Here is a 288358-nt window from a genome sequence, read left to right on the forward strand (position 1 = left end):
TGACATTAACAGGTTAATGAAACAGCATGATTGTATAATGTCTAGAGACATGCATTGATGTCTCTGATAATTTAACCACAGAGAAAAATAAATGCTCTACTTTTTTCTATAGAAAAGAATGTGTTATCATTTTCTATGAATCAGTATGAAAATATTGAACAGACTGTACTGGTTACAATCCCTCTCCCTCTCCCTCGCTCCCTCCCTCCCTCCCTCCCTCCCTCCCTCTCTCTCTCTCTCTCTCTCTCTCTCTCTCTCTCTCTCTCATATATATATATACACAGTATGTATGTATGCATGTATGCATGCATATATACATACATACATACATATCAGTGACATGTGGTGAGGTTTATGGCTGGTGAGGCACTGACACAGTGGTGGGTTTCAAATATTTTTAGACGTGGACTTCAACTCCCAGAATTCCACAGCCAGGCATGCTCATTTCCGATTTAAAAATGACAGCATTTGTTTTTCTCCTTTACGAAATAAGTTTCCTTTTTTCATTTTCTTTTTCTTCTCCCTTCCCCTCCTTCCTCCCTCTCTCCTTTCCTGCCCCTCTCTCAGAGAGAGAGAGAGAGAGAGAGAGAGAGAGAGAGAGAGAGAGAGAGAGAGAGAGAGAGAGAGAGAAGTTTGATTGGACTATCTCTCCTACCCCCTTCCCTCTCTCACTCACTCTCAAACAAACACACACACATAAAAGTTGGATTGGATATCTTTTCCAGTGGCTTGAAAGCAGCGCTTTTTAGAGGCTTTTTTTAACAGTTAAACAGAGTCATCCACGGTGAGGCAGCAACTAGGTCAGCTTTTTCATTTTACTTTTTCTTTTCTTTTCATGATGAGAGCGGTGAAGCTGTGCCTCACTTGCCTCACCTGACTGCACGTCACTGATACACATACATACATACACACACACACACACACACACACACACACACAAAATTTTCTATAATAAATTTCCTAAGAGACTAAAAGTGGTAACAGCATCAATTGTTAACTTCCTAGTTCTGACTTGGAAGGCTATCCTGGGATTTCTTACTCAGAAATTAGAAGCTTCCAGGGCCATCATTTTAAAAAAATTAATTTTAGAAAATTGCCATTCTGCAAAATGGCAGCATTCAGCATTTTCTCTAGTTATGGAAATGTTTTTGCAAGTTATAAGCACTGTAGACATCTTTAGAAAAAATATGTTTTTTTAAAAAAAAAATAAGGATGCACTGCAGTGCTTTGTTTGATCCACTTGCTTCTCTATATAGACACACAAAGGGCAAGTTGTAGCAACTGAATTTATAAAACTTAGCAGAGACAATTTACTACTTTGCCTTCTGATAAATGGGAGTTTGTAATTGATTCATTGTTGTCATCCAAATTCTAGGACTGTGCATGTTGAAATTGAGTGCATACCCACACCCATAATGCAATGCGCCCCACCCCCCTGCACATGCGTGCATACCCCCATGCTCCCCCCCCTCACCCTCCACATGCCCCATTTTGGACCTAGCAGGCCTCCCTGATTCCTCCTGGGACCAAAAATGGGCAGTGGGGGGGTGCACCACACATCCCTCATGCTCCCCCCACCCCTGCACATGTGTACACAATCCTCCACCCCTGTGCATGCACACGGGATCCCCTTGCCCTCCCCACATGACTCCTCTGCATGCATGGCAGAGGCCCAAAAATCAGCTGGCCGGCGGGAGGTGCGTGCACATGTGTGGTGTAGCTGAGCCGGGCGACGGCTCGTATGCCTGCAGAGAGGGCTCCGCATGCCACCTGTGGCACGCATGCCATAGGTTCGTCATCACAGTTCTAGGAGAATGCTGAGAACATGCTTTTTAAAACCTGACCATTGGACCCAACTAATGATAAAAGAAAGCTTGGACATAATTACTCATTTCTAAACAACAAAATGAAGGAGGATCCAAAGTTCATTCTTGATTTTCAAAAATATTGAAGCTTCCCAAAGTCAATAAAGCAGGGGAGGTACTGTATAAAGCAGTCCAATATCCTTAGAATGAAGGAACTCATTGCAAGACAATGCACTTTCATATTAGCAAGAAACAGAAAAATAATAATAATTGCAGCTAGCTAATGAGCCATTGTGGGATTGCAACTAGAAGAAAATAAAATGCATTCGTATTTCATTATGTGAAATGAGACTGAAATATTCTAATCAAAAAGCAAATACCCCAGAACATATTCACTAGAGACAATATTCCTAAAATTCGGTGGTATCCAGGTATGGGGGATTTTTTTTTATATTCATGAATCTCACTTTAAATACTTTAATATCACTACTTTTCTGAATATATTGGATCTTTCATTATACTAATGTGGATTGGAGAATCACTAGGGTGGGGAGAAGAGAAAATAAACCTCTGCTTTTTTTTTCCTATGAAGATATCAATTAGAAATAGGGTTTACATTAACTCATTCTTTTCAAGAAATAGACCAAGGGCTTATTGATCTTCCACAAATATACCATATAGAGTACCAATGATGTTGGTTACGAACAGGACATCAAATAGATGAATTTAGCCTGGAAGTATTCCATCTACCCAGCTGAGATTTATTCTGGAATAGTGATGAGATTTTTGTCAGCATTCCAGTTGAAAAGCATGTGCTTAATTACTGAAATATATATCCCATGCCAATGAAGAGGAATCCCAAAAGCAGATGGAGAAGACCAGTAAACTTTCACTTTAATCTCTTTTGAATATCAATAATATTAAGAGCCAAGCAGTTGAGGTACACATGAATTGACTGAGTATTCAAGTTCAAAATTACAGCAGAAAGTTATAATTACAAAGACACAGTTGGTTAGAATATCATACATTCTTTAAGAAAAAAATGTATTTTTCTGTTAGAATGCCTTTCTGTGTTCTGAACTGATAAAAAGAACAAATCATTAAAAATATACACCATCAAATTGTACTAGTTTAAAGTCACCTAACTAAATAATGTTTGCATTTCCAGAGCCAAAAAGTATTTACATAGCTTCCAAAGCAAATTGTATATCATCTAGCTGAGCCATAGTAAGCATTTTTTTAATTTTACAAATAATAGCACTTCTGGGGAGCTGCATACCTGGAGAAAGTAGGAAATCTCCTAAATGCACTTGGTTGGTGAATCTTACATATAAAATTAAATGTAGCATATGAATATCTAATAGCAGTTCAGGTGAAAATATAAAATGACTAGAAAAACATAATTTAGAACAACTGCAATAACAATTGTTGTGCTTATTACAGTTGTAATCCTGATGGCTATTTGGCAAATGTAATTTAATATTTTGAAACTTCCAGGCATACAATTCACACAATGGAATGGCAAACAGTCTACAGAGAAGAAATTTTAGGAACAAAACTGAAATGATTGCAGTTCAATCGTTTGTTGTTGCTTCAGGCAGAGATTGTGAGATACCTTCTATCATATATTAAGCACCGGGATACAAATTATGCTTCTTGATTCTTAACACCAGAATGCTGTGGAGAAAAAAAAATCAACAAAAAACGAGTAATTAATTGTCTGAGTTAATCATAACTTCAGTTCAAGCCGCTTTTCAAAGTATGTGCTCAAATTTAGGATAAGGCCTTGAGAATCAAGAACCGGCACTGCTCAGGCTAGGCAAAACCACTGAGCAGCCCTATCCAAACCTCAAGATTAGAATTACAGACAGTCCCCAGGTTAAGAACATTCCCAATTCTATCTTTAGCTCAAATTTGTATGTGTCAGAACTTGTACTTACAAATGGACTGCTATTTTACTCCCATTATTAAAAATGGCGAATGGCATTGTCCTTCTCAAGCTGACAAACCACTGAATCATGTATGCTGAAGACTGCTGAAAACACATTGTATATTAAGAATATGCAGCCACAGCAGTTTCTGAAAGCAAATTATTCATATTATGTGTGTGTGTGTGTGTGTGTGTGTGTTTGTTTGTTTGTGTGTGTGTGTGTTGTATTTGTGCTGATAAATAAATAAAGGGAGACTAGTATGGATCCATTTCAAGCTATTTAGCTCACATCAGCTAGCCATATCCTTACTGGGATTTGAACCTGGGATGTGTTACATATTAGGCAGATTTGTTAGCCACAACACAAATATAAAAAGGCAACATTAAAAATAAAAATATGGGTTTCTGCCTGGATGGTTTTCTGTGATGAGCCGAAGGACAGAAAGAGGGAGGAGTGAGCTCCCTCCCATATTTGGGCATACCAGGGGTTGTAACACAGACAGACAGACAGACAGACAGACAGACAGACAAACAGACAGACAGACATACGTGTGTGTGTGTGTGTGTGTGTGTATTTGTGTTACAACCCCTGGTATGCCTAAATATGGGAGGAAGGTCACTACTCCCTCTTTCTGTCCTTCGGCTCATCACAGAAGACCATGCAGGCAGAAAACCATATTTTTATTTTTAATGTTGCCTTTTTATATTTGTGTTGTATTTGTACTGATAAATAAATAAAGGTAGACTAGTATAGATCTATTTCGAGCTAATTAGCTCTCATCAGCTAGCCTTACCCTTACTGGGATTTGAACCTGGGCTGTATTATATCTTAGGCAGGAGTCTTATCCACTAAGCTCAACTGATAAGGAGGTACTGTTTGATTAGTGATTTAGTATTTTGATGTCACTCACTAATTTGATTATATACTGAACAATATGCTAAAGGCTGTATTCGGGGTTTTTTATAAAAGCTTCAACTCCGTTCTTACTTTTGAAGACAGTCCAGACAGACAGACAGACAGACAGACAGACAGACAGCTCACTTCTCAAAATTTGCCAGCATAATTTTACTTATTGGCTAAAATGTCTCAGGGCATTTGAAACAGGAATTTAGTATACTGCATATGGTGAGATATATTAGTTCAAATAATACTTTGTTTACTCCAGAAATGGGGTCTTCAGAGATCTATTTTTACCAGAGACATCATTATGGTTAAAAAGGAGCTTAAGATTCACATTATAGATTCATCTCTGCAGAATGATTTTGTTTTGCTTAGGGCCATAAAGTTAGTCTCTTGGTATGACTTACTTAAATATATTCTGAACCCATAGGATTATCTCGTCAGAATTAAAAAGTTCAGTTTGTGAAGTGTACTTCTCCTTAAACTAATAAAACTAAACTAAATGAAACTAAACTAATTGATGCCTCCTACATTTTTGGAAGGAAGGTTTACCAAGATCTCTGGTTATTTGTGTTCATTTATCCCTGTGGGCTAGACCTGGTAGGGATTCTTTTTCAGTATTTATTTAATTGTCCTTTGTATCTGGGAAATCTACATTAGAGAATTCCCCTAACTCTCCTTTTTATTCAATGAATTATATAAATTGGGATTCCGTTGTTCACAGTAGTAATCGCCTGTGCAGTAGAGAAGCAAGATTCATTCTGTTCAATTAACATGTTATGCTGGTTTAATATAGTAACCATGGCTATGTCTTCAAACCAGCATATTACAGATTCAGAATAAAATGTATTACAGTACATGTATGGCCCACTTTGTGCGCGTGTACGTGTGTACCAAGAGCTATAATAGTTGTCTCCTAAAAAGAGGCAGGATCTGCTTCATTTAACAACTAAGTTACCATCCCAATTTGGGTCACTAAATGAGAACTACTTGTAGCCTCACAGTTCCAATCCTTAATAGGGGGCTTCCCAGAAATTTACATTTCCAAGAAAATATATCGGCATTGAGCGATACAGTGATTGCCAATGCTTACTGAAGCTGAGCAATTGTATGATTTTTTAGCTGAAGGTGCTGCTAGTATTCACCATCAAGAAATGTTTCTAGAAAGGAGGGAATGCATGTGGATGGGATTCAATAATGTAATGGTGACAATGCAAGGTAGAAGCACATTGGTAGCAAACAAATAAATGGGCCAGCCTGTGTGCTCTGCTGCAGAATATAAGACCCAGGAGTTACACAAATATGCAAGGTGCTGATGCAAAGCCTGAAATAATGGCAATAGAGCACATATTTTCTTAATCGATAAATCTTTACTGTTTGTTTCAAATATCTCACCTAGTTCTGATAGTCTGAACCATATTTTTTGGACTATAAGATGCTCCGGACTACAAGGCGCACTTAACTTTGGGGGAGGAAAACAAGAAAAAAAAATCTGCCTCTGCCTCCCAGCAGTTGGCCTCCTTGCAGCAATCAGCAAACAGTCTGGTCAGCTTCAGTACAGCCTGATTTAGCACGAAGAAGCTGATTGGCAGTTGGATTTGCCTCCCGGAATACTGTCTATCAGCTGTCCCAGGTTGTGGGGATTGCCACCGCCAATTGCTGCCATCACTGCCCATTGCTGCTGCCACCTATCACTGCCTTTGTGTGTCGCATTTTCGGCCATGCATCCCATTTTTGGCCTCCGCATGCCCCATTTTCAGCAGTGGGGATAGGCAGCACTGGCAGCAATCCCCACTGCCTGGAACAGGTCAAAAATGGGGTGCATAGAGGCCAAAAATGGGGCACAAGGAGGCTGAAAACAGGACACACAGAGGTGGCAATAGGCGGCAGCGGTGATGGGCGGCAATGGTGGTGGTGGCAATCCCCACAGCTGGGAACAGTTGATAGGCATATTCCAGGAGGCAGATCCAACCACCAATCAGCTGCTCGTGCTAAATCAAGCTGTGCTGAAGCTGACCAGGATGTTTGCTGTTTGCTGGAATGAGGCAAATTGCTGGAAGGCAAAAGCTGAAGGGTGGGGGCCAGAGGGTGGGCAGGGCTTCAGCAACATTTGCTCTATAAGACACACAGACATTTCCACCCACTTATAATAATTTATTTTTCTTAAGAAAAAGGCCTTCACAATTCAGGTTGATTGATCTTGGATCCTATTATTGTAAAGGAAGAAAAAAAGCATATTGTTATACATTTTTTTCTGTATCATGGCTACTTTGTGGGGTCCTTTACGCTCTTTGAGATTGGTTATTTTCTTGCAGATGTTTCATTACCCAACTAGGTAACACCCGCAGTGCTAGAAGAGAGTGAGGTTTGCTTTGTTTATATACAAGTTGTTAGCCCTCATGCTGACATTCACGGGGTAGCAGCTTTCCTGCAGGGACGCTACCTCCCAATCTCAGTGAGGTTTTCCATGCCGCCATCACCAACGCTGCCAATGCCGCAGCCACTCAGCCATGCTTACACGCCACCAACACCGACGCTGCCACTAATGCCGCTGGGGCCGCCATTGAAGCCCTTCCCCTCATCTCTCTGGTGTCGGCGGAGCCTGTTAGATCCTCCTGGACAGTAACTGCACTTCAGAGCCTACTCTGAAGTGTAGCTGCCTACTCTGAAGTAACTCTTCTACTTGGGTGCAGCCAATAAGGAAGGGGCAATGATGACACTGAGTGGGGGTGTGGCTGAGGGTCATGGTGATTGGTGCTGGTGATTAGGGGTATAATTTGGGTAATTGGGTGGATTTGTGGGTGGAAGTGGGCGGGATAATGGTATATCTACGATGATAGGGTTAACTTTGTTAGAACTGACTTGGATTTGCTTATCTTTGTATCATAGTCATTTAGTGCTGGTTATCACATAGTTTCTTAGATAGAGATACAGTTTTCCACCAAACAAACTGGCTCTCTGTTTATTTTGAACATGAATGCTGAACGTGATCCAAGTAGCTTTCCCTTTCAGTGTTGGTAGAATTCTTGGTAGTTCCTTGGCTGGGGTATTGTTTACTGCTTGTTTGTGTAACTAATGTTAATCATGGTATTAATATCTGCTTAGCTGGATGTTAATTGCTGGTGAGGAAGTGTTTGGTCTTTTTGTTTCCTTTTTAGCTTTTTGATTGTCTCTTTGAATGGTATGCAGATGTCTATGTGCCAGACTTCCAAGAATTCTCTAGCTTTTTTGGACTTAGCTCGGTCAAGGATGCTCACAGTTTCTCAGTTGAAACTATGGTTAACTCTGTTTTATGTGTTGCACAATTAATGAGTTTTCATCATGCTTTCTGATTGCCAGTTGAGTCATGGATGCCCTCTGATAGTCCTTTGCCTGTCTAGCCTACAATGCAGGACTTACACATGGAGATGACTCCTTGAGGTACTTCTTGAGGTACTGAGTCTTTTGGTTTATTTAAGATGTTTGGGAGGGCTTTAGCTGGTTTGCATGCTATAGAGATGCCATGTGGTTGCAATAGTCTGTTGATTGTTTCTGAGATGTTTTTAACATATGGCAGTGTTATACTGTAGTTTTCATAGCATGGGTGTACTGTAGTGGGCTGAGTGGTCAGGCATCTTTTGATAAAGTTGTGAAGATATCCATTTTGTTCGAAGATGTGATACAGACAAACTGTTTCCCTTTCCTGATGTTCAAGATTGTTCCAGTGAGGCAGGGGCTCATGTAAATCGTGTTCTTACACAGCTTCTCTTTGAGGTTGGCTTGTTACTGCAGTAGTGGGATATTTGGTTAGTGCAGGTTTTACGAACAAGCTAAAAGTATAGCCTAGTTTGCCTCCATTATCTCTGCTGATGATGTCTAGGAATGGTAGTGTGTTGCGTTTTCTTTCTTCTACTGCAATTTTATTCCTTTAAAGATGTTGATAGTTTCATGTGTCTTCTCTGCTTGACCCTCTTCTATTATGAAAAAGGTTTCATCTGCTTACCAAATCCATACTTTTGATTGTATGCATGAGGGTACAGTGGTTTCTAGACATTGCATTACAGTCTCTGCTATGAGTCCTGAAATTAGTGTTCCTCTGATTTGTTGGTATATTTGTTCATCAAACTGAAAGTAGGTAGTAAGGCCCATGAGGAGGTCCATGACTCTGGGTATTTCAGTCTTAGTATATTACTCACCGGAAAGCAACACCCAAAGAAGCAGAGCTTAACACCAGGATTAATATCAACCAACAACCAAGCAAGGAACTACCTAAAACACAACCAATCAATCAGAATAGAGTTAGAGGGGACCTTGGAGGTCTTCTAGTCCAACCCTCTGCTCAAGCTGGAGACCTTATACCATTTCAGATAGGTGGTTGTCCAGTCTTTTCTTAAAAACACCCAATAATGAAGCACATACAACTTATGAAGGCAAGCTGTTCCACTTGCTAATTGTCCTCACTATTAAGAAGTTTTTCCTTAATTCCAAGTTGCTTCTCTCCTTGATTAGTTTCCATCCATTGTTTCTTGTCTTGTCTTCTGGTGCTTTGGAAAATAAGTTGATCCCCTCTTCTTTGTGGTCACCCTTCAAATAATGGAATACTGCTATCATGTCAGTCCCTAGTCCTTCTTTTCTCTAGACTGGCCATACTGAACCCCTGCAACAGTTCTTCATATGTTTTATATCCAGGCCCTTAATCATCTTAGTTGGTCTTCTTTGCACTTTTTTTCCAAAGTCTCAACACCTTTTTTGTAGTTTATTGACCAAAACTGGATGCAGTATTCCAGGTGTGGTCTTACTAAAGATTTTTAAAGTGTTATTAATACTTCACATGGTTTTTATTCTATGCCTCTGTTTATACAACCAAGGATTGTATTAGCATTTTGCACTACTGCTGCACACTATTGGTTCATGTTTAAGTGATCGTCCACTAGGACTCCAAGGTCTCTCTCACAATTACTGTTTTTGAGCCAGGTTTGTATTACATTTGGTTTTTCCTACCTACCGTGTTTCCCCGAAAATACGACAGGGGCTTATTTTCTTTTGCCCCACGAAATATGCCCTTGGGCTTATTATCAGGGAGGGCTTATTGTTTTGGGGCTGCCGGGCGGCTGCTCCCTTGTGAACTGGCTCCCGAAGAGCCGGGCACAGCCTCAGGGGTGAAGCAGCCATGAGGTAACCATGCCCACGAGCAGCCATCCGGCAAATCCCCTCTCCAGCCGGGAAGAGCGCCATTCACTGACCTAGGGGGTAATCCCTAAGGTGCCAAGCCATGTGGCGCTCTGCCCACCCCCCAGCTCCTGCGGCTTGGCACATTCGGGATACCCCCTAGGTCAGTGCATGGAGCTCTGCCCGGCTGGAGAAGGGGGTTGCGCGAGTGCCTGTTCCGCCCGCAACCTCACCAAGCCCTTGCGCAGCTCTCCCAGGCCACCGCCGCTGGCTGCTGCTGCCCACCGCCGCACGCCGCCGCCCCGCCCCGCGCATAACTTGCAAACTCCAAAACTCGGGGCCGAGTCTTTTAGCATTGGCCGCTCTAGGAGTGCTCTCTATGGTGGGCCGGCTGCTGGAAGACTCTGTCCGAAAGACTCTCTGTCTGGCAGCCGGCCCACCATAGAGAGCACTCCTAGAGCGGCCGATGCTGAAAGCCTCGGCCCCGAGTTTTGGAGTTTGGAAGTTATGCGCGGAGCGGAGCGGGGCGGCGGCGGCGGGCAGCAGCAGCCAGCGGCGGTGGCCTAGGGAGCCAGTTCACAAGGGAGCAGCCGCCCGGCAACTCTCCCCTTCGGCCAGGCAGAATGGCACTCCCCAACCTAGCGGTATCCCGAAGGCAGCAAGCAACGTGAGCGCTCCCCCCCCGGCTCCTGGACTTGGCGCTTTCGGAATAACGCTAGGTCAGTGAGCGGTGCTCTGCCTGGCCGGAGGGGGGTTTATTTTCAGGGTTGGGCTTATATTTTTGCCCACGCGAAAAATGTGGCAAGGGTTTAGTTTCGGGACATGTTGTATTTTCGGGGAAACACGGTAGGTGTAAAACTTCACTTTTCTCCACATTAAATTTCATGTTGTTGGATAGGATCTATTGTTCAAATCTGTCAAGAACTTTTTGGATCCTGAGCTTGTCTTCTGGGGTGTTGGCTATTCCTGCCAACTTAGTGTCATCTGCAAATTTGATGAGTTCCCCTTCTAGTCCCTCATCTAAATCATTTATGACGATATTGAAGAGTACTGGGCATAAGACAGAACATTGTGGTACTCCACTGCTTATTTCCGTCCTTGTAGATGTAGTAGCATTAAGAACTATTCACTGAGCATGGTTTGTCATCCAGTTACAAATTCATCCAATGGTGATTCTGTATTTTTCATATTTTTCTAGTTTACCAAGAAGTACTGTAGGTTGTAGTCTACTTTGTTGAATGCCTTGCTGAAGTTACTGTATGTTTTTGGAAGGTTGGGCTATAGCAGCGATGGCGAACCTTTTTTGGCTCGCGTGCCATAAGTGAGGAGAGCGCAGGGGGGGTAGTATGCAGGCGTGCCGTACCCATAATGCAATGTGCGAACCCTCCAGTGTGCACTACAGGCGAGACCCCCCATTTTTTGCATGCTTTTTTTTGCCTTCCCCAGGCTCCAGAGGCTTTATAGGAGCCTGTGGAGGGCAAAAACAGCCTCCCCCGCCCTCCCGGAAGCCTCAGGATGTTTCAGGGACCTTTAGGACGCAGTCAAAATGAACCTCCGAGCAAACCAGAAGTCCGTTTCTGAACTTCCGGTTTGCCCATAGGGCTGGTTTTTTTCACCCCGGAGGCTTCAGGGAAGCTCATGGGGCCTCCGGAGGGCCTCCGGGGGGGCAGGGGAGGCTCTTTTCACCCTCCCCAGGCTCCTATAAAAGCTCTGGAGCCTGGGGAAGGCGAAAAATGGCTTTAAAAGGGTGAACTCAGCTGGCCAGCGCGCACATGTGTGCTGGCCAGCTGACAGGGCAGCGCCTCGCATGCCCTGACAAATGGCTTTGTGTGCCATCTATGGCACGCATGCCATAGGTTTGCCATCACTGGGCTATAGTTTCTTTTTGTGTGAAGACTGATGCAAAGAATGAGTTAAGCAGCTCTGCTTTCTCTCTACTGCCTGCTATTTCCTTGCCATCTTCTCTCTTTAGTGGACCAACTGTTTCCTTTATTTTTTCTTGTTATTTATTTAACAATTTATTTATATGTTGAAATAAACTTTTTTGTTATTAGCCTTGTCTTTTCTTGCAAGTCTAGGAAGCCAAATTTATGTTGACAACACCAGTTTTTAAGACAGTGGTTTGTTTCTAAAATTCTTTGCTCCCTCATTGGATATTGGCCTTTTATTCCAACACTGGACAGACCACTTGTATATAAATAGAGCAAACCCCACTCTCTTCTATCACTTACGATCTTACCTAATTGTACAATGAAATGTCTGCAAGAAAATAGCCAAGCTCTAAGAGCACCAAGGACCCCCAGTTCATCCCTGAACTACAAATATTCTATTCTATTGGTACATGGATACTTTAATATACCTGTATCATGTCTGCATTTCTATTCCTTTTAATAAGCCCAGATAAGGAATTTGTTACAACTATTCTTTATGCGAGTTGTTCTCTTCTGCAACATTCCCATTTTTTAAACACTAGCATTGCTTCACTAACAGTTGATGTAATTTGGCATTATAAATTGCTATGTTCAGTTCATAAGTTTAATTTCAAACAAAAGCTGTAATTTAAGTTAGAAAAGGGCAATACAGCCTCCATATTCATATACTGGATTTCAAAAACATACCTTTGGCTTCCATTTTAGCTTGTTGGAGTTCTTCCTCTTTTTCCTCTTCAATCATACATTCTTTTTCTATACGCTCTAACTGTGTTTCAGGCAGCACATTCTCAGTTTTATTAATCCACTCCTTGGGGGGAAAAAATCACCAACTGATTACCATGATTTCTTAAATGGTATCTTCGAGGCATGTTAACTGGTAATAAAAAGTAAAGTCCCTTTGGAACTAATATTTGATTTCTAGTGATGTCATGCTCATGTCTATGTAGATGTGAGTGATTTGTCTTTCTTGTCCCAAGATGTATTTCCGACTTCTTGATTGAACTTATATCCTTTGTATGTCCAGTCTATCACTCACAGTCTAAGCAGATTTGCTTCAGCTTAGCTTTTTAGACAAGTCAAGATCAACAAGGTGCTGTTACTACATGGAATATTCAGATAGGGGAGACATGATAGCATTGTTCCAATATCTCAGGGGTTGCCACAAAGAAGAGGGAGTCAAACTATTCTCCAAGGCACCTGAGGGTAGAACAAGAAGCAATGGGTGGAAACTAATCAAGGAGAGAAGCAACTTAGAACTGAGGAGAAATTTCCTGACAGTTAGAACAATTAATCAGTGGAACAGCTTGCCTCTAGAAGTTGTGAATGCCCCAACACTGGAAGTCTTTAAGAAGATGTTGGATAGCCATTTGTCTGAAAGGGTATAGGGTTTCCTGCCTAGGCAGGGGGTTGGACTAGAAGATCTCCAAGGTCCCTTCCAACTCTACTATTGTATTGTATTGTATAGCATAGCCTTCCCTAATCTTTGATCATTTTTGTATGCATGTACAGTATGTATGTATTTTTATCCTGCCTTTACTGTTTTTATAAATAACAAACATGATCCTTCCTGTTCCTATTTTCCCAACAACAATAATCCTGTGAGGTGAGTTGTGCTGAGAGACAGTGATTTGCCCAAAATGACCTACTTGCCTTTAACATTTGACTACAATTCTTAACAATTGTGATCATTGGACCTAAAGGGCAGGTTATGTGAATCATAGTCTAAAATGTTTAGAATAATCGCAAGTCTTCTAGCCATGGTAAAACTAATGAGATCTCCTTGGTCAGATAGAATAGCAACAGTTTGGAAAGTATCATATTAAATATGTCATATTTATATTAAATAAAATATTAATATTATATATAAACATATTAAATAAAAATACCTGTTTCATTTATGGCACAGTTCAAAATGTAACAAAACCAAAAATGTTTATAACCATTAGAAATAAACTTTCAGAACATACAGACATTTATTATGACTGATAGCACTGAAACACTGATCAGGGATGGGTAAATTTTGGCTTCTTTCAGTTTCTCGTTTTTTGTGAATATGACCAAATATAGGTGTTTATAAATTATTTTTATCAGATTATGAAATTTATGAGAAAAAATGTACCAAATTTTCCCAACTTTACCATGCTTTGGATCCCAGATTTTTTTTACATATTTTATGTAACAATGATAGTTACCCCTATGATAAGCAACATCGACGCTAATACATCAATTCAGGGGTTTATTCAAAGGGATGGAGTGTTATTTCATATTGATAATGCCCTTTCCTGAACATAGTGATTCTTGCTGTCAATGACTGAATATGAAAAGTAATGAATTAATTCACTACCAAAAAATATATGTGGTATATTTAATTTTAACACACAAACACACACACACACATATATTCAATGCATATATATGTATGTATGTATGTATGTATGTATGTATGTATGTATGTATGTATGTATGTATTTGTGTTACAACCCCTGGTATGACTAAATATGGGAGGAAGTATAGCTAATACCCTTACTGGGATTTGATGGCTAGCTGATGAGAGCTAATTAGCTCGAAATAGATCTATACTAGTCTCCTTTTATTTATTTATCAGTACAAATACAAGATAAATATAAAAAGGCAACATTAAAAATAAAAATATGGTTTTCTGCCTGCATGGTCTTCTGTGATAAGCCGAAGGACAGAAAGAGGGAGTAGTGACCTTCCTCCCATATTTAGTCATACCAGGGGTTGTAACACAAATACATACCTATTTCCCTGGCTCAACTGATAAGGAAGAGAGCCCGTGGCTTAGTGGCTAAGACTCCTACCTAAGATATATACAGCCCGGGTTCAAATCCCAGTAAGGGTATGGCTAGCTGATGAGAGCTAATTAGCTCGAAATAGATCTATACTAGTCTCCCTTTATTTATTTATCAGTACAAATACAACATAAATATAAATATAAATATAAATATAAATATAAATATAAATATAAATATAAATATAAATATAAATATAAATATAAATATAAATATAAATATAAATATAAATATAAATATATATGTGTGTGTGTGTGTGTGTGTGTTGTATTTGTGCTGATAAAATTTGGTCATACCAGGGGTTGTAACACAAACATATATATATATATATATATATGATTGTTTTAATATATGCATTGTTTTATTGGATAATCATATGCTACCCAGAGTAACCTTAGGTAAACCGGATAGCCATATAAATATAATTCATAAATGTTAAATAAAAATAAAACTTAATTTCTTGTTCACAACAACTTGCCAATACTGCCAGCAGTTAGTTAGGATGAAAAATTGGATGGCCATTAGGTAAAATGAATAATAAAATTAAGGATCTCTTTTAACCCTGAACCTTTCCCCCATTCCCAATGTTTCAAAGGACATTTTGATTTCTTGTCATTGAAATTGATATTCTTTGTATTTCTACTTTCTCTTTAAAAGTATGAAAAATTTCACCTACATCCTCCCATGTTGGTACAACTGGTCTGAAGCAGTTTGGAGCAATAGCTGCATGCAATCTAGTAACTGAAGTGGAATGAATTCAGATCAAGCGATCCAAACAAAATAAACAAAAATCTGTTCTGAATTAACTTGCTCTGCCTTATGAAATCTGAGACTACTCTGAGGCATATCCTCTATTTTTTATCTATTGGGATATATAATTTGTCCCAGTAATTGATGCATCATATTAAGAATATCATATAGCTTAATAATTAATACTTTTGGTGTAAGGTCACCAGGGCTAGAAAACCAGTTGATGGCACACAATCAATCAATTTAGTTTTATCTATTTTACATATTTTAATTCTACTTGTCATAAATTGGTGATATTTGTTTTGGTTATGTCATGGTTCTAATTGCTTTTTTTTGGGGGGGGGGATTATGAACTGCCTAGAATGCTTCAAGAAGGGAACAATCCGGAAATAGTTGTGCAAATAAATAAATAATCTCTGGCCATTGCAAAATATGTGCAAAATAGCTTGAAGATTTCTAATGAATCTACAAGTTCAAATAGACTTGTGCAAGCTAGTTAGTTGTCAGGGGAATCAAAAATTTCACCTACATCCTCCCATGTTGGTACAACTGGTCTGAAGCAGTTTGGAGCAATAGCTGCATGCAATCTAGTAACTGAAGTGGAATGAATTCAGATCAAGCGATCCAAACAAAATAAACAAAAATCTGTTCTGAATTAACTTGCTCTGCCTTATGAAATCTGAGACTACTCTGAGGCATATCCTCTATTTTTTATCTATTGGGATATATAATTTGTCCCAGTAATTGATGCATCATATTAAGAATATCATATAGCTTAATAATTAATACTTTTGGTGTAAGGTCACCAGGGCTAGAAAACCAGTTGATGGCACACAATCAATCAATTTAGTTTTATCTATTTTACATATTTTAATTCTACTTGTCATAAATTGGTGATATTTGTTTTGGTTATGTCATGGTTCTAATTGCTTTTTTTGGGGGGGGGGATTATGAACTGCCTAGAATGCTTCAAGAAGGGAACAATCCGGAAATAGTTGTGCAAATAAATAAATAATCTCTGGCCATTGCAAAATATGTGCAAAATAGCTTGAAGATTTCTAATGAATCTACAAGTTCAAATAGACTTGTGCAAGCTAGTTAGTTGTCAGGGGAATCAAAAATTAGGAAGTGGGAGTCAACATTCCATAATAACTTACCTGGAAGTTTCCATTATGATTCCTGAATAAATCAGAATATACATTTTTAGGATCTGGTATATCTGGCATTAAAGTTTTTCTAATTCTGTAACCATTTAAAAGAAAAAGATTGATTAAGAAAAATGATTAGAGAAAATGGGAGCAACATATTCCAAAAAATAGACTACTTCTGATAAATTTCCAATCATTAACATTTATTTTACCCTTTCCTTCATATTTTTTTTAAATTTAAATAAACTACATATATTTCTACAGTTTTACGGTAAGAAGAAAAGGAAGTACAACTTTCAGCTGAACAAGTGAAAACATATAAAATTCTAAAGCTAGTAATTTTAATAAGATTTGGAATATCTAGCCATTCACTGAACAATTTAAAGATCTGGGATAGAGTTGATTGATAAGTTCAGAACTGATGCTGCTAGTATAGCTGTGCAATCATATCTGAAACTGAACAGGACATAAATGAATTTCTATAAATGAATTAATCTCTTTACAAATACTTCATCATAGTAAGCATGCTACTGTAGAAAATTGCAACATGTTTACTATGATAAAATACTGTATCACCAAGAAAAGAAACAGTATCCCACGAATAATCTAAAGAGATTAGATAGATAATTTTCAATTCTTCAGTTTACTTTCAAGGAAAAAGTTTAATCTGAATTTAAAAGTATGACAACAGAACTTCTCTGTATGCTATTCTTGTTTAAAACAAACTTATCTTTCACTTCTGTTTTACTTCTTTGGAATTTCAAACTTCCATCTATCACTGGATGCTGAGTCAGTTGGGGATTTATAATGAAGGGAAATACAGTATTTCAATTTTATCCAGTGAGAATGAACTAAAGTCCCAGCAGGTATTGATTAATTACAAGCATTTGTATACATTCCCTGCTATTGTCAGTACATAAATTGTCAACAAATCTGTCTGCTTGGTTTGCAAATATTATAGGACTTTATTTGAACTTTCTCTTTCTGTCTTCTTTTCTCCCACCCACCCCCTGCAATTTCTTGCTGATGGCACTTTTCCAACCAACTTCCTCTTTTTGCACTGTGTTCAAAATAACTCCTCTTTCAATAATTACTTTTTTCATCTGTTTTGAACAAACTGGCCTAATTCACAATTCCTCGCCTGATATGAATCTTGGGACATGGTTATCCTTCAAATATTTCTCCACCCAAAATATGCATACCACAATGGGTATCTTAGTGGAATAATGCATTCAGTTTAAAAGTGACATTTCCTGGAAAAAGGAGATTCAAGACAGTGCAACATACATTTGATCTCTATAATTGCCTAGGTTTTATAATCATAATAAAAGGCATTGTTACAGTAATTGACAAAGGGTTATAAAAATAAGCATCACATACTTCTTCAGCCTGCAGGTATAAAGCAGAATGGCTGTCATGATTAGGAGGCCAGCCATCACCAAACTTGACTGGAGAATAATATTTAAATCTGGATCAGCATCAGCTTCACAGGAATCTTAGAGAAATCACACACAGATGCAGACATAGGCATACACAGACCAAATGTTGAAAGTATTCTTTAAGGGATTAACAAAGGAAACATCAGTTCTGCTTAGGTATATTTTTTGCAAGTATTGTCTTCTAAAAAAGAATTAAAGCCTGAAAAGGCTTTATGGAAGATCATCAATGTACACCAGTCTTAATATTGTCATGTTAAAGTTTCATGGTAATTACATTTTGTATTTCACAAGAAATATTCTGGTAAAGATACATGATAAAAAAGACACCTGAAGTGACCTTAAGGATGCCTCATCCAATGTTCCCTCTAATTTTTTTTCAGTGTGTGCGGAAAAGTATAGTGTTTGAGAGGCACATTTTCATGCCTGAGCACCTGAATTTTTTTCACAGATGTTTCACAGAGCAATTGATTCATAGGATCCAAATTGGAATGGAGAAAAATGTGTGTGTGTGTGTGTGTGTGTGTGTGTGTGTCTATTTAAGTGAGTGAGGAGTCCGGTAAGGGAACTGCACCTATTTAGAAAAGGTAAATTATTGCAAACATGATCAGTTGAAGATAAGTATGGGGACAGGTTGGGCAGTAGAGAGAAAGTGATAAAAGAGTGGGAGAGAGGAAGAGAGGAAGAAAAAAGAGGGAAGAGAGACAGAAAGAGACAGAGAAGGAGAGAGAAAGTGACAGAAGAGTGAGAAAGAAGGAGAGACAAAGAGAGAAAAAGGGAAAGAAGGTGAGAGAGACAGAAAGAGACAAAGAGGAGAGAGAAGGGAGAGGGAGAGAGAAAGTGACAGAAGAATGGAAAAGAAGGAGAGAGAAAGAGAAGAGAGACAAAGAGAAAGAGAATGAGAGATACAGAGAGAGAAGAGAGGAAGAGGAAAGAGTAAGAGAGAACATCTCATTTCAACCCTGAGGTGCAAATATTCTCTTTGATGGGTAATTTTATTTGTCCATTTACTATCCAATACTCTCATTTCTCCTTAAGTTCACCAAGAATTCCCTTCTTTTTATTGAATTTAACACAATACCTTGAGAACAACTTTTTCAGCATAGCTTTACAGCTATTTAAAATATATAGCAATTTAGGTCAGGTTTTCAGAACATTAGTCTATTTATGTCACTAAGTGCAACGAAACAGAATTCAGAAAGTTGGCTTTCCTTTTTGTAATTGCCTATTGTCTGCTTAATTTTCTACCTACATTTTTGATAACTGATATTCACTGTTGACCCAAGAAGACCATTGTAGAAAGAAACCCTCCCTTTGGGTTTCCATGGAATGAAATTTGATCTTTTTCTCAACCATACAGTAGCATATTCTTTCTAAGGAGGATATAATCAAGATAGTCCATAATTGCCTATCAATCTAACTGTATGGCGACAATCTCTTTATATTTCAACTCTAACTCTTTCAGTCTTAAAGGTTTGGTGAGGAGAAATCCAAAAATTCTTTTAAAGGGGAAAAAAATGCTTGCACAATTGCATCCATGGAGACATGTATATATACACAACACACAGAGAAACAAACTTAACGAAGTGCTAAGTCTGCCCACTAACTAACTAACTAACTAACTAACTAACTAACTCTCTCTCTCTCTCTCCTCTCTCTCTCTCTCTCTCTTTTAATGAGAGAGAGAGAAAGAGAGAGAGAGAGACAGAGAGAGAGAGAGAGACAGAGAGAGAGAGAGAGAGACAGAGAGAGAGAGAGACAGACAGAGACAGAGACAGAGAGAGAGACAGAGAGAGAGAGTGTGTGTGTATCCCTCCTTCCTTCAGCCCAACACCCTCACTGGCATCCCAGCCAGACGAGAGGACTGCAGAGGGTCTCCCCGAGTCTAGGGCAGCAAGTCATTTGATGGGAAACTTGCCTCTTGACCCAGCTTGGCTCCCGCTTTCGATCTGCCGCCCAACGACCAACCACAGAAGCGAAGAAGCAGGAGAAACAAAGCGGGAGCCAAGCCAGGTCATTCCTTCCAAGAGGCAAATTTCCCATCGAATGACTCGCTGCCCTAGACTCGAGGAGACCCTCTGCAGTCCCTCTCTTCTGGCTGGAATGCCAGCAAGAGTGTTGGGCTGAAGGAAGGAGGGATATACACACTCGCGCTCTCCCTCTCCTTCTCCCTCACTTGCTCTCTCTCGCAAATGGCAAATCCGAGCAGCTGCTGCTGGGAGCCCGTCCCATGCCTTCTTCCAACCCCCACACCCCTTCTCTCAGCTACTTTCTGCCTTGTGGACCTAGAACTGATTGCTGACTCCAGGCTGGCTCTCCTCTCCTATTATCGTGGAAGGTGTCTCACAAAAACCACTGCGCTGCAGCTGGAAACTGTTGCATGGTGTTTTGTTGCCATGTGCGCGGCCGCGCATCCACGCAGCTTAGAGGGAACATTGGCCTCATCACAGCTATTGCTGTTGCTACAAAAATAAGGCTTCAACCTGAAAGCATTTGCTCTTAGTTCATGTTTGGGTTGTTTTGTCACCCAAATAACATGAGTATATATTCAACTGCATTTTATTACTAGCTTGCAGTTGAGTACCGAGACTTGCAAAATGATTTTCCAAACTGAGAACTGAAGGCAGCTCATTATAGAATACGGTTCAGAGTAAATATTACATGTGTTTCAGTGGTGGGTTGCAGGCGGTACGTCCCAGTACGGGCGTACCGGAAACTGCCCGGAGCACTGAGTACTGTTCCGGTACGATGCTCCGGAGGGCCCACCCACCCACCCAAACTCCTTACCTGTCCTTTAAAGCCTTTGCTGCTTCCGCACACACGCATGGCGCATACAGCGCCTGTGCGACACTCCGCCGAGCAGCTGGAGCATCGTGGAGGCTTGCGGAGGTGTCGCTGGCAGGTACGATGCACACGCGCACCACGCACATGTGCACACATGCTGCGCACGTCCATGTGGATGACACCGGGCCCCTTTCCAACCGTACCGGTTGGAATGGGATCCGGAACCCACCACTGATGTGTTTATGTAATTAATTTTATTAAAAAAAGAGAGATCCATCCTCTTTCTCTCTGGAGTAAGGCCCTCTGCCATTCAGAAAACCCAGTTTACATGGAACAAGTAACGAGACTAAGGAGCCACAGATTCGCAGCCTAGGTACAGAATTTATAATACATCTCAATTGCCAAGCCACTCCAGATTGGTACTCACATGAATTGAAAGCTTGAAGAAAGAGATGGACACCCCAAAGGGCTACAAGCAACATCCTCTCCCTAACCCTTAGGTCTATTCTAGTATTGCAAAGGTATTACATTGGAAGAGAATTTCTTTGTGTGCCTGTTGTCTGGAGTACCTCGCAAGGCTGAGACTATGACCCTGGTAATTATACATTTGTGTACATAAATAAATATTAAACATCAAATAATTATTGAGGGAGGATGATAACAGGGAAATAATATTTAGCAATTTTTACCTATAGAACTGCCATTTTTCCAATGAATTTTTGGTCCCCATTCACTTGGGTAAGAAGAACTACTGCAGATGAATCTTGCTCTAAACTGGAAGGAATAGCACTTCTCTGGATCCAAACCTTGTATTTCAAACTTGCAGCTTTCATTTTTCCTAAACTGAATGGCAAGAGTGGCAGTGATTATTAATTTTGTTCACTGTATACATTTCCTCTTCCAGTTTATCCTAGTAGATATGGGAAAAACTGAGATTATATAGCAAAGGCTTTTGAAATAAGCAGATTATTAGAAAGATTCACTCTTTGTGTCAGATGCCAATAATGTAAAAAGTTACATTCTTCATCAGTCTCATTTATAATTCAATCACTTGCACCACAATTCAAAACCTAATGAGAATTTTAGACCATAAAACAATTAAGCACAATTTTTATTTTAAATTTACATCTTTGTATTTTTACATTAAGAAGAAATATCTGGGTAACAATTTGCAAATCTATGGGTTTTTTTATGATCACTGTAATAACCCCAAAAAACCATTATGAAATTTATCACATTAGTATGAAACTTCATAGAATCTTGGAACATATAAGCTGGTAATCTTCTACTCACAAGCTCCAATCAATGTAGCAATCTATTACTAAAGCATCCCTGGCAGGTAGAATTTGGATTCTAATCCTTTTGAAATTCTTCAGAAAAGTGAGCGTTCACCAGTGTCCTAGGCAAACTATTCTGCTTCTACAGAACATTTAACATCCCGAAATTCCTCCTAATCTTCACCCTTAATTCATCTTTCCATTTCATATCAATCGGTCATTCCACATCCCGCTGTCCATTTCAACAGAGAACAGTTCTGTATCTGTTACATATGACAGACTTTAAATATAGGTTAACTGCTTTTCAACATCCCCATCCCTTTTAGCTTTAAATCTATGTTACAAAAAAATCCATCTGACACATACCCAATCTTCATCAAGTTCACTCTTGTACTGAAATTCCAATTTAAAACAACTTGGAAGAAAAGGTGGCTTATGTTCTATGATCACTTTGTCCTGTTTCCAGAGGAAAGTTACGTTTTGAGGAGATTTGGGCTTCACTGGGAAAGATGAAAATAATTAGTAGAGATTGCAATTTTTCTAGATGCTCACAAATTTGCTTTTCTTTTTTTTTAATGCTTATTACATTGGAAGAATCCAAATGTTTTATAATGTTTCTAAAAGTCCCTTTTGTTTATACATTAATATTTTTATGTACAGGAATTACAATAATCTTTTAAATATATAAGGCACCAGGTTTTACTACAAAATTTAAAAATCCAGAATGTTGCAGGTGATCTGATAAGGCAGTATTACGTCTACTGGGAATATAAGATAGGAGCAAAAGTAGGTTAATAATATTTGCAGCTCATTAACTTTTTAAACTTGATGGTTTCTATGTGGTATGTGCTCTTGGTTATATTTAAAAATTCTTTTTTTAAAGGAAGCCCTGATGCTGAAGCAGGATGTTATAAAGCTGCTGAAAAATCAGTATTTTCTCAGGTATTGCAAGGAAATATGAAGAAACCACAATTTCTTGTTTGTAGGGCATGAGTAGGCAACAGGTTAAATTGAGTGATGTCTAAAGGAAGTCAAGGAAAATATTCATTATTAGATTTCTCTCCCACTTTTTCCTTCAAAATTGTATTCCAGGTTGCTGGTAATCCTTCTGTCTCACTTAGGAATATCTTTCTACAATCAAGAATTAAACTTAAATTTTCTTCATCTAGTTCATAAGAGCCCTACATTCCTAGGAACCTTATTTGGGTTTCAGCCCTTCAAAATTGTAGCCACTGGGAAAGGTATTATTCAGATTTCAGTTTTACTTATTGTGAAAGGACAGATCTAGCAATTTCTCAGAGATGATCAGCCACGCAAGCAGCAGGGGAGCACACAATTTGTGCATGTGATGGATTAGGTTGCACACATAAATTCATTGCTTCCCTACACACATACACTGCCCACCTCCACCCCTGCCAGTCATAAAGGTTGGGGACCACTGCTTTAGAGGGAGAAAAGGTTATTTTAATGAATTTTCTTACACTACCTCAAAGTGAGTAACAAGAACTCATTAAAAACTCAATCATTTCCAACTCAGTGAAGAACTGAGAAATTTTTTAAACAAAAAGTCCGGAATTAATCCAGCAATTAAGTCACATTCTTATGACTGCTTACCATGTTTTTCCTATGAAATATGAGATCAAATTCCAAATGCTACTATTCATGCAATTACAATTATATCAAATGCCAAGTACTCCAAAATTAAATTTAAGGCCATTTCAATGGATTTCTAATAGATAAAAAATATAGACTTACAGAATTTCATGCACTCCTGTTTAAAATCCTGGTAAAATTCCTTTGTCCCATTTGTATCTCTGATTGAAATGTCAAATTCACGTCCTTCAATTTTAAAAATGCAACCAGTTTTGAATCCATGATCATGGACATACTCGGCACACTGCTTCCAATTCTGTTCGTCAAATCTAAAATTGAAATAACAATATTAAATGGTGATATGACTGCAGTTTAAGTGTGACCATAAAAAAGAGGTCCTGACCTCTGGTATCATACAAAATTATCTTTTGAGAATCACAAAAATGAATATTTTTAGAAAATTCCTATTTTGAAAATACTCTATTCCCTATCCTACAAAATATTCCTATTATTTTGCAGCAAATGTTGATTGCTTTATTGCCCAAGGAATAAACTTAAGAAATTCCATGCCATCTGAAAGAATTAGCTTTTTCCCACCCTGGAAAAATTATGATTTTCTAATAAAAGTTCTACGTTTTTGTAGGCCAAGATTTTGTAGTGCAAGTAGTTTTTTAAGGTTTTATAGGCCAAGTAAAGAATATAAGCAATTCATTGAGAATTTGCACAGATATGTTTATGTATATATTTATGTCTATTTCTATGCCTTTCTCTCTCTCTCTAAATATTGAAATCTTCGTTCAGTTCGGTATGCTCAAATCATATTAAAATCAGCAATTTAATCAATATAAACTCAGTTTCTACAGTGAAATAATATAGATTCAACGACTTACATAAAAGAAAAGAAAAGACAGGGGGGAAATAAAAGCCAATTCCTAGTGCTATTGTCAGCCTTTTTGCAATATGAAAAGTCAATGCAGACTGACTTAAATATTTGAGAAGGATGGCCTTCTTAGATTCACAAAAGTCTCCATCTGTTCTCTCCTTTAAAAAATGGCAATAGTAGCAAAATGCCAGGGAGGCACAAGGATATTCAAGTGTTCTGCAGATATTCTTATTGTTACAGCTGGTACTGTTAATTTTCTCTGCCAATGAAATCCTTACTGCTCAACAGCACCATATAAGCATGTTTCAGAGGTTAAGTTTGAATGTGGTAACCTTTTGAACCACATTCTGCATGACATATAATGTCTCCGGTGTAGTGGGGAAAACCCACACAACCACAGAACTGCAATCACCACAGATTCCTTTTACTACACACCATTCTTACACCCAAATTGCTAACATTTATCCTTAGAATAAAATCCTGCAGAGAGGAGTAGAAATGGGAAACAAACATCCAATATTGTGTTTCCAACAGTCAGGGCAGTTTACAGATCTGTAGTACAATAAACGTGTGAAAGCAAAATCAGTGGGGATAACAGCTACTTCATCTGTTTTCTAAGGCAACAAGAATTCAGCAGTAACGAGCTTTTCAATTTAAGTGCAAAAACAGTACATAAAGTTCAATTACCAGGGATGTCCACAGGGAGACCAAAGTTGTCAAGACAGTGATGGCTTTGACTCTGTAAATGAAGCCCTGTCCTCAAGCCATCTCAATATATTTGTGCAAAACCAACACAATCACTAGGTTGTGTTAAAGATATAATAATGGCCATGGTGGATAAACTTGATTATTTTTTCCACTACCTCTCTCAGCAGCATTTAGTTTCCCTAATTTAATCTAAATAACTGTACTTTCATTCCTCCAATAAAATGCTGCATAGGTACTCCCCAACTTACAACCATAATTGAGAATCAGACTTTCTGTTACTAAGCAAAGTGGTTGTTAAGTTGCACCTGATTTTATGACCTTTTTTTGCCAAGGGCAGGGGTGTCCAAACTTGGGAACTTTAAGACTTGTGGATTGGCTGGGGAATTCTGGAAGTTGAAGTCCACAAGTCTTAAAGTTCCCAAGTTTGGACACCCCTGGCCAAGGGTATTGAGCAAATCAATGCAGTTGTTATGTGAATCATGGGATTGTTAAGTGAATTGAGTTTTTCCCATTGATTTTGCTTCTTAGAAGCCAACTGAGAAGGTCTCAAATGGCAATCACATGATCCCATGATACGGCAACAGTCATAAATACAAGCTGGTTGCCAAGTGCTCAAGTTTTGATCAGATAACTATGGGGATGTTGTGACAGTTGTAAATACAAAGACCAGTTGCAAGCCACTTTTTTCAATGCTGCTGTAACTTTTAATTATCGTTAAATGAGTGGTTGTAAGTTAAGGACTACCTGTATGCAAGTCTTAACTTTTTCCCCACAGGATGGGTGTTTGCAAGCTGCAACTCCTGGTGTCCCATTTGTATTTTTTCCCCAGCGTCTATATGCCCATCATTGGTACATAATATTGTATTCTTGTTAGTTCTACAAAAATATATTTTCAGATAGTTCTGAACAGAGTGTTAGAACTGTACATTAAAGAAGATCCAGTGAGATCAATAGTATTGGTCTCCTCATACTTAGATTTTAGGTTAGTGGAAATGTCAAAAATACAGAATGTTTAGCCAACGAGATAAAAATTGTATCTGGACTTTTTTCAAACTAGAATTAACAATGGATATTTGTGGAAGTCAAATTGGTATTCACCAATTAGTGTCACAATTCAGAGAGGTTATTTTTTTTAAAAAAAGACACATTTATTTCTTTATTTATTCCATTCAGTTCCATTTACATCAAGGTCAGTCTTCTGTGGTCCTAGCGCAAAATTATGCCACTGAAATTCAATTAATGATGTGTCTGCTGCTCCATTTTTTTTGTTTTAAATAAAATGTACAGTAAATCTCTGAGAGTCCCATCATATCAATGTCATTGTTTAAAAGCTCTAAAGGATTTAAAAGAATGAAAAATGGAGGCCTAGCAGTAAAAATATTCTTCTAGAAAAAACAAGAATGAGGGAAAATAATGAATAATACCACCATATGTATTGTTTGTAAAACCCTAATTTATTCAAAGAAATCTCTAGCATTAAACTTAATAATTCAAGGGAAGTCAAATTTATTTATTTATTATTAAATTTGTATGCCTCTCATCTCACTGAGTACAGTATTTCAATAATACTCACCTATAAAATACCATAAAGTTCCCGCCAATAAACCTTTCTATAGGGTCCCACCAGATCTTCATCTGCTCATTATGGATATTTTGTATTATATAATTTATACATAATTTGTCTTCATCATATGTAGAATCTGGTTGATCATAATGAAAAATAAAACATGACATTTGTGTAATAAAAACTGCCTGCAGATTTTATTTAGAGATTCCCTTGCCTGACCTGTTTCCATAGTAAAACTATAGGAAGTTAGAACCCACCCCTCTCCTAGAAGAATGAAGTACTTTGGGAAATGTTTAAAAAAGCAGAATATTATATTTCCCCTAAAAGAGAAATAGAAATCTTAAGGGAGACAGAAACTCAGAGCCACAGTTCCCTACCCCCAAGCAGATACTAAGGTGAGGCCAGCTTTTAGAAATGCAAATTTGGTAATCCATTCAAGACAGGATATTTTGAACAAAGGCAGAATTAGGCAGGATGGTAGGATCAGCCCTCACTCAAGATCCAAACCAGGAAAGCCATTAAGACGCAATAGGAATGGCCTAACACCTTTTCAGAACCCAAGTCTCTTCATCGCATCATCCAGCAGGCTTCAAACTTAATTCAGACAACCTAAAAAAGTTAGCTATGACCCCTGCATAGCCTCCTGGAAGTCTGACACCCAATAGAATTCATTTCAGGAAGTTCAAGGGCAAGGCCCAAGAGTGGGTATAAATACCTCCCCTCTCCCTCCTCCCCCTCTCTCAACTCCATGTAGTCAGCTGCCCAGGACTTCAAACCCATGTGGTCCTGTCCATCAATAAACCATCTTTCCAATCAGCCTCCATGTTTCCAGTGTCTTTCTCGCCTCTTGGATCTTAACCAGATGGATATTTCTTCCAACAAAACATTTCTGTATTTTTAGAACTTAACATTTACAACAATTAAAAGCCAAAATGTAGGGTCAGGCTGCAAAAAGTTGTTTATGGATTCAAGTAAATTTGAAAATCATTTTTCAAATCACAGGCCTTATGTCATCTAACAATGGTATAACCAAGCAACTTTAACAAGGACTATAATACAAAAAAGCACAAAAAAGATCGGGATTGGAAAATAATTAACAAATAAGGAATGAGTATGTTGCTGGCTGGGGAATTCTGTGAGTTGAAGTCCACACACCTTAAAATGGCTGAGGTTGAGAAACACTGATTTACACTAATCATTTGTTTGCAGTAAATGAACACATATAATTCACAAAAAGTCATTCACAAAAGTTTCTTTCCTCCTGCAGCCACTAGTGCTATCCAAAATTTCCATTGAAGAGTTAAAAAGAGATGGAGTAAGAAAAAGTATTATTGTTTAAACTGACTTTAAGTATGCATTTATTTGTCTCAGACAGTCTACCTATTCTTCACTTCTCATTCTACATTATTTAATTCTCACTGGAAGATAGTTGGGTAACTTTGTATTTCTAAAATTCAAAGCAAAGTTATTATGACTTCCATTTGTGCCAATTTATATATTTCATTTATCCTCAGTTATGATGTGTAATCATGTATTAAAAAATTCCCATAAATTCCACCATGGAATCCTTGATATTCTCCGAACTTGGCTATCTTACCATGTACTTTTTTTAAAAGAAATTTTTACTGAGTAATGATTTTACAGAGCCAAAATAATATAAAAAGTAATAAGATAAAAAAGAAAGAAAGAAAAGGAAGAAAAAAGAGAAAGATATTAAAAAGCAGATTCAAATCTTCTATATAGCAGTTACAAATGCATTTATCTTTTATAGACCTTTGTTATGACTATATTTGTTAGTGGAGTTGATTTCTTCCTGACCCACAGAAGATATAGTGGAGAACACAGTAAATTCTTTGTATCTGTGGAATATTTGGATATCTATGTTTTCCATTTGTTTTCCTGTCCTTCCTTATTTATTTATTTGTTCAATTTCTATGGCCACCCATCTCAGTCAATAACTCTAGGTGGCTTATAGTTCATAAAATATATTACAATTCAAAATTAAAAAAAACATTTTAAAACAATAAAAACATTAAAAACATCCAATTCAAGCTACACAACAACATGATATTTGACCTATTAGCAATATAGGGTTGGGTTCCGGCAGTCACTACTGCCAGTTTGCTCATGGGTGTGCCATGCACGCATGTGCAGTACAATAAGAATTGTTCTGCACATGCGCAGAAGCAAAAAACAAGATGGCACCACCCATGGCGCCACCTGGAGAACCAATTCGGGGATGTGGCAGGCCTGGGTCTCTGCCAGTTCCAGCAACCCAGGGTCCCAAACCACCACTGGAATAGGTCCATTGCCATATTTGATGCCCCAGGCTTGAAAACATAGCCAGGCTCTTAAGGCCTTATGAAAGGCTAACAGGGTTGGGAACAGAAAGGAAGATGCAGTGGCCACTGCAGAAAAATCTGACTTCTGGTTTCCAGCAGCCGGCAGTTTTTGGCTGATGGGATCTGCAGAATGCCCCTTCTGCTTGACCTAGTTGGATTGGTAGAGGCTCGTGGAAAAGCAATCACTCAGGTACCAGGTACCAAGCCATACAGAGGTTTTGTATAGGCTTTTATAGGTAACTAACTGTACCTTGAATTGGACCCAGAAACATCCGGTAACTAGTGCAGATGGAAGAATCTTGCCTAGGGTTCCTCAGTTTCAGTTTCTTTCAAGGAGAAAAGTACCTTGACATGTTTCAGGTCCATTTCATACCTAGTGATCAGAATATGTTCTGCATTTGATCAAACCATATAACATGGCTTGAGTGACTTAATCCTTAGTCCCTATTTTCTGAGATCTAATAGTTTGAAGTGACCTTCAGAGTGCTTTCTGTAAGTCTCCACCACTTTCCACCATTCAAATACAATCAGAAGAAGGCAGCAAAATAAATGCCAAATCAACCTGAAATTAAGATAAAACATTCTCTTCCTTGGGACAAAGCATTTGGGAAGTCGGAAAAAGATTTTTACGCAGCATAGTGCAGAACTGAAAAGACTGTGAATATACATTTGTAGATGAATTTTGGTGTTGGAGAAGAGTCTTGATAAATTTGTAGATGGCCAAGAAAATAACCAATAATAAACCAATAAACCATTGGTTTATTTTCTTGGCCACCACAATATCCAACAAATATCCAACAAATAAACAAGAGTTCTCATTTGAGGTACAACTAACAAATATCAAATTATCCTACTCTGGACACATTATGCAAAAATCCAGTTCTCTAGAAACATTTCTAATGCTAGGAAGGAGGAAAGAAAGAGAAGAAGGCAACAAATAGCAAGGTGAATGGACTCAGTTACAAGAGAGATGAATGTACAGTTGGAAGACATGGAAGAATAGATCAGAGACAGACTGTCAGGAAGAAAATCTATCTATGTGGTCCCTAGCAGTCAAAGATGATTTGATGGCAGATAATGAATCAATCAATCTTTAAAATGTTACCTGTTTCTTCTGAGTCTTCCTCATCAGAATTTCCATGGGAGGGACATAAATCTTCAAAAGAAGTAAGTAAGAGTGATTGAAAAAGAAAAACCCTGTGCAACTGCCATATAAATGGTTCACTATTCCTAACATGTGCTAATAGATTGTTCTTCCTGTTTATAATAATTTTTGCTTTGTAAAATGGATTTTATAATAAGGTAACAAGAGAAAGTTAATACAACTTTAAATATCTTAAGGTATTCCAGGAAATCAATGATAGTGGTCACTACAATTTTATATCTTTCTTTTAATTATAAGCAATGCATTAATCCAAACCTAATCATAGTACATTTGAATTGAATTAATGTACTAATTTCAATCCCATTGGTTTTAGCAGGTTTATTCTGTATAAAGACAAAAAATGTTTTATATATTTATTTTAATTAACTTAAAGCCTGTCCATAATTATTAAGTGCATAACACTAAAATAAATACAAATTAACACTAACATTGGGCAATAACACTAAAATATTAATAATCCATGTTGGAGAGATAACAGACAAATTTATGCAATCTATGAAAGATAAGCCAGCCAAAATTCAAATCAATATATGAATAATAAATTATCCTGCCACAAAACCTGCTGGAAATAAACAAAACATTATTAAAAATGACAAAATGAATAAATCAAATGACAAAATAAATAAAATGCAAACAAAATTATATTCGAATTAAATTGCTTTAGTAAAACTTCATTAATTCTTGTTCAAAACATTTTAAAATAATATCTTCATTATGTATTATCGCTATCCAAAAAGAAGAGAGAAGTTTCGGGAAAATGGGCTCCAGCACAAATCCAAAATGTCAGAAGACAAAACCTCTGATCCTGGTGACCGACCCAGATTGGATACTGTCCAAAAAGTTGTAGTACTGTATGGTCTATATTGTTTTTATTTGTTTTCTCTAGCTTAAGCTAAACATTCAAATATTTATATGTATTATTTACCTTGAAACCTAAATGAAGATTTGTTAAATCTCACTTTTTGTACATAAACAGTCTAAAATCATTGTACTCAACATTAAAGTAGCCTAAAAACAGTAACAGTGATGTTGAAGACTGATTTAGCTCTGACTTTTATCCCAGTTCTTGTATACAGATTAAAAAGAAAAATACATCATTTGTGTTATAATTGCATGTGTTTATATTGCAACTTACTTTGTGCCCATAACTTGGAAATTAGCAAGTAGATCCAAAGTAGTACAGCAACATAATTTTGAATAGTCCATCCCATAACGTTAATTGAATCTGTAATCAAATTTCATCAGTGTAAATTGTAACAATACTTCTCTGTAATTATTTTTTTCTAGGTATATTTATATCAATAAATCAAACTGGAGGAAATGACTATAGGAAATCATTACGTGGCGTTTTCTCTTAAGAGAATTGTGCACTTCACCTTGTGTTTTATAGCATGACAAAGGCTTCAAACATCATTTTTCAGAACCAGAATCCCAACCTTTGTCAACTCAGAGTTGGTTGGCACTAAAGTGTCTATCTGAACTGATGTCTAAAAGGCTTCATTCAGCTACTGTTGTTGGACAACTCATAATTTCTTGCCTCACTTTTGCTGCTTTTTGGCAGCATTTCGCATTTAAAACTGAGATTGTACAAGCTTAAGAGTTCTATTACATTTTAAATGTTATGTAAATGGAGATCTGTAATGGAGTTTACACCGAGCTCGAATCATCCTTGCAGAACCTCTACTTTAGTTAATGATAAACGTAGCCTTGTGCTTACTCTGAGATGATTCTTGAACTTGTAAACTTGTTGGCCATTTTTATCAAGCTGTTTTTAGAATTAACATAATCACAGATTTCATCAGTTAGATTACAGATGCCAAGTTTCAAGCCTAATAGCTTTTACAGTATCAGCAAAAAAATGTTTAACCCTATAATAAACGAATCTATTTTGTGGTTCAACTTAAAAAACACCAGCAAGCACTTCTGTTTCTTATGTTTTACCATATCTTCCCCAGAAATCAATGCAAAACATGCTATTATGCACAGCAAATTGAAAAGAAACCTTTCACAACGTGTAATTGTAAGTCTAGGTAGGGGTGCTCTGGATCAAAAATCTTTCTGATGCAAATTTATCTCAAAGTATCTATGCTTGTCATTCATCAAATAACTTTAACATTACAGTATATGGTTATTTGCCTATCAGTCATATTTGTTAAAATAGAGTAGTCTCATATCTATAAAAATAAGAAAAAGGTATCACTACTCCTGCCTCAAGGCATATTAGTAATAAGGTTCCTTATATTAGTTTAACTATGTCATTTGTAAAATTAATAAGGCAACCACATTATAGATTAATTCTTTATACAATTTTTGTGTTTTGTGATTTCTACTGGGCCACTCAACAGCTATGAACAAGAGCAAATGAAGTGACTGTGGCAATACTTATCATAATTATTGGCTTGAAATCCCCAGAGATGAGAAATTGCTTGCCACTTTTTCCGTACTTCAAGAGAAAAACCAACACAGAAAAGTACTGTTTTGCTGAACTCCACATCCTTTTCATCTTTTTCACAGGCGCTCTGCATTCAAGTGTCTTCATCTCTTCACCATTCCTGTGATGTAATCAAGTACCTCAGTCCCTGCAAATCTGTTTTCATCACTTGTGACTACTTCCCAGTGAAGGAGTGACAAAAAGGTCAATTAAGAGACTTTCAGCGAATGCTTCTTTTTGATCAAAAGAATCTTAATTGTATTTCTGGATACCATTTAAAAAAAAAGAAGGATAAGGAAGAAACATGCAAACATATAAAAACCATGTAAATTGAGAAAATGCTGTAGAATTTTTTTTAAATAGAATATTGAAGTAAATCATGTAATGTTGACAATACAGAAGACACCTGTTAATTATGGAAAAGAGCATAACAAAGTATATATTATTAAAATATAGATCATATTAGCCTCAATGGAATTTCTTAGCAAGACTTAGAAAGTATAAACACCTCCCTGAGATAGTTCAGACCAATTAGTCTAATAGATATTATATTAAATAGAATATATTATAATATCAGATAATGATGATGATGATGATGATGATGATGATGATGATAATAATAATAATAATAATAATAATAATAATAATAATAATAATAATAATAATAATAATAAACTATACTAAAACTAATATTGTTTCTGTGCAGAATTAAGACTTGGATGACTGAAAAGTGTAATCTAATAACAAATATATATGTGGTCTTAAGATAATGAATTAATAAAGCATTACTTACTTTTAAGGAGTGCTTAAGACTTGAGTCATGGTTCTCCCATCATTATAAGAACTTACTCAGTATATATGACTTCACAAATTAGAAAATCATTGATATTTGGGGTCTTTAGCTCCAGTTATCAAAGTGTAAAGCTAAAGTTATACTCATGGTCTTATATGCATATATGTGACTGAAGACTGTGATCTAAAGCATGCATTATTCCTAAAACAAAATCATCTTATCCAAGGAGTATATTGGCTGTGGATGAAAGAATTCCAGCTGCCAAAATCTGGGATAAATTGAGACCATGACAACTTTAGGAGTTGACAATATAAATACTATGTATGCAGTCAGATACTGTAGTATATAATTATTGAAGAGTTACTTGTATGGCAGTGATGATGTTATTTGCAAGCAAATAACCAAGTTCTACAGTTGTGAGCTTTCTCCTCTTGTTGAGCAGCACCTGAACAACAAGTTAAGAAAGTTATTGCACAAGAATCCTTGAGATAGAAGCTCAAAAAGATATGGATACTCTCAGTAAGGTTGGTATGCTGAAATGGACGAGTCTCTGTAAATATAGCTGTCAATTGTCCAGTAGGCAAATCCAGAAAAATAAACTCCTGTGACATTATTTTTACAAGAGCATTAACTTTACTGAATAAACCACATTGCCACAGAAGAAGCAAAACCAGCTCTGGGGTTTCCCTGTGCAAAAGCAAATTCCCCCTTTTTCCTATGGGCCACACACGTTCCAAAACATCCACCAATCACACATGTTCATTTTTTTATGGGAAACAATCTGCAATGTCAGGGCATCTGCTTTGTAATCCCTGGGATGCCAGCAATGCTCCATGGTGCTGATGGATGCTTGAATACCATTCTGTTTCTCCTGCATTCCAACCACTCTCCCTCCCTGTTATTGTCAAGCTGAGAGCGAAGAAGAAATGTAGATGAAAGTACAAATCAGTCTTGACAGCAGCTTTCAGATTCAAATTAAAGATTAGAATGGGCACAAATTGCAAATAAATGATAATGATGGCAGACTCAATTGGGCAATTTGACAGCTGGCTAATATTGCTGGTCATGATACAAGTAAGAAGATTTTTACCACTCTATAAATGTCCCAAAGTGACAAGAAACAAAGGAGGAACAGCAGAAATGAAAATGAGGGAAAAAAGAAATAGGAGGAAAAGCTGATAAGGAAATGGCAAAAAAGTTACTTGGCAATTTTTGGAGTTTAGGAGAAACAATATCATCCCTTGGGCACCTATAAGTAGACCACTATGAAAATGGGGATTGAAGCCAACATGAGGCATCTTAAACAATTGCCAAAATATAAGGGCCTGGAGGCTACTTTACACTGTCTCTGAAGCAGTGGTGACATGTGAGTTAAGAAAAAGTTCTAAGGAAGAAATTCCCATGGGGAATTATCAGAGAAAAATAAGTTTCCACTCACTATTGAATTCATAGATTTATAATTTGACAATATTCACCCCTATCTTGAAGACTGAGGACCTAGATAAAATCTTTCACATTTTGAGCAGTTGGAGGTAAGGTAAAACAGTGCTGATTCTGGAGAACAAATATTGTACTATGAATTTAGCTCTTACTAATGGTCTGCTTGATGTCTGTTTGATAAAAATTTATGTCAAAGTAAACACCATGGAATCTGGAATTCTTTTTTTCCTATTTTTTTTTAAAGGCTTGTCTGTAGAATTAAAAACTCTGGAAACTTTAATGGAATTACAATAAAAGGAGCAGATGTTATCTTTTATAAACAAACACTATTTTTATATCAATCATTTTATTATACTATCTGGTTACTTTATAAAGTAGAATATAAAACCTCCCAATCATAGCAATAATTTTGACAAGTGTAAGGATTGGGCTTTGAAGTGGTGTTCTGACTGCTTTGTATATATTTGAAGAAAAATCCCTACGAAGGTTTCTGGTGGTAAATTTGAAACCATTATCTGTAATTTATATAAATGAGAGGAGATCTAATCCGTTGGTCCAGAATTGGATCAATGTGATTTAGATAAAGTTAACTCCAAGGCTGATTTATATTGGGATACTCCATGACCAACTCCAGACATCCTCACTCTATCCCAACATCTAGGTAAAAAGCCAGGTTTTCCATCACCTTCCAAAAGGCTAAAAGGCTGGATCTTTTGGCCAAATCACTGGAGGAGGGAGTTCCATAAGGGGCAGCCATGGAAAAGGCATGCTTCCAAGGTATACTACTTGGCAAGATTTCAGAGAAAGGATCTCGTGCATCCTTACCTCCTTCTATCCAGTAGGAGGGCAGATACTCTTGGAGAGAAGAAGTCTAACTAGTGAACTGGTCCCATGCCAAGCAGGTTTTTAAAAGTAATAACAAACACCTTGAATTGCACTTGGAAGAAAACTGGGATGCAGTGCAGCTCACACAACAAAGTATAACAGGAGCAAACCTAAAAACATCCAATGCTGTGCATGCCACTATGTTCTAGTTTGTAAATGATCTTCAAAGACAGCCCTCTGTAAAGCACTTTACAGTAATCCAAACAGCAATGATTAATATATGCAAATCAGTTTACTGTCCAAAAAAAAGTGTATTTAATTTTTTAGATTTTCATTGAGCATTCATCCTAGTTCATCTCAGTGGGCTTTAGCTTTAGAGATATTATCTGACCATTAACATCATACCACTGTGTGGTGGCAGCCACTTGAGCAGCATGTGCACAATGGTGTAGAAAGCAAAGGGAAGACTACTACATTGTATATTTCCCAGGAAAATCATGTTAATGATGGCAAAATCTAACAATGGTCCTATGGATGCCCCTTAAATGGGGCAGAGGTGCTAAGAATCTCCCAGTCCGCTAGAAGCATGATAAACCCAAAACAAAACTCAGCAGCACTTTTTCATGCGGCAGTTGACAAAAATAAGATTTTCAACATGATCGCCAACGTCTGATGATAGATATGGCACAAGAAGAAGAATTAAAATCCTGGCAAATAAGACATTCTTTGTACAAGTTCCATTTCAATGGTTATTGTACCATATTTTGCCATATAAATATATTCTATAAAATTTAAAAAGGAATTACCTTGCTTCAGTTCTTTATCTTTTAATGCTTATTTAGCAAAGCATTTGTAATTCATTCTACTTGGTCCAGATACTGCTTCTGAAGTTCAACAGTAGTTGAAGACTGGGGGAAAATTAACTGTTCTTTCAGTAATCCAGTGACCCCCTTTTTATGGGATATTGAAGGATAAATTTTATACTAATTATTTGCAAGGCCTCTGGAATAATGAGCTTTCATACCCTGTGGAGAGTTGCTTTAAATAGCATGAAATAATTTTCCTATGATCTTAAAACAGGTTATTATAACAAAAATGATTTGTGAATATTTATTCTTTGTAATCACAAAGACTCTTGGCTATTCTACTGTTCTACAGAACAGTAGAATAAAATGCTAATGGTGCAATAAATAAAACAAAATGTAAGAAAGAAAATATTACCATGCCAAACAATAAATCAAACAAAGAAATAAACAGGTCAGCAATCCAGTCGCAAACCTAATAAAATTAGCAGTGATAGTTTACACTTAAAATGCTTTCCCAAAAATATGTTATTTTAGTAGCTTGCAAAATATCAACAACAGAGATGCAGGTCAAATTTCTCAGAATTTGACTCTAATTTTAGAATATAGGTGTAGTAACAGGAAAGTAATGCCTAAACTCCTTCTCTCTAATTTTGCAGGAGTCTCCCAGGGCATATAAACAGAGCATAGCAAAATAGGTTAGAGAATAGATACTTCAAAACATAATAATAAGTTTTAATTCCAATTCTCTTTTATTGGACATACAGTTCAGGTGTTGGAATAATAACACATAACTGCATGGACTTATTGCCTATATTTTGGACTGAAGTCAAATGTATGTATGTTGTTCTTTTCTACATCCCTAGTATTTGAAAACTGTCAACCTCAAGAATTTTTGACTTTTGCTACATGGGAAATGGCTATAAAAAAGTATATGGCACAAACAAATAAAATCTACGCCTGATTTGCAACAAATGATTCTTGATATATGGTGGTTGGTAATCTCTGAATTGTTTAAAGAAAGAAAAATTTGTAAGTAGTAGGATCTTGCTGAGTTTTTCTAGATATAATAGAATTTTTCAGATGGTTTTTTTCTCTTCTATTTTTATCATAATCATTATCTTTATTATCATCATAATGAATAATGTTGAGGATACATGCTATTACCATTATTGAATGTATGCATATTTTATTGTGTCATACAATGAATATGTACTGTATTATTATTTTTTTGTTTTTAAGCACTAAGACTTACCTGCTAAAGGACTTGAACACAACACTATTTTAAAAATTATGGATCTCTCATTTAATTTACATTGAGGATTTACTTCTCACACTTTCCTTTTGCCATTATATATTCAATTATCAGATTCATATGGAGTTATGGTGCCACCAATTGGAGAACTCTGTTGAATAAAGGAATAAATTAAAATAGAAGGATTCCAATATAGTCTGCAGGTCTTTCAAATTGTTAAAAAATTCCTTACCTATACTGTATACTTGGCTGTCCTATAGTAAAAACCATAGAAAAATGTAGTTTATCTGAGGGTTTTTTAAAAAAATAATGAATGGAAAATGCAATTATCAGAGCTGAAAACTATACATTCCCATACCAAGACACCTCTCAACAATCCTATCTGAACAGTTCTTAAAATCAGTATTATTACGATTGCTTCTGATTAATTATCAAGAAAGACTGAGTTGGAATTAAACCATGATATTATCCCACCTACTTTGGAGTGGAATTAAAATATTTCCATTCGGGTTTAGTAGAAATACATCTAAAGTAGAAGTAAAACCACTTCCATGTTTTTTTTCTGATAACTGGGAAATTTTGAAGCCAGTGCCTATTATTGTAGATACATCTGCTGGAAGCCCAATTGAGATGAGTGATCAGTATGATTTAGATATATCTTAATAATACCACTTAACTCATAAAATGACTGTGTGTAGCATTTTTTCTTTATTACTATTTTTATGAGCATAGGGAAAACATTTTTTGTAGATATCTGCATTACTTCATGTGGAACAACTTACATATGTGACTTTTTAAACTGTTACTTAGCAAACCCTCAAACATAAATTAAAAATTGTCACTAAACTCATATGCCTTCAAAAATACCTTATTCCCCATTTAATTAAAACAATAGCAATAGGTCATTAAAAAGATACTGGGAGATGTTGAAAATCCACTTCAATAGAAAAACTGAACGAAATATGTAGCTGGATCTGTTTGTCCGTCTGTCCTTAAAATGTTGATGGCTTTTTAAAGATGAAAAAAGGAAATCATCTATCTAATTTATAATTAAATCAAAAGGGGAAAAAGATTAATATAGCCCATAAAACCTCATCCATAATGCATACAATTAAATGTACTTTATTGACCGAGATAATCAACTGTGTTATTCAAATAATTGAATTTGAAGACTCAGGAAGAAACTTTGAAAAAACATTATGTTCTTTCTAATGTATTAAAATATTAAATATATAAAAAGGGTAATAATGGAGTGGGTTTTTAGATCGTGATGAAGTACCTTAATTATTTTAGAGTATCTTATTTATGTATATTTTGAAAAAGCAGTTAATATTTTTTGAATAATCTAGGTTATTTATCAATTAGTATGTTTAATTTTTAATGATTGCATGGAAGGATAACACATGAGGAAGTGATGCATACTGTACTTTCCTGTGTTCAGATTGTTCTGATGATCAAGTATCTATCTCTGAGCTATGTATGCATCAGGAGAAAAACCCTAAAAATTGAACTAATACTTCACAATTCAGAAAATTAGGAGTGTGAGTAGCTAGTGAAGGCAGACAATTCTTTTGTCTGAGTGCACTGAATTATTAATGGAGTAAGAAATGGAAATTCACATATTCTCATAACCAAAACTCTAAATTGATGTTTGAAAAATGGTGAGATCTAACTCAAGAGCACAGCCTTCGTGGTTCATATTTACCAAGTATATGATTTGCGCCTCATGTTTACTTGTTCAAAAGAGCAGAAGAACTCTGCCTACTAATTTCCACTTAAAACAGCACTCCAAGTACATTTGGGGATATTAAAATTCATATTTCCACTGAAAAGAACAATTTGAACCAAGGAAAGTAGGCTGTACTATGTAATCATTGAGTAAAGAAGAGATTAGGTACATTCTTCCCATTTCTTACTTTTATTTGCAAATCACATATCTCTATGTGAGTTAAAGCAAGGATGGAGTTTAGATGGTAGGAAGTTGATGCTACTTTTGAGTAGATTATTAACAAGAAAAAGTGGCCTTTAACACACACACACACACACACACACACACACCATTCCTGCCCTAACTATAGATTTGACCCAAATCTGCTATGAAGAGATCATAATTGACTGAGAAATCACATCAACTGGAAAGGCCTCTATGCATTCATCTGTTTTATGTTTGCTTATAAGGGCTACTAGAAACTAGGGAAGACATGCAGAAGTGGGTTGCTCCCGGTTCGGACCGATTCGGAGGAACCAGTAGTGGTAATTGGGTGTGGGTCACTGAACCCAGTGACGTGCGGTCAGTAGAGGCAAGGGAGGCAGGACCTCACCTCTCTTCATGGAATAATAGTATATAATATTATATACTATATATATATATATAATATTATATACATCCGTCCGGCCGCGCCTGGGAGCTGCGGAGGCAGAAATCTTGTCGGCGCCTCCGGATGACGAACCAGTTGCTTGCTTTCGTCATCTGGAGGCCGACAACATTTCTGCCTCCGCAGCTCCCGGGCGCGGATGGACGAAGGTAGCCAGAATGGCGCCGAAGCAGTCCGGCGAGCGAGCGAGCGAGCGAGGCAGCGAGATCTTCGGTCACTCGTCCACCGGACTGCCTCGGCGCCATTCTGGCTACCTTCGTCCATCCGCGCCCGGGAGATGCGGAGGCAGAAATGTTATCGGCCTCCCGATGACAAAAGCAAGCGACTGGTTCATCATCTGGAGGCGCCGACAACATTTCTGCCTCCGCATCTCCCGGGCGCGGATGGATGAAGGTAGCCAGAATGGCGCCAAAGCAGTCCGGCGAGCGAGCGAGTGACGCAGCCTGATCTTCGGTCGCTTCCAGAGCCGGAGCGGGATGGAGCAGCCACCGCCTTGGAAGTGAGTCGCGCGGACGGAGCTTTGGGGCTGAGGAGAGAGGCAGGGACGGAGGGAGTGGGGGGAGAGGAGCCGCCCCCCTCACCCCCCAGGCAATGGGGAAAGCTTTCCTGAAATGGGGGGGTGTCGCGGGAAATAAAAAGGGCGCACGCTGGGGGGGGGACGAAGGAGGCTTTGGAGTGCCTTAGAGGCGGGCGGGCAAGCAACGAAAGGAGCAGCGAGGGCGGGCGGTGGCTGCAGGTAGCAAGGCTTGAGCGGGGTGAAAGGGACTGGTGCCGGTGGAGGAAGCAATGCTACGCCGCGGTCCCCTTAATGTTCACTCAGGAAGGTGGAGAATGAGACCACGTGGTCTGCACACGTGGTCCCATTCCCCACCTTCCTGATGACGTCACCAGCCTCCCCAACCATAACCCTCACCGCACGTCACTGACTGAACCGGTAGTGATGGTTGGCTGGCCACGCCCACAAACCAGCTCACTCCGACGCTCGCCCTGCCTCGTCTTCCCCACATGCATCCACACAACTGCTTCCTAGTGCCTACACACAGATAAGCAGCATGGGCTGCTCAGGGAGCCCCGAGGCTTCGCAACCGCCACCTCCTAAGTGGGATCGAGCCTCCCCACCTCCTCAATGCATGGAGGCAGGAGGCGGTACTTTCGTTTGCTGCCAGCGAGCTCCGGGGGGGGACAGCAGCCAAGCGAGCATGCCAGGATCTGCCAGCTGCCTCTAATCTGAAGTTTACTTGTGAGCAAGTTTACTTATGAGCAGGGTGCTCAGCAGCCAGAAGATTGCTGGCTTGCTCGGTCAGCTGCTGTCCCTCCCCCCGAGCTCACAGGCAGTGAACAAAACCATGCACTCTTCAGAACCCTCCGGCTCTCCTGCATTCAGCTCGTCGCAGCTCAGATTGCTGCTTTCTTTGGCCTTTTTTAAAAAAGTTTTACAGCATATTTTATTTCCCATCTCCAATATGAAACATAAATTTGCCAAGCCATGCCCACAAAATAAGGCATGCCCACAGAACAGGTAGTAAAAAAAAATTGAAACCCACCCCTGAAGTCATGTAAACTTAATTACTAAAATGGTAATAAATCTTGTACAGTTCTATATAAAATATACTGGTACTGGACACTCACCCACTAAAGATGGTGGTATCCTATTTATGTTCCTTTTTTAAAAAATGTACCTTTCCAAGGCTCTGTTATTTTTCTGTAATATTTGAACATAATTTTGAATGGAGAGATTTCAGCTTGTAGCCCTGAACTCTTCTCTGTTCTTAACATATCTATTCATCTAAATACTTTGTTTTCATCCCTTCTCACTTCTTGATTATCTTTGTTTCCTGATTCGGATTGCTTTGCAAATTTAATTTTTAGACTGTTATTATTTGGAACTCTCTCTGCTGCTCTCTTTCTCCCCTCCCAGAGACTATCTTCACATCTAGCTCTCCTACTTTCTTGCCCTTTCTCTCCATCTCCCTTCCCCATTTTTGGGCTTGACATGAGAGAGAGTAAAAATAAAGGAATTTACTGTGTTACTGCTGGAATTTTCTATAACATGCTCCACATGACTTTCCTTCCTCGTGGAACCACTGAATCAAACATCTACTGCTTCTCCATTGGTGGAAGAATCTCTCTCAGGATCTTCTGGCCAATCTACTCCCAGAGACCAGGGCTTCTCTATCAAAAGCTGATATCCTCCTTCCCTCTGTGGTTTTGGGTAAAGCTGCTATCTGCAGCCAGCCAAGTCCCTTCTTCCCATTCTTGGGTGGAGATCTTATCCCACTATATACAATGCAATACAATAGTAGAGTTGGAAGGGACCATGGAGGTCTTCTAGTCCAACCCCCTGCCTAGGCAGGAAACCCTATACCGTTTCAGACAAATGGCTATCCAACATCTTCTTAAAGACTTCCAGTGTTGGGGCATTCACAACTTCTGGAGGCAAGCTGTTCCACTGATTAATTGTTCTAACTGTCACTCCTTAGTTCTAAGTTGCTTCTCTCGATTAGTTTCCACCCATTGCTTCTTGTTCTACCCTCAGGTGCCTTGGAGAACAGTTTGACTCCCTCTTCTTTGTGGCAACCCCTGAGATATTGGAACAATGCTATCATGTCTCCCCTAGTCCTTCTTTCTCTTAAGCTAAACATACCCAGTTCCTGCAACAGTTCTTCATATGTTTTCGTCTCCAGTCCCCTAATCATCTTTGTTGCTCTTCTCTGCACTCTTTCTAGAGTCTCCACATCTTTTTTACATCGTGGCGACCAGAACTGAATGCAGTATTCCAAGTGTGGCCTTACCAAGGCATTATAAAGTGGTATTAACACTTCACGTGATCTTGATTCTATCCCTCTGTTGATGCAGCATAGAACTGTGTTTGCTTTTTTGGCAGCTGCTGCACACTGCTGGCTCATATTTAAATGGTTGTCCACTAGGACTCCAAGATCCCTTTCATAGTTACTACTACTGAGCAAGGTATCATCTATACTGTACCTGTGCATTCCATTTTTGTTGCCTAAATGTAGAACCTTACTCTTTTCACCATTGAATTTCATTTTATTAGATAGTGCCCAATGTTCAAGTTTGTCAAGATCCTTCTGTATCTTAAGCCTATCTTCTGGAGTGTTGGCTATTCCTGCCAGCTTGGTGTCATCTGCAAATTTGATGAGTTCCCCATTTATTCCCTCATCCAAATCATTGATGAAGATGTTGAAGAGTACTGGGCCTAAAACAGAGCCTTGGGGTACTCCACTGCATACTTCCCTCCATGTAGATGCAGTTCCATTGAGGACTATACGTTGAGTGCGGTTGGTCAGCCAGTTACGAATCCATCTGGTGGTGATGCTGTCTAACCCACATTCTTCTACTTTATCTAGTAGTAGGTTATGGTCTATCTTATCAAAAGCCTTACTAAAGTCCAAGTAAACTATATCGACGGCATTCCTCTGGTCCACTAATTTTGTCACATTATCAAAGAATGCAATAAGATTAGTCTGGCATGATCTGTTTTTGACAAATCCATGTTGGCTTTTGGCTATTACTTTGTTTGCTTCTAGGTGTTCGCAAATTCATTTCTTGATTATTTTTTCCAGAATCTTTCCTGGTATTGAGGTCAGGTTGATAGGTCTGTAATTTCCTGGATCTAATTTTTTTCCTTTTTTGAAAATGCGAACCACATCAGCTCTTTTCCAGTCCTCTGGTAGTTCCCCGGTGTTCCAGGATCTCTGAAAGATATAATTCAGTGGTTCTGAGATCTCGTCTGCTAGTTCCTTCAGAACCCTGGGGTGTAATCCATCCGGTCCTGGTGATTTGAACTCGTCTAGGGTAGACAGGTGCTCACTTACCATTTTCTTCCCTATTTCAATTTGTGTTCCTAATCTGATTTTTGTGGTGCTGCTTTTGATAGGTTGGACTGTTTTATCCCTTTGTGTAAAGACAGATGCAAAACATGAGTTAAATAGTTCTGCTTTGTCCCTGTTGCTTGTCACCTTCTTGCCACTTTCTCCTAGCAATGGACCAATTGTTTCCTTAACTTTTTTCTTGTTTTTAACATGTTGGAAGAAGCTTTTTTTGTTAATTTTTACTTTTGTGGCAAGCCTTTCTTCATTGTGAGCCTTAGCTTTCCTCACTTCATCTTTACAGGCTCGGGCTATTTGCTGATATTCTGCCTTAGTTATGTCCCCCTCCTTCCACTTTTTATACTTACCTTTTTTGTCTTTCAGTTTGTCAGATAGTTCTTTATGCAGCCATGCTGGTTTCTTTTCGGAGCTGTTATTTTTCTTCTTCGTTGGTATTGTGCTAGACTGGGCTTTTGTAATCTCATTTTTCAAAATTTCCCAAGCTTCTTGAGTTGTTTTCCCCTTGAGGATTCTCATCCATGGAATTTTTCCCAAGCTCTCTCTAAGTTTATTGAAATTAGCTTTCTTAAAGTCCAAGACTCTAGTTTGACTTTGTTCTACTACTTGTGTTTGGATAATGTTGAATTCCAATATTGCATGGTCACTTGTCCCCAGGGTTCCTACGGCTTCAACACCTTCTATCATTTCCTCTCTGTTAGTGAGAATTAAGTCCAATATGGCTGATCCCCTTGTTCCCTTCTCTACTTTTTCGAAAACAAAGTTGTCTGCTAGGTTTGTTAGGAACCTATTGGAGTTTCCACTTGGTGCAGAGTTTGTTTCCCAGTTGATGTCAGGGTAGTTAAAATCTTCCATTACTATTGTGGTGTGCTTCCTACATACCTTAGTTAGCTGACTAGCAAAAATTTCATCTACTTCCTCTGCTTGGTTGGGTGGCCTGTAGTATAGACCTATGGAAATGTCATTTCCCCCACAACCTTTAATATTGACTCAAATGCATTCAAGATAGTTCTCATCATTGTTTTGCTGTATTTCTGTAGAGACGTAGTTATTTCTGATATATAGTGCAACTCCACCTCCTCTTTTATTTGGTCTATTTCTTTTAAATAATTTAAATCCTTCTAGCTGTATGTTCCATTTTTCGGTTTCATCCCACCAAGTTTCTGTAATGGCAATAATATCGTATCTGCCCTCTTTTACTTGAATTTCTAATTAGCCCACTTTATTCGTCATACTCTGTGCATTGGTGTATGGATATTTGAGTCCATTTTGATTGACCTTGTGTTTACTGTCTACATAACCTGTGTTATGCCTGACTGCCCCTATTTTCTTGCCACTTGTGTGATTCATGCACATGGTATGGCAATCACTATTAAATGCTTGGTTTTGCTTGACAGCAGGAGTGATAATCTTACCCCCACACACATCTATGTTACATGCACTTATAACCCTATGAATTTTAGTTTGCTGGGGACAGAAATGTTCTGTATCTATTAATTCTCTGTCCCCGCTCTTCAGTTTAAATGTTTATCAAGAAAATCTGTGAATTTAATGCCAAGTAACTCAGTCCATTTCTTGGATGGGTGCAACCCATCTCTTTTGTACAGTTTTTCATTGGACCAGCTGCAGGCATCATGACTAATAAAACCAAAGCCTTCCCTTTTACACCACTCCTTTAGCCAAACATTAGACTCTGCTACACGCTGGCCCTTCCCTTTTTGTTCCTTATATACAGGTAAAACCTCTGAAAAGATAAGCCTACAACCTATACTATTAAGTTCATACCCCAAGTTCTGGAAATCATTCTGCACAGAAAGTACATCTTTCTGGGACAGATCATTAGTGCCAAGATCTTCACTTCCCATTTTTCAGGAAAGGCACCCTGGCCTGGACTCTACTTCTTCTTCCCAAACAGGAACCAGCTGCTGTGTGTGCTTAACTTCTCTCTACAACCTTTCACTCCAGCCTCCAGTTCATTCTGTGTATAGACTTCCTTATCTTTTCTCCTTCTCTCTCTCCCCAGTTTTTAGGTTAGACCAACAGCATATCTCCCAGCAACTGAGGAGGCTGTTGAGATAATCCTATACATTCAACCATATTTGTAATGGTGATTTATAATTACTAGTTCTTTTCTTCTGAAAAGCTCATCTTCCACAGCTGCATAGTAAACATGTACTCCACAATATCTCTATGTTGAGAATAGGCAAAACTTTTAATTTTTGCTGGTGCTGATGTACAAGAACTTTGTTTAGCTAGTTTATTGCATCCGTTTCATAAATAGGATGGATTTTTTTAAAAAAAGGAACCAAACATAGGAGAAACCAAAACTATATGCCTCTAGTAGACGTAAACAAGAAAATTATTTTGCTCATGTTCTTGTTTTTCCTTTGATGCCCTCAAAATTAAAAAGCTGCTTCTGAATAAGGTAGAAGAAAAGGGAACAGAAAGGAAATGTGTTTCTCCAGCAGGAGCCACAAGAGGGCAAAAAACAACCACAGGCCACATTAGTTTATTACTCAACAGCACCTGTATATTACTAACCAATTCAACACTTCCTCAAACTGAATTCTGTAATCTATTAATAGTAGCAACACATTTCAAATTGAATAGCTTGTCAAACTTTTTGGAAGTTTTCCTACAGTAATGATGCTATACTCCCACTTTCTCCTTTTTTAGTGTTTTTGCTTCTGGAGTTTTCTGTAACTTAAGGGGTAATGCGTGGAAGTATTTGAAAGACTACATGCAAAATCATTAGAACAGTTACTGTTCTGAGCCCAAGTTTTAATTCTGTGTTGGAGATAGGGATACCTTTGTAGAATTGAACTTGATGATATAAACACTACTGTCATAACTTTTGTATTGTTTTATAATTTGCTCTGCCCAATTTCATTGTTCTGAGATACAAAATGAAAAAAAAAACTCCTTTTACAAAACAAAATGATTTTAGCAATTATATTCTGAATATATTAAAATCAATCTTTAAAAAAAGCTGAAATACTGTCTCCTCATTGTTTTGTACAATTTAAGGGGCTGGCTTCTGGAGAAGCCAAAATTATAGGAAGTTATGGATGAAATGGGTAAAACAATCACACCACTAAAACCTGATATTTAATAATAAGTAGGAAAAAGTCCAACAAAAGTGGACTCTATTCATGCAGCTAATTCAACTGAGTATGTTCTCACATCATAAAAATGACTTTGTAATTTAAAAAAATCACAGTGTGCTTTAGGGCTTAGCTGAAACTTATTTCATCAGATAAAGAACTGGATCCACAGTTTCGCAGATGAGATATAACAAAGGTTAAGAGTCTGTTTAAGATTGTGTTGGAAGAAATGTCATTCTGAGTTTGGCTCCAAGTGGGGAAAAAGACACTGGAGACATGGAGGCTGCTTGGAAAGATGGTTTTAATGGTGAACAAGACCACATGGCCTGAGTCCTGAACAGAAAAGGTGATCACATGTTTCAATGTTGGTGGAGAAGAGAAGAGAAGGAAAGAGAAGAGAAGAGACTGAAGAAGGGCTTGCAGGGCTTTTTATAATCTGTTCGGCCCCACCTATCTGTTTCCTGTTCCTGTGTAAGAAATGTATTCTGATTGGTTGTCAGACTCACATGGGCCCATGCAAGGGCAACCCTCTAGGCTGAGTTTTGAATCCAGTTTTGGTTGAGTTCAGATGCCATGTGGGGAGTTGGGTAAAGGACCAATATTATCATGCCTTAATCCCATACCCCTGGAGCTGAAGGGGAGAACTCTTTATTATGTAAAGTTAACTAGCTTGGCCTTCTTAATGGCCCATTGACAAAGTGGATGGAGGCAGGAAGCTACAGGGAGCTATTCTCAATTTAAAACATGTTTCTTACTTTTCACATCCAGGGAAATATAATATTCTGCCTTTTCAATATTTCCCATGATATTTCATTTTTCTGGGAGAGGGCTGGGTGATAACTTCCTACATTTGAATCAAAGGAAGCATCTTCTCTGGTTCCACTGATATACCCTCCTGCCTAGGGTGCTGGAACATTCTTGAAACATTTATGTAAGTCTAAGTATAAATATAAATAAATAAGTTAAACTCAGCCTATGCAATGTTCGCCTGTCTACTGTGTTCCCCGCTGGAGACTTCCTCTACTCTCCACCACTTTTGGAAGAGGGAAACGTCAAAGATCTTATTTCCTCTATTTTAGGATCTTTGCCCATGGTCATAATCACCATAGAAGGCAATACAGTGCAGCACAGTGCAATGACACACATTTATTGAATTAAAGCTTGGATGTAATTGTTCCTTTAATATATTTCTCAGTTTCTCAATTTCTCAGTACAACTAACGTAGCCATGAAAGCCCTCTGGGTGACTTTGGGTCACCAATCCAACCCACCTCACAGGGTGGCATTGTGGGGGAAAATAGGAGGAAAATGCATCGAATATGTTTGCCACCTTAAGTTATTTGTAAAAATAATAAAGAGAGCATAGCATCAGCTCTGATCAGCAAGATTTCCCAATTGAAGTAATTAGAGCAGTTATCCAAACAGTAATCAGATTGTTAACAAAAGTTGTAGTTCCTTTACTCCAAAAAGTTTTTCTAGTTGGAAAAGGTAACAAGAGGAGCAAACAAAAAGGAGCAAATAAAATAGTGAATAAGCATCTTCATATTAAGTGCACACACACATTACACAGCTCATACCAAACTCATATTTGCCTCCTATTTTATAATATGTGTTGGATTTTGACCACCTGGTGTTAGTGAAACTTTTTAAAAGGTAGTTTGGGGAGAGCTATTTCTGTTTTTGGAAGTTTGCGTCTTAATTTTTTATACTTACATATGCATCAATCATATTTTGATCTTCTCCTGAATTTTAGCCAAGCCTTACATGGTACACATTTCCACTGTGCATTCAGATATGTTCTCCTTTAGGCTGAATACTTATTACATAGTTCATTAAGCTCATTATCCAACCTGATCCTTAAAAGAGGTGATTTGCTGGGCCAGCAAGCAAAGAAGTCACATTCTCCTGAAACAAGAATGTTCTCTGATTCAATTAACCCTTGTTTTGGTATACCCAAATTACACTTCAAACATGTATTATTAGCAATATTTAGCATGATCAATTCCCAAAATTAAATCTGTTAATACTAAACCTTAATTTCTTATCATGAAGGGATTATAATGAAATATTAACTATAATGTTTCCGGTAGATGGCAGAATGGGAATCAGATACATATTTTAAACTAGTTAAGATTGGAGTGTTTTTTCAGACCTTTTATGTTCCTATTAACTGTTAATGATGGCTGATACTTTTATTGTTTCCACTTTCATTTTTTGCTTCTTCAGCTGCAACAGAAAGCAAATGAGGGAAAAGAAGGGAAGGGGGAAAGAAGAAAAGGAGAGACGACAAGCGAAATACTATTGACTGAGTACCTATGCCACCTAGTGGTGAATGTTGCAAGTGTTAGCATAATGTTTGATACTGCTCTTTATTATGGCTTTATATAGAAATAACAGTTTAATATTATCGATTTCCTGAAACTACTTTTTTTAGCTTTCATCCAATTCCATACAATATCAAATCAAATGAGAAAAATGTGGATCAAAAACATATATACACTGGGTTCATGTATCATACTAAGCCAGGGGTGTCAAACTGGCGGCCCGAGGGCCAGATGTATCACGCGCAGCCGCAGGCCACACCCAACCTGGCTCCCCAAAGGCAAAAAACCCTCACAATACATCACATGATGTTATGTGATGCAATCAAGTTTGACATCTGTGTACTAAGTCTTTTAAAACTATGATTTGTAGAACAAACCTTAATGACATACACATGTGTTCTGGCCCCCTCCGTCCGGTAATGAACGCCGACACAGGCTTAGCTGTTTGCCACTCTTTATTTACAGTAATTATAATTCTGTTGGCTGAAAGCCCAAACACAACTCACAGGCAAGACGTTGGCAGCAACCCAGACTCCAACAGATACAGACAAGAGCTTCTCCAGATTGTTATGAACGGTTGTGTCCTACAAAAGGACTCCTCCCAAAGTCTCTTCTTATATACTCCCTTGGGAGGGGCCAAGCCACAACCACCTGGGCTTGATTATCTCTTATGAGTCTGTCTCCGTAACTGCTGCCTCCGTTTCTCCGCCCTCTGTTTGCCTGGCATCAGGGACAAACTCCCTTTGATCTTCCCCACTGCTCCATGCCTCAGGCATCTCCTGGTGGCCAACCAGCCTCTCTGGTTCCTGCTCTGAGTCTGAACCCTGCCCAGGGTCCTCCACATCTTCCATAGCTGACTCATAGGGTTTGTTGCTATCTGAGTCTCTCAGCAGCTCCAACAGATCCTGCTGGGCCACAACACACATGTAACACTAAACCAGAAATCAATGTTTACTGCTCTATTAATTTAACAAGTCAAAGCTAACAAACAAAGTAAACATTGTGAACTTAACCACAAACTAGGAAATAGCTATGAAGCAGGCTATATTAATTTTTAAATACTGGGTTAAAAAAAGGACCATTGTGACAGACACTGGGAGAAGCAAGAGAACAGGAAGAGTACTGAATACATTTATGAAAGGAAGTATGGATTTGCAACTATCCTTACCCAAGCTAGAGATCAGGAAGAGGAACTTCCTGGCATATAAGGCAACACCCAATGGAACAGATGGCCTTTTGAAGTGATGAAGTCTTCTTCATTAGAGATCTTCAAGCAGAGTCGTTTGTCAAGGAAGCTGTCGAAGTGATGGTTAACCTTTTCAACCTTGCATGCCGAAATTGTGTGTGCATGTGCCCACAACCCCAATGCAATGGGCACATGCACAAGCAAAAAAAAAAAAAAAACCCTTGCGTGGCCTATTCAGCCTCCTGCACCATGCTGGTGGGGGCATTTTTACCTTCCCCAGGCTCCGGAGGCTTTCCTTGAGCCTCCGAGAGAGTGAAAACAATCTGCCCCAGGCTCCTGAGGCCCTCCCGAGGCCTGAAATAGGCCCATTTCCAGACTTCCAGAACTTCTGGAAGTCCTGTTTTTTGCTCTCCCCAGGTTCCAGAGGCTCTTCTCGAGCCTCCAGGAGGGCAAAAACGTCCTCCCTTGGGGCTTCAGAGGCCTCCGGAGACCAGAAACAGACCCCTTTCTGAACTTCCAGAAGTCCCATTTTTCACCCTCCCCAGGCTCCAGAGGCTTTCCTCAAGCCTCCAGGAGGGCGAAAACAGTTTTCCCTGGGCTCCCGAGGCCCTCCCTGAAGCCTCCTGGCATCAAAAATGGAGCATGGGGGGTGTCTCCCCTGCACTTCCCATATCCCCCACGCATGCGTACATGATTCATGTGCTTGCGCTCGCAACCCCCGCCCTCTGCACATGCACAGGCATTTCCCGGCAGAGACCCAAAAATCAGCTGGCTGGTGGGAGGCAGTGCGCACGCACGGTGGAGCTGACCTGGGTGACAGCTCATGTGCCCTCAGAGAGGGCTCTGCGTGCTACCTGTGACACATGTGCCAAAGGTTCGCCATCACAGCTATAGACGTGGCATCAAGGAGGAGGTTGGACTAGATATCTTTCAACTCTTTCATGAAAAGGAACCCAGTGAGAGGAGGAGAAGATTTAAAATCAGGGATGCCCAACCTTGGGAACTTTAAGACTTGTGAACTCCAAGTTCCAGAATTCCCCGGCTAGCATGGGATTTTAGGATTTGAAGTCCTTAAATTTTAAAGTTGCCAAGGTTGGACACCACTGCTTTAGATCAAATAAGAGATAACTTGAGCTTCAGCTCTCACTCTGCTTCCCTGTTCTTTACCAAATTGAAGAACCCAAAAGCACATTTGTGGAAAACAAAATGGGGATCATTTAATGTAGTCATATAATGAGCCATTTATAATCAAGAAGATAAAGAAATACACTTCTCTATAAGTTTGTTTCTTATAGAAAGAGAGACTTCAGCAGTAAATCATATGCAAAGGGGAAACAAAACTAAAAACTGTAGAAATTCAATCGGAAATGTAAAAAAAAACCATGATTAAATGGAAATTCAGGTTTGGCATGAAAAACAAAATTGTTTGAACGCTGTGCCTTTCATAGTTAATGCAGTCCAAGAAGTTGTCTTCCCACGTAAGCCCTTCCACAGGATTATTTAAGATGAATTTTGTAATATCAGCTGCCTGGCATTGCAATTTAAATTCTATAAAAATATAAAGAAATAAATGAAGATGCTGTGATAAATTCCCTGCTCTGATTCTGCAATACACTAGACAGATCTCTTTAAAACTATAGTGTTACATTAAGAAAACCATGTCATTTGCCCTAGATTTGGGCATCTGATCATTGGAGCGAACGGTTCACTCTCAGCTGATCACCGGAGCTACCGGTTCGCCTGAACCGGTCCGAACCAGCTGAATCCCACCCCTGATTACTGCTTTGGATTCAGATTTACGTTATCTGATCATTATCTTGGTTATAGCTCTTCCTGTTCCTCAAGATTTGTCCCACAGTCCTTTATAGAAAGAGTTTGATAAATGACTCAGTATTCATTTACGTGGCTAGGTTGGGATGGTTCAACTACTAAATCAAGCTGCTTGCATGAGTGTAGAATTTGTTAGAGAGTTAAGAGGACCACTGGTCTTGCTAGTTCATCATGAACATCACTGAAAAGTTGTGTTAACTACTGTTTTAACCCAATAGAAAAAAATTTCCCCCCCAAATAAGTGAATTGTTTGGTGGGGGTGGGGAGAGGTGAAATGTCAGTCTCATATTTTGTGATAAGAATCCGGATAAAAACTCTAGAAGAGATGAACAGCCCACAAATTAAACAAACAAACAAACAAACAAACAAAGCTCTCAAACACAAAGGAGTGGGCAGGTGATGCCAATACTTGCTAAGATATTAAAAAGCATGGATAACTTTTAAGAACAATGCATCTATTAAAGATTGCTTACCTGGTGAATTTAACCCTATGTAATGTCTAAGCCAGCGGTGTCAGACTCATGTCGTCACGTTATCATGTGACGTATTGTGACTTTTTTCCCCTTTGCTAAAATGGGGGGGGGGGCGTGATGCAACTGGGCTGCGGACTGCTAGTTTGATATCCTGGTCTAAACAGTGCTTCTTTCATGACTTCAGTGAATTCAGAGAATACAATTTTACAGAATGATGAAATCACCTTGACTCAGCAAGCATAAGAGCATAAATGAACTTCTTGACTTCTTGTCACCTACCTCCTCTGTAACTAGGTTGTTTATCTGCTTGTTTTTCCCAGATGCTGATACTAAATGGTTGTCTATTTTAGGAGATGCTTCTCCTAAGCATCTCCTAAGACCTCTTTTGTATTTTAAGCAAGTAGCGAAAATAGCCTATTTGGATCCAGTTTCAGGCATTGTATTTGAAAAAGAACATGAATAAACAGAAGTGTGCCCCAAGAAAAGTAATCAATTTTGAGGGGCCTGAGTGAAAAGCCTATGTGGAATGATTACAGGCACGGCATGCTTTACCTAGAGAAAACAGACTATGGCGACACATGATCCCTTTCTTCAAGTATCTGCAGGAGCATCTTGTACCAGATGGAGCAGCATCTTTCAAGGTTTTTCCAGAAAGAACATGAACAATTGTTTTAAACTACAAGAAAGTAGAGATCAATTGACACTAGGAGGGGGAAAAAAATCCTAACAGTAAGAGAAACAGATTGCTGTAGAGTAGTAAAGTCCTTCTCTGGGTATGTTTAAAGAGCGGCTGGAATTATGACACAGCTTTAGAGGCAATAAAATATAAGTGCATTGCAACCAGAGTCAAAAAGATTGAAGACTTTTCTTTTTCTATGTTCTTCTTATTCTATATTCCTCCTTGTTTTCCTTAATTTTTTATGTCTGATATTTGTACTGTTTTATTTAATTTGTTTGTTTCAAACAAACAAACAAAACATTTAATTAAAATTTCTTCAATAAAAATTATATTTTAAAAAACCGAGAGACTGAAGAGCCATTTGTCAGAAAGATTGCAGTGGTAGATTCCTGACAGGGCTGAGGGTTGGGCCCCATCATCTCCCAATCAGCTTTGATTTTATGATTTTATGAAATAGATGAGTAATAATCTTGCTGGGTATTGAATTAGTCTAATTTCATATATATCATATTAACCTCTTTGCTCTGGGTTTACCCACCCAAAGTTCAAGAGTTCCCCCCTTTCTCAAAACACTGGTGATTCCCCTTTATGTTCAGCATTCTTTCCAACTGGGGAAGCTGTAGTTGGATTTTTAGGTCTTAATACCTGTATTATTGTAATGCTTGACTTGGTAAAGTCTTGTCTCTTGTGCTAAGAATCCACAATCTGTTGCAGATGAATTTGTGAATTTTACAAATTGTTCAAGCCTGACATAAGGTTCTTTATAATAATTAAATAAATATCAATAAGTAGAACAATACTTATTTGCCATTCCCCTGAAATCAAAATTAGTATTCATGTAGACATGATTCAATAAGGAATACTTATGCCAGATATCTATGTAACTATGTAGTTAAGCTATACAAATCTTTAATAGTTTCAAGAAGAAATAGAGATGCCAACAATATGATATACAGTAGTTATTATGCTTCTCCTTTTATTCTTTTTTTTTCTTTTTAGGGTAAAGAAAGTTGAATTGAAGTTCTTTTCATTTCAAATTTTGATCATAATTATATCTTAACAATAGACCTTTGCAGAGAACAAGCTCTTTTTCTTTCTTAGTTGAAGTGCTGTGAAAATAGGAACTCTGAAAAGAGGAAATGTGTATTCTTGATGAAGCAATTATAGATATCACAATTCCCTGAAATCTCTTTTTGACTGTCACATTCTGTATTTTTTGTTTTCTTTTTGCGCAGTGAGACCTTCCCTGATTGAGAATTTTAAAAAGTAAACAATGTTGTAATCGTTACTTTAATGTGGGTTGTAACCATTTGTTGGTTTAATTGAATGGGTCACTAAAAAGATTGAAACTTTTGTGACCTCCACATGTTGTCATTCGAGCATTCTTCTCTTGCTTATGAACTAAATATAAGAGAATGGCAAGTTACATCAGCTTTCAGTATGGTCCTCCTACACCAGAAGAAGAGAGTTGCCATTTGTTAGTTAAGAAGTCCATTGTTCCAGTGCAGGCCTGGAGGATATCAGTAAATTGCTTTTTGAAGTACTATGAATAATTACAATGGCCTATGAAAGGATCCAGGCAAATTTTAGACCATTGTCATGACATTTTTAATAGTTGTATGCACCTAAGAAAAAAACATTTATACTGTACGTTCATATTCATATACTATGCATATACGTATGTATCTTCCTCAGTCTTGGGTCATTTATATCCATATATCCATAATGTATGCATATAATTAATGTATGCATATAATTGTGATCAAAATTAGAAATTAAAATAGACTTCAATTTATGTATGCACCTAAGAAAAAACATTTTATATACTGTACATACATATACATACAATATACATATACCACCCAATGGGTGATATGTGTCTTCCTCAGTCTTGGGCCTTTTATATATATACATCTCCATAGCCCACAGAAAAAGAAACAAAAGAATTCAACTCTAACTTTAATCAACTTCCCTTTTTTTCTAAGCAGGAACTTACTGACGTAAGATTGATTCTGAGAACAAGAATCTGTATTCTCTACAACTGTGTTCTTACAATTTCCCTCAAACAACATTTTCCTTGAGGCCTGAGAAGATAATAAGGTAAGTAAAACTCTCCATCCAGAAGATAATTAGATGAGAACAGATAAGTAGATATTTCAGGTAAGTTTACACTAAAACCTATTGCTTAACTGTAAGCCTAATGGTTAGACTATCTTCATAGTCAAAACCACAGGAGGCTTCCTACCTGCTTGGACCGGTTCGCTGAACTGGTAGTGGTTTGCTGGCCAGGGTCGCTGGAACTGGCAGCAACCCAGGCCTGCCACGCCTCTGAACGTGGCGGTCCCCCGGTTGGCACAGCATGTTCTTTTTTTCATTTTTTAATGTTCTATTTATGGGCAACTGTGCATGCATGCGGAGCAAAATTGCTCATGCACCGAACCGGCAGTAATCCTGGCAGCAACCCACCCCTGGCTAAATCTTTACCTACTACACTTTCTTTCCCTTTCTTTAGCATGGAAATTGACAGCTATCATACCTCCACCAATTATAATTCTCATTCCCTTATCATCTAAAGTAATCTGGGATTTCTACACCTCCCAAATCTCTCTCATTATAATGTACACATGCTTCTATCTTTCTGTCAGTCTTAATGGCCCTGATATTCTTTTCTCCATCAGTTGAAAAACTATTCTCCCTTAAACAGACAGACTCCCCTATCTTTCCTCTTTACTTCAAAGGCTATCATATTATAAATGTTACCCTCTCTATGACTGCATATACTGTATGTGACTGGATCTATACTTTATTATGCATATACTTTATTCAAAAGAAACCATAACAGTAAATAATGTGTATCATTTGACTGTTGCCTTGGTATACTTATTTTCAAATATTAGATGGTAACTAGAACATTTTTCCATTTCTTATTATACATATTATAATTATCATTTGCTATATTCATCAGAATTAAGAAATGGAATAACACTAAATAGTTGCTGAATTTTCTGCAGTTGAGTTATTTAAGACTATATTTATACTGTATATATGTTGCAAAATATTTTTGGTAATTTAAGGGGTTTTAAAGTATGCATTCTATTAAGATATCCTTTACTGTCACTGTTCATGTAAAATCCCATGCATTTTTGCTTGGAAGTAAACTCTGTGAGGAGAGCCTAATACTGGGAAAGATTGAGGGCAAAAGAAGAAAGGGACGTCGGAGAATGAGGTGGCTGGATGGAGTCACCGAAGCTATAAGTGTGACCTTAAATGGACTCCAGAGGATGGTAGGGGACAGGAATGTCTGGAGGAATGTTGTCCATGAAGTCGCGATGGGTCGGACATGACTTGGCAACTAACAACCACAAAACTCTTTGAACAAACTTTGGTTTAATTTTGCAATCCTATACTCATATACTTGTGAATAGCTCATAGTGAATGTAAAGACTTATTCAGCCCTTGAGACTAATTCAAATGTATACTGGATACATACCTATCTTATCTATTTGTAAGACACCAGACCTATTTGAAGAATTATGCAGCTAAGGATACCCTCTTTTTTCTTATGGTAATAGGAGGTAGGGATATAAAAAAGTTCCAAACAGAATTTCTGTAACTTGGGGTTTCAGTCTCAGACAGTAAATCAGGCTAGCATTTATCTCACTATCCTGCACAGATCTGGGAATTGTACTTGTAATTGTACTTTTAGAAATGTAGAAGGTAACTAAATGACAACTATCTGAAGGATCCCCTCTATTTAGCTGCTAATAAATCTCATTTAACTGATATGGAGAAAGCATATTTTAAAACTAGATGATCCAGAAAGTATAAAAAATAACTGAAAGTAAAAAAAGAAAAATTAAATAGGACAACAGACTTTTAACTAAACTGGAAGCTTAATAAGTAAACACAAAAATATTGCAGGTCAGCTTCTATTGCTGAATTCAATCTCTTGCTAGCCTTTTCCAATTCCTTCTTTCTCCCCATTTTTTTAAAGATATGCAAGATTTAAAGTCCAGAAATCAAAAGTAGCATTTCTTCAAGTCAGCTATTATCCCTTTTGGACCGGGAGGCCTTGCGCACAGTCACTCACACGCTGGTGACGTCTCGCCTGGACTACTGTAATGCTCTCTACATGGGGCTCCCCTTGAGGTGCACCCGGAGACTGCAGTTGGTCCAGAATGCAGCCGTGCGGGTAATTATGGGGAGATCGAGGTTCTCCCATATAACACCTCTCCTGCGCGAGCTGCACTGGCTTCCTGTGGCCTACCGGGTGCGCTTCAAGGTGTTAGTCACCATCTTCAAAGCGCTCCATGGCACAGGGCCTAGTTATCTGCGGGATCGTGTCCTGCCCCATACATCCCTGCGACCCATTCGCTCACACAGAGAGGGACTCCTCCGGGTGCCGTCCTCCAGAGAGTGTCAGAGGGCGGTGCCCAGGAGTAGGGCCTTCTCTGTGGTGGGCCCTACCCTTTGGAATGACCTCCCCCCAGACATTAGGACAACAACTGACCTCCGCTCCTTCCGTATGAAACTGAAGACCTACCTGTTTCGACTAGCCGGCCTGGCATAACTCTACAGCTTCTCCACCCCTTGGTTATTTTTTAACTGTTAATTTTAGTTTTAAATTTTTAATGTTATTGGGGTTTTAACTTTTTCTAAGCACTGTAATTTATTTATTTATTTTTACCTCCTCTATATGATACTGTTTTGATTGTTGCTTTTGTACGTCCCCCCGAGTCCCTGTGGGGAGAGGGGGCGACTAACAAGTTCAAATAAATAAATAAATAAATAAATAAATAAATAAATAAACAAACAAACAAACAAACAAATAAATAAATAAATAAATAAAGCTTTATTTTGTTCTTTTTTTGGGGGGGGGATCATTTGGAAGTAGTTACATCACATTTTGTCACATTATAAAACAGTGGGGTCATATAATTTTTTGAGCCGCTGATATAATTAAAACTATGTTTCATTTTCTAATGCCTTGAAAAGAGTTATAACCTGTTGTCCAACACAGAAAACTCCATTTGGACTGATTCAAATATTGCATGTTTTATGCAATATTTAACAAAGTAATTAAACAATGTATAGATTTTGAAACTTTTTACAAATAAACAGCTAATTTCTTCCGTTCTAGAATTAATTCCTGCACATACAGAAAATAAAATGGTAACCATTCTGGGATTTAGTAACATGAGCTGGCTCATTGTGTTCTGCTCTACATTACATGTCGCTTTGCCAAAGGAGCAAGGTAAATATGTTCTTTCAATATATACATATATGTGTGTGCGTGCGTGTGTGTGTGTGTGCGTGCGCGCGTGCATTTGTGTGTGTGTGTGTGTGTGTGTGTGTGTGTGTGTGTGTGTGCATGTGTATGTATGTATTGTGTCACAACCTCTGGTATGCCCAAATATGGGAGGGAGCATACTGCTTCCCTTTTCTGTCTTTCGGTTCACCCTAGGAGCCATCCGGCAGAAAGCCATTTTTTTATGTTGCCTTTGTTACATTTGTGTTGCATTTGTGCTGATAAATAAATAAAGGGAGACTAGTATAGACTTTCCCTTACTGGGAAAGTAAGGGTATGGCTAGCTGATGAGAGCTAAATAGCTTGAAATAGATCTATACTAGTCTCCTTTTATTTATTTAGCACAAATGCAACACACACACATACACACACAAACACATACACACACATAAATTAGTAGAATAGACAGAAACCTTATTTTAGTCATTGACCCCCAAAAACCCCAAAGTTAACCCCTAACATCAAAAGCATTTTGAGTGAAGCTTACACATAATGTAGCAAACTTTTGCTATTTTTAGAGGAATCGAGTTGTCCTGATTGCCTGACAAATACAAGTAAAAATTACCTGAGTACCATAGAAATCTTTAAAAGGGTAATTAACTGTTGGCAAACATCCCTGCAGAAATGTCAACATAGAAACACATGAGCTGTAGTTTCTATGATGCTCAGGGTAGAGGGGTAGTGTCAAGTTTCATATTAGGTTTTCCTATATTTCCCTTCCAAAACAGCTATGGGAAGAATATTAAATCACACCACAGATGAGGCTCTACTGAATTTGGAGGTTGTGATATGATGTAAATGTGAAACTGGCTTAGGCACTAGAATTTGGTTATTATATTGTGAGAAAAAGCAGTGATTTCTGTTTGGCCTTCCATATCTAAAATATTTTGCCTTAATATTAATCTCGCTTGATCTGGCCATAATGTTAAGATGGCATTTCGGAAAATGTTGTATTGTCCCTGTTTCTTTTACATAGCTATTCCCCAAGGAGGTTTGAAGTTGTCTGCCAAGAATATTTTATTGGCCAAGTGTGATTGGACACACAAAGAATTTATAATAATTTGTTTCCGGAATTTTGCAATTTGATATGGCCCAAGGGCTAATCAATAAAGACTCAATGCCAATGCCTAGGAATAGAATGTATTTTATATCCAACAATGGCCAGAAAATTAAGTTGATTTTCCTGTATTAATTATCCCCATTCTTTCTTAAAAAACGAATCAAAATTCAGATATCCTATTACCAGGAGTCATATGATCAGATGGCATAAAATATTTGTAAGAAATCATAATTTTGCATAGTTTTGGAATTTCAGCTTCAATCAATCAAGAGAGACAAAAAGTGACAGATGTTTTAATGGAGTTCATTGAAAGGATTGAAGCTTATATTGATCCTTATATAAAATAACACATTGCCTTGAATATTTAACTTCTCAATTTTACCTATTTCTAGGTATGAATGGAACATCGGTTGAAAACTTTGACTGTATACTTCGCTCATATACATTTAAGAATCCTACCATGAATTGTACTTGGAATGCTGGCAAAAATGCTCCTCCAGACACCCAGTATTTTATGTACTTAGCATATAACAAGTAATACATTTTCATTTAATAAACTAAAAAAAATCTTTTTGAAAATATATTGTGTTTGATTAGCTTTTAAATAAAATTCTTTTGGTATAAACAGGACTACATATAATGAGTGTCCACATTACATCAATAACTCATCCAAAAGACACCTTGGTTGCTACTTCCCTGAAGTGATAGCAAGTCCATATTCCGTGTATATTACAGTAAATGGCTCAAGCAGCGTATCTCCAATTCAGTCATATGTTGATAATTTTCGACTTCATAACAAAGGTGAGAAAAAAGGGAGAATCTGTTTGCAACTAATAATAATAGAAGCATGTTATACCAGATATCTTGAAATAAGAAGATGGTCAAGTATGATATGCCCCAAATTATTGATACCGGGAGCTGGGTTATAAGGGACTTTCCTTTTGTACAGGTCTAACATTTCATTAAAAAAATAGTCTTGCATCTTTTTGTGAAGAAAGCATATGTGGTAATTCATCTTCTCACTTGCGATAAGTGAGAAGAACAAGGCTTTCATTTTTAAATATTAATTTTCATTGATCTAGAGGAGGGGTGTCAAACTGGTGGCCATTGGGCCCACCCCAGCTCCGTGAAGGGATAAAAACATTGAGATATGTCACATGATGGTAACGTGACGCCGTGAGTATGACACCCATGATCTAGAGGCTGAAAGAACTAAAAAGAAAAAAGAAAATCAAATATATCTACCAAATTTGAGCTCAAGAAATTGTGCTCAATTTGTTTATCTCTTCTCAAAGTATTTCATTGCTTATATTTGTCTGTATGTATATGATTTCCTCGGTGTTCAACTGTTACTTATAGTGTTGGTTATTTCCTTCCAGAACAGTTTCGACCTCCCCAAAATATTACTGTGGATTGTAGCTTACCATTATATTGTAGAGTCCAGTGGGAACCTCCTCCAAACTCTCGTAAACATGGAAGTGTATGCTTTGTGTTCCAAATAAAGGTAAGAACCAACAAGTCAAAAATTTCCTTGCCAGCCTAATGTCGATTTTTAGACTTGAAAATGGCATCTATAGGAAAATAAATATTTCAAATTTTGAAAAGATTGCCTTCTCTGTGGCGGGCCCAGCCCTGTGGAATGACCTCCCCCCGGATATTAGGAATACCTCTGACCTCCGCTCCTTTCGTGTAAAGCTCAAGACCCACCTATTTCAAGTAGCGGGCCTGGCTCAACTTTGATCCAACTATATCGCTCCTGACAGGTTTTTTATTTGGGGTATTTTAATTGTATTCAATTATTTAGGGGTTTTTAAACATTGTGCTTTTAATTGTTTTTATTCATCAGCTCACCTCCTCCTTGTATATGTCTTGTATATGTTTTTGTTATATGTATGTCTGTCTATATATTTATTTCCTATGTTTTATTGTACGCCGCCCCGAGTCTTTCGGGAGAGGGTGCGGCTAAGAAATAAATATTTATTATTATTATTATTATTATTGTCACTGATTTAAAGAATAAAACTAAAGGTTCCTCTCACAAATATGTGCTAGTCATTCCTGACTCTAGGGGGCTGTGCTTACCTCTGTTTTAAAGCTGAAGAGCCAGTGCTGTCCAAAGACATATCCGGGGTCATGTGTCTGGCATGACTAAACACCGAAGGTGCACAGACCGCTGCTACCTTCCCACCAAAGTGGTCCCTATTTTTCTACTTGTGTTTTTACATGCTTTCGAATCGATAGGTTGGCAGAATCTGGGACAAGTAACGGGAGCTCACTCCATTATGCGGCACTAGGGATTTAAACCACCGAACTGCCAACCTTCTGATCAACAAGCTCAACATTTTAGCCACTGAGCCACCGTGTCCCTATATTTAAAGAATATAGGAGTGCTATTTCATAGTTTCATATATACCTGTACAGGAATAAGACAGGGTAAACATCCCAGAAATACTTGGATGTAGGGACTCTTATTGTCCCAAATACCCTAGACCAGTGGTTCTCAATCTGTGGTCTACAGATACCTGGGGGTCCACTATGTTGTCACAGGGAATCCAGGAAGACTTGAAGAAATATTATGATTTAAATCTTGAGTTAAGTCTTGAGGGTCCATGGCCATGGTCCTTGGCCACAAAAGGTATTTAAAGGGGGTCCATGGTGAGGAAAACGTTGAGAACCACTGCTCTAAGCAATAGGCGGGCTTTTCTACCCACCAGGCACTCTGACCTATAAAATAGACTAAATCTATTGCCAAGGTAAGTTAGGAATATTAATCACTCTCTTGTACTAATTAGTACAAAGATGCTTGCACTAGAAGTGCATTGATTGCCAACTAGGTTATGCAAAGCAACTGGAAGGAATGCTTCCCAATGTGTGATTCTGACGGAAATGTTTTGTGTGTTGAAGAGTTTTCTATTGATGCATAGAAACTCTGTCAGTGTGTACCTCTTTCATCTGTCCTGATTCATTTCAGCTCTAATTTCAATATTGTAATCCATCTATTTAGCTTTCGTTTTTATATTGTATTACCTTCTTTGAGTATTTGCTAACCAAGAAAGATGGGGCTATGGTATAAATCAAATACGGTTGCCTACATGTATAGGTTAACTCTATGCAAGTGATGATGTAGGAAGACAAAAATGCTCATCGGAATAGGATTATGGGCCAGTTTGCATAATTTAACATGAGAAGTAATTAATATAAATGAGTTCTAATAGTTAGGAGGAAAAATGAAGGTCAGTTTTATAGTTAGCAAAGAAGTAGAGCAGTGGCATGAAATTGTTAGGGCAAAGAGCATGGAGGAACTGGCTAGTGCTTCTCTAATACATATAGTCCTTAACTTACGACCACAATTGAGCCCAAAATCTCTGTTGCTATGAGACAGTTGTTAAATGAATTTTGCCTCATTTTACAACCTTTCTGGCCACAGTTGTTAAGTAAATCATGCAGTTGATTAAGTTGATAACACAGTTGTTAAGTGAGACTGTTTCCCCGTTGACCTTGCTTGTCAGAAGGTTGCAAAAGGTGATTTACATGACCCTGGAAACGCTACAACCACCATAAATATGAGTCGGTTGCCAAATGCTTGCATTTTGATCATGTGACTATGGGGATACTGCAATGGTCATATTTAAAATAGTCATGTCTCTTTTTTCAGTGGTGTTTCAACTTTGATCGATCACTAAGGGAACTATTGTAAGTCAAAGATTACCTGTACAATACTTGTAAGAAATGAGGACATAATTCATTCAACAGCATAACACCAGATGGGCTGCAAGAAGAGATGATAATTCATTCAGAAATTAAATGTAGGAATGTCTCCAAAGAAATGTTGCCTCTAATATAACATAAATAAAAGTGTGTAAAGGGAAAGTAAATAAATACTCTTCCTTCCCAATATGTTCTTCTCACTACGCTGTTCAACTATTATTATAATTGCTATAAACAACTGACTGTGGGAAATGTATACCAGTTTAGAAAAGGACAAAATTATCAATACTAGTAACTATTTTATTTCCCCCCTTTATTTTCAAGGATGAACGCAAGAATACAATCATCAATGTAAGTGTTGTCATCTAATAAATTGCCATTTGTTTCATCATCTCATTCTGTCTAGATTTGCTATTACTATTCAGATTTGGTCCAAAATGGAAAATACTGTTGAAAATTTTCCTAGAACTCTAAATATGAAGAGATACATGAACAAAATTGAGAGTTGGGCAGAATTCCATTTTTCAACAGAAATATATATTTTTTGTAAATAAAAATAGGCAGAATAACACTAATATAACACCACAAGAAATTTCATTGGAAACTGCTGCTAAGGAAGGGAGAAGTAGACATACACATCTTAAAATTAGGTGGTCAGAATGATATATAGTTCAGTTATTTTCTTTATACAGAAAATCAGACATTATGCTCTTTATATAGAAGGAACAAAGTGTAATCCAAGAAAATCATATACAGCAGTGGTGACAAACTCAATTTCATTGAGGGCCACATCAGGGTTGCGTTTGACCTTGGGGGGTAGGGGTGGAGGGACCAGAGTGGCCGTGGCCAGCTCGACATTACTCCTGTCGGGGTTGACTGTGGTGGCCTGAGTGTTCTGCCAGCAAAAACAGGCTCCCGAGCTCCATTTTTGACTGCCATGGCCTCCTGAAACCCTCTGCCAGTGAAAATGGAGCTTGCAAGGGCCACTCAAGAGCTCCGTTGTCACTGGCAGAGGATTGCAGGAGGTCATGGCAGCCAAAAATGGCGCTCAGGAGCCCATTTTCACTGCCCGAAGCACCGCGAGCCAATCCTTCACTGTTTTCAGGGTGGCCCCACAGGCCAGATCTAAGTACCCCATGGGCTGGATCTGGCCCCCAGGCCTTGAGATTAACACCCCTGATATACAGTATAAAAAGTACCCATCAAGCCCCTTAGGTGTCAGACTTCTAAATTTTGGAAATAATCCATAGTCTTCTACCCTATTTTTATTTTTAGTTTAAAATAAAAATAAAAATTGTTCTCCACAGGCACAGCAGTGAAGTGTCATTCCTTGTTTGTATGGCATTTCTTGTAACATATGAATGTGTGCTGTTAAATTAGGAAACTTTGCATCTTAAACCTGGAAGATGGAAGATATTCTAAATCTACACTTTAATTATTGGTTTATTGGAGTTTTTTTTAGAGATGAATAATGAGTTTAATACAATACAATACAATAGCAGAGTTGGAAGGGACCTTGGAGGTCTTCTAGTCCACCCCCTGCCTAGGCAGGAAACCCTATACCATTTCAGAAAAATGGCTATCCAACATCTTCTTAAAGACTTCCAGTGTTGGGGCATTCACAACTTCTGGAGGCAAGCTGTTCCACTGATTAATTGTTCTAACTGTCAGGAAATTTCTCCTCAGTTCTAAGTTGCTTCTCTCCTTGATTAGTTGCCACCCATTGCTTCTTGTTCTACCCTCAGGTGCCTTGGAGAATAGTTTGACCCCCCCCCTTCTTTGTGGCAACCCCTGAGATATTGGAACACTGCTATCATGTCTCCCTGGTCCTTCTTTTCATTAAACTAGACATACCCAGTTCCTGCAACCATTCTTCATTTGTTTTAGTCTCCAGTCCCCTAATCATCTTTGTTGCTCTTCTCTGCACCCTTTCTAGAGTCTCCACATCTATTCTACATCATGGCGACCAAAACCGAATGCAGTATTTCAAGATCCTTTTCACAGTTACTACTGTTGAGCAAGGTATCACCTATACTGTACCTGTGCATTTTGTTTTTGTTGCCTGAATGTAGAACCTTACTCTTTTCACCATTGAATTTCATTTTATTAAATAGTGCCCAATGTTCAAGTTTGTCAAGATCCTTCTGTATCTTAAGCCTGTCTTCTGGAGTGTTGGCTATTCCTGCCAGCTTGGTGTTATCTGCAAATTTGATGAGTTCCCCATTTATTCCCTCATCCAAATCATTGATGAAGATGTTGAAGAGTACTGGGCCCAAAACAGAGCCTTGGGGTACTCCACTGCATACTTCCCTCCATGTAGATGCAGTTCCATTGAAGACTACACGTTGAGTGTGGTTGGTAAGCCAGTTACGAATCCATCTGGTGGTGATGCTGTCTAACCCCCATTCTTCTACTTTATCTAGTAGTAGGTTATGGTCTACCTTATCAAATGCCTTACTGAAGTCCAAGTAAACTATATCGACGACATTCCTCTGGTCCACTAATTTTGCCACTTTGTCAAAGAATGCAATAAGATTAGTCTGGCATTATCTGTTTTTGACAAACCCATATTGGCTTTTGGCTATTACTTTGTTTGCTTCTAGGCTAATTCGTTGCTTGATTATCTTTTCCAGAATCCTTCCTGGTATTGAGGTCAGGCTGATAGGTCTGTAGTTTCCTGGATCTATTTTTTTCCCTTTTTTGAAGATGGGAACCACATTAGCTCTTTTCCAGTCCTCTGGTAGTTCCCCGGTGCTCCAGGATCTCTGAAAGATATAGTTCAGTGGTTCTGAGATCTCGTCTGCCACTTCCTTCAGAACCCTGGGGTGTAATCCATCTGGTCCTGGTGATTTGAACTCGTCTAGGGTAGACAGGTGCTCACTTACAATTTTCTTCCCTATTTCAACTTGTGTTCCTAATCTGATTTTTGTGGTGCTGTTTTTGATAGGTTGGACTGTTTTATCCCTTTGTGTAAAGACAGATGCAAAACATGAGTTAAATAGTTCTGCTTTTTCCCTGTTGCCTGTCATCTTCTTGCCACTTTCTCCCAGCAATGGACCAATTGTTTCCTTAACTTTTTTCTTGCTTTTAGCATGTTGGAAGAAGCTTTTTTGTTATATTTTTACTTTCGTAGCAAGCCTTTCTTCATTGTGAGCCTTAGCTTTCCTTACTTCATCTTTATATGCTCGAGCTATTTGCTGATATTCTGCCTTAGTTATGCCCGCCCCCCTTTCCACTTTTTATAGTTTTTGTTCAACCAATTGGAAGCAAAGCAAAAAACCCTTGCATTTGGTCCCAGTGGGAATTGTGATAATTTTTAACAAATACTCCAGAATGCACTAATCTTAGATCATAGGATTTATCAGAATTCAAAGACTCTGATAAGTCAAAGTAATAATGCTATTCCCTCATCTTTTCTTGCATAAAGAGCAAAAATAGGGCAGTTATTATTATTTTTTACTGTAATATCAGGTTTTTAACATCATGTTCTAAAATTCAATAGCAGAAGTAAAGAACAGTTTGTTTTCTTTGCATAATTCATTTTTTTAAAAGATTTCATAGTCACAAGGAAATGGAAGCAAGATTTGAAATTTTTAAAAAAATAGCTTTTACAATATTTCTTTTCATTAATAAACAATAACTATAATGTGATTGTCCCAAAGGTGGTTTTTTTTAGAGGCAACTGGACTTTCTGGATTTTCTTTGAAGACATTTCACTTCTCACAAAGGTAGAATACCATTGAGATTAGCATCAAATTCCTATAGAGCACACCTGTAGAGTAAATTAAAAATAACTGAAAAGCTGAAGAAGTTCTTGGATAAGAAGCAAAATGTCTTCAAAGAAAAAACAAAAAGTCCAGTTGCCTCTTGAAAAGCATCTTTGGGATAACCATGACCTGGATGTCTGAGAATCTCCATAGACATTTAGCGATATAATGTGATTGATTCAAAATCAATTGTATTTTTATACTGATCATTGTTATTGCATCAAACAAAAATTTAAGTACCAGTAAATAAATAATTTGCTTTTAGGTAAAAGAAAAAACATATGATTTCCCAAAGCCTTCGAAATATATCTTGAGAATTCGCGCATTTGGAGAAATTACATGTCCAATTTCAAAAGAAATGAATGGAGAATGGAGTGAACCTATTGAGTTTGGTAATTTATTTATTAATTTAATTTATTTTTATTTTTCCTTTAATTAATTTTCCTTCTTGATGCTAACATTCTAATAATCAGCTGATGGTTAAAAGCTTCCTAGTATCAAAATGATCACTGAAAAATAAAATAATATTTATATATTTAGATAATTCCCCAAAATACTTTGGTAGGAAGGTTTAAAAACATTACGGGACTTAACTCAAAATTTTTAGAGTCTCAGACTGTGAGTTCTGCTTTTAATGCAAACAATCTTAGAGATAATAAGTTTAAATAACCCCATCATTTCTGCTACTATATTGAAGACTTGCAATAAATAAGTTATTACAGATAAAATAGGTTTATGTGAATAAAATTCCAATTTAAAGTAAAAAAAATTAGAACATGGTAACAACTATTCCACTACCAAGGGTCATTTGGCAGCAATCACTATTGTTTTTCATTAAGATATTAAAATTCACAAGATGTTAATAGAATGTGAAAATTAATGCTTGATTTGAGAGACTCAAAAAAAAAAGATAACTAAAATGTATAATAGCTTATTAAATTTAGACTTAGATCATTATATCTTATTTAGGTCACCGAATGTGATTGTAGGAGAAGAGAAGGCACAGCTGGAAGGCAAACTAAAGCACATCATCAGTTTGTAGTCCTTGTGTTGCCACAAGAAAAACAAGTCCAGTTCCCCATGAATTCTGTTGACCATTATCTAGTGCCAATTTAGCACTGAACATTAGTTAACAATGACTAGTGCTTTGAACCTAACAAACCCTCCTGGCTATTCATTTCTGATACTGATATTTGAATAGAACTGTAACAAATAAATCCATACTGGTATAAACCATTGGGAGGGACTAATTTGAAATTAATTCATAACAGATATTTCATAGATGCTCATTCATAGTAAAAATGGCACCTTTATCAAATAATTTTCACCAAAATGTTGGAGCAAGAATAGGTGAACGGTATCTAGAGAATTGGTTGTGGCAAGATAATTGTAAACCAATATATTTGTAAGAGCCAGCGCAATCACAAAACCAGAAATTGTCATAAATGTACAATTAGCATGGTTAAATTTATTTCTTGAATATACCACTGTAACATGTTGGAACTATTATTATACTTGTTAGATATCAGCTTCAGTTACAATGGTTTCTACCAAGGTCCTCTGTGCCGGCGGGAACAGAGGTTTAATCTCATTGGTCGAAGGGACTGACAGCTCCCTATAAAAGGGCTGCTGTCAGACTCAACCTTCGCTGGATTGTTCATACTTGTTCTGTTATAATAAAGAGCTGTTATTACCGTTAGCCTGTGTGTGCCTTTCCATTACCCGAGCTAACAATACTCTTATTATCAGCATGTATAGAGACCCAAACTGGTAAGCTGGTTAAGGCACCAGGCTAGAAACCAAAAGATTGTAACAGCAAATGACTTCCAAAATCTTGTCAAGAAAACTGCAGGGAGTTCAGGTAGTTGCCTGGAGTTGAGATTGACTCAAAGGCACCAAATATATATATAGATAGATACATTATATGGTTAAACTAGTGATTGGCAGATTCTGATAAAGATTTAGAAGTGTTATCATTTGAAACATGGTGTAATAAAATCTGGACCCCTAACTCCTAAGTTGAAAATTTTAAAATTAACATTAAAAATGAAATGATATATGTCCATAGACATAAATCTAATGACCAACGTAACATGGGCTTGGATATCTTTACAAATTATAAGAATATACATATATACAGGCCAAAAATGACAAAAAAAATATGAAAATCATGATATTCCATTTGTTTCTGGCACCTTTTGTTTGCAATGTAATGTTCTTTTGTTCATTGATATGATAACCACTTTGAATGCTAAAGAGATATTTGCTGTATCCCATCATAGTAAACAATAAGAAGCATAATTTTATTTCTAAATACAAATTATCACCATAAAATAAAATTACTCCATGAATATTCCTAATTCCTTATCAACTTTATTCTGAAAATAATGGATGAGAGAGTCAAAGATTCATTTTTTAAAATACTTTTTACATTATTTGATGGTAGCAGAACAATAAAAAGATTTGTTGTGTCATTTTCTTAGATCCAAAATGTCATCCACATTGATAGTCACCAGCTATCCAGGGGTGTGGAACTATAGCCCCTTTATGACTTATGGACTTTCAACTCCCAAAATTCCTGAGTTAGCCATTGTATTTCTATTTAATGCACACACAAAAACTGGATTTTGATCACCTGGTCATATCTGCCATTCTGAAGCCAGTGATTACATATGAGGAAACTCTAAATTTAACATTCTCCTTTTGGATAATAAATTTTTCTCTCAAATTTTAATGACACTTTGAGTTTGAGACTAGGTGATTCGACTGCTAAAAATGGAGGGAGAAAATCATTCTAGATTATATTACTTGCTAAAGCCAGTTTCAAAACAAAGGTTAAAGCATTCCCTTCTCCAAAATCTGCTGCCATCCCCCAAGTTCACAGCAGATTTGACAGGCTACATTTATTTTCTCCACTGCAGGATTATTTTAATGAGAAATTTCCTATAAAATACCTGATACAGGTTGGCTGAAAACATGAAAATGAACACGTTTGTAATTCTGTTTAGGGTTCACTTGCCTTTCTTAGATAAGCACTAATTTTGTTCTACTGCAAAAAAGTAGCAGCCAATATGTACATTATTTCCTAAATAGAAATGTACAAATCAAAATTTGTTCAATTTGTTTTTTTTTTCCTGTTATCGATAGTACTATACTTATATACAGCTATATTGAAAAAACAAAGGATATATAACGAAGTATTGAGATGAACTTTTGATATTGACCAAATACTTATTTTCCACCATAATTTGCAAATAAATTCTTTCCAAATCAGCCGATGTGATTGTTTGGTGTTTTTTTTTTACATTTTGTCTCTCATAGTTGAGGTCTACCTATGATGCCAATTACAGGCCTCTCTCATCTTTTTAAGTGGGAGAACTTGCACAATTGGTGGCTGACTAAATACTTTTTTGCCCCACTGTATAGGGTCAAGGGTATTTTTTTTTTGCTTTTTCTATTTTTTCCCACCAGAAAAAGGAGCTCTGAAGGCTGCTTCTTCATTGATCAATATAATCAAGTGGATCTGAATTTCTCTTTAAATAAATCAATATAAGACTACTAAAGCCTGCTATTTTTTCAGGTACTGATCCTGCTACATTCCCTACACTGCCTTTTGTCTTTGCTGTACTTGGAACCGTAATAATAATTGTGCTTTTGACTTTGATTTGTAAAAGGTAAATTTTAATTATTTTTCATTGTTATGCAGACACAGAAAAGAGTTTTCACTTTAACATCTTTTTGTCCTAGCAGTTGATAAATCTAGTCCTTTAAATTCAAGTGCCAATCAGCACTTTTTCAGCATAACAGTCAGCTAGACAAGAGGCACATATTGAGAAAGGTGTAAAGAATAGATGTTTTTAGCTATGCAATCTTTACTAAATTTGTATCTTTCCGCAATAAAGAAAACTTGTTTATGTAATATACTGATAAAAATAGGTTGAATACAAGCATTGTTACACAATTATTAGGTTTATTTACTTCTAAGAAGAGCAGAACAAAACCAATAAGTATCTTTAAAAAATGGCAATGTACATTTTTCTGATTGCTGTGGATATAACTAACAAAAAACTAACTTCTGCTTTAGGCCTGTTTTTGTAACAGATAATGTATCTTTGTCTTTTTATTTATTTTTATTTTATTGATTTCCCTCTACTTTTTCTTCTTATCTTCTTCCTTTTTTTCTCAGAATGACTTTGGCTTCCAATTGCCCACCGTAAGAATTCCTCTTGGCTGTTGACCTCAGATAACTTTTTAAAATTAATATACTGCCTTTTTATTCTTTCTTTTCCTTTGGTGCAATTGGGCTACTGAAGGTTCAAAAGAATGCTTTTTGTACTTTTTGGGACAGAATCTGTTCTGTTCTCAGACCCTGTAAGATTGTTAGCATTAAACACACAGAATTACTAGTCTTATATTTTAAAAGTATATTGTGTCAATGCTGTTGCACATTTTCAGGCACCTATAACAAGTTATTTCAAGTGAAGAATCTGGGATAATGCTCCAAATCTTTCTTTGTACAGGAACCACATATGGGAAAAACTTACTGATCCAGTTCCCCAACCAAAAGATATAATGTGGCAACATGAGAAGAATGTGGAGGTGGGTTTGAAATATGCTAAATAATCTATAAAGTATGTTATGTATACATGAATAACCTACTTTATAATTGTAATGCTGCTTATATAATTTGTGTCAATCTACATTAAGAATAGGAATGTACTTTTAGCTATGAACTTTTAGCATCCAAAATGACTCAGGACAAAATCTAAGAATGACCTTTTCCATTATGAATCTAGCTTAACAGAAAAGTTATTTTGAATCTATGCTAGTTCCAGAAATTCAGTTATCTAGTACCCAGGATAGTTTTCCTGTAGAGCCCAAAGCCATGGAATTGTTCTCCCTAAGAGAAGTGTTTTGTCCTCAATCTCTCAGGTTTTTGGCAAATGGCAAAAAATTCAACGGGGGCATACACCTATTCTCTCTACCTATTTCCACCCCCCACAACATCTGTACTATGAGATCAGTTGTGCTAGCAGTGATTAGCCAATTTATGTTTTCATGGGTGACTAGAACCTGAGCCTCCACTGTGCCAGTCCACAGCTTCACCATCACTTCACCATCCTGGTTCTTTGTTGAAAGACTAATTTATATGCAGTGAAAAATAAGAGTTTTGTTATGTGCATTTGTAATGAGCTGTGATGTAGAAATGAAAATTAAATAACCATGACCTTTAGGAATTAATGCAAGGATCTTTTCTTTTCTTAGAAGTGGGTGACCCCAGTACCAATAGCAGGTGAATCAATAACAGTGATTGAAGAAATGGCTGCCATCTCCCCAAAAGTATGAGGCATTGTCCACTACAAAAAACCCTACTCTAATAAAGTAGTAAAAGAAAACCTGTGTGTATGTGTATGGCTTATCCATTTCTTTCAAAACATGAATGCATTTGTATACATTCAGACAGTGGGATTTAAGATAACAATCTGCTATTAGAGGCTGTCAAGCAAGAACTAAAGCAATTGATTTTTCCAAGGTGTCACATGAGAAACTGGGAGGGTGGAACTATGTGAAGGTACAGAAGCATGCAGACACACATACATACATTGAATTTAAAAAGTCACTTTCAAAATAAAAGACAAGGGCAGCCAAAGGACTGGATGTAGCCCGGGAGCTATAAAATGCCCAGGTCTGGCTAGATTCATCTGTGCAAAGGGAACCAACTTACTTTAAAAAAAAAAATCCCTGTGGATACTTGAATGTGGGATAATTTGCACAAGCAAATTCTGTTAGTACTTTGGACAGATCAATCATTAAGGGAAGGTACCATATATACACAAAGATAAGTCCATTCATGGATAAGCTCTCATTCTTTCAATGTGTCTGTTTTCATATTTCAATAAATATAATTTGGTTACTACTTGGCTTTTCCAAGGGTGGCACATTTTTCATGGTACAGTTCGTGTGTGTCTGTGTGTAAGTATATTTTGATTCCTAAAATTTTCAACTTATAGAAAAGCATTTATGTATGTTTAAAATAGCAACATTCTATTATGAATAGATGTTTCACAAGGAAGTTATTGTTTTCCAAGTGGCAATATTACTACAGTTCTGAGTGGGAAGCTCATGCTAAGCATTTTATGAAGGCATCCATGACACTAACTCAAAAACTCTCCTATTTTTGTATGTTTTAACATTTTCATGTTTTAACATTGAAAATTATGCTAAATACAGAAAACATGCATGCTCATTTCAAGAGATTTGGCCTTATGAATTGTAGAATACTTGGGATGTTTGAATTGTTAAAAAATGATTGTTTACCCTTGTTTTCTGTTCTTCATTTAATAGTACAAGATACATCTTGAAAACAAAGGAGAATACTTGTAGCTCAAGGTTGAAATAAGGGGCCTGCCAGTGTTCCAAATATCATGCAGAATTATACTAGCGTCTAAGGCAGAGCTATCCTTATGATTTCAATTTAATAACATGTTGGTACATCTGTGGAAACCCAAATCTGAAAGCTTCCTAGGTTTCCACCCAGTTGAAAGTTCATGATCTTGTCCCCACACCCACAAGTTCATCACATGGTCTAATCTTTCTCTGCCACACTGGCATTTCCACCCATCTAGTTCCGGTCAGATGCAGAGGTGCAGAGACAAAGAATGACCTTGATTTCTAGAAATGAATTTTTTTATTTTGAAAACAAACACATTCTACTCCTTACTATTTCCCCCTTCCAATTCCCCACTAATGAACAGCATAGTAAATAAAGAGAGAGTGTGGCAGGCCAAAGATCTTAAAAGGAAATATAACTGCAGGCCTGACAGAAGAAAAACATTTCCTGAAAAGAGAATAACATAAAAGTTAACATAACACAATTAACCACCTCTCCCCCCCCCCCCGGAGGGGACCCTTTGGCTTATCGGGAAACTTCTCATGGAATTATTTTACTAACCTATCCTCTTTTAGGTCCCAACTTTTCACCCAAGTAGCTTTGGACAAAGGGTACCCCTTCCAATGCACTAAATACTGTAAGCAACCCCTATACAGCCTGGAGTCTAAGATTTTTTTCACCTCATAATGGGTTTCCCCTTCTACCACTACAGGAGGAGGGGGAGCTTGGGTGGATGGTCTTATATGGGACCCAATTACTGGTTTCAACAAGCTACAATGAAATACTGGGTAAATTTTCCCTAGAATTCTGGGTAGACTGAGTCGAACTGTAACTGGGTTAATTATCTTCTCTATTGGGAATGGACCTAGAAATTTTGGCCCCAATTTCTTACTAGGCAGTTTTAATCTTATGTATTTGGTAGATACAAAAACTTTGTCCCCCACACGAAAGGGGGGTTGGAGCGAGCGGTGTTTATCAGCTTGCTTCTTGTAGGTTTCTGCTGCATCTGCTAGAGCTTTCTTTGTATTTTCCCATCCTTTCTTTAGTGTGTCCATCCATTCATTCAGAGACATGGAGGGAGGTTCGCTAGGCAGCTCAGGCATGGGAACAAATTCCATGCCACTGGTAATCTGGAAAGGAGTTAATCCAGTGCTGCTGCGAATCACATTGTTGTATGCCATTTTGCCAAAGGGTAGCAAGTTCGACCAGTTGTCTTGCTGAAAGTCCACGTAACACCGGATGTATTATTCCACCATTGCATTGGCCCTCTCCGCTGCACCATTCGTGCTGGGATGAAATGCTGAGCTGAGTCCTTGTGTGGACCCAATGGATCTCAGGAACTCTATCCAGAACTTGGTGGTGAACTGAACTCTGCAGTCTGAAATGATCCTCTTGGGTACCCCATGCAGGCGATAAATGTGTTTCACAAACATTTTTGCTAATTTCTTTGCGGACGGCAGCCCTAAGCAAGCAATGAAATGCGCCTGCTTGGAAAACAAATCAATAACTGTCCAGATTACTCTATTCCCACTGCTGTTCGACAATGAAGTCTATTGCGATCCCTTCCCATGGTTGGCTAGGGCTGGCCACTCATTGCAGTAGTCCAGGGGGCTCCCCCGGTCATGTTTTCATTGTTGTGCAAGTAGCACAGCTTTTTACATAATCTTCCACCTCCGATTTCATCCTTGGCCACCAAAATTGATGCCTGGCAAGGTGGAGCATTTTTAGGGATCCAAAGTGGCTGCCTAGTTTTGCATCATGGCTTCGCTGTAGGACTTCCAGCCTCAACCCCGCAGGGACGTAAAGTTTGGAACCCTTCCAGGCTAAGCCACTGCTCATCGTTAGAATGTCCTTGTTATTGTTGAATGACGGGTCTGCCAGGAGTGCTGCTTTGAACTCTGCCATCAGCTTATCCTGGCTTTGGGTGGTGACCTGGGCCACCTGTTGGTGGGAGAAAGAAATGATGAGTTGAACAACGTCTTCCTTCTTACTGTTGTACTGCGGTTTTCTCGACAAAGCATCCGCCAACAAGTTCTTCCCTGCAGGGATGTGTTTATTTCCAAATTTAAACCTTTGGAAGTATTGTGCCCAGCGAACTTGTTTGGGGGATAGTCTTCAATGGGCGTGGATAGCTTCGAGGTTTTTATGATCAGTCCAGACATCGAACGGCGTATCCCCCCCCCCTTCCAAGAGATATCTCCATGTGAGCTGGCTCCACCTGATCGCAAATAGTTCTTTCTCCCAAATGGCACACCTCCTTTCAGTAGTGGTGAGTTTCTTGGAGATGTAAGCACATGGCAAGAGGTGGCCCTCTATTCTTTTGTAGTAGCACTGCAGGTATTGCTACATCACTGGCATCTGTCTGGATTATGAATAGTCGCTTGGGGTCGGGGTGTTGCAGTATGGGCTCTTGGGCAAAGAGCCGTTTTAATTTCTCAAAGGCTTTTTGACAGTCCATTATCCATTTCAGGGGTTGGTTTGCTTTTGGCTTCATTGGGGAAGGCCCCGTTTTTAATAACTCAATCAATGGGAAGGCAATTTCCGCAAAAGTCGGAATGAACTTCCTGTAAAAATTGGCAAATCCAAGGAAGCTTTGTAGTTGTCTGCGAGTACTTGGAGGCTTCCAGTCTAATACAGCTTTCACTTTTTCCTGGCTCCATTTCTATCCTCTCGTTGGAGATGCAATAACCCAAGTAATTTAATGAGGTCTTGTGAAACTCACACTTCGACAACTTTGCATATAGCTTGGCGGCCAAAAGTTTTTTTAAGGACTTAACGTACCAGCTTCATGTGTTCTTCTAGGGTTTCAGAGAAGATCAAGATGTCATCTAAATAAACAAGAATTCCACAGTACGGGTGGTCATGTAGCACCTCATTTATGTAATGCATGAAGACTGCGGATGCTCCTTGTAGCCCAAATGGCACGACTTTGTACTGAAAACTGCCAAGGGGGGTGTTAAAAGCGGTCTTCCATTCATCTCCCTTTCTGATCCGTATGCGGTAATACACCTCCCTCAAGTCCAGCTTGGCGAAGATTTTGCCTTTTGCCAAGTGGTTTAACATATCTTTCATGAGGTGAAGGGAATAAATTTTCTTTTTGCATACCACATTCAAGGCTTGCAGGTCAACACAGAGACGAACCCCACCATCTTTCTTTTCTCTGAAGAGCACTGGGGCTGCTACTTTCAACTTCGCTGGTTCAATGAAGCCCCCTTTCAAATTGATGTCGATGTAGTTCCTCAAGTCAACCATCTCTTTGGGAGTCTTAGAGTACATGTTTGGCTTCGGTAAAGTAGCCCCCTCCTCCCACTTTATTGCAGGCGCCCACCTGTCTAGCCATGTAAGTCCCAATATAATTGATTCCTGCATTCTTGGAGCTACAATGAATTTAAGGAATTCATAGTGGCGGCCTATCATCAACTTTACCAACTCGGTAATTTCAGTGGCTGGGGCCCCTCCAGTCAGTGTTCCATCCACTTGCTCGAACCGAATGGGATGGTTTAGGGGTCTTGTGCGTATACCTAGTTGCTCCACAATCAACATGCTGATTAAGCATTGGGTGCAGTCGGTGTCCACAATTGCCCCAACTTCCCCTTCCACTCCCGTTTCTGGCACTTGGAGGTTGCATTTTATTGTAAAGGGGCGGATGGGTGCACTAACCATTGGGTCATCTTCAGTATTTTCCTCCTCCAAGGCCTCCCCATTGGTAGGATTTTTTGTCCCGTTGGGGATCCTCTTCCAAAGGTTGTTGGCCCAGATGATTTCTGTGGTAGCTTCTGGGGCCTTCTCTTTACCACTCTGGTGGTTGGTGCACATGTTTATGATATTGGGGCTGGAGCCAAGCACTCTTGACGCTGTGTGACTGAATTGACAGCAATGCTGGCATTTTATTGGGCCCGTCGAGGGACAGAACCCAGTTGCACCTCTAAACTTAGGAACCGCCTCATCACATTGTTCTGCTATCCATCCTGCAGTACCCCCCTCATTCATCCCTTCTTCCATTGTCAAGAACTCTTCTCTGTAGAAAGGCGGGGTAAGAACCTTTTGGGGCATTGCAGGTGCACATTGTTCCGCCATCCATCCTGCAGCCTTCCTCTCATTCATCCTTTCTTCCATTGTCGAGAACTCTTCTCTGTAGGAAGGTGGGGTAAGAACCAATTGGGGCATTGCAGGTGAGACTGGAACTGGTGGGGTGGTCAATGGGTTAATGTCAGCGTTCCAAATATCATGCAGAATTAAATCAGAGTCCAAGGTAGAGCTATCCTTAAAGTTCCAATTTAATAAGATAGAAATGTTGGTACATCTGTGGAAACCCAAATCTGAAAGCTTCCTAGGTTTCCACCCAGATGAAAGTTCATGATCTTGTCCCCACACCAAGTTCATCACATGGTCCAATCTTCCTCTGCCACGCTGGCATTTCCACCCATCTAGTTCCAGTCAGATGCAGAGGTGCAGAGACAAAGAAACCTTGATTTCTAGAAAGAAATCTTTTATTTTGAAAACAAACACATTCTACTCCTTACTATTCCCCTCTCCCAATTCCCCACTAATGAACAGGATAGTAAAGAGAGTGTGTGGCAGGCCAAAGACCTTAAAAGGAAGTATAACTGCAGGCTTGACAGGGCCCTTGGTATTCTCTGTGCTTGTTTTCTTGCAGACATTTCATTACCTAAACTAGGTAACATCATCAATGCTAGAAAGGAGTGGAATTTGCTCTCCTCAATGAGTGAGAGCAAAAACCTCTCTTTACTAGCACTGATGTTACCTAGTGAGTAATGTCTGCAAGAAAACTTAACTCAGAGAGCACCAAAGACCCCTCACATCTTGAAATTACGGTATGTGCGATGTTGATCTTTTTAGACATCAAAGGCTCACATAATGGGGTAACTTGTTTAGATAATAAATTGACCTATTAAATTTATTTACATTCTAGGCTATTATTGACAATTTATTTAAAAATGTGTTAATACTGATGCTATTGCAGCTTTCAAACTCCATGTTAAATATTTGAAATATCAGTTCAGACTCCAACTTCCTGCTACCATCACATTCCCAAGCAAACACATAATTAGGTAAATAATTTTATTGCAAAAAAATTAGGAAGATACAACCCAGGTCTGTGTGCAATACTACACAATAATTCTGCTATATGCATGTGTGATTGGCTGACAGTCTGGGATTCCTCCTGCACTCTTTTCAAATTAACATTTTTGGCTGCTCTTTTCCTGATTTTATTGAACTTTTCAGAGTCCCTTCACTACACTTTTATATGATGGAGTTGATGAACTAGACCAGTGATGGCGAACCTTTTTCGCCTCGGGTGCCAAAAGCACATACGTGCGCGCTATCACACGAACTCTAGTGCCGACCCACATAACGTAATGTCACCGCTCACCTGTGTGGACCGTGCATTTTTGCACAAGGCTTCCTCGCCACTCCCTGCTCTGGCTGCTTTCCCTTGGATAACACCCAGTGAGGGGAGAAGTTGCTCTGCCACTAACGGGCAGAGATTGGGGTGGGGGTGGGGGGATGCTCAAGTGTGCTCCTGTGTCAAAAAACCTTCCCTTATCATTCTCCTGTGTGAAGATTGGGCCCTTTTTACAATGGCAGGTGTGAGTCCAGTTGCTAAATTCTCCCCTTCTATTAAAGAGGATCCTGGGCACTACAGTCAATAGACAAATGATGAAGAGAGCTGCTGGCACAGGGGAAAGAAAAGTAGCAAGAAAAGAAGAAAAAGCAGCTTTTTCCCCTCAAGGTGGCTGCTCTGTTTCCCCCCCCCCTCCCCTGTGCTAGCATAGAGGATCCTGCCTGGTTGCTGCAATCCAAAGAGAAATGAGGAAGAGAGCAATCTGCATGAGGGAAAGACAAGCAGCAAGGAAATAAGGAAAAGCAGCTTTTTCCCCCTCAAGGTGGCTGCTCTGTTGCCCTTTTCTCCATTTCAGCACCACTCCATGGAGCCCACCCCACATCGCCCAGGTCCTCGCTTCTCCCAAGCATTTCTTTGCCCATTTAATTTCCCCTCCGTAGCATTTTTCCATCATGTTTCTTGCCGTTTTGGACAGGAAAACAAAGTTTGTGGGACTAAAAAAAACTCCTTTCAATCAATCAATTCCAACTTTGCGAGATCTCTCCCCCCTCCCCAAGTTGTAATTGATTGAAGTTTTTTTTTAGTCCCACAAACTTTGTTTCTCTGCACACGATGGCAAGAAACGTGATGGAGCTGGAAATCAGGTAGGCAAAGAAATGTTTGGGAGAAGCGAGGACCTGGGCGATGGTGGGTGGGGCAACCTCGGTGCCCTAGCACTGAAATGGAGAAAAGGGCAACAGCAGCCACGTTGAGTGAAAGAAGCCTCTTTTCTTCTTTCCTTACTGCTTGTCTTTCCCCCCTGCTGGCAGCTCTCCTCATTTCCCTGTGGATCGGGGATCGGGCAGGATCCTTTTTAGTAGCAGGGGGGAGGGGGGAACACAGCAGGCAGCACAGGGGAAAGACAAGCGGCAAGAAAAGAGGCTTCTTTCACTCGTGCTGGCAGCTCTCTCATTTCCCTGTGGATTCAAGCGATCGGGCAGGATCCTTTTTAGTAGCAGGGGGAGGGGGGAACACAGCAGGCAGCACGGGGGAAAGGCAAGCGGCAAGAAAAGAGGCTTCTTTCACTCGTGCTGGCAGCTCTCCTAATTTCCCTGTGGATTCAAGCGATCGGGCAGGATCCTTTTTAGTAGCAGGGGGGAGGGGGGAAACACAGCAGGCAACACGAGTGAAAGAAGCCTCTTTCCTTTGTGGGATTGAATTGACTGTGCTCTTGGTCACGTACTCATGTCTGACAGGATATGTGGATTGTCTGTAAGGAACCTTGATTCTTTGAATGGTGATAATTAACTCCTTATGTGTACTTGTACGTGTAACTAATTATCTTTTGGTGCTTTAGACTTTCTTGTGTATTGAATAAATAGAGTGTGCCGGGCTTTGCCCTGGGCTACCCATCCCAAGGACAATCCTTGTGTCCAGTGTCTTTCATGGGTAGCCGGGAAAATCACCACAAGTGGTGACCCCCGACGTGATTGGAAAGGGGGAATCCCAATGCGTCCGCCTTCCACTCTACTTTCACCAGGACTTGGACCAGAGCTCCATCAGCTTGTCGCGGGTCGACTCTGATTCTACGTAAGTATGAGTGGTGATCTCTCAACAGTTCGGTTAGAACACGTCAAGGAGATAAGGGAGATAACTAGGCGAAATTATTTTTATTTTCAGCTTAATGGGAAAGCAGGTCAGTTGAAAGAGAAAGAAATAAAACTGATTAAGGAAAGAAACGGCTTGGAGCTGGGAAGAGATTTCCTGGCAGTTAAAAAAGTTTCATCCTTGCCTTTATTGTGTGTCTAAATGATTTTACCTGTTCATTTCTTTCCTGAAGCATGTGAATCCAGACTCCATTTCTCATCTGTGATATTCCCATAATGTTTATCTGTTTAGTAACTGATGGTTTTATTTTTCAAACTTTGCCTGCAAGCTATCTCCCCCCCCCCCACGCTCCCTTACCTCTAATCCTCCAACAATGCCTTTTCTGTGGGGGAGGGAACCTTGTTCTTCTGTCTTTCAGCCCTAGAAGATTGTACTCTTCAGGTGAGTATAGATTTTTTTTCCTTTTAGGGGGAAGGAGGAGAGTGTTGCCTTGTGTGCGCATGTATGAAATGAAGGAAATTCCTACTAAAGGTTTGCCTTCAACCTGAGTAAAAAAGAACCTCTGCACATTTATCTGGCCAACCTACTCTATTAGTCCTAAAGTAAAAACCTGGCTTCCAGAAGACAGTTTTGATTTAGATTTTGTCAACAAATTTGCTGATTTTCTGGCCATGTGTGTGTGTGTGATCATTTCCAGACCTGGAGGGAAGTTGAGATCCTTTAATAATAGAAAATGGAGCTCATTGGCTTATGTACAGCTCCCTGAAGTAATTGTAATAACTGCCTTGCATGAAGAAAGAATGAAATGGGATTTTTGTATGTGAAATTAATGATTGCAGTGCAAATGTGAGTATGTTGGTGGTAAAAGTTGGTATGAATGTAGTTTGATTCCTTTTCATATAAAGAAACAGTAAGTTACAAAGTTGTTTAATGGAATGTGTGTGTATGCATGTTTGTTATCATTTCAAAACCTGAAGGGAGGGTGAGATCCTCTAATAAAAGAAAATGAAGCTTAGTGGCTTGTGAAAAAAGGCTTTCTGAAATACCTATGATTGTTTGGCATGAGCAAGCATGAAGGTCTGCTTGCAGTATGAATGTGAGTATGTGTCCCCCATGCCCCAGGGAGTGATAAGTGAATGGATCCAGAGATCCACGTGATTGCCTGTGTGAATCCCCCCCCCCCCCCAATCTTCCTTCTGGGTCATTCTTTGGAGGGAAGTAGGAAAGGTGGGGAGAATGAGTGTCTGCTCATTTTTACCATGAGTGTGTGTATGAAACGCCCCAGTGATACCTGTGAATGCCTCTAAGAGCAGTTGGTCAATGGAATGGCTTGCCTCCAGGGGTTGTGAATGCCCCAACACTGGAGGTCTTTGAGAGGATGTTGAATGGTTATTTGTCTGAAATGGTATAGGGTTTCCTGCCTAGGCAGGGGGGTTGGACTAGAGGACCTCCAGGGTCCCTTCCAGTTCTACTATTGTATTGTATTGTATTGTATTGCAGATTGTTCCAGAAAAAAAGGATAACTGCCTGAAATGTTACAATCTTTTTTGCTCCAAATTTCTTTGTTTAAATGAACACGGAGTCATTTTGCTAATTAATTTATGGCAGCTGATGGGGAACCTTTGTTTGGGTTCGTCCGTCTGTGTCTGCCACTACTTAAAGTTTTTTATTTGATTTATTTTGTTTCTCTTTCGTGCCCTTGCCACAGTTGTAAAGATTAATGAGATTTTGAGCATTCCATTTGTGGTTTGCGTAACTTGTCAGCTTATTCTTTTAATATTTTTAAGATAAAAAGACTCAGTTTTAAAATGTCTTGCCATTAATATTTTTAGGCAGTTGTTGAATTAATAACCTTGGGTTTGTTGTAGAAATTGGACTGATTTAATTAATATTATTTTTCCTATTCCAAAATCTGATTTTTAATTTTGTTTTCAGAATAACTTCTTTCTTCAGTGTGCTTTAACTGACTATGTGGTCTGTATTTCATATCATTTGCCTGAAGTTCTTTGGCTTGCGTGTTTAAGGACTTCTTTTCCTACCTCGCAATACCGTTGTTCTTGCAACACTAAAAATTGTCTGTTGCTATTTTAACTTTTCACATCTTTTTTAACAAACTTTTAAACTATATTTCTGACTTTCATTATGTGTGTCAACTTATTTTTAATTTTCTAGGTAATTTTTTTAACTATGTTTTTTCTTCAGATTTTTTTTGATAATTTTTTCATCAAAATGCCTGGGGACTGGCACGATTTTGCCATATGCCACTCAACCAGGTCAAGCAAATTGTTTCATCTTGCCCCCAGTGTTTTGGGGCATTCCCCTCTGGGGAAACGGAACTTAATCCCCATGATTTGGCCTCTAATCACTATGGCAAATGGATGTTACCTATGTTTATTTTTTGGCTCCTTAGAAGTAAATTCATTTATCTATTTTTTTTTTTGGACACATTTTATTGAGAAGAAACAGCTACTCATGTTTTTTTCTCACCTTTTTTCAGCCTTTACTGCCTTGGGCAAACTTTTCTTTCTACAGACTGATAATGGCCTGGCCTATTTTTCATTGGCCTTTTTTGTAATCTTGTTCTAATTGGAACATTATTTTAATTTTGGGGTTTTTTTCCTTAATTGGTCCTTAGGGACTGTCTTCTCAAACAAATAAAAAAGGAGGGATTTTGGGTACCTAACAATTTGGTGTACCCCAATTTGGCTAATTTGGCATAGGTAACATAATAGATTTAAAAAGTTTGTTTGCCTCCCCCGCAAGGGGGACGAGGACATGCTGTGCTTGTTTCTACAGATCTTTGTGGATTCTAGTACGTGATGTTTGTCTAGCCAAGAATATTGTCATACCAGTTCTCAAATCCAGTTCCAGAGATGACCAAGATGACTTTACAGACAGCACAGTGGCCAATACAATCTTGCCAAAACAGCTGTCCAGTGATGTGAAAAACCAAAAACCACCAAAGCAGTGCTGAAACAATGACACGTGGAACTAATGCGCTGCCATTTTTGCCAATTCCCTAGTCATCATTTGTTTATGTTTACTTGTTCTGTCATCTCACCCAAAAACTCATTTGAACAATGACTGTAATAAAAATCTATGGGTGCAACTAACATCACACACACTGACTTGAACTGTACATGAAACATTTGCTTTCTACATGCTTGGATCCTGTTTGAATCTTGCCTGCAGTAATTCAACACTTCATTGGTTCGAATTATAAGACTATCTTTCATTGAGGATTAATTGCTTATGATCCTCCACCTGATGCAATTGCTTTGTATACTCCCATAGTAGCAGTTCCTGAAAATGTAACATGTGCTAAAGTAGTTAACTGTATATCTTTAAGTAAAAAGCCTCACTGTTTCCATATTAGTTCACCTGCTTTAAATTGTACAGCTTTGAGGAGATTTCCTTTCACTTTGCTTATGTTTGGCTTCTGCAAGGATGGTTTTTTACATATGGTTACGAAACTTTTAATTACATTTCTGTTAATATTAGTGAAGCACAATCTTGCTTTAGCTAGTTAATTCTTGTGTTGCTTTCCAAACAGCAACTTCAGACATCACTTGTGACTTTGAGACTAATGTGATTGTATGTAATTTGGTCTATTTTAGTAATTAATGTGTTGTTTTAATCTTTCAGATGAATCCAGAACTATCCAGTACCAATTCAATATTTTACACAATTTGGCCTTTGATTTGAAAATTGATACCCTAGGATCCTGGTGGGAAAGCTTTTACCCACAGGTCTGTTGGGAAATGTTTTAAGTTATTTAGTCATCATTTGTGCTAGAGGTAACCTTACGTAAAGACATGTGTAGAAAGCTACCATGATCTCAGTAATTGGTTATCTTGGACGCCTATAAGCTCACCTAATTAGCAGAACCAGATGTGAAATAAAGGAATGGTTACGTACAGACGTACGCATTACAGCTATGGTCTCGAGTAGCCTGTTATTTTTTAGCTTAACCAAAAACAATAATTTGTTCTTGCTGTTGTATTCAATGTATTCCGTCTTTGATGTCTGTATGTAGGAATATGGTATCTGGAAAAAGGACAATTATGTACTCAAGCAGCCAAGATGAGCTTATGAAAATCACAACATTTGCAAATAGAAAAAAAAAAGGAGGAGTTGTGGGATTGAATTGACTGTGCTCTTGGTCACGTACTCATGTCTGACAGGATATGTGGATTGTCTGTAAGGAACCTTGATTCTTTGAATGGTGATAATTAACTCCTTATGTGTACTTTTACGTGTAACTAATTATCTTTTGGTGCTTTAGACTTTCTTGTGTATTGAATAAATAGAGTGTGCCGGGCTTTGCCCTGGGCTACCCATCCCAAGGACAATCCTTGTGTCCAGTGTCTTTCATGGGTAGCGGGGAAAATCACCACATTCCTTGCCGCTTGTCTCCCCCGTGCTGGCAGCTCTCTCATTTCCCTGTGGATTCAAGCGATCGGGCAGGATCCTTTTTAGTAGCAGGGGGGAGGGGGGAACAGAGCAGCCAGCACGAGTGAAAGAAGCCTCTTTCCTTGCCGCTTGTCTTTCCCCGTTCTGACAGCTCTCTTTGCATTGGGCTGTTTTTCGCCCTTTGGAGGCTTCAGGGAATCCTCCGGAGATTAAAAAAACCTATCGAAAATCAGCTGGCCAGTGGGTGCATGCGCACTGGAGCTGACAGGGCAATGCCTCGCGTGCCCTCAGAAATGGCTCCGCGTGCCGCCTGTGGCACGCGTGCCATAGGTTCGCCATCACGGAACTAGACAGAATAACTAACTTTTGGAATGAGGTTATATATCTTGTTTTTGTAAATCAACAAAGACCAGCTTAAGATATGACTTTATTTTTCAATAGCAAAAAAGTACTTAATATTTAAAATATTTAGAAAAAATCAGCTGCCAATTGTCTTGTTAATTGAGATACATTTCAACATATTTCCCAACAAAGTCTACTACTAGATTTTTGACTGAAAGTCAAAACTGTTCATGAGTTCACTTAACAATTGGACACAAATTATGAAGGCATTGCGAGACATTATAAAATTCTGGAATGAAAACTTCTTAAGTTGCAACAAGATTGTCAGTGTATTTATCTGTCAATCTCCGCAGAGGACTTTTGAGCAATTTGGTCAGTTTTTAATACAATTTTTCAGGTCTATTTTCACTTTTAATTTTGTTATATATCACAGTTTAATGGCTATATAACTTTTTTTCTGATAATTACCAATTAAATATTGTACACAGTAGTTATTTTGGGTCCCAAAACACACCTCAATATTGGATTTGGCTTATTCGTAGATGGGCTTATCCACAAGTATATAGGCTATATACAATAAACTAAAAAAAGAACATTCGGCCTTCATTCAAAATAATACTAGATAATAATACACATCTGATGCAATGTCTCCCTTCCCTTTTTTTTTTTGCAAATTCTGGAGCTGGAAAGTCAAATTCTCTCATTGTACCATCTTCCTTTAAACCTACTAATCTAAATTAGTAGAAAATTCTACTAATTTTCTCTGATGTCATACTTTCATTTTTTATTCAATACTCTAAACAATGCCAATACGAACACTTCTAATAGCTACTTGTTTTTCAATAGTACAGTGTAAAAGCATACAAATGCCATGAGGGAACATGAGTACAATATCTTTCTTCAAATAATTAAAGACCATACAACTGTTTCATCTAATGCCATATACATATGCTACTTTACAAAGCATGTACATGACATTTTCCTCATAGCTCTACTTTCTACTTAATTCTTAGGTGATCTATAATTATTAGCATCCCTATATGCAGTGCTGAACCATTGAATTACTATTTTCAAGCTATGTTTTCTCCGTATTCACAATGGCTTCCTATTTCAAACCATTTTACCATTTTCATAAAAGCATGATGAAAACCTCTGAAGGCATATACAAGCTTATCTTATTTAAAGAGCCTTTAAATCTAGTGATTATGTCTAAGAATCCAACTACAGTACTCTCCCCCAACACACACCACGGGACAGCATTTTGAAATGTATCGCTGTACTTTTTTTTTTTTTTTTTGTGCAGGTGGATATGCACATGCATAAATGCTACTCGAGATCAGTAAACCACATCTTATTGCATGGTGAGACTGGCCCTAAATACTCAAGATGTAGTAGTCATAAATTCGACACATAGTTAATTATGTTTATTGTTCACAGAATGCCCCAAATTGGAGAACACAAATGCTAAATGTTCAGCTGTGCAAAAACAGTACATAGTGCTTAAGTACAAGTGGAAAAACAAGATTGGCTAAGTGAATATTTTTCATTTTCCAAAACATGATTTTTATGGTCCTTTTAAGACAGGACTTGAAACTTTTAGCTGATCTTCAGACAAAAGCAGATCAGCTTCGTTGGACCCTGAACTGTAGCTACTATAACCAACACCAAATACAAGACAAATCCAATGAACTGGACTGACTGTTTTGATGCCTGTATAATGTACATCAGTTCACTGGAGGCAGTTTCTAGTCCCACTTAAACATGATCTGGCCCCGATAAATAAGACTGGGTAGGAATTTTTTTAAGTCAGTGGTCCATAATGGCAAGTTATTCTATGTGATCTGTCAATTTAACTTAAGTTTCTAATAAAATTGTGTTCAAATGACTTTCTTGAGCTCATCATACAATACAAGCACAAATGCACCACCCATGCCTCGAAGAACATTAGACCATGCGCCTTTGAAGAAAGCCTTTCCACCTTCATCTTTCGCAATCTTCTTCCAACAGTCAATTGTTCCAGAGTACATAATGTCAGCTGTGGGGAAAATAAATCGATTATTTTGAATTAGTTAGGTACAAACATAGCAAGATCACAAGAAATAAGGAAGCTACCCAGAATTCATTGTTTCAATAATACATCCACCAAATAGTTATGTTACATTCATTTATTACTGAAGTTATATAATAATAAGTTATGTCAGCCACCAGCCCCTCCAGCAACCGAATCGGGAAGCGGTGGCGTAGGAGTCAGGGTTAGTATCAGGGCAACCTGGGAGCTCCAAGGGGGAAGAGGGAATGGAGCTGGCAGAGAGACAGACAGAGGCAGAGCCTGGGCTATCCGTCAGCCCACAGATGTGGAGTCAACAGCCCCCAGGTCTGGAAGTGATTAATGAGGAAGAGGAAGAACAGCTGGCTCCAGTGCCTGACACATGGCTGCAAAGAGAACAGTGGAGAGCCGTGGGCCGATCCTGGGGAAGGAAGAGCTGCTAGTGAGGCCCCACCCTAGCACTGGGGATAAAAGGCAGGGGGTGGAAATGAATAGGTGTGGCAGACAACTATTCATCTTCTGGCCAGCCGGACTTGTTAGACTCCGAGAGAATTTTTTTGCCGGGGCTGCCAGCTTTCCTAATAAAGGAATCTTTTGAGTTCACATCAGAGGGTTTGTCATGTTTGGGGAGCTGGGTCAGAACAAGGTGGTTGTGGGGTATTTATTTAAGGGCTACAGGAAACAGCAGACCAAAAGTACAATTCCATTTATCAGAATGCAGCACAGCTGTAGTGCAATTCAACTGAAGACATGATTCTGTCAAGCTGCTAGCACTGAATGACTTAATACATACTTAAGTCTTAACCAACATCATTCACTGTGAATGAGGTTGCAAGCCTTCATATTTAAACAGAGCACATAATACATCAATGGGGAAAAAAAGGTCCATCCTGCTTAAAGTTTATAAGCAAGTTTCATTTACCTGCTTTACGCCCAGACTGCATCATCATTCGACGCCGCACTGTGTCAAAGGGATAAGAGATCACGCCAGCTACTGAAGTCACTGATTGTGCAATCATCCAGCTTATCACAATATGAGTGTTCTTAGGATCTGGTAACATACCTATAATAAAACAAAACTCTCATGAAAATATAGACTGCTTTCCATTAAGATTTGGAAGCATCATTTAAGAGTGTCCAAATGTATGTAAAATAAAATCAATAATAATATAAATTATTTTATTTACAGTAGTGGCCAAAATTGTGGAAACCTTTTGGGGAAAGTGTATTTTTGAGGTTTGATGGCTAATTATACCACTTTTCTGGAGTAGTACCATAAAATTACATATCAATGGAAAGATAATTTAATCAAGAATGTAATGTATCAAAGTTTGTTCAATTATCTTCCTTCTATGAAAAGTTATAGCCAAATAACCAGAAAAAGGAAGCACACCTTGCTTAGGTTGGTATCAGGTAGATTTCCTTCATGTGATTGTAGCCAATGAGCATGAGTGTTTAGAGAGCCAATCAGGTGTCAACTTGTTTTGGCAATGAGCTAATTAGATCACAGTAGGATTCAGTTACTGATGTCATGTATTGAAGCTGAGAGGAGGACATTTGCCCTTGTGTTATGTGGTCACTATCAAGTTGTTTGGTTTTTTTTGTGTTCTTTCATTTAGTGAGCTTGTAAAATGTAATAAAATTAAAGTAATGGTTCAAAGAGTTGACTGGTCACTCAGAAAGCGATGTAAAATAGTATTATTAAGTGAACAAGGCTACAATTATAAAGAAATTTGAAGAAAAAATGGTGGAAATTTAAACAAAGGTGGCACTTCTATGTTTTTAAAGAGGTATAAGGAGACTCAGTCACTACAAAACCACACCGGTAAAGGTAGGAAAAGGTGCCCAACAGCAAGTGATGATAGAAGATTTAACAGACTGTGCCTACGTGATAGAAGAAAATCATCTGGGTACATACAAGATGAAATGGCATAATGCAATGTGAAGTTGAGTGCAAGGACTGTTCGGCGCAGACTGTAAGAATTTGGCCTAAAATCTAGAATTCCACCAAAAAAAAGCCACTTTTATCTCTGAAATCCTTCATAAAAGTTATTGCATTACATTCTTGATTAAATTATTTCCATTGATATATAATTTTATGGTTCTACTCCAATGGGGGGGGTTGCCAATTTTGTTACTACTGGTTTGGGTGTGCTTATCCTTGCGCACGCCACTTCTGTGCATGCATGTACACTTTTCCCAAAAGATTTCCAATTTTGACCATTACTATACAACAGGATGAGCGTTTAATAAGCAGGTGTTCATCCCACATCAATTACAGCTGGCGGTAATGGTAAAACCATTTTTAGTCTTATTCTTTCCACTTTCAGGAAAGATAACAAGACTTTCTTCAGCCAGGCATTTTTAGCCTTAATAAAATATAGAAGAGAATAAGGTTGAGGCTGTGGAGTCCTTGGTGCCCCCTAAACTTGTTTGTTTGCAGATGTTTCATTATTCAACTCAGTAACATTGTCAAAACCATTAATAATAGATTGTTACCTAGTCAAATAATGAAATATCTGCAAACAACCAAATTCAGAGAGCCCCAAGGTTTCTTCAGTTCAACAGAATATTTTAACTGTTATTTATCTTATCTTTGAATTGTATGTCTTGCGGGACGGGGGGGGGGGATCACAGAATTAGTATCAAAATAAGTTTTCAGTGGATGCCATCTTTAAAATTTTGAAAATTGTTTTTGAGATTAGGTATCAGTGTACTGCTTCATATGATAGTTCACAACTCTGATAGTTGAATCTGAGAACCCTACACATTAATAGTGAAGGTCTCAAACAAAATAGGTATGAAAATGTAACTTTGTTTAAGCATAATTGTGGATACATGTTATAAAAACAGATATTAAATATTGCCCAAAGTAGCTCTACTTCTCTAAATGCAAGCATTCAAATAATCTACTGTTATCATTCAACTTTTTTCTTTCAATACAAATCCCCTTTTTCCTTTTCAGTCTTGGTTTTCTTTTCCCCCCCCTTTCTTTCACTGCCTATACCTTAGCCCACTGAAATTTAAAAGGTCTTTCCAAACATCATACCACAGAATTGGTCATATTTTAGCAATTGAATCCAGCGACTATAAACTTTGCCAATCAGAAATAACATTTCTAAAGGTTATGCTAGCTTGTTTGTCAAGATCACCCTGAATATTTTACTTACCTTTTGCTGTATCATAGATTCCAAAATAAGCAGCTCTATAGATGATTATGCCCTGAACAGAGACATTGAAGCCTTGATATAAGCCACGCAGGCCATCAGACTTGAAGATTTTGACGAGACAATTTCCCAGACCTGTGAATTCTCTGTCAGCACCAGCTTTTCCAACATCAGCTGCCAGGCGGGTTCTTGCAAAATCCAAAGGATAGACAAAGCAGAGGGAGGTAGCTCCAGCTGCACCACCAGAGGCCAGGTTGCCAGCAAAATATCTCCAGAACTGTGTGTGTTTGTCTACTCCTCCTAAAAACACTTGCTTATACTTATCCTTGAAGGCAAAGTTGAGTGCCTGAGTTGGGAAGTATCTAATAACATTGGCTAAATTTCCACGCCAGAAGGATAACATTCCTTGCTCTTTGGGAATGCGGACTACACAATCAATGATTCCTTTGTACTGTTGATTAACAGCAATCTGCTTGCTTGCATGTTGCACCTGTAAGAAAAGTTTTATAATAACTCTAAATTAATGTACTTTTCTGAGGCATCATTTTAATAACATGAAATTACATTTATGATAGTGTTATCTGTATATACATTATAAAAAATATTAAAAGGACTATATACTACCTTAAATGATTATCTATTGTTTTCACAACACAAAAGCGCAGAATTTGAACTTTATATCAAAAGTAAGATTTTTAAAGACACTTCATTGGAAAATAAGGGGAACAGGCAAGCTTGCCTCAAATCTATAATGGTCAACTACGAACAAAGAAAGATTGAAAGTTATTCCCACCTAACATTTAATCAAATCAAACTTTATCACAATCATAGACAATAATGATGGGGTACAGTCAATTAAAAAGTTTTACGTGTGGGTATGTGTGAGTATGTATATGAGAAAAGAATAACAATACTGAATCTAAAAAGTCAGGGTAGGAGCATTATATGAGTGTAGGGAAGTATTGCTGCTTGGGAAAACTATCACTATTACATTTTATTGTCTTTGTAGTATCCATAAACTTTGCAACAGTAGCTTTGTAGTAACACATAGTAAGCTGCCTTGAAAGCAATGATCTACCTAGTCCAGTGATGGCGAACCTATGGCACGCGTACCACAGGTGGCACGCGTAGCCATTTGTCAGGGCACGAGAGGCGCTGCCCTATCAGCTGGCCAGCGCACATGTGCGCGCTGGCCAGCTGAGTTCACCCTTTTTTTCAGAGCCTTTATAGGAGCCTGGGGAGGGCAAAAAGAGCTTCCCCCGCCCCTCCGGAGGCTTCATGACCTTCACTGAAGCCTCTGGAGCGCAAAAAAACGGCCCTATGGGCAAACTGGAAGTTCGGGGAACGGACTTCTGGTTTGCTCAGAGGGTCGTTTTGACTGCTCCGGAGGCTTCAGGGAAGCGTCCTGAAGGTCCCTCAAGCCTCCAGAGGGCTTCCGGGGGGCGGGGGAGGCTGTAAAGCCTCTGGAGCCTGGGGAGGGGAAAAAAAGCATGCAAAAAATGGGGGGATCGCGCCTGTAGTGCGTGCGTGCGCACTGGGGGGTCGTGCATTGCATTATGGGTGCGGCACACCCACACACTACCCTCCTTGCGCTCCTCCCACTTATGGCACGTGAGCCAAAAAAGGTTCGCTATCGCTGATCTAGTCCATTATTATTGATACTGCCAGTGTTTTCCGAGATTTCAGGACAGACTTTTTCCAAACACCTTAGAGATGGTATGAACATATCTGGAGTTTTTGCATACAAAAATTCAAACTACAAAACAACCTAAAAATTTCTCAACACATTCCTCCCGTATGAGTTTTAAAAAGCCATCTAAATAAATTTACCTGATTTCAAAGCCTACGCAGCTTTGAACAAAACACATACACCTTTCTAAAGTCTAGGAATGTATGGCTCTCCGGTTAATGCAGGTTGCAAAAAACCCTCAGATTTTATTATTATTTTATCCTTTTTTATTCGTATTTGACGTTTTTCTCCCTTGTAAGCAGTTCATATTCGCCTGGTGAACATGCAGCCATATAAATTGAATCAATACATTCAGAGTAAGCGATAAACTGCATGGAACGATGTGTGGGGTTTGGTAAATAAGAAAAAAAAGGCCTTCAAAAGGAGATAGCAGTAACTTCGTCTCTATGGCTCAGATACGTCCTCTGCTCTCCTAACCGGGAAGCAGCAGCATTTAAAAATACAAGGCGGAAGTTAGCAGACAACGAAACCAGCGTCTAGGTAGCGAAGGGGCGGGGCTAATCCAACCGCCGCATTAGAAACGTCACTCCTCTCGCCGACTCCGCAGAGCCTTGTGCTTCTGCCAAGTCACGCGAGATATAAGCGGGAAGAGGCGAAAGCTCTTCCTCCACCGTCTACTAGGGACCTAGTGCGTCCGCCGCCCTGTCAATCAAAGACACGTCGCCGGAAGAAAAATGGCGGCCGGTTCCCACTTCTTTCCTTCGTTCGACCTCTCTCTCTTGTTCCCGCCCTTTCTTCCGACTCAAAGGAGTCCCAGCGGGAAATCGAGCAGGGGGACGGATGCGATTGAGAGCCGACGCCCTCCCCGCCAGGATCCCGCTACCCGCTTCCCACCCGTCCCGGCTACCACCTCCGGTCACGCGATTCAAAGTCTCCAAGCAGGGAGCCGGTTTGACAGCGCCCTGGAGCGGGAGCCACGCGGAGCGAGCGGTGCCCCCGTTGTCCCTACAGCAGAGCCGCTCCGTCTCCCCCCACCTTCTCTATAGCCGAGGGTCGTGGAGGGACGGCGATCCCCCCCCCTCCCGGATCATCCCGCCACGCGCCCGGCGGGCCTGACCTGAAGCAAGAGCTTGACCCGCTCAATGGGAGCCACGGCCGTTTTGCTGATGGCCGCCGCCACGCCGCCCGCCAGGAAGTCTTTGGCGAAGGAGATGGCTTGGTCTGCCATGGCCGCAGTGGTAGATCGGGGCCTCCGGGTGGTACTGAAGGGTGGGGCTGGGAAACGGGGCGCTCTGTCGTTGCGGCCGCAGCGCCAGACACCGAAAGGAAAGGGCTGCCTCTGCTCGGGAGCTAAATGGCCGGCTCGGGAAGCTCCGCCCGCTGGGCGCCATTGGCGGGCCCGACGAAGAGGCGGTCTGTGCCGGACGGCTGCGTTTCCCTTCGATCCCTCCTGCTCCCCCCGAGGTCTTCCTCCCACTCTTCCCGCTAAAGTGCCTTTGAATGGGAGGAAGCCGAGGATGTGGAGCCACGTGGAGGGCAAGTCAAGACTGAGATTGCGGCCGTGGCAGCCCTCGCGGGGAAGCGGCTCCGGAGGGCCGCCTTCTGCTGCGACAGGTCGGGTAGAGGCGGCTAATATTTATTTTTGGATGCATTTCGGTTTTGCTTCCAGGTCAGCCTTTGATATCCCGTGACTACAATCGAAACTGATTCAGAAAGTCATCCCGCTAACCCTTTCATTGTGATCCGTTCGATCGGAGTCAGTTACTGAGCTGATCCTTAGATCGCTGCTCTTATTAGTGCCCGCGTTTATGCCCAAAGACATCATTCAAATAATAAAGTGGATAATCGCAGGAGGAACGGGGTATTTGCAACGTTACAGTACTGCTTGTGAGCCACTGCAGTCTCCATGATAAACTGTTGCAAATATTGGATACTTTCTTTTTACCGTGTAGCTATTAGTTGCTACAGAGATCTATTTCTAACTGATCGTGAATTTGTTTTCTCCATCAACTGGAACAGTTAAAACATTCAGTAATATTTACAGAAATCATTCTTATTTACCTCGTTTTCCTTATCTTTCTGCTATCTTATTAATGCAGAGTTCAGGAAAGCCATAGGTTGAATTAATGCTATGTACCAAGATGTAGCCTTTGGTAATTAAAATTAATCCACAATTTCTTCTAAAAGAATTTTGGAGCTGGAGGAGCACCAAAGTTTTGCTAAAGAATTAGAAGGGAATCCCAGTCCCAATGTTTAATTAAAGTCTTAAATTTACTGAAACCATAATATAGTTTCATCTTTCTTGAAAGAGGCATGATGTTATACCCAGAATTTCTAATAAGTGTTTACCCATTGAAAACAGATTTCAAGGCCTGAAAATAGAAGGAAATAGATAATTAAGACAAATGGTAATAACTTTTTGCAACCCCTGCTTCCTTTTTGTAAGACCACTTATTGAAATTTGCTGAAAATTGTCTACCAAGGTAAAATTCTTGGTAGAATTAACTGTAAATGGTCTAGAGATAGTCCTTGACTTATGGCCAATTTCTGATGCTAAGCAAGGGAGTTAAGTGAATTTTGCCCCATTTTATAACCTTTCTTGCTACATTAAGTGAATCACTGCTGTTGTTGAGTTGGTAACATGGTTGTTAAGTGAATATGGCTTCTCCATTGATTTGGCTTGTCAGGTTGCAAAAAGGGAACATATGACCCTGGCACACTGTAACCACCATAAATATAAAGAATTGTTGAAGACAGAGCGCACTCTTGTCTCTTTCAAGGCAGATGGAATTATTTTCAGATAATTAAAAAAAAAATTCTGAGATCCAACCACTGACATCCTGCCTATCCTGAATGAACAAGAAAATGCACCACTGCATTTCATAAGCTCAGAATTCTATTCTACCTTCTCTGGCATTACATCTAAAAAGAAAACCTTGACCAACCAGATTACTATCCGGTCCACACAACTCAGTAAACTCTTTATAATGGGCATAAATCCACTATGAATATGAAATATCTGTTAATAAATTCACAGAATCTTCCAAAAACCTGGTGGTGTTTTGTTCTAACCAGGATAATTCTGAAAAGGCTTGCCAAGTGAGAATCTGTGGACGCATTGTGGACCTTTGTGAAATCCTTTGAAAGGCAGCTCTTTCAGGCAGCCCCCAAGAAGAGAGAGCCAAAGTCGAAGCAGAGAGTGGAAAGGTAGTTTAGTGAAGTAAGGACCATGGTGTGCCCCAGGAAAGTGAGTAGACCTTGGGAATCCTGGCACAGGCCAGATGAGAATGTCTCTTCACTCTAGCTGGATACTGCTTGGATTTTGGCAGGGAAGATTTTCAATTCCTGAGTGGAGCATCTCCCCCTGACTTGAAGAACCCTGTGCTCTACCAGAGACTCCATTTACTTAACTCACAAGATCACTTAACCACACACAGGAGTGCTGGGACTGCATTTGTTGAGAGCAAACATGTGGGCATCTTGTTTAATTACTGTTTCACTCAATGTCCACATTTCTAGTCTTAACTGTAAGTCAACTGCTACCTGTACCCAAGTTCTGTGCTATTGTCACTGTTCGGAGAAAGTGGCACTTCTTTCAAGTTTCTTCCTTCATTCTCTGGCTATTCTTGGTGATGTAGCAAAAAATGCATCTCACTTCAGGGAAAGTTCAGGGCAAAATAGATTAATAGTGGATTCTGGAATCTAACAGATTACTTAACACAGCAAACAATTATGGCACAACCGTCTCTAGTTTGCATGTTTTTGCCTGTTGAATTTTCTACAAATAGAGCATTTGTTCGTAAAGAAACATGACTTCAAAATAGAGCCCTGCTGTGCATAAGGACAGCAAATGTGCTGGCATTGTAAAGCATTTAATTTTGTAGTCTCTGAATTAGTTATGTTTTTTATTCTGAAGAGACAACTGAGAATATGAATGTTTAATATCTCTTTATTTGAAAATATGTTCAGAATGTGAGCATGTTTCAGCAAGCTTGGAGTCAATCACTTATTCCTGCAGTTGTACACATCTGTATTTACCACATTTTTGGAGTATAAGACGCACCGGAGTATAAGACGCACCAAGGTTTTGAAGAGCCAAATAAAAAAAAAGTTTTTGCACTCTGCAAACCTCCCCAAAACGGCCCGTTCCCCCCCCACCAAAAGGGCATGAATAGCCTTTAGGGGGCTTGCAGAGTGTTCCGGGGGGGGGGGTCATTTTTCGTTTAAAAAAAAGGGCGTGGATAGCCTTTAGGAAGCTTATAGAGTGCTCCTGGGGGCTGGGGGGTAAAAATTGAGCAAAAAAATGGGCCATTTTTTGCACATTTCTGCTCTCCCCAGCCCCCAGGAGCTCTCTGAAAGCTTCCTACAAGCTATGCATGGCCATTTTGGTGAAGGGGCGGAGTTTTGGGAGGCAAAAAATGTTGTATTCAGTATATAAGATGCACCCAGATTTTCAACCTCTTTTTTGAGGGAAAAAGATGTGTCTTATACTCCGAAAAATACAGTAATCCAGAAGTCACTATAGAACCACAGTAACCACTATAGTCTTAGTGCTCCTAATCTGTAAATAAAAATTACATTTTTGCAGTGGGTTCAGTCATAACATGTATTGGGCACAAACCCAGAAATGAGATAACAAGATCCAATCAATTCCAATCCTTTATTTGCTTAGAGAGATTCTAGGATGTGACTATCCTGATAGCATTTAAACTTATATACCACTTCACAGTACATTACAGCCCATTCTAAGCAGTTTAGAGTCAGCACAGTGCCCCCAACAATCTGGGTCCTTGTTTTACTGGATTCAGCCTGAGACGGAGTAAACATTGAGCCGGTGAGAGTCAAACTGCGGGCAATTGGCAGAGTTAGCCTGCAATACTGCATTCTAACCACTGCACTATCATGGCTTACTTGATCCTCTCTATCCCTCCACCAGCTGAGGTCTGCAGTTTTTTAATCCAAGACTCTTTCCGGGAAAGCTCTGTTGCCAAAATTCTCCTTCGCTGCTTCTGCAAATGCATATTCTATCACAACATGTGTGGTTTGCCATGTGGCTTATTTATTAAACTTGAATAAGCGTAATCACTATCACCAAACATGTATGTGTGTGTTGGGAGGGGGAGGGAGATGGTGGTGGTGTAGATTCTTTTTATGTTTTCTTATAATATTTCTTGGATTTTGCCATTACAAAATAGGGCTATTGGACTATATAATTGATGCCTGCCCTACTAAAATCTGTACGGCTCTTGATGCATAGAAAAGCTATGGGGTTACATTACACACCTTGAGTTAGAAAGAACATGTAACTGGGGGGCGGGGGCGGGAGAGAAATGATTTAATGAGATCAATTACTATTAGTTACAAAAACAGACAGGACTTTTCAGGAGGAAATTACATGTAGTGGAGTTTTTAACAAATAATAAAAAGTAGAATAGCATTTCCATACAATTCACCAACAATTCAGAGACATCAAAATCAGAAATAGAACCATTATTCTGGAAAACTGAAATAATAAATTCAATACTATTTAGTGTACTAAGAAGATAGTTTCTTAGAGCATAAAATTACATCTAGCAGATTTCCTGTTATTTTAATCTGTACATTACTGAATCCATGTTCTTCTAATAACTGTTCGTATTCCAATGCATTTCTTTCCTTGCCTTCTGTCATACTGAGAGACTGGAAAACGGCTCTAGCAGGTTTTATTCGCTTTTCATCAAGCATTATTTCTGCTATTAGCAGCGCAATTCCTATATTAAAAAAAAAAACATGCAGCTAGTCTTTTGTTAATGTTTCTTATCCTACATGAAGCTTTTCCTGTTAAAAGGAAAACAGGATTATATTTTTTAAAAGATCAAATTATTGATATTTTAAAACAAGTATAGACAATGTGCATTACCGTTCCCTCCAACACTATTTGTGGCCCCCCAGAGCATCTCCAAATTGTATCACATAACTCTACAACAAAACATTGAAAGTAAGCACTTTCTAAACAGTCCCAGAGATTAAATTCTCCTTGCAACATAACTGCAATCTGGTAATGTGGACAATAATATCCTCCTACTTTTAAATATAAACAATTCTGAATATGAATATCTGAGAAAAAGGCCTCTTGTAGGTTCGTGGCTGTTTTGATTCTGACCTCTTATTGAAACCATGATGCCAAGAAGGTGTTTAAGACTCTTCATGCAAGACTAATGAAGAGATCTTTTTTTTAAAAAAAAATCAATAGTTTTCACGATCTTTTTCCTTCTACATATCTTGAAATTCAATTCATATGCAAATGGACATTATACAAGCTGACATCCAGTACGGCAGATCAAGAAGCCTAGCTTGAAGTACTACCTGAGAGGAACCCAAATCAGAACTGTAATGCAAGCACTTGGTTTCCTACCACCATAGTAGTAGTGGTACTCATTTTAATCTTCATTAAAACGACAGTGGAAGCAGCCATATGAGCCAGAACGAGATAACTGTGATATGGGACTAAAGCCCAAAGACCGTTTCCTTTTAGTGCGATAATCCTGATCTGGCTTCTCCCCTGCAATCACTATTTAAACTGGAAAACAAACCCAGCTACAGTGAATTTATTTTTTATATTTATGCAGTGGCTAGCTTGCTCTCCACCTTTGTCTGAATTCAACTCCATGAACATAGAATCAAGATTAAAGTACTTTGAGAATTTCTGAGTCACTGGAACAGTAGAATTTACTTCTGACTGAATAATTACAGGATTAGATTGCACATATTGAATGTGATGAGGCTAGGAATTTCAATGGTTAGCATTTATACAGCTACTTTTCAAAATATGCAAAGCAGACATACGTTCAGCAATATTTATAACAATCATACATTGCTTTTAATGGAGGCACAGATCAAACTACAGGTAGACAGAATTTTACAGAATTTTTGGTTGTTGTCATCATTAAGTAGATCACTATATGATTCCATTTTATGACTTTCTATGATTATCATAAAGTGAGTAACTGGTTATCAAGCGGATCCAATCTTTCCAGTGCTTTTTTGCCAGAAATCTTATTAAATGGGAGAAAGCTTAACTTCAGTCAGTAGTCAGTAGATTTGCTCTATTTAAATGTGCATGTAATCACAACCATCCATAATTTTTTTCAATCTTCATGGTGACATCAATTCTATATATTATCCTTTGGCAAGCAACACTTTGGTAACGATTCTGTAAGTTTTAAGGCTGTGAAAATCCTTCCAAAAAAGTGCTTTGTAGCACATAGAGGCATATTTGAGGCATCAGCATCCATAGCATACTGCTCTAAAGACAACTTTATGTGAAATAAATACACAAAGTTGTTAGATGAGGTATTGGGATTCTGGGAAAGCCACTGGTAGGCCGATTCTGCTATAGCAACTTGGTCAGTGAGACTGAAAAAGTACTGAATCTGTTTGAACACTGTAATGGATGGCATAAAAATCAAAAAATTAAAAATTCACAAGACAATTACTACAGGAAGACAGTTCTCTGATCCAAGAAATTGGTTTTCTTTTTCTTCCTTTAAAACAGTGGTTCTCAACCTTCCCAATGCCATAACCCTTTAATACAGTTCCTCATGTTGTGGTGACCCCCAACCATAAAATTGGTGTCTCGGTTCCTAAGACCATCAAAAATATGTGTTTTCCAATGGTCTTAGGCGACCCCTGTGAAAGGGCCGTTCGACCCCCAAAGGGGTCCCGACCCACAGGTTGAGAACCACTGCTTTAAAGGCTAGTGTGGAGGAGCCAATCAGGGTAAATTGCTCTAACCAGATATTCTGGAAATACATTCTGAAGATTCAGCTGTTGTAGATCATGGCTGTCAGTGATCAGCTGATAAATCCAGGGACTGTAAAATCAATCCAAGACTTTTTAAAAGTACTAAATGGCTTGGAACCCAAATACTTGAAGCCTTTTCACGCTTTTATGGTTTTCTACAGAGGCTTTTCTTCTAGTGCCTGCATTATCAAAGGCAGGCTAGACAACAGATAGAAGTATATTCTAAGCACAGGAATTGCTATGGGATTCCTTCTTTAAAATCTGAACCCTCCTTAAGCCCAAGTTGATTTTATTTTCAGTTTCAGGCAAGAATGTTATTTTTCAGCAAGGATGACTGTTTTTACATTTTTAAAAAAATGTTAAAGTTTTATCTGCTAAATTATGGGTTTTGGAGAAACAATAATTAGTTGTACTCTGAATCCTTAGAGACAGAAGTTTGTGAAGTTTAAAAAAAAATACTTTGGAGTTAAAGATTAGCTACAATCCAGTTTGTCTTAACATCATTAGCTTACAAATTTAATTGAATGAAAAACATCATCCATATAATTATGTAAATGTAAAACCAATAAATCAATTAATATGGGGAGGAGGGGAATTTAAACTCTTACCTTGCTTGGAAAAAGCAGAGAGCTTGTTTAACAGTAGAGAAATCTTTTCCTCAGAATAATGATGTAAAACCCTTGAAAGAATATAAAGATCTGCTTCTGGAAGATTGTCTTTGAACATATCACCTATTTAATGAAAATATTTTTCATTAGTTCACCCAAAAAGTGATTACATCTTCAACTGAACAGTTTCATAAACAAAATGAAACATGAGATATAAATAAACTAAAATAAATAAATAAGCACACTTCAAATGTATGCAGAACAGACCCAAACATTTTTGGAGGGAAGAATGAGAAAATTTTATTCTTACAATATTCTGAAAAAATCTCAGGGCTGCATTTTACATAATGGGTATAGATTCAAATATAGTGATCAGGTCGTAACATATTCCCATTAATTCCTGAATGCAAAAAATCAGGCTAAGCAATCCACTAACAAAAAATGTGAAGCAAATTTTGGTCAATATTTTCATTAGAATCAAGTTGTTAAAATAAATCCAGTTAGAGACGACTTCCGGTCCCCGAAGGCAACGGATGTTTGCGTCCGCTGCTCGTCTCTCCGGTGGGCTCCTTTTAGAAGCACAGGGGCCTTGGAGGGGGCCCCTGCCATAGGGTGGCTTGTTGGAATCCCCGGAATTGGCGGCAGCCGTGGGGGGGTTTCCAGCTTTGCCCCACGAGCTGGGGAGTGTGGGGGGTGCATGGCATTGCTGTGTGCCTTCGCCGAACGGATTCCAGAAGGAAAGAACTAATTAGAAGCCACAGCTGAAGCACAGGAGGTGAGAAGTTTACCTCAATCTCTTTTAATTCCATCTAATTGACGAACAGCAGCTTCTCTTAAATTGTGGATTCAATCTTTTGAAGTTGCAAGATTGGAGGGGGGATTTTCTACACCCCCCCCCTTGGATAAGGCGGCATTCGGAATATCTCTCTATCTCGGAGTGGAGACAGAGAGTTAAAAGTTAACTGCTCACTTCTCCTAGCAATGGGAGAATGACTTTTATCACAATTGCAAGAGATGATTGCTGAGTTGCTTTTCTAAATAACCTTATGGAAACATTGGATATTTTGCTCCCTGGTCCCCTGTGAAGGTGGAGCCAAGATGGCCAACTTCCTCCTTCTTCTTTGCTCTTATGAATGAAGTTTCCCCTTTGAAAGAATTTCTGGCTTTATATTATTATTACACCCTGAAGATCTCCTGGAGCCTCTCTTGTTATGTGGTCCCTTTGGATTTGGAGTATTTGATTCTTATCCTTTGGCTTGAAGCTGTGCATGAGGATTAACTTTTACTTCTGGGCTTGTTTGCCTCCAGGATCTCTCCCAGCTGTGCATTCAACAGACGCCATTTCTTTTGTACAAGATTTATAGGTATCTCTGAACTTAACATGGGGAAGCCACCGTCTGGGAAGGCATCTTCGGCACCGACATCTTCTACGTCTAGCCCGATTAAGCAACAGACAAAAACTGCTTCATTTTTACAACCAAAAACAACTGAAGAGAGTCCAAAGGATTTATCTGTTGCTCAAACGTTTCAAACTATTATGAAGGGACAAGACAAACTGAAAAAACAACTGGCAGACTTAAATGAACGGCTCAGAGAAACACAACAGCAAACAACAGAAAGTAAACAGAGGATTGGTGTGTTGGAGGAGGGCATGACTGGGTTGAGGGAGGAGGTCAAGATAGTCCAGAAGGGGAATAGAGAACTTGAAAATTTTATGATAAAGATGGACCTTGAAAGAATGTCCTTTTTTCTTAGATTTCAAAATTTACCGGAGACAGAAGATGAAGATCTTAAGGATATTATGACTACAATTTTAGCAGAATATATTAAAAGAGATAAAGAACAGCTGTGGTGGAAATTGATTTGATTTATAGGATCAGCTCAGCATATGCTAGAACACACAATGTTCCAAGGGAAGTACATGTTAAATTTCTTAGGAAGACTACAAGAGATGAGGTTTTAGGAGCTCAAAGGGGAGGACCATTAAAATATAAAGATAAAGAAATAACCATTCTTAAACAAATTCCAAAAAAAATAAGAGATAAGAGGAAGAAGTATTCCTCTTTATCAAAGAAATTATATAATAAAGGAGTTGGGTTTAGATGGTTATTGCCAGAAGGAATGTTGATTTTCTGGGAGGGCAGCAGAATTAGAATTAATACAGTCGCGGAGGCAGAAGCCTTCATTAAAAAATACAGTACTCTCCTAGATGAAACAGGGGACAGTACACAAGACATGAAGGAGGGAGGGGCCGTGGCTCTGCCAGAAGACGGGGGAGGAAGCAATATTGAAAAGACTCAGGTCACAAAAATAAATATGTTTGAAACATTATTGCAATTGTTGATATAATGTAATTGCTGGAAGTGACACAAGAGATGATTGAACATATGGTTGATACAATGTAAAACAAAAAGCTGTTACTGTTTATCTTTTACTTTTTGGTTTTTTCTTTTGTAAAAGTTGTGAGATTTAGGGGGATTTCTACCTTTGGCACGATGTAGCTGTCAAATTTTTTTGTATACCTACTTACCCTTTCCTATAAATGTTTTTAAAAAACTAATAAAATTCTTATAATATATATATATATATATATAAAAAATCCAGTTAGCTTCATTTGCAGTCACATACATTAACATTTTATTGCACAGATAATTGGAATTTTATTGAGATCTTATTTATGTACTACTCCTGCAATATAAGGTCTTTGGTTTACAAGTGCCTTGGTTTGGTCTACAAATGGCAGAAACACCTTTACCTGATACAAAGGATACTTTACAAGCATTTTGTTTTGAAAGTTGACAGCTGGTGACATCCGTAATAACTTCAGGAAGATCAAGGACGATAACTTGCATTTCTGGATAGATCTGGACTAGATCATAAGCTAAAGCTCCAGTGCAACCTGCAGAGAGAATACAGAGATTTATTTTAGCACTCTGTTATTTTGTTATATACAAAAGATGGGAAAGAAGTTCAGATTAAATGCATGTCGTGTTTGCAAGATCTTCAATAGAATTTATGCTCCCCCCCCCCCCCAATTTTTCCTGGTTGGATGCAAGAAAAATACATTGTTAAGCTTTTCGGGATCTATTCAAATTCTTGATCTGGCATAAAATTATGTTGGTATTATATCTGTTGTCACTACACTGGCCCTAATCTGTCTGTTTCTATTCCCAATCATATGATTTCTCTCCAAGTTAATGGTGACAGATTTTATACACCTTGAAAGGACACTATTTTAATATTAGTACAGTTAAGAATAACTTAAACTTTCTCTCTGGGGACTGAAGAAAATGTTATGGAAACATGATGGAATTTTTTTTACTGGGGCATGATGCACCATAACCATAATAGCATGAACAAAAAGTTACCCCCATCTCTTATGTAATTTTGAACATTTAAGTTTGAAGGCAGGGACACAAAGACATTAATCTAAACCAGTATTTTGACTGTATATTATCTCCCTGAAGTAGTAAAAAAAATCCTGTAATTATACAACATTAAGATATGTTATATAATCTTTACAAAACTTTCAATTTAATCACAAGTGTACATTAGAACATTTTATGTCAATGTGTAAAGATAGTAATGTTATAATATATACCTCCCAAATCACATACAACTTTGAATTGTGAAAGATCAAAAGCTGTGCCGATGTCTCTTGCTGTCACTTTGGAACTGCTGTCCATGGCTCTCACAAAATGTTGCTTCATCCCTGCAGACTGACAGTGGAAATCCTTAAAAAGGAAAGCAAGATCACAAAACAAGTAGATAAAGATACTGTATATTAAAATGTAGATCTTGAAAAAAAGACCTGAAACAGTTTGGTTTCTCCTCCCTGCCTAACTTGTAAAGCAATGACAGAATTATACAACCCAAATAAATTATATTGCTTAAAATTACAGGACATTTAATTAATTTTAGAATATTCTACATACAGAAAAAAATCTGTTCTCTGAATCACGGTAGGGAAAGTTAATTTTGCATGAAAAATATCAGGAATAAGTAAAACAGATTTATTTTTATGACAAACAGAAAATTAATGACTGAAACCCCAGGGCACAATAACTATTTTAAGATCTTATCTTATGATTAACATCCAGCCAATCAGAGATAGGAATTAGGCAAATGTACATATTTTCCAGCAGAACTATCATAATTGTGGAATGTCCTACTTGAGGAGATAAGTCTCCATTATAGAGGCTAATCTTGTAGACCAATCCCACAGAACCACTCTGGCTAAGGAGAAGACAGGACATCCACTGGTACACCTGCCGAATGCTACTCATGAGGAAACCTCAAGATCGGTATCTTGAGTTTCAGTGCTAAGAAAACCATTATGCTCTCAGCCATGATAGAGTCTTTTAAGGACACTGAATTTGCTCACTCACTTACAAATTTGCTTTTGGAAATTATCTATTCAACTGCTACCTTAAGGAGATTACTGGTAGAAATCTTTAAAATGACAAGTTTGAAAAGTCCTTGGTGAGTTTATTTTTGTTCTTAAAGAAAAATTGATTAAAAGCTTAATAACTTAAAGAATTAGAAATAAACAGCAAAGAGTTAAATAAGAAAGTGATTTAAGAAAGTTATAATTGAATTAAGGGAATCAGATAAAACTTGAAATAATGGAGTATTAGGAATTTTGTTATAAGTTTGGAAATAATTATATAGATGAACAACACATTCAGGGGAACCAATTTGTTTAGTCTATTTTAAGTCACAATAGCAACTTGAGATATTATGATTTCAGAAACAGAACACTAGAGGGGGCTATAGATTCCAGGCAGAAAGAGAAAAGAAAAAGTAAAAAAATTATTATGTTTAGTCAGCATTGAAACTTGCAAAATAAAATAAAACGCTTGATATTTGAAATACTTCAAAATATTTTTAAAGAAGGGGGTCAAACAATAGCAGCTTCGATTATGATTGCTTCTACGAATAGATTATGTCTAAAGATATTAAAGAAGAAACTACTGCTGCAAAACAGAATATTTTGGAAGATTGACAAGATAAAGAGATGAAACAACTTTTGCTTGCTGTAGAAATATGAAGACATAAAGGATTTTCAAAAGTATTGGAAAACAAAAAACTTAGTAATATAAGAAGAAAAAATACAGTTAAAGTAGAAATTTAAATAACATTAAGAAATTGACCTTTACTGAACTTACAAAAGAAGTTGGTTGGAAGATAGAAAAATGGGAGAGAGATCAAATCCTATAACAACATCTGAATAAACTAACGATTAAGGTTGTTAAAAGCAGAAGGAAGGAGTACAAAGCTGGTTGGTTCGATTAAGTTTAAAATAAGACATGTTTGTATAAATCTAGGATCCTTTTTTGCTGACCATAGGACTGAAATGTGAATGAATTACAGATTTATGTATGGGTAAAGGCGTTATGTAAAGAGATATTTGCATGTAATGTTATAGGGAGTGATGAAATTTTGTTTGTATTTGTGATTAAGACTGAACGATTTTTCTTTTTCTTTTTTCTGTACGTTTTATTTTATTTTTATTTTTACTTCTTAATTCAATTTGTAGTTTCTTTTACTATTGCTATTAAAAAATAAAAGTTGAAAGAAAAACAAAAATGTGGTAAAATATGCCTAGTAAGCTTTATATTTATTTTTAAGTTCTATTTTTTTATTTTTTTAAAGTATTCACCTTCATTTTAAAAAACCTAGATTCTACCCTACCTGAAACAAATCATCCGCTTTTTTCTCAGATGTATGATGTATCTGTGAAGTTCCTTCTTTAACTGCTAGCTCCAAATGTGTAAACAAAGGCCACAGGTGGTCATTACAATGAAGAATATAGTCATGAAGTGAATATTCACTATCGGATACCAGGCATAGATTTGTCAGTTCTGCATTACTGTAACCTTTAAAGACATTTTTAAAAATGACAAATACAAATTACAAAAAAAAAACTTTTTTAAAAAAATGGTGCACCAAATTCCAGAAATTTATAATTGTTTCTTCACAGATCAAATACTATGACTGCATGTAATTAAGGAATTATCTTTGCTTATTACATTTTGCACATCTCATTGCCATGAAAACACGAAATAATTTTTTTTTTTAAATCTAAAATTCATGGTTCTTTAAACTGGAGATATTATAAACAATTTGAGTAGACTGCAAATACCAACAAGAAAATATTCAGGAAGTGGCAATGATTTTTCCCCAAAGGACAGAACGATCCATAATAATCTTCCCACTACACAATCCCAAAAAGCTAAGCATCACTTATAAACATGCTAATACCCTGAAAATGGATAATTTGAAATTCAAAGACAAGTAACATTTGAGAGAAACCATTTTAAAACAGAAAGTCTCTTCATGACTCAAAATTAAGGCTGCCTTCCTCCCAGGACGGCTGCAATTTTAAGGGAAGCTAGAGACCGGGCAATTAATTCAACATCACAACTGGTTATGTGTTACGGTGGGCTTTTTTCTAAGGTCATTCCAAGTTTATTTTTCTTCACATGCACCTTTCCCCCCCCCCCCCAAACTATGTATAAGTTTACTCTACTTAGTATTCTAATTACATTTGGATGGCATTAGGATATTATGTACTCAACGTATTCTACATTTTCCTTCCAGAGTAATTTTAGAATAAAATGACCTTGATGATTCTTTTCCAACAGATCAAGAGAAGCACAGGCATCGAGTAATCTTTCTGTTCCACGTAAGGAAGTATTAAGTTGATTTGCCACATCTTCTGTGGTCACAATGCCCCTATCTTTAAGAAGATCAAATATTTTCAGCTTACATGCCACAAACAAAACCTGCAGATTTAGGAAAAATATTTAAATGGAAATTTTGAATCCCACAGCTAAAATGATTTAGGCTGTGACAAATCAAAGAAACGCTATAGTCCATGTTGTGTAATAAAAATTAAATCCATATGGCCAAATAACAAATGTATTACCTTTGAGCCTTTAAATCCATCCAGAAGATGTGTAAGTTTAGAGAGGCACTGTGTTACATTTCTCGGGGTTCCATTTTGAATTTCCATAGGTATCTTATAACTGCAATTGCTCTCTTTGCATTTTCCCAATTCCACAAGTCCACCATTTGTTAGCCTTTTGGCATCTTCCATTTTTCCATTATCTGAAGAATCACAGTCTCCATCACTTAGAATCTCAAAAGTCTCCACTGAAGGGATAGAGTCATATTTTATATGATGTATGGTGTGCTTTGGAGGCGGATAATACAGTTCACCTAATTTTTTGCAGAAGTGATTCAAAGGAAACCCAACGACATTCAAGAAATCTCCATGAACATATTCCACCAACATTCCTCCAAGGGCTTGGATCCCATATCCACCAGCTTTGTCCCTGAAGAAAAAATGCATGTATATGAACACACACATATAAGCATGAATTTAAAATCTTAGTATTTAACTTTTTTAAAAAAATGCTTAAAAAACAACCACTAGTTAATAAATTAATAAAATGTATGACGTTAAAAACAAAATAGCCAGGATGTTAAAGCTCAAGAGTCTCAGTTAAGATTCTCTTTAGGCTCTTTTTAAGAACTGGAACTAATTGCCAAACACTATACCTCAAAATATTTTTTTCCCCTCAGAACAGAAATAAAAAGTTATTTTAATTGCTAATGCTATTGTAGCAATTTTTAAACATAATAATCAAATGAACTTCATGCTCACTTTTTTGTCATTTACAGCTGATTTATAAACTTGCTATGAATGCTAGTTTCCACCACTGATAATTTCATTTTCATGGGAACAGAAATGAAAATTCTATTATGCTATAAACCCACCATCCTGGGCCCAAAGTTTGAGAAGCCAGGTTCTGCTTGTCACAAGCCAGGACAAAGGGTGAGTGATGGAGGAGTAACACCTCCTTAAAAAACCTTGGTCCAGCTGGCCCGGCTGGTAACACCTCGGAAGGGCCCCTTTCCAGGGTTACAGGAAAAGACAGTCAACGTTTCTGAAGGCGGAAGAGGCAGATAAAGCGGCAGAACCATCTTCTAGAAGGGAAACTGATTACAAAACTCCACTGCCTTATGGCTATATCCACTACTGGAAAAGGCTTCAGGAGTCAACCTCGAGGCAAAATCCGGAGCCGGAGTTCCGGAAGCAGTTCGTGACTGTACAACTATGTTCTGGTAACTCCTGGGATGCAGTTGGAACCAATTGTACCGGTTCTACCGTTCCATTAGATTATTTCGGCAATGTGGAGAGGGGAGATCTGCTGCTTGGGTAACAGTCTATCCTCCACATTAATCTACCCAGGCCTTGTGCTCTGGAGAGGACACTCCAGCTTTACCTCTTTCCAGAGCACGATACCATAGTCTTTTGAGACTGAAGGATTCCAATGCATGCAAATTATGCTACCTTCTCAAATATTTCAGTGACCTTGATATTTATTTACCTTGTGAAGTTGAATTTCCTAATGCTATAAGTTTTTAATCCAATGCAGTGAAGCTTATATTGCACTTACATTGGCTCACCGCTGTGGATATACTCCCACAGAAGTTCCTCAGAGAGCTCGGCAAATTTGACTTTTGTTTCTTCAAAGAACTCAGTGACTCCAGTGTCTAGATAATCATCTAAAAATGCAGAAGTATGGATAAAACCAATAATAAAATGGATAACATCATCAAGATGAGCTACCTTCATAAGACGTACTCCTGGTCTTCACAATCTATAGTCCATAAAGCAAGTTTTTGTCAGCATTTTGAAAAAGCTTTCAAGAAGCTTGAAGCAGTATATCTGCACTAAAAATGGACATTCTGTCACATTTCACATTCAAAGTGTTTCAAAACATGCGTTTCCACCAACCCTATCTAGATATATGTTTGTACTTGAGTCAAATGCTGGATTGCCTAGTTCAGAATGACTTTGTCTTTTCAGAATGATCCAATTTGTTGGAAATAGTTTCATAATTTCTCTGGCTTTTCCAGTCAATAATGTCCTATTGTTATCAACAACACAAAACTGTTATAATTTGGAAGGCAGTAGCAAAACATAATAAACTAAATTGCTATAATATAGAAACATGTTGCAAGAAAAATTATCTTTAGTGAGATAATAGTATCATTTAATAGTTAACCAATATTCATCTCCAAAATAAATTTTTTGAATAGAAAATGCAAATTAAGTTTTTCAAAGGCACTTGTTCATTTAAATCAACAAAGATGTGTATCTTGGGTTAAATAACATTTAAGTGTGCTGTAAACACCAATTTTGGGATTTGGAGTTAATCCCCATAATTTAGCAAATATTCAAGCTATGTTTCTGCACACATTTATTTGCCTAGATGTCTCACTGCATTCAATGAAATGTATTTTTAAATAGATTTGTATAGGACTGTGTTATAAGTAACTGTTATTTTCATTAATGCCACACATTATCCAATAACATTAAGGTTTGTTTTATTGCCTAACAAGTCACTTGCTTAGAGTATTCAAAGTTACTGTATCCACCTTTCCAAAATATCTGGAAATCTAACCACACAGGAACTACAAAATGTTCTGAATGCTGAAAGTGGAAGTACTTAAAAATTAACAGATTAAGCCAAAATCAGTAGATTTACTTGAATAAGGGTAGGTGACACCCACTTCTCTTAGAACAAGTTCTAAATATCACTCTAAAATACCTTTCCAGTTGACTGAGATGTACAATTTGAAGTCAAAAGATTTTTGAAAATTTAAAATATACATATTCTGACTACAAGAAATTCAACCTAAAAATCATGTAAGAATCAAATATAGTTCACCTTAAGTGTAAAAAGAACCATGGTGGAATAGTGGTGAGAATGCAGTATAATTTCAGGCTAATTCTGCTAACTGCCAGCAGTTTGATTCTCACTGGCTCAAGGTTGACTCAGCCTTCCATCCTTCCAAGCTTAGTAAAATGAGGACAATATGCTGACTCCGTAAACCACTTAGAGGGAGCTGTAAAGCACTGTAAAGTGGTATATAAGTCTAAGTGGTTTTGCTAAAGTGGGGTACAAGACCTAACTTCACTCACACATCACAATACCACTTAGACTCATATATCACTTCACAGTGCTTTATAGCCTTCTCTGAGCAATTTACATATTGCCCCCAACAATCTGGTCCTCATTTTACCAACATTGGAAGGATGGAAGACTGAATCAACCTTGAGCCGGTGAGACTCAAACTGCCAAACAGTTTGAGCCGGTGAGACTCAAACAGCTGGCAGTCAGAAATAGCCTGCATTACTGCATTCTAACCACAATGCCACTAGATGAGGTTTGTACTAAGTTTAACTAAAGAAAAGATCACTGTATCAGAATGAATACCTTATTATGTATTCATTGATTTACTTGTACACCATAGTCTCTAGACACTACCTGTAAAAAAGATTCCATGCTAGAAATTATTAGAAAAGGTACTGAAAATAAAACTGTCAGCCGTGCAATATTGTTAAAGCAATCCATGGGATATCTACGTCCGGAATACATGTGCATAGTTCTGTTTACTTGGAGATGTTTAGCTATGAACAAAAATGACTAGGAAATATCTCTCTCTAACAAAGAAATATCACATGATGAATGGCATGTAGAACATGGGTATGTTTTACCTATATCCCCAAGTCAAAATGCTAGGACAGCTGACCTTTTTTCTTGGGTTTTACAGAGAATGTCAAGTGATTCTAGTAATACCATTTAGAAAAAGTCATGTATCTGTTGGGTTTGAATGCTTGCAATGTATCATTTTTAGAAACGGGAATTAAAGCTGTTCTAAACCACCTTGAACTCCTGGGAGAAAGGTAGAATGTATGTCCAACAACCAAGAGTTCAAGTTTTAGAACTTCAATTGAATACAGGTAAGCTTAATTTCTGAAATCTCCAGACACAGGGTGATAATAGAGTGGACAACTATACAAATAATGAAAATTGATCTGATACAAATATCTTATATTACCTTTACTACTGCAGTGAACAATTGCAACACCTGTGACAACACTATGTTCTTTGCCACTTAACCTATTAAAAAGAATAGAAAATTAGTCTGCCATCATTTTGATAAAATGTGGTAATGCATTCTCACATATTATGGTATAAGGCTTCTCTCTCTTTCTCTCTCTGTATACATACATACATATGTATTTATGTAAACATTTATATTTATACATAATACATATTTATACATATGTATTAATTTATACATAAATGTCATTGTGTAACACCTGGGACAACACAATATTTGCATATAGGCCTAAAGAGATGTACCCATGTAGTACGGCTGTATTGCTATTATCCTTCTCACTTCTCATCTTCTCATTTCTTATCTTTTCTCATCTTCTCATCTTCTCTATTACCTTCTCCTATTGCTATCTTATGATTTATCATTTGTTGTTTATATCTTATGATTCATGACTAGCTATGATTTATGATCTATGGCCTATCACTTAATGTTTATAAATACACACGGAGAATCTATGCCCTGGAGATAAATTCCTTTTGTGTCTAATCACATTTGGCATCCATCCATCCATCCAGGTAGACTACTAAACTATGGTCTAAATCAGTGTTTTCAATCTCGCAATTTAAAATGTGTGGACTTCAACTCCCAAGCATGCCGGCTGGGGAATTTTAGGACTTGAATTCCACATGTGTTAATATTGCTGAAATTGAGAAATGCTAAGTAAGGATAGGTTTTTTTTCAGACTAATGAAGAGTTATATCATCAAAAAAAGGATTCAACTCTTGGAAATGATGTAGCACACTGGTATAATAGCATAAAGTCTTTCAACTCCAACATAATTCTGTCAATAATACATTGAATATCTAAAATGTAAATTAAAAAGTATAACAACAAATATAAATGCATTAGCAAAAATATGCTGCATAAGAGATTAGAAATCAAAGCCTAGTGTATTATCCTACACTATTTAGATTTCTCTCATACTAATATTATTTTAACAAAAATTTTGGGTTTTTTTTGTATCTATAAAAGTCTAGTGTAAAAATAATGCAGTGCAAATGGTCAGGCCTAGATAAAAGCATTATTTGCTTTTTTATTAATTTAAAGCATATACCTGGAAAGCATCTTATAGGCATCCTGCTTGTCCACTGGTTTTTCCAAAATTTGTTTTTCTATAGTCTGAAATGGAAAAGTATACATATTACTATGTATATCTCATTCAGCTAAAAATATTATGAAATAAGAGTTTCAAAATTTGCAGCCATTAGGTTCTAAATAAAATTTGGAATAGTGTGCCTATATTTTCTATGTAGAAATAAATTATGTATCCAGTACTTGTTACAAAGAAGATACAAACAATGTGCATTTTGATGGTTTGGTTTGGTTTGGTTTATTTGGATTTATATGCCGCCCTTCTCCAAAAGGACTCAGGGCGGCGTACAACATTAAAAAACACACATCCCAAAAGTTAAAAAAGATTAAATCCATTTCCAAAAAAACAAACTGATTTTTTTTTTAAAAAAACAATACATTTAAAATAAGTTAAAATTAAAATTAAGAGGCCAGGCTGGCTTGCTGGAAAAGCCAACTTTTTAGGGCGCGTCGGAAGGACCGTAGGTCAGGGATTATGCGGAGCTCCGGGGGCAGCTCATTCCAGAGGGAAGGTGCTCCCACAGAGAAGGCTCTCCCCCTGGGGGTCACCAGCTGACACTGCCAATCCCAACTCTGTGGGATCGTACTGGACGGTGGGAGGCTACTGGTGGCAGTAGGTGGTCTCGCAGGTACCCTGGGCCTAAGCCATGGAGTGCTTTAAAGGTCATAATTAATACCTTGAATTGCACCCGGAAAACAACCAGCAACCAGTGCAGGCCGCCTAAAAGGGGTGTAACATGGGAGCACCTAGGTACCCCCATGACAACCCGCGCGGCCGCATTCTGGACCAGCTGAAGCCTCCAGGTGCTCTTCAAGTTTTTGAGTAGTTAATTGTGGGTAAGTATCTCTTAGGTGTATCAAAATAATTTCCTTTGCAGTCATAACTCAAATAATACATAATTTATATATTAAAACATTTTTCCTTTAATTTTATGGTACCTTTAAAATGTATGCTGATTTATAGTTCTTCTTACAATTGTATTTATCTATACAACTGAATAATGCTTTATCTCACACTTGACAGAAATTATCTATTAATTAAAAATCCACTTTCTGCATGTGCTTCGCAAGCAGAACAAATACTTTTGCCTTTCTACAGAGACATTTGCCTTTCTACAAAGATATGAACACCAAAATTAAAATAGTCATAACCGAAATACTCAACCAAATCATATAAAAGTGAATAAAATGAAACATGTTAAGAAAAGCCATAGAAATACTATTAAGGATATAGGAATTAATCTGGTCCACATATTATTGACATTCATTAGCAGCAGCAGCAGCAGCAGCAACAAAAACAAAAGGGTGGGGGGGGGGGGTTACCCCATTCTGACTTAGGCTTTTGCAAACACATATGTGTTTATTCTTTTAGATAAAGTGGCTCTCTTTAGGACAAAGTGCCAAGCACTTTAAAAAAAGCTTGTGGTGCTGGAATTTTCTGAAAGAAAACATAATGAAGAAATCAAAGGACACATTGATTTCATCACATTTTTGATAGCTATCATAATATCTCTTCTAATATATATTATACATATAGTACTGTGCAAAAATTGTAGGCAGGCATGAAAAAATGCTGTAAACAAAGAATGCTTTCAGACATATAAATAATGATTGTTTATTTTTGTCACTTTTCAAAATGCAAAGTGAGCGAACAAAAGAAAAATCTAAATCAAATCAATATTTGGTGTGGCCTTCAAACCAGCATCAATTCTCATAGCCACACTTGCACAAAGTCAGGGATTTTGCAGGATTATAGCCAGGTGTATGATCAACCAATTATACCAAACAGGTGCTAATGATCATCAATGTCACATGTAGGTTGAAGCTGAGTCGTGAACTGAAACAGAAACAGCTGTGTAGGAGACTTAAAACTGGGTGAGGAACAGCCAAATTCTGCTACCAAGGTGAGGTTGTGAAAGACAGTTTCATGTCATGGCAAGATTGAGCACAGCAACAAGACACAAGGCAGTTATACTGCATCAACAAGGTCTCTCCCAGACAAAGATTTCAAAGCAGACTGGGGTTTCAAGATGTGCTGTTCAAGCTCTTTTGAAGAAGCACAAAGGAATGGGCAACGCTGAGGATCATAGTGGTCGGCCAAGGAAACTTAGTGCAGCAGATGAAAGACACATCAAGCTTATTACCCTTCAAAATCAGAAGATGTCCAGCAGTGCCATCAGTTCAGAACTGGCAGAAACCAGTAGGACCCAGGTACACCCATCTACTGTCCGGAGAAGTCTGGCCAGAAGTGGTCTTCATGGAAGAGTTGCAGCCAATAAGCCATACCTCCGACGTGGGAACAAGGCCAAGCGACTAAAGTATGCATGAAAACATAGGAACTGGGGTGCGGAAAAATGGCAGCAGGTGCTCTGGACTGATGAGTCAAAATTTGAAATATTTGGCTGTAACAGAAGGCAGTATGTTCGTCGAAGGGCTGGAGAGTGGTACAATAATGAGTGTCTGCAGGCAACAGTGAAGCATGGTGGAGGTTCCTTGAACGTTTGGGGCTGCATTTCTGCAAATGGAGTTGGAGATTTGGTCAGGATTAATGGTGTTCTCAATGCTGAGAAATACAGGCAGATACTTATCCATTATGCAATACCATCAGGGAGGCGTATGATTGGCCCCAAATTTATTCTGCAGCAGGACAACAACCCCAAGCATGCAGCCAAAGACATTAAGAACTATCTTCAGTGTAAAGAAGAACAAGAAGTACTGGAAGTGATGGCATGGCCCCCACAGAGCCCTGATCTCAACATCATCGAGTGTGTCTGGGATTACATGAAGAGACAAAAGGATGTGAGAAAGCCTACATGCACAGAAGATCTGTGGATAGTTCTCCAAGATGTTTGGAACAACCTACCAGCCGAGTTCCTTCAAAAACTGCGTGCAAGTGTACCTAGAAGAATTGCTGCTGTTTTGAAGGCAAAGGGTGGTCACACCAAATATTGATTTGATTTAGATTTTTCTTTTGTTCGCTCACTTTGCATTTTGAACATTGACAGAAATAAACAATCATTATTTATATTTCTGAAAGCATTCTTTGTTTACAACATTTTTTCACACCTGCCTACAACTTTTGCACAGTACTGTATATGTCCCTCATTCTAAACAACGGTACATTTCAACGCAAATGAATGACATAAAAGATAATAAGGGAAGTGTAAACATTTTCTCCTTTCCTGCCACTACTACTAACCTAAAAATTGTCAGCATACATATACTCACCACTATAGTGTCTGCTCCAATAACAATATCTGGTGTTTGAAGATGTTTCTGAAAGAAAAGATAAATAAAACATAAAAGGTCTGTGTATTTTATTAAATTTTCTCCAACATACCGATGCTGCTACAAACTTGAATGTTAACAGATAACAAATTAAGGAGAAAAGCAACCTTAATTCAATAAAAAACAATCTTGATTTCATCCAATCATTAATAGAAGATGAAATGTGAGAGGGTGGATACGTGTAAGTTGGCCAGGCATTCAATTGGTGTTTGCTGGATGGTGGAAAGCAGGGGGAGAGAATGAACTAGCTGGTTTTCTGTAATTTTAGAAGTCTGGATGGCATATATTTTATTCTGAAGTCTTTTCAGAAGGAATATGGGCACACAGAAATCTTTGTCTCACACTATTACAATTGAAGGTCATCCATTGAGACACTAGATGGGGAGATTCATGTAGTGAATAAGGTAAAGGTTCCCTCGCACCTATGTGCTAGTCGTTCCCAACTCTAGGATGCCAAAGTCAAAGAGCTGTGCTGTCCAAAGACGTCTCTGTGGGCATGACTAAACTCCAAAGGTGCACGGAATGTTGTTTCCTTCCCACCAAAGGTGGTTCCCATTTTTCTACTTGCATTTTTTATGTGCTTTCAAACTGCTAGCTAGCAGAAGCTGGGACAAGTAACTGGAGCTCACTCCGTTACACAGCGCTAGGGATTCGAAATGCCGAACTGCTGACCTTTCTTATCAACAAGCTCAGCGTCTTAGCCACTGAGCCACCGCGTCTCTCGGTGAATAAGGAGAACGTCCTTATTATGCAATTTTCTGCCATCTGATGTGGTGGTGGAGACTACTATTTGAACGTTTTAAAAGGGTATTACATTAATTCATGAATGATAGGTCAAAGACTAAACATTAATCCAGAAACAAAGATAAAGTAGGCTTTAATCATTAAAAAGTTCCAAAGGAAGAGGGCTCTCATCCTCTTATCATAATTCAGACATTTCTGAATTAATCTGGTGACCCACTCTATGACAAAGAACGTTGGGTATTGCATGTTGGTTTGGCCTCATCCTGGCTCAATATCTTAAACTCTTCCATGTATTTGAGCTCATTTTTTTCTGTTCCAAGTTGAATATTTTAGCCACAGGTTCTATGTTTTACGCTTAACAGGCTGCCAAATATACATTTTGCACTAATAACAAATAGTGATGGTGAACAATAGCCTCCTTGGCTATAAACATTCAATTTTCCTATGGGACATGTTAAGTCAGAGGTATTAAACTCAAGCCTCATGGGTCGGATTCAACCCACGGGGTGCTTAGATCTGGCCACGGGGCTGGCCTGTAAACAGCAAACAGAAACAGAGCTCGGGGGGACCCGTGCCCCCCTGCACCCCACAATGGCCTCCTGCAGCCCTCTGCAGTGAAAATAGAGCTCAGGAGGCCACACATGTCCCATTTTCTCTGGCAGAGAGCTATCAAAACAAACTAAAAACAAAACAAAAGGAGAAATGTTTCCTCTTTTGCATTTGAGCATGCAAGAAGTGGCAGGAAAGGAGAAAGAGAAAGAGGAAAGAAAAAGAAAGATGGGAAGAAGGAAGGAAAAATAAGGAAAGAGAAGGAAGGAAGGAAGGAAGGAAGGAAGGAAGGAAGGAAGGAAGGAAGGAAGGAAGGAAGGAAGGAAATAATGAGAGTGAGGGAGGGTCTCATGGAAATCCTGCCTTAGCACTTGATCACCAGAGTTATCACCGACATGAGTTCTGTGTCACGCCCACCATGTCCACGCACACACACACACCGGCCCTCTGAGGTCAGTTACAACCATGATGTGGCCCTCAATAAAATTGAGTTTGACACCCCTATGTTAAGTGGATGATAAACCCATTATTCCACCTTGTATCAACCATTTGTTTTCTACTAAAGGGGGTAGCATTTTCCCTGTTATTTGATGCCAAGAGAGGGATATAAGAATATATATAAGTTGTACTGATATATATATATATAATCAGTATATATATATATATCAGTACAATTACAACATTATATATATATATATATATATATATATATATATATATATATATATATATATATATATATATATATATATATATATATATATATATATATATCAACATATATATATATCAATATATGCAAGAAGCAAACCAGACCTATCAATAAAATAAAATAAAAATAGCCTTAATATGGAAATAGGCTCACCACATGCATTCTATTTGCCACTTCAAGTGCCTTCTGTTTTGCAGTTTCTACAGCATATTGATACGGGGCTGAAAAAGTTGACTTCTCAAGTGTTTCTTTGAACCATGACGGAACAACTTCAAACCGGAGACCCTGTTAAACAGAAAGAATACATGAATCAGGGAGGGGGGGAAATCATGCAAGATTTATATTTTATAGGCTGCAATCACCAAGACCTTGGTGATTAAAGACTACTTAACACTATCTTCTTCAGAATTGCAGACTACAATCTGGAATATCTAGCATCACAGATGCAACAGAAGAATATAGTACACTAACTTTTCCTAATTCATCTTTCTACTCTGTTGGCAGACCTTAATATTATCTCGCAGAAACTAAGGGCTGCCTAAATTGAAAAACTGAGTGAGGTACAGCAGTTAACAAAATGCTTTGGTGGGCCTTCAAAAACAAAATAATATTATAATAAAGCCACCTTCTTGCTAAACCTGAATTATATCTTAATCATGCTTAAAGACATTATTAATAAAGTAAAAGTTTAAGGTTTTAGAAGGAAACCATTTCACTAATTCCTACAAATTACATCTAGAAGATATTGGGGAAATAAGCAACTGACTAGCTAGAAACCTGAACTATTAGTTAGTTGCTTGCCTCCTTCGAATTTAGATGCCCTTCAGTTACAAACACGAGAATTCTTATCCACCTTATGAATTCACCATGACGATTTCTTAACTACTTGGTGAACTCAGCATACTGAATGAAATATAAACAGCAAAGGTAGCTGTGTGGTGTTTGCTTTAAGGAAAAAAATAGAATATACAACACTAATATGATTATTAGGCTACAATTCTTCATCAGCAAGATAACTAAAGTAAAGAAAGTGGGAAGAAAAGATGGACACTATCTAAACCATGGAATCTTTATAAATTCATTCTATAAAGATGGACACTATCTAAACCAGGGGTGTCCAAACTTGGCAACTTTAAGACTTGTGGACTTCAACTCCCAGAATTCCCCAGCCAGCTGGCTGGGGAATTCTGGGAGTTGAAGTCCACAAGTCTTAAAGTTGCCAAGTTTGGACACCCCTGATCTAAACCATGTAATCTTTATAAATTAATGTTATATAAAGGAGAGCTATGTTACCTTTCAGTGGCAAAAAAACTGAAGAGTCTGATAACACCTTCTTCAGCTGACAAATTGTATTACAATATATATAAGCTGTGGCTCACAAAAGCTTATGCCTTTTAATAAATTTGTTAATCAGAATAAGTGTTACTACTAGACTTCTTAAAATAGAATGGAACAATACTTCGCCAGCTTTCATATTAAGGTTTTTCACTTGTTGAGATTACTTCAGCTTGGACCTAGGCTTCTCCTGAGAGCTATGGAGATAATCCCACAATATTTTATTCTGTGTTTTTAAATTATAATTTTTAAAAAAATAAACAGCAAAAGGGTGATTAGAACATTCATTTTGGACCATTACAAATAGACTAAATGTCAGGGTGGATTTGAAGTAAGATTTTGAAATTAATTACAAGAAACCTTTCTGTGGGAAAATACACATTTTGAATTCTTTAAAAAAGCATCAAAGGATGGGACTTTGAAGGCTGGTTCCTAGGAGTTGGGGAATTAAAATTATACTGTAATTAAAGGAGAAGAATACTTAAATTTTACTTACTAATACAGAATGGATCTCTGTTAGAAACAGAGATTTTGAAGGGTATTTGTGGCAATGTGGACATGGGATACACAAATAACAAGCAAAAAGAGCAATCTGGATGAATCTTTTCTATATTTTATTTACAAAAGAGAGTTAAACTTTTGAAGGATTTTGTGAAAAGGGACAAAGAAAAAAAGAAAGCCAAGTTCTAAGACAGTACTTGAAGGATTAAAGATCAAGTAAAAACAAGGAATACAATTTGGCTTATTTGACTAAGGTTAGAATAGATATGTGGTGATGTGCCTTAATGAACTTTTAAAAATACTTTTCCACTGATTTTTAAGCACTTATGTATTTTTATAATGTACATATTTTTTAATTTTGTTCCTTTTATTGTTTGCTTTTTCTGTTTGAAAAGCAATTTTAAAATGCTTTTTATTGCTATTTTAACAACAATAAAGCTTTATTTAAAAAGATGGGATATGGAAAAAAGATAAGTTATTGTATTTTAAGACTAGTAAGTTACTAAATTTATTTATACTTGTTATGAAATTCATTTCCTTATATACTTTTATTTTTATCTACTATATTCTGTGTCATTTTTTCTACTTTTTTCTACAATTTCTGAATATCTTTCTTTTAGCTTAATTTGTTTTTTTTACTGCTTATTAAAAAACTTCAATACAACTATTACAAAAAAGTGGAAACCAGAGCCTGTGAATATATTTTCTAAGTCTGTACAATGTTCTTTCTGTTCATCTTAATAAGTTTAAGAAACTGCTGACTTGAATTTCACATGACAGATGGAATTTTACATAACAGCTTCTTCCCTGTTCAATCTATGTTTAAATTTAGCTCAATGAAAATATTTACATTATCTTTTAAATCTTTTATTTGTAAACTATCAAGTGTCACCTGGACAGTTAGATAAATATTACTAAATATTAATTCAAAAGCCCATTTGTTGTAATTTTTACGGTCTTTGTGCTACTATAATAGTTAGCAGTCATTTCTAATCAATCCATTTGTTTGTGCTTTTTTTATGCTGAAGCAATGGCTGTAGTACATAACATGAGGATTTTACGTACCTAAACATCCATAACAGTTAATTACTGTGATAGTTTATGTCCAGTACTACTAAAAGTTTTACGGCAGAACATAGCTAGTGGGTCTGTTTGACTCTAAATTTATTATACATGATTGAATTTTATTGTTGATTAGCCAGTATGCCTTATCAGAATACAGAATAAAAAGTACATATGTGCTAGTCATTCCCGACTCTAGGGGGTAGTGCTCATCTCCGTTTCAAAGCCAAAGAACCAGCGCTGTCCAAAGACATCTCCGTGATCATGTAGCTGGCATGACTTAACGCCAAAGGCGCACAGAACACTGTTACCTTCCCACCAAAGGTGGTTCCTATTTTTCTACTTGCATTTTTACATGCTTTCGAACTGCTAGGTTGGCAGAAGCTGGGACAAGTAACGGGAGCTCACACCGTTACGTGGTGCTAGGGATTCGAACCGCCGAACTGCCGACCTTTTGATCGACAAGCTCAGTCTTAGCCACTGAGCCACCGCGCCCCTCTAGAATACAGAATACAAAACAGAATACAAAAACACAGAACGTTAATAACTATTATGCATGACTAGTTTCAGAATCTGTTTCCTCGTAGCAGTAGCAGCGTAGATGCCATTGTGACATATACCTTTTTCTTGAATCACTTTTTAAAAATATTATCAATAAGCTGATTTGGGTTATGCAAAATGTATTTAAGAAAAGAATACAATTTACTCCGCAAATGTTTTTATTGGGTATAGTTAAGGATTTTACTAAAGGGGAAACAAAATTGGTTTTGTATATGGTCACAGCAGCTAGGTTGTTGATTGCGCACCATTGGAAAAAAGATTTTTTACCGACAATTGATCAATGGATTCAGAAGGTGGCGGGGTTCGCCGAAATGGCAAAAATTTCAGCTTTTTTAAAAGATCAGAAGCAGGAGAATTATACACAGGAATGGGTAAAATGGATTGATTATATACAGAATAAATACCAGACTAGGAGGTATTATGTAGCCTTTAGATAAGAATGTTTAGACTGATAGATGATCAGAGTAAATGATACATGGGATGCTTGGAATTGTTAGAGTGGTGTATAGCGGAAGTCAGGGGGGGGGGGTTGAGTGGGAGGTGGGGGTGGGTTAGGGTGGAGGGTGGGGTAATATATATGCATAATCAAACTAGAAGATTGGATTAATGAAATATTGTTATTTTAAGAGAAATTTATATTATGATTTATATATGTTTAATTAACTTAGTAGATGGGATTAATGGGCTATTGTTACTTTAAGAGAAACTTATATTATGATTGTTGGGAGGAGAGGGGGTACAATATGTGAATGAGTAATCTACTTTAAGACGGGGGAGGGGAGGGGGTAAAGTATTTGGTATAATATTTGAATGAGAAATTTTTTTTTGGGTTGGGGAGAGGGGAGGGGGCATAGTATCTGTATGTGATTTACACTGTATGGTGGGGGGGGGTTAAAAGGGGGAAAATTTGTTTGTATAAAACTTTTTCAATAAAAAAAAATAAGCTGATTTGATGGGGTGTATTTCTGTCACAAAGGAGCAGGTAGTCCTCAGTTTACAACATTTGTTTAATTACAGATCAAAGTTGCACTGAAAAAAGTGACTTATGACCATTTTTCACCCTTATGATCGTTGCAGTATCCCCATGGTCACATGATCAAAATTCAGATGCTCAGCAATTAATTCATATTTATGACAGTTGTAGTGTCCCGAGGTTACGTGATCACCTTTTGCAACCTTCTGACAAGCAAACTCAATGGGAAAAACAGATTCACTTAACAACCATATTACTAACTTAACAACTGTAATGATTCACTTAACAAGTGTAGCATGGAAGGTCATAACATGGGGCAAAACTCACTTAACAAATGTCTCACATAGCAGCAGAAATGTTGGGCTTAATTAGGGTCGTTAGTCGAGGACTACCTGTATTGCAAATCATGCATTAAGGCATTACAACATGCACATTCTCGAAATGAGATCAAAAAGTTTATCTATTGCAGTGTCCCATTTCCAAATCTTTTTGGGAATCTTACAACCAGAGATAAACTTAATACAGTACACTTCTGATTACTGCATGCCAAAGAGGAGGGTCCCTCAGATCTCAGAGGTGTCCCATACTTATGGAAACAGCAGGCGGGAGCATTATTCTGCATTAATTTTTTTATATCCCGTTATATTGATGTCTACAGCTGCATGCTCTTCATTTCACAGCTATGCTCTCCATGGATACAATTACAATTACATAAAGTGTTCCTTATTCATGATCTTCCAATAAAATTTATACTGGGGGGGGGGGAGTATGCACAAAATCTCTACGGTTGTATGACAAGCATTCTCACCTTTTTTGCACCGGTTTAGTTTTGCAATTGCAGGTTGGTTAAGCCCCATCCCATACTTCAGCCCAGGATGTCACTAGAGGCCGAATATAATGTAGTCCAGCTCTACAAAATGGTCAAGCCCGCTTCTACAAAACTGCCAAGTGTCCTTTCAACTAAGGACACTTGTGTGGCAATCGTTGAATTCTTTTTGAGGAGAGACCTGAATAAGCGCGTAAGTTTGCCTGGGCAAGGATTTCAAGGGCATTTTTCCGCAGCATTTCTCAACTAACGTCCTTCTCCCTCGGGACGAAAAACGGGACCGACGGAGCCGAGAAAGAGAAATGCCTTCCCGCCACTTCGCTACATAGGGCAGAGGTGGGGAACTATGGCCCCTTGATGTAATTGTTAAAAATCCAGCAGCTCTGCCTAGATCTGATTTGCTTTTTGTTCTATATTTTTTAAAAATCTTTATTTTTTAGGAAATGCAAGGAATTTTTCGGAGCCCACCAACCCGGCGCAGGACGGTTTAAACGAGTCAGGCGCAACTCACCGCGTTATTTAGGATCTCCTGCCTGCGCGGAGAGCCGCTTGCTAGCACCACCTTTTTGTCGACCAGCTTTTTAAGGACCGCGTGGAGCACCATGGCTGCAGCCGTCGTGAAGGCGCCTTCGCATAAAACCCAGCAGGGAGAAAACCCCAATAACGCCAAGACCGCCGGCGGACGACCCACTCTAGGCCCTGGGAAGGGGGCGGAGTCCAAAGAAGACGTGGCTCCTCCCTCCCGCCTTCTGCGCTCCGATTCGCCAACGTCAGCAACCCTTACAAGCCGGGCTGGCGGAGCGGCGGCTCTTGTGGATGTTGAATCCCCAGAGTTATAAAGGGGCCATAATTCCCCACCTGTGCCCGATACGGAAGGTGGTGGGAGGGCTTTTCCCTTTCTCGGCTCCGTCGGTCCCGTTTTGCGTCCCGAGGGAGAAGGACGTTAGTTGAGAAATGCTGAGGAAAAATGCCCTTGAAATCCTTGCCCAGGCAAACTTACGCGCTTATCCAGGTCTCTCCTCAAAAAGAATTCAAAGATTGCCACACAAGTGTCCTTAGTTGAAAGGACACTTGGCAGTTTTGTAGAAGCGGACTTGACCATTTTGTAGAGCTGGACTACATTATATTCGGCCTCCTGGGCTGAAGTATGGGATGGGGCTTACGAACCTGCAATTGCAAAACTAAACCGGTGCAAAAAGTTGAGAAAGTTTTGTCATACAACCGTAGAGATTTTGTAGAACTTGACGACATTATATTTGGCCTCTGATGATGTAGCGGGCTGAAGTATGAGATGCGATTGGCGGCTTACAAAGGTGCAGGGTTACAAAACGAAACCTCTTAGCTGTCTCATTAGAAGGCTCAAGCTACTATTTAACTTGGCTTCAAAATCCCAGTGGTCCCTACATGATCTATAACTGGGGAGTGGGCATCTGGATTTCTACAGCAGAGATCCGAAGCCTCATAACAGACTTATGTTCTGAGCTTCTTGAACCATAAACTATCCAAATAGGTGCATTTTTAGCTAAGCTAAAAAAATAATAACCATTGTTCTCTAAGATTAGCACTTGCAGTGCTTGTAACCAGCCTAGCTGTTCTGACTCCCCCTTTTCATACACCAAACATGCCGAGACAAAGATACTGCATGATGATTTATTAACACACAGACTAGACCTTGGCAGCAATCCAGCCTGCCAAAAGGACAAGACCCAATAGCTCAGGGGTGGCGAACAAGTTCGACAAAAAGAGCCAAAATTTTAAACTGTGAGAGTCAGAGAGCCACACCACGCAGTGACCTGCCAAAACAGACAAACACTCACATAAAAGCATATAATTTTAACAATAATATATTAAACACATAATATAACATGCTCAGTCAGGTGTTTTTTGTTATAAATTTTTATAAACCCATTAGAGCTGCTGTATAACTTTTAAATCCATAAATAAGTGGAACTTGTTGGAGTGATGGGATGATAATCTCAGTGGGATTTCTGGCATCTTTTGTTTTCAGTAATCTTCTGCAAATCAGGTTTGTATTCAGTTGTAGCCACTCAGAGCAGTTCCTTTACATGAGTGTCAGTCAGAATGGACCGGTGCTTTGATTTCACGTGTTTCAAAGTAGAAAACAGCTTCTCACAGACGTATGTTGACGAGAACATAGACAGCAGCTTGAGAGCGGCTCTTTTTACACACGGGTATTTTTCAGTTGGCACAGCTCTCCAAAACGTAACATGGCCTTCCCTCCAAAGAGATTTCAGTCTATCGTCCTCGCGTAGCTCAATCATTTCTAGTTCACTCGCTGCCTCATCAGTAACAAGTGGGGTTTTCAGGCAGTCGGTGTCAGCATTAAACGGGTCGATGAGAAAAGTGATCTGTGGTCTTTTTTGGTCCAAGTCCTCAAACCGCAAAGTAAACTTCTCTTGCAGTTGTGTAAGTTGTTTCACGTATCCAGCTATATTTGTTTTAACACCGGTCTTCTGCAGGGTGCTGCGCAAAGAAGGAAAATGGGATAGATTGCTGTTTTGAATGTGTGCTTTAAAAAGCTTCAACTTGTTTACAAAGGAGAATATACTTTGTGTCAGCTCAGGAAGAGTTTTTAATTTCCCCTGCAGGTCCACGTTTAGTTTATCCAAGTGTGAAAGCATGTCCACTAAAAATGCCAAATCCATAAGCCACTCAGGGTCTGAAAGCAGAGGATACGTTTTGTTCTTCTCTGCCATAAACAATTTTACTGTTTCCAAAAGCTCAAAAAAGCACGAAACTACTTTGCCTATTGAGAGCCATCTCACTGCGCTGTGCAGTGGCAGGTCACCGGGCAAGTCTGCGTCAAGTTCTGCAATGAGGTTCTTGAATTGCCGGTGATTAAGGGCGTGCGTACGGATGTAGTTCACAATCTCCATCACAGGCTTCATAACGTGGTCTAAATTCAGTGTTTTGGACACAAGTTGCTCACGATGGATGATGCAGTGGAAGTTCCAAAATTCAGGAAAGGCATCATCACCTTTACAAAGACCCACAAGTCCATTTACTGAGCCAATCATCGACGGTGCTCCATCCGTGACTATTGCGGTGAGTTTTTCAAAAGACATATTCGCTTTTTAAAAAATGGCAGTCATTGCCTCTTTTATGTCAGTACCGCGAGTTCTGTCTTTTAATGCGACAATGTTGAGAAGCTCTTCTTTAATCACGCAGTCCTCAGAAACCATTCGCGCAAATATTGCCAACTGTGGCTTGTCTTGTATGTCGCATGACTCGTCTAATGCAAAACTAAAATAAGCACATGCATTCAAGTCTGCATGTAGATCTGACTCAATCACATTATTTATGTCTGATATTCTGGTTTCAACTGTGTGCCGTGACAGCTGGAGATCATTGATGGAATCTTTGAGTTTTTTATTGTCTGGAGCCAAGGTTTCAATTACATCAGCAAAACACTGTTTTAGAAACTCCCCCTCATTATATGGTTTTTTAGCACGGGCAATGTTCCACACCACTTTATAGGATGCAAGGGTCACACTTTCTCCATGCTTGGTTAATTGCTGAAACATTCGAGACTGTCTTTTTACCTGGCTTTTCAAGGTGCTCAATTTTTGCTTGCGTCGTTCAGTACCTTTGGGTAATTCCTTGTCAATATTAGCATGGAGAGTGCTAAAATGACGCTGAAGATTTGAAACCTTGAAATGTGATATCATAGTATTGCATATTAAACACAGCGCTTTCCCATTCCGTTCAATAAAGAAGAAAGCATCTTCCCATTCTTCCAAAAATGTCCTGTGTTCATCTTCATATTTTCGTTTAGCTTTGCATTTTGCCATTTTGAGTGAGGGTAAAAATCCTGCAGTGATGGTGAGGGTGTGCTGCGTCCTCCACACTACTAACGGCAAGATGTGATTGAACTCCTTCAGTCTCCCAGCTGTGCATGGAAAGGGAGCAAACTCTTCCAGCCAGCTGCTAAAGACAAGAGGAAACCAAAATCAAAGCAGAAAGTAGAGAAACAGTGTGGAAGTAAGGAGCACAGTGTGGGCTGCCCCAGAACACCCAGCACAGGCCATGCACAGTGGTTCTTCACAGGGACTGAAAATCCTGCTCGGATTTTGGCAGGAAGGATTTTCAGCTTCTAAGCAAAGAGGCAGTACAGTAAAGAAAGTAGTACAGAATGTTTCAGCAGGATGGGACAGGCTGCCCACAAGTGTCTCTCCGTTCAGGGACTGAAAATCCTGCTTGGATTTCATCAGACAGAATTTTCAAGTCCTGAGCAGATCCTTCCAGATCACTCCCACCACCCAGAAGACACCCTACTTTCCTTATGTGGATCTCTGTCCACCTAACAACCTACAAGATTACTTGATGACAACCAGGAATGCCACACTTGCAGTCATTAAACAAAGCAGTCACATATCTTGCTTAATGACTGCTTTGCTCAGTGACGAGATTGTGATTGTAAATCGAGTACAACCTATACATGGGTAAAGCCTGGTCCTAATATTATCTTCCTTTAACCTAATATATGTATTATAATATATATATGAGTTTGGATTATCTTTGATATCTATTACAATTACAGGCTGTGAGAAAAACACTCGTAGAATTTTGGGAAATATACTAACCATGGAAATTCAATTAAATGTTTTCTCCTATTTAAAACTCTGCTGCTCCTGAACCCAGAGCTTCAATATGCAACCATTATTATTAATTTGAGCAATCATTAGAACCTCACCGGAATCCTGCAGCAACTGTGCTAGACTTTGAAGCATTATTTTTTGGGGCGCAGCAGAGGGTGCTGTTGAGATAAACCCGGAAGTACGGTCGACGCGACGACGCTTGCCTGCGCTCCACCAGCTCTGAGCTGGTGGAGCGCAGGCAAGCGTCGTCGCATCGACTGTACTTCCGGGTTTAGCACGCGATCCGAGCCACAGTATACTAAATAATGGTAAGAGGCAAAGAGCCTCATTTATTTTGGCCGCGAGCCGCATGCGGCTCGCGAGCCGCGTGTTCGCCACCCCTGCAATAGCTTCTCCAGCTCTGGTAAATATGTTGATTCCTGCAAACAGCTTGTGGAAAGTCCCTCCTTAAATACAGTCTTCAGAGGAGCCTAATTACAACCACCTGAGTTCAATTATCTCCTGTAACTGCATAGCTGTTCTTTCCGTCTATTAGCCCTTCATTGCCGAGCATCCAGAACCACCTCCCTTGTCTCCTCCCCACTGCTCCAAGGCATGACTTCAGGAGCACACTCCCTTTGGCTTTCACTACTGCTCCATGACTCAGGCGCCTCCTGGTGGCCAACCAGCTTCTCTGATCCCTGCTCAGAGTCGGAACCCTGTCCAGGGTCCTCCACATCTTCCAGAGCCAACTCATAAGGTCCAATGTTCCCTCTAATTTTTTTTCAGTGTGAGCAGAAAAGTATAGTGTTTGAGCGGCACGTTTTCATGCCTGAGCACCTGAATATTTTTCACAGATGTCACCTAAGACAACAACTAAATCAGTATTATTTGAAACTCAGTTATGTTTATTCAAGGTACCCGCTTAATTAAAAGTGTTATATAATATCAGTAACACTTAGCAACGCTCCTGCTTAAGCAACCAAAATGTTGGCTCAGGAACTCTGGCATTGAAATGTGCAAGCTGTCAAGTTACAAGATCCTTGCACCCCTAACCCAGGGGTCTTCAAACCTGACAGCTTTAAGACTTGTGGACATCATCTGCGGCAACATCATCTGCGTGGATCTGCTCCATCTTCAGGTTTTTTCACCGAGGGCAGGGCTGCCGCTGAAGATGCCGACAAGCTCCCGCCGCCACTAAAATAACTGCTGCCGCTTCCTCCTCCAACAGCACCACCACATTTGCTGCCCGGCGCTGAGGCTGAGGTGAAGCTGCCAGAGCTCCCGCTGGCGGCTCCGCCCATGGTGGCGCCTCCCCCTCCGCTCGGAGCACCTGAGCTGGGCCCCGGGTTACCCCTGCCGCCGCCGCCTCCTCCGCCATGCTTTTTAGAAGCCATGAGGCCTTTTTTTCCTGCTCCCGCCCCACCCCCCTGCGCCTTCCTACTGGCTCCCTTGGCCTCATGGCTCCTCAAAAAGCACGTCGGAGGAGGAGGGGGGAGGGGTAATGCGGGGCCCAGCTCAGGTGCTCCGAGCGGAGGGGGAAGCGCCGCTGCCACGGGCAGGGGTGCCAGTGGGAGCTTTGGCGGCTTCACCTCAGCCGCAGCGTCGGGCAGCAAATGTGGTGGTGCTGTTGGAGGAGGAGGAGGAGGAGGAGGAGGAGGAGGAGGAGGAGGAGGAGGAGGAGGAGGCAGCAGCAGTTATTCTAGTGGCGGCAGGGGCTTTGGGGATTCACTTCAGGCACAAGCGGCTAGGACTGGCTGCCCACAAAGGACCTCCCCAGGCTTGCTTTGCTGAACACAGGGCGACTGACAATAGTTTGAGCGAGCGCGGTTGGCGCAAACTACCGTCAGTCGCCTCACGCTCATCAAAACAAGTCCGGTAGGTCCTTTGTGGGCAGCCAGTTCTAGCCGCCTGCAAAGGATCCCCCCAGCTTCCGGAGCCTGTGACAGTAGAAATCACTGCGCGGCAGTTGTAAACTGCTGTGCAGTGTTTTCTTGCAATGTGCGCGGCCGCGCGGCCGCGCAGCTGCGCACCTTAGAGGGAACATTGATAAGGCCCCTCATTGTCGGAGTCTGGTTGCAGCTCCAACAGCTCCTGCTGGCCCACAACACCTAGCTAGGTATGTTGTTTAGACATACTAGTATTATATCTTGGCCTCTTGAACCATATTTGCTTGTTTTGGCATAGCATGGATAAACATGGCATTTTGGAGGTTTAACCACAATTCATGGTGTGGAATGTATGAATAGCCATATTGTAAGGAAACAGTCTCAAATCGATGTGAATCTGTAATTGTGAGATAGGATGACTTTTGCAGTACATTGATCTAAAAGGTAACAGAATGAACAGTAATTTCAGGAAATTCTGATTACCTTCCGTTGGAAATTGCATGAAACAAATTGTCTTGCAACATTAAATTTTGTAAGCTGCCTGGAGTCATCTACAGGTGAGTTGAGCGGCTATATATTTTTTTTAAAAAAATACATTAATTAATTAATACTTCCGTGTCAGATCTAAACTGCAGAGCAAAACTACGGAGTTTTAAGAATGATATATTGAATAAAATTGGAGAAAAGTCTGACTTACTTTAACAGCATGAGTTTTGTAATTTGACAATGTACTTTATTAGACATTGGAAAAGACTGAAAGGAAAGAACATGAATTATTTGAATTGATCAGAATGCTATATATTATCTGCCTTCCCTTAAGATGTCACAGCAGTTATGACTGCATCATTATGTCATGCTGCCATATATGGGGTTTAACATCACTTACTGTACAGAATAGATCACCTCCTGAAACTTGTGAATCAGTACTTGGATAATTGTACACATGTGTAATAGCCCCTGCATATACAATTTAGGCCTTGCACTGCTGAAGGGATGGGGTGAGGACTGTATGACGAGGAAATGGTTTTTCAGCAGGAACTTTTGTGGTCAAGCCATGGTCAGCTTCCCTGCCATTGGAGAAGCAGCACTTGAGCTGATTGTCCTTCCCTCTAATAAGAGCTACTTCATCACAAATAAAGGCACCTGCATGAGAAGCAAGGGAAGGAGAGAGACTTGGTGGAAAACATCAAATGGAGGAATAGAAGTGATGGAAATAATTCTTCAGCCAACACCACACTGGAAGTAGAGAGAAGACCTGTTTCATCTAATTTTATCCATTTTCTACTGTACCATGGCAAGAGAATGTAAGTATAGGTAGTCCTTAACATGCAACCTTTCATTTATCAATTGTTCAAAGTTTCAGTGGCAATGAAAAAAGCGACTTACAACTTGATCCTTGCACTTAAAACTGTTGCAGCATTCCCATGCTTGGCAGCCAGCATGCATTTATAATTATTGCAACAGCCCAGGGTTATTTATTCACCATTTATGACAGGGGTGTCCAAACTTGGGAACTTTAAGACTTGTGGACTTCAACTCCCAGAATTCCCCAGCCAGCATGGGGAATTCTGGGAGTTGAAGTCCACAAGTCTTAAAGTTCCCAAGTTTGGACACCCCTGATTTATGGCCTTCCCAGCCAGTTTCTGCTGGCAAGTAAGTTAATGGAGCCAGATTCACTTAATGACTACATGATCCACTTAACTATTACAGTGACTTTCTTAACTATGGCCAAAAAAAAAGTAAAACTGGGCATTACGTACTTAACAACCACTTTGATTACAATGGAAATTCTGGTCCCAATTGTAATTGTAACTTGAGAAGTACCTATAATGGCCCTTTTCTCCCTCTTCCCCTCACTCCAGTGGCAGGAGAAGCAGCAGGAGAGAATATTGGGGAGAGGGAATGTGGGTGGACATTTGCCAATGTTCCCATTTAATATGAAGATCTGATATGGAAATATAATGTACTACAGGAGCAGAGGTGTTTCCCCCTTTGTCTCTCTCATGTTTGCAGATCAAATCCCTACTTTCCAAAGCAAAATAAAAGTTTGAAACCTTTTATTAGTGTTAGATCTTTCCTTATCAGGCTACCAGCGGAAAAGTTCAACTATCCCTGTGGGAACAGGCTTAGCCCGTGATGGCAAACCTATGGCACATATGCCACAGATGACCTGCAGAGCCCTTTTTGCGGGCACACCAGCCGTCGCCCCAGCCCAGCTTCACCACACATGCGTGTGCGCCAGTGGTGGGTTTCAAAAATTTTTAGAACCTCTTCTGTAGGTGTGGCCTGCTTTGTGGGAGTGGCTTGCCAGCCATGTGACCAGGTGGAAGTGGCTTGATAGCCATGTGACTGGGTGGGCATGGCCAACTTGTAAAATGTGGTGAAACTCACTTAACAACGCTTTTGTTTAGCAACCAAAATGTTGGCTCAGAAACTCTGGCATTTGAAGCATACAAGTCTTAAGTCAAGTTACAAGACCCTTGCACCCCTAACCCTTTAGAACAAAAATCTCAGGGGTGTTCAAACTCGACAGCTTTAAGACTTGTGGACTTCAACTCCCAGAATTCCTCCTCTCGCTCTTAATCTTGATGATGTGGGGATGGGCAGGGGGAGGGAGCTGGAACCGGTTCTAAACGGCACTGTAGATTTGTGGAACCTCTTCTATAGAAGAGGTTAGAACTGGCAGGAACCCACCCCTGTGTGCACCTCCCACAAGCCAACAAGTCTTCAAGTCTCTGCCGCACATGCAGGGGACACGTGCGTTGGGGTGGGTGGATGACATGCGCAGGGGATACTCGCATTGCATTATGGGGCATCATGCAGCGCCTCTGGGTCCCGTTTTGGCTTCCAGGTTGGTGCAGGAGACTTTCTAGGCCCAAAACTGAGTGCAGGGGAGGGATCGCCCACACATTGCATTATGGGTGCGGCCTTTTGGCATGCAGTGACAAAAAGGCTAGCTCTCCTTGAGCTAAGCTATATCAAATAAGTAGAAAAACCTTCCAATGTTTAATAAGTAATCATTATAACTCACTCAATGACAAATTTTGAGAAACTAAAGGAATAGTTGAGATGGAGAACAATGACACCAGATGGTATCAGGAAAAGCTCTGCTTACAGAGGAAATAAAGGTTAAAGATCACTATGTTCAGAGTTCAGTTATTGACTTTTACAAGTGTACTGTGTACTTTTTTCTACAATATAGATTAGGGGAAATACCTAAATTGTATTATTTCATGAAAAAGACTTAAAATGAACTCTGGCACAATTAGACAGCAAATTAATCTCACAGATCTTCAACTACAAGCACTCTGTATTTTTTCAGGTTTATAAAATCTTGTAATCCATTGTATTAAAGTCATGTATGAAACAGGTGAGGTTTGTAATATACATTTGTAATATGATGGGGATGAAGCCCAAAGAACGTGATCATATGCATGCGATAATAGTTGTCTTCCAAATACTATGCTGACTTTCCCCAGCTTGGTGATCTCCAATATGCTGGAATTGCAACTTTGCAACTTTCAGCCAGCATGATGATTAGTTTAGTTACTTCTAGGCAGTAAAATGTTTTTCAGCATTATTTAAGCAGGTTTTCCAGCATTATTTAAGTTGGTTTCTACAAACAAATAGAATGTAAAATGAAACCACCAACATTAACACTAGCAACTTCTGGTTACTGTTATACAGTATTTCTAGGGAAATGTTTTTCAAACCTGCCAACTTTAAGGTGTGTAGACTTCAACTCTCAGAATTCCACAGTCAGCATTCGATGGAAAACTTAGAATGTCCTGTGTCCATTAAAGTAATTTTCAGAAGATAAAGCCTATGGCCAAATCACAATTCTTGGAATAAGGAAGAGGCAGCTTTCCAATAAAACCTTGGATTCTTTAAATCATAATTTTAGACTATAAAGCAGAAGAAAGTTGTCCATTCTTCTAGAAATTGCATTTGAGCTAAAGGAACTCAGAGACAGCGAAATATGAAAAAGCTTTGTCACATGCCCAGACAATAACAGAACTTTCCCTCATTTGGAGTTAGAGTCGTGATGGCGAACCTATGGCACATGTGCCGGAAGTGGAACCCAGAGCCATCTCTCTGGGCACACCAACCATCGCCTGTTGGTCTTCTGGATTTTGGCACACACATGCGTGCTAACCAGCTGGTCTTTGTGTGTGTGGGAGCACCGGAAACTGGAAGAACAGCTCCCTGGTGCACATGTGCATACCAGGAAGATGTGCTTCCAGTTTCTGGCATGTGCATGTGTGCTGGCCAGCTGGTCTCTGCGTGCCCATGTGTGCCAGAAACCAGAAGACCAGGTGACCAGCACTGCATGCATGCACGCACACCAAGGAGCTGCTCTTCTGGTTTCCTGTGTTTCCGTTTCAGCACTCTGTGCCAAAAAGGTTCACCTACATTGGCCTAGAGTGATTGATGTCTTTGATTGCTTTTTCACAAAGGGCACCTCAGTACAAACCTGGTAAGTTGATTTAAGAAGTAAGGGATTTGATTTTCCACCTTGATGCAGCAGTATTCACATGGAGCACATCAAACCCAAGATCCATCTAATTCAGTTTTTATTTCCAATAGTGGTCAGTAAGAAGCTTTGGGGAAGTACATCGTGCTATTTGCTCTGCATTAATTATTAGAGGAAAGCTCCTATTGACCCTCCTAGTTTTCTATTAACCACCATAATAATTTGAATGTGGCTGCAGATCTTCTACAGTGTCAATAATGTTCAAGAACTGTCTGTATTTGTTTTTAACTTCATTGTAATGTGTTTGAAATTGCAGTAAAGCTACTGTTTTCTTTGGCAATACTTTTAAACATAAGCTCAGAAATGGTCTGTTTTTCCCCCCCTATTGGTATGAACTCCTGGCTTACTCTTTTAGCAATTCCTGAACAAAAAGCAACCATCAATCCTATCTCCACTCCAAAGCTACTGTTTAAAACAAGGGGTGTCAAACTGGCGATCTGCAGACCAGATGCATCATGCACAGGCTAAGCCCACCCCAGCTCTGCAAATGGGAAAAACATTGTGAAACGTCACCTAACCGCAACGTGACAAGACGAGTTTGACACCCGTGGTTTAAAACGTATCTCTTAAGATGTATTTCAAAAGGGGTCATTTGACAAAAAAAAAAAAAAAACCTGGGCAGCTGCTTGGTATTTATAATAGGCTTTTCAATCAGCTACTTTTGATAGCTTGGTCTGGGTTATTGTGACCCAGGAGGAGTTGAAACAGAGGCATTAGAAAATATGTGCCCTGTCATTACAAAGCAACCACCAATCCTTGCAAACTTGCGTGCATCATACATGTTATGCATACAAAGGGGAGGAATTGACATCACATTCCCCCATGAATGCCTATACCTTGCAAGAATCTACAAGCAACCAAAACAGCTCAGAACAATCCTGTCTACATTCTACACACAACAGCAACAAACACTTAGAACTATTGTAAAAGCCTTGTCATTGCAACAATGTGAAAGCCTTGGCTTTTAAACAGAGAAAGAGAGAACTGTGCTTTGCAGTTGAGAAAGTTCATAGTGTGACAACTGTTCAAACAAAGCTGACCGGTATAAATTGTGCAAATGATCTGCAATACAGGTAGTCCTCAACTTATAATCATTTGTTAAGCAACCATAAAAAGTTATATTGGCAATGAAAAAAGTGACTTACAATCAGCCCTCACAACTTATAACTGTTGTAGCAACCCCATAGTCACATAATCAAAATTCAGTCTCTTGGCAACCAACATATATTTGCGACCGTTGCACCATCCCAGAATAATCTGATCATCGTTTGTGATCTTCTCAGCCAACTGCCAACAAGCCACGTCAATGGGGGAAGCTGGATTTACATCAGGGGTGTCCAAACTTGGGAACTTTAAGACTTGTGGACTTCAACTCCCAGAATTCCCCAGCCAGCATGGCTGGCTGGGGAATTCTAGGAGTTGAAGTCCACAAGTCTTAAAGTTCCCAAGTTTGGACACCCCTGAATTTTATATAAATATTGTGATTCACTTAACAACTACAGTGATTCATTTAACATCATGGCAAAAAAAAAAACCTTTGTAAAATTGGATGTGACTCATTTAATGGCCACCTTGCTTAACAATTTTGGTCCCAACTGTAGTTGTAAGTCAGGGGGCTGCCTTATGTATAATTTTGTAACCTTATGATGTATAATTTCATTGGCTTCCTACCTGTTCCCCTGCAGATTCCTATGCATTTTTCCCAATTGACAAAAATATAGAAAGACAGAATACTGGATGGTCTAGCAACTTTTTTTTCATTCTCTTATGCTTTAACTGCAGATCGGGAGAGTTTTAATACATCAAGAGCAGCAGCAGCAGTAATTCAGTGAGTGGATATTGATTATGTGATATTTTGCATTTTTCTCTTGGTCCACTAGAGGGAGCAATGACCACCCTATGGTGTTCTGTTTCTGTTGATGAACTAAAGAGGATTGAGCTTCAAATTCCTCTAATTTGAAAAGAAATAGTATTGGGGTTTCCACTTTGTCTTAATCTTTAAAAAGACTGTCATTTTTATAACAAATTTTATGCAATGAAGACATACTATTAGTTTGTATTAAATTTATTGTAAGTCAATTTCACCAATAGGTGTTAAGGTATTTTTCAGTCAAATCATCTGTCTGAATTTATTGGCCCTTATAATTGCCCATTGCCCTTTTCTGGTCATTTCCATTCTGTAGTAATCTTTTTGAGAATTATAGATGCCATTCCCAATGTCATTGCAGAATATATTTATAATTATGTAATCCACTTATGTACTGCTTGCCACGTCAAGAAGACATAACGAATAAGCATAACTATATTACAGGTTACCCATATATAGAAAATTTTACTAATTAATGCAATCAACCTTCTCATACCCATTTCTAATAATAAGCCTACTATATCTCTTTTGTTCAAGTTTATATAAAAGTACAGGTCGTCCTCAACTTACAACAGTTCATTTAGTGACAGTTTGAAGTTACCATGGCACTGAAAAAAGTGATTTATGGCCATTTTTCACATTTATGACCATTGAGGCATCCCATAGTCCCATGATAAAATTCAGATGCTTGGCAACTGACTCGTATTTATGATGGTTGCAGTGTCCTGAGGTCAGATGGTCACCTTTGGTGAGCTTCTTTACAAGCAAGTCAATGGGGAAGCCTTAACAACTGTGTTTCCAGCTTACTAATTTCAATAATTCACTTAACTAATGTGACACAAAAAGGTCATAAAATGGGGCAATTTGCACTTAATAAATGTCTTAGCAGCAGAAAATTGGGGTTCAATTGGGGTTGAAATTTAATAATTTGACAGTATGTTTGATAAAACATTTTTTTAAAATTTTAAATCTCAGATTAAATGTGTGCCATGTGAAGTTCCACTGAATCCATTTCTACTAAGTAAATCTTGATCACATTGAGATGCACATCTGCTTATACTGAGTACTTCCCAGGTGCAACTAAACCAAATGCAATATCAAAACAGCCTGAGAGAAACAAATGATCTAACAAACTGACTTCAGAGATGTTCAGTGGCAAGTTATTTCACATCTCAGATCTAAAATTGATCAGTGCTTCTGGTTTTAAAATATAAATTTTGAAGTTCAGATGGAAGCGCCCACAAGAGGTCAATCTAATTTGGGAATTAAGTGCAGTTCTTGTTTTGGGATTGGTTGGTTGGGAAGGTTGGTTACCCAAGGAAGATTTCTATTCTACCCTTCAAATGTGTCTAAATCAGAAACTCCTTCTGTAAAGCTGGCCTTCAGATATTTTAGGGCTTTTTAAAATTTATGTTCTTTGTTTCAAAACTTCAGTTTTCACAGAAGAGGAAACTTCAGCTCAATCAGTTAAAAACAACAATTGTATGACAATGATTGAATTGTATGATTTAATGATACAGCACTCAGTCACTAAAATGTATAGAATCATGTTTTTCTTGTGTGGAGGTTTGCAATATTTTCTGGTCCCAGATGCCATTGCACAATTTAGTGTAGTACTGTGAATACTATCACCCAGAATTTCACAAGTTTGTCAGATTATGCAAGATTTCAGCAATTCTGCCAGGAAATTTGAGATCTTACAGAGAAATACCTCTGCCTACTGAGGTCAGAATATATTTGTGTGCAATTTTCATTTTCTTCTATGAGATTTCTGTTATTCCCATGTTAGATTTTGATGTTCTTGCAAAGCCACAAGACTTATAAGACCTTGTGCCTGATTAGACAGTCTTGAGATTTTAGCGGTTGACAAACACTTGGACATTTTGGAATGATAAAAACCATCAATTTTCTCTTGTGTGACTGTGGCATCACATCAGAGCAAATGTCAAGAGTGATATTTCATGCCACACTTTTAGTCTGAGATATTTTGTGTCAAGTGTCCTTGTCGCTAAATTTAAAGTTGGATTTAACATTTTCTTTGAATCACATACTTTATTACCTGTTCTGTTTTCATCTTTTCCCCGAAAGCAACTTACATGTGCATCAGTACTCCAGAAATATAGTTTGCCCAAATTAAATTGAAAAGTTCACACCCATCATTCAAAGTCAGATGAAGAATCTACAATACAGTACCATCTTAGAATATCTTACATATACTGTTATGATATTAGCTACTGTTAATTGGCCATATCTTTCATTTATGATGGAGTTTGCTCATAATAATTCACAGCTCCTTTGAGTCCACTTATACATATTGCCCTACCAATAAAGGAGAATATGTGTAGCTCATGTTGAAACGAGGGGTCATTGGTTTTCTGAACTTGGTTGCTTTCTTGCAATGTTAATTACCCAAACTAGATAACATCCTCAGTGCTAGTGCAGACTAACAGTGATAATGTTATCTAGCAGTGACGTGCGGTGAGGTTTATGGCTGCTGAGGCACTGACGTCATCACCCAAGATGCTGAGGAACAGAAACATTTTACATTTACAAAATATAACAAAGACATTTCAGTACTTCAACAGCATACAGGTAGTCCTCAACTTACACCTGTTCACTTAGTGACTATTCAAAGTTACACCACTGAAAAATGTGACTTAAGACCGTTTTTCACGTATGACCATTGCAGCATCCCCATGGTCACATGATCAAAATTCAGATGCTTGGCAACTGGTTCATAGTTTTGATGGTTACCATGTCCTGGAGTCACGTGATCACTTTGTGCAACCATCTGACATTTTTCAACCTTCTGACAGTAGACAAGCAAAGTCAATGGAGGAAGCCAGATTCACTTAACAACCGTGTTACTAACTTAACACCCGCAGTGATTCACTTAACAACTGCAACAAGAAAAGTCATAGAGTGGGGCAAAACTCACTTAACTGTCTTGCTGTGCAAAATAAAATTTTAGGCTCAATTGTGGTCATAGGTTCAGGACTACCTGTCTCCTATTAAAACACGACAAATGATCGTCATGAAGGGAAGACTGTGACATCTTTGATCTTTTTGCAATTGCATAGGAAATGGTGAGAATTAATATTCTACTTCAGTTCTACTTGGAAATGAACAGCTATCAGTAATAAAGTTTAGCAGGGAATGGCATACACTACTGAAAACATATCGTCCCCTACAACCCTGGGTAGAAGTTTTGGAATATATTTAAGGCAAGTTAAATATTAATAATTAATTTAATATATGTTGCCTGCACTGGATGTTTGCATAATGGAATGGAGGAGGAGGAGGAGGAGGAGGAGGAGAGATGAAGGGCAAGGGAGGAGGAGGAATTCCTACTCTTTCTCCCAGTGTATCCCTCAGCAGTATGTTTAAAGCCCTCAATGGCAGGTAACTGTAATTCATGTCCAGGTCTGCTCAATCACCCCGCTTTGCACCGCAGGGATTATTTAGCTAGGGGTGGGTAGAAAACAATGGAGAATACATGTGTTCCTCCTGAAGCTTGGGGGGGGGGGGGAGGCAGCCATCCCCGTCTGTCATCAAAGGAACCTCAAGCGGTTAAAAGGGAATAAGTGTTGCCTTAGCTCAGCAGAAATGACTGGATTCTATTATTAGCCCACCTCGGATAATAAAACGCTATTGCCATCCATGCTCTGGCAGGTGATGGGGGGCTAATTTCAACTTCCAACAAAATGCAGCAACCGGAGAAAAGCAGCGAGGGGCGAGGAAGCTCATCCGGGGAGAGCCACGTGCTGCTTTCGCCTTAGATTCCTCTCCTTTGCGCGCGCACCTTTCCTCCTGGGCTCTCTCCCGGCTACCTTGCCAGCTGCTTCTTTTGCCATGCCGTTTCCCGTCATGGCAAAAGACTTTCTTTTCCCTTCGCCTTCCAACCCGCCAAGAAGTGCCAGAACTGAGCCCATCCAGCATTTGCAGCTGGGCCCTAGGGGAAACTGCTTTCTTTCGCCCACGGCAGAGCTCAGGCGTTCTCTCCTCCCCCCGACACCCCAATGACTAACCCACCTATTTGTCGGAAGCTTTGGTAGGCTCACATTCCCCCCCTCCCCAATCTTCCTCCCTTTGCAATTCATGCAAGGTTAACTCAACAGACAAGACTCAATCCAAATGGCAACTGGCATTGCATTTATTAAAGAAAAAAGGGGAAAAAAAGGAAATCTGAAGAAAAAGAAGGAGCATGGGGTGGAGGTGGGGGGGCATCAGAAATGGAGAAAGAGGGGAGAAAGAGCGGGTGCAATGCTGCAGCTTTAAACAGAATGACAGAGTTGGAAGGGAAGGGACCAATGACTGCACTTGATTCATCACTTACTCTGCTGCCGCTGAGTTACAGGAAGAACGAGCGCCCTCTACCATGAGGCAGGAGAACAGCGTGCCTCACCTACTCGGGACTTTTTAGGCTTTTAAGCCTCTGCTTAACTCTGCTTGAGTAATCATAAAACGCCTAAAAAGTCAGTCTAGGTGAGGCATGCAGTTCTCCTGCCTCATAGTAGAGGGCGCTTTTTAGAGGCTTTTTTAAACAGTTAAGCAGAGTCATCCACTGTGAGGCAGCAACTAGCTCAGCCTTACCTCAGCTCTCGCCTTTTTCCTTTTACATTTTTTTCCCTTTTCATGATGAGAGGGGTGAGGCTGTGCCTCACTTGCCTCACCTGACTGCATGTCATTGTTATCTAGTTTGGGTAATGAAACACCTTCCAAAAACAACCAAGATGAGAGATAACAAGGATCCATCAGATATCACCTTTAACTTTTTCTAAACATATTAAAGGACCTTACTAACCTACAAACATTCTCATTTTCCAAGTAGGTATTCACAGCTCAGTACTTTAAATAACCATCCTTCTTTCTTTTTCAGTACTACCTAAAAAGGTGGATGTCAAGTTTATTGGACCCTCTGTGTGACAGTACAAAACAATTTTATAGCTTTTTGATTGTAGCTAAGAGTTTTCCAGTTGATTAGGAGACTGGAGGCTAAATCATGTAAAGAACGGTTGCAGGATCTGGGGATGTCTTGTCTGATGAAAAGAAGGGCTAAGGGTGACATGATAGCAGTGCTCCAATATCTCAAGGGCTGTCACAAAGAAGAGGAAATCAAACTATTCTCCAAAGTACCCGAGGATAGAACAAGAAGCAATGGATGGAAACTTATCAAGGAGAGAAGCAATCTAGAACTAAGGAGAAATTTCCTGACAGTGAGAAAATTAATCAATGAAACAACTTGCCTCCAGAAGTTGTGAATGTTTCAACATTGGCAGGTTTTTAAGAAGAGACTAGGGTTTCCTGCCTAAGCCGGGCGTCAGACTAGAAGTCCTCCAAGATCACTTCCAACTCTGTTATGATTCTGTTTCATCCATTATTTAACCTGTAATATACTAGAATAGTAAGCAAGTACTACTATAGTAAGGTACTGTAGTATGTAAGTAGAAAAAGGGGCACAGGGTAGAAAAGTGAGACAGATCTTGAAGTCAGATCCTTCCCATTCTTAATGTAACACTGAAAGTGCTGCTTGTATCCCTCTTGGCTGATAATGTAGGTGATAGGGTAGCAAAGCTGGAGTATTAAATCAATCACTTTGATTATCATATCTTAGACAACCAGGGCAATACCTTGCAGAATTATGTTGCAAAGGGAAAAGGAAAGGAGGAAGCAATGGTGTAGCACCACATACACCATTGTTTCCTCCTTTCCTTTTCCCTTTGCAACATAATTCTGCAAGGTATTGCCCTGGTTGTCTAAGATACGATAATCAAAGTGATTGATTAGTATGATAGTATAGTTGTCTGTCAACCTAAGGAGCAAGAGTAGCAGCAATTAATCACCGGGAATGGGCTATGTGTATATTTTCCATAGGCAATCTTCTTGGAGAGCTATGCGGATTTAGTGTGTATGATTGTCCTTCCATCCATATGTTGGAAGCTTATATGAATGTGAATTCTTTTCTGTAGATGTATCTGTGAAGCTGTCGGCAGCAGAACTTTGCAAATTCAGCTGACGAAATCGGATTCTGCTGATGAAATTTGGCTCTGCTTATGAAATATGATGAAATGAGACTATTTTGTGTGTTGCTTGTGCAGAAAGTGTGCTGAATGTATGTCTCTGTGCTTACATCTTTGGGCGTTATCTCTAGTACAGTTATTCACTTCAACAGGATTTCCAGAGATTGCTGGAGAGATTCTGGAATTCCCATTTCTGGAAACACTGAAAGCCAATCGGGCAAAGAGCAGCACAACAGTTTCTACAGTAAATAAATAAAAGCAACAAATTTATGTTTTCGCTTTGATTGTTTTTCCATCTTTTCCAAAGTCAATAATGTTTAGAAATATCCACATAGCCACAGTATATCTCATTATTACAACTGGTGAAATCAATGTCTATTGCTAACATTCCTCTTCATTATTCTGAATATGGAGAGAAATCTCCTTGCAGTGTTTACATTGCAAAACATATTTGTTCTGCAAAATGCCAACATGTCTGCTGTCAAACTACATAGCAATATCAAACTTCCCCCTTTTCTATGAAAAATACTTTATGGCGACATTCTCATTTGACAGAAGTTGAAGCATATGCTGCACAAAGTTTTAATAAGTCTGACTAAAGTTATTTTGTGTTGAAAAGGATCAATTATTTCATCTAGCCTGACTTCTGCAAATACAGAAAGGTTCTCTCCTGAGAAGAAGGTCTGGATTCTTTGCCACTGTATGACATTATAATAGGTAGCACTAAATTACTGAAGAAAAATGCATATTTTGAATATAAAGTTCCTCTGGCAGTTCAGTTTTATTTAAAAGCTGCAATGTTAAATATGCAGAGAAGTTCAGAATTTTTCCTGGATCTTGACTATGTTTGGGTGCTGTGTTTCCCTTCCCCAAACCCCTTATAGTAAGAGATTAGAGAGTCTTTCCCCTCCAGATTGTTACTGTCTGGGATAATGACTTAGAACTCAATTTCTGAATATGGGGTCTTTATCTAATACATGTCAAAATCTCTCTAGAATATGATCAAACTAGAAGAACAATGGTTTAGCAAATGTAAATGTAGTGAGTTTGGAAAAGTTCCACCTTTATACCTTCCTTATGGAGTCATAAACCTGAAATATATCACTGTCCACTGTTAAAGTATCAGCCCAACCCTCATTCTCCTTGTGATGTACACTGAGCAATGTATTCTGCTAGGCACTACTCTTTTGTGTGTGGTGGCTAGAATGGAAATCTTCAGTATTCCCATTTTTTTCAAGAGTACACTGGGAATGTGTGATCTATAATACCCTAAGACAGTAATGGTGGACCTAGGGCACGCGTGCCACAGGTGGAACACGGAGCCATATTTGCTGGCATGTGAACTATCAACTCAGAAAAGTCTCCGAAGCTTGAGGAGGGCAAAAAATGGGCCCAACGGGCCAACTGGAAGTTTGGAAACGATTCGTTTCTGGGTTCCAGAGGGCCTCCAGGGGACTGGGGGAGGCCATTTTTGTCCTCCCCAGGCTTCACGAAAGCCTCCAGAGCAGTTGTGGGTTCCTATCGATATGCATAGGTACGCCCATACCAGTAGCGGAAATCAGGCATATGTTTCTATACCTTTAGAACTGGGGGCCCCTGTACAGGTATGGTCCCTCCCCTGGCCTGTCCATGCTTGCTCCCCCCTAGCCCACCCAGTCATCTCTCTCTCTCTCTCTCTCTCTCTCTCTCTCTCTCTCTCTCTCTCTCTCTCTCTCTCTCTCTCTCTCTCTCTCTCTCCCCCCCACCTGTCAGCACCATGCTTGCCCTGCCCACCCACTTCCTTTGCCAAAGCGGAGGACTCCACTGTTGGAAGAAACCCCGTGCTTCCTTCTCTTTGACAACCGCCTCATTTGCAATGGTGGGGAGAAATCCATGTGTTAGAGGGGGGAGAAGGCAGTCCCTAGCAGAAGCTTGGCTTTCTCCCTCCTCTAACACTTGGATTTCTCCCCACCCCATTGCAAATGATGCAGCTGTCAAAGAGAACGAAGCCGCTGTTTCAGGCCAAGAAGCAACACCTCTGAAGAGCTCCTGAGACTGCTTCATCTCCTTCTGCCCCATGGAAAAAAAGAGCAGCTCCACTCTTGCTCCCTTCCCGCTGACGCTGCTTGGCCTGAAACATGAGAATTGTGGAGGAAAGTGTTTTCAGGCCGAGAAGCAGCAGCGGAGAGAGCATAGACCTCCTGAACTGTGGGAAGCGGCTGCCAGCAATGCTTCTGGGCAAAGACATTGCGAATGAAGAAGCCTCGGCCCACTCAGGAATCACCAAGCGCTCGCCACCCCTCTGACACCCGCTGAGCCTCCTCCCACCACAGATGCAAGGATCATGGAGGAAGAGCTTTTAGGTGGCAGTGCCTTCCGCACACACTGTTTTTGGAATTGGGAAGGGGATCCTCCACCTGAAAATGCTTTCCTCCACAATCATCACCTTTCAGGCAGCAATCTCACCAGGAGAAAAGAGAAGGTGTGTCTGTGGTGGGAGGAGGCTCAGCAGGTGTCAGAGGGGTGGCGAGTGCTTGGCGGCTCCTGAGGGGACCAAGGCTTCTCTTTTCGCAATGTCTTCACCCTGAGAGCATCGCTGGCAGCTACTGCCCACAGTTCAGGAGGTCTGCACACTCTCTGTTGCTGCTTCTCAGCCAGAAAACTCTTTCCTCCACGATCCTCATGTTTCAGCCCAAGCAGTGGGAAGAGCATGAGAGTGAAGCTGCTCTTTTTTTCCACGGGGCAGAAGGAGAGGAGGCAGCTTCAGGTGCCATCCAGCGAGAGCCCCTCAGAGGCGTCGCTTCTCAGCCTGAAACAGTGGGAGGAAGGAGACTCTGGCAAGAGCCCCACCACTGAGCCAGATTCCTCAATAGCAGCGCCATCAGCAACGGGACATGCTTGGGGAATGGAGAGCTGGAACTGACTGGATTTTGCTTCAGCTGCTGCTTCAGCTGCTGCTGCAGCCACCAGAGTCTCCCTCCTTGCCTTGTTTCGAGCCAAGAAGCGATGCCTCTGAGGGTCCCCAGATGGCACTTGAGGCCGCCTCACCTTCTTCTGGCCTGCAAAAAAAAGAGCGGGCTCCACTCTCCCCTCTCATTTTCCTCAGCCTACGCACTATTCAGGGGGTGGGAGGAAGTGCCCCTCAGCTGCCCCTCCAGGAGGACCACTGTTTATCCTCCACAGGTGGAAGGTTGAAGGGGCAACTGCAGGTGAAGGGCACTGAGGGGTTTTGGCAGTGCCAGAGAAAGACTTCAGAGTCAGTGGAGGTGGTGTGTGGCCTTGTTCTGACTTTCCCCGGGTGCAAAATGCTTTAAAAAATAAAGTTTTAGGTTTTTGGGGGGGGGGGTTGTAAAGGGTTAGGTGGGTGTGAGGGGGGGAGAGAGAAAGAAAGAGAAAGAGTAAGAGAGAAAGGAAAGAAGGAAGGAAAGGAGAGAGAAAGGAAAAAAGAGTAGAGAGACAAAGATAGAAAGAGAAAGAGAAAGAAGGAAAGAGAAAGAAAGGAAGGAAGGAAAGAAACAAAGAACATGACCACAATTGAGCCCAAAATTTTGGTTGCTAAGCAAAAGTGTTGTTAAATGAGTTTCATCACTTTACAAGTTGGCCACGCCCACCCGTTCACATGGCCATACCCACAAAATAGGCCACACCCACAGAATAGGTAGTAAAAAAATTTGCAATCCAATTTCTCCAATATTAATAAGGCAGTCCTCGACTTACAGCCATTTGTTTAGTAACCATTCAAAGTTACAACAGCACCAAAAAAGGTGACGTGACTCTTTTTCATGCTTATGACTGTTGCAGAATTCCCATTGTCACATATCCAAAATTCAGATCCTTGGCAACTGGCATGTATGTAGGATGCATTCCAGGATTTTGTGACCTTCTGACAAGCAGAGTCAATGGGGAATCCATGTTCACTTAACAACCATGTTACTAACAACAACTGCTGTGATTCAGTCAATGAATCAATCAGAATAGAGTTGGAAGAGACCTTGGAGGTCTTCTAGTTCAGCCCCCAGCTCAAGCAGGAGACCCTATACCAATTCAGACAAGTAGCTGTCCAGTCTCTTCTTAAAAATCTCCAATGAATGAGCCCCTACAACTTCTGACTTAAATTTAAACTTAAGATTCATATAACAACTGTGGCAAGAAAGTCTGTAGAGTGGGGCAAAACTCACTTAACACTTGTTTTGCTTAGCAATGGAAATTTTGAGCTCAGTTGTGGTCATAAGTCAAATACTACCTATAATTTTTCTCTTTTTTTCCCTCTGGTACTAGTTTAATAGAAAAACATTAACATTTTCATCAGCTTGGGTCATAGTTAATAACATGTATATCACAATAATCACTTGGTTTTGTTATTTATCTTTAGTTTTTTCCCATTGTTTTTCAACCTCTGCAATTTTAGGGGGTATGGACTCCAACAGAATTCTCAGGTCAGCATGATACAGAGCTGTTATTTTATTTATCAGGTGGTAGGGAACCAATTTGCTGTAGTGGTTAGACTTTCATCTAGAAACCAGGAAATTGTGACTTCTAGTCCTATCTTGGGCATAAAGTCAGCTCAGTGATCTTGGCCAACCACTCTTTTTCTCTACCCTAGGAAGTAGGCAATGGCAAACCACTTCCAAAATCATGCCAAGAAAACTTCAGGGACTTGACTAGGCAATTGCTAGGAGGCTGCATTCGGCATCATACTAAATAGGGTCCACCAAAAAGGGTAAGGAGAAAAATAGTTTGTTATTCTCTATTTGAAACTTCAGTTGAAAAAAGTTATAATTGCTTCATATATACCACAAGCAAAGTTTGTTGATTAAAGTCTCATCACATTAAGATAATTTAAGGTAGTTGAGTGTTCATTCAGAGCCCTAGGTCTGACATTCAATTGCTGAGATAATTATTCCCTTATTCAGGGACTTCTGGGGTTAAAGCTACACAAATCAGAGATTACTAAAGACTTGTAAATATAGCTTTAATTCTGCTTTGCTATATGAAACTAGGATGTCATCATTATTTTTTTTGTCTCAGTGTTGGGATGCCTACATAAATGCTGGAAAATTGTTTTATGGGAAGAGGAGACTAATACAAAAGCAGAAATAGATACTCATGTAAGTTTTGTCTTGCTAACACTTCTACTCATCTTCTGTAATAATTCTTAATAATCTGCTTCGTAGGAGATTACTAATTCACAATCTCCTTAATCTAAGAGCCCAAGTATTCCAATATTTTTTAAAGAAATGTTTATTTTAAAAAACCAATGATACAACTTCTGTATACAAATGCAGTTTGTCATGTAACAAATTAAAAAACGTTTTCCTTTTGATCTGTTACACTTATTTTTCCTAAAGCTTTCAGATTTAAAATTCCACATACATTCTAGAAATGTTTTTGTTATATATGGCAAAGCATAATATATGTCACTAACTTCTTTTTACTTGATGGAATACTGTATGCAACATATCAAAAGGAAATGAGGAAATAAAGAGAAAATTCCAACACGATACAATTACAAAGCATTTAACATATGGAGAAGAGAGCTGACGTTGCAACGGCACGACATGCGATCTTGGTGTTCCAAGATCGCAGTTGAATTCCTGCCACTGGATGGTCCATTTGGACCTAAAGTGTACCGCAGAGATAGTGATTGAGAAGGGCACCTCCTGCTGATCTCAGGGACACCGCAAAGTCCCTGAAAGATCCAGGAATAGCCTTTTTTTCCAGTGACAGAAACACAGCTAATGAAGCTGCTGAAGTTGGGACAGCTCCGGAACGGGAAGAAAGTGGAAAGAGAAAGTGTGTCAAATTGGTGAGGAAATTTTATTATTAGAGGAAGAGACTACCCAAGAAAAAAAATTAAGTTAAATTAAGACTGTAGGCAGCGAGATTGATCTGCATTGAACTTAGTGTGTTATCCAGTTTCTAATTTCTTTTTTTTCCACGGATGGAACTTTTGCAGGGGCTCCCTATTTTTTAAAATGAATGGATTAATTCTTTTTTCTTCTTTTTTCACTTTTGCTTATACCTATGGATTAAAATTCACCTTTTTAAAAATAATGCTTGATTTGATTGATAGGATTGTTTTTGATCTCCATTTAAGGGTTTTTTTCTTTCTTAAGCTTGGAATATAAAGAAGAAAATAAGAAGGATTATAAAGACAGTTGTAACAACAGGAGGAAAAGCAGTTATACTGCCACTTAGAGGCTGGAGGCTGGATACATTGTTTTTTCTTCTTTCTCTTTGATCACTTGAGATTCAAGATTCTTTCAGCTTGTTTATTGACAGTGATAGTAGGAAGTGCACAAGTTGTTTATACAGGTGCCTTTTGGAAGTTCTATCACTAGCTATTGGAAAGAAGTCAACATTTTGACTTGAAAGATAATAAATGAACCTGTTTGAAGTTTATTAAAATAGCCTTGAACCCCATAGTGGTAGTATCTGCAAAATTGAAAGAATGGCCCAGCAGGAAAAAGAAACTGTAACATTGCAAATGATTATGTTTGAAATTAAAAAATCTATTAGTTGTGACAGAGAGAATTGAAAAGAGTTTGGAGAATATGGAATACAAAACAGAAAAATCTGATGGAGCAACTGAGGATGTTTACCAAATGAAGAAAGTGGGGGACAGAGTTCAAAAGATGGAAGAAAAAATGAGCAAAGAGATAAGAAAACTCTGGATACTGACAACAAAGTGAGCGTGGTTGGTAATGGCAAGAGTGGAATATGGAAAGGAGAGATGGATGGATTGGAACTCTATCCCAGACTTCAAAGCACAGAAGAGGAAAAAAGAGAAAAATTGACAGAGAGAAGGAGAGAAATCTTGATAGAAGCACTAGTGATAACCAAAGATAAGCTGATGGAAAGAGCAGATATTGGGTTTCAAGCTTTTGTGAGATACGAAAGGAACAGCATGTTGCCAAGGGAGGTTTATACAAGATTTATTAAGAAAGTAACTAGAACATTAATGCTACAAATGGCAAGAGATATAAGACAGTACTATTGCTGGAGGGATACAGGTTGATGCAATGAAAATGTATAATAAAAATTAAACTAAATTTAGTTTACTACTAGTATGTATAAAATGAAGCAACAATAGCTATAGTTAAATAATGATTAATAATGATAACAATACATATAGCAACATTAGTTTGATAATATGACATTTTATATAAACAATATATGGAGATTATTAGAGGAGGTGTAAAAGCTTTATCTAGAATATGTTATAAAGATGTATTGTGATTGGATGATTTTAGAATGATTTAATGGAATGTTATCATATAATCCTATTTTAGATTTTAAATATTATATATAAAAGGACGTAAAAACAATTATAGTCAAATTAAGGTTGAGATATAATAATTGTGATATACATGAATATAGTTGAATTTAAAATATGTGATTTGATATGAAAAGCAGGTCGTGATATGGAAGAGATGCATGGAAATACTGTAACCAACTGACACACTTTCTACAATTTGTAATGGAAGATGGGTTTTTTATTTTTATTTTTATGTATGTTTGTCCTTGTTTAAAAACAAATAAAAATTGTTTTTTTTTAAAAACATATCTTGTGAGAGCCTTCTATACTTAAAGAAGTATAAAATTAATTCCTAGGAAAAAATAAGTTCTTATTTTACTGCTTTAATTTTAAAAAGTAATGCAACAATTAAATTTAAACATATTTACTTGAAAATAAATTATATAAACTCATTAGTGCACTTTCCTATTATGTAATTATAGGAATTATATAATGCAGTCCCTTACAGTTGGGTATAATGAGATCACAGACTCATCATTTTTTTCTGTTTCTTTTACCTGTCAATCAAATTTCCAAGAATATAATTTATTGGGAAGTGACACAATTTTAGTTTTCCCAATAAATAAATCCCAATAGACACATAGCCCCAAATTTAATATGTGAGATAAAATTTCCTGAAACATATCCCATATTCTTTTCTTGTCGGATTGTAAAATGCTAAAGATTAGTACTGAGAACTGGATGAATTTTCTTTTTAAACCTAATGGAGTGAAATTATTTGATTAATAGAATATATAATGGTCCAAGTTTAGTAGTGCCTTGACATATTCATATTTGAAAACTTTACCATCCAAGCTTTTAAAACTGAATGAAACACTGTATTTATTTTTTCCTTAACAGAACATAAAATATGCACAATAAACTTAACATTTCTATGGAAAGTCATTTCAAATCAGATTAGGTTCACAGTATGTTTTGAAACCAAAATAGTTCACCATTGAAAGTTATGTTCAACAATTCCCAAATTTTATCAATACAGATTGAAAACCGTGAACCACCTGCTACATCTACCTTAGTCAAAAGGTTACCTGTGAAAGTGTTATAATAGAGGAAATTTTGAACCAGAAAAACTAGGTTGCAGAGCATTTGGATGATTTCATCCTGAATTCAAAAGCAACACATTTATTCTCTTCAAGAGAAAACTGTTTAAACACAATACAATACAATAGTAGAGTTGGAAGGGACCTTGGAGGTCTTCTAGTCCAACCCCCTGCCTAGGCAGGAAACCCTATACCGTTTCAGACAAATAGCTATCCAACATCTTCTTAAAGACTTCCAGTGTTGGGGCATTCACAACTTCTGGAGGCAAAACACATGGCACATGGTTGAAAAATGTTAAATGCAAAAGCAGTACAGACGATGAGAATTATACAAAGAAACATGGAATAGGCCAGTTATGGCGAACCTATGGCACGCGTGCCACAGGTGGCACACGGAGCCATTTGTCAGGGCACGCGAGGTGCTGCCCTGTCAGCTGGACAGCATGCATACGCGCGCTGGCCAGCTGAGTTCACCCTTTTTTAAAGCCATTTTTTGCCCTCCCCAGGCTCCAGAGGCTTTATAGGAGCCTGGGGAGGGCGAAAGCAGCCTCCCCTGCTCCCTCACTTCAGGGACGCCTCTGGACGGTCCCTGAAGCCTTTGGGGCGCTCAAAACGATCCTTCGAGCAAACTGGAAGTGACTTCCGGTTTGCTCGGAGGGTCGTTTTGAGCGCTCCGAAGGCTTCAGGGACCGTCTGGAGGCTTCCCTGAAGCCTTCAGAACACTTAAAACGACCCTCCGAGCAAACCGAAAGTGACCTGTAAAGCCTCTGGAGCCTGGGGAGGGTGAAAAAAAGCATGTAAAAATGATGGTGGAGTGCCTGTAGTGCACACTGGGGGTCACGCATTGCATTAAGGGTGCAGCACGCCCGCACACGACCCCCCTGCACTCCCCCCACTTATGGCACGCAAGCCAAAAAAGGTTCGCCATCTCTGGAATAGACAAATGCTCAATAAAGCAAGACATAAAACATAGAATCTTAGGAAGGGGTCTTCTAGTCTCATGCCTTGTCCAATTCCTTATACCATCATCCAGGTCAAATGGTTGTCCATTCTATTTTTGAAAACTTCCAATGATGGAGCAGCACCCACAACTCCATGAGGCAAGCAATTCCACTGATTAATTGTTTTTACTGTCAGAAAATTTCTTCATACTTCTACGTTGGATCTGTCTTTAACAAACTTCCACCCATTACTTCTTGTCCTGCCTTGGAAAATAAGGCAGTGCTTGGTGCTTTGCAGAATAAATCAATCTCCTCTTCTCCGTGACAGCCCCTCGGGTACTCGAAGACAACTATCATGTCTCCCTAATCCTACTCTTCAATAGACTAAACATAAAAATGACTCAGCAGATAAATCCCTGAAATATATTCAATTATGATGACCCAGTTGGTACACTGGAGAAAAAGAATGGTGGTGGGAATTTTACATAATCAAAATTACATTTACAAAATCAAAAGAAATTGACTTATCAACTGATAATTATATATGACATAATGAAGCTGGTAGGTTCAAGAAAATGGCAATTGACTAGTTATTTTGTATGAAAAAAAACCCAAACAGATCAGTGTTGACAACAATTCTCTACAGGATGAAGTTCAGTTCAAAAGTTGCAACTTTGCCAAAATAGTTATGTTTTCTTAAGGTATAATTTAAAGATTATAATACATATTGGGTTTCCTCAAAGAAAGTATATTCAGGTTTAGTCATATGTAGAGTTAGACACACTGAAGTCAACACTGATTTCAGGGTGTCTATTCTAAGCATACAACTCGAACCTAACTCAGAGTCATTGCTGAATGCTGCTATGGATTTGTGGCATGGTAATGTTCCTTTACATTTTACTTGTTGCTACATATTACAATAGGTATAATAGTTGCCATATTTGAAGACAAGAATTTTTCCTGGTATTGAATAGAGTTCCCCAACCTTGCTTGTACAGTAGTTGTTTGAGATAACCATTCTTTGCTTGTTTCACGAAATAGAATGAATAATGTCTTCAACTTTGAGCATTAGTGTTAAAAACACTTTCATGCCTTTGCAAACATGTGCTCAGCCCATCCAATCCATCTTTATTTCCATTTGACAGAGATCTTGCTGCTGTCCTGGTAGACAATATACTTTCCCTTCTAGTCTCCGAACTGTCACTCAGTAGCACCTTCCGTACTACTACATGCATGGACTTCTGATAAAACTCTTTGGATGCAAAGTAGTAAATGAATGGATCTATGCAGTTGTTGAGACAACTAAGGCACAAGGTGAGTTTGTAAATATGATAATAACCCTCTTTATTTGTGAGACGGCTGATCATGTGCACCAATAGGATAAAGTTGTTGGGTGCAAAACAAATGATGAAAACCAAGAGCACTATTATAGCCAAGTAGACCGACCGTGTCTTCTGCCCATTGCCATACTTGTGAGAAGCCTGAATAAGCTTCCGAATAATGGCAGTGTAGCAAGCAACTGTAACTGTGAATGGAAGCAGGAAAAAGAAAATAAAGGGCAGCAGGAGGAAAGCTGCCCATGCATGAATATTGGGAAGCATATTCCATCGAAGGACATCAAAACAGGTCGTAATGTTCAGCTCTTTTACTTCAAAAGTCAGGTCATTTGAGGCAAGGGGCCACAAGGAGAATATTACAAAAAACCACATTACAATGCAGGTAGCAATTGCATATCTCTTTTTTCTCCATTTTTGGGATGTCAGTGGGTGCACCACCCCCAAATAGCGCTCAAAGCTGATGAAGGTCATAGTCAATATGGAGGAATACATGTTAGCATAAAACATTATTGTGACGTAGCTGCACAGTTGTTTGCTGTAAGACCAATGGTTCTTCTTCATGTGGTATATAATCTGAAGGGGAAGACAGGAGGCCAGTGCAAGATCCGTGAGGCTGAGGTTAATCATGAGAAGAATTGATGTCGTTTTGGGTTTGATATGAAAGAAGAGAATCCAGAGTGAGAAAATATTTCCAGGGATACTGATGATAACAACTAGTAAATATACAATTGGTAAGATGATCATAATATCAGCATTCTTAAGCATGTCCATTGTTGCATCATCCAGTGTCGTATTTTTAGCCATTTTCTGTATTTGATTTTTTCTTCTTGAAAATTTGAAAGATGTATCTCACAGCTTAAATTTGTACCCTATAAAATAGAAAAACACAGAAAAGAGGTCAATGAAAATGCAAATTCTATGGAACACTTTCTCATATGTCATGTACACCTTTCTAAAGACCGTCAGATATTTCTTTCTAAAGATATTTACTAAATTAACTAGTCAGTCTACTGTTTTTTCTACTACATTTATTAAAATATCTGTTAAGTACCTCAAAATTAAATTTGCCAAGCATTTGTACATTGCATAGTAGCACTGCAACAGATCAATAGCATTCAACAAAATATAATAAAACAATGATATAGATTATAAAGATAAAAACTATGGAAAGAAGGGGGAATTTAAATGGAACATTTTTTAAAATTAAAAATACTATGTAAATGAGGTAAGAGAAACACCCAACTCTGGCCCCAGAAGTAAGACAAGAATAATCATGGCCAACTCATTTTTAAAAGCCTCTCACTCTTCTGGTATCTCTTTGGATTTCAGATTAAATGGATATTTTAAGAAGACTTCCTGAAGATACAGTAGCTTCAGATTATGTACATTTAGTGGGTGGCGTTCTATTAGGTACCATTGTCCATGGACACCAGTGTGGTCCCAAATACTCTCAGTGCTCTCAGATACCGGACTTCCTATTTTATTAGACTAAAATAAAATAAAAAATAGGAAGTAGATATGTTGCAAGACAATAGTTTTTTGCATTATATTTATTTACAGGAATGTCTTTTGCTCCACAAAAGTTCTAATAAGATGGTTCATGCTAGCTTGAATTCTGGCATATAATTGCTTTGTATCTGGATGTTCACTATGGTAGCTGTCTTGTGAATGGGCACTGTAGACATACACTCAAACTTCTAGAGGTGGCACTGTGCACCTTCTCCTGATTTACTGCAAACCCAACATCTTGAACTATGCTGGAGGACCATAAACACCAGTGAAAATGAAAAAGTCAATAACAACAACAACAACAACAACAATAGTAAATAATAATAATTGTCCCGATTGTAATTGGAGCCCTTGGAGCAATACCTAAAGGACTACCTCGCTATTTGGAAATTTTAAATTTATCAGATTTGAACATTCTGATTCTACAAAAAACCGCCCTACTTGAAACAGCTTATATCCTTCGACGTTACCTTAACAGTTCCTAGGTCTTTGGTTAGGACTCGAGCTGTTGAGCTACCAACCAGCCCCAAAGGCTGTGAATCTCACCAAAGATTAACCACGCAATAACAATAACAACAACAACAACAACAACAACAATAATAATAATAATAGCAGCAGCAGCTGGAATCATCAACTGGACTCTGGCTGAACTGGAAAACGTGGACCAGAAAACACGCAAACTTTTGAATATGTACCACACTTTACATCCACGAAGTGACATCGACAGGTTGTACCTGCCAAGAAAAATAGGGAGGCAGGGGGCTATTGCAAATCCATCAAACTGTAGAAGAAGAAAAACAAAGTTTGAATGATTATGTGAACCAAAGTACAGAAAAAATGCTGCAGGCTGTGAAAACAGAGAGCAGCATAAAAACAATAGAAACAAAGGCAGACTATAAGGAAAAACAGCTGGATGTCAGATTAAATAGATGGAAAACCAAAGCTTTGCATGGACAGCACTTGAAAAACATTGAAGAAAATGTGATGACAACTTGACATGGACAAAGTCGAAGCTGTTTCACATTTAATATGTGAATGCAGCAAAATCGCACAAACTGATTACAAAGCTACACATGACCGAGTTGCTAAATTAATCCACTGGTCATTATGTAGAAAATACGATTTACCTGTATCCAGAAAGTCATGGGAACATAAAGTGGAAAAAGTTATTGAAAACGAGAAGGTGAAGATCTTGTGGGATTTTCAAATACAGACAGATCATCATTTGGAACATAACGCACCAGGATATCATGGTTGTAGAGGGCCAAAGTATACAGTTTATTGATATCGCTGTTCCAGGAGATGCCAGAGTCGAAGAAAAAGAACTAGAAAAAATAATGAAATATCGTGATCTGGCCATCGAAACTACACGGCTATGGATAAAGCATGTAAAAATGATACCCATTGTCATTGGGGCACTTGGTATCATGGCCAAGAATTTTATAAGATATAATCAACAAATTGCAGCTTTCTGCAATAACACCAGCGGAACTGCAAAAAACTGTGCTACTCGGAACATCATATATTTTAAGAAGGTCCTTGGTTGATACCTAGGACGCTGGCAGCAACCCGTATCAACCATTCAAACCAGTCATTGGTATTTGTAATGCATTTTTGAATGTTCAGTTGGCTGAGTTTCATGTTTAATGAATAAAGTATATAATAATTTCAAGAGCAACAAAGGACCAACTGCTGATTGACAAGCTAATCCTAAAGAATTCAAAGAAAAGATGAACTAACCTGTCCACACAGCTGGATCAAGAAATTCCTGAAAATCTTTGGCATCAGCAGCAACATACAAAAATGCATGGAAACTTCAATGAACTTCTGGAAAACGAAGCTTATGGCTAATGGAGAACTGGGTAAAGTCGAAATTAGGCATTTTCCAGGGTGATTCCCTTTCACCCCTACTTTTTATACTGTCAGTGCTACCACTGACAACCATTTTGAAGAAGGTGAACTGTGGATACGAACTTACAAAGAAAGGATTGAAAATTTTGCACTTGGTGTACATAGATGATTTGAAGCTGTTTGATAAAACAAAAGCTGAACTGAACTTATTAATTGAAAGCACAAAAGAATTTAGCCAAGACATTGGTATGCAGTTTGGAATTGACAAATGTGCAACAATGGCAACCAAAGCAGGCAAGGTCATAGAAGATGATGGAATAGAACTTGAGAATGAAGAAATGATAAAGGCAGAAAAACCAGAAGAAGTACTCGGGGATTTTAGAGGCCTCTGACGTAATGCATAATAAAGTCAAAGAATTAACCTCAGCCAAGTACATTCAACGAATTCGCAAGATATTAAAGTCCAAACTGAGTGGAGAAAACATTATAAAAGCCATAAATACCTGGGCTATATCTGTGATTCGATACTCTGCAGGGATAATTGACTGGACCCAGGTGGAGTTGGACAATTTGGACAGAAAAACAAGGAAGCTTATGACGATGAATCATGTTTTGCACCCTAAAAGTGATGTTGACCAATTATATATACCAAGAGCAGAAAGTGGTCGAGGACTCCTACAAGTAAAGCAGACTGTGGAAGAAGAAAGACACAGCTTGAATAATTACATCCAGAAAAGTGAAGAACCAATGATTAAGGAAGTAAATAAAGGAGGTATTTTGAAGACAACTAAGTTAAAAGCTGAATATAAGAAAGAAGTAATTGAGAAGTGAGTTGAAAATTGGAAAAGCAAAGCTATGCATGGCCAATCTTTGAAAAGTATTGAAGGCAAAGCTGACCAAAAACTAACTTGGAACTGGTTAAGATCAGAAGTACTGAAAAAAGAAACAGAAGGCTTTATTTTGGCAGCTCAAGAACAAGCCTTAGCCACAAACTGCATGAAGGCAAAAATTCAACATGTTACCACCAACAGCAAATGTCGCATCTGTAATGAAAAAGATGAGACAGTCGAACACTTGATCAGTGGGTACAGCAAAATTTCACAAACTGACTACTTACAACGCCATGACCGCATTGCTAAGATTATTCACTGCAAATTGTGGCAAAAGTTTGGATTTGAGTACAGCAAAAACCACTGGGAATATCAGGTTGAGAAGGTTTTAGAGAATGAGAAAGTCAAGATTTTGTGAGACTTCAGAATCCAGACTGACAGGCACTTGGCCTACACCACACCTGACATAACAATAGTTGAAAAGAAAAAAGTTTTGGTTCATTGACATTGCAATACCTGGTGATGCACAAATTGAACATAAACAGCAAGAAAAAAAATCACAAAATACAGGGACTTGCAAATTGAAGCTAAGCAACTGTGGGGAAAAAATCATGTGTTGTCCCAATTGTAATTGGAGCCCTTGGAGCAATACCTAAAGGGCTACCTCACTATTTGGAAATTCTAAATTTACCTAACTTGAACATTCTGACTCTACAAAAAACCACCCTACTTGGAACAACTTATATCCTCAGACGTTACGTTAACAGTTCCTAGGTCCTTGGTTAGGACTCGAGCTGTTAGGCTACCAACCAGCCCCAAAGGCTGTGAATCTCACCAAAGATTAACCAAATAACAACAACAACAACAACAACAACAACAACAACAACAACAACAACAACAACAACAACAACAAAGTCTTAATGTGAATGGCGACACCAAAAGTCAAAAACCAGAAAAGCAGGCCACAGTTGAATTCTGGAAAGAATTTTGGGAAAATGCAAAGGACTATAATAAGGAAGCAAAATGGATAAATGACTTTGAGAAAAGCATTGGCAACAAACAAATGCAAGTATTAGAAATAACAACTGAGATGGTCAAAAATCGAGTAAAAAAAGTAAAGAATTGGACATCACCTGGAAAGGACCAATTACATGGTTTCTGGCTCAAATATCTGACCAGTTTACATGCAATATTGGCCAGGCAACTGAATGAGATTTTACAAAATGGCCAAATTGATGAATGGTTGACAACTGGAAAAACATACTTGATTCAGAAAGATGCAACTAAAGGAACAATACCTGAAAACTACAGACCAATAACATGCTTGCCAACAACCTTCAAATTACTCACATGCATTATTGCAGATAACATTATGGATTATTTGGAAACAAATAACATCTTGCCAGTAGAGCAGAAAGGCAACAAAAGAAGGAGCAGGGACAAAAAAGATCAGCTCCTAATTGATAAAATGATATTAGAAAATTGTAAGAACAAAAAAACGAACTTGAATATGATCTGGATTGATTACAAAAAGGCATTTGACTCATTGCCACATAGTTGGATCATAAAATGCTTAGAAACAACTGGCATTAGCAAAAATATTACATCCTTTACTGAAAAGGCAATGAAACAATGGAGAACCGAGTTGGCAGTAGGGAATGAGAACTACGGAATGGTTAATATCAAGCGAGGAACTTTCCAGGGTGATTCACTTTCACCTCTTCTCTTCATCATTGCGATGATCCCACTATCAGTAATCTTTAAAAAAATGAAATTAGGCTACCAAACAGCCAAAGAAGCCAAAAATTTTTTGCATTTATTATATATGGATGATTTGAAACTCTATGGAAAGTCAGAAATAGAAATCCAATCATTGACAAACACAGTCCGAGTATTCAGCATCGATATTTCAATGCAGTTTGGCATGGAAAAATGTGCCACTGTATCCATAAAAAGGGGCAAAATCACTACATATGAGGGAATTGAAATGCCCAATGGCCAACTAATTAAATGCAACGAAAATGAAGCCTACAAATACTTAGGCATTCTGCAGTTGGATAACATCAAGCATGGAGAAGTAAAAACTATTGTCAGGGGAGAGTACACCAACAGAGTTAGGAAAATTTTGAAATCTAAATTGAATGGTGGAAATACAATCACGGCCATAAACACCTGGGCAATACCAGTTATAAGATACACAGTTGGTATAGTTAACTGGACACAAGCTGATTTGGACATTTTGGACCGAAAAACCAGGAAACTAATGACAATGCACTACAGTTTACATCCACGTGGTGATATTGATAGACTATACCTACCCCGGAAATCAGGTGGCAGAGGATTATTACAAGTGAAGCAAATAGTTGAAGAAGAAAAACATGCACTGGCTGATTATTTAAAAGAAAGTCAAGAACATCTATTAATCGAAGTAAAGAACAAAAATCTATTGAAGGCCCAACAGATGAAACAAGAATACAGAAAAGATCTGATAAAATTAAGAATGGAGAGTTGGCAGAACAAAGCATTGCATGGCCAATTTCTGGAAAACATAAAAGATAAAGTGGACAGTGAAAAAACTTGGTTATGGTTAACAGCAGGTGAATTAAAGAAAGAACAGAGTCACTAATCCTGGCTGCGCAAGAACAAGCTATCCGAACAAATGCCATTAAGGCCAAAATCGAAAAATCCTCTGATGATGCCAAATGTAGACTTTGCAAAGAGGCTGATGAAACTGTTGACCACATACTCAGCTGCTGTAAAAAAATCGTGCAGACTGACTATAAAATGTGGCACAATTCAGTGGCACAAATTATCCACTGGAATTTGTGCAAAAATTATAATATGAAAACAGCAACAAACTGGTGGGAACATAAGCCTGAAAAAGTCATCGAGGGTCAGATGGTCAAGATCTTGTGGGATTTTCGCATACAAACGGATAAAATACTGGCACATAATACACCAGACATCACACTGGTTGAGAAAAATAAGGTTACAATCATAGACATCGCAATACCAGGTGCTAGCAGGGTCGCCGAGAAGGAATATGAAAAAATCGCGAAATACCAGGACTTAAAAATCAAAATTCAGTGATTATGGCACAAACCAGCAGTGGTAATTTCAATGGTAATCGGCACACTGGGTGCTATTCCAAAAGCACTGGAATTACATTTAAAACAGTTAAAAATTGACAAAATCACCATCAGTCAAATGCAAAAGGCCGCACTGCTTGGATCCGCACACATATTACGAAAATACGTTATGACGTCCTAGGCCCCTGGGTGGGGCCCGACTAGTAATTAATGCCAAATCCGGCGAAACTGGCCGCTGTGATACAATTCTGTTAATGCAATAATAATAATAATAATAATAATAATAATAATAATAATAATAATAATAATAATAATAATAATAATAATAATAATAATAATAATAATAATAATAATAATAATATAGTCAAAAATTGTTGATACAAATATGGGGGTTGGTCCCATTTATTCAGCAATCACCAGATTAACTGCAAGAGGTACTAGTAAATGCACATCTGTACAGTGCAATGTTTTAGTATTGCAACGGGAAATATTCCTAAAATATCATATGTATCACAAGATAGAGAATGCTCTTGTTAAGCATGTATAGAACTTCCTTTTTTATAGATCAGATCATGCGCATACTATCTGATTAAAATTTGAAAAGCAAATTAATATATATCTGCTAATGTCTAGAAGTGTGGGCACTTCCCTTTTCATCACAAGATCAAAACCAAAACACAAATGGTTGGCTGCCACAGAAAGACAAGTCATGGCATGTCAAAGAAGAACTTGACATGCATTTTACATACATACTGTATGTACATCATGCATGTACAGAGCATACAGAATATACAGTGGATTATAACATTCTATTTCAGGATTATGCAGAACTCAAAAATATATATAAAGTGGTAAGCCAGAGAAGTTATAAAGTAGGTTACCAGTTGTAGTAGTACTTAGTACTGTGGAGTATTATTCACTCTCTGTAGTTGATTCATTCTGACACATTTTGGCCCATATGCTTCAAGGGCAACCAAAGTTCTAATAGTTCTATTATTGTTTCAACCCAATATTTGATCACTTTGGCTCAAGAGTATTTTGGTGAAAGATGCAGAAGCAATGTTATAGATACAGATCAATTACTTTCAGTCAAAGAAGCATATTCATCCATTTATTTAGAATTTGATACATAAAATATGTCTATACAACAGGCATCAGAGAAAGTTCAGAATAAAATAAGCCCGATATTGCCCTTCTGTGAAGTTTAGAAGTTCAGAAACTCTGTAACTGGAGAAGTTTTTGGGTTTTTTTAAACAAAATTTTATTGGTTTTTTAAAAAAATAAATCAAGGAAAGGGGTAGTGGAATAGGTTACAAATTTTGGCAGTTACATTATGCAGGAAGTGCCCCCACCCCATTCTCATAACTTTCATTTATTAATACATTAGATTATTACTACTTAATAGTATTTTGTCAGCATGTAAACTTTTATCTTCAAATAGTTTCAATCATTTTATATCAAACAGATTTTCTTGTTCATTTTTGTGATCTGAGTTTTCTCGATGTTGCCCCTTCTCCCCCCTCCAGCAGAGCTCCGGCACCTCCCGTGTCCTGTATGTCCTGTGTAATCTCGTCAGGTTTATCTAGGAGGACTTTATTTTTTTCCATGAAGGCCTGAGCCTCTATGGTTGTGTTAATTCTAACTCTCGTGTCCTCCCAGAATATTAGCATACCTTCTGGCATCAGCCATCTAAACCACACCCCTTTCTGGTATAATTTCTTCGCTAATAGCGAATAGTTTTTTCTTTTATCTCTCACTTTCTTTGGGATCTGTTTCAGAATGGCTATTTCTCTATCTTGGTATTTTAGTGCTTGCCCCCTTTGTGCACTCAGAATCTCATCTCTTGTGGTCTTTCTAAGGAATTTAATGTGTACCTCCCTTGGAACGTTATGTGTTCTGGCATATGCTGAGTTTACTCTATAGACCAGGTCCATGTCCCACCCCATCTGTTGTTTGTCTTTTTTAATATATTCAGCCAATAAATTTGTCATAATATCCCTTAGATCTTCATCATCAGCCTCAATTACATTTTGAAATCTAAGAAAAAAGGACATCCTTTCAAATTCCATTTTATCTGGTGGTTCTCAAGTTCTTGGTTCCCTTTCTGCACCCCCTCACCTCCCCCCTCATCTCAGCAGTCCCCTCCTCCAAAAGTTCCAGTCTCTGTGAGTTTTGGATCGCCCGGTCTTGGTTCTCTCTAAGCTGCTCATTCATTTCTTTCAGTTGGTTTTTTAAGTCCTCCTGCCCCTTTAAGAGTTGTTGAAACATCTGTTGAAAGTCCACCTCAGGAGGCTTAGGCTGGAACAAAGAAGTTAAAGTCTGTTGTCCACTGGGGCTGGACGTTGAAGATGTTGGGGTGGAGACAGCAAAACCCGGTTTCCCCAGTGGTGGTCTTTTAGGTGGCATTGTAGTAGGCAAAGAGATAACAATGTCAGTACAGAGAAGAAACAATTGGGGAGGTAGACTGCCAAGCGAGGTTACGAGGCAGGGAGTCCAAGCAGATAAGAACCTTTTCTCAATTCAGCTTCTGGCAATAAAGCAATAAAGTCCTTTGTTCCAAGCCCAGGGTAAAATGTAGCAAGAGATTTATCTGAGTGTCACGGAGACAAAGACAAGGTGCCAGCAGTTTCTGAGGGTGGAGTCAAATTTCAGTGTCTGTGAAGACGACGGAAGTGTGCCATCTTGCCCTGCCAGCTCCGGGATCAGAAGGCAACAAGCCAAAAGTTTTCAAAGTTTTCAGAAAGAAACAGATCATCACCTCATTTTCACAATTGCAGTAAAAAATCCGCCTTTGCTATGAGCGTGATTTCGTTGCAGGCTCCCCCCTCCTCCTCTGGGGGCAGAGAGCAAAACAGTTTAAAGCCGCTTGTCCAAGGGGGGGAAATCCCCCTCCCTCCAATCACACTTCCCAAGAACAAGTTGAAAGTTTGTTCTAAAAGGTTGACTATCTTTTTTTTCCTTCAGTCAAGAAAGGGAACGGGGGGGGATTTCCACCTCACCGCACAGCAGCTGCATCCTTCAAATCTTGATTTTCTTCCAGCTGCTTCATCGCGAAGACGCCGCGGTGCCTCCCCTCTTGCCTCCCGATGCCTAGGGCGATGCGGGGAGCCCCCCCGGCCGCCACCGACACAGGAGGTCCCCCGCTATGTTGCCCCCTTGGCAGAAGCCCCTCCAGGGCATCCTGTGCCCCCCGGATCAAGGGGGAGTCCACCAGGAGTGCGCAGGGCGAGCAAAACTTGCCCGTCGCGAACCGCAGCCGGAACCGGAAGTCTAACTGGAGAAGTTTAAGAAGCACCTTATGGCACCATCACAACTGCAGAAGTGATTTAGAAAACAAGCAACATACTTCAATTGTGGGAAATCCACCTGAGTATACCCTTAGACAAGGTGTGGTTCTAAGTATGTACAACATATAAAGAAAGTTCCTGCTAAGTCAAACCAGACAGGAATGAATAAAAACCTATTTCTTTTATTAGGAATAATTCCATGTGGAGAGATCCTTGGACAACCAATCAAAATACATTATTTATCTACTCCAACATTTTTGGTACAGACTTTTTGTGAAAAGGAGAAAAAAGATGACATGAGAAAACATAGGTAGATTATACCTCAGAAATAGGGTTATTGGCCCCATCTGGTAAACTATGTATCAGAAAGGATGTTGTTCGCTGTGGGGATGGCAGTTAAAGTTATGTTTCAGTTTCTGGAGAGCTGCTAAGGTTTGAAGGAGACAAACGAAGCTGAAGCTGAACCCAGGTAGGGTGGAGCTGATGTTTCTTCATCAGGATCACTCATGTGCTTCAAGGTTGTATTTCAAAAATAAAGCAAGTCATGAGGATACTTTTTTAATAAGTCACATCTACTCCTTTATATACATGCTCTCTAAATCAGCCAAATTATTACTAAATTCTCACATTCATCTATTTCTCAATAATATGCTTAAGAAGCAAAAATCTGCTTTGCATATCCCTTCCTAGCTAAAAACCAAACTACATTTCCCAAATGTTGTTGTCACCACGTCTACTCTTTGAATCAGCAGGTAAGGTTACACCTTCCCAGGTACACTAATAAACTAACCCCTCTATCATTTTTGCATTCCTTTCTGTTACATTTCCTTTTGTATAAGAGAAATGGCACTTCCATTTATCAGGTACAGAGACATACACATATATGAAATATACACATGTATGAAACATGTTGTAGAGTCACTTTGTAAGCAAATAGGAGCCATGTTTTAATCTTTAATATAAAATCTTAATTCTTGTTTTTTAACATCTTTAACTGCAGTCTTATCATATTTCAAGATCTTTCAGAGATTTTACTTTAGTTTCATTTCTGTTTTTTCTGAGTTGATAACATATATTGATATAACAACTGCCAAGGTCAGCTACAATAGTTGGGCTTATACAACCATAAATGATGTAAATCAAATCTTTTTAAAGCTATGCTTATGCATCAATCTCTTTAAAATATATTTTCTTGACATCGCAAGATGTCAAGAGTCCTGTCTGGAAAGGGAGCGGCTAATAAATTCAAATTTATTATTATTATTATTATGTACACTTACCTATCTGGATTTTATTTGTTTCTTTATATGCAGCCAATTTATTTTGTAGTAGTAAAGTCAGAGCGTGGAGAGATAACCACATCACATTTTTCTCTATAGCTGCTTTCTGAAAAAGGAAAGTCCTTTATTTTAGAAAGAGTGGTATTTTTTATTTATTTTGGGATGTATGGGCACGTATAAAAAAACTTGTGGTAAGGCACAACATTACCACACCACAAATCTTGAAAGCCTAAGTAAAGATTTGGAACTTCACAAAAGGGACTGCAGGAGGAAGACTTTACAAAAAAACAATGAGGTAAAACAACTATGTAATTGCTGAGTTGATTATAGCACGGAAACTGAGAGACATTAGAATAACTCCAATAAGGTTAAGATAGCATGGCTATTTGTTAGGATCAATTTGTTAATCTAAAAACTTTTTTTCACCACAGATCCCCTTTAAATACCTTTTGTGGCCATGAACCATGGCCACAGACCACCAAGATTTAACTCAAGATTTAAATCATAATATTTCTTCAAGCCTTCACAGACCCCCTTGTGATGACATTGTGGACTCTCAGGGTCCAAAGACCACAGGTTGACAACCACTGATTTAAAAAATCTGGAGATCATTAGAGTAAATATCCCTCTAGCCTAGAGAAAAAGATAATACTGTAAGAAAATCAGTTTGACGCTATTGAATAAGACTCTGCCCCACAATTAAGCTTCTTAATTGCCAAGCAGGTCCCAAGCAGAGATGATGTTATCTGTGACCATCCAGATCAGTGGTGAGTTCCTACTGGTTCAGACCAGTTCAGGCGAACCGGTGGTGGTTTAGCAGCCTGGGTCACTGGAACTGACAGCAACCCAGGCCTGCCACGCCCTCGAACCGGTTCCCTGGTCGTTGCTACCATCTTGTTTTCTGTGCATGCGCAGAACAATTTCTATTGCACTGTGCATGCATGCGCACAAAGCGAACTGGCAGTAGTGCAAGCCGCAACCCACCCCTGATCCAGATGTGGTTAATTGACATATCCTATGCTTGGTACATGATTCACGGGGGGAGCACAGATTCCCCACTCAAAGTCTAAAATATTGGTGATACAAATCAGAGGTGGGTTGCCATTTTTTTTACTACTGTTTTGAGTGTGCAATGCTTCTACGCAAGCGCAGAAGCGTCCAGGTGGGTGGGCGGAACCTCCTGCTACTACTGGTAGTGGGACAAACCGTCAGCAACCCACCTCTGATATAAATGCAAAAATGATAGAATGTTTATATGCCCTCCTGTGTGTTTTGCCTACTATAACTCTGCAGATTTCACCCATCCATGGGTGACGTTAAAACCAAATCACATATGGCATTACCAATTTAGGCTAAAAGTATTTACGCACAACTTCCCTGGAGTAATATGTGCTGGAGGCAAATTTTGTCTGGTTCAATATTATTATATAACTCTTAATTAAATTTATGTGCTGCCCATCTCAAAGTGAGTCAATAGAAGCAGAAATTTGTTAAAGGACTGTTTACTACTGTTTTTTTTCCCCTCATCCACTCAAATTATGCCTCTGCTCAAAATTTTCTTGACACATTTTTTTCTTTTAAAAAAAATATCCTACTAACATTGTTAGTAAAATGTTTGTTTATGTGTAATATAGTGCTAGCCTCAAAATAGATAAACTATTTCATTGTAGGACAGCTCTCATGATTAAGCAACCCGGATAAATATTGCAAAACAAAATGTGTTCACAGAAATGGATGAGTTTGCAACTGTCTCTGTGGCAATGTTGTTATCAGCAATATCTCAACAACAACCTTTTTATCTCTTCTGCCAGTTTAATGAAGAATACTCTGCTTCCCCTCCCCCTTCACACTTCAAGCCATTTTTTAAAAAGATCTAGTAGTTCAAGCTTGGCTAATCAGCACGTTGCATCACTGCACGCAAGCAGCTTACCATGTGAAAGTAACTTCTGGGTAGCATGATCTTATTGTAACTTTCATGTGGCAGTTGTGTGCTTTCTGCCCTCAACACGCACACAACTTGTAAACATGCTAAAACTGTGAAGCAGAAGCTAGAAGAAATGAGGAAGTGGTGGAAATGATTTGCATGGAAGGGTTGTGGGATTCAGAGGGGGGCACATTGCTGAAACACACATTTGAAGGTAACCTCCAAATCCTGTAACCAATTCCATGTGATATATCAGACTGCGTAACTGCTTCAGGAATAAGGGCTCTCTTAAATTGGGCATTGCATTCCCAAATTTTGGTCAAAGAGGAAGTTGACAGCAAGCCAACAGAAACAGTCACTTCTTCGCACTTAAATTTTATTTTATTATTCAATTAAGTCAATGTAATTAATACAATTGCCTCCACCATAATTAATAATTTGCTTCTGTCATATTAAAAATGATTTGAACAAAACCTTTAGAGATTTTAAGACTGATAGGATCCTGAAGCAGCAGTTTATCCTGTAAGATGGATAGGCAAAAAAGCGAACTTTAAAAAAATAATACTTTACAGAAAACTTTTCTATCCAAGGGTCTTTCAGGAATATTGATTTGGAATTCCTGTTATTTATAGCCAAGAATGGCTAATGACATCTACTGAGGATTACCCAACCAAATGTCATTTAAAAATGTATGACTTCTGAAGAAATCTTTCAGTGGTCTCTTATTATTTTATTGACCCAAAGGTGCTTTTTCAGAAGGCAATTGGACTCTATTTTTCCTTAAAGACATTTTGCTTCTCATCCAAGAAGCTTCTTCAGTTCTGACTGAATGGTAGGGGGTGGAATGATTTACATTCCTTGCATTCCATGCTCACCATTCAGTCAGAACTGAAGAAGCTCCATTTGTCTTTTGGAAAAGCACCTTTGACCTGGATGACTGAGAATCTCCATACATTATTCTAATGAAACAGCATATCAGAGCAACAGTGTAATGACTTCTTCAAAGAGAAAATCTTTATCATCACTCTTGTTGCCATCATCATTATCATCTGCATGGCTGTAGTGTCTGAATAGTCATGGAATGGGAACCCCCTGTCTGAAATCATTGTCTACAATAATTGAAATGAAAATTATAATGCCCAAACTGTAGTAGTAGTAGTAGTAGTAGTAGTAGTAGTAGTAGTAGTAGTAGTAATAATAATAATAATAATAACAACAACAACAACTCTGCCGTTGCCAGTCCCAAGCCCGGATGAGAAAGGAGGAGGGTTGGGGTCAGGTTGGCAACCTGGCCCCATAAAAACACGCCAACCCATACAATATGGTGAAAGAAACGACTAAAAATTCTAAACCGCATCAGTCGTTACGCGGGTTAACAAGGGCCGCGCCAGTTGTTGAGCTCCCTAGTCATCCGTCAACAAGTGGGCTACAAGTGGACCAGCCAACAAAATGACAAAAATATAGTGCAGATGAAAATCGTGCCATAATGGCCTGTTATTACAACTCAGAGCCAAAAAAAAAGAGGCTACTTAAAGCGAATGTATGAAATTCAACGATTATGGCACAAACCAGCAGTGGTAATTCCAGTGGTAATCAGCACACTGGGTGCTATTCCAAAAGCACTGGAATTACATTTAAAAAAGTTAAAACTTGACAAAATCACCATCAGTCAAATGCAAAAAGCTGCACTGCTTGGATCTGCACGTATATTACGTATATTACGAAAATACTAGTTGGGGCCCAACTAGTAATCAATGCCAAATCCGGCAAAACAACTGGCTGCTATGATACTACTACTACTACTACTACTACTACTACTACTACTACTACTACTAATAATAATAATAATAATAATAATAATAATAATAATAATAATAATAATATATTAAAGTCCAAACTGAGTGGAGGAAACATCATAAAAGCCATAAATACCTGGGCTATACCTGTGATTTGATCTGCAGGAATAATTGACTGGACCCAGGTGGAGTTGGACAATTTGAACAGAAAAACAAGGAAGCTTATGACAATGAATCATGCTTTGCACCCTAAAAGTGATGTTGACCAATTGTATCTACCAAGAGCAGAAGGTGGTTGAGGACTCCTACAAGTAAAGCAGATTGTGGAAGAAGAAAGACACAGCTTGAATGATTACATCCAGAAAAGTGAAGAACCAATGATTAAGGAAGTAAATAAAGGAGGCCTTTTGAAGACAACTAAGTAAAAAGCTGAATATAAGAAAGAAGTAATTGAGAAGCGAGCTGAAAATTGGAAAAGCAAAGCTATGCATGGCCAATACTTGAAAGGTATTGAAGGCAAGCTGACCAAAAACTAACTTGGAACTGGTTAAATCAGGAGTACTGAAAAACGAAACAGAAGGCTTTATTTTGGCAGCTCAAGAACAAGCCTTAGCCACAAACTGCATGAAGGCAAAAATTCAACATGTTATCACCAACAGCAAATGTCGCCTCTGTAATGAGAAAGATAAGACAGTTGACCACTTGATCAGCGGGTGCAGCAAAATTTCACAAACTGACTACCTACAACACCATGACCACGTTGCTAAGATTATTCACTGGAAATTGTGCCAAAAGTTTGGATTTGAGTACAGCAAAAACCACTGGGAATATCAGGTTGAGAAGGTTTTAGAGAATGAGAAAGTCAAGATGTTGTGGGACTTCAGAATCCAGACTGACAGGTGCTTGGTCTACAACACACCTGACATAACAATAATTGAAAAGAAAAAAGTATGGTTCATTGATATTGCAATACCTGGTGATACACGAATTGAAAATAAACAGCAGGAAAAAATCACAAAATACCGGGACTTGCAAATTGAAGCTGAGCGACTGTGGAAAAAGAAATCACGTGTTGTCCCAATTGTAATTGGAGCCCTTGGAGCAATACCTAAAGGACTACTATTGCTATTTGCTATTTGAAAATTCTAAATTTACCTGACTAGAACATTCTGACTCTACCAAAAACCACCCTACTTGGAACAACTTATATCCTCCAACGTTACCTTAACCGTTCCTAGGTCCTTGGTTAGGACTCGAGCTGTTATGCTACCAACCAGCCCCAAAGGCTGTGATTCTCACCAAAGATTAACCACATCATAATAATAATAGAATGATAATGGTCTATTGTCAACTATAGAGTTCTGTTGAGGAAGTACAGTGTCTAGACTCATTTTTATCAGATTCATGGTAGAGAAACAGCATTGATCTCTTTGGTGGATGACCTCTGTTGGGACATAGGCGGGAGGAATGTGTCCCTTGGTACTTTTAGATCTCTTTGTGATTTTTAATTTCGTTGTTCACGGTAATTCCTTAAATAACTAAAACAGTTGGAGGTTGATGGTGCTGTGCTTCAATTGTTTCACTTCTACTTCAGTGACTGGTACCAATTGTTGGTGGGTAAGAAGAAATCAGCCTTGTGGACTTTTGCACTTCTACCAACTTCTGCCAAGTTCTATCTCTTCATCTGTTTTACATCTAAATGAAACCACTAGCCGAGGTCATCCATCAATTCAGTGAGATACCATCAGTACCCAATTACATATTTCCACGTTGGACCAAGCTGGAGATGCAGTGAAGTCTTAAATTGGGGTCTGCAGATTATTTGGATTTGAATAGGATGAAACAGTCTCAAACTGAACCCTAGCAAGATGGAGTTGCCCTCTGTGCAGAAGGAATCTCTCCTTTTCATTTTTGGCGATAACTCTTGAAAAGTGGTACTCTCCTAAGAGCAGATACATGACTTGGGATCTTTCTAGATTCAAGGCTACTGCTTAGCAAGCAGATGGAGACCACAGAGAGGGGACTTTTTTTCCAGTTTTGGCTGATGTACCTGTAGTAAGGAGCCCTTGCCATAGTAACTTATTTTCTCATAATCATCACTTTATATATTGTTTCAAGTTGGTCGATTTTTCCCTCCCTCCCTCCCTCCCTCTCTTTCTCTGCCCCACCCACCCCACCCACCCACACAAAGAAATATACTTCTTCCCTCATGAAAGGGGTAGTTGGATCAAACAAAAAACCACATCCCCAGGTCGCGATATAACATAATATCTGAATGAGCTGAAGAAGTGGATTTCATATAAGATTCTGATATAATTTATAGTGTATTAATTTTATAGGTGTTTATATTTATAGTTATAGTTTATATGTCTTCATTGTTTTTTAAGTTTTTGTTCAGATTTTATTTTGTAAACTGCTGTGATAATAAAGTCATTCAAACTGTTCTCAGAGGGCACTAATGTGCTTCTCCGCTGAATGCACTGTTGGTAACACTGATATGAAACCATTTGTGGTGCAATAGAAGCAGCATTGCCCAGTTCATCAGAGGTGCTGGAAAGCTATTAGCTGCCTTTATACTGGATCTGTAATTTCTTTTAAGAGTATGCTTGTGACAAACATGAACACATGGAAAATGAGATTCCCTTACACTGTCATTCACAAATTTATAAAACCAGAGACTTTTTCAATACACATGGATAGAGTGGAAGGCACCACATTATCCCTGGCAGGAAGACAGTGTATAATATCCTTGTTCTTATTTTAAAGACGCTCTATGGACCAGAAATACAGACTTGAGTACACTAATGATAGAGTCTGAAACAGTGTTTTCTATAGCTGTACTTTTAATTTTCTACAGTCAGAACCTCTGAAACTATTAAGAAAACTGAGTATTGTATATTGTAAAACCATAACATTCCCACAATATTCATTGCATCTTATGGCTTGTTCCTGCCCTGCAAAAATTCCAGCAAATGCTCTAAAGGAAAACAAAATAGTAGCCAGTGTTCTCTGCTAGTGTTTCAAAAGAAGAAACTAGCAGTTTAGGCAAGCTCTGTATTCTAAAAATGGCTATATAAAAATATACAAGCTCTCCTTACTTTCATTTCAGTTAATTCAACCAAATATATAAATATCACCCCATATGTACATTTCCAAAAATGATACAGTATGAGTGCTTGTCTTTAATTTATGAGGTTTTAATCTATTTATTATAATGATCAATAAAACTATACCTCCCCCCCTTCTTTTCTCCTCAGATTCTAGCTATGAAGTTTGTCAAGCCGATAAATGAATAGGTCACAATAAATCCATGAGCTTCCCAGTCCAATATTCTAACCAATATACTGAACATGATAAAGAATCAATGATAATAATCACATTAAAGACAAACAGACTGGCTAGCTAAGCACAAATCAGTAGAAATAAGAGCCAATGGGTATTTGGAGGCAGGAATAAAAATCAAACACACTTTTAAATACCTAAACATTTTGGTGGAACAGCTATTATACGATATTTTACATTTCAGAGAATGGTCTGGGCAAGCCTTATAAAAGCCACTTTCAATCAACTACTTTGTATAAGAAACAACAAAGGAAGTTTGTTTATGCATATAAAAATACTATTATAAGCTATAATTCTGCAGGTTCTGTTTTCAAAGCAGCTAGAGCAAAGAAAGACCCCACCCAATAAAGTTAGTACAGCATTTATGTAATTTACCAATTTCCCTCTCTTTTGTCTTCCTTAGAACAGCAATGTAAAGATAGCTTTGTTTTATCAGATGCCTGTCTCAGATGCAGAAATGTTACTAATGTATTTCTTTCTGCTTTAACTAAAATCCAACATGATTTATAATAGTCAATTTATACATTATGTTAGAACACCAGCTGCTTATGTAGTTTTAATAATAGTTCTGATTGCACAGTAGCTACTCTTCCACAACTCTGGCTGATTGCAAATTTGTGTATCATCCGTTTTAAAAATATTTTACAGTTATTTAACTTAAAATGATGGCCTTTTATTAATAGATACAATGTAATTAAGTATAGCACTATTTTTATTGTATAATAATCCTGAATTATCACACATTGTTCTTTGGATGCATATATATTTTAAGCAAAACATGACAAATGTATAATAATTACATATATTATAGCACTATTTTTATTGAATAATAATCCTAAATTATCACACATTGTTCTTAGAATGTGTTCTTATATTTTAAAGCAAAACATGACAAATTTATAATAATTACCTGCGGCAGGGTGTGCTACATTCAACACTGCTTATAATAGGAAGTAAGCTGATTTTGTTTCAGAATAGCTCAGGAAATTACCATATACCCCCACCCCCACCCATACCCATACAAATGCACAGTTAACTCTTTCATCATTGATATTATGTAAATAATTCAAGAAGACCCAAAGTGAAATTATTAACTGAATTTGTGTCATGCACATAGATCCCTCTGATAACCAATATATTTTAGTCCTAATATAAGGGAATAACGTGGACTTTTTTTAGAATTTAATACTCTGTTTGTATTTTCCATCTCAAGAAGATATTCGGAATAGTTTAGGAAGAGCAGGAGGAGGAAGAGGAGGAGGAGCTTGAGGGAATCTCCTGTCTCGTTTTGTGCGGCTTTACAGAACAAACTGATTTAAATACCAGCTTCTTCGTGCTATCTGAACTTGCATAAAGTTCAAACACAAAGAAATATATTAGTACCATTTCTCTCAACCAAGATAGAGAAGCGCTGACTTTTTCCATCCAATTTCTTATCTTTTTAACATTCTGTCTTTCTGCTGTATTAGAAATGGCCAATCTCAGCACCAGGTGCAGAGTTCTATTGTCTTTCAAACTTGGCCATGATAATTAGCTTGATGGGAGGTGTTCAGGAATTTTGGAGGGCTGAAAAAGTATAAGGTGATAAAATATAATATTTTTTAAAGCATTTAGAAACATTGGGCAAAAGTAATTAAATAATTATTTAAGCAATAAGAATGTGTTTAAATGTATATATTTTAGTTGGTAGGTTTTTTTCTTTCAGCTTTCATTTTCAGGTTTGCCCCATAACAACTTTGATGTAGATTATAATGAAAGAGAGTTAGCTTAAGTATATTTGAAGCCAAACAAAACACCTGGCCAATTGTTGGACAATAAGAATACAAAGATGTTGAAGGGCTACTCAAGTAAAATAGGGAGATTGCAGAGAAACTTAATTAATTTTCATCTGCATTTGTTACAGAAGATACAAAGCAGTGATATCAGCCTATTACCTCAGCAACAACTAAACGGTCCAAATGGAAATTCTAGAACACAATAACAAATCACTCGGTCCTGTCATCATTTATCTATAAGAGTATTCTCATAATTGGGGAAATTTTAAAAAATGGAGTTGTTCAAATTGTAGCATGTGAGAAACAGATGGGCATTTCAGCTTCTCTTTTAACTCTGGCTTCAGTGCAGTTATGAATCCAAGGAAGTGTAAACTACTTTTGGAAATGCTACCTTAAACTACTCTCTCCTAAATGATGACTGAAGACACTATTTTCTGACTCAACTTACTTGAGGCCTTCAATGTAGAATAGTCTTCAGTACTTTATTCCAGTTCTAGTGGCAACCCTAGATTCAGTTGCCTGGGTTTCCTGGCATTTTCCCATCCCTCAAGTAGCTGGTTATTGTCTGGGACAATCATTTCATTCTGGGGTGCTTTGTTCTCTGAAGGTCAGCTGTGATTTTGTGTCATGGTTTCTAAGGTACAGTATGCATCATCGATTTAATAGGCCACTGTTGAGTGGTTGTTAAATAATGATGTATACTCTACCACTCTCTACCACAGAGTGAAACTGATTAAGTTCTGGTAGTTCTAGGCAGCAGTGCCAGCTTACTGGAAGGCTTTGATCAACTGATTAAGATCACAGGGCTAAGCTTCTTAACTTGCAGTTACCACTTCTTAGGAAAGAGCTGTAATGATACCGTCTTGGGGGGACGGGACGAAGAGTTACTGTTAGGTTATGATCAGATAAAAAGAAGGGAACCCTAGCTGAATGATAGGTAGAGAAAGAATTTTAGAAGACATCTGCTTTAGAGTGACAGATTAGTAAAAAGAGATGGCACAAGATTTATACTTTCAGACTTGCAAGATTCTGTTAAGGTAGCCTTTCAATAAAGTTATCATGTTTCCTGTCTAGTTACTTGGAAGTCTGACTGGGCTGCACCACAGAGAAATGCACCACAGCTCAGGAAGAGATGCCTTATTTAAACTATATGGGAGTGGCCCCACGGGACACTGTACAACGGAACTATCTGACAACAGCAGCCAGTGATCTTCAAATCATCTCTTTCTCTCTTATTCACATGTTTGCTTAGTTACCATTTCACTTAACAACAAAGTTGCTAGAACAGAATGTGATCACTAATGAAAGGGAATATTCTTTCTTAAAACTTTAAGTTGCAAAACAGTCCAGTGCTACATTGTTCCTATGATATACCATATTTTTCAGAGTATAAGACACACCCTTTTCCCTCAAAAAAGGGGCTGAAAATCTGGGTGCATCTTATATGCTGAATACAGCATTTTTTGCCTCACGAAACCCTGCTCCTTCACCAAAATGGCCATGCATAGTCTTTAGGAGCCTTGCAGAGTGCTCCTGGGAGCTGGAAAGGGCAGAAATGAGTGAGAAATGGGCCCATGTTTTGCTCAATTTTGCCCCCCCCCCCGCGCCAACCCCTAGGAGCACTATACAAACCTCCTAAATGCTATTCATACCCTTTTTTTGAAAAAAAATGGGCCCGCTTTTGGAAGGTCTGCAGAGTGCAAACACTTTTTTAAATTTGTCCCTTCAAAACCTTGGTGCATCTTATACTCCGGTGCATCTTATACTCCAAAAAATATGGTATATCATATATATCGTTCCAGATATTATTCTAACAACTAAATCAGCTAGCTGTGCCTGACCATACTTGTAAGTGGATCATAAACTTTCTAACAGACAGGAAGCAGCAGGTGAAGCTAGACAAAATCACATCAGATACCGTACGATTAGCACAGGAGCCCCCCCCCCCCCCGGGCTATGTGCTGTCTCAACTTCTCTCTATACACCAATGATTGCATCTCAAAAGACCCCTCTGTTAAAATACTGAAGTTTGCAGATCATACAACAGTGATTGGTCTCATTCAAGATGATGAATCTGCATACAGATGGGAGATTGAACAACTATCCTTGTGTTGTGACTGGAACAATCTTGAACTAAATGCAGTCAAAACTGTAGAAATGATAGTAGATTTTAGGAGAAACCCTCCTATATCACCACCTCTTACAATACTAGACAACACAGGATATTAACTGTAGAGTTTCTAAGTTCTATAATATCTCAAGACTTAAAATGGACACCTAACATCAAAAACACCATCAAAAAAGCACAACAAAGAATGTTCTTTCTGCACCAACTCAGGAAGCTCAGAGTGTCCAAGGAGCTGCTGATACAGTTCTACAGAGAAATTGTTTGAGTCTGTCATCTGTACCTCTATAACTGTCAGGTTTGCGTCTGCAACCATGTGTGAACAAGACAGACACAGACTTCAACAGATAATTAGAACTGTAGGAAAAAAAACAATTGCTACCAACCTGCTTTGCATTGGGGATCTGTATAGTGCACGAGTCAAAAAGAGGGCTGTGAAAATATCTACAGGCCCCTCACATCCTGGACATAAATTGCTTCAACTTCTACCCTGAAAATGATGTTATACGGCATGTATATATACCCCCATGCCATCACTCTGCTAAACAACTAATTCCCACAACACTGTCAAACTATTTAATAAGACTGTATTACTATTATTCTTCTCATCCTTCCTATTATCTCTCTCCTTTTGTACTTTAGACTATAACTTTGTTCTTTACAATTTATATCATTTTATTTAGTTTGCTAGATGATTTATGTTGATTGTTTATTTAGTATCCTATGAATTTCACTAAGTGTTGTATTTTATGATTCACAATTAATGTATCATGATGACTGTGATCATGATTTATCATTTATATCTTTTATGTACACTGAGAGCTTATGCACTGAAGATGAATCCATCATGTGTTCAATCACTCGGCCAATAAATAATTCTGTTCTGTTCTATTCTTCTGTATGATCACTTCTTCCTTCCTACAAAATTTTCATACAATATAGAGGAATATAGGAACAAAAAAGCTATCTGTTCCTTAGAAAATAAAATGGAAGGGGTGGGGAGGAGAGAAGAAGGAAAGGGAAACGGAAAGAGAAGGATCCAGTAAAACCCAGATCATAATTTTTGAAGTTGTCTTAAGAAACCATCCAGAACAGCATCCTCAGCAACTGGTAGCTTTGACAGCAATGCGGAATTGATCTCTTTGTTAATCTTTCTTCCTTGGCTATATATTGGCATCATTCTTCTTTAAAATCTCAGATATGAAATTGCTAATTTCCTAGCAAAATATGTAATGCATCTCTCATATTAGTGCCAAAGAACTATAAAACAGCCATCATGACTTTTTTTTTTTCAAAATAACCCAAGACTGGACTAAGCCAATTAAAGCTTGTTATTTAATGGTTACAAATTGGTAGAAACTGCGACCAATATAAAAAATAAGAAGTTCAGAGATCTGGGCTTAATACAAATGACGTAATTCCTAGTAATCTACAGCTACCTTTAATAACTTTATACAGATAATGAATTAGGCTAAAATGCACTATTATATTTGGTTGACCTTAGTTACATCACAAAATACATTTTGATATGCCAAAGAAGCAAGACTTGCAAGTAGGCATTTTAAACATAACTAATCTACAGCTACAAAGTTCTACTCTTGACAGCATTTACCTTTTGGGGAAGGGGAGGAGGGAGAGAAAGCAGTATTCCAATCTTCAAAAGGATAAAAGCAGAGAGTAGAATCAGTATAACATATACACAGAAGTCCGTATTGTAAAGGCTATAAAGTTTGGTTGCTGCATCCCCGCACCTTCACACTGCGCCAAGTAGTCAACAACATCACTTATGTTACGTATCTCTTGGTCCACTGTCTGGCTATCCTGTCATGTTCTGCTCTGTTGTTCAGGTACTGAGTGGCTATGCTTCCCACCAGAGGATCAGCAGGAATGCAGTCTGTCAAGAGGGAGCAAATACACAGCAAAACCTTTGAAATAGTCAAAGCAGGACTCCAGTTGTCTTTCAGGATATCCAGACAGATGACTCCCTGACTGTTGATGTTGCAGTGATAGATTCTAGTACGGAAAAGTAACCTTTGGTTGCTCAAAGAAAATGTAAACCTTTGCAATGTTAAATCCTGCCATACAGATCTGGATATTTTGAACTTGTCTAAAGGATGGGGTCAGACTTTTGACATTATATATTGCTTTTCACCAAGCCTTTAGCAAAGACTTAAGCTTTAAGTGGCCATAATATATCACCAGTTATCTGTTTTATGAGTTATTAGCTGTCTAAAAAGAAACAAAAAATGACGACAACAACAACAAAGAAGGGGGGGGAACCACAGATGCACCAGTGGTGCAATTGTGCTTCAATCTCTTTCCTGATTAACCAGCCAGACAACCAAAAGATTTCAGTTAGATAAACCTACTTTTTGCAAATTACTCCTTAACAGTTTTATCTGTAGACCGAGACTGAGACTTTCATTATTACTCAATATTCTTTTTTAGGCAGGATAAAGAAACATAAATGTAAGCAAATGAAGTGCTTACTTCTTCTTTCTGGAGTTTTAAAAATAATTTTGATGTCTTCTAGACTTTAGAGCATGCATTAAATCCCTTCATAATCAAAATAAAACAATCACAGGGAGTTGGCACAAAAGGTGTCATCGGAAAACTGAATAGAACCACAAGATATACAAATGTAGAAAAAAGAGAGAGAATACCTTGTGCAATGGGAAAAAATAAAATCTGATGCCATATTTTCTTATATTGCAGTTTTTTCTCTATCCAAACAAGTGTTCTTTGGTTGCTCTACCAATGAACCTGAATATTGTGAAGTTGCCATTAACTGTGGAGTATGTCTAAAATAAGACTAGGGGCTCATTTGGTATTTGCTTCTGAGACATGGGAAAAAGATGGAGAACTAGGTTTTACAGCATCACCAGGACTCTTGGGGTGATATATGTTGTATCAGTAGAGTGTTGGGAATAAGAAGCTGAATTTCTAAGGTAGTTACAGGGATTCTGAATTTCCTTAGGCTAGCAGAGGCATTTTGAATGGGATAGCCTGGTATGAGTATTCTCACAAAATTCACATAATAATAAACTGGATGGCACAATGGTGAATATTGCCTTTCTTCTTCTAGATGGTTCTAATGCTGTAATTTTCTTTTTTTTTCCCCTTGCAGAAGTGAACACATTGCCAAAGAAATATTTCCAGGAACCACCTTTTTTATTTGCTAAGAATGTTTAAGTGTCAAAGTCATTTCTGGAATCAAATAGTAGAAGTGAGTACTCCACTTCGTACCATACCATACTTTTTTAAATTAAAAAATAACTTTTTAAAAAATTAAACAGAACAAAAAGCTGGAGATACCTGATGAAGCATTTTCTGTATGTGTGAGAATGGATGGGAATATAACATTCAAAGTGAAGCAGGTTTTACGGTACAATAGAAAGGAGATATATTAGAGAAGGAGGAGCCATGTCACGATGACACAACGCACGGTCTCGACAGTCCGAGACCACCATTGACACTTTTGCCACTGGACGGTCCATCTGGACCTAAACCATCCTGTAGGGACAGTGAACAGGAAGACAAAGCCTTGCTGGTCACAGGTACATCGCAAAGTCCCTGATTGACCAAAGGGAAGCACTTCAAGCCGGCGGCAAACAGACAGCCTAGGCTGACGAAGTTGGAGATGGCTCTGGAAGAAAGGAAGTGAAAGTGAGTCCACCTGGTGAGATGTTTTTTTTTCTTTGAGAAAGATTGCCCAAAGAAACTTTTTTAAAAAGATAAATTAGTTCTTTAAGTAAAAGAATAAAGCGGCGAAACTAATTTTTATTGGACTGCTTTGGAAAGTTTTTTTTTTCTTTGTAACAACATTTTGTGGATTGAAGTGATGTAATGTTTCCTATTTCTCTCTTAAAGTGAATGCATTGGGGTTTTTTTTCCTATTCTTTGTTACCTTATTTTTTGGCTTGAACTAAAATCTTTTTTTTATTCTAACAATTCTTCCTACCACTTATTATTAAATTCCATTAAAGACTTTTAAAGACCTCCCCCCCCCCCCAAGCATGAGACAAGTATGAGAAAGTGGATTCTGTCACTCGGAAGCCAAAGTGGGTTTTTTGAAACAACGTATCCTTTCTTCTTTCTTCTTTGATCTTACTGTCTGTGTAACTGAAGGGTTTGCAACTTGCTTACAGAAACTGATAAAGAGTCAAGGGCACGAATTGTCTTGCAGGTGCTTTTGAGAAATATTTTGGCAAAGAAGGAAAAGGAAAGAAAAAAAACCTTCTTTGAAGAGTATAAAAGAACTTGTGCTTAAGTCAATTTAAAATAAATATATATACGCAAAAGAGGCTTGGAAGGCTAGAGTGGCACTGCTTATTAGAGTTCTTTCTTCTTTTTTCTCTCTCTTTTTTTTGGAAATATGGATCAACATATAGATGAGGAAACCTTAAAATTTCAAAATATTTTGGCTGGAATCCAAAATATATTGGAAGGATTTGGGAGATCTGAGAAGAAGTTGGATAGACTATTGTTTCTCACAGTAAAAGATGATGGGGTTAGAGCCCCCAAAATTAAAGAAGAGAATGAAGATATAGAAGATAAAGATAAAACAATAGATGAAATTATTAATGGAGCAAACATGGGTGAAAGTGGAAAGAAGGGACTATGGAAAACTGAACATTTGGAGCTCTATCCCAGATTTCAAAATACTGGAGAAAAAAAAAGTGATGATGATGGAGTTAAGAAGAGAAACCTTTTCAGAAACACGTTTGATAACCAAAAGCAAGCTAATCTTAATAATAATTCAAGGACAAGGAGATTATATGAGAGATCCTTTAAGCAATAAAGTGCTGAGAGAAGTCTATAAAAAACTTTATAAAGGAGTTAAAAAGAGAATTGTCACAACAACTGGCAAGAGAGATAAGACTGTTTTTGGAGGTTTATTGAAATTACTAATGAATGCCAGTAGGTGGTTGTGTCTTTAAATGCAAATGATTTCAGATAAAAGCACATTTAAATAATTATAGTTAAATGAGAATTGTGGTACATTGATAGTAAAATACAAAAATATTTTTGATTTAAAATGTACAATTCAATATGAATGAAGTATAAGTTATGGTTGTGGAAGAAACGCACAAAATTTATTTGTAACCAATCGACACGCTTTCTACAAGATGTAATGAAGGATGATTATTTTTTGTGTGTTTTTATTTAAATAAAACAATAAAAAAAATTCAAAAAAAGAAAGGCGATATATTTATTGGAAAAATATTATAAGGCTAAGCAAAGCCTAGCAACCAGCCAACCACCTCCTTGCAAGAGGTAAGTACAACACATGTGTGTGCTTGGGGAAAAGGCTGGTAGAAAACAGTTTAAGATTAGCAGACTCTTTGACAAAGATGAGCACAAAGTAAATCTACAAGTCTTCACCTATAACACACTGTCCCCTTATCATAAAGAGTGGAGTCATCAGATTCATTCTTCAATAACACCAAAGAAAGTGTTATCTTATATAACATTGTTCTTGAACATTATTTTGGGTAGTCCAAGTATATAGTGATTATGTCAGTCTCTACAGGTCTAATCTGTCAGAGTAGCAATTTAGAATATTTGTATTTTGCATTGGAAAATCAGAACAAGTGTATCAGCACCAGCCTTCCTCTCAGTCCTTGTACTATTCTGGGTTGGTAGGTATAATATGGCTTGCTAATATTGGTCTTGAATCCTGGGCTAATTGTCATTGTCTTATATAAAGGACTTTTAGGATCCATGTTGAAGCTACTTTATTTGGCAAACACATAATTCAAATAATCCATTGACAATATGGGACTGTCTCTACTTGTTGTTCTGACGTAGGCTTCCCAAGAGCATGAAGCAAACTCCTTGTCCCGACAAAAACCCCTTTTATTAATTTACTGTGAATTCTGCTCATTCATATCCAGCAAAGTCTTTCAAGGGAGGATTTACAGTCACAGACCTTATCTAGCTTGGAGAGCTGCCAGGCCAATATCTGCAAAACTGGGGAAGGAGTCTTTGAGAGTCACGAACCAATTAAGTAAACTAATTGTCTCCTATAAACTCCACTTCCCTTTCGTTCCTCTTTTATTTCCTCTGGGAGGGACCATTCATTGTCCACCTGTGGCCTTATTCCCAAGTCGACCCCTGTTCTTTAGCTGTTCCCTTCATCTGGCAACTCTGTGCTTGCACACAGTGGGAACAGGCTCCAGCTGTTCGTCTGCCTCAGTGATGTCTGACTCTGAAGCAGCTGATAATTGGCATGCGACTCTGGCCCCCTCTCTGCCTCCAACACAGAGCCCTCATCAGAGCCTTCCCCAGACTCCAGGACTGGCCCATTTTTCCTCCCCAACCTCCTCATTGTCCCAATCTGCTGCCAGCTCCGCTGCCTGCTGGTGGGACACAACACTTGTCACTGAACCAGCAGACGTAGAAGGTCTTGTAATTTGTTGTGTTGTACAGGAAAATGGTGACTTAAACAGGAGGGATTTAACATCTGTCCTTCACCATCATCAAATAACATGGCATTCATCAATCCCCCTATCACTTTTAATGTGGGAGATCTATTCTACAGGTTAATGGATCCAGATGTCTCCAGGCCTTTGAGAATGTTTTCCCTTCTTATAGTCAATGCTAATTTCAATGCCATGTTCAATCTACACAATATACAGTGATACCTCAGTACTCAACTGCTTCAAAACTTGTAGAATTTGGTACTCAACACATTTTGATGTAGCAATATTGTCTTGGGACTCATCTTTGGTACTTGATGTCCTGCAAAAGAAAGCAGGGGACAGCAGCAGAAGGAGAACAGGAAGTTGACCATGCTGGGAAGGTCCTTCCTGGCTGAAATAAAGGGTCATATGATAAGTCACATCGTTTGTTTGCCACTCATCCTTTTTAGTACTTGTTGCACCCCCTGGAACCAATTAATCACGCATACAAAGGTATCATCGTAAGTGACCTTATCACTTACCGGAATCTCAGAGAATGCTTTTCTTTTTGACAGAGATGAACCACCTCCCTGAAGTAACTCAGAGAAGAAATTAACACAGGAAGTGGAACAATGTTTGCAATAAATTTGAGGAAAACATCACCTTGCTGAATCTTACAAGTATGTGTGATAAATCAGTATTGAGACTATTCTGCAATGTTGAAAATGAAGAAGAAAGAATACTTTTCCAATCACATTTCACTTTTCTAATGCTATCTACTTAGGGGTGGGTTGCAAGCGGTACGCCCTGGTATAGGCATACCGGAGCCAGCCCAGAGCACAAGATACCGTTCCGGTACGGTGTTCCAGAGGGCCCACCCGCCCACCCGAGCTCCTTACCTGTGCTTTAAAGCTTCTGCACTACCGCACACGTCCATGGCATGTACAGCGCCTGCTTGATGCTCCGCAGAGCAGCTGGAGCATTGCGGAGACGCTAAGATGCATGTGTATGTGCTGCGCGTGTCCATGAGGAGGACGCCAGCCTTGTTTCAACCATACCAGTTGGAATGGGATTTGAAACTCACCACTGTATCTATTAGAATGCTTCTTGTTGATAAAGGTTTATTGACCTCAAATCGTGAAAGTGAATTGGTCACTATTTGTCTAATAATGACAAATGTTGTTAGTTGCAAAGTCGTGTTCGACCCATCGCAACCCCATGGACAACATTCCTCCAGGCCTTCCTGTCCTCTACCATCCCCTGGAGTCTATTTAAGCTCACGCCTACTGCTTCAGTGACTCCACCCAATAACCTCATTGTCTGTCGTCCCATTCTTCTTTTGCCCTCAATCTTTCCCAGCATTAGGCTCTTCTTCAGTGAGTCCTTCCTTCTCATTAGGTGGCCAAAGTATTTAAGTTTCATCTTCAGGATCTGGTCTTTTAAAGAGCAGTCAGGAATGATCTCCTCTAGGACTGATCAGTTTGATCACCTTGCAATCCAAGGGACTCGCAGGAGTCTTCTCCAGCACCATAGTTCAAAGGCCTCAATTCTTTGGTGCTCAGCCTTTCTTATGGTCCAACTTTCACAGCCATACATTGCAACTGGGAAAACCTTAGCCCTTACATGCTCAATGACAAATATGCAACTTTAAATTCCTCATGGAATTAAATTGGACTTTATAGTTAATGCAGCTCCATTAGCAGAAATATCCACATACTGATCTACTATTAACCATATAGGCTTGACTATCCCATATTGTCACTCTTCTCATGCCTCTTGATATTTTTCTACCACTACATCATCTACTTAACGAAAGAATTCCCATTTATTTTGGGAACCAACTTCTTTCTACCTTCTCTGAAATTCATTCTCTGTGTAGGCTGAAATCTTTTCTGCCTGAGTGATCTGCATGAACCCAAGTGTATCAGTATAGCATAATTAGAATTATATTCTAGTGGCAATATATTGACATTGATCATATAATCAGGGTAGATTTGGACAATTACTAGCCATGATCTGTGCTCCTGTTAATGCATATATTTTTTTAACTGCTACATCACATTGCTAGCCTGTATCTTACTTAGATCAATGAGAATTACCTTGAGGTAATGGGCGATCTATATATTTTCTAAATAAGCAAATAAATGAACATACTTCAAAATATTCTCCTTTTGATGTTTTATACATAATGGCAACAGTTAAGCATGAACACCTGGTAGGGCATCCCAGAAAGCATAAAATGCAAACTGGTAGCTTTTCTCTAAAATATGTAAGCAGCAGGATTCAAAACAATATGCAGAACAATAAAACAATAAAAACAATTACATGAACAGTTTGGAGAAGAGAATGTCCATTAAATCTAAATGTGTATTAAATCTGAATGTACATATTTTATGTCATTTTATGATTTGCATCATTGCATAATCAATGTGCATGGTATCATTTTCAGGAAAACATCTATTTAACTGGCAAATCTTAAATGAACAGCAGTCTATAAAATGGAGGTTTGTCAGAACAAAAATGGTAGTGCACAGAAATGAGTTTTATAAACTATGTGTATTCTAAAGTTAATTGATTAACAGCTTTATTATGAAGAAGATATGTTTGGATAATGGGTGACAGTATTGAGATTATAATAGACGTAATTCTGAAAGTGGATTCAAAAAGTAAGTTCACCCACTTACTGGGTGTGGTGTTTCCTTCCTTCTATTGTTTTTCAGTCATGAACTTGAGAAATAAGAAATAAGTAAAACATGAGATAAAATGTTTAAATACTTGACAAAATACATTTCGATCCACAAAGTTTCTTTTTCATGCAGCCTTTGTATTTAAGAAGCCATGGCAAGAAGCTGCCATTATTTTCTCGCTTTCTCAGAGCTAAAGTGATTTAGTCCCATCTTCTACAATTATAGAATCTACTAGGGAATCTCCATCAGAAAACCATCAGTTTGCAGACTTGCAGTGAACTTCATGGGTCTGTTCCAATGACTAACAGCTCTAACGTTTAGAATGTTCTTTTGTATCTATTGCTTAAACCTGTGGGGCCTTGAAGTTTTGGTTGTGGTCTTTCTTTGTGTAAACATAGTTTCCCTTTCTTCACCTATTTCAAAATTGCTATCCTGTCTCCCCTCAATTCTTTCTTCTACAAGCTAAACCTTTAACCATTTCTCATAGGTCTGAGTTTCTGGATCCTTCACCCTCTTGATCACCTCCCTCTGAATTTATTCCAGTTTATCAATGCTCTGTTTGACCTAAAGTGTCCATGATTGGACCTAATATTTTAAGTGGGGTTTAATCAGGCCAGGTTAGAATGGGACAATTACTTCTCATGATCTATGTTCCTAAAGATGCATTTATCTTTTTAACTGCTACATCATATTGCTAGCTCCACTCTAATCTGGGGTCAATAAGAACATTCACATGTACAAGCCAGGTTTTCCCCAATTTATACTTCTGCCTTCCATTTCTAAATGCTGATGCAGAACTTTACATTCATCCCTGTAAAATTCCATCCTATTTATTTTAGCCAATTGCTGAAATTTGTCCAAATCATTTTGATTCCCCCCTCCCCCGCACCTTTCCTCTAAATTATTAGCTCCATTTCCCAGGTTTGTGTCATTTTCCCCCCAGTTTTGTGTCATTTGGAGTTCAGGGTGCAAATGCCCCCTGAACTCCAACAAATAGAAAGTATGAGTATTAATTTTTATTCCCATGGTTATTGCTTTTTCTCTCTGGTGCATTTTTTGGTATGTGTTTTGTGTCCATGTGGTTCTTATTTATAAAATGCCCAGGCAAAGTTCTCAGAGCCAGTAAAACATGGAAATATTCTACCATTTTATCAGGGAGATCCCATCATCCATGGACCATCTGCAAGCCCATATGACATCTGATCTGTGTGGTGGAGGGTACATAGCCAGGTTTCATTGTTTTGTTGGATACAGTCATATCTCCGATCAGTAGGCCAGTAGGAAAACTAGAGAGCAAATATTTAGGATAGGGTGAGTTATTTGGTAAATAACCTGAGAGCCTTGTCCACTTATTGGGAAGTGCTTGGCCCTCTCCATCCACAGATTTGCTTTTGGACAGACTTGGGAAAGTGCCAAGTTCTGAAGCTTGCTAAACACTTAGGTCTGTCACAACTATCCTCCAATCACAGCAGTGTTATGGTTGGTAGATGGTTTCCTGCTGGTTGGCAACATTGAGAAACATGAAACTCTTTCTTCTGGGTTTCCAGAAAGCTTTGAAAAACTGACTTTGGTCCCATGCCTGAGGTTGATGTTTATTATGTGTTTAATCGCCCCTGTTTTGTTTGGTTGGTATTAGGCTACTGTTGTTTGTGCTGCCCATTTAAATTAATTTAGTTCTTCTTATGTTTTCTCTAGTTTAGTACTGTACACCTCTCTGAGCCCATTGGAACTTGGCAGCCAACCAAAATAAATAAACAAGCAAATAAATAAATAGATGAAATGAAGGACAATAAAGTTGGAAAATTAAGCGGTGGCTTTGTTTAACGAATCTTGCTCATCCCAAAACAGAACACAGTACCACTATCAAGTAGCAACCCAGAACATAGATATGACAGAGATAGGTGGTGGAGGCAACAAATTTTCTTCAGGTTCAGTTCTCTGCACAAGGATTGGTAGACATCATATGAAATAAACCACTTTAAAATCCCTATAGCATTTAACGATCATAAAAGATATTCAATTAAGATCTCAATATAAAGACCAGAAACCATTTTTAATTAAACTATATGACTGTCCATTTTTTTTGAACGATATCATTCATATTGCTATGACAATTGTCAATTGTATACCAATTCACACTAGATAGAGCTTTTTCTAACTATCCTCAGTTTTAATAAAGCATGTATTGTAGGGATGTAGTACACCTATAAGCTGCTATATCCTTTGATTATTAGTGCAATCCATGATGTTCTGAAAAAATGGCTCAACAAGTCTCAGTTTCTAGCTAACAAATCTTTCTGTTAATAACAGATCCTTCAGTATGGACATCCATCAGTATGAAATGTGAAATTAATGTTTTCCTTGTTTACTTATTTTAATAAATATGTTTATGGTTAAATCTTTGGTGCTTCTTGCACTGGCATGATTTGCATGTCATGCTGAGAACAAATTGGGCTACTTTCACCAAAATATACTGCCATACACTTGCAGAGTTTCCTCTGTATTTTTTGTCGAAACTCTTTAGAACCAAAGTAATAAAGAAATGGGTCGAAGCAGCAATTAAAGCTGGCTGTAGCGAGTGACAGTTTATATTCCACGTAAAATGTTTTCTTTTGGAAAAGGAGGATATAATGGGTCACTGCTATGACAATGTGAGGGAGGTAACAAACAGTAATCAGGAATAGCAACGCTATGATGAAGTAGACAGTCTGCCTCTTGTTCTCCCTGAACTGAGAAGGTGAATGGAGAAGTGTTAATATGATTGAGATGTAGCAAAACCCCATGATGATCAATGGCAGGAAGAAAAAGAGAAAGAGCAGGGATCCAAAATAAATGATAAAACTTTCTTTGGCGCTAAACATTTCTTTTGGCAAAACATCAAAGCAGGTGATGATAGGGAGTTGTTGTAAATGAATGGTGAGCTTATGCTGCATGAGAGGGAAAAGGGTGAGTAAAACCAGGAACCAAATGCTGATGCACACCAGGAAAGAGGCCTTAATTGGCTTTGCTGCTTTGTAGCGCAGTGGGTGGACGATGCCAAGGTATCGCTCGATGCTAAGGCTCATCATGGTTAGAATGGAGCAATGGAGGTTTCCATAGGACAGAACGGAGACAATTTGACACAAGACGTCGCCAAAAGGCCAATTATTCTTCTTTAGATGGTAGGCTATTTGAAAGGGGAGGACAAAACCATAGAGCAAGTCTGCGATGTTTAAATTAATGCAAAATATAATGGTGGGAGTCCAAGGCCTTGAATACCAACAAAGGAACCACAAGGAGATTACATTGAGAGGAATGCTGATGCAGAAGTTGAGTATGAAGAGAGCTGGCAAAACCGTCTGCATCACCTGGCTCTGAAGTGCTGTCAGTGTGGCATTGGTCACATTTCTGGGACTGTTTAGAGGTGACATCACCAAGTCCGATATGATGGCAAGGGACATGCTTTGAACCATCTTTCTTCTGAAAATTAGTGGAGCTTCAGTCCTAGATTTAAGGAGGAGAAATACAGGCTGGTGAAGTAACCCTTTGCTGCAGCATATAAACATTAATATTTCTTAATTAAATAGTAGTATTTAATAAACACAACTATTTCTTCTTCAACTCTTCACCTATTACTTCTTAAAGCAAAATCTATTATGACCTTCTTGCTTCAATTTTTTTTCACTTGAAAGGAAAAAGATTTGTTCCTGCAGCAATAGAAGTTTTGAATGCCAAAATTGCATCTCAAATTTTATATGGAGCTTTGATTTGATTGACATTTGCTAATAACAACCTAGTACAACTGCAGGTAAGCGTTTTAAGATGTCTTTCAAGTGTCCCAAGCCGTGATCCAAATTCTGTTATTCTCTTGGAAGCTGGACAATGCCCTTTGACAGCAAAGCCTTGGTTAACCATACAAAAGCATAGTTTTAAAAACAAGGAATGAAATCCTGAAAGAATCTTTTGTAAATATGTGGTTCAAACAGGTGATTCAAAAGAACAATCAAATTTGCATTGATCCTGATAATTTATTGCCTTGTATTGACAATTCATTACATCAAAGATAATTCAGTTCAGGAATTAATGGCCAAAGTCAAAGTATCTGGTTCAGCTGCAACATCTGGAATTAATTATAGACATATTTTCCACCTTCCTAAACATTTAAATAGTATATATTTAAATATTTTCAAAATTTCAGATTAAAGGCAGATTAGATGTGTTGCCATTAAATAAACTATGTGGTAGATTTTTTAAAAATTCCATTTCTCAATCATTTTTCCCCTGTAATGATCCTGATCTTAAAATGTTGGATTATACTCTAACTGGCAGTTAGAGTGGCAGGAAGCTAATACAGATAACCATTGATTTAAACCAGAATTAGAACCAGAGTCTTCAGCAGGAAGTTATCTGGCATATTTTAAAATCTAAACCAGGATGAATATGTAATTTCGGAATATGTAAACATTTTACTTGCAGATGAAAATCCTAAAACCGATTTTTAACACTGGATACTCAAAAGATACTATGACTTTTTAGATATTTGAAAAACCACATTTTACTTTTGACCTGTGTTATGGTAATGGAACTTCAAAAAGCAGTTTAGGGCAGGGCAAATAGGTAGTACAACACCTGCATTTGATTTAATTTTAAATTACTTTAAATTAAAATATCAAGATACTTATACTCCTTATTAAGTGATGCTTTTTCTCGGTTTTTTAATAGAAATTGCCAGAGCAATTTGAAGAAGGACTGTTTTAATGTCAGAGCAATTGAAGAACTGGAGAGGGTAAGACTACCTCCAAACCCCCAAACGCCACAAACCTTGGAAGGTGACCTGAAACCTCAGGATATGCACCTGAGTATTAAATTAGTTTGAGTCTAACTGCTAAATACCAGTTCAAAATCCAAAAATTAAAAACAGGTTATTTATGGAGTGGATGGATGGATATAATTGTACTTCTTAAATTGCTGAATTAATTCATGAATTGCATAGAGAGCTTTGGCAATTGGTAGTTTTGAAATGAAATGAGGTAAATTGGAATAATTAGTGAGCTTATTATATGTTAGGAAAAATCAATAGATGTAGGAAGAAGTACAGTAGCCATTGTAGCATTGTAGCACTGAAGTTGTAGAAGGAGGACAGGAGATGGTAAACCACAGGTTCGAGAAATCTGGAAACTGTGGCTTACCATCTCCTGTCCTTTTTATACAATGTGAAACTGGCAGTTAGAGTGGCAGGAAGCTAATACAAATAACCATTGCTTTAAACCAGAATTAGAACCAGAATTTCTGTTGTAAGTCATTGGACTTAAGTCAAGTTGGACCTGATTATTAAAATGTTTATGGCATCAGTAACTGAATAACTACAGTTGTTAAGCAAATAATGCAGTCATTTAGTGAATTCAGCTTCCACAATGGTTGTTTTATGCTGGAAATTGGCAAAAAAGGCCACACATTGAGATTACATGACTGAGGATCCTGCAACCAGTTGTAAATGTGAGCTGTTTGCCAAGCATCCAAACTTCAATTATGTGACCAGGGGGTGGTGCAACAGATATAAGTGTGAGTACAAGTCATACGTCTCTTTTTCCAAAGCCATAATAACATTGACTCATCATTAAACGAGTGATTGTAACTCAAGAGATTTCTGCGTAACTACACAGAAATATGCATCTAGATCAGGGGTGTCAAATTCAATTTCATTGAGGGATAAATCAGGGTTGTGTTTGACCTCGGAGGGCCAAGGGGGCATGCCCGGGGGGCCTGGGGGTGGCTAGCCCAAAGTCACTCATGCTGAGGCCACCTGTGGTGGCCAAGTGCTAAGGCAGGACTTCCCCAAGACCCTCCCTCCCTTTTTCTTTTTTTCCTTTTTCCTTCCCTCTTCATTGTCCTTTCTCCTTTATTCCTCCTTTCCCTTCTTTCCTTATTTTTCCTTCCTTGTTCTCTTCCCATTTTTCCTTCCTCTGTCTTCCCTTTCTCCTTTCCTTCTTGCATGCTCAAATGCAAAAGGGGAAACATTTCTCCTTTGTTTTTAGTTTATTTAGATAGCCCGCTTCCAGCAAAAATGGAGCCTGGGGGGAGGCCACATACGGCCCCCTCTGTCCCATTTTCATCTGCGATGGCCTCCTGCAGCCCTCTGCCAGTGAAAATGGACCCCGGGGACGGGGGGATAGTGCACGCCCTCAAGCTCCATTTGTGCTGGCGGAGGCACCACAGGCCGGTCCTTTGCTGTTTCCAGGTCAGCCCCGAGGGCCAGATCTAAGCACCCTGTGGGCCAGATGGGGCCCATTAGCCTTTAATTTGACACCCCTCTACATACATTTTAGTTTCCTGTGGAAGTAGTTTATGTGTTCCCATATCAGTGGTGGGTTGCAGGCGGTACGCCCGGAGCACCGGATACCATTCCGGTACAGTGCTCCAGAGGGCCCACCCACCCGCCTGAGCTTCTTACCTGTCTTTTAAGGCTTCCAGGCATGTGCATAGCATGTACAGTGCCTGTGCGATGCTCCGCGGAGCAGCTGAAGATCCGGAACCCACCACTATCCCATATGTTCTGAAGTACAGCTCCTATATTTCCTCTCTATGCTATCTGTGACTTTTGGAAATATAGATAGTCCTTGACTTACCACACTTCATTAGTGACCGTTCAAAGTTACAACAAGCCTGAAAATAGTGGCTTCTGACCATTTTTCCCATTGTTGCGGCATCTCCTTAGTCACATGATCAAAATCCGGACACTTGGCAACTGACTCATATTTATAACAGTTGCACTGTCCCAGAGTCATGTGATCCTGTTTGGTGATCTTCTTCTGACAAGCAAAATCAATGGGGAAGCCAGATTCACTTAACAACCATGTTACTAATTGAATAACTGCAGTGATTCACTTAACGTCTATGGTAAGAAAGTTCAGAAAATGGGGAAGAAGTCATTTAACAACCACCTTGCGTAGCAACATAAATTTTGGGCTCAATTGTGGTTGTAAGTTGAGGACTACCTACAGCAGTCAGAGGTTTTGGAGAATACCAGACCTTTTCTAATTTCACCCCAGATTGCGTTCTAGTTTCCAGGAGGGTTTCCATGACCCTTCAATAAAAATGGAGATATACTTTAGAAAAATAGAAATATTGAAATGTTTTTGTCAGAATGCCTACATGACAAAAGATGGAAAAAGAACTGATATAGTCTCATGCAGGGCTGACTCATACATTGTCAACTATTGGGAAAAAAATTCCCACGAGGGTGCAGATGCTTCAGTCTATATTCCTCTTTTGATTTGCTTGTTTGCCTATTTTATACAAAATTAGAAACTGGAAGACTGCAACAAATGAGGGAAGAGAGTTAGTGATGACTGACCCTTGATCTAAATATGAGTAATCTGTAGCATTTAAGCATTTTGCTTAATTGCAACTTCTCATCTTTTGTCAGGGTTGCCAAAATAGCAAAAAAGTCCTGAGAATCAGTGTTTGAAGAGCCACAGGTTCCTTCCTATCTTATAGCAGCTCTAAGCAAAGGCTGTTTGTTCAATCTTTATGTACTGCACTTATCTGTTATCTTTTAGCTTTTGCTTGGCTAGATGTACCATCTGCGGTCAGCAGATTTCACACAGCATGGATGAAAATGGGCAGTCTTTCCCACAACCAGGAAAAATTACTTTGAGGCAATGCTTTTTTCATAACAAAGGTGCAAGGTGGGATCCTTCAATCTACTGAGTAGTATGTGGGCAATGACCTAGGCAGCTCAGATGTTATGTTATCTATGACTTGTGAAACTATCGGTTATCCTCACTTACAACCACAATTGGAACCAGATTTCTACTTGAAAATCATTACAGTCATAAATCAAGGCCCCATATGACCGGATCCAATTCTGTAACATTTTTGCATCATTTTTGCATCATTTTGCAATGTCATTAAGCAAGCAATGCAGTCATAAGTCCAAACCTGTTTTCACAAATAGGTGGGGTTTTTTTTTGCCATAAACTCACATTTAAAAAAACACAAATCATGACTATGTGATTGTGGTATGCTACAACTGGTTGTAAAGGCAAGGCGGTGTGCTGAGTGCCCAAAATACGGTAACCTAACCATGGGGAGGAAGGAAGGACACAACATTTTACAATAGCCGGAAGTGCTTTATGGTCCGCATTGCACGTGTTCCAGACCCATTGTAATTCTGAATGGTCATTAAGGAGTCATAAATCCAGGACTACCTATAAAGATAAGGCAGGTAGTCCTCGACTTATAACCAAAATTAAGCCCCTGGCTCAACCCTTCCAAGACGGAGTGGCTGTGGGTTCCGGCTCCCCGGTTCAACCAGATAATTCCATCTCTGGCCATTGGGGGCATTCAACTTGCCCCCGTGGAGCGGGCGCGCAATTTGGGCGTCCTCCTGGATGCCAAGCTGTCCATGGATGAACATGTGATAGCTGTGGCCAGGGGGGCGTTCCATCAGGTTCGCCTGGTGCGCCAATTGCGCCCCCTATTGGACCGGGACGCTCTACGCACAGTCACCCATGCGCTGGTGACGTCTCGCCTGGACTACTGTAACGCTCTCTACATGGGGCTTCCCTTGAAATGCACTCGGAGACTACAGTTGGTCCAGAATGCGGCCGCGCGGGTGATTATGGGGAGCACCAGGTACTCCCACGTGACACCACACCTGCGCGAGCTGCACTGGCTTCCTGTGGTCTATCAAGTGCGTTTCAAGGTTTTGATTACGATCTTTAAAGCGCTCCATGGCTCAGGACCTAGTTACCTCCGGGACCGTATTCTGCCCCATACATCCCTACGACCTATTCGCTCGCACAGAGAGGGACTTCTCCAGGTGCCGTCCACTAGACAATGTCATGGGGCAGCGCCTAGGAGCAGAGCCTTCTCTGTGGCGGGCCCAGCCCTGTGGAATGACCTCCCCCCGGATATTAGGACCACTACAGACCTCCGCTCCTTCCGTGTTAAGCTCAAGACCCACCTTTTTCAAATATCTGGCCTGGCCCAACCATAACTTCGTTACGCTCCTGAGGGGTTTTTAATTCAGCAATTTTATTTAGGGGATTTTAAACTGTGTTTTAACTGTGTTTTTAGCTGTGTTTATTGTCTTTCACTTGCAGGTCTACTCTCCTCCATGCACAAATGTAATTGTCCTTGTTTTTGTACGCCGCCCTGAGTCCTTCGGGAGAGGGTTGCGGCTAATCAAATAAAATTTGATTTGATTTGATTTGATTTGATGTTGCTAAGAGAGAGGTTTGCTCCATTTTACAATCTTTCTTGCCACTGTTGTTAAGTGAATCAGGGCAGTTGTTAAGTTAATAACATGGCTGTTAAATGAATCCGGCTTCCCCATTGACTTTATTTGTTAGAAGGTTGCAAATATCACAAATCATAAATATGAGTCAGTTGAATTTCAATCACGTGACCATGGGGATGCCTAGTAGTTAGTGTGAAAACTGGTCATAAGTCACTTTTTTGCAATCCTGTTGTAACTTTGAATGGTCAATAATAAACAGTTGTAAGTCGAAGACTGCCTGTATAAATTTTATAAAGAAAAATAAAAGAAAAAAAGGGAAGCATCAAATCTTGATTCCATCCATATGTTTTACTTGGCTCCACAAACTTTTCTTCATTGTTGCAGCTAACAACTATTCTAAAATCTTTTTCTTTATCTAGTAATGTTGGGTATCTTCTTTTCCATATATAATTCAGAAGGAGTGTGTGTGTAAATTATTACTTTTTTGTACTTTATTAAAAACCTGGGAGCACCCTATTGATTGTTAATATTTAATTCCTATGCTGAAATTCCAAATATATTTTTAAATAAGTAACTTTTATTATTGGGCTTTATTTAGAATTTACATAATAAGAAAGCTAGACTATAATGTGAGAACAAAGTTAGCGCGGTATATTGCTTGTATGACTTGTTTATTTCTGCCATGTATTTGCTGAGCTCAGTATGATTGTGACATGCTTTGGAAATATTAAGAAATCACCTAATTTTCCTGTTATTGTTACATGCAAAAACAAAAAGAAAAAATGAAAAGAAAAAAAAAAGAAAAATGGGAACTAAGTTGTTGTGATGTACATGGCATTGAGACATAACATTTCTTCACACTATTTCACTAAGAATGGATAAGTATTCCATACCTCACATTTAGTGAACTAAAGGTTTACTTGTCCCAAGGGATTCAAAAGTTTTCAGAGAAAACATTGAACTAATTAGCACCCTCATTCAATTCCTACTACAGAACACTTCTTTCCAAATTTTCAAAATATCAAAGGTCAGGGCCCATACTCAAGTTAGTCTTCATAAACAATTTATTTCATAAATCTCTCTAAACAGATTGCCATTTTCTTGTAAACACCTGCTCATTTGAACATCCCTGAGCACATATATTGATGAAGATTCTCAGTCAATTAGGTAAAGTTGTCTGAAAATTGAGTCATGGCAACTGGACTTCCTTTGCTTTTGGTTTGAAACATTCAGCTGTCAGAGTAGTCGGAGTAGTAGTCAGAGTAAGACTACTTGGATAAGCAATGAAACATTTCAAACAAAACAAAAAGAAAGAAGTCCAGTTGCCATGATTCAACTTCCAGATTCCTATGCACAGTAACATTTTCTCAGAAAATTAATAAAACACATTATGATAGGCTTGAGCAGTGAGAAAATATCTGCTGCAAACTCCACACGGGCATCAGGAAGGGCATCCTGCCAGTAAATGCTCAGTTGCCCAGACTCTATCCTGAATTAAGGGATTAAAAGGTAAAGGTACCCCTCGCACATATGTGCTAGTCGTTTCCGACTCTAGGGGGCAGTTCTCATCTCTGTTTCAAAGTCAAAGAGCCAGCACTTATCCGAAGACATCTCCGTGATCATGTAGCTGGCAAGACTAAACACCGAAGAGACACAGAACACTGTTACCTTCCTACCAAAGTTTTTCTACTTGCATTTTTACACGCTTTCACACTGCTAGGTTGGCAGAAGCTAGGACAAGTAATGGGAACTCACTCCGTTACATGGCGCTAGGAATTTGAACCACTGAACTGCCGACCTTTCTGATCAGCAAGCTCAGCGTGTTAGCCACTGAGCCACAGCATTCATTGAATTAAAGGATTATAGGGTTGTAAAAAGAAAAAGATTGGTCTATGGAGATTTCCCTTCCCTTCTCTTTCTTCTATCTAACCAAATATTTTCAAAATTATGCTGAATCAGTCAGTACCTGCAAGAAAGTCTGAAAGTAACTTCTGATACATGATTATACAAGTGGAGAGCTCTCTAGCTCCAAATGGTTGGATGCCGTGGAGAAACTGAAGTACAAGGAGAAGAACACTCTGTTCAGATAAATGCCACATTCACTATTGCAGGAAGATCCCAATCAAACCTCAGATGATTAATAGATAAGATTAATAACAAAATCAACAGGAAGACTGAAGCAGATACCTCAGGTGATACATTTGACGCCTCAAGATTTTTTACCCTGTTTTTCTGCTGAATACACTCCTTTGGGTGCTATGAGCTAACAAAGAATGTATTGTGTGACCTAGAAAAGCAAATTACAAAATAACTTAAACAGACTAAAAGAAATCCAGCAGCAGTAAGAACTCAAGCTTAATCACCTGTTTAACAGAATAGCTAGGTTGATACAGGTGCCCCAAAGTCAAGCATTTAAGATATTGGGTATCCTTCCATAGTGCTTAGGGCATTCCATAGCCCACAGGTGTCAAACTGACAGTGTCACATTGTCATCATGTGACGTTTCACAAGGTTTTTCCTATTTGGGGAGCTGGGATGGGCGTGGCCTGCACATGATGCATCCGGCACGCGGGCCGCCAGTTTGACACCCCTGCCACAGCCTGATTAGGTCCATACAATTATTCGGTAAAATGCTTTGAAGTATCTTTCTGGACAGATTCATCAAAACTATGAAGCTACCACAGCCTGGATGAAGGTTTGGTTTCTTTGTAGATTACTAGACATGCATCTGGCTAACATTGATTTACATAGGTCAGGGCTCTTCCAAACGAGCTACACTGATATAACATTTGCTGCCCCACTTATCCTGCTTCCAAAAGTATACTGTCCAGAGTCCCTTCTAATGAGATGGGTGACTATATAAATTGGATTAATAAATAATAAATAAATAAGACAACTCAGATAAATGGTGCCATATGGGGGTGCATTAACTACAAGGAGTGGCAGATTCCCCTCAGCTTTGCTTCCCTCCATTTTTCTCAAACATCATCAGCTAAAAGGAAATTGTCTGCTTCACAATCCTTAAGGTGACCAATGACTGCACCTGCTAGTCTAATAAAACTTCCTTCCTCACCAGCCTCACAACCATCTTAAGGACAGTGAGGCAGGTATTTTCCTTCTAACTGGTCAAAACTTTCCAGCTTGTTTTTCTTCTGGCTTGTCAAAACTTCTGTGGATAGTAAAAACGTTGTTTGTGGGTGCATTCAAATAAATCCAAACATTTCTCATGTTTACTGATTAAGAGATGAAAGAGGAACAGATGAGAGATGAAATTTATTTGTTAGTTGTTATTAAATTTATATGCTGTCCATGTCACTATCTTGAGTGCCTCTAGATGGATTACATAATATAGAATCGTGATGGCGAACCTATAGCACACATGCTACAGGCGGCACACGGAGTCCTCTCTGAGAGCACACGAGCCATCACCCAGGTCAGCTCCACTGCGCATGCACAGGGAAAGCCTCCGGAGCCTGGGGAGGACAAAAAACAAGACTTCTGGAAGTTCTGGATGTTCAGTAGGGAGAACCAGGCGGGCAAGACTGAGGCAAGACAAACAACTGCCATTTATGAGAGTAATAGCTAACAGCAAACAAGAGTCAACTCCGGAACCAGCAACAGAGAAAACCCCCTTTGACAGCTCTTTATATACTAGATGTCAAATGGGGCAACCAATCATGTTGCTTCATTCTCCTACTCTGGCTGTCAAATGTTCAGCCAATTGGAAGAGTCTCTGCATGGGCATGTCGGTGAGGCCATGGACATAACACTCCTTTCCTCCTGGAAGGCGCATGCATAATTTTGGAGGCACGTGGGATGCCTGTGCATTTGCCCAGAACTTCTCAGTTCAGGGGTGAACACTGAAGGAGGAGGAGGTTGCTGCTCTGCCCGAAAAACTTCCTGCAACTGCGTAGGACTCTCACTTAGAAACTCCCATTTTGGATGGCAGCCTGTTTCCCAAAGTAAGTCTGGCACTGGGATCGGCAGGAGAGTCAGTGGTTCAATGGAAGTTGATAGATTGTCAGCAGGAAGAATTGCGGTTTTGGTTGGGTCTAGTTGGGGCCACGCGGTTTGAAATTTGGGCAAGGCAAACCGGCGCCTTTGCAGTTGGTTGATCTGCTGGTGCCTTCCTTGCCCATCTTCCAGGCAGACCCTGGTTATTTGGAGTATATGTCCTGGTAACCACCACGGGTCACCTCCATAGTTCTGGGCGTACACCGGGTCCCTGACTTCAAATGTCCTGACACTGCAGGTAGAGTCCAGAAGTTTGTCTGCTGTATAGCTGGGGTGCAGCCGGTCTAGGTCAGTTCAGAGGGGTCGGCCCATCAGGACATAGGGTGGAATGTTGAACCAAAAAGGTATTTGTCTATGCTAGCAGCCCAATCGCCAGGGCCCAACCTTGCTAGGGACTCTTTTACTGATCTGACAGTTCGCCCCACCAAGCCGTTGCCAGCTGGATGGAAAGGGGCAACTTTTCTACCTCTACCCATTTAGAGTAGGCATCAACCAAAACTAGGAATGTTTACCCCTGGAATTATCCAGTGAAATCCAGGTGGATTCATGACCATGGGACCTTAGGGTTCTCCCACTACCTTACAGGGACAGTGGGGGGGGCACCCATGATTGCTGGCATTGCTGGCAAGCAGCAACCTAGCTAGCAATGCCCTGATCTAGCCCAGGCCACCAGACATAACTCCTGGCCAGAGCCTCCATTCTGACCATGCCAGGATGACCCTCATGTAGGCTGGTCAGAATGGGCTCCTGTAATTTGGGGGGGGGGACTACTGCTCTGTGGGCCCACAACTGGCACCCCCTCTGGACAGAAAGCTCATGCTGTCTGATTTGGTAAGGGAGGAACTTCACAGGCACTGGATCCTGAGGCCACTCCCTCCTCATCCAGTCAAGCACTTGAGACAGACTTGTCAAACAACTGCCTTTTATTAGGGTAACAGCTAACAGCAAACAAGAAACAACTCTGGAACCAGCAACAGAAAAAAATCCCATTTGACAGCTCTTTATATACTAGCTGTCAAATGGGGCAACCAATCATGTCGCTTCATTCTCCCATCCTGGCTGTCAAACACTCAGCCAATCGGAAGACTCTGCATGGGCACGTCAGTGAAGCCATAAACATGACATCAGAAGGCTGAAAATGGGCCTATTTTTGGCCTATGGAGGGCCTCCAGAGCCTGGGGGAGGCCATTTTCGCCCTCCTGGAGGCTTGAGGAAAGCCTCCAGAGCCTGGGGGGGGGGCGAAAACACCCCCTCAGCCTGGTGCTAGAGGCTGAGTAGGCCGTGCTGTGGGATTTGCACAGAATTGTGGGTGTGGATTTACGTGCACAATTTCGGCACACGAGGACAAAAAGGTTAGTCATCACTGATATATAACATTCTGTAAATATAAAAATATTAAAAGCATTGAAATTAAGATTAACAACAATTAAACAAATAAAAGGTTACAATATTTTTGAACAGCACCGATCCATGTCTGAAAGAAACCTGGCAATCTGCTGATATCGGCTGGCAATCAGGGTTCCTTTGAAAACATGTGTGCCAAATCAGAGCTGGTGCTCAGACTTCTTTTCAACATGGATTTAGCATTATTCCAAAACAGTTCATACTTCAGCTCATAGGGATGGACAGAGATGTGACAGGAAGCAGCAGCAAGAGCACTATCTCTCTCTTCCCCCTCTTCATTGTACATTCCCATCGCTGTCACTTCTCATCAGCTACCTTCACTTAAGGTCTCATCTTTTCAAAGAAATTAACAAATTCATAGCAATTTTTTCCAGGTCTTTAAAATAATTGTGCAATGATCCTCGTGTCCTTTCCCTTCCATACCTTTTCAACCCCAGGTTTCTAGCTACCATTTTTTAAAAATCTGTTTTATTCAGAAAGCTATTAAATATTTTTTGGGGGGGAAACCTGTCATAATTATTAGTGTATATGCATTAATATTTAGGACTTATTTGGTGGGGGGGGGAGAGAATGAGCAGACTGGTAGATTGTAGGAAATAGTATTTCTTTAGATCTCTAGCATAGCCTATAAAAATGTTGGTCCCAAAGGCTGAATTTTATGCAACAAAAACCTGTTTCTGAATGAGCAAAAATTGCATACTTTGTGCGACTTAATCAGCAAAACATGACAGAGCTGTTTCATGTCTCTAAATGTTTATTAAATAAGAGTATAGTAAATTTTCACAATGACACTTAACACTCAAATTTGAAATTCTGGCAGTTGCAATTTCAAATATGTCTTGAAGTTGTTTGGTTGAAGAAATCTCCAAAAGATAGATATGTAGATAAACACACAGACAGATATAGTTGGATAGATAAGTTTGACATATTAATGCCACACACACAAATACACATAAACTTGTGTGCTTAGGCATGAAAGCAGCTTTAGTAGCAACCCATAAGACATATTTTAAAGGATATAAATTATCTTTTAGACATTTCAATGCCAAAGCAGCTTTGTGTGACATAACTAAATTTCGCCAGACAAGTAGATTATACTATGTAACGTTTTAGCAATCCAAAGTAACAACATAAAACATTTTTAAAAAATCATTAAACACTCAAAAGAGTAACAAGCTCACCTGTTTATTTATCTGCTTCTGACTCTGTAAAATTTTATAATGAAGTGTCTTCTTTTACTATGTACTTTATTGCAAAACATCTACTTCCTTTCCTTTGTCAGTATCACCTCCTCTTGCCCTAGAAAAAGAGAAGACCAGGGTTAAGAAGGAGAACAATGTATTCAATGTCAACTTAAATTAGCATGGGTGGAAAGAATTATGCAGAGTGATTATATTTGGACTCGGAATGAGATAGTTTTATTTTATTTTCATATTAAAGTCTGCTATTTTTCTGTTGGAAGAAATATCGTTCTGGGTTCAGTTCCAAGTGGGGAAAAAGACACTGGAAACATGGAGGCTGCTTGGAAAGATGGTTTCATGGTGGACAGGATTACATGGCTTGAGCTCCTGAACAGAAAAGGGGGATCATATGTTTCCAGATGTTGAGTGAAGAAGAAAAGAGAGCGAGATGCTAAAAGTTCCTGGCTTTGTGCCCTCTCTGCCTTTGATCCTGATCTTGTATTCTGATTGGTTGTCAGACTCCCATGGGGCCACACAGGGGCAACTCTCTAGACTGTGTTTTGAGTCCAAGTTTGGTTGAGCATTTCTTCTTGCCATGTGCCCTGTGGTGAGATGAGTAATCCCATCCCTTAATCCCATCACCCTGGAGCTAAAGGGGAGCTCTTTGTTATGTAGAATAGAATTACTCAGGCATTTTAATAGCCCATTGACAAAGGTGGGAGCTATTAAGAGTGAGTCTGTTTCCTATCTAAAAACATATTTCTCCATTTCTGAGCCAGGGAAATATAATATTCTGCCTTTTCAATATTTCCCAGGATATTTCATTTTTCTAGGAGAGGGGTGGGTTTTAACTTCCTACGCTTCAAAGAAATATCATACATATATTTTATACACACACACACACACACACACACATATATATATATGAAATATCATACACACACACACACACACACGGCATAATATAGTGACACACACTGTATTTATTTTTTAAAAATAGTGGCTGTAGGTAGAAGAAATGGGGAATAGCTTTGAAGGAGGAAAAGCTGCTACAAGACTATGGTTAGAGAAGCAGGGCTTAAATGATGCCATGAAATTAGTGGAACAAACATCTCAGCTAAAGCTCTCCATGTTTTCCATGAAGATAAAAGGGTGGAGGGGGAAGCACATTCAAACTTGTACAATTGGTGTAAGTCCAAAAGGTTAGACCACACTAATAAATCAATTCCATATAGGTCAGGACCAGTTTTATTTTCTTAGAATAGTACAGCCTATAATCTTTACAGTGCTGTAAAAGCCTCAATTTATGTCTTCATTTTTAGAATTTATAAAATGGTAGTTGATTTTCCTGCTGCTCAGTTTGTAAAGGGTTTCCGCTGTCATTTTCTCCATTAATTAAACTAGAGTAGTAGTGCCAATTAAGTCCTAGACTAAAGAAATGTACTTAGAGCCTTCAGGTTGCTTTCAATAACAAAGGGCAAATGAGCTGGTTAACAGTTCCCCCTATATTGTCCTAAAATGTGAATCGCTCTTTTAGATTGTGGAGTTTTGGTTTTCTTGCTATTGTTAAGTGACATAAAAGAGTGTTGTCCCCAGTTTGGGTCTGAGCCTGGTGCCAAAGCTGATGAAGGACACCAGACACAAGGTGCAGGTTTTGTTTCCTTTTATTGAAGCATTTCAGCAAAAGGGGTCCCAGCCAGCAAAATGCCAGGATCCAGAACAAAGGATTAAGAAAGCTTTATACAATTTCCCTAAAACAAAAGGTGGGACAAGGCAGGATATATAAGCAATATCATCTAATAAACATTTTAATAATGATCTAACAATTCGTTCTATTGATCTCTAGCCATCTCTATTCCTAAGCCTTGGCTAATGAATGCTCCAGGAGTTCTCTAATACATTTTCTATTTGCTCCAGGCAATCCCTATTTGTAACTTCTAGCTGAGGTATGCAGGATGTCTAACTCTTTGTTACTGTTATCAGTCCTCTAACCACCTAGAATTGTTGAGTGTTCAATGCGCATATTTGCTGTGAATAAACATTTTTGTTATACTCCATAATTACAGGCATCCCAGTTTTCTTTCAAGTGTATGCTTGAAAGAATTCTTGCTTCTTTTTAGCAGACAGGCCATCATTAACTTGCAATTTAGAAAAGCAAACAAATAGTGGGGTTCACTCTTCTAGAATAAAGACATAGTGGTAGTGGATGTAGTTCAAAAGTACGTTGGATTTCAAGAATGCTGGTTTTGGGTAAGGTTCCAAAGATAGAACTTTCACAAATCAAAAAGTGAAGCACTGAACTTTGAATCACTGAATTCTATAATTGCCAGCTATTCTGGAAAAAAAGTAACTTTAAAAAAGGGGGGGGCAATTGAGATTCAAATGAAAACAACTGATTTAGATGAATGGAAAAACTATTCATGCTGTTTTAAAGGAAAACTGATGATAATTAAGAAACTGGCAACTTTAGTTGGAAAAAGTTTCAGTTGGAACATGTCAAGAAGCTTTATTCCCTAATTTAAGAACTGCTGAGCAAGATGCTGGTTAAATGGTAAAAAAATAAATAAAAGCAAAATACAAATTTAATGCATAAATAAAAGATAGCCTTGCCTTTAAGAAGAATAAGATAATAATCTTCATTAGCATTATTTACCCTGTTTCCCTGAAAATAAGCCCTCTCTGAAAAGATTGCAACACAGCAGCAGCCATGAGGTGACCACGCTCGCTGCTTCCTGCACCTCAAAAATAATAAGACCTCCCCCAAAATAAGGCCAAGTGCTTATTTCAGGGGTCAAAAGAAGAGAAGACCGTGCCTTATTTTCAAGGAAACACCATATTTATTAAATTTATATGCTATCCATATCACTATCCAAAGTAAACAGACAGTCCTCAGCTTACAACTATCATTGGGACCAGAATTTCTGTTGCTAAGCAAGGTGGTTAAGTGAATTGCACCCGGCTCAATGGCCTTTTTTGCCACTGTTGTTAAGTGGATCACTGCAGTTGGTAAGTGGATCCTGCAGTTGGTAAGGTGAATCTGGCTTCTTTCATTGACTTTGCTTGTTGGAAGCTGGCTCAGAAGGTTGCAAAAGGTGATCACATAACCCCAGGACTTTGCAATTGTTGTTAAATGCATGCCAGTTGACAAGCACCCAAATTTTGATAATCTGACTGTGAGGATGCTGCAATGCTCCTAACTGCCAGGACCAGTTGTTAAGTCCCTTTTTTCAATGTCATTGTAACTTCAAATGTCTCTAAATGAATGGTTCTAAATTGAAGATTTACAAAAAGGATCTAGTAGCCTTAGCTGATCACAAGCTAACTAGTAACTATAATAATAATACTTCATTTACAGTCACAGACCAAAACACGACCACTACAAAAGAGACACAGCAGCCAGTCACCAAAAGCTCAACTAAGGGAGGTTACAGCTCTCTCCTCTAATGGTCACAGCTCTCAAGAAAAACCTGGAAACCTGAGAGGTGATGTACGAGGAGACATCCCCAAGGCAATGCACAAACAAATCACAGCTATCAGGTCCAGAAGGGACGATTTCAGGAAGAGACAGTAACCTAGATCTGTCCGCGCTATACATAGGGCAAAATAGAAGGACATGCTCCGCTGTCTCAACCTCGGCTCTGTCACAAGGGCACAGCCACTCGTTAATCGGGAGCCTCTTGAAACGACCATCCAGAAGTGCTGAGGGCAAGACATTGAAGCGAGCTAGGGAAAAAGTTCTTCTGTACTTGGGAATGGTTAGGGTATAAAAATAGGAAGCCATCCTCAGTCCATAGTTATTAACTTGGTTGAGAGTCAGGGGGGAGTAAGTTTTATTGGCTCTGGCTCGTAGATATTGTAAATCAATGTCCACGAGCCGTTGGACTATCCTAAATTGGGCATCCTTGAGGTCGTAGTTTCCCAAGGCATCCTCCGTGAAACCTAGCAGATGAAGTTTCTTCAGCAGCTCTTTCTCCCAGCGAGAAATATGGGAGTCCGTGAACACCAGGGAGAGGTAGCTGCCAGTAACTGCCAGAAAGAGCACCCGAAACCACCATTTAAAGGTGTTTATCCAGGCCATACATTCCACCGATCGAATGCCCAGTTCCAGGTACATTGGGGCAAAACTAGTAACTATTTCTCCAGACTAAAGAATTATTTGATCAAAATGCCAAAATATACTATTTGATTTCTGACTTCACCTTTCCCAGTAGGGCAGGGTTGTCAAACTCAAGATCTCAAACTTAGATCTGGCCTGGGAAGCCAGCCTGGAAATAGCAAAGGACTGACCCGTGGTGCCTCTGGTAGTGAAAACGGAGGGGGGGCGCTTTATGTGACCCCCTCAGCCCACTTTTGGCCTGGATGGCCTCCTGCAGGACTTTGCTGGCCAAACTGGGGCTCGGAGAGGCCAAGCGTGACCCCCAGGCACGCCTGCCCATGAAGGACAACTACAATGCTGATCCAGCCCTCGAACAAATCCAGTTTAACACTTGTGCAGTCGTGGCCGGGTGGAGCTCTATGGAAAACTTTGAAAAGAGACACAGTGAATTACTGATGCCTGTCTGGCCTCAGATGCATTAGAGAGCACTCTAAATCATTCCATTCTTTTTACATCTTATTTGTCTACCAACCAAGCACTTTTTTGTTGCTTATTCAATGAATTGCTTTCAGCTCTTCATATTTGAACTGATACAATTTTGGTTATTAACTTATCTGAATTCCCATAGGTTCATGCATGTGTCATTAGTGATCATATCTATATGCATTCTCTTCTGTCAGACTCTTTTTTGACTGTCTTCAGTTTTTCAAAATACTGGAAACTTCTCCAATAACTTTTGTCTTCATATTGCAGGTAGTTTTTATTCAATGTTTTATTCAATGACCATTCAAACTTACAAAGGTTATGAATGAAGGGATTGATGACCTGGATTAAAAGCTATGATGATGGCAGCACCCTTCGCAGTCACATGATGAACATTGACACATTCGATAGTCCATCTGCCTTACAACTGACTACAGGGATGCTGGAATTGCCCCACCCACTTATCTCTCCTCCCATCTCAGTTACCCATCAAGGCCACCGGTGCAGGCAAAGCTTCCGCAGCATTGGAAATCCAGGACTGCACCCCACCCCACCCCAACAATCCCAAGAGGTCTTGGCTTGTTACAGGGCCCAATAGCACATGTAAATTGCTCCTCTTACCTTTGTGTTTTTATGCAGCTACTGACAGTGTGCCTGATCAATGTGAGGCATGATCATAACTACAGATGTCAGAGCAATGGTCTGTAGTGGTTCAGCTCCTTGACGGAGGATTTCTTGAGCTCCAGGATGATAGGGACATAACACATCTCCAGTGATTTATTAAAGTGAAGATGGGGGCCACTTGATCAGCACAAGTTCTCAAGCAAGAAGCTTTACCTTTCAAGACTTTCAAGCAAGAAGCTTTACCTTCTTACTAATGGTTCTACTGAACATTATTTATTGGAATTATTTCACCTTGTACTTGCTGATTTGTTCTTGTGGTCGAAGATAATCTTAAATGTTTTCTCCAATTTTGCATTCAAATATTTTTCTTCATTTATTCCATCCACAGATCCAGTTTTCATGATCATGTTAGAATTGGACAAATCACAGGCATGACAATGCCTACTTTTGTCCTTAGTGTGATATCTTACACTTCAGTATATACGAGGGGTGTCCAAACTTGGGAACTTTAAGACTTGTGGACTTCAACTCCCAGAATTCCCCAGGTGGCGCCAGAGGCATGGAGCAGCGGTGAGAGCGAGAGGAGGAGGACTCCCGTTGCCCTGCCTTGGAGCAGCGGAGAGGATAGTGACTCAGGACTTAGTAGGGCGTTTCGGGATGCTCGTTTCCGGCGCGCCCACAAACGCCAGGAGCGTGGGCGTAATTATAGGCAGTAAAGAGCTCTCAGGTGCTGTTGGGAGACGCCCTTTTTAGGTTATAAAAGGGTTGACTCTGGACAGGCTCTGCGTAGCAATCAACAAAGGACTTTGGACAGCAACTCTAGTCTGAGATCCTGGCAAGCTGGATTGCTGCTTTTGTGTGTTCTGTCTTTGTGAGTTCTGTCTTGGTGGCTTGCTGCCACAAAGCCTCTTGTCTGTTGGTGTAATAAACCTTGTTCCCTTGTACTGTTCCGGAGTGTGTGTACTGTGTGGGCAACGGAGGAAGGGGGGGGTCAGAACAGATTGATTGCTACCCCAAACGTATCTCCATTCAGCTATGATGGAGCAACTTCAGGCGGAGAATGCTCTCTTCGCACAGCAACTTGCCTTGCTAACAGCGCAGGTTGCACAGCTGTCTGCTCCTGCTAACCCCCCACCCCTCCAGCAGCAACGAAGGAAATGCCCAGTGGCCATGCCGGATAAGTTTGATGGCAGTCCGAAACTTTTCCCGGCGTTCCTGGGCCAATGCCGGTTGTTCATTGCCTTGAGAGCGGAGGACTTTCCCACCGACCAGACGAAGGTGGGCTTTGTGATAAGCTTGCTCTCAGGCACAGCAGCACGGTGGGCTACGCCTTTGCTGACTCAGCCGAGCCCCCTGCTGGATGACTTCCAGGGTTTTTGCACTCATCTTCGGCTGACGTTCGAAGACCCCATCAAAGGAGAAACAGCCACCAGACTCCTGAAAGAGTTGCACCAAGGGCGTGGTTCTTTACTGGACTACATTACCGAGTTTCGGCTGCTCAGTCAGGACTCTGAGTGGAATGAGCCAGCCCTTATGGATGCTTTTCAGGATGGCCTGTCAGAGGACCTGCAGGATGAGCTGGTGAGAGTGGACAGGCCTCCAACGTTTGACGCGTTGGTTCATCTATGCCTCCGGATTGACGGCCGGCTGCAGAGGCGGAGGCCTCGCCGAGCGTCCCGGGAGGTGCTGAGAGTGCCAGTTCCACGAGAGACTCCTGTCCCACGAGAGGAGCCCATGGAGTTGGGTGCAGCCAGACCCCGCTTGTCACGCACGGAGATGGAGAGACGGCGTGCAGGGGGGTTGTGTTTTTACTGTGGGGATCCGGGACATCTGGCTACGGGTTGCCCCAAGAAGGGAGGTAGAGGGGCTGCACGGTCTACGGCCCCCCCTCAACGACGAACCTCCGTCTCGGGAAACGGGGAAAGCCCGATCTGAGGGAGACTTCGGGTCGGGCACAGGCTGGAACAGAGGCGGAGGGGCCTCCACGACATCTGATTCTTGCAGCGCACATTCTCTTGTCGGGTAGTCCGCAGGGAATACCAGCCCATGCCTTGGTCGATTCTGGGGCTACCACGAATTTTATGGATGCAGCGTTTGTCACGAAATATCACGTCCCTCTGTGCCCGGTAGACCCTCCGATGCGAGTGGAGACCATTGACGGCCGGGTGCTTCTGTCTGGGCCCATCAAGAACGCCACGCAGCCTTTGTGCCTGATACTCGGGGAGCATGAGGAGGCCATTCAATTTTACGTGGCTTCGGGTCTGCATTTCCCCGTGGTGTTGGGCTTAGCTTGGCTGCGGGCGCACGATCCCCAGATCCACTGGTCGCAGAACCGCATCTCGTTCCCGTCCTTGCAATGCGTGGACCATACCCGTCATGTTTGCGCGGCTCAGGTGCCCAGTTCGGCCGAGGTGACAGTGCCGCCGGATTTAGCGGAGTTCGCGGACGTGTTTAGCGAGCAGGAGGCGGATCAACTGCCACCGCACCGGCCTTACGACTGTCCCATTGACCTGGTACCTGATGCGAAACTCCCGACGGGCCGTCTATACTCCATGTCTGAACCGGAGTTGGCCGCATTGCGGGACTTCCTTGACAAGAACCTTGCCCGGGGTTTTATCCGGCCTTCGTCTTCGCCCTTGTCTGCCCCGGTTTTGTTCGTCAAAAAGAAGACCGGGGATCTAAGACTTTGTTGCGATTACCGGCGCTTGAACGCCATCACGATCTGTAATCGCTACCCGTTGCCTCTGATTCCCGAGTTGTTGGAGCGGCTCCGGGAGGCCGTGGTGTTTACAAAACTGGACTTACGTGGAGCTTACAATCTGGTCCGAGTCAGGGCGGGGGACGAATGGAAGACAGCCTTTGGCACCCGATACGGACATTTTGAGTATACGGTCATGCCGTTCGGGTTGACCAATGCCCCAGCTGTCTTCCAACATTTTATGAACGATATCTTTCGGGACCTTTTGGATCAGTTTGTCGTCATCTACCTGGACGACATCTTGATCTACTCTACGTCCCGGAAGGATCATCAACAGCACTTGCGTCAGGTCTTGCAGCGCCTTCGAAAGCATCGCTTGTTTGCCAAGCTGGAGAAGTGTCAGTTCTGGCAGACCACCATCGAGTTCCTGGGGCACCGTATATCCCCTGAAGGAATTGCGATGGAGCCAGGCAAGGTGGAGGCATTACGAAGTTGGCAATCTCCTCGACGGATGAAAGACATTCAGAGACTCCTCGGGTTTGCCAACTATTACCGGTCCTTCATCCCCGGCTTTGCTTTCTTGACCGCGCCCCTCACTCGACTCCTGCAAAAGAAAGTGCCGTTTCACTGGGGGTCCACGGAACAACAAGCGTTCGTGGCCTTGAAGCACGCTTTTACAAAGGAGCCGATCTTGAAACACCCTGATCCCCATCGCCCCTTTGTAGTCGAGGCGGATGCGTCCGACATCGCGGTGGGGGCGGTGTTATTGCAGGCTCACGCCCCTGATGGCACCCTTTTCCCTTGCGCCTATTACTCTCGGAAACTCAATCCTTCCGAGCGCAATTATACCATCTGGGAGAAAGAGTTGCTGGCTATCAAGGCGGCGTTCGAAGCCTGGCGACATCACCTGGAGGGGGCCAGGCATCAGGTCGAAGTCCGGACAAACCATCGGAATCTGGAGTTTTTGACAACAGCGCGGAAGCTCAATCAGCGCCAGATCCGGTGGTCTCTGTTTTTTGCCCGGTTCCACTTCAAGGTCACGTATATCCCCAGTGCCTTGAACCAGAGGGCGGATGCCCTATCCAGAAAGCCGGAGTACTCAGACCCTGCTGACTCCCTGCCCCCCCGGACGGTCCTACCCGTCGAGTCCTTCGCTGCAATCCAGGAACCCGTGGATTTACGGTCGTTGATACGGAATGCGCAGCGAAACGACGAGTGGGTGGAACAACGGCGGGCAGAGGTAGGGCCGACATCCCCGTGGACCTTTGACGAGGACCTTTTGAGGTATCGGGATCGGCTCTACGTGCCTGCAGGACCGCTCCGTGGATTGGTTCTCTCCCAATGTCATGACACTCCGGCAGCGGGACACTTTGGCCTGTTCAAAACTTTGCACCTGGTTTCCCGTACGTTTTGGTGGCCTCGCCTGCGACACGACGTGCAGACGTACGTCACGTCATGTGTGCAGTGTCGACAGGCCAAATCAGCGACGGGAGCTCCTCCAGGCTTGCTACAGCCATTGCCGACCCCGGACAGACCCTGGGGAGCCGTGTCCATGGACTTCTTGACGGAACTGCCTCCGTCGTCCGGTTTCACTACGGTCCTAGTGGTGGTGGACATGCTCACCAAGATGGTGCATTTCATCCCCTGCCGGAGATTGCCGACAGCCCGCGCCACCGCCCGCATGTTCATCCAGCACGTGTTCCGGCTGCACGGCCTACCTGACCGGGTCGTCTCCGATCGTGGTACACAATTCACGGCCCAGTTCTGGAAAGGGCTGATGGCCGCTCTTGACGTTCAAGTTTGTCTGTCCTCGGCGCACCATCCCGAAACCGATGGAGGGACGGAGAAGGTGATTGGGATTCTGGAACAATATCTGCGCTGCTTCGTGAACCAGCAGCAGAACAATTGGGCGGAGTACCTCGCCGTGGCGGAGTTTGCGTTCAACAACTCGCAGCACTCCTCCACACGGACGACGCCTTTCATGGCGAACGTCGGGTACCACCCTCGTTTTTTCCCTCTCACCCCCGTGGACTCTCCGGTCCCCGCAGCGCAGGATTTCCTCTCTGAGCTTCAGGCGGTTCACCAGATGGTGCGCCGCTACGTGAATCAGGCGAAGGAGGATTACAAGCGGGTGGCGGACAGGTCTCGCCGTGCTGTGCCGGAATTGGCCGTGGGTGATCGCGTGTGGTTGTCCACGCGGCATCTTCCGTCCCACCGGCCTACGAGGAAGTTGGACCACCGGTATCTGGGGCCGTTCCCTGTGGAGGCCGTTATCAATCCGGTGGCCTATCGCCTGACCCTCCCGCGCTCGATGCGAGTACACCCGGTGTTCCATCGCTCGCTCCTGATCCCTGAGCGGTCGGATTGTCCTCTCCGACGTCCCTCTTCACCCCTGCCGTCGTCGCCTGACGTGCACGCACGGCCATCGCACAGAGTGACCCGGATCCGTGACTCGAGATGGCTCAAGGGTCGGTTCCAGTATTTGGTCGACTGGGCGGACGAGGACTCGGACGGGGGGTCCTGGACCGATGCGACGGCTGTGCATGCTCCAGCTTTGGTGCGGGCCTATCATGGACAATTTCCCTCTCGACCGCATCCCGAGCGTCAGGCCCGGGGGAAGGGCCCTGCGGTGAGGGATAGTGTTGTGGCCCAGCCAGTGCCGCTGTCACCAGACTCCGAGAGTGATACTCCATGCGAGTCAGCTACAGAAGGGATGTGCGATCCTGGACAGGATTCGGAGGCTGAGCAGGAATCCGAGAGTCTGGTCGGCCACCAGGTGGCGCCAGAGGCATGGAGCAGCGGTGAGAGCGAGAGGAGGAGGACTCCCGTTGCCCTGCCTTGGAGCAGCGGAGAGGATAGTGACTCAGGACTTAGTAGGGCGTTTCGGGATGCTCGTTTCCGGCGCGCCCACAAACGCCAGGAGCGTGGGCGTAATTATAGGCAGTAAAGAGCTCTCAGGTGCTGTTGGGAGACGCCCTTTTTAGGTTATAAAAGGGTTGACTCTGGACAGGCTCTGCGTAGCAATCAACAAAGGACTTTGGACAGCAACTCTAGTCTGAGATCCTGGCAAGCTGGATTGCTGCTTTTGTGTGTTCTGTCTTTGTGAGTTCTGTCTTGGTGGCTTGCTGCCACAAAGCCTCTTGTCTGTTGGTGTAATAAACCTTGTTCCCTTGTACTGTTCCGGAGTGTGTGTACTGTGTGGGCAACGGAGGAAGGGGGGGGTCAGAACATTTACCCCACCCATTTATACAAGAAAAACAAATACTGATCACTTTCCTTTCTGTTGGTGAATCTTCAGATCTGTGATTTCCTTCAATAGATTTTTGTATGAGATTTCTTCAGCAGAATTCCCCTCATACTTTAAATAGACTTGTTTCATGCATTCATTGCTGGATTAGTAAAAATATAAGAAAGACCATGGTATTATCTTTCTTCTAGTCATATGGACTAGTAAGGGAAAATGGCAGAACTTTTATCATTTCAACTGTTATTAAAAAAAACCTCAGACTTCTAGAAACAGACATTCATTATTTTAGGAGATTCAGAAGAAAGCAACTCAGCAAACCAGTAACCAGAAATGGGGAAAATGTTCTTGCCATACCACGCATTGCAGTAACCCATTGGGGTGATGGCATTTGCCCACAATGAAATGCAATGCCACATATTGAAAAACACTACTTTGGATCTGTAATGAAGGATAAAGTTTGCCTTCAGTGATTAGGGAAGGTACACAATGGCATTCCTGACTTGGAGCAATGATAGTCCATACTATGCTGTGATCACCTGGTAATTCAAGTGGTCATGGCATCTCTTTGGAACCATTAATAACTTTCTTGCTGTAATTGTTGCCCCATCAGAAAATGACTATTGGACTCAAAAGAGCCTCTCTTCCATTCTACTGAGAAAGTTCCTGTCAACATCCAGCTTGAGTATCCAAATAAAAGTCCAAGATCATTTCAGTTCTGAAAAGCTTACTGTTTATTGAATACATAGCATGGTAATGGCATGGCTCCTTCAAAGTTGATTTCGTGTCCTGTAGCTTTAAGGTGCTGGAAAAGGGAAGAAGTTTTTTCTTTTTTTCTTACTGCGTTTTTGTGTTCTGTGATGCGTGCATTTATTCTCCTGTTTGTTTGTCCTATGTATATTGCTGGGCAGATTTTGCATGGTATTTTGTAGACTCCTTGGTTTTCTAGCTGGATTTTGTCTTTGGGGTTTCTTAAGATGTTGGCTATTTTTTGGTCAGTGGTGAAGGCTGTCCTGATATTGTGCTTGTGGAGAATTTTGCTGATTTTATCTGTGGTGCCTTTGATGTAAGGGAGGAGGGCGATGCCATTGTCCTGTTCTGTATCTTGGTTTTTTGGGGGAATCTTGGTTTTTTTGGGGACAAACAAACAGGAGAATAAATGCACGCAGATTAGCCAGGCTAATCTCCAAAACAGAACACCTCCACAAGAGAATAATCATGGAAGCCATCGAAATAGAGAAACACCCCCACAGCATGAACAAACGTGATGATACCTCCCGCCTACCAAACATCTGGAAACCAGCCCTAGCCAACAAACGAACACCACCCACCACCCAAGCCGTTACAATACAAAACAACAATGCACACACAGCCTGCACCAATCAGCACCAATCTACCAATCATGATACAACCACACAACCAATCATTCCACTTACTGAAACAAAGCCAGCACCCCATCCCCTCGCACCAAGACTTACAGAAAGACGGCAGCTCCGATCACATTTTAAGCCCACAGCTTGAAGATGGCAGGTGAGATCCTGCCGAAACGTTGCAAAGACAATCTCAACCTTACACGGGAAAAGACCCGAATACAACAAAACCAGCATGCATATATATATATGTCACCATGAAAGACCGAAATTGGTGAATGTCGACATTCACCGGTGAATGGAAAGACCGAAATTGGTGAATGTCGACATTCACCGGTGAATGTCGACACATACCAATTTCGGTCTTTCACCGTAACATATATATAACGAGTCAGCGTAACGCTTTACTTTTGCTTTTCAATTCGCGGTCCTGGAAACTACTCGTTCTAACCGCGCAGGATTGCAGGTTTTTTTAAAAAAGAAGTCCGCGAATAGAAGACGCTTAAAAGGAAGCGAGGAGCCGAAATGTCGAGAGGATAAGGGTATTAGGATAAGGATATTAGGGTAAGGGTGTCGAGAGGATAAGGGTATTTAGCAAATATTTCGAACATACACCAAGCGACTATGTGAATGTCGACATTCACCGGTGAATGTCGACATTCACCAGATTTCGGACTTTCACAGTAACATATATATATATATACACTTTTTGCCTTCTTTTTCACCTGTTGATATGACCTTGCCACAGTCTCTCATGCTTGCCAAAGTGGCCACAGTCTCTCATGCTTCCGTGGAACATCAGAAGTTTTGTTTCTCCAAACTAACCCTTTCATAGTAAACACTCCCCCCAACTCAAATGATAAGTTGAAACAAAGAGGCACATTGATAGCTGCCCATGTTTCATTCTTGACAAATCCCTCAGAATCAGGATCTAAATGAGATGGACAGGTAGCTGTTATCTAAAGACATGGGCCACTATGGACACAAAGTGAAGCCCTTTAGTTTAAAGGGGATCTGTCATCCCTCCTAATCTACCTTTTGTAATAGGACATTTTCCTTCCTTATGGGAAGGCATACTGTATCTTTTGAACAGTTTTTTGTTGGCAAAATAACTTAGACCTAGACAGACCTGTCCAAAGGGCTAATACATCTTCTGTTTCTACCAGCTCCACCCACAAAAGAAAAAAACAACAGCTGAGCATTTAGCATGCTACAATATGGTTTATGTTGTTTTAGTCGTTATACATGATTTATGCGTGTAATAAATATATTGCACATAGTCATTGATCTTTAAGAGGACAAACATCCTAAAATGTCTCATAGTGGAAATCTGCATCAATGCCTTCCAAATTAAGGGGCTGTGGTTTGCATGTCTGATGATGGCTCTTCCTGTCAGATACCAGACACTGAAGTGACAGTCAGTTCCACCAAAGCAAAAACAAAATGTATAGAAGTAGAGGAAATGTATATTATATTACAGAAACCATTGAGGCATATTGTTTTGATATACCCATAGACAGTAATACTGGCACAGATAAGAGATGTGAACAGATTATTTGGATCCCTTGCAGGATTCAAGGTGGGCTTGAAATAGAAATAGCCCTGGATGATGACTTATCATGGAGGAAGTGCCCCTCTCCTTTGCCCAATAAGACCTCTCAGCAGAGGCCTTCGCCTTCAACCAAGGTATCTTTGTGAACCTCCTGTAAAGGCTGGGAATGTAAAGAAGGACCTTCTAAGTTAGAGAGGGCTGTAAAGCACTGGGAAGCCCGCATCTAAGTCTAAGTGCTATTAATGACCCCACTTGCGGAGGATGGAAGGATAAGGCAAGACTACTTCCATATGTGCAGTCATACAAGTCCTTTCTCGTGCTATACAGTATCTACATGAAATCACTGGGAGAGTTTATATATAGATTTGAAGTGAGATATTTTCAATAGGCTGATGAACCAAGCTTTATGCCACTGCTCCAGCGTCACTCCTAGAGAATTTGGCCTGGATCAAGTTTGCGGAGGTCAAAATAAACGGAAATGGAATTTCTGCAAGAAGGTCTTCCTATTTGTGGATCATCCATTTGTCTTTAAAACCAATCATTTCTTGAAACAGTGGCACTGTAAAAAAGATTCTTAATTATATTCTTTTGAATTGCTCATGGAAAATAACCCCATGGATTTTTTAAAACATAGGCAAGCAAAATACTGTTGTTCAAAAATTACCCTATTTGACAAAATGAACTCAGTTTTTTTGTTATGTACACACAATTTCTTGATAAACATAATGACTTCCTTCACATATGCTTTTGCAAGGCTGATGACTTGTATACAGAAGCAACTCAGCATGAAAAACAATTTGGGCTGAAAAAGAAAATTTAGTCACGAGTCTGTAGAGAGTTACATCATTAGGACTTAGGCAGTGTTTTACAGCAGTCATTAATCTTTCTCCCACAATACATAATGTAACTTTAATTAGCAGATGCTAATAAAAAATAATCAAAAGAAAAATTATAACAGAATTAGATAATCTGATAAAATGCTATGCTTCTCTAAAGTTACATTAAAAATATGAGAAAACTAGATTCATGCAGAAATATTTGAGAAAAACAATTCTTTCCCTCTGCCTTATGTTCACAGTACATATATACATCTTTTTAATAATCCTGTAAATATTCTATATAAGAATTTTCAATATTTCAGAATACTGCTTGTATTTATCTTATTTTTATATTGCTAATTCATTAAAAAAAATCTCACACATAAACTTTTAAAGCAGTACAACATTCTCAACAACTTTATTTCAAAGAATAGTCTATGGATAAGGCCTTGACATTTAGGACTTCAATGACGCTGTTTTTATGTTTCTCTCTCCATTATTCTGAACTTTTAAAAATCTAATATTTTGGTAAAAGACAAAGATAGACCATCGAGTTTTCATATGATTTGTTTATGGGATTTAAAACATAGAATAATAGAGTTAGAAGGGATCTTGGAGGTTTCCTAGCCTAACCCCCTGCTCCAGCAGGAGACCCTATATCATTTCAGACAAACAGTTGTCCAGTTTCTTTTCGAAAGCCTTCAGTGATGGAGCATCCATAACTTCTGAAGGCAAGTTATTCCATTGGTTAATTGCTCTCTTTCTTAGGAAATTTCTCCTTAGTTCTAGGTTGTTCCTCTCCCTGGTTAGTTCCCAATCATTGCTTTTTGTCTTGCCTATTGGTGCTTTAGGTAAATAGCTTGATCCCCTGCTCTGTGTAGGAACCCCTCAAATATTGAACACTATTATTGCCCCCCACCAACTGAAACCTCTCTCAAATACCAGATACGTTGGTTAATATCAAATGCATCCTAATAATTATGGCCCTGGCCAAAAATATGCCTCAAAAATATATATTCTTGTGATTTTATGTAATTGCTACCTGGGAAATGTTTCATTGTAAAGCTTTTTCTAGTTGGCTGCCAGGTCTCCACAGAAGAAAAAAGATGATTGCTAGGTAGAACAAGTAGTTGTCAAGTGGAAAAGTTACAACGGTCCTGAAAAAACCGACTTTTATGTCATGTGATCAAAATTCAGACACTTGGCAACTGACTCATATTTATGACGACTGCAATGTCCTGGGGTCATGTGATCACCTTTTGCAATTGTCTGACAAGCAAAGACAATGGGGAAGCCAGATTCACTTAACAACCTGGTTACAAAATTAGCGACTGCAGTGATTCACTTAAGAACTGTGGCAAGAAAAGGCGTGAAATGGTGCAAAATTCACTTAACAACTCTCTCTTAGCAACAGAATGTGTGCTCCTAAATCAAGGACAACCCGTGTGAGGGTGAAGATTCTTTCTCGGAGCTTGTGGGTTTGTTTCCGAATGTTTCGTTACCAGGCTAGGTAACATCTTCAGTGGACTTTAGGGGATGTCAGTGTCAGAAGAACTAACAGAGGAGAATGCTGACATTCCCTAAACTCCACTGAAGATGTTACCTAGCCTGGTAACAAAACGTTCGGAAACCAACCCACAAGCTCGAAGAAGACGACTTAGATCTACGCCGTCTTAGGTCTGACCTGAGCATAGTACACAAAATTATCTGCTACAGTATCCTACCTTCAATGACTACTTCAGCTTCAACTGCAACAATACATGAGCTCACAATAGATACAAACCTAACATAAACCACTCAGTGGAGGGTTCCAGATCCTGGTCCAACAGGTATGGCAACATTTACCACATGAACATGCACAGCCCGTGCACACACATGCATACTTACCAGCTGCGATGCTCCGTGACACCTTTGCAACACTCCAGCTGCTTGGCGGAGCGTCACGCAGGCTCCAGTACGCTCCGTGCACCGAAGCCCCAAAGAGCTCAAATACCGGTAAAGAGTGCAGGTGGGCAGGCCTTCCGGAGCACAGTACCAGAACGTTTGCTCCCGGCAGGCACCGGAACGCCCATACTGGGGCATACCGGTCATAATCCACCACTGAAATCTCTCCAAACTCGATTGCAGAAAATACGACTTCAGCAACAGAGTGATCAATGACTGGACTGCACTACCTGACTCTGTGGTTTCATCCCCAAACCCCCTTAATTTTAACCTTAGACTGTCTAGTGTGTACCTCACCCCATTCCTAAGAGGTCTGAAAGGGCGTGCATAAGCGCACCAACGTGCCTACCATCCCTGTCCTACTGTCCCCACTTATTCAATTTCAATTTCAATTCAATTTATTTGTGCTTCTAGACCGCCCCCTCTCCCAGAAGGGACTCGGGGCGGTGTACAGTCCATAGAGAATATCACAAAAATACAATAAAAAATTAAATATGTACAGTTTGGAGGAGGTTAAAATGCAATTAAAAGAACTGTACAAAGCTAAATAAATATAATTTTTTTAAAAATCCCTAAAACAGACACAACAGATTAAAAACCCTAAAATAACCAGATAATAATACATTTGCCAGGAGGGACAGTTGTAATTATGCCATTCATATCCATTTCCTGTATTCATAGTCATGTTTATACTTATATCTGTTATTTTATACATGCTTGACAAAATAAATAAAATTAAAATTAAATTAAACCTTCACCCTCATCCTACACCCGAGCTAGGTACTCCACTATGGGAAGATAGCATATATATAGAATACATATAGCTCAATCCTGCCATCTAGTGGCTGCCTGAAGTTTTGAAGCCAGGTATATATGGCACCGTTGTTCGAAATGTACACGTTTACAATCTGTATTAATTGCACCTGGTTCTCCTACTGCCGTTTAAAGTCTAGTAACTTAAGGTCACATGATACTTTCAAATATTATTTTTTTTAAAAAAAAACACATAGGTCATGAACCGCTGCTGAGATAACGGGATGCATGGCGGAACAAGCTGCAAAAGTAAAGGGTGTGTGTGTGGGGGGGGGGGGGGAGAGAGAGAGAGAGAGAGAGAGAGAGAGAGAGCGGCAGATCTACTTCCGGCGCTCTAAGGAACTACTTCCTCCCCCCTCCCCGCTCCGTTTCATTGATCTCCTGAGAGAGCGGAAGTGTTTTTGTTTTGGTGCCGCTGGGTAGTGTGGGAAGGCCGGTGTCGTCGGCGCGCCAGCCTGCGGTGCCGGAGCTCTGGAGGTGGGAGAGGGCTGGAGGGGAGGCAGCGGCCTGGGACAAGGAGCGGACAGCGGGGCCCCGAGGAACGTGCGGTACGTCCTTCGCCTCGCGCCCTTCAGCGCATTGGAAGCGCTTCCATCTCCACAATTGTATTGTAGTCCCAGGAGCGGACGGAGAGTCAGCCTTGATCCGGGAGCCTCCTGTGAAGCTTTCCTCCCTGCCCGCCTTGGAGGGAGGCGGCCCGGCTTCACTCGGCTTTCCTTTGGCCAACCTGTCCCCGCTGGATCCGGAGGGGGAGATAGATGGAGCGGCGTCAGGAGGGCGATTTCCTGCAGCTCTCTCGGAGTTTCTCTCTCTCCGTTTCTTAATGCTAAGGTTTCTTTTAAGCGTAAACGGGCGATTTCCAGCTGTTCACTCGGAGTCTGTCTGTCTGTCTCTCCGTTTCTTAAACGATGCTACATTTCAAGTTGTATGTGAGGATCCTAATCCCCTGGGTCTCTGCCGGTAATTGCCTCTTGAGGGCGAGCCTCCCTGGCAGCAGCAGCTGCTGGCTCGCTTGAGATTCTTGTTTTACAAAACAAAACAAGTTATTTGTAAAGCTGCCTGCTGGCCTTACATCAAACCTAAGTAGTTTATCTCTCTCTCTCTCTCTCTCTCTCTCTCTCTTTTAATTATTCTGTTTCCCCGTTTGCTAGCCTGGCAATAGGAATAGAATAGACAGGAATTGGCTGAAATTTATCAGGCAGGCCATATTCCTTCAATTAATTGTTTTTCTCCCAGAGTTGAGTGTGGCTGTCTCCAACCTAGCTTTTATGCTGGCATGAAGTGTGGGGGGGGGGGGGGGGGGTTGAAATCTGATACATCTAATGCATGACATTTGGGAAGATGGCCTAGGGCAGGTTTTTTTCTACCTCTTCAGATCCCAGACTGCTTTTTAAATTCGACCTGCCCATAAGGCCTTTTTTAAAGAGTATTGGTTTTTTCCCCCCACTTTCTATCTGCTTTTATAAATTTTCACCTTATAAATTTTCCATGTATCTGGAAAAAAAGGAGCATGGGGGCAAATTAGGGTTTTCATCTATATGGGTGATGTGTACTGTTCAAATAGATTTCATTCATCTCAGGTGAATATAATGCATTGGCTGCAAAGACCTTTAATCTGAGTCAGAAAACCTCTATCTTCCTCTTTCCCTTATAAATGAAGAAGCATTCTGTGATGGCTCAATGGAATTTAACTATAAACTCAGGGAATTCCTATTGTTCAGATCCCCAACGTAAATGATAACATTTCCTGAGAAGGAAAAGAAATCAAGGCAAGGTTTGAACATTTTTAATAAAAATTATATAGCAATGGCTACTTTGGATTGACTTCTGGCATCTATAAATAATTATCTTGATCTTTCCTTTGGCTTAGATAGGGCTGAATTCGATCAGGTTCTGTTGAATACACTTATTTCTAGATAAATATATATGTCATTGGGACTTAATATAACTTGACTATCTCTTTTTGTCCTTAAAGCTTAAAAGTTGTGGCATTTAATTTGTTTACATTTTACTTTGTTTTATTATGTTTTGTTTTATGCATTATAATTTTTCATGGGATGTTTGGATTGTAGGTTAAGTTGAATATTTCAAAAAGTGATTTAAAGGTTAGTCTAATGTCTAAAAGTCTGCTTGGTTTTCATGAACAATTCTATGTTTGATAAAAATTCTGCAAGCCTGTAATTCATGTATTTCATTTTTTCTTAGATTTGGGTTCTTCTGAAAACACTGGAACTCATCTCTCTTGCTGGTGATCCGTCCTATAATCTGCAACCTGCCTGAAGGCCATAGCTCTGGAAAAACTATTTCCTTTTCTCCTTATAAAAACTAACTCCTCCCATAATTTTAAAAGTCGATTGGAGAATTCTTATTTTATGTTCCTTGAGATTGGAATATTCAAGTACATTTTTGCAGGCTACCCAGACATTGTAACAGTAGAAGAAATAGGACCTGTTCTATAACCATCAATGTAATTTTTAGGAAACCATTAAAATGGACATTTATATTAGAAAGGGGACAACTTTTTACCAGTGCCTACAATATAGATAAGCCACCTATTTTTCTTGCAGGCTTTATTATTATTATCATAGTTATGGCAGCTGCAACAATAGTTCATGATACTTCGGAAGCTGTGGAGCTTTGTGCTTCATATGGCTTATACCTTAAACCCATCACAAAAATGACTATCAGTGTGGCACTTCCACAGTTAAAGCAGCCAGGGAAATCCATTTCCAACTGGGAGGTAATGGAAAGGCTAAAAGGAATGGTGCATACTCATCAGTTCTCAACACTACGTATTTCTAAAAGTACCATGGATTTCATCCGATTTGAAGGAGAAGTAGAAAATAAGAGTTTAGTTAAATCCTTCCTGTCATGTCTAGATGGCAAAACGATCAAACTTAGTGGCTTTTCTGATATTTTAAAAGTGCGTGCTGCAGAATATAAAATTGATTTCCCCACACGACACGACTGGGATTCTTTTTTCCGTGATGCAAAAGATATGAATGAATCTTTGCCAGGGGAAAGACCAGATACTATCCATTTGGAGGGCTTACCTTGCAAATGGTTTGCATTAAAAGACTCTGGCTCAGAAAAACCAAGTGAAGAAGCTCTCATTAAAGTATTCAGCAAATTTGGAGAAATACGTAATGTGGATATACCAATGTTGGATCCATATAGGGAAGAAATGACTGGCAGAAACTTTCATACATTCAGTTTTGGAGGCCACTTGAATTTTGAAGCCTACATTCAATATGAAGAATATGCAGGTTTCATCAAGGCGATGAATGCTTTGCGAGGGATGAAGTTGATGTACAAAGGTGAAGATGGCAAAGCAGTGGCTTGCAACATAAAGGTGATGTAGTGCTGAACTCTTCTTCATTTTCAAAAAGTCGCTCAATTTCAGGCAGATATTCTACTAATTTCTATTTAGAAACTATTCCTTGGAGTGAAAAGAACAGAATGCTGCGACAGATTTTAGCAAATTTTCAAAATTACTTATCAGATATGTGTATATTAGCTTTCTACAAATAACCCAGCAGGTAAATTGCAAGAGATAGTACAGGGAGTCTGTAACTTTATACATGGTAATGTTCCAAATTCAGGTGATAATAACATACATATTACTAAAATACACTGTCAGCAGTTAACTAGAAGTTTAGGAAATGCAAGTGAAGCAAAAATATTTTTTCTAAGTGAGGTATTTTAAAATACTACTGATAAATATTCATCTTGTAATGAACATAAATCCAATGTGCCATTCCTTTGAATATTTGCTTTTTATATATTTCCCCTGTGTGCACACTTTACAAGCAAAAGGGAAAAGCAATAACAGAATGAATGAGAAGTGGGAAACTTTCTTCTGCTAGCAATCATAACTTATTTATTTAGCCTTCTCATGACTTGGCAAGAGAGCTGTGCAAATGATATAATGTCTTTGGAAGGTCAGAGCAATATTTTTGGCCTTTTGGATAGAGTTTAAATGTGTAGTTTACGTATTAGAGAGGCTTATTTGGCCCCAAAAGCCTTCCATAGCAAAAAAAAAAAAAGACCTAATTTTCTTTGAAGACTCTAGAGATTTTATGATATGACGATGGTGCTTTAAGCTTTTGCACCTTAAGGTACTTATTTTGTCATCTGAAACTTTCCTAAAGTTGCAGAAAAGGCAAAATGTTACCTTTCCTATTTCAAGATTATGTTCTTGAAATTGTTGTAGGAATACTATGGTTCTACACCTGGCTCTACACTTGGGTGATTCATGTGAGATGTATGCTGTATGGAAGTAGACAAAAATAATTTTGTGAAGTATTGCCTCTAAATGAGATGGACAGCACATAAATCTAATACATAAATGAATAGTAATGCTATATAAATAGGCATTTCCCATAGAATAGCTCAAGGGAGCCTCTTTGGCAAATGCATATTTGCCAGTAGTTTAAAATTTATATGAGAAACAGCTATGGTTGTGATCGCACTTGATTTAGAGGTTACCAATTCTGTGTTCAGATTGTTTGCAGGCATTTGCAGTTCTACAGAAATTACAGATAGTTTTCATTTAATGTTAATTGGGAATGGAAACTCCATTATTGTGTGATACAATAAGTTTAAAAAAACATGTGATTGTGCCACTTACTGACAGCAGTTCTGGCAGTCCTCGTCGTATAGTTAAGTGGACACATGACCCCAACTTGTGACTTACTGCCAGCTTCTGCATTGATTTTTCTTGTTGGAAGCTGGTAGCGAAGGTTGCAAATAGTGGCCATAGAATGTTGCAATGCTCATAAATATGAAGACCAGTCATAATTAACAGACAATGATTCAGCACCACCGAAAGTTTGAGCACTTGCTGAATAAGTGGTCATTAAATCAGGATAACCTGGGCTCAGTTGCTAATCCCACTAAATTCAAAAGAATTTAGAATTGCAGGCAGATTATTTGATTGTCCCAAATGTTAAGACCATAGTGGCAGGCACACATGACAGGGCCTTTTCTATAGTAGCCTCATTCTTAGGTGCATAGTTTTATTAGAGACTTGGCTGTGCTCAAATGGATTGTAAAAAGGCAGCATATTTCAATCTATTATTAAATTTTTGGATGGTACTCTTCTATAGTATAATGTTTTAATTAAAACTGTTTTTCTATTTTAGTTGGAATTATATTTGAGGCTGGTTTATATCATCTACATATAATAAATGTATATTTAAAATTCCTATTTTATATGACATATTGATAATTTAGAAATAGTTCAAAATATTAGGTTAAAAACTTTTACAGCTATTTGGAACACCATTAAAATAGATGGGAGGCTGATGGAGCAATTAAAAAGGAATAAAAAGTGCTCTGTTAAGAAAATCAAGGTTTGTCTCTTTTTTCCCGTAGTAAAAAAATTTGTTAATTTAAATGGTTATGAATATCAAAGGAGTCTAACCATTTATGTAGTGACTATTGATTGAAGAGTTGCACTGCAAAAGGATTATTGTCATAGTATTGCTTAAAATGCTCTGTCCTGCTTTGAGTTAGTTCATAGTAGTACTGTTTTAATCCAGGGTCAGAAAGACTCTCCACTGATCTGAGGTTATTAACTTTAATAAAAAAAAATTTTTTTTCCTACGTCTGTAAAAGGTTTCATTTGATTCCACAAAACACTTGAGTGATGCATCAATTAAGAAACGTCAGCTTGAAAGACAGAAGCTCCAAGAGCTTGAAAAACAAAGAGAAGAGCAAAAACGTAAAGAAAAAGAAGCAGAGGAAAGACAAAAAGAGGAAGAAAGGTGGGTTTCATTCTTTCATAAGAAATATTATAAATATTAGATTATAAACTTTGCCAAATCTGGAAAAATGCATTTATATGTATATTGGGAATGGTGTCTATAAAGATATTTCAAACTAATTTATATTTCATGAGATTTATAGGCAAATACCCTGTTTCCCCGAAAATAAGACCTCCCTGGATAATAAGCCCAATTGGGCTTTTGATCGCATGTGCTAAAAATAAGCCCTCCCCAAAATATTGCAACACAGCAGCAGCCATGAGGTGACCACACTCGCCTCCTCCTGCACCTCAAAAATAATAAGACCTTCCCAAAAATAAGGCCAAGCACTTATTTCAGGGGTCAAAAGAAAATAAGACCCTGTCTTATTTTCAGGGAAACACGGTATATTTCCAGGTACTGTAATCTGGCCAATTACAGATCTAACTTAATATGTTAGAAAAATTCTGTGCATCCGTCAGCTATCATCATCAAATAATACTAGCTTTTGCACATTAAAATAAAGTTAATCAATCTCGGTAAAGTAAATGTGTATCAGTGTACCAGATATTTTCTTATAAGTATAATTAACCTGAGATGTTAAATCTAGATTGATCTCTATCATTCATATGCATGTATTTAAGGTATTATAAACTTCTTTGAGATCTACTGTTGAACATATTCAGACTATAGAAGCCTCCAATCTTTGTAAGGCTAGTTTTGAGAATAGTTCCATTTGGTTTCCATTTTGTAAGTGGCATGAAAATTGTTCATATTCTCTTATTTTTACCTATTTGTCATAAATAACATGTGTTCATGTTTAGGGACGGAGAGATTCAAATATAAAACCATGACAAATGCAAATTCTTGAAGTCATTTGCAGAAATGTCATGATACATTGGTTCTCACCATATTTTCTTTAGTAGAAAAACAAGAAATCTGTAGGCCTTGGACTAGGCATACAGCAATTTGCTTTTCTATGCATTTTACATCAATAAGGCAAATTACTTTATTATGTATTTGGTTTAATATAAAACGTACAGAAAGATGTAAACTTGGGACAGTTCAATTAAGGCTGGTAAAATAATTTTATATTGCTTTCACCTTCAAATGACTATGTTTGAATTTCAAATATAAGTAAACAGGAACACCTAAAATTGTAAAGTAATATGCCTTTCTAGGAAACAGAAAGAACTTGAAGAATTAGAAAGAGAGAAAAAAAGAGAAGAAAAATTGAGAAAGAGGGAGCAGAAACAAAAAGATCGTGAAACACGTCGAAACAAGAAAAGGCTTGAAAAACTTCAAGCTGAAGAGCAAAAAAAGTTGCAAGAGAAAATAAAACTAGAAGAGAGGAAGCTTCTTTTAGCTCAAAGAAATCTTCAGTCCATTCGACTAATTGCTGAACTACTGAGCAGAGCCAAGGTAGCTCTTTTTTAAAGTTTTCCATAGAAAAATGCCCTGCAGCCCAAGAAAAGAATATTTGTAGAGGCCTATACTAAATATGTACTTATAATTTAAGTAAAGGTATGCATAACATTTATCAGATGCTTCTGATCTCCTGTTTTTTTCTAGTTGCTGTATAAGTCACTATACCAGTTACTGATTTTTACGTCAGCACTGGGCTTTTTCTCTAGGCTAACTCCCCTGTCTCCTTTTCCCCCTTTCTTGTTTGGAGGATTCATATGCCAGTTGTGTTATCCTATATTACAAAATCAGTGGTGGAGCAAAAGGGACAAAAATCAGGATTGGATATCAAGGTCCTCTCTCTTCCATAATTTCCATTGTTTCAGTTTCCTCAACTGTGGTCAACAAAACTACTTGTTTCAGTACAGTACACAAGGGTTCAACCCATATTCTAATCTTGTCATTGCATTAAGGAATTTGGGATTAAGACCCTTGAGGGCTTTGGTTTAATTTGTCAGCTTTATTGTATCAAATTGGACAGTGAGAATGTTGGGGAGGAACATGAGGCCAGTCCTGGAGTCTGGGGAAAGCTCGGACAAGGGCTCTGTGTCAGAGGCAGAGAGGGAGCCATCTGGGAGTTATGTGCTGCCTCCAGAGCCTCCAAAGTTGGACATCAGCGAGGCACAGGAACAGGGGGAGCCTGTTCCCAGAGCACGCATGTGCAGAGCTGCTAGAAGACAAGAACAGTTAAGACAAAAGGGGTGACTTGAGAGTAAGACTTGAAGATGTTTGGCCCCTTCCATAAGACATAAATGAGAAGCAAAGGCACGTGAGCCTTTGCAGGAAGCAACTTTGATCGTTCTAGTCGGTTTAAAGTCTGAAGCTCCGTTTTGACTCTGTGCTCTGTGTGGCCTTGCAAAGCTAATTTCCAATTAGGTCTTTGGTAGGGTTTCAAGGGAGGTAAAGGTGGGTGCTTATCAGCCTTAGCCCGAAAGACTTTGGCAGATTTTTGTCGGACTCTTTACAAACTATTTGTGACTCATTACGGACTGTGAATGAACATAATTCACAGCTGTTGAAATAAAAAGAGGGTTTTTGGGACTAAACGTGCTTTTTACTATCTCAGGAAGCCTAGTTCAGAACAGAGGCCATCGCAGCGAAAACTGAGCTTGGGAGCCCATTTTCCCTGGCAAAGTGCTCAGGCCACCATTGGTGCCCCTATATGAGTTGAGCTGGCCATGCCCCCCCTGCCTCGCCCATGCCGCCCCCCCCCCCCCCGTGGTCAAACAGAACCCTGATGCGGCCCTCAATGAAATTGAGTTTGACATCCCTGCTTTACCATTCCATATTTTAAAAACTTTTTTAGATTTAATAAATAAATATGCTTTTGTCCATTACATTCATTGTTTTTTGAACTGATGCAAAGTTGATTTTATTATGGAAATGTATATATTTCTTTTTCTTCAATATTGGTAGGCGGTAAAGCTTTTGGAACAAGAACATAGTGAGGAAAAAATCCGCCTTCAGCAGCTGGAAGAGAGGAGAAAACTACAAGAGGCAGAACTCCGACGAGTAGAGGAAGAAAAAGAAAGAGCTCTTGGACTGCAGAGGAAAGAAATGGAATTGCGAGATAAATTGCTCAAAAACCTTATGAGCAAGAAAATGGAAATAATTCCTGTGAAAAAGTGCGAACTTAATACAGTGGAGCCCCCCACTTGGAAAAGCCTTGCAAGTGTTCCCCATTGCATCACATCTACCTCAGCGCAGCCCACCTTGTCCCCACCGCTCCACATTTGTCAAAGCAGCATAGCAGCTAATGAAAGTTGCCCTCATCCAAAGTACTTAAATGGGAGCTTCCACGAGGAAGGCCTTCAAGAGACAATGATCAATATTTGCAACAAAGATAAGGTCTCTGATGAAAGTAGTTTGGATGTCATTTCCAGTGTGCCCGCAAATCAGCAACCCAACAGCACATTGGATCATGAAACGATCCTTTATAAGAACTCCCTCTCAGAACAAGGCAAATGCAACAGAGAGCCAAGCAAGGGAAGAAGTCATTCATGCAGAGACAGAGACGTTTGTAATCACCAGGGGAAAAATAAAATTGAAAAAAGCAGGCACAGAAGAGACTTAAGTAGCGAGGATGAGAAATGCAGGAAAGAAAGGCGTCCTTATAAAAAACACTCAAGAAAGAGTAGCAGTCCTCACCAGAGGAGTCCAGATTTGGAATATGCCCGACAGAGACAGACGTTTAGTAGCGACAGAGATCAGGACAAAAGAGGGCGCAGCCACAGCCACAAGAGCACCGGGAAGAAACAGAAACATCGGAAGAGATCTTTGAGCAACGAAAGAAGCACTTGGAGTAGGTAATAGAGAAGTTATCTTTTTCTAAGGGCTATTTTGGAAAAAGAAATGCAAAGATCTCTGCTTTGTCTGTCTCGCAGAGAGAAAGGAAACTGATTTTTTTTTTTTACTTGAATGATTTGCAGAATTAAAGAATTCATAACCACCCTTTTCAAAACACATCTTTTTGTGACTTAATTGTCAATGGTTTCTTGGCTGTCGATTTTGATAGTTCTTGCTCCCATTGAAACTGTGATAGCCAGATTAGTTTCACTTATTTCCAGTATCCAGTTGGGTTCATTTTAGTTGGTAATGACTGTAATCATAGCAATTTCTGTTTAGAAATCGGCATGTATAGTTTTCTAATAAGAAATGTAAAGTTGATGAGTTACTACATACTTGATTCAGTAATTCCATGCAGGACTTTTTTGCTATCTCGACTGGTGCTAGATGCAACCATATTTTTATATAGTGCTGTAATGCCTTCTTTGCTATTTTTGCCAACTGCATTATTTCCTTGAATGGTCATGTTGCTTATTCTTTTACAGGTTTTGAAGCTCTATTCCATTTCAAAGCAAATATTCAGGATTTGTGTGGGAAGGAGATTTCCAAGAAAGTAGATTACAAAATTGCTGATGCATCAATATTTGAATCCCCCCCCCCCTCCTTAAATGCAGTTTTGAGGCATCTATATTTGAAAGAAGGGCTTTTCAGCTAAGTAATATATATGTGTGTAATGTTCAGGTTCAAAGTTATATTTTCTCCCTTTATAACATCTTTGCTTCGAGAAATGAAGCTCAGGAATTTCCCCCAAATATTTTCATAGTGCAAACCAGCTTTCTTACCATTTAATGGTAAAATTGCAAAAGCCATTGCCAGTGAATACAAACTGCTTTGTGTCTGGAAATAATAAAGATCTATACACATACTCCATTAAATCTGACTTTCTTTGTGTTTGAGATATTATTGACTTCTACAGAACGCTTAACAGAAATTGAAAATTTGCTATATTTGTACTTCTTTATTCGTAAAAATAATCCAGTCTGGTATTGGGGGCTGCACTTAGTTATGAAATGGTTTCGGCTTGCAGGGGCTCCTGAATCCTAGAAATGATGTCATTGGATGGGGAGCAGGAATGAATTCTGCAGGAATTAATTGAGCAGCTGAAAATCAGCCATTTGGCAGCATAATCTAAGAACTCAGACCTGAAAACTCCTATTAAAATCAGAGGTTTCTATCCAAAGAACACATCAAGGAATATGAAGAGAAAAAGCAAGAGTGCATGATGTCACAAAAAGGATTTTAAAAAAAGAGAAGATAGCCCCTGCCTTCACTAGAATTAAGCAATCGATTTCATATCCTCCCCCAGGAAGTAAACACACAGATATCTGAAGAAAGGACTTCATCATGTGTTCCAGTGACAAGAAGTAAAGTGGCTCAGACTTCCTAAAGAAAAAAATGGGTCTGATCGATAAAGGTTCTGAAAGCTAAAATTGTATGAGGAACAACTGAGGGAGCTAGGTATGTCTATTGAAGAAAAGGGTTAAGGGTTGTTAGCATATGACATTGTTAATTAACCAGAGACAATGCAATTGCAGAGTAGTAGTTTGACTGCCAAGGTATCAACTGTTGTAGAAAAAGTTTGTGTGCTTCTCATGGTGTGCCATAAGAAGGTAAGCTGGCTTCGTACCAGAAAGAAAACAGTGGCTCTCTCTGGAGTGTCATCCAGGCCTGCTCCTTCCTCAGAACCATCTTGCAAATGGGTGTTGCAACTGGGAAAATTCAGAGAGCAGGGTTCTGACTGCCTGCACAGAGCACCAGCTCATCCCTCCACCAAAGTGGTACCTATTTTATCCACTCGCATAGAACATGCTTCCAAACTATTAGGTAGAAAGAAGCTGAGGTAAGTGACAGGAGCTCACCCTGACACACAGTGCTAGGACTCTAACCGCTGGAGCAGAAAGCATCTCCAGCATCATTAAGCCATTGAGCCACCCCATCTCTTATAAGATTAAGGGTGATAAGATAGCTGTCTTTCAGTACTTGAGGGTCTGTCACAGAGAAGGGGAGATTGATTTATTCCAAAGTACCACAGGACAGGAAAAGGAAGTAAGGGGTAGAAGTTTGTTAAAAGAGATGCAACCTGGAACTCGGGAGAAATTTCATGACATTGACACCAATGAATCAATAGAATAGCTTGCCTTTTGGAGTTGGGGATGTTCCATTGCCAGAGCTTTCAAGAATAGACTGGACAACCATTTGACTGAGATGGTATAACCTCTCTTGCCTTGAGCAGGGGATTGGACTAGAAGTCCTCCAAGGTTCCTTCCAGTCCTATGATTCTATGGTATAATGCTGTTCTAATGCTGTGAAAGCCATGGGAATAGGCTCATCCCATGTGGCTCATCGGTTGCATTTTACACTTCTGCTTTGTGATGGTTAATGATCCTTAGCCCACAAATTGCAGGTACTTGTGTAATAATAACTTCCTTCTCTTTCCAATAATTCCTAGAGTTTCTTTTAAATGGGCCTTCAGAATTCTATAAGATAGAAAACCTGTTGCCGGTTGGAAGCAGTGCACCTACAGACATTTTTCTTGGGCCAACCAAGCGCTCTGCACTTCTCAGCTTACTATTTTAAAGGTAGTCTAATTTCTAAAATTAAGTGGGAGAGCTAAGCCCCAGCCTCTGTTAGAAAATGGAAACGAGTGGCTGAAGCATATTGTTTAATTTGCATATATACTTTCCAGTCTATAAAAAAAAATGGACATACAGCAGATTACATCCTGAGGACCTAAAGAGAGTATTGGGAGCATTATCAGCAGTTTATCTGACTTGACACAAGCGTATCAGGAGTGGGTTGCTCCCGGCATTGTTGCCGGTTTGCTTCGTGCGCACTTTGCTTCGTGCGCATGCGCAGTTGACTAAATGGTTCTGCACATACACAGAACATGAAAAAAATTACAAAAAAAACATGCTGGCAATGGCAGCGCCAACCAGGGAACCAGTTCGGGAGCGTGGCCAGCCTGGGTCGCTGCCGGTTCTGCGACCAAGGCCAAAATACCACTACCACTTCGCCTGAACTGCTGTGAACCGGTAGCAATCCACCTCTGAAGCATATGCACATTATAGCCATTTTGTAAAAATATCCATAGCGTTATCTAAATGTATCTCCCATCCCAAGACAATTGCTTATTCCCAATATAGGTGTCCTGTTGAGAGGCAATCAGATGTAATACGTATATTGAATCAAACCAAGCTCTGATTTTCTTGGGTGAAAAATTTTCACAAAGTTTTAAAAGGTGTGAAATTCTGAAAGCTTTGAAAGGAGCCAGAAGCATTTTCATGTGCTTAAAACAATCCAACACCCAACCCTTTATGTGTGCCTTCAAACTTCTATAATATTGAATATTGTACCATCATAAGGTTATCCGGTACTTTTTCAATAATTTGTATGTTGCTGTCAGAAGGAAGAGTCAGAGCCCAAGGGTGCTTTTTTTAAGAAGCAGCTGGACTTTCTGGTTTTTCTTTGCAGATGTTTCACTTCTCATCCAAGAAGCTTCTTCAGCTCTGATTGGATGGTGAAGAATTGAAGTCAGAGCTGAAGAAGCTTCTTGGATGAGAAGCGAAATGTCTTCAAAGAAAAACCAGAAAGTCCAGTTGCCTCTTGAAAAAGCACTTTTGGGACAACCATGACCTGGATGACTGAGAATCTCCGTAGAAGAGTCAGGACCGTTCCTGCTACACTCCCAGAAGCTAATTCTGAGATATAGAAGTGGTTTAAGGAAGAGCCAATCATGAGGTTTGCTAGTAGTTGAAATGTATCCTAACATTTTATTCAATGTTACATTCATGCTGCTGCTTCAAATCAAATATTCAGACACATTTCAAAATATAACAACTCCTGGCAACAGTATTGTTACTTTTTTTTATCTTAAAAGGATTAATTTGTTAATCTAAACCCGTGGTTCCCAAACTTTTTCAGTCCACCGCCCCCTTGGTGCTACAAACTGATCCTCAGTGCCCCCCACCCAGTGGTGGAATTTACATTTTTTTACGACCGGTTCTGTGGGCATGGCTTGGTGGGTGTGGCTGGGGGAGCCATGTGACTGGGCGACAGAAGGAAGATAGTAACAATAAAATTCAAAACTCTTAACAATTAATTGCACATTTATTCAAAATCCAATTTAAAAACCTTTGTAGTTAATGTTAATTCAACAGAATTGTTGAACATGATCCAGTGATAACCAGGTTTTCAAAGTCTGATAGTCATTTATTAAGAACCTTAGTAACTAGTAACATAGTAAACTTAGTAACATTTAGTAACTACTTCACTGTTCAGTAAATTCTTAATGTGATGGATGGGCTTGATAAAGTGATACCAGTTTCCCAATGTCTGGTTTCAAGTCACTTAGCAGGAGTCTCAAATCACCACGTTGAGTAATCTGGAGTCAATTTCTTTGCTTGGAGAGAAGTTGGATGACCACACTGAAGCCACGTTCCACCAAATATGATGTTGGAAATGCAACAAGGAGCTTCTTAACCACTGTCCATAGTGCAGGATAGTGATCAGAAATCTCTTTCTGTAACCAAAACTCTTGGTACGATTTCTTGAACTTTGGCTTCAGCTCAATGTCACCAACATTTCCTTGAATTATTTGATGAGATTATTGCATGGTACCTAGGGATTCCCAATATGGAAAGTGAGAATGGGAACATTTTAACAGATCTATATGTTTTGGGTTACAATTTTCACTAAAGAACCATGGGGACGGAAAGGGAAATATAGACAATGTAGTCCAATCCCCTTCCTCAACAGTTGGAAGCAAAGAATAACTCTAGCAAAATGTAGCCTTTTACCTCTTTGGGGAATCATTTTCTTTTTTTTTAATTATTATTATTATTATGTTTTTATTTTATTTTTCCCAATACAACTCATGCAGAGGGTCATCCACAACTACATTACATTTTCCATACTCATATTTGTGATTCCTTATAACTTCTTTAAGCTAAACATTTTTAGTATAAATCAACGCGTTGACATATACCAGGGGTGTCCAAACTTGGCAACTTTAAGACTTGTGGACTTCAACTCCCAGAATTCCCCAGCCAGAGCTGGCTGGGGAATTCTGGGAGTTGAAGTCCACAAGTCTTAAAGTTGCCAAGTTTGGACACCCCTGACATATACTGTATGTATGCCATTGACATAATTAACACCTTATGTATTGAATGCAAGTATATCAAGTATGGGTTAAACATGAATTGAAAAAAAAACCAATTCAAATGTATAAGCTGTGAATTTATTATATAATAATACATTATAAATAAATAAAAACTAAATTATAAATAAATAAAAATAAATAATAATAAATGAAAAGTGATCACTTTTTGTAATCTTCTGACAAGCAAATCAATAGGGAAGCCAGATTCACGTTAACAACTGGGTAACTAACTTATCAACCACAGCGATTCCCTTAACGATGGCAAGAAAGATTGCAAAATGGGGCAAAACTCACTTAACAAATATTTCACTGAGCAACAGAAGTTTTGGTCTCAATTGGGGTTGCAAGTTGAGGACTACCTGTATTACAGAAATTAAAGGGCCACAAAGACTAAGTGAGAACAACAGATGTTAATAACAATGGAGCACACCTCCCAGGACTGATGTCATTACAAGGCCTTGAAAAACTTCCAGAAAATCAACAGGGATAGAGCCAGCCACACTTTGGAGGGGGGGATGGGAGAGGAGAATGATCTGTTAGATAGGCACCATAGCAGAGAAGATCTGCCTTCTGGGGCTGGCCAAATATAGCTCTCTAGCAAATGGGACCAGTAGTATGTTTCTTTTCTGCTGGTTCTAAACCAATGGTGGGTTTCAAATTTTTTAGAACCTCTTATGTAGGTGTGGCCTGCTTTGTGGGAGTGGCTTGCCAGCCATGTGACTGAGTGGGAGTGGCTTGGCAGTCATGTGACTGGGTGGGCATGGCCAACTTGTAAAATGTGGTGAAACTCACTTAACAATGCTCTTGTTTAGCAACAAAAATGTTGGCTCAGACACTCTGGCATTTGAAGCACTCAAGTCTTAAAGCTGTCAAGTTACAAGACCCTTGCACTCCTAATCCTTTAGAAAAAAACCCCCAGGGGTGTTCAGATTTTACAGCTTTAAGACTTGTGGACTTCAACTCCCAGAATTCCTCCTCTCGCTCTTCATCTTGATGATGTGCGGACGGGCGGGGGGAGGGAGCTGGAACCAGTTCTAAACGGCACTGTAGATTTGTGGAACCTCTTCTATAGAAGAGGTTAGAACTGGCAGGAACCCACCCCTTTTCTAAACCTATGAATAGTATATTTAGATGGAATAAATATTGAGCCTGTGAAGAAAGTCTTCTCTTATATTCTTTTCCAGAGGCAAGTGAAAACAAAGATAAAATAATTTCCAGAAGTGGAATGTTTGTGAGCAAATTGGTAATAATAAGAGACAAGGACTTTGCAAACAAGACTAGTCACCACATAACTGAATTCTGAGCTGCCCTTAGTTAAATGTTCAATGGCAACTGTGCAACATCTGTAGAATGAAAAATGTTCAAGATGGATACAGAATAACTACCTATTTGCCACTCCCAGTTTTGGAACTTTTACCTTGTTCACCTAAGAACTAGAAAGTTGTATGATCTATTTTCCCTTAGCTGATTAATCAATCTGATGAACAGAAACACTGGCTTCATTCTTCATTTTAAACTGACAGGTCTATTTAAATCCCTAAAGACTGGCATTAGGCCTTTATATTTCTTGCTTTTAAGAAGAATAGCCCATCTGTTGCCCGCTTAGTTTTTTAGGCATTATTAGTAAGGCAGGCATTTTGCTGGGAATATTTATGCAGATAAACAGGTGGACTTCAGGTCAGACTCCCCAAATTAAATTATTGGTATTACACCTCTTTCGGGGCAAATGTAAACAAAAAATGTGAAGCAACTTATAGGAGAATAAAGCAAGGTGTTGTTTACCTCTGTTTGCCTACGTCATTTCTACATCAATTCTAGAGAAAGAAATTTAAGTAAAATGAGCCACCACTCCCAACATTAAAACATTATTGGTGAATGTGAACAATTATAGTTCTATCTCATTTTTAATTAATAATCATTAATCATTTATACAAAACACTGTGTGCAGAATTTGTAATGTGCTCACTCAATTTAGTTATAGGAACATATAATCCTCTTCTATTTTGATGTAAGATTCTAGTAAATCTTTTTAGCTGATTATCTCTATATCCACAAGAGGCAGCTGCTATTTAAATTTCATGTCCTTTTCTATCTGATTTTAATCAACGATGCAGTTTATATTTCAATATTACAACAAAATTTTTGATTTGTACTAAGTCTGATTTCTACTGATAACTTGCAGAATAAAATAAATATTTCATTGCCTTTCCATCTCATCCTTCTTCTCCTCCTCCTCCCATATCTTGCCTGCCCTCTCCTCCCCCCTCTCTTATTTTACAACTCATATCTCTCTTTTTATATTACCTGTATACTGTATGCCAGTTGGCCTAATTACTGATCAAACAACCAAGTTATCTCTGTTAGTCTTAGTAGATTTTTAAAATGTAAACTAAAATATTTACAACATATTGCTATGGAACAAAATTGCATGTAATTGAATGATTCTAACTCCTAGTCCTTCGTAGCTTATAAAACAAAGAAACAATTTTTTTCTAACTTATAATCTTGCAAATGTGAAGGTCTTCAAACTTTAAAGCATGATTTATCCAGGCTCAATAGAATAAAACACAATTAGTTGGAGACATAAAAAAACTAACCGACAAATAGACAACCATATATTAAATTAAAAACTACAGCCTTACTTACAATCAGAGTAAGCCTACTGAATGCAACATATGTCAGGATAAGCCTGTCTCATTTAAAAATTCAATTTAAGTTTAAATTCTTTAAGCATGATTATGTTTAAATCCACCATTATGTGTTTAAGATGACTCAGTATTTTCTTCTAACTCTTGTCCTATGAGATTTCCAAGTACTCTATTTTAATTGGATAACTAAATCTAGGTTGTTAGGAGAGCAGCCTACATGGGCACATTTGTGGAAGACACAGGACATACATGATCAATGGTATGAGGACAATTCAGCTGGACCACCCAGGTAGAACAGGCTTATTTAAAGGAAGAGCATGAAAGGATTTCTCTTGTTTTTCTCAGAAGAAGAATGAGCTCTGCGAAAGAACTCAACTATCCTCACCTCCTAATTCAGTACCAGAATGGATTTCTAGTATCTAAGGTAAGGTAAGGTTAAGTTAAAACAAATAATGTATTTAAGAACCTAAATTAATCTATTAATGTTCAAAATAGTCATTTAAGAAAAGGCACAGAATTGATGATTTGATGATGCAATCAATGAAAACATAATACCCATGAGATTTTTTCTCCCTCACTAATGTAATGGCTTTGATTTTAATTGAACAATTATTTATGGAATGTAGAAATGGATATCACTTGAAGAAATACCAGCATCAACATAATTGAAATCCATGAATTAAGAAAATCCATAATTTCTGATGAAGATGATAGGGAGGGAGGAAGGGGGAGAGAGAGAGTGATGATGATAGATAGATAGATAGATAGATAGATAGATAGATAGATAGATAGATAGATAGATGATAGATAGATAGATGATAGATAGATGATAGATAGATAGATGATAGATAGATAGATAGATAGATAGATAGATAGATAGATGATAGATAGATAGATAGATAGATAGATAGATAGATGATAGATAGATAGATAGATAGATAGATAGATAGATAGATAGATAGATAGATAGAATAATTGAATAACTGCAGTTGAAAGTGAAGCAAATAGTAAATATCTTCCAGAACTGTATTAATATAAAGAGTTTTGATTCTTGGATTAAGAACACCAAGTTCTTAGCTATCTGTAAAAAGGACCACATATTTTTCCACAACTTTTCTTATTTATTTACATGTAGAAAATAGAATTACTTAGTGCTCAACAGTTTGTGCCCTTGTCTTACACAGGGAAGTAGACAGGGGAAAAGGAAGGAAGTGCATAATGTGAATGCTAACTTGATATACTTTTACAAAACATTGAAAAAACCTGACCATTTTAGACATATGCTTTTCTAAAGTTCTGCAGTCCAGTATCTTTATTTTTTTTAAATCATTTTGTAATACGTGTATAATAAAAGAAAATATTGGCATACATCTAGCTGATCATCTCAGTGCTCTATTTCAAGAAAGAAAGAAAAATATTCCCCAGTGTGGAAAAAAATCATATTTTGTTTGCAGTGGTGGTTTTAATATACTAAGATTTCTTTTTTAATGGCCTATAACAATGTGACAAAAGAAGCTTGGGCTCCATAGGGAAATCCCATTTGCCATTATCATTAAATGTAGTTTAAGATCTAATTGATGGTCTGACATATTTTGCTGCTTTGAATTTAATTATCCTTCCTCCTCCTGCCTTATGGATTTAATCATTGCTTGCAAGCAGTATGTCCCTGTTTCACATTCATGCTGTTATTTCTTCTTTTTCCCCACTTTGAGGTGATGTTTACTGCCTGTGAGTTGGGTGTGTTTGATGTGTTGCAAGAATCAGAAGAAAAGCTGTCATCCAAAGCCATCGCAGAACGTCTGGGGAGCAGCCTCCATGGAATGGAGAGACTGCTGGATGCCTGTGTGGGTTTGAAGCTCTTAGAAGTAGAAGTGAGCAAAGAAGGAGGTAACACAGCTAGGCTGAAGGTGTTCTAGAGAACATGTGCAAACTATCACCATTCAATAATTCAACAGGTTCCATTGTCTGCAGTGGGAATCTTAGATGCCCTATTAAAAATCATTCCTCATTCTGTGACAACAATAAGCAACAATAAGCACCTGAGGATAGAACAAGAAGCAATGGGTGGAAACTAATCAAGGAGAGAAGCAACTTAGAACTGAAGAGAAACTTCCTGACAGTTAGAACAATTAATCAGTGGAACAGCTTGCCTCCAGAAGTTGTGAATGCCCCAACACTGGAAGTCTTTAAGAAGATGTTGGATAGCCATTTGTCTGAAATGGTATAGGGTTTCCTGCCTAGGCAGGGGTTGGACTAGAAGATCTCCAAGGTCCCTTCCAACTCTGCTATTGTATTGTATTGTATGAATAATCCACTGGCTTCCCAAGGTGGTATTCATGGGATATTCATAGGAAAAGAAAGTCATTTATGGAAAGGAGGTAGCCTTCAAAAACACAGTATGTGCTGGGTTAAGGAGTCTCCATGTTCTCTAGCTTTCTCCTGTTTGTGATGGTGCATTTGGTCATTTGCAATTTTCAGTACAGATGATCCATGTTTAGCAATTACTTGTTCAGTAACTAATTCACCTTCATTTGTGTTCGGTAACCATTCAGATTTACAATGATGCTGAACAAGTGGTAGCTACAACTGGACTTTGTTCTGACAGCCATCACAGTTTCCCTGTGGTCACATGATCACGATCTATTCAGTCAGTACCTGACTCATGATTATGACACTTCAGCAAGCTATGGTCACATTATGCAAATGCAATGGGTAAGTCAACAGGAAGTTGCAATTGTAAGGTCCTCACTTAGCAATGGCAAATGGGGCTGCTGGAATGGGTCTATGGCAATTCGCTACAGCCAACTCACCATGGGCAACTCGCTGCAGGGCAAGTCACTGTGGGCCAAGAGTTACACTGATGTCAAAGAAATGGTGGAATAGAATCAAAAAAGAAAGGGTGAAATGGAGGCTCAGAATGAAATGTGAATGGCAAAAATTAAAATAATTTTTATTTTTTAAAATAATTAAATAGAATTGTTAAATTCTATTGTCTTGCAATGAGTTGGCTGTGGCGAGTTTGCCTGCTGTGAGTTGGCTGTGACAAGTTGCCCATTCCCTCTGGAACTGCCATCACTAAGTGGTATGGTCACATGATTTTTTTCAACTTACAGCTGCATTGCTTAACAATGGGGGTTCTTTTCCCAATTAATATAGATAAATGAGAATTACCAATATGTCACTAATCACTGAATTTCTCCCTACAGAAATGTCTAGAGAATATAAGTGAGACAATATCTACATTCATTAAAAAGAGAGATGAAATCGAGACTATTTCTCTTAATGTTTAATAAAAGCAAAAATCAGGGTTTGTTAAATATCAAATTACTGGTCAGTTTAAAAAAATACTTGTCATAAACCAAAGTGAGCTGATATACTCTTCCTGCTGAGAAATGTGAAAAGTCTATTTTGCTTCTTTTTAGAGTTACTTTGGGTCCTGTTCTATCATGCACCTTGCAGCCGTTTTAGAGATCCATGTGCAACTCATAACTGCCCATAATTTCTCATTGTCAGATATAATTATACAATCAAAATGCTCAAGCAAGAAACCCTTAATCAGAGCCATCATAAATACAGCTACTTAATGAATATATAAACCTGTTTATTTGATCCAAAGCAGACCCTGTTGAGAGAATGCAATAAAAAAAAAATCTGAAACAGAATTGTGTGATTACATTACTCTTGCAGTTAAAATGATATTTTTTCCCCATTATTTTCTTTCTAGCTTTTTATTGCAACACAGAAATCTCTGAACAGTTTCTCACAAAATCAAGTCCAAAGTCTCAGTATCATACCTGCATGTATTACTCGAAAACAATTTATCCTTGCTGGCAGTACTTGACAGAGGCTGTAAGGTGAGATGTACAATGTGAAATCTTATGCAGTCAAAACTCCATTAAAAAAAAACCACAGATCCTACCTACTTGTATAAGTATTTTCTTCAGAAAAAATAAGATTGAATGAATCTGGTTACTGCTGTTTCCAAAGGAGAAAACACTGTAGTATTAATTGTTAACACAGGACAGCTACCCCAAAGGCGCTTTTTCAAATGGCAATTGGACTTTGTTTTCCTTGAAGACATGTCACTTCTCCTCCAAGAAGCTTCTTCAAGGAAAAACAAATACCAGTTGCCTTTTGAAAAAATGCACCTTTGGGACAACCAGAACCGGGATGACTGAGAATCTTCATAGGAAGGACTGCTATAGAATTATGATAGGCTACTTCTTTCTGTTCAATACTATACATGCAAAATGGGGGGAACTAGCATATTCTTAACAGCTTAGAAGAGAAACTTAATAATGGTGCAAGGAAACCCCAGTTTAGACCAGTTAAGATTACTGGTCTTAAAAACAGAATTTGCAGAGAAAATCTTAATTAAGACAATTGACTATGAGGGTCTGGCACATAAGCGTATGTTGTTAATGTTGGAAAAAAATAAGATCAAGCTTTTTTAGTTAATGGGAAATAAATGGCTTTACTGACATCAGTGCCTTTGTTTTGTTTTGTTTTTGTTTTAACAGAAATGAGATAAAGGTTATTTTGAAGGATCACAATTTCAATATGGAGAAAAGGGAGGGAGGGAGGGAGGGAGGGAGGGAGGGAGAGAGAGAGAGAGAGAGAGAGAGATGGAGGGAGAGAGACTTAATAGGAAAGCATAGAAACAAATATTCCACAGATTTTTTAAAATCAAAAATAAAATCACAATAACTTTTATGAAATATAACATGAGAATGTTTGCTTTATTTTAATTTTATATAAAATTTGCATTTATCTTTAAAAAGATACAGAATAGCATGGTTTGAACACTCTTGAGCTACATTGTATATAGTATATATGTATGTGTTTATGAAAAGATGGACCATTTCTGGAATATGTTAGGCTTGATAATATATTTTTGCACCTGCACATTTTGTCACCCTAGAGTCAGAGAGAGTAATAGCTTTCAGAAAACAGCACAGATGCAGACTTCAGATTTCATCACTGTAAAGTTCAGTGCCTGGCCACAAATTGCTTATCTAACACTCTTATATATTTGAGCTTTGATGCGTGTAAATGTAATGCACACAATTCATAACTTGAGTTATTTGAAGGCCAAAGGTACATTTGTATGATTGTGGGATTTTTTCAAGTTAAGCTCTTCCTTAACATATTTTGCTCGCTTATAGTCCCATCTGTGTATGACATGGTCTGCTAGATTTAATGGGCCTCGTTCCCATATGTGTTTGTTTGAGACTATACACTTGGGTTTTAATTAACTGTGGGACAGGGAAATGTATTACGTGCAATATTAGAAGGATTTAAAGAATCCTTGAAATGTTTCTTAACAATAGTTCCTTATACGAATATAGTAGCAGTGTTAGTTGCTATACATGATTAATAGTTAATCTGTCTGAATTTGATCCAGTGGTGTACAGAATTGTGTCCACATATGCACTGTAGAAAACAATGTGAGCAACTGTTGATGGAGTAGAATAAAAACTAAGATTGTGCCTATTTTCCCCACAACTCCTGAACAGATGACTGACAGAAGTAGCTCTTACTGTTGAATCCCAGAGAAAGATTCTTTATTTGTACCTGCTTCAGTGAGTGATGGGAGAATTCCCTTTGGCTTAATTAAGAATAAAGTTGGTAGTTGTCAACATTATTTTTCAGCAGTCATGTGGAAAAGGCACCTGTTTTTCTAAGAGCTTTCTTCTGCCTTAAACAAAAAAATTAGCACAACTTATGGTTCTGTGTGTAGGAGCCTCACCTTATTTTCGCTTGGGAACAATATTTCCCAGCAATATCTAAATCAGGTTATTCAACCAGTTTGAGATTTCAGAATGAATATATGTTTGCATCTGTGCCTGAAGGAGCAGGGAAAGAAAATATATCTGTGTCCAAAATGCGACATGCTTCCAGAGAAACATATGAGGGTTCATATGAACAACAGATAAGGCCTTAGCTCAGAAGAAGCAGCAATATCCCACTGCAAGTATATGGCCCCCAATGTAGTTTCCATACTGACACACATCATTGATTGTCAAGTGATGTGACTCTGAAAATTTCTATGGGTAATAATGGAAAACCCTCCACAAACACTTGCATACAATCCATTGTCTTCAAGCAATGGTATGTTTTTAAAATTCCTGGCACAGCATTCAGCACGATTTTTTTCTGAAGGTCAATAGAACTACGTAATTTTAACTGACTCTTGAAAAGTTGCCAGACATCCAAAGAGGTTGTTTTCCTCCCCAAGGGAAGGCAAGAACCAGTACGAGAGAGCATTTGGCATCTCATCGAAAGCTGTTTTTGAAGCTCTGTACAGGTAAAGCTCCAAACAATAATATTAAAAGGAAAACTGCAGATATTACCTGTGATAAAATGTATTTTAAATCCCATTGTTAATTTAAAATCCCCTTGTATTGTTTATTTCTTGTTTATTCAAATGCTGTTCTTTTTATGGAAAATAAGGCTGTTGTTAAGATCCATTAAAATATCAGATATACAACATAGCCAACAAATTAGTTTATAGTGTGTTTGTACAGCTTTTATAAAGCAAATATCCATAGCTGTAGTGTCTTTTTAAGAAAAAATCCCGCATTTGAGGAGAATCTACTCCTTCATTGGTCAGAAGAATCAATTCATACAAATTCTTCCATCTGAAAAAGGATGTGCAGAAAACTCAACACATCTATCCAATTGTTAATCTGAGACGTTTCTCCATTGATTATTGAAGCATATCCAAGCCTTTAATTAGAAGGACGGTATTAAAATAATCAGTTCATGCACGTTATAATATTTGCTCTTGTTCTGTAACGCTAATGCTTTTGTGATCTTTACTATCTAGATCAGAAGACGAAATGCTGAAATTCATGTATGGATTGAATGCAATTTGGAGCCTATGTGGCAGAGATGTTATAGCCGCATTTGATCTCTCCCCTTTCACTATGATTTGTGATCTTGGTGGTAAATTCCTTAATAATGTTTGCCTCCTGATTAAAAATACAGACAATACAATATTTAGCCCTTTGCTCTTTTTTTGGGGTGGGGGGAGGAACAGCTTTATCTTTTAGGTATATGATAGACTTAATAAACATAGTAAAAAGTGGTTGCTGACTTTATAGTTTGGCTGTAAGCAGTGATATATTAACCATTAAACAGACTAAGCATATGCTTAGGGCACCAGGCCCAAGGGGGCACCACAAAGTTGACAAAGAAAAAACCCCAATGAAGTATAGTATGTACAATGTATATATGTATGTAACCCAATGTATAGTATGTACAAAGTAAGGGGGGTACCAAGATTTGTCATCACTTAGGGCACCAGTGAGCCTTAATCCGCCACTGGCTGTAAATTCTGCGTTGCAAGCAATGAAATATTCAACATAAACTAAGTCTTTCTGATACAGCTTTTTCCTGTAAAAGAGCAAATTAGTATTTAATGATGTTCTGTTTTATGGTACACCATCTTCTCTCAGGTAGACAGAATACTGACCACCTTTTACATCATTTATTACATTATCTTAAATTCAAAACAATAAAAGCAATTGCAATTCTGTCTCTAAAATATAAAACAAACACACAATTCACACATAAAATCTTCACACTGAAATAATGCTTCCAATCATGTATAACTTATTGCTCTTCTGCTGATAGGAGTTGCTGCATCCAAGATAAAAAATAAGTATTTGAGACAAATGTTTGTTATGTATGGTTGAAAACTTATTTCATTTTCTTTCAAAAGGAGGTGCTGGGGCTTTGGCCCAGGAATGTGTTTCACTATATCCAGATTGTACAGTCACTATTTTTGACCTTCCTAAAGTAATCCAAACAGCCAAGAAGCATTTTGTACCTCTAGAGAAACATCGGATCAATTTTTATGAAGGTTGGTATAGTTGTTTTGGAGAAAGAGGAAAGGCATTTCTTACTAAATACTTTCTTTCTTCTCTATAGAATAAGGTCAGGAGATTTATGAATGCATTGCCTTCTGAATTGTCCTCCTGATGGCCATGAGTCAGGTATCAGAGCCATAGGTGGAAATGACTGCTTCTTATTCCCTTGTGCCCCTCATACAGGGCCATGAAGGAAATTTGAGAGCAGCTTATTCCTTTCTAGGTTCACTGAGTCCATTCTCTTTACTTCCAGGAAGTACAAATCATCTCCTTTCTCTGCAGAGAAACAACATGAGGTATTTCCTCAATGGAGTCAGGAGTTAGACCCAGGGAAGAGCCTTTCCCTCAGTCACATAGATTGAATGTGACATTTTATGATGATGTGGGAATGACTTTGGGAGATGGGAGAAAAACGGTTGCCTAGGCAACGGGTCTTTCTCTTGTCTCCCAAGGTCATTATCACATACCATCACCCATTCGGATTCAAGGCTCCTTGATGCTCTAGAAAGTACTTTAAAAAGTGAACCTTTTACATTCTTAGTCTCAATTTCACTTTAATTCAGTAAATGTATTTGAATTTACTGAATGTTCTGAATACATAAATATCTAAAAATTACCATTATTCTTTCTGAACATTAAAATTTAGACAATGGGCATTTGCTTCTAAAGCCAAATAGAGATAATTCAACTTTGGGAATCACAGAGGCTTTACTTTAGCTTGACACTTCTTCCACAGAGAAAATTGTTATTTCAGATAAGCAAGACAGATGTTCCAATTAGTTACATTCTAGCCTGTGTGTGTATGTGTGTGTGTGTTTGTGTGTGTGTGTGTGTGTGCGTGTGTCTGTGTACCAAAGTAGTCATAGAATGGATCCCACTTGATAAGAAGCATCCACGAAAGAAACCTTAAACAAGATGGATTGGTGACATCAGCAAGTATTGCTGGCCTAAACAGCAAAAGAAAGCTCAGGACTGCATGATTTGGAAACATGCAAAAAAAAAAAAACCTTCATCCTGCAAATCAATATTCACTAATGAGTTTTTTTCCCTTCAATTTTTTTAACAGGGGATTTTTTTAAAGATCCTCTTCCAGAAGCTGAATTGTATATTTTAGCAAGGATCCTCCATGACTGGTCAGATGAGACGTGTGTGCAACTTCTCGCAAAAGTGCAAAAATCTTGCAAAACTGGTATGTACATGATAAGAACCTGACTATGTATTATACACTTACACATTGTATTTTTTTATACACATTCGAGTGTGTCAAAAACATTTCTATGACACTGTTTCATGTATGGCATTTCCCAGTCCTTAAATATCTTCACACGTAGAATAAACTGTTGCAGAAAATTTGTTCCAAACAGTTATAAACCTGTAATGAGAGAAGACAATACTGGACGTGATTTTTTTTTTTTAATATTCCAATCAGGTGGTGGCGTTTTACTAATTGAAACTGTTCTGAATGAGGACAAACATGGCCCATTGGAAAGCCAGCTCTATTCGCTAAATATGCTCGTTCACACAGAAGGAAAAGAAAGGTCACCAGCAGAATATAGCAAGCTCCTCACAGCAAGTGGTTTCAAGGAGATCGAAATTAAGAAATCTGGAAAACTCTATGACGCCATTTTAGGAAGAAAATGATGCTTTCTTTTGCCTTATTATAAATGCAAACCAAGTGAGATAATATACTTGGTCTCAATTGTGAAAACACAATTGGTTTTAATGAAACACAATTGATCTAAATCCCATTACAGAGCATAAATTATAGCATTAATAACAGTCTAAAAATATAACATTTTTCACTATTGATGGGCTTAATGAACAGTGTAAATAAGCATGGAGAGATACCTGTTCAGGCATTTTTTTTCTTTTAAATAGGTTTTGCAAAAGAAATTATGCATATTTCAGCTATTTCCTGAAGTTATTAATATCATGTAATGTTAGAGTTTCCTTCATACGATGATGGTGAAAGATAATTATGGAATATTAAGTTTAGTTGGAAAAACTGCACAGAGCCCTTAAGCCACAGCAACAGAACTTCAGAAACAAAAAGTGGAATCCTAAGACCAAAAAATGCTAAATGAAATATCTTTCCCCCTTTTTAGACTAGCCCAGTTCTGAAATAATGGTGTGTGAGATTCATTTTATGTAAGGTAAGAAACTTGGTAATAAAATGTAAAATTAACAATACTTTGAGTCTGGGGATTAATTCGATTAATTCAATATATTTACTGTATATTCAGAACTCCCCAAAAAAACCATCCCACCCTGCTTTAGTTTCTATTTGGTAACAATGTCTCTCAGTGTAACACAACTTTACTAGACTTGTGATGTCTATAAATCTATGATATCAATTTTATAGAATACAATTCCCTTCTTCAATTGGTTGAAACATTGGAATCAATCATCAGAATCGAGGTGGAATGGACTTTGGAAGTCTTCTAGTCCAACCCTTTGCCTACATTTCAGACAGGTGGCTGTACAGTCTTTTCTTTAAAATCCCCAGTGATGAAGCACCCTCAACTTCTGAAAGCAAACTGCTCCACTGGTTAATTGTCTTGTTAGGAAGTTTCTCCTTAATTCCAGGTTGCTTTTCTGCTTGATTAGTTTCCATCCATTGTTTCTTGTCTTGACTTCTGGTCCTTTGGAAAATAAGTTGACCCGCTCTCTTCTTTGTGGCAGCCGGCCCCTCAAATACTGGAATACTGTCCCTACTTTTCTCTAGAGTGGCCATACCCAATAAGGGGAGGGTTGCTGCCGACATTGCTGCTAGTTTTTTGCTCACTTCACTTGCGCGCTCGCCAAACTCGTGTTCCACGTGCCTGAGCATTTGCACCTAAAAAGGTCTGTGCATGCACAAAACATTAAAAAAGGGAAAAAAACATTTCGGCAATGAAAATTGTTCTGTGCATGTGCGGAACTGAAAATCAAAATGGCGCCGCCGTAGGAGAACTGGTTTGGGGGCATGGCAGACCTGAGTCACTGTCGGTTCCAGCGACCCAGGCCACCAAGTTACTACCGGTTCTGCCGAACTGGGCTGAACCAGTAGGAACCTACCCCTGTACCCAATTCTTGCAACCATTCTTCATATGTTTTTGTCTCCAGGCAAATCATCTTAGTTGCTCTTCTTTGCTCTTTTTCTAAAGTCTCAATATCTGTTTTGCAATGTGATAACCAAAACTGGATGTAATATTCCATGCGTACTCTTACTAAGCCTTTACAAAGCGGTACTAATACTTCATATGATTTTGATTCTATGCCTCTCTTCGTACAACTGTTTGTATTAGCTTTTTTGGCGGCGGCTGCATACTGCTGGCTCTTGTTTAAGTGATTGTCCACTAGGACTCCAAGTTCCCACTCACAGTTTCTCTTTTTGAGCCAGATTGTGCTTAATATGTACTTGTACCTTTAGTTTTCCTTGCCTAGGTGTAAAACTTTGCACATTAAATTTCATGTTGTTGGGTAGGGCCCAGTGTTCAAGTCTGTCAATCTTTTTGAGTTTTTCTTCTAGGGTGTTGATTATTCCTTCCAGATTAGTATGATCTGCAAATTTGATGAGTTCCTCTTCTGTTACCTCATCTAAATCATTTATGAAGATATTGAAGAGTACTGGGCCTAAGACAGAACCTTGTGGTACCCCACTGCTTCCTTCCTTCCATGTAGATGTAGTAGCATTAATAGCTACATGTTGAATATGGTTTGTCAGCCAGTTACAAATCTGGTGGTGATGCTGTCTATTTCACCATTTTCTAGTTTACAGGAAGTAGGTTGTGGTCTATTTGTAAAATGCCTTGCTGAAGTCTAACTATACTATGTCCACAGCATTTCGCTGGTCTAATAAATTAATTTTCTTCGTCCTGAATTTCTTTGTCCTGAACGATTAGGAGGAATTTATTTTTGTCTGCATGTATGATCATACACAGAGTCATATAAAGAGAGAAATGGCTAGCAGAAAGGTATAAAATAATATGCGGGCAAGAGTGCCTAATCATTGAGGCAGTAGGATTTGATTCTTCTATTAATGAGAGTTTTACAGAACAGATGTTATCTTGGCCCTTAGATGGTGCTGTTATACTATACTTCAACCCTTGATGGCTGCTAGTTCCAGCAATATGCTCCTCTATTAATGTTGTAGAATTCCACAGGTTGAAGTCAAGTTATTCAGATGCAAAGCAGATGGTGGAATCTACCAGCTTCTTGATGTTGCAGTGAAAATATTCCATTACTGTAAAATATTTTCTTGTGTGTATGAAATGTCATCCCATAAATATTAAAAAATCATTCTGTTTAAGCCGGACAATTATTTTTTTCAGGTTACAATTTTAATCATGTAACAATTTTTCCATCCATATTTTGCATATTAAATAACTTGGGTTACTTTATTTGATGTGGAGGATTATCTATAATCTTCTGGATCTACTGCAACATGAACATTGCTTACCTTTGCTTTTGTCTGGGATATCATTAAATGCTCCCTCTCCGTCATCATTAGCAAAATGATAAAGACTTTTTTTTAAAAAAAATATCTGAACAACTTGAATTAAGCTACTTGTCAAACATTAAACCCTACTCATAAATAAGATTTACTGTGGAAATCTTTTTAAAAGACTGTCATGTCTTCAGCTCAGCAATGGCTCTTTTAGATTTGACCATTACGTGGGCCTCAAACAATTCCTCCTTCAAACTTGTTTTAAGTTGAATCCAATTTGGGTTGGTTACCAGTACCAAAAGTTTAATCTTCCAAGCTTTCGGGCTGGTGCTGGGGCCCATCCTCAGGAAACTTCTTTCTAATTAGAAAGTGTCTTAAGCTGATTCCATAAAGGGCATGTTGGAGTCAGACAGCATTCGGATCAAATGAATGAATAAATAGATATTGCTTCATAATTCAATTACAGTCATCCACTGAATTCTGATGTGATTATATGATTGGAAATAGTATGTTCAGGAAATTTACTTAAAATGATAGTCCGCAATGAAAAGAAATAAGATACTGCGTAATGGTTCAAGAAAATTCTGATCAAGAATAAGATAGAGATAAAATTCCAAGGGCCAGAAATATGTTAACGCCTCAGATAAATTGGAAACTGCAGAGTGTGAAATCTAAGATTCAAAATGAAAAGCCTCCGGCATTATTTTTACCTTGCACAGCACATTTTTTCATGCCAGGAGTCTCAAATCAAAAGATATTTGGCGACTGTTCAAAATCTGTGCAATCTATTTTCCTGCAGTTCTTTAAGAAAGTATCGTAAGTTATGCAACTCTATTTCCATTCAATTCCAACAATTGTATTGTAGAGCACTACAACTGATGCGTTTTCTGAAAAATGATAAATAGGTGCCAGCTTGTCTTTCAAAAGAAAGGGTTGCAATTGTCTGTAGGAAGTTTGTAGTTTCAGGTCTCATGAATGCCAGTAATCTTTTGAATTTATCCTTCTTACAACAATTTGATATAAATCACTGTAACTTGTTAGTATCTGAAGCCCATTTATCTAGGTAATCTAAGAGTATCGTTATAAAGAAGAAATCCAACAGTTGAATATTTTCTGTCCAAATCTTCTCTAGAATTCTAAGAACAAGGTCTAATTGCTAACTTGGAACATAGAACATATAACATCAGAGTTGGAAATGACCTTGGAGGTCTTCTAGTCCAACCCCTGCCTTTTCATTTCAGACAGGAAGCTGCCCAGTCAATAAAACATGCAAAAGTATCTGAAGTAGTATTTGTAGATGATCAGCCACTATGTATTATACATTGTTTACTTCTATGGGACAGTGTTCACAGAAATATATACATTAAGGATATTCAATTAAAACACTGATCTGTAAGTATATTGAAAATGTGGCAACCGTTACTATATGCCAGCAGGAATTATTCAGGATAGGGTATTTCAGCATTAGAATTCTCAATATTTGTATTACTTTTTTATATTGTAAAATTTTATTGGTTTTTACAAATGTTTTGAGGAAAAGGGTAAATAGGTATAGAAAATTTTGACAACTACATCATGTGGAAGGTAGAAATCCCCCCAAATCTCATAACTTTTACAAAAAAGAAAAAGAAAACATCAAAATTTGAATAAACATTGGCAGCTTTTTGTTGTTACATTCAATCATCAATATATTCAATCATAATAATAATAATAATAATAATAATAATAATAATAATAATAATAATAATAATAATAATAATAATAATAATAATATATTTATTTCTTAGCCGCGCCCTCTCCCGAAGGACTCGGGGCGGCGTACAACAAAACATTCGAAATAAATATGCAAACAAAACAAACATATAACAAGGTACACTAAAACATACATACATATATATAAGGAGGAGATCGATTAATAAAAACAATTAAAATACTGTATTTAAAACCCCTAGAAATTAAATGTAATTAAAAAAAAAAAAAAAACCCAGTTAAAAACCCGTCAGGAGCGATATGGTTAAATCAAAGTTGAGCCAGGCCAGCTGCTTGGAATAGGTGGGTCTTAAGCTTAATACGGAAGGAGCGGAGGTCAGAGGTATTCCTAATATCCGGAGGGAGGTCATTCCACAGGGCTGGGCCCGCCACAGAGAAGGCTCTACTCCTAGGCGCCGCCCCACGACATTGTCTAGCGGACGGCACCTGGAGGAGCCCCTCTCTGTGCGAGCGAATTGGTCGCAGGGATGTATGGGGCAGAATACGATCCCGCAAGTAACTAGGTCCTAAGCCATGGAGCGCTTTAAAGATAGTTATCAAAACCTTGAAACGCACCCGATAGGCCACAGGAAGCCAGTGCAGCTCGCGCAGGAGCGGTGTCACGTGGGAGTACCTAGTACTCCCCATAATTACCCGCGCGGCTGCGTTCTGGACCAACTGCAGCCTCCGGGTGCATTTCAAGGGAAGCCCCATGTAGAGAGCGTTACAGTAGTCCAAGCGAGACGTCACCAGCGCATGAGTGACTGTGCGCAAGGCATCCCGGTCCAGTAGGGGGCGCAATTGGCGCACCAGGCGAACCTGGTGGAACGCCCCCCTTGCCACGGCTGTCACATGGTCATCCATGGACAGCCGGGCATCTAGGAGGACGCCCAAATTGCGCGCCCGCTCCACGGGGGCAAGATGGATGCCCCCAATGGCCAATGATGGAATTAATTGGCTGAACCGGGGGGCTGGTACCCACAGCCACTCCGTCTTGGAAGGGTTGAGCTTGAGTCGGTTGTCATCCATCCAGATCCGTACGGCTTCCACACACCGGGACATCACTTCGATGGCCTCGTTGGGGTGGTTCGGGGTGGAAAAGTACAGCTGAGTATCATCAGCGTACAGATGGTATCCCACCCCGAAACCACGGATGATCTCACCCAGCGGCTTCATATATGTGTTGAACAGGAGTGGCGAGAGGACCGACCCCTGTGGCACCCCACAAGTAAGGGGGCGTAGGGTCGACCTCTCTTCTCCTGTCAACACACGCTGCGTCCGGTCAGAAAGGTAGGAGCCGAACCACCGCAAAACGGTGCCCCGGACCCCCAGCCCCTCCAGCCGGCGCAGCAGGATACCATGGTCGATGGTATCAAAAGCCGCCGAGAGGTCTAATAGGACCAGGATAGAGGAACAACCTCTATCTCTGGCCCTCCAGAGATCATCCACCAACGCGACCAAGGCCGTCTCCGTGCTGTGACCGGGGCGGAAGCCGGACTGGCGCGGGTCTAGATAATCATTTTCCTCCAGATGTCGTGGGAACTGGTAGGCCACCACACTCTCTACAACCTTCGCCAAAAAGGGAAGGTTGGAGACAGGACGATAATTAGCCAGCTCCAAAGGGTCCAGGGAAGGCTTCTTGAGCAAGGGTCTCACCACCGCCTCTTTCAAGGCGGCCGGGAGAGACCCCTCTCCCAACGAAGCATTCACTAGGCCCAGGAGCCAGTCTCGTGTAACCTCCCAGGATGCCAGTACAAGCCAGGAGGGACACGGGTCCAATAAACATGTGGTGGGTCGCAGTCGTCCACGCAATCTGTCCAAATCCTCGATGGCAACCGAGTCAAACTCCTCCCAGATGGAAACCTCAAGACTCGCCATGGGCGTCTCCACTGGATCACTGACAGGAACCCAGTCTCTCCGGATTTGAGCGATTTTATCCTGCAGATATTTACCAAATTCCTCTGCCCTGCCCTGTAGAGGGGCCTCCCGCGGCCTCTGAAACAAGAGGGAGCGGGACACCCGAAACAGGGCGGCAGGGCGGTTCTCCGCGGATGCAATGAGAGTGGCACAGTATTGACGTTTGGCCATTCTCAATGCCACAAGGTACGTCCTTAAATGGGCTCGTACCTGTGTTCGATCAAATTCGGAGCGAGAGGATCTCCAACGACTCTCTAGACGTCTCTTGCGGCATTTCATCACCCTCAGCTCCTCGGTAAACCAAGGGGCCAGGGTGGATCGTTGTCGCCGGAGAGGCCGCAAAGGCGCCATCCGGTTCAAGGCCCCGGTAGTTGCATTATTCCACGCGACCACCAGGTCCCCTACCCGGGGGCGGGTCAAGGTTACAGGAGGTGGCCCAAGCTCCCTCTGGAACCTATCAGGTTCCATCAGGCGCCTGGGGCGGAACCATCTGGAACTTTCTTGTTCCGCCTCCCCGCGGCGGGAGGTAGCACCAGGGAAGTCAAGACGAAGGAGTGAGTGGTCTGACCATGACAGGGGAGTGATGGTTAAGTCACCTCCTCCCAGATCACTCAGCCACTGGCCAGAGACAAAAACAAGGTCCAGAGTGTGACCTCCCTCGTGTGTTGGGCCCTGAATCATTTGAGTCAGGTCCATGGCTGTCATGGAAGCCATGAACTCCCGAGCCCCCTCTGATGCTTCTCCCACCGACGGCAGGTTAAAATCCCCCATCACTAAAAGTTTGGGGGTCTCAACCGCCACCGATGCGATCAGCTCAAGGAGTTCAGGCAGGGCCGCTGATGTATAGCGAGGAGCCAGGTATACTATCAGCAGGCCCAACTGTCTCCCAGGCCCCCATTTCACAACAAGGGCTTCACATCCGGACGTCTGTGGCACAGTAGACTCCCTCGGCTCTAGATCCTCCCGAATAATTGCTGCCACCCCACCGCCCCTTCCCTGGGCCCGGGGCTGGTGAAATGCTCGGTATCCTGGTGGGCACATTTCCACTAGGGGACGACCTCCCTCGTGGCCCAACCAGGTCTCCGTTATTCCCGCGAGGTCCGGCTCCCCCTCTAAAATTAGATCGTGAATGAGGGGGGCCTTGTTAACAACGGACCTCGCATTGCATAACAACAGCCTTAGGCCCTGGGTCTGTGACTCTTGACCACCTAGAACGCGGGGGTTGGTACAAGCGACCGGGTGTAACCAGCAACCACGGTCTCCCAACCGACTGTAAGTTCTTAAATTGTCCTCGTATCTGCCCCTCCCTGCGACTGTTGGAATTAAAGAGCCCTGTATAGGAATGATGTCCTCCCCCTCCTCCTCCCTTCCGCCCCTTCTGCTCGCGACCACACCTGGGGGCCCGGCTCTCACATCGCTCCTGATCTGAGACCCACCCGCCCCACAACCCCTGAAACCCCCCCCCTACAAATATTTAAAAAACAACTAACTAAAAACCCCCTGAGTCTCCGCTTCCTCCACCTCTCGGGATTAATAAATCCGTCATCAAGGTGGGCCCTCGAAAGGGCGGAGGGCCACACCTGCGAGTGGGGGGACTCTCGCAGTAGGATAAGGTCAGACCTTGAATACATAAAACGTTAAAAAGTTCACCGTCGGGGCTTGGGGTCTGCGCTGAAGATGTCATAATCCAATAAAAATTTGAAGAACACAATCGCAGCAAAACAGAATCATCTCTTGTATCACTTCCAAGAATTACATTATAACAACAATTGCAAAATGTTTCAACTCATTTTTGTGACCTGAGTCTTCTGAGTGTTGCATCCTCCCCCCTGTCTGCTGGCAGAGCCGCGGCCCATCCCTCCTTCATATCTTGTGTACTGTCCCCTGTTTCATCTAAGAGGGCACTATGTTTTTTAATAAAGGCCTCCGCCTCCACAACTGTGTTAATTCTAATTCTGCTGCCCTCCCAGAAAATCAGCATTCCTTCTGGCAATAACCATCTAAACCAGATTCCATTATTATATAATTTCTTTGCTAAAGAGGAATATTTCTTCCTCTTATCTCTTACTTTCCTTGGAATCTGTTTAAGAATGGTTATTTCTTTGTCTTTATATTTTAGTGGTCCGTGAATATTTGTATTACTGACTTGAATCATGCAAATCTAGATTTGAAACTGTCCAATAAGACAATTGGCCATAAGAATCCAAATTAAATTATACCTAAAATGCTATTCAGAACAAATGGATAAATGGAATGTTTACGAGATTTTAAGATGACAAAAATGAGGAGGGTAATACTTAGAAGAGAAAACGATAATTCAGAATGATCTTTAGAAAATAGAAAAAGAGGCAAGTCCTTGACCTGCAGCAATTCATTTAGTGACCATTCAAACTTACAACAGCCCTGAAAAAAAGTGACCTATGACCATTTTTCACAGTTACAACCTTTGCAGCTCCCCTGTAATCAGGTGAACAAAATTCAGATACTTGTTAGCTAGTTCATATTTATGACTGTTGCAGTTTCCCTGGGTCATGTGATCCCTTTTACAACCTTCTGATAAGCAAAGTCAATGGGGAAGCCAGATTCATTTAACAACCAGGTTACTAACTTGTCAACTGCAGTGATAGACTTAACAACAGTGGCAAGAAATTTCATAAAATGAGGCAAAACTCACTGAACAAATGTTTCACTTAACAATGGAAATTTTGGGTTTAATTGTGGTTGTAAGTCAAGAGCTACCTGTACTTCATTTAGGAAATGAAAACCAAATACACAGCTTTAGGGTGGGGAATACCTGATTCACTAATGTAGCAGTTCTTTTGAAAAAGATTCTCAAAATCCTCATGCTGACTGCAAATAGCAGTAGCACTTAGATTTATATACCGCTTCACAGTGCTTTTCAGCCCTCTCTAAGCAATTTACAGAGTCAGCATATTGCCCCCAACTATCTGGGTCCTCATTTTACGGACGTTGGAAGTATGGAAGGCTGAGTCAACCTTGAGTCTGGTGAGATTTCAACTGCAAAATTGCAGGAAGTCAGCAGAATTAACCTGCAGTACTGCACTCTAACCACTGTGCCACCATGGCTCTTGTCAGCAGGTAGTGTGGCTGTACCAAAAGCAAACAAAGTTTAGGCTTTGTTTCTGCATCAACAGAATTATAATTTTTAAATTGGAGGAAGTAATAGTTTATAATTATATTGCTTTTGAGATCTTAAGTACTTTCCTCAACTATGGTGAAATATTGTGGAATACCCACTTTAAGAAGAATTCAGGGAGACCGAAACCGAGGACAATAAGAGATTCAAAAAATAAGCCCTATGAAACACATAAGGAACAAGACATGTTTAACTTTAAGAGGATAAGACTGGACTATATGTTTAGGGAAACGATACCTCTTTTCAAACCCCTGATAGGATGTTACAAATAGATCAAAACTATCTTTTCCTTTGGGTTTAAGTTGAGGGGTTAACTTAATGTAAGCTAGGTTGAATCCAATTGAAAGTGAGAAAAATATTAACAGCAATTTAGTAGTGCAACTAATGATCTAGGGCAGAGGTTCTCGATCTTTTTTTCAGCACAGACCCCCTTTAAATACCTTTTGTGGCCACAGATCGTGGCCATGGACTCTCAAGACTTAACTCAAGATTTAAATCATTTCTTCAAGCCTTCATGCTCTCTCTGTGATGACATCACACCCCAAGAGGTCTGTGAACTAGAAGATTGAGAACTAATGATCTAGGGAACTAGCTGTCCCTCTATAGATACATATGTTAAAGCAGAAGTTGTAGATGCTTTAATTAGCATTTCTGAACTAAGGAAGAGTAAGATTTGATTAAATAAATAGTTCCTTCTAATTATTTGTGAATTTCTGTCAGGTGCAAAAGATTGGATACATACAAGAAGATCCAATTAAACTGATTTACTGCTAAGCAGTAGATTTCTCAACCAAGGAATTTTGAGAAGATTTAGCACCTACTTGCAGTTAGATAAAGGTCTATGGAATTCAAGGGAGGGTTGGACTTAGTGTGCTTTTGGCTACAAAGGAATTCTAGGCTGATCCATTTTTAAATTCCATCTGCAGGTTCTGCCACTTCTCTTACAATTTCAGATAAATTTCAGATCCATTTTGAACTCACAGTAACAAAAGCCAACCCATCAGATTTCCAGGACACATACATATACATACATGCATGCATACATATTCCTTATTATCTCTATTTTCAGTTTCAAATATCTATGATCAAAGCTTCAAGTGAATAACCAATGATTTCAGTTCATTTGTTTCTGTATCTGTTGTGTCTAATAATGCACCCTGCACAGAAACCCATGAACCACATTTTAACTTAGTGCCCACATTAAACCCACATGACTTAGGCTAACTGATTGATTGAATAAATGAACGATGGCTAATTTAAAATGATAAGCAACCTAAGCCTGGACAGTATTTAAATGTGAGATTACATTGGAAGTCCTGAACTATACGCCATATTGAAAAGTATTTTGTAAAAAATCCTGAAAAACACAATGGCATTATGCTAACAAAATCTCATGACTATGCCCCTAAACTTACACATGGGATATATGATGCAAGTTTAGCATAGGATAAGAATAGGACTGGGCAAATGGATATGGTAGCATAAGTCACTCCCAAAACTGCCTTCCAAGGGATCAAGGGCTATGATGTCTTCTCCTTCTGCTCTCATTTACGATGGGATCCTTCTATAAATCACAAACATTTACTGTAATCTGGGTAAATGTCTCTTTAGACTAGCTGGTCCCACAAGTCTCCTACTGGAGCTGGGATTTCTTCTAGTTGGAGCCTACATTCTCTTACCATCCTTTCCCAAGAAACCTTCCCAACTACTCTGTTCAGCAACCTGCAGCTTCTTTCTGCCCTGGAACCTTCTGTGGGTCACCAACATAGGTCTTTTTTGATGAGTCTTGCCTGCCCAACCTCTTGATGGCCATACACTTTCCCCCAAAGTCATTCACAGTGCCTTTTTGGTAGCGTTCTCCACTATACTATAATTGCAGGACCTTTGCTAGTCTTTGCTTGCTGGACCAAGTTCAATTGCTAACCTTCTTTCTTAGGCAAGACACTGCTATAACTTATTAGTGGTTCACTTCCAGTTCTACAGCTTCAAGTCATGGCCTTCTTCTTATCTTTAATTATGAAGACCAGTATTTCTCATACTTTCTCACTTCATCCATCTCTAAACTGTAAGTTTATTCACACCTATCTTCTTTCATTCACTCACTTGCTCCCACTATTTTCACATTCATATCTATAGAATAAATTCTTGCTCAGAATTTAGGTATAGATTAGTAGGTATAGTCATTTACAAATGAAAAAGGAAGGCTGTGAAACATTTCTTTCATGCTGAGTTAGATCTTTTCTTCCACAATACAGTTTCATATTTTAACTAGGAGATGATATTTTTTAAATGCCTTGTGGCCTTGAATGCTTACAACTATACAATATAGTATTTAGTCCCATTTCTACCCAGTGTGTTGCATTCTAACATTATAATTTTTCTTAGTGTGCATACACTTTCATATTTTTATAGAGAAATGTAGATAATAGTCCCATTTATAAAATTAAATAACTGGAACAGACTGAGAATCTGTTGGGGATCAAAAAGTAACTGACTCAGAGTTTGCTTCCATGGCAATCAATGGAAATCATTTTGCAGAAGTCAAGGAATGGCACATATGTTGCTTAGGAGATAAAATGAAAGCATGGATATTAAAAACTTCCCCAAATTAAATCTTCAAAAAGTAGTAATAATAAAGTAAGAGAATTAATTTGGTCTCAGTGGATTAAAGTAGGTCCTAGGCAACTGATGAGCTCCCATCCTCAATTTTTACAGCCGTAGAGCTTCCTAGGATCACACTGGTGAAATTCAGAGATGAAGAGGATGGAATGGAAAGTGGATGAAACGAAATATATATATTAATCTGAAACAGGGAAAAATGGGCAAAATCTAGAACTTAATCCTGTGATGCTAATCATTTACCATGAAAGCAAAAAAGAATGGCTCTATGCCAATGATGGCGAACCGTCTAGACACCGAATGCCCAAACTGTGCGGGTGCATGCCCAAACTGAAAGGTGTGTGCCTGCGCACAAATGTGCACATGCGTGAACACGCACATGCACTGACATGCGCTGACATTCATGCATGCGCAGCAGAGACCCGAAGAGCAGCTGGCCTGTGGGAGGCAGGGCATCCCAACACTGGCAGCACGGCAAGAGGTAAGATCCTTTTTCTTTTGTGAGCTTCTGTTTCATCCCTTGCAGGGAAACAGAAGCTCACGAAAGAAATGCCATGGAGATCTGACCTGGGGCGATGGCATATGTGCCAGCAGAGAAGACCACCTCTGGCACGAGTGCCATAGGTTCGCCATCGCAGCTCTATACTCTTGCAAAATATACTGACTTTCAAGGAGAAGTTGTGAGACTTTCCTTTAACCCAATGTCACTCCTGGGCAAAGTGGAAGAAGATCATAATTTCAGCTTCTTCTTCAGGTATCTCTGTGCTCTGAGGAGACATTAGAAAAATGGAAATAGATTTAACAGAGGTCAGTAGAGGACACAGATTAGCATAACTTTTGCATGAGCTGATTTAGATGTTGAAGTTCAATTTTATAAATAATTGCTGTACTTTGAATGAAAGAACGAAAGAGCTCACTCCAACCAGGGACGTTGTCACAAGGTGACCCTGATTACAACTTAGCTTGTTGCCCAAGTGCTGTTAGCTGTTGAGGGATGACTTCTGGGTTATTTTGCTCCCCTTATGGTATTTTCTCTTGAAATCAGATTTGGGGCTGGACAGTCCTTCACACAGAGTACTAGAATTCTCATAGACTAGCTGGAGAATTCTGGGAATTGATTTCAAAATTGCCAAGTTTAAAAAACATTGCAGTAGGTTATTTTCCAGCAACCAAGACCTTAAGCAAACCTTGCAACTGATCCCTCTGACAATCCACCCAAATAAACAAAAGTTCTTTTCAAAATTTGGTGTTCTTTTTAACCCCCATTCTCTAATTCTGTCATTCCAGTCTCTTTCTGTAGAATTAGACAGAGTTGCCTATAGCAACACTGCATGATTACTGTATGTAAAATGAGACCCGAGTCTCTCATTGTAATGAAAGATGTTTGTAGTTCGGCGGTTTGAATCCTTAGTGCCGCATAATGGAGTGAGCTCCTGTTATTTGTTCCAGCTTCTGCCAACCTAGCAGTTCGAAAGCATGTAAAAATGCAAGTAGAAAAATAGGAACCACCTTTGGTGGGAAGGTAACAGCGTTCCATGCACCTTTGGCATTTAGTCATGCCAGCCACATGACCACAGAGTCGTTTTCAGACAGTGCTGACTCTTTGGCTTTGAAACGGAGATGAGCACCGCTCCCTAGAGTTGGGAATGACTAGCACATATATGTGAGGGGAACCTTTACCTTAAGTTTAATAGTGCTCTATAATGTTATTTGCAAATAAGAACATAAATCTGGGGGAGAGAGGGGAAAAAAAAGAACATTAGCAGCACCAACATGATGACAAATTGATCAAGAATGTTCTTTCCCCTGCCTCTTAAGCTTGCTAAATGCCTCTTGAAGTAATACATCATTCTTTCTAACCATGCCAAATCTTGACTTGTGCAAATCATTTGTATCTGTTCATTTCTGTCAGCTATTTTTCATCTGTAGATCATCTGTAGAGTCCAGCTTTTTTTCCTAGCTGTTAGCCAGGTAAAAGAAAAACTGTGTCAAATTGAGTTGTTCTTATTAGCAGTGAAAAATAGGATGTGACAGAAACCTGAAATGAAATGATGTTGTTGATCTGCCTGTGAACCTTAGAAATTACACTTGGTTTATTTTTATATCACAACTTTGGGTATTTAAAAAAAAAGCTATCTAGACAAGTACATAGAGCTGACTGAAATCAATTCCACATCAACTGACTTCAGATCAGCTTTCTTTAACTTGATGTCTTGGTTGCAATAATGGGATTTTTTTCCCTTAGCATTTATGTTGGTGAAACTTTATCAACCTAACTTTAGATTGATAAAATTGATTTACAGGTAATCCTCAACTTAGAATAGTTCATTTAGTGACCGTTTGAAGTTGCAACTTATCTAAGAGACTTATGATTGTTTTTCACACTTACGATCAGTGGAGCATCCCCGTGGTAATGTGTTCAAAATTCAGCATTGCTGATCCATCATATTGCCAAGTTCTTATCAAAACACTGAAAATCTATATAGGTTTACTTGGCATGGCTTCTATTTGGAATGAATTAAATAGTTGGGAGGGAAGGGGGACAGAAGGAAAAAAATAGAAATATTTGGAACCAAGTACAGTCATTAGAAGTATGAAAGTGATAACTTAGAGAATCCACCAAAGAAGACTTAAAGCTGCCCAAGAACTGCTTGATACAGAACAGGAATTGTACTTGTGGCACTTGCAGAGTATGGTGATTAAGAGAATCTATTTAAAGGACTATGAAAATAAATAGATGCATGATTATTCTGAAATCTCATAAGTGTGGGAGACGACTTCCGGCAGCCGAAGGCGACGGTCGTGTGCACCCGCCTTCTCGCTGCTTCAGTGGGCTCCCCTGAATCCTAGGGGAACACAGGGTGCCTTGGAGGGGCGCCCTGCCGAAGGGGTGGCTTGCTGGGATCCCCTGGAGTGGCGGCGGCCGCGGGGGGTGGGTGTCTCCAGCTTTGCCCCAAGAGCCAGAGAGCGTAAGGAGCATGCGGAATGCCACCGCGCACTTCGCCGAATGCAGCCTGGAAGGAAATGATTAATTTGAATGCAACAGCTGAAGCGCGGTGAGGTGGGGAGTCTCCCCAGGTCTTTTACAGTTTATTACTCTATTGACTGATCTGCAGTTTTTTCTGGGACTTTGTTTCAACCTTTGGAGAAGTTCAGATTGGAGGGGGGGGGGGGAATTTCCACCCCCCTTGGAAAAGTGGCACTTGGAAAATCTCTCCCTTGTAAGGGAGAGAGAGAAAGTTTAAAATCTACTTTCACTTCCCTTAAATAATGGGGGGGGGGGGATTCTCTTTTTTCTTTTGACTACAACTGTGAGAGAAAGGATGGCTGAACTGATTCTTCTCTAACTATGCATGGGAACTTTGATTTTGTTGTTTCCTGACTATCTGTACTGGCTGAACCAATATGGCCAACTTCCTCCTTTTTCTTTGTCTTTGGGCATGAGACTCCTCCCTTGAAAAACTTTGTGCCTTTGAACTAATTTCCACCCCAGAGACCTCCAAGAGCCTCTTCAAATAAGTTTTTCCCCTGGATTTGGAATATTTTGATCCACCTATCTGCTCTAGTTTTGTATTAAACGATTTATTCTCCTTTGGACTTGCCTGTCTGGTGGTCTCTACCGGCTGTGCTTTCCCACGGACACCATTTCTCTGTAAAGAACAATAACTATCTCCGAGCTTCATGATGGGTCCTAAGAAGTTACCGCCTGGAAAGGCCTCATCGGCCCCGACATCTTCTACGTCCAGCCCCATTGCTCACCAGTCACAACTGGGATCTTTCTTACAACCCAAAACCCCTGAGGAGAGCTAAAAGGATTTGTCCATTCATCAGATTCTTCAAGCCATCTTAAAGGGACAGGACGAAATGAAAAAACAACTGCAGGACTTAAATGATCAGCTCAGAGAGACGCAACAACAGACCACACAGAATGAGCAGAGGATAGGTGTACTGGAGGAGGGTGCAGTTGGGATGAGAGATGACCTGAAGACAATCCAAAGGGGGAATGTAGAATTTGAGAATCATGTGATAAAAACGGAATTTGAAAGGATGTCTTTTTTCCTTAGGTTCCAAAACATGCCAGAAGTTGAGAATGAAGATCTTAAGGAGGTTATGACCACAATGCTAGCAGAATATATTAACAGAGATAAACAACAGCTTGGGTCGGATATTGACCTGATCTATAGGATTAATTCAGCCTATGCAAGAACACACAATGTTCCAAGAGAAGTTCATGTTAAATTTCTTAGAAAAACCACAAGAGATGAGGTTCTTGAAGCTCAAAGGGGAGCTTTGAGGATAAAGAAATAACCATTCTTAAGCAGATCCCAAAGAAAGTAAGAGATAAGAGAAGGAAATATTCCTTCTTAGCAAAAAAATTATGTAATAATGGGATTTGGTTTCAGTGGTTGTTACCAGAAGGCATGTTGATTTTTTGGGAGGGCAGTAATAATAATAATAATAATAAGTTTGAATTTATTAGCCGCTCCCTTTCCAAGTAGGACTCGGGGCGGCGTACAATGGGGCATATAAAACACAGAAAATATATAAAACACATAGGCGTACATACAGAACATACATACAGATACACAAACACGGACTCGGAGGAGGTAAACAATTTACATCATATAGACAGTTAAAAGACCCGCATTAAAATACCCCAATTGTAAAAACCCGATATAAAATTAAGATTTAACGTTTAAAATACAATTTAAAAACAGTTAGGAGGAATAAGAATAATTACGATTGAGCCAGGCCAGATAATTGAAAGAGGTGGGTCTTCAGCTGTACACGGAAGGAGCGGAGATCGGAAGTAATCCTGATGTCACGGGGGAGGTCATTCCACAGGGCTGGGCCCACCACAGAGAAGGCTCTGCTCCTGGGTGTCGCCCCCCGGCACTGTTTGGCGGACGGCACCCGGAGAAGTCCCTCTCTGTGTGAGCGAATTGGTCGTAGGGATGTGTGGGGCAGGATGCGATCCTGCATATAACTAGGCCCTGTGCCATGAAGCGCTTTAAAGATCATAATCAAAACCTTGAAACGCACTCGGTAGACCACAGGAAGCCAGTGCAGCTCGCGCAGGAGAGGTGTTACAGGGGAGTACCTAGTCCTCCCCATAATCACCCGCGCGGCCGCGTTCTGGACCAACTGTAGTCTCCGAGTGCATCTCAAGGGAAGCCCCATGTAGAGAGCATTGCAGTAATCCAGGCGAGACGTCACTAGCGCATGGGTGACTGTGCGTAGGGCAGTAGAATTAGAATCAACACAGTTGGGGAAGCAGAGGCTTTCACTAAAAAACACAGTGCTCTCTTAGGTGACATGGGGGATGTTACACAAGAAACAAAGGAGGGAGGGGCTGAGGCTCTGCCGGTGGACGGGGGGGAGGATGCGACAACTAGAAGACTCAGATCACAAAAGTGATTTGAAACATCATTGCAAATGTTGTTACAATGTATCTTTATGGAAGTGATAAAAAGCAAAATGATTGAAACATACTGATGATTTTGTGTTAAACTTAAAACTGCTAATATCTATGCAAATATCTATGCCCCGAGTCCCTTTGGGGAGAGGGGGCGGTATAAAAATCGAAATGTTGATAATTTTCTATCTTTTTTTGTAAAAGTTGCGAGACCTGGGGGGGCTTCTCCCCCCCCTGCACGATCTAGCTGTCAAAATGTTTTATAACCTTTCAACCCCTTTTTCCCTGTAAAACTTTTAAAATCAATAAAATTTGTACAATGAAATCTCGTAAGTGTGGAAACATGATTCAAGCCGGAGTCATGTTAGGGAATCCTCTCTAAAATCATCAGCCCCCAGACAGGTTTCCTCTAAAACATGTATTCTACAATTTTCATAATTCATTACCTATAGTGGCTGTGGCTCATAGGAGTTGTAATCCAGACCATCTGGAAAGCAAATTCTGGAAAAGGCTATTTCAGTCCAGGAACAAAAATTGTTTAACATAGCTGGCTTCCGGTTCCGGCTGCTGATCACAACGGGCAGGCTCTGCTCGCCCCGCGCTCTTCTGGTGGGCTCCCCACTATCTGGGGGGGGCACAGGACGCCTCGGAGGGGCTCCTGCCGAAGGAGCGGCGTAGCAGGGGACCTCCTGAGTCGGCAGCGGCCGGGGGGGCTCCCCGCATCGCCCTAGGCACCGGGAGGCATGATGGGGAGGCGCTGCGGCGTCTTCGTGAGGAGGCAGCTGGAAGAACGCAGGATTTGAAGGATGCAGCTGCTGTGTGGTGAGGTGGAAACTTCCTCCCGTTCCCTTGCTTGATATAAAGGAAAAAAAAAACTTGCCAGCCGTTTCTAGAGCCTTTCAACCTGGCTGGAGAAGCGTGACTGGAGGGAGGGGGATTTCCCCCCCCTCGGACAGGCGGCTTCAAAAGATTTTGCTCTCTGCCCTAGAGGAGGTGGGAGGGAGAGAGCCAACTAATGAGATTACGCTCATAATAAGGACGGATGTTGGAGTTTAACGTTGCTAATGAGGTGATGATCTGAAAACTTAGAAACTTTTGAAAACTTTTCATTATGCCTTCTGATTCCGAAGCTGGCAGGGCAAGATGGCACACTTCCGTTGTCTTTATAAACATTGAAATCTGACTCCACCCATAAAGGCCTCAGGCATACTTTCTTTCTCTCCGTGACACTCAGATAAATCTCTTGTTGTTTGGACTCCGCTTGGAACAAAGGACTTTATTACTTTATTGCCAGAAGTTCAAACCAGAAAAAGTTCCCCTCTGCTTGGACTCCTTGCTTCCCAACCTCTCTTGGCTGTTTTCCCCTCTAATTGTTTCCGTTCTGTATTGACTTTGTACTCTTTTTGCTCACCATAATGCCACCTAAAAGACCACCCCTGGGGAAGCCGGACTTCGCTGTCTCTGCCCCGACATCATCAGCATCCAGCCCCAGCGGACAACAGACTTTAACCTCCCTACTTCAGCCCAAACCTTCTGAGGTGGACTTCCAGCAGATGTTTCAACAGATTTTAAAGGGACAGGAGGACTTAAAAATTCAATTTAAGGAGATGAATCAGCAACTTAAAGAGAACCAAGACAAGACGAATAAAAACTCACAGAGACTGGATCTTTTGGAGGAGGGGACGGCTGATATGAGGGGGGAGATAGGGGGGTGCGGAAGGGGAACCAAGAGCTTGAGAACCACTAGATGAAAACAGAATTTGAAAGAATGTCTTTTTTCCTTAGGTTTCAAAATGTGGTAGAGGCTGATGATGAAGATTTAAGGGACATCATGACAAACATATTGGCTGAATACATTCAAAAAGAAAAACAACAGATAGGGTGGGACTTGGATCTGGTTTATAGAGTAAATTCTGCATACGCTAGAACACACAATGTTCCAAGGAAGGTACATATTAAATTTCTCAGAAAGACTACAAGAGATGAGATTCTGAGTGCACAAAGGGGGCAAGTTTTAAAATACCAGGATAGAGAAATAACCATCTTGAAACAGATCCCTAAGAAAGTGAGAGAGAAAAGAAAAAACTACTCGCAATTAGCGAAGAAGTTATACCAGAAAGGGATCTGGTTTCGATGGCTGATGCCTGAGAGCATGCTAATATTCTGGGAGGACACAAGAGTTAGAATTAACACAACCATAGAGGCCCAGGCCTTTATGGAAAAAAATAAAGAACTCCTAGATAAACCTGATGATCCTATACCAGATTTACAGGACATGGGAGGGGCCGGAGCTCTGCTGGCGGGGGGAGAAGGGGCAATACCAAGAAAACTCAGATCACAAAAATGAGTAAGAAAATCTGCCTGAATAAATTGATTGAAAATATTTGAAGACAAAAGTTGATATGCTGACAAAATATTATTATGTAGTATTAAACTAATCTATGTACAAATGAAAACTATGAGTACGGGGGGAGGGAACACTTCCTACATATTGTAACTGCCAAAATTTGTAACCTGTTCCACCACCCCTTTTCCTTGATATTCTTTAAAAACCAATAAAACTTTGTTTAAAAAAATTGTTTAACATAGCTGAGAAATTCATTAAGAAAGCTTTTGGCATTCTATTTCTCCTGATATTATACTATCAGAAAAGGAGACAGGGCAAGCAACTGGAGATATCTTAGAAAAGGTCTTCTTCAAGCAATTGGGATGGGAAGAAAAATCTGTATTTCTATTCTATGTACATTTCTTCTACTGCTACTTAATAGTTCCTTGCAGTTATTGCAGCAGTTGTAAATAAAATTCACAAGTCAATCTGTCTTGCAATGAAATATTGTTTATTCATTCATGGGCCATCTTGTCAGTGCACAGGAAATATTTTAGCATTCACACAGTATATGTAATATGTCTTGATAATGCCTTAACAGATGAGCTGAAATTTGTTTCTGTGGCAATATCTTGGGTTCAGAAAGGTGTGGGGGCAGATAGAAAGAGAGCGAGTAAGATAACCTCCCAAGTGTATTAGAAAACCATGTGTCTGGAGAGATACCCACAAGTTGCTTTTTTTCCCCAACCAACCACAAATTCATCCTCCCTACTCCAAGACCATTTGATGTTTTGACATTTCATAATGATCTTATTCATTGTGGGCAAACTTTTATTAGTGACTCATAAGCAGCCACACTTTCTGATGTATTTAATTAGAGAGAGAATGAGAAATGAGTCATACCTGTGCATACATCAGTTGCCACCTATTGTACTTTGACTTTTTATTCTAGAAGTTGTAGCTGAGGATGTGAACACTTCTCCTGCCCTCCTCCAAGTCCACAATGTTGGGGAGGGGGACAATGTCATTAGGTCAGATCATGGTGGGCATTCACCTGGGCTGCAGTGTTTGTTTCATGATGAAGAATTCAGTCAATCAAGGCCTTGATTATGCAATCACTGAGCAATACTTTTAATCAGAGCCAAAGGCAAACAAGGTACCCAAATAGACATTCCATGGGAATACTTTTATTTTCCTTTCCTTATTTAAAGCAACAGATGTGCCGATATTACACACCTTTTCAATGAAATGCTTAATAGAAAAACTGACAGATCAAAATGGCCAAGGCACAAATCACATTTTGAAAGTAGTAAGGGTGGCTCTGTTAGGTGGAATACCACATATTGTCAAATGGCAACAATATTAGCAATTTCTTATTACTTCTCATGAGATTTTGCTATTTTTGCTCCAAATCTCACTTTATTTTGTTTGGGGACACTAAAGTTTTATGAATTTGAATAGTTATGGCAAGATTTTGAATTAATTAATATTTTACAGTAATTTGGACTATTATAACAGGTAGTAATGTTTGTGTCATAATGCCCAATGGCAGCATATTACTACATCTGGATTACATAGGGCTTCTGACAATAATGCACAGAGTCACAAAAAGTAAAAGACAGGGAACTGTTTGAGTAAAAAAGTGGTCCAATTAGAAACACAATAATTATTGTATTCATTGGGCAAATAATATAAGACTTGGAGATGGACAATTCCAATGGAATGAATTCCTGGTACTTCACTGAACTGTTTCAATCTGTCCTTTTTAATTTACTAAAATATATTACAGATGAATGAGCAGATAAAGTAGGAAAGTCAAAGATAGAAATTAGTATCTTGATTCCTGCAAAATTGTTTGAATAAGGCACATAAAATGTGATTACTAACATTTTCAAAATTTCCATGTTATAATTTGTCAAAGAGTGAAAATTTACATACAACATGTGTTGGGACAACTCTTCTACAGACTAGAGGAAATGAACCTCACATAAGATACAAACTCAAGTTTTATACCTTCTTGAACTCTGTCCTGTCCTAATTCAGAATCTTATAAATTCTAAAAATATTCTGCCAAGACAGTAGAAAAAACTTCATAGAATGGCAAAATAGTCATAGAGGGGACATCTTAGGAAGAGCAAATGTCAGTTTGGATTAGTCACAGTAATATATGACAAAGTTTAAGAAAAACAATATGTTGCAGCTGAAATATGCTGTGTGTGTGTGTGTGTGTGTGTGTGTGTGTTGAGTGGCATAGTGACCTTGTGGTGAAGATGCTCGACTCCCACCTGGAAAGTTGAGAATTCAATTTTAGGTAGCTGCATATATTTTTCTCCTAGGGAGCAAAGAAAAAATATCTGCTGCAAACTCTACATGGCATCAGGAAAGGCTTTCAGGCAGTAAATGTTCAGCTCCATCCAGTCACTCCTACTCTACGAATTAAGGGATTACAGGGTCATAAAAAGGGAGGATTTTTATGTGTATACTGTATGTATGTACATATGTCCGTGTGTATGTGTGTGCATGTGTGCTCGCGTATACACACTTATGTATGTATGTATATATGCACACAGACATACACACACACACCTATGAAAGAAAAGAGAGAAAGAAAAAACTGGTAGACAGATGAGGCAAAGAAAAGGGAAAGAAAAAAAATAACATTCAGTGGCTTATGTTTATAACTGAATATTTTGATAACTTAAAATTCAAATGATCTGGAAACTCCAATAATATTATTCTAAGAGCTCATTGAAAAATTGTGCTGTAATTATAAATATATTAAAAAATCAAAATGAATGACAAGAGGCATAGCGACCAGCCTTAGAATTAGGAAGACATTAGTGGGTATTAAGATCAATTATCAGCATTAAAAAAAAAATTGACGTCAAGAAATATGCTGCAGGTTAATACTTGGTAGTATAATTTGGAAAATATTCAGATGTCGTGACATATCTATTCCAACAAAGATCAGAATCATGCAAGTAATGGTTCATTTAACATTCTATAGAAGTGAAAATTGTACTTTAAAATAGAATAGAAATAGCATTAATGCTTTTGAATGTTGATGTGGGAGAAGTCTCCAACCAATACAATCTGCAACCAAGAAAAACAGACAAATGGGTCCATATTCTGGATTTTTTTTCCAAAAACAATCAATCTGGAATTCTCCCTTGAGTCACAAATAACAGGGCTCAAATTATCATATTTTGGACATATTATGTGGAAATCCATCTCCCTTGAGAAATCTATAATGCTGGGAAGAAAAGAGAGGAAGAGAACAGCAGGCAGCAAGATGAGTGGATTCAATTACAGTGACAATTGGAGCATCATTAGGTTTGGAATAGATAATTATGGAGAAAGTTTATATGATTATTAAGAGCAAACACTGACTGGATGGCGCATAATCAACAATTCCAAAGAATCTTCTCTTTCAACAGAAGAGACTATTTGTACTACAGGGTTGAACTGTGGGCTCCTTGGTGCTATCTGATCTTTGTTTTTTGTTTTTTGCTTGCAGTTGTTCCACCATCCAAGTAGGTAACATCAATAGAGTTCCTTTCGGACTCCCGGACTCCATAATCTTCTCTACTTCCATGCTTTCCATATTTTTCAAGGATTTTTTTGCCTCTCCCGCCATCCCCACCTCATATCCTTGTATAATCCTAGCTGACTTTTTTTCTTTTTAAAGAAAAGAAACCGATGAGGTGAAGTGTAAAATGGAGGCAATCTACCAGCTGCTTCCTCTCTGTAGGGTTCCCTTGTTTACTCTGCATTGATTGTCTACAAGGATCAGATGGCCAGCATTGGAGGGGACCAGGGGGACTGTTGCTTATGGTAAAAGTTCTTCTTTCAATAAAAGTTGTTTTTACCCCTTGATGCAGAGATACTCACATAGTAGTGCTTGATGATGTTTATAGCAGCAACTGTACATCAGAGTTAATACAACTGAGCGCGTCCAGAGATATTTCACAAGAAGAGTACTCCACTTCTCTGCTCACAATAAAATACCTTATGGCACCAGGCTTGAAATTTTGGGCTTGGACAACCTATAACTACACCGCCTACAGTCTGACCTAAGCATAGTACACAAAATTGTCTGCTACAATGTCCTACCTGTCAATGACTATTTCAGCTTCAACTGCAATAATACACGGGAAAACAATAGATACAAACTCAAGGTAAACTGCTCCAAACTCAATTGCAGAAAATATGACTTCAGCAACAGAGTGGTCAATGCTTGGAATGCACTACCTGACTCCATTGTTGCATCCTCAAACCCCCATAACTTTAACCTTAAACTGTCTACTGTGGACCTCACCCCATTCCTAAGAGGTCTGTAAGGGGGTGTGCATAAGCGCACCAGCATGCCTACCGTCCTTGTCCTACTGTTCCCATTTATTCACACTCATTTCTTGTGTTCATATCCATGTTTATACTTATATCTGTTATCTCATACATGTTTGACAAACTAACTAACTAAATAAATAAATAAAACATCTTTGAGGGGTCCTTGGTGCTTTCATCAGCTTGGTTGTTTTCTTGCAGATGTTTCATTACCCAAATAAGGAAACATCATCCATACTAGCACTGATGGTATTACCTAGTTTGGATAATGATATGTCTGCAAGAAAACAACCAAGCTCATAAATGCACCAAGGACCCCTCATTTCAACCCTGACCTACGAATAATCTCCTTTATTGAAACTACATATCTTCCTGGGATTTCATGACTGGTCTGCATAGCTGCCTCAAGTTGGCAGGAAGAGATATGTTTGGTTTGATAGAGCCGTTGACAGATGTTTTGTGATGGTCATGCATGCTTCAAAGAACTGCCTTGTTTTATTGCAGAGTGCCTCACTGCATTATGACAATGATCATTATTGTCAAAAGAGTTGAAGGAGGCCATCAAAAGTGGGGTGGGTGGGGGGGCAGTGAATAACTCTATGCTGGGCAGATTTCTCATTTGCATTCCAGGTGCCTAGTCTGCATTAACTGCTTCAATTTTAACATAGATCAAATGTTAATATGCAGAGCAGAGCAGAGCACTCAATTGCAATCAGGTTAAAGACAATGGTGTAAAGATTTCTATCTACTTTTGTCTTTATTTTGAAGCATGTAATCATCATAAAAATGATTCTAATCAGTTGTCCTTGGATAGCTGCTCTATTTCATTAATGTCTTATAACTCTATTGCGGCTGAGTCTTTCACTGTGTTGCAAGCCACAACTCACTCATGTTCCAGTTTTGTTATTGAGGCCAACAAAGGTAAAGAACAGATCAGGTTTTGTTCCCTTTCTCCCCTAAAAGTTCAGATCTTAAATGAAAAATAATAAAGAAGGGGATATTTTCCCATTGTTTTGTTCATGGTATCTTTCAAAATATTTTTCAAACTTTTAATCCTTAAGAGGATTCAAAACAGCTTCCTGTGCATTAGTTGTTAGCTGAATTTTGACCTCAAATTAGGCTAGAGTAAAAACTGATGGTATTATTTTAAAATAGAAAATAAGATAATGTATTCTGGGGGAAGTAATAGAATTTGAAAGCTCCAGTGGAAAGGGAAAGAGAAACCTACTATTATACTTCCAAAAATAGAGAAGAGGGAGTCAGACTAGATTTTTAAAAATGCACTGTGGTAGATAAATTGAGTTCTATAGTCTCATTACAAAGTTCTCTTTCATAATGGGAGGATTTCTCCCTCCTGATGTGACATATACATTGTGTAAAAAATTGAGACTGATAGTTAGTAATGACAAAGTAGTGGTATCAGGAACAATTCAAACAACAATTGTTATAATTTTATCATATCATAAATTTAGATGATGGGTTATTTTTAAAAAAGATTACACATAGATTTCATAAAAGCTGTAGCCACCATAATTTTCATTTTTAATCATTTATAGAGAGCTTATATAATGTAGATCCAAGAGGCATTCTGATAACGATGATGTTGAACATTTGAGAGGAAAAACATACCAAGTTCTTTTTTTTTTTTTTTTTTTATAATAAAATTTTATTGGTTTTTCAAGATTTATAGGGAAAAGGGTAAATGGACAGGTATACAAATTTTGGCAGTTGCAAAGTGTGTGAGGCCCCCCTCCCTCCATACCCATAGTATACATTTAATATAATGCATTAGTATATAATTGATTACAGTCAGCATATTAGTTCTATTATTAAATTCAAACAAATTAAACATTACAGTATAAAATCCAAATATAATTCCATTTTCACTTTCGGTCAGTTTATAATAATATGATTTTCTTGTTTATTTTTGTGATCTGAGTCTTCTTGCTATTGCCCCATCTCCCTCCACTGGCAGAGCTCTGGCCCCTCCCGTGTCCTGCGTGTCCGTTGTGGTATCTGGTGGTTTCTCTAGGAGTGTTTTATTTTTTTCCATAAAGGCCTGCGCCTCTATGGGTGAATTAATTCTAATTCTTGTCTCCTCCCAGAATATCAGCATACCTTCAGGCATCAACCATCTAAACCACACCCCTTTCTGGTATAATTTATTCGCTAATTGCGAATAATTTTTTCTTTTTTCTCTAATCTTCTTAGGGATCTGCTTCAGAATGGTTATCTCCATATCATGATATATCAATGCTTGCCCCCTTTGTACACCCAGAATTTCATCTCTTGTGCTTTTTCTAAGGAATTTAATGTGAACCTCCCTGGGTACATTGTGTGTTCTAGCGTAAGCTGAATTCACTCTATAAACCAGATCTATATCCCACCCCATCTGTTGTTTTTCTTTGTGTGTGTAGTCAGCCAGAATGTTTGTCATGATGTCCCTTATATTTTCCCCATCTTCTTCTATAACATTTTGAAATCTAAGATAATAGGACATTCTCTCAAATTCTAATTTCATCTGTTGGATGTCAAGATCTTTGTTCCCTTTCTGCACAGCTTCCACCCCCCCCCTCACCTCCTCCACCCCCCCTTCCACAAGATCCAGTCTCTGTGAGTTCTTATAAATTTGGGCTTGGTTTTCTTTAATTTCATCTTTCATTTCCCTTAGCTGTTTCTTGATTTCCTCCTGGCCCTGTAAAATTTGTTGAAGCATTTGTTGAAAGTCCATCTCTATAGGCTTAGGTTGCATCAGTTCTGTTATCTTGGACTGTGTGGCTGGACTGGATGTTACAGATGTTGGAGCAGATGTGGCAAAGCCAGATTTCCCAGGAGGTGGTCTTTTGGATGCCATCCTTTATAACATTAAAAGTTCAGTCCATATATAAGATAAACAGTTAGAAAAGAAGGGTAGCCAGGTGAGGTCCGGGAGCAGAAGAACCAGGCAGAAGAGAATCTCTCTAATAAGTCTGGCAATAGATGAAAGGTTTCCCCTAGAAAGTTCAAAAAGACCAATCCACAAGAGATTCCTCTGGGAGACACGGAGACAAAGACCGGAAGCCTGAATTTTAAAGGTGGAGTCAGGTTTCACAGTTCATAAAGACAACGGAAGTGTGCCATCTTGCCCTGCCAGTTTTGGGCACAGAGGCATATCAAAGTTTTAAAAAGTTCCAAAAGTCCTCAAATCACAGTAAATAGTGAAATTAGATTGCAAAGAAAATCATCCAACCTGGGTGAGGCTTCATTCGTTGGCTCTCCCCCCTCCTCCTTCCCCGGGGGCTGAGAGCAAAATTATTCCTCGCCGCTTATCCAAGGGGGGGGGAAACCCCCCTCCCTCCAGCCGCGCCTCCAGAATACTCCGAAAGTTATTTAAAGAAAGCTAACTAGTTCTTTGTGCAAAATAGGGCATGAAGAGAGAAGCAGCCTCACCGCACCGCAGCTGCTTCCTTCAATTGCTTCATTCTCCCGACGGCTTTAGCGAGGCGCGAAGCGCAGAAACGCGAGGCGCCCTCCGATCTAGCTCCCCGGTGCCTTGGGCGCGCGAGAGACCTCCCGCCGGCCGCCGCCGATGCAGGAGCTCCCCGCGATGCCGCCCCTCCGGCAGGACCCCTCTGAGGGGTGTCCTGTGCCCCCCAAGGAGTGGGGAAGCCCACCGGAGAGCCGGAGCGGGCAAAGAGCTGCCCGTCGCCGCTGCCGCCGGAACCGGAACCAACATACCAAGTTCTTAAGACCCACCTGTTCCAATTTGCTGGCCTGGCCCAACCGTAGCCTTAATCTTCAATTCCTCTGGCCGGTATTTTAAATTTTTGGGGGTAGACTTTTAAGCTGTTTTTTAATTTTTATTATTACTGTACAGGCTTTATATTTAATTTGTTTTTAAGGGGTATTTAATATTTTTCACTGTGTAGATGGTTTTTTAGCTGTTGTCTGTACACCGCCCCGAGTCCCTTCGGGGAGAGGGGGCGGTCTATAAATACAATAAATAAATAATAATAATAATAATAATAATAATAATAATAATAATAATAATAATAATAATAATAATAATAATAATAATAATAATAATAATAATAATAAGTTCTCACTAAAGGAAACTGCCAAGTGTCAGGGAGATATTTACTGGCATTTTGGAGACAAGAATGCTACACTGCTTATGTCTGAAATAAATGAAGTTTCCAGGAAGCTGGCAGGTATTAATATGCCTACAGGTTTTTCCTTTAGTAGAGTGGCCTAGTGGTGAAGACACTCACCCACCCACCCACCCACCCACCCATCCATTCGGCAGATGTTTCTCTCTGAGGATGCAAAGAGAAAATATCTGCTGTAAACTCCACATAGGGGTCAAGAAGGGTATCCGGCCAGTAAATGCTCAGTTCCATCGAATTCCCTCAAATCTATTCAGAATGGGAACTACAGAGTATAAAAAGAGAAGCTTTTTTCTCCTTTAGTACCACCAGGCTTCCTACTCTCCTTTTAATTAAAAAAAATATTTTAATTTAAATATTAGGCATCTGGCATCCTGGAAAGGAAAGCGCCAACCTCCAGCATCTGTAAAATTCAGCATTATTTTCAAGACTGTTTTGTGGCCCAATAGAACAAATGGTTTGCTTAGTGACTTTAGCCTGGTGTAGTATTTAGAGTGTAATCACCTGTCCAGAAAAAGCAAAAACATAGGTGGTATTCTGCTAAATTATTGTTTTGTAACTGGTTAGATTCCCCCTAACAACTATATTGGTAATGGACAAGATCCCTAGGGCCCACTATAATGATTACAATAAGGTGACCAACCGTCCTCCTTTAGGGAGGACAGTCCTTCTTTTGTAAGTTCTGTCCTCCCTTGAAAAGTGTCCTCCTACATGTCCTCCTTTTTGATATTTGAAGGCTAATCTGTTGCGCGTTATGTGACGTATTTTATTAAACAGTTTTTAATGGTGTTTTTTTACTTCATCGCAATTCATCGCAAGTATATTGAACAGATATTGAATCTTGTGTTGAATTTTTATCTAAAGAAATGCTAGACATTAAAATAGACGACAATGGTCTCTTTGAAGAAATTAGAAGACTGAATGTATATTTAAATTCTGAAAAATTAATACAATGGGAAAATCAAAATGTTGAAATTGATAAAAGATCGGTGGATATTTTCAGCCATTTCAAAAATGAACATATTCCATGTGAATATTTATTTATACTTGTTCAATTTACGTTGTGCTGCCCTGGAACTAATGAAACAGTTGAAAGAGTTTTTTTCAATTGCCAATGATTTTTCAACAAGTGAGAAATCGAGATTGAATGTTGATACTCTAGCTGCAGCACTTGCCGTAAAATTCAATATGAAGGATATTTCTTGTTCAGATATTTCCAATATATTGTTAGAAGATGATACATTGACAAAAAATATTAATTCAATGGAAAAGTACTCATTTAAATAATAATTAACAGGCATGTAAGCATAATTACAATATAAAATGTTGCAAATGTTTTTATTATGCATATATCATATTTTAGTGTATTATTGTTGCAATGAATAAAATATTTCTTTTATTTACGATATATTTTTTCCAATTTATTTGTCCTCCTTTTCATTGTAAAAAAGTTGGTCACCTTAGCATTTTGGACAATAGAACGTGTTTTGTCCTCCTTTTCATTGTAAAAAAGTTGGTCACCTTAATTACAAGTGCAAAAAAACAGTGCTGGTTCCTTCAAGTAAACCATATTAGAACAAACCAAGGGTCATACAAAGGTGACTGTAATTAAATATGATTCTGAAAAGGGAGAAAACGGGCCTTTGCTTAGAGTGGATGGTGCCTCCTTGTGGGGGGAGTTTTCATATGTACTCTGCACTTTATACTGTATTGTGTTTTTCATTTAATATTTTGAACTGCTCTGAGTAATTTTTGGGTGAGCTTACAGGCACCAAAATTTAATGAATAAATGAAACTATCAGTCAATCAATCCATCATATTAAAGCCTATATGAAACCACCAGCTTTATAGAATTTGAAAACTCTGCCACAGAGTAGAAGTCATTGTTTCCTAACCGTGTTGTTGTTGTTTTTTACCTTTCCTATAAATGTGTTGGAATATATTTTTCAAATTTCCAGAGACCATGTTTAGTCATTTTTCTCAATGTTTATATGTGCTTGTGCTCAGAGTATTTTTTTTCTAACAAGTAACTCAAAGCAGAAGAATTCACAGAATAAAATGAAATATGACAAATTCATAACCATAGCTAATAAGAGTTTGGATTGGTGAATAGAATTTCTGTGTAAGTTTCATACAGTTTTTTGAGAACCACACATCTACTCCAAAAATACTTTCAGAAATTGAAAAGCTATGTATACTGCAACCCATAGATGTGCGGTACAATTGATGTAAAGCAAGAGAACAGGAAGGAAGGGAGGGAAGGAGGATTCTTCCCTCAACTGCTAACAGAAAAATATTTGTGAGCAAAAGGCAAATAAGAAGGCATGGGCCTTTGTGTATGGAACACCAGAACCATAACTGCTAGTTGAATCTATGTAATATGAAGAGCTGAAAGTTCCACTTGTGAGAAGAAGGTGAGAAGCCCAAGTGGAAACGTTGACTGAAGACCTGACCCATGAAGATAGCAACAACCAAGCCAAGTAGATGCTCTCAGATGCAAGTCAGCACATTTTGTGGAAGGATATGAAAAGACCATGTACAAACTTGAAGTTTAATAGCCAAACAATTTTCTTCATGTGTTCAGTTTGAAACTCATACAATCAGGTAGGAACTTGGTATGAGAAACACAGGATTTTTTTAGTATTAGGAGTCTGAGATTCAGGCCTAAAATTACCAGCGGTCAGAACATAGAAAAGATGCTACAAAGGTGAAGGTATGTATGGGGCGTATGGACATCTTAGTAGAGAAAAGAGAACCTGCAAGATAACATCAGAATTTTTTGGAGGGGAGGGGAGGGAGATGAGAAGAGAAAAGTCACCTTGAAGAGGGGAAAGGAAAAAATGAAGCTAAAAGTTTGGAAAACATAGAAAACTTTTTGATTGGAACCCAACAGTGGGAAGTTAACTCTGGAACAGTTCTCCAGCTCAGGACTAGCCTTTCTTATAAACGAATGAACGAACAAACAAACAAACAAACAAACAAAGTGTGCTGATGCAAACAATTAATTATTCTCCTCCTGAGCCAAGGAGGTGGAATGGAATTAATTTCAAATAAATGTATTAGTCTTGGATCATTAGTGTAATTAGTGCCTAGAAAGCAAAGATTTCATTGATCACATATTTTTAAAATGTGAATTTTATATTCTCAGTAAAAGGTGCTCATCAAATGGTAGAAACAATGTAAATAAAACAGGCATTAGCAGGATGGTAAGCCTTGTAACCTTGATTTACAAAGATGTGACACCCCAGGTCAAATTATGTGTTTCAGAGAATCATAGCTGGCTACAGGACATGTTTGGAGGCTGTTATTTCTGCCAAAGGAGGTGTTACAAAGTACTGACTTCAAAGGTGTACCAATTTTTGCACCTGTATTATTTGCTCTTCTTGTAATTTGACTCTGTAAGCAATTGCACAGAAATAGAAAGTATGCATTCAGTTTTGCAGAAAGTTGCCATTTTTAACTTTGTGCCTTGGAGAGATTGTACCAGTATATCAACTTCCATTCATTTTGGGATTTGTTGAAACATATAATTTGCAGAGAGCTTTTCATGCAGGTGTAGATGCTTTGTTAGCCAAAACATCTTCCTATTCTGACTGCACCAAAGACTTGATTGGGTAGGAGAACCAGTTCAGTATCTTCTACTATTACATTGTTCATTGGTTACCTTATTTTATTGTCTGCCTTTTCAAAGATGCACTGTTCAAACAGTAACAAAAATAGTTGGAGCTCCATGCCAAATGAATTTATTCTGAAAAACATCTGATGGCAGAACTGTAAGCAAACAGCAAGGGTGAGTTGGTAATATTTTCAGTGGAAAAACTGTGCAGAATGAGGAAATGGAGAACCCTGTATCTCCCAAGACCAATCACCTGTCACCTGTTAATAAGGGAAAATGTCCCAATGAAAACCTTATTCGGGGATTCAAATCCATATTCAATATAAAACTTTCCGTTTTATTTTTTGACAATCTTTTGCCCTTTCAACTACTGACCCCAAGGAATTGCATGTACAGCCTGTGCTTTAGTGTCAAATCACTCTGTGTCATTGAAGTCAGTTTTTATTTTTGATTTATTAGATTGGCATCTCTCAATGTCAATCTCAAGATAGTTTACAGCAAGGATAAAAATGAGAAATATAGAAATAAATGCAAAATTCATCATCATCATTCTAGCCATTGTCCGTCCCAGTGAGGGCTAACCTTTTTGTCATCCCATGCTGAAAACGTGCGTATGCCCACACCCATAAGGTAAGGCATGTGTGACACCATCCCGTGCCTGGCCCCCCTGCACTTGCACACAGGACCCCTCTGTGCTTCCCCTGCCCCACCGGGCATGTGCCTGAAACCCCCATGCTCCCCCCGTGTATGCATGTGTGAACCCCCATGCCCTGTTTTGGGCCTAATAGGCCTCCTAGCAGCCTCCTAGGAACAAAAATGGGCTGGGGGGGGTCGCACATGCATGTATGGGTGGTGGGGTACAGGCATGTGTATCACACACATGCATGCACGGGGGTGTCTTGCATGAATGCCCAGAGGGAGGGAGATCACGCACACGTTGAATTATGGATGCCTGGGCGTGGCAATGAAAAGGTTAGCCATACTGCCCTATGGTAAGAAGAGTGAATAAATTTTATAGGTAGGTAGGTAGGTAGGTAGGTAAGATAGATAGATAGATAGATAGATAGATAGATAGATAGATAGATAGATAGATAGATAGATAGATAGATAGATAGATAGATAGATAGATAGATAGATAGTAATTGACAGCTGGTCTTCAACCATAAATAAAAATATATTATTATGCAAGAATAATGAATTTATATAACCTTCATGGAAAATGTAGAACCAGCCAAAAGGAGTCTGAGAACCTTGGAACTAACGATTCTACCAAGATATCTAGTCGGTAACAGGTTTGTTTTGCAATGCTAATGTTGTGAACTGTTTTCTTATGCTTCTTAACTTATACTGTAAACAATTGCTATTTTCACATGAAGGTATCAGACTTCAAAGCTTCTCAAGAAACTGGATCCTGGCACCTCTGAAACATCTCACTCTCTATGGTGTAAACACATCGAACAATGTTTAATGTGTAATTAAAAGCTGTTCAATATGTGTCTAGGGTAAAAGAAAATTTCAACTTCATTGTATTACAAGATCACTTAAGATAAAAGATGTCACAATATGGGGTAACTTTAGGGGGGAAAATACTTTGGATTAAAATGGTATTTTCATGATATATGTACACAAGATTAACTTGTGTAAAGTATTAAATCAATACTTGTTAAGTAATTCAATTTCCTGGGTTCAGACAGAACCATAAAAAAATCCTAGTTGGAAAATAAGATACTATTGAGAAAGTATATTTAAAAAGTAAACTTAAAAAATGAAGGATAATCAGTTATTCATGTTAGGTAGTATAAAGGATAGCATTAATTCTACATTTACCCACACAAGAATCCAGAACATATCTTTCAAATGCATGCAATTTCTTCTATAGTTTCTAATTATTAAGTGAATGCTAGTTATTAGTTAACAGGAAAAAGAAAAACTCAAGTTCAAGTAACTTTAGTGAGGTCATTAACCAGCAGAAGAAAAAAGAGAAATTAAGAATTGTATGGCTATATCCCCAAACCAGCATTGTTAATCTAATCACAGTTTCTTCAATTTACCCATTTTTCTGAGTCTGCATGGCACACTTAAGTCAGTAACATTTATTTTTTATAGATTAAGAACATTTATATGGCCACCCACCTCAGTTTACAAGCATAAAACTCCAATACAACAACAATCAGACCAGCCATTTGATGAGCTCCATATCATTTTAGGGTCCCCAGGCATGTCTTCAGAACCTTGTAAAAGAATGTCAAAGTGGTGTGTGTGTCAATCTTATCTCTGCAGGGGTGCTGTTTCTCAGGGAGGGAGCCACTTCAGATGGCTCAGCAGTTAAGATGCTGGCTTGTCGGCTGGAAAAGCTAGCAGCCCAGGTTTGAAACCCAAGCACCATGCAACAGGGTGAGTTTCCATCTGTTCTAGCTGGGAGAACACGGGTGGACAAACGGAGGCGAGCCAGGACTTAACAAATGCTAACAGTTTATTGCTAACAGGTTGCCAAATGCGGCACTTTGCATTTCACGCATTTCAGCTAACAGGCAACAGCTGAGCCCTGCTTTGACAGCCCTTTATATATGCCGGCTGCCAAACAGTCAGCCAATCAGCGTTGAGCTCAGCGCCCCCGAGTGAAACTGACCAGAGGGAAAACTTATGATACATAACACTCCTTCACACTTAGAATGTGCATGCGTAGTCTCCCAAATAGCCTGGGCGGCGTCGGACCCACCCTGATCTTCGCTGAGTGACCTCTGCCTCGGAATTAGTGGCCGCGGTTCCCATGGCCTCGGGCCTTGTCCCTTCAGACTCTGTCACCGCTGGAAGCTCATGGGGAAGATCAGGTAAGTATCTAGGTTTTTCTATTCTATTCTGTGATCGCTCGGGGGAGGTAGACCGGGACCTAGGCGTTTGCACTTCCCTGTCAGATAAGCCCTGTTGTTCCCCCGCCATGTTTGACTCCCTTTGCTGATTTCGTAGCTGATTGATATGGCGCCTCCATACTCGGCCATCCTCTAGCTCTATCAGGCATGAGCAGGGGCCCGTGATTTTTCTGACTATTCCCTGGACCCAAAGTGGGTGGCCAGCGTAATTCCGTGCATAAACCGTGGCATTTAATGGAAACCCCTTAAGCTGGCAGTGCGAGTCTAAGGGCTTTGAGGGGGCATACTCTGGATGTAGCCTGTCTAGTGTTGTTCTAATTTGCCAACCCATTAATAATTCAGCCGGGCTTTTGTTTGTTGTGGAGCATGGGGCTGCATGCGGCCATAGCAGGTACGTATCTATGTCTTCCTGCCAATTGAGGGGCCCAAACATAGCCAGCGCTTCTTTCGCTGATCTGACAGTGCGTTCCGCTAGGCCATTGGCCGCTGGGTTGAAGGGGGCTACAAAAGCATGTCGGACCCCAAGTCTGGCAAAGAATTTGTCTAGCAAAGCAGCAGTAAATTGGGGCCCATTGTCAGAAATGACCAGATCAGGTAACCCATGGGTCGAGAACACCCTCCTTAATACCTTGATAATGGCAGAGGCAGTGGTGGAAGACAATAATGCAATTTCAACCCACTTAGAATAAGCATCAACAATAACAATAAAAGTCTAGCCCTTTACTAGGCCTGCCAAGTCCATATGAATCCTGGACCACGGAGCCCTTGGCTGCTCCCAATTCTGGATGGGAGCTCTGGGACAGGCAGGTCGGGACTCCTGGCACTTAGAACAGCCAGAGACCCACATTGCAATGTCCTGGTCCATGCCTGGCCACCAAGCATAGCTCCGGCCCAGTGACTTCATTCTGACAATGCCCGGGTGGCCTTCGTGGAGAGTTGTCAGCACCGCTTCTCGTAGAGAGGCAGGAACGACCACTCGGCCACCCCATAGGAGGCAACCTTGCTGCGATGAGAATTCATGTTGCCTGTCGAAAAGGGTTGCCACTCGGTGCCCAGTGGTTTAGCTGGCCATCCTTGTTCAGTCCAAGCCAGCACCTTGGAGAGTAGTTTGTCCCACCGTGTGTGTGTGGCCATGTCAGCTGCTGTGATTGATAACTGCATCTCGTCGATCAGCAAAACCTCAGAGGCAGGTGCTGGGTCTTGTACTGCGATGGACATGGGGCACCTGTTCAAGGCGTTGGCATGGCAAATGTGCTTCCCCGGTCTGTGATGCAGGGTATAGTTGTAGGCAGTCAGGAACACAGTCCATCTCGTGAATCTGGGAGATAAAATCTGGGGCATTTGTTTGTGCCCAGCGATGATGCCCAGCAGGGGCTTGTGATCCGTCACTATGTGAAAATGACGGCCATAGAGATACAAGTGAAAATGCTTCACCCCAGCTACTATAGCCAAAGCTTCTCGATCAAGCTGGCTATAGTTCCTTTCGGGCGAGGATAGGGTGTGAGAGAAAAATGCCACAGGGGCTTCTAGCCCTGACTGCAGATGGTGGCTTAAAACTGCTCCGACCCCGTAAGGGGACGCATCACAAGTCAGAATCACTGGGAGGGATTCATCGTATTGGTGCAGGACACTCTCAGAAGTTAAAAACTTTTTAACATTCTCAAAAGCTGTGGCTTCCTTCTTGCCCCAAACCCACTTCACTGAGCGGTCTTACAATCTGTGGAGGGGCTCCACAACAGACTCTTTGTGAGGCAGGAAAATATTATAAAAATTGAGCAGACCTAGGAAGGCTTGAAGCTCGGCTTTGGTTGTAGGTGGAGGAGCCTGACTAATCGCCCGCACCTTCTCAGGGGTCGGATGGATCCCTTTCTTGTCCACTAAAAAACCCAAAAATTCAACTTGGGGAACTGCAATCTGGCACTTGGCCGTTTTAAGCTTTAAGCCAGCACCATGGAAACGTCGAAGTACGGTTCGCAAATGGGCCATAAGGTGGGACAGGGAATGGGCTGATACCAGGACGTCGTCAAAATAGGGAACGATACCTGGTATCCCTTGTAGCAGCATTTCCATCAAATTTTGAAACAGTCCAGGTGCTACGCTGACCCCAAATTGTAAACGGTTGCACTTAAATGCACCCCTATGTGTAACTATAGTCTGTGCTTCAGCAGTTGCCTCATCCACAGGCAACTGCTGATATGCTTGAGCTAGGTCAAGCTTTGCAAATATGGTTCCCTGACCCAGGGAGTGCAGCAAATGCTGCACCACTGGCACGGGGTATGCGCTTTGCTGCAATGCGCGGTTCAAGGTACATTTAAAGTCAGTGCAGATGCTCACAGAGCCATCATGCTTAACTGGTGTGACAATGGGAGTTTCCCAACGGGCATGGTCAATAGGCTCTAACACCCCCTGGGCCAATAACTTGTCTATTTTTGCATCTACTTTGGGTTTTAATGCAAAAGGTACCCTACGCGGCTTTAGACGCTGTGGTGGTACTTGGGGGTCTAAGTTAAATGAGATGGGGGTGCCAGTATATTTTCCCAATCCTTCCCCGAAAACTTCGGGAAACTCCTTAATTAGCATGTCAAGGTGTGGAGTGGTCTGAATCTGATCTATTCCGGTTATGGCTAGACCCAGGGCTTCAAACCATTCCAACCCTAACAAGCTTGGCCTGGGACCCCTGACTACAATAAGAGGAAGCCTCTTATGATACTGTTTAAATGACACCCTACAGAAAAATTTCCCCAGTACTGGAATGGGATTTCCCTGAAAATCCCTCAACTTTAAAGGGCACGGTGTTAATCTCATTTGGGAGATGTCTAGCACAAGTCTCTTAATTCCTGCCCAAGATATGATAGACAGGGCTGAGCCAGTGTCTACCTCCATCTGACAGGGTTTGCCCTCCAGTCTAATGGTGAGGAATATTTTTCCCCTCGGGGCATGGATGATCTGATCTACTTCAGACTCGTCCCTGTCCTCACTGACTGCAAAACAGGAATCCTGAACCCTGCGTTCCTACCAAAATTGGAGGGTTTCCTGAAACCCTGGCTGTTGCTGGGAGAGTTCCCTTCTAAGGCACTTGCGCAAGGCGCAGTCGCCCTACAAACCCTTGCTAAGTGGCCCTTTTTCCCACAACGGAGGCAGGACACATTTTTGAAATGGCAGTCCGCTCTATCGTGCCTACCCCCACACCCAGGGCAATTTGTTCGGGACATAGCCTTACCCTGTAGCCCCTTGGATTGCTCACCCTGTAGGTGATGTACTTCATCATTTCCGATGGCCCCGGTGTCATCGTGAACGTCAGCATGGTGCACCTCAGTGGTCCTCTCTGCGGGCTGGGGCTTTGAGAATCTCTGGATTTCCACTGTAGATTTTGTTGACAGCTCTAAAGCCCTGGCTTCGTCAAGGGCTGTCTGTAAGTCGAGTTCAGGTTTGGCCAGCAGGCGGCGCTGTATACGGGGGTCTCTAACACCCCCCACAATCTGGTCTGTCAGGGCTTCATCTAAATCTTTAAATCTACAATGAACAGCTGCGGCTCGTAAAGCAGCCACATAGTCATTTATTGACTCTCCCTCAAGCTGAACCCTTCTATAAAAAGCAAATCTGCGCGTTGTGCGGGACAGTGCTGGGGCGTAATGATTTTTTAACTTGGACATTAAAATGTTCCAGGTCACATCGTGGATGGAGTGCAGGGCAACCAGGGTCTCCAGCAGATTAAACATCTCCGTACTACATAAATTTAAAAAACATGCCTTTTTTCACTGTTCAGTTAGGTCTGTAAAGCCGTTGGCTTCTAAAAAACACTCAAAACGGGAAATGTATGAGCCCCAAGTCTCTGTGGTCACTTGAAAGCGGCTAGTGTGTTCATTGAGGCCATCTCTGAGGTAACTTCTTTCTTCGTCGATTAACCAGAGGCAGTCTTCGTAGGCAAGTGACTTACTCGACCGCTCGTCGAGTGATTCCCTGAGGGAATTCAGCTCTCAGTGACTCAGCTCGTAGGTTAGTGACTTTCACAGCTCTGCCTGGGCTCCGCCTGTGTATCCCACCTTCGTCGCCAATGTTCTAGCTGGGAGAACATGGGTGGACAAATGGAGGCGAGCCAGGACTTAACAAATGCTAACAGTTTATTGCTAACAGGTTGCCAAACATAGCACTTCACATTTTGCGCGTTTCAGCTAACAGGCAACAACTGAGCCCTGCTTTGACAGCCCTTTATATATGCCGGCTGTCAAACAGTCAGCCAATCAGCGTCAAGCACAGCGCCCCCTAGCGAAATGGAGCAGAGGGAAAACTTATGATACATAACACCATCCTCACCCCAGCTCCTGCCAACCTGGCAATTTGGAAGTATGCAAAGAAGTTAAATAGGTACCACCTTGGTGGGAAAGTAACAGTGTTCCACGATGTCATGCAGCCATATGATCACAGAAATGTCTTCAGACAGTTCAGGCTTAATGGTCTTGAAATGGAGATGAGCCCTGTCCCCTATAGTTGGTAATGATTAGCGGAGTAAAATCCACAGGGACTTCTTTACCTTTACCCTTCGTTGTGCATTTCATATTGTTCTAAAGAGATAATGCGAGACAAGAAGGAGCCATATGGAATTGTGATTTTGCTTTTCCCCCCATAAAGGAGTCGTGAAGAAATGAAGATTCTACACTGTACATTCTATATTGACACCTCGCTCTAAATTTTATCATGAAAACTTGTAATATCTAGTAGTATTTCTGATATGAAAAGTCTGAGCTCTGCTTAGTTGTCTCTTGAAGTTGATGTGAAAGTGAGAGGAAGGATAAGTTGTATTATCTAAAGTAATCCTGACAGCTGAATCAGATTTCAATAGCATTGTAGAGCAGCAAGCAATTCATGAAATCAATTTCCATTCTAAACCAGAAAGAATAATCAAAATGGAAGATAGAAAATTATTATTAGCAGTTGCATTATAATCCAATGCGGTCATTTTAGGCCTCATTGTAGAACTCACTCTGCCAATGTAACACTTTTCCTATCTTCATAAAAGCTGTATTTTTTTTTTTTACTAAAAAGCATCATTTGTTATGTTTAAAATAATGTAGGAATGTTATAGGGAACATCCTGGATTGCAAAGGTTTGATGAACAAGGGAAAGATGATGACTTCAGAATGGAATAACAATATGGAGTCAATGTTTGTTTGGCTCTCCTGGTAACATCTCTGCCAGCAACCAGCTTATATCGAGCAAAAGAAAATATTTTATTATTATCTAAGGACAGTTTAATATTCTCATCAACAAATGTATGTCTAATTGTACTGAAATATCTATTTTTACATATATATTCCTCTTGAACTTAAAAATATACATTAGATCACTAAATAGAAGAGCAGGTACACTTTCTTCATAATTTTAATAGTAATTCTATTAGAGTGAAGTCTTACCCATTGAGGAGTAGCTGATCATACTACTGGTCTATATTACCATACCTTTCTGAGTCATCTTAGGTATGTTTTCTGAAGTATAAATCTCATGATTTGACTTCTTAATAAAGCAATGTAAATGTGCATGGTTTTGTTTCTCTTCATATAGTTCTCTTCAAATTTTTATTAGTAATACATTCTATACTACAGGTATACCTAACCTGTTGTGTAACCATGAATGAAAGCAAATATGCGTATTCTAGGATAATATTGCAGGATCCAATCTAAGTGAGTCACCAAGACCAGAGGTTTAGTCCTCCAAGCTTTTGCACTTGTGCTGGAGCCCATCCCAAGGAAATTCTCTCTAGCAGTGTGTGCACTTTCTGTGTGTGGTATTATATGCTGCCTATTGTGTGCGGCTTTTTGGTTGTTGATTGGGATGGTGATGGCTGGTGATTAAGTTGTTGGCTATCATTTTCTTGTGCTGCCAAGCCTTTACCTCCTAGTACTTGATAAGCTGGTGGTAAATCAGCACTCATTCACCAGGCTTCACTTCCCTGGCTTTTTTTGTGCCTGCTCATCCAACAATCTTATTAATTGCAAAATTGAATGTATGTCCTTGTTCATTGCAAAGTAAGGCTACCAATGAGTTTGGGTCTCCTCATCTGACTGCTCACATGCAATCTGATGGTTAGCTTCCTCCCCATATGTCTTTCAGAGTCGCAGGAGTAATCCATGCAGGGAATCCAGTAGATTATTTTGGAAGTACCTTCCCTCTCTAAGCAATCTTTATAATGCATAATTTGTCCTCATAGGGTAGCTCTTGGCGGTGTGCAATGCCCACTTGCAGATCTTGGAAGATGTGTTCTACTGCTTCTGAAATGTTTTTGATGTAGCCATTGAACACATTGTTAAAGTGCCTCCTGATGATCCAGTAAGGGACTAGGTTTGTGGCACTATTAATTCCAGGAGTAATAAGTGAGTACTTTCAACCTCCCATGTTAATTTTCAATGTATGGACTTGCTGTTCCAATTCTTTTATGATTTTGTAGTATCTGATAAGAGAAGAAGAAGAAGAAGAAGAAGAAGAAGAAGAAGAAGAAGAAGAAGAAGAAGAAGAAGAAGAAGAAGAAGAAGAAGAAGAAGAAGAAGAAGAAGAAGAAGAAGAAGAAGAAGAAGAAGAAGAAGAAGAAGAAGAAGAAGAAGAACAACAACAACAACAACAACAACTGGTGTCAGTCCTTCAAGGTAGATCAGAATAGGAAACACTGCTTAAGAAGAACAGAACCATATTGTATCAACACAAACTATAATAACAGAGTCCTCCAAGTCTCCTTCTGCTTCTCTCCCCTTCCCTCCTTTTGATAATCCAGTGAGTCACGGAGAAATCAGCCTGAGTAACTTCTTAATATTATCTTATTACTTAAGGAATGCTTCCGACTTCATCACTTACATAATACTTTCTATATATTTGCTTCAAGGCTATGACCCTCACTCTTTTGAATTGGATAAATATAAGAATACTTACTGATTTTCACTAGTATGTAAGATTATAGATTTCTCAATACAAGCAGAAGATTATCATCATTATTAGCATTAGTATGGTCTGTTTGTCTGCTTTAATGTTTAGCAGGCCATAGTGGGAACATAATAAGTGTCAGCAGCCAACAATTCTTTGTTTCAATTTGCTGAAGAAAAAATAGGATTATAATAGATAAAGACAAGTGCTAAGTATACCCCATTAAACAAAGTGAACATTAAATGGATAATCTCTCTGCAGAAAGTAATTGTATTTGCACATCTCGAATACTTAACTACATATCAGTTAGCATCTCAGAACATCCTAACAAATAAAACCAAAACATATTGAAACTAGTAAAGCCAAGATATATTTAAAGGAAATTGGGATTGAGAAAATCTTCTGCAGCATTGACAAATGCAGGATATTGAATTAATAATAGCTGGAATGCATGTAAACAAATACTCAAATCTAATTTAAAGTGTGCATTCCAGAGGTGGGTTGCTCCCGGTTTAGCCCAGACCGGGCAAACTGGTAGTAGAGGTGGCGGGAGGCTCCACCCACCTGCCTAGATGCTTCTGCGCATGCGCAGAAGCATCATGTGTGTGCGTGCACTGCCCAAACCAGTAATTTAAAAATTGGCAACCCACCACTGGTGTATACATTTTGATTGAATGTGTAATTAATCTATGCTAACTTTAGTGACGTGCAGTCAGGGGAGGCAGAGCCTCACCCCTCTCATCATGAAAAAAAACAAATTACTCCGGGAAGCTGCGAAAGTGGCTGGGAGAGGCGAGCGGCTTGGTTTAGCCTCCCTGGACATTGCAGCAGCAGCCCCAAGTGCGCCAATCTTGCCATTTTTTGCATTGGGCGAGCCCAGGATCCTTGCAAGGGGAATGGGACCGTGTGTGCAGGAGGCTCCTTAGCGCCAGCCTCAGATCAGCGCAGCTGCGGTTTCTTCATGTTGGCTCAGGAAGGAGGGGAATGGGACCACGTGTGCAGGGGAAGGGGACTGCGGCTCGCGCTGATCTGAGGCTGGCACTGAGGAGCCTCCTGCACACGTGATCCCATTCCCCTCCTTCCTTCTCCGATCAGGCTGCGCCCGTGCA

General features: G+C 39.4%; 8 protein-coding genes and 1 long non-coding RNA gene across 15 annotated transcripts; 4 read left to right on the forward strand and 5 right to left on the reverse strand.

Moving 5' to 3' along the window:
• Positions 1–2691: 2691 nt before the first annotated feature.
• Positions 2692–42367, reverse strand: CRLF2 (cytokine receptor like factor 2). Of its 3 annotated transcripts, XM_081945965.1 has the most exons (12): positions 42127–42367; positions 37729–37879; positions 31317–31406; positions 30122–30172; positions 26681–26807; positions 23679–23845; positions 22290–22423; positions 21336–21489; positions 17807–17921; positions 16436–16520; positions 12403–12523; positions 2692–3482 (listed from the first exon to the last, which is right to left on the reverse strand). In XM_081945965.1, the coding sequence occupies exons 3-12, from the start codon at positions 31390–31392 to the stop codon at positions 3469–3471; spliced, it is 1044 nt and encodes a 347-aa protein (XP_081802091.1). In that variant the 5' UTR covers positions 31393–31406; positions 37729–37879; positions 42127–42367; the 3' UTR covers positions 2692–3468. The 3 variants fall into 3 exon arrangements, with proteins under 3 accessions (XP_081802091.1, XP_081802090.1, XP_081802092.1); XM_081945964.1 differs by lacking the exons at positions 37729–37879; positions 42127–42367 and having other exon boundaries at positions 31317–31433; XM_081945966.1 differs by lacking the exons at positions 12403–12523; positions 37729–37879; positions 42127–42367 and having other exon boundaries at positions 31317–31433.
• A 13149-nt stretch (positions 42368–55516) lies between these two features.
• On the forward strand, positions 55517–73197 carry LOC309390280 (granulocyte-macrophage colony-stimulating factor receptor subunit alpha-like). Of its 2 annotated transcripts, none has more exons than XM_081949457.1 (10): positions 55517–55646; positions 58687–58800; positions 60307–60448; positions 60543–60715; positions 61294–61418; positions 63947–63979; positions 67655–67781; positions 70970–71063; positions 71910–71988; positions 72655–73196. In XM_081949457.1, the coding sequence occupies exons 2-10, from the start codon at positions 58716–58718 to the stop codon at positions 72733–72735; spliced, it is 939 nt and encodes a 312-aa protein (XP_081805583.1). In that variant the 5' UTR covers positions 55517–55646; positions 58687–58715; the 3' UTR covers positions 72736–73196. The 2 variants fall into 2 exon arrangements, with proteins under 2 accessions (XP_081805583.1, XP_081805584.1); XM_081949458.1 differs by lacking the exon at positions 55517–55646 and adding an exon at positions 55675–55706 and having other exon boundaries at positions 72655–73197.
• A 4852-nt stretch (positions 73198–78049) lies between these two features.
• Positions 78050–87089, forward strand: LOC309390320. The gene is made up of 2 exons (XR_014175109.1): positions 78050–79074; positions 85722–87089. It is a non-coding gene; the product is annotated as an uncharacterized lncRNA (long non-coding RNA).
• A 22-nt stretch (positions 87090–87111) lies between these two features.
• SLC25A6 (solute carrier family 25 member 6) lies at positions 87112–93948 on the reverse strand. Its single transcript, XM_081949533.1, has 4 exons — positions 93731–93948; positions 90927–91413; positions 88679–88819; positions 87112–87744 (listed from the first exon to the last, which is right to left on the reverse strand). Exons 1-4 carry the CDS (start codon positions 93839–93841, stop codon positions 87587–87589), a joined length of 897 nt encoding a protein of 298 aa, XP_081805659.1. The 5' UTR covers positions 93842–93948; the 3' UTR covers positions 87112–87586.
• Positions 93949–97263: 3315 nt separating this feature from the next.
• Positions 97264–124394, reverse strand: ASMTL (acetylserotonin O-methyltransferase like). Its single transcript, XM_081948441.1, has 13 exons — positions 124141–124394; positions 118525–118656; positions 116307–116354; positions 113041–113105; positions 111924–111985; positions 109472–109580; positions 107935–108343; positions 107629–107791; positions 106698–106882; positions 104605–104737; positions 103759–103902; positions 101004–101126; positions 97264–98363 (listed from the first exon to the last, which is right to left on the reverse strand). The coding sequence occupies exons 1-13, from the start codon at positions 124231–124233 to the stop codon at positions 98149–98151; spliced, it is 1881 nt and encodes a 626-aa protein (XP_081804567.1). The 5' UTR covers positions 124234–124394; the 3' UTR covers positions 97264–98148.
• Positions 124395–151990: 27596 nt separating this feature from the next.
• On the reverse strand, positions 151991–172997 carry LOC309390143 (P2Y purinoceptor 8-like). 2 transcript variants are annotated; one of them, XM_081949232.1, is made up of 2 exons: positions 172971–172997; positions 151991–154021 (listed from the first exon to the last, which is right to left on the reverse strand). In XM_081949232.1, the coding sequence occupies exon 2, from the start codon at positions 153954–153956 to the stop codon at positions 152871–152873; it is 1086 nt and encodes a 361-aa protein (XP_081805358.1). In that variant the 5' UTR covers positions 153957–154021; positions 172971–172997; the 3' UTR covers positions 151991–152870. The 2 variants fall into 2 exon arrangements, with proteins under 2 accessions (XP_081805358.1, XP_081805357.1); XM_081949231.1 differs by lacking the exon at positions 172971–172997 and adding an exon at positions 155789–155981.
• Positions 172998–187378: 14381 nt separating this feature from the next.
• On the reverse strand, positions 187379–200892 carry LOC309389122 (P2Y purinoceptor 8-like). The gene is made up of 2 exons (XM_081947117.1): positions 200874–200892; positions 187379–188534 (listed from the first exon to the last, which is right to left on the reverse strand). The coding sequence occupies exon 2, from the start codon at positions 188501–188503 to the stop codon at positions 187445–187447; it is 1059 nt and encodes a 352-aa protein (XP_081803243.1). The 5' UTR covers positions 188504–188534; positions 200874–200892; the 3' UTR covers positions 187379–187444.
• Positions 200893–218888: 17996 nt separating this feature from the next.
• AKAP17A (A-kinase anchoring protein 17A) lies at positions 218889–228952 on the forward strand. 3 transcript variants are annotated; one of them, XM_081946789.1, is made up of 6 exons: positions 218889–219063; positions 220721–221867; positions 224135–224283; positions 225444–225684; positions 227143–228032; positions 228558–228952. In XM_081946789.1, the coding sequence occupies exons 2-6, from the start codon at positions 221106–221108 to the stop codon at positions 228562–228564; spliced, it is 2049 nt and encodes a 682-aa protein (XP_081802915.1). In that variant the 5' UTR covers positions 218889–219063; positions 220721–221105; the 3' UTR covers positions 228565–228952. The 3 variants fall into 3 exon arrangements, with proteins under 3 accessions (XP_081802915.1, XP_081802917.1, XP_081802916.1); XM_081946790.1 differs by lacking the exon at positions 218889–219063 and adding an exon at positions 220089–220284; XM_081946791.1 differs by having other exon boundaries at positions 227143–228952.
• A 7230-nt stretch (positions 228953–236182) lies between these two features.
• ASMT (acetylserotonin O-methyltransferase) lies at positions 236183–245858 on the forward strand. The gene is made up of 8 exons (XM_081949381.1): positions 236183–236302; positions 237591–237765; positions 239603–239732; positions 242117–242185; positions 242708–242826; positions 243605–243745; positions 244819–244941; positions 245182–245858. Exons 1-8 carry the CDS (start codon positions 236231–236233, stop codon positions 245391–245393), a joined length of 1041 nt encoding a protein of 346 aa, XP_081805507.1. The 5' UTR covers positions 236183–236230; the 3' UTR covers positions 245394–245858.
• The last annotated feature ends 42500 nt before the right edge of the window (positions 245859–288358 follow it).

This window comes from Natrix helvetica (genome assembly GCF_964273705.1).
Source record: "Natrix helvetica genome assembly, chromosome: 3".
Classification (NCBI taxonomy): domain Eukaryota; kingdom Metazoa; phylum Chordata; class Lepidosauria; order Squamata; family Natricidae; genus Natrix; species Natrix helvetica.

What these genes read in the sequence shown, in the direction of transcription:
- ASMT (XM_081949381.1), top strand. Translation starts at nt 236,231, where the DNA reads ATGAGCTCTGCGAAAGAACTCAACTATCCTCACCTCCTAATTCAGTAC. An exon ending in TACTTGACAGAGGCTGTAAG is followed by an intron (nt 239,733 to 242,116) that starts GTGAGATGTACA and finishes TTCCTCCCCAAG; the next exon opens with GGAAGGCAAGAACCAGTACG. An exon ending in TCGGATCAATTTTTATGAAG is followed by an intron (nt 243,746 to 244,818) that starts GTTGGTATAGTT and finishes TTTTTTTAACAG; the next exon opens with GGGATTTTTTTAAAGATCCT.
- ASMTL (XM_081948441.1), bottom strand. Translation starts at nt 124,233, where the DNA reads ATGGTGCTCCACGCGGTCCTTAAAAAGCTGGTCGACAAAAAGGTGGTG. An exon ending in ATGGATTTAAAGGCTCAAAG is followed by an intron (nt 107,792 to 107,934) that starts GTAATACATTTG and finishes CTAAATCTGCAG; the next exon opens with GTTTTGTTTGTGGCATGTAA. An exon ending in AGTTGTATGTGATTTGGGAG is followed by an intron (nt 103,903 to 104,604) that starts GTATATATTATA and finishes TTCTCTCTGCAG; the next exon opens with GTTGCACTGGAGCTTTAGCT.
- LOC309390280 (XM_081949457.1), top strand. Translation starts at nt 58,716, where the DNA reads ATGGTAACCATTCTGGGATTTAGTAACATGAGCTGGCTCATTGTGTTC. An exon ending in TTTTCGACTTCATAACAAAG is followed by an intron (nt 60,716 to 61,293) that starts GTGAGAAAAAAG and finishes ATTTCCTTCCAG; the next exon opens with AACAGTTTCGACCTCCCCAA. An exon ending in TTGACTTTGATTTGTAAAAG is followed by an intron (nt 71,064 to 71,909) that starts GTAAATTTTAAT and finishes TTCTTTGTACAG; the next exon opens with GAACCACATATGGGAAAAAC.
- LOC309389122 (XM_081947117.1), bottom strand. Translation starts at nt 188,503, where the DNA reads ATGGTTCAAAGCATGTCCCTTGCCATCATATCGGACTTGGTGATGTCA.
- AKAP17A (XM_081946789.1), top strand. Translation starts at nt 221,106, where the DNA reads ATGGCAGCTGCAACAATAGTTCATGATACTTCGGAAGCTGTGGAGCTT. An exon ending in AGACAAAAAGAGGAAGAAAG is followed by an intron (nt 224,284 to 225,443) that starts GTGGGTTTCATT and finishes ATGCCTTTCTAG; the next exon opens with GAAACAGAAAGAACTTGAAG. An exon ending in AACTACTGAGCAGAGCCAAG is followed by an intron (nt 225,685 to 227,142) that starts GTAGCTCTTTTT and finishes CAATATTGGTAG; the next exon opens with GCGGTAAAGCTTTTGGAACA.
- SLC25A6 (XM_081949533.1), bottom strand. Translation starts at nt 93,841, where the DNA reads ATGGCAGACCAAGCCATCTCCTTCGCCAAAGACTTCCTGGCGGGCGGC. An exon ending in GGGTCAAGCTCTTGCTTCAG is followed by an intron (nt 91,414 to 93,730) that starts GTCAGGCCCGCC and finishes CTTTTCTTACAG; the next exon opens with GTGCAACATGCAAGCAAGCA. An exon ending in GCAGTCTGGGCGTAAAGCAG is followed by an intron (nt 87,745 to 88,678) that starts GTAAATGAAACT and finishes TTTTCCCCACAG; the next exon opens with CTGACATTATGTACTCTGGA.
- LOC309390143 (XM_081949232.1), bottom strand. Translation starts at nt 153,956, where the DNA reads ATGGCTAAAAATACGACACTGGATGATGCAACAATGGACATGCTTAAG.
- CRLF2 (XM_081945965.1), bottom strand. Translation starts at nt 31,392, where the DNA reads ATGGGATGGACTATTCAAAATTATGTTGCTGTACTACTTTGGATCTAC. An exon ending in GGAAGACTCAGAAGAAACAG is followed by an intron (nt 26,808 to 30,121) that starts GTAACATTTTAA and finishes ATGATCAACCAG; the next exon opens with ATTCTACATATGATGAAGAC. An exon ending in AACTTTATGGTATTTTATAG is followed by an intron (nt 23,846 to 26,680) that starts GTGAGTATTATT and finishes TTTCAATTTTAG; the next exon opens with ATTTGACGAACAGAATTGGA.